We start from the raw sequence: 245274 nt of genomic DNA on the forward strand, positions 1-245274 counted from the left end.
TCTTGTGTGTCCGAAACAGGAGAGATCCAAAGATGTCAACATCTGCCAATTGCTGCAGCATGCCCCTCAAAATTCTGATTTTCTTTTTAAAAAATTACCCACTAGGATAAAAGTTTTTTCAATTTTCAACTTTATTTTTAAGCCAGACTCATTTTCAGTTAACAAAAATCCTTTGTAGGAACCTTTACAGTGCAATAAACAAAATTAAAAATCTGTATGGTAGCTTCTTCAGCTATGCCCTTCCCTTTGAGCCCCGTTGCTTGGGAGTGCTGCCAATTCTGAAAAAAGGCTCTTGACTTCCCTGAGATTGCCCACCCTATTAAACAGGAAGAGTATGTTCCCACCAAAGAACTTTGTTTTTGGCCTTTAAAACTCTGCGGTCATGATTTAGAGAAATGTGTATAGAAAGACAATGTTGAGCAACTTTTCCATGCCTGCCGAACCCATTAACTGTAACCTGCAAGAGGAAACCTTAAAATGCTGTCTTTTTCTCTCCTTCTCTTCCTTTTTCTCTCCACTTTTATCTTCCTGTCTGGAAAACATTATCAACTGTGCCACTGCTGTTACCTACCCTTGGCAAGGACTGGCCACTACTGTAGTTGCTTCAGGACCTATGGATAAGGGAATGGGTCCTTGACGTAGTTAAAATAGCTGAAGGATGACTGGAGGCTCAAAAGGTAAAATGCATATTTGACATCTACTGCCTCCACCCAGTATCCACAAATGTTCGTTTGAATGCCACTGCTGCTGTCTGCTGAAGATTCTCTGCTAGCACCACCTTCCACTATCGTTGTTGCTTAGTAGCTGCTCTTCGGGAATTTCTTTGCCTACACTGAGAGTTGGACCATAAAGAAAGCTGACCGCCGAAGAATTGATGCTATTGAATTGTGGTGCTAGAGGAGGCTCTTGAGAGTCCCCTGGACTGCAAGGAGAACAAACCCGTCCATTCTAAAGGAAATAAACCCTGAGTGCTCACTGGAAGGATGGATCCTGAAGCTGAGGCTCCAGTACTTTGGCCATCTCATGAGAAGAGAAGGCTCGCTGGAAAAGACCTTGATGTTAGGAAAGTGTGAAGGCAAGAAGAGAAGGGGAACGACAGAGGATGAGATGGCTGGACAGTGTCATCAAAGCTACCAACATGAATTTGACCAAATTCTGGGAGGCAGTGGAAGACAGGAGGGCCTGGCGTGCTCTGGTCCATGGGGTCACGAAGACGACTAAAAGACTAAACAGGAACAGAACTCATAAAGGCTTAACACCGCCCCCGCCCCCCAGTAACACACGCTGGCCTTTCAGGTGCCACAAGGTGCCTTGATCTCTACACCCCACTATACTTTAATAGTTTTTAACCGACCCCACATAAACACTCCGCTTGCCTCGCCTGCAGCGGGCGATGCTGACGTCACTGCCGCTACGCAGGCTTCCCAGGATGAGCGACCCCTGGAACCTGGGCGAAGAAGAAGGGGACGCTTCCCTTCGGCGGCGGAGGAGGCGGAGCAAAGGGAGGCGCGCGAGGGAAGGGCCGCCGCTGATGCCATCACGCTGCGCCTGATGGCAAGCGGGGGGGGGCGTGGCCCCGGAGGGAGGGCGGAGTCAGGAGGGGGGCCGGGGCCTGGCTGCCGAGTTCGGCTGTCGAGGCGGAAAGGCAGCCGCGGGTGTCTTTGTGGCGCCTTCTCCTGGTTCTCTTCGCGGTCGCTGGGCGGGCGAGAGGCGCGTTTGGGACCCGGCGGGTCCGCTTGCACCGGTTCCAGGTAAGGCTTAGGGTGGCAGGAAAGACCCAAAGAGGAACTGGCTGTGGGGAGGGGGACCTCAGGGGTGCCTACGGGGGTTCTGGCGAACGCATCCTGCCCGCCTTCAGAGGAAAACCTTTGACAGGAAAAGGGCCGAACCTTTCACACGAGATTGGAGGTCACGTCTGGAAACCCTTCCCCCACCTCCTAGGAGTAGGGGAGCCGTTTAAGCTAAGGCACTCTGCACATGGTCAGAGACCCTCTCGGTTCTTTCTCTGTTCCAGGAACCGAATCGCTGCATGGAAGCTTAGCTTTTCAAACCGTTGCTTACTCTTCCCGTCTCTTTTCAAATTTGTCCCACATCAAGCCTCTAAGTGTCCGCTTTCTACGGGGGGGGGGCAAATGGACAACAGAGCTGCTGCGCTGTTTTCCGCCCAGTATTTATTTTAATATGGTCCCCATAAAGAATACGATCCTGCCATGCCCCATTTCGGCCCCTGAACAATTCTACCGTTGCTACAAAGTTGCTGTCCCTTTTTTCCCCACCCCCTTAAGCTGTGGCAAACTTTTGTGGAAGCTTCTTGATATTTGTGCCAGAAATATAAGTACTGTATCTAATCTGGAACAAAAAGGTGCAGGCGATGATTGCTAAAGACATGTTTAATAATGAATGCACTGTTGGCGTCTCCTCCATGTATCAGTGTCACACTCTGCCTTCTCTGTGTAATGTCTCTGCCCGGTTACCTTCGTTTATTGTGTATTTTTTTAGGTGTGAGGTTAGTTCAAGTGAGGAACGTACTGCCCTGCCTGCAGTTTTTATTAAAACATTCTACAGTTGGGGTTATTTATCACTGAGTGTGGTAGTCGGCTTGACCTTGCGTCTCTTCCTATAATATAGTTTTCCTTGTTTGTTAAAAGAGAAATTAGATGACCTACATCCAGGCAAAGTATCTTAGGAGGGCTCACAACAGGCTCCCCTCTGTACTGTAGAAACCTTGTTTAAGCCTGTCATTCATTCTTAAGACATAAAAATGCTTTCAGATACAGCCTTCTGTTCACATTTACTTGGGAATATTTTTTGTAGGTGTGGTTAGGAATGAAGTCCTATTTATTTGTAACTTCCCTCCCAAAAGATTTTATATATTTCTCAAATATATTATCAGTCTTATGCTAATGAGAAGCTTTTAAACCTCTGGTTGAACATGGCATACTTGTTCTGGAAACAGTATTTCAGCAACATTAGAACTACATAATGTGGGTATTGGAAATTCTGCCTTGTCTGTGTTATCATAGTTGTATTGTTCTAGCTTACTGTATGTTCCCATAATGCTGTGTCCCCTAAAGTTATGTGCAATAAATAATCAGTAAAACAACTTCTGCATTATCAGTATTTTCCTTTTTGTTATATTTTGATCCATACTTCCTCTAGGGGATTTGGAGTGTCTTATGCAAATACCCTGTCTCATCTTCACAACAGTTCTGTGAGCTCAATTAGATGGAAGGATAGTCATTGGGCAAAGAACAGATGTGAAGGCATATTCATTGTGGGTTTGATTCTAGCATTTGGTTAAAGCAACAAATTAGCACTAGCAAAAGACATTACAGTAACTTAATGGTTTTCAATATTTATAAGCTGCTTATGTAGAAAATATTCAGGGATGCTTGAACAGTACTTGTAGTGACGGGGAAGTACAACTGAGTTTTTTGCCGGATGTTTCAGCAGTAACTGAAAATCGGCTGGAAGCATGGTGATACCTTAGTCCAGTGGTTCCCACATTTTTCAAGTCATGACCTACTTTTATAGTAGCCATGTAACCTGCAACCCCATGTTTGCATAAAGTTTGAATGGGGTAAAGAAAAAACATTTAAAAAGAAATATTTCTAGAATATAATTCTGACATAGTATTTAACATGTAGCTTGCATCTAGGTAGCCAGCTTCAAAATTAATGGCTGAGTGCTTATTAAAGCCAATCTCATATCATTCTCAGCATCTCAGTCTGGGCTGCTCCTGCCTCTGACTCCCACCACAACCACTTTAAAACCTGGGAGGGAACAGTCTGGATGAGATTAAATGTAAGGAGAAGAGAATTTTTATTTAGTTATTTATTTATTAAATTTATACCCCGCTCATTTAGACCATGTCTACTCTGGGCAGTTTACAATAAAAAATAGCATATGAACAATAAATAAAAACAACAATTTAAACATCAATAATATCATTCAAGATGGCAAGGTAGAGATCAATATATAAAAGTAAAAATAAAAAGTAATATAGAGAAGGCCCCAAACTTTAAAGTTGGACCAGGGGGCAGAACCTTCGCACAGAGAGGATCCTCCTCAGAAACTGGCACCACTTTGCACCAGCTGCAGAAAAGGCAAGTGATTTGTTTTTGTTTTTTGTGTTTGTGTCCCCCTCCTGAGGTTTGGTTTTTTTTCTTCTTTTTCCTTTTCCTCCCCTTCTTTGTTGTTGTTTAGTCATTAAGTCATGTCCAACTCTTCATGACCCCATGGACCAAAGCACGCCAGGCCCTCCTGTCTTCCACTACCTCCCAGAGTTTGGTCAAATTCATGTTGGTAGCTTTGATGACACTGTCCAACCATCTCATCCTCTGTCGTCCCCTTCGCCTCTTGCCTTCACACTTTCCCAACATCAGGATCTTTTCCAGGAAGTCTTCTCTTCTCATGAGATGGCCAAAGTATTGGAGCCTCAGCTTCAGGATCTGTCCATCCAGTGAGCACTCGAGGTTGATTTCCCTCAGAATGGATAAGTTTGTTCTCCTTACAGTCCAGAGGACTCTCAAGAGTCTCCTCCAACACCACAATTCAAAAGCATCAATCCTTCAGCAGTCAGCCTTCTTTATGGTCCAACTCTCACTTCCATACATTGCTACTGGAAAAACCATAGCTTTGACTATGCGGACCTTTGTCGGCAAGGTGATGTTTCTGCTTTTTAAGATGCTGCCTAGGTTTGTCATCGCTTTCCTCCCAAGAAGCAGGTGTCCTTTAATTTCGTGGTTGCTGTCATCATCTGCCAGTGACATGTCTTAGTTAAAACTATTTTCTGATAAAAATGGCAACAATCCTTCCTTCCTTCCTTCCTTCCTTCCTTCCTTCCTTCCTTCCTTCCTTCCTTCCTTCCTTCCTTCCTTCCTTCCATCCATCCATCCATCCATCCATCCATCCATCCATCCATCCATCCATCCATCCATCCATCCATCCATCCATCCAAATTGTTGTACAGTGAAATCCTTGTCAAGCGAATCGAAAAAGCCCATTGAAATGCATTGAAACTGGTTCAATGCGTTCCAATGGGCTAAATACCTCAGCGTCCAGCGAAGATCCTCCATAGGGGCAGCCATTTTCGGTGCTTGTAAAGCGAGGAATCCATCCTGAAAACAGAGCAGGGAGCTATTCTGCACAGCGGGTGGCCATTTTAGAGCCGCCGATCAGCTGTTTCTAAATAGTCATTTAGCGAAAAATCAGTTCCCGAAGCAAGGAACCGATCATCGTTAAGTGAAATTTTCCTATCTAAACATCGTTTTGCGATCGCAAAAGTGATTGCAAAAACTTCATCATCAAGCGGTTTCGTCGTTTAATGAGGTAATCGTTAAGCGAGGCACCACTGTAACAACATTCGAAGTAGAAGGAAGATAGGAAAAATCTTACATCTGCAAAATAGAGACTAATGGTTGTCACAGCATTTTACAGATGTATTAAAAGACCATTTTGAACAAGATGTGGTTCTCTGGCCAATAACTGTAAGAAACACATCTTCAGGTTGCTGCTATTGTAGAGCTTCTTCTAGAGTTCAATGATGAAATCTTCTGAAATAGTTTTTTAACTTCCTTTTCTATTTTATATTACCGCTGATAAGCTGCGGATAGAGGGCAATTAAGGCTGTGACTACACTGGCCCTTTCAGAACAGGTGACTAAATAGGGTCTCCTGAAGTTGAGGGGGAGGAGAAATATGTCATTTGGTGTAATCTTCACATCCAAATGGCATACTGACCTATTTAGTCCAGCTCTTGCTGTCAATTTCCAGTATCATGTTATGGTGCTATTAAAAATTGGCTAGCTATACTATCAGCATGGTTCACTAAATGTTAGGTATTCTCCTGATTTCTTCCTTCAAACTATGTTTCTGCCTGCTAAAGCTTAAATGTGTTGTGCAATACAATTTGCCCTTGAATCTGGTTTTCATGCTGCCTAAATTTAAAAAGATAGATCTTCCTAAGTTTCTCTGGGCAAACACATTTATAAATACAATAATTAAATATGAGAGCAAAGGTATAACATAGATTTTCCTATTAAGAAATTTAAAGGTTAATTAAAACTGGAAACTTGAACTTTGAGCTTAAAAATCTACAACTGTGATCATTCAGAATCAAAAATGATTCCAAGTTAGCTAAGATGTAAAATCTAAATTTAAATTTTAGATTGAAATAACATCAACTGTGGGTCTTGATGATGGCAATTTTAATTGTATTTTAATCATATTTTAATTGTATTTTAATCATTTTATAATTTATTGTATTGAATTTTAATTGTTGCAAGCCGCCCAGAGACCTTTGGGTAGAGTGGGCGGAATATAAATAAATAAATAAATAAATAAATAAATAAATAAATAAATAAATAAATAAATAAATAAATAAATAAATTTTAGCCTCTGTTGAGTGATGTCATTGGGTGTTGTCAAGTCATTGTGCTGATAAAATCTGTTACATTAGCAATTGTACATTTTCGGAGCTTGCACAGGTTAGTGTGTTAAATGTTGCATCTAAAATGTTACTTTAGATGTACAATCTGGTACCATCTGTTGTGCAACAGTGTAATCCAGCAAAACTGCCCTAGCAGAGATATTTATTTTCCAATTGTTGTTTGTTTCTTTCAAATACTTATAACCTACATTTCTCCTTAAAAAGGACCCAAGGCAGCTTACATAATTGAAAAATAATATTTAAAGCTGGAAACAATGAATATTAAAAAGCTGCTTACATGATGAAAAGATAGCTAAAACAGCATCTGGAGTACCACAGTTTTGTCAGGGTGACAAAAGCTAAGTCAACATCATTATTATCCTCCATATTGGTGGTGGAGAGAATGTGAAGCAAAAATGGAGAACCTCTTGGGCCTACAGATGTTTTGGGGTAAAGCTTTAACGATCCCTTACCACTGGCCACATTGCCTAGACTTTAGGGAACTGAACTCAGAAACATCTGGAGGACCCAAGCTTCCCATGCCTTTTATAAAGAATTGAGTAGTCATATACAAATGTGGCTTAGAGCATAAAATGTGGCTGCAGAAGACTCCCTGCCATGGCCGCCATAATAACTTCTGTGGTCATTTTTAAAATGAAGCAGTAGAATGTGGGGAAGAAGTTATGGACTGTTACTGATAGATTTCAGATAGGCATTTGGAAGGAAGGTCTAAAGGTTGATACATTCGGCTATAATGGTAATTACCAATAGGGTGACTTAATAAGCCTTCCTCTCTTAATGGTGCCACCACCAGATACCTACTGTTTAATGCTCACAGCCAGAAAGTGTCTTGTGGAGTGGGGGGGGGGGAAGAGAGAGAGACTGACAAAAATTAGAACTGACCTTGTGTCAGTCAGCCCAGAGTTTAGTTGGGTGACTGGTGTGGTATTGGCAAATACTGATTTAATGTAGGTTTTCTTGGACTTGTTTGGGTGTTTTTATTTTTAGGTATAGTTTTATGACTTGCCATTCTTCTGAGTGGGTGTGCTGGGAATGGTGTTGTCTCAAGGCTGTCACGAACTTTGTTCAGCCAGAGGAGCTAATAAGCTGTCCTCGATAAAAAGACAAATGAAATGTTGGCTTCTGCCACTCAAATATCATGCCTGGGGCTAAGTCTGATTATGGGTGCTGAAAACTAGTCTTTGAGATGTGACAGCTACATAGACTGCTGATGGAGACCAGCAGTGTTAGATGGAGTGGTGACTTTCAACTGTGTCAGCTTGAATATTTTTCACAAACAAATGGAATTTCCCACTTGGTGGGAATTAATATGATGAAATAGTAACTTGAGCTCTGCCAAAGAAATTACTTGGTACAAAATTTCATCTTCTTCCAGAAATCTATCTAATCCAGATTAATAACATAGGTATGGTGGGTAATTGTTTATCTGATGATGCTGAGAAAATGTTAACTTGAGTGACAAGCAGCGTAAAGAAGCTGTCCTGTTGAGTGCTGGTCATTCAGATACATTTCTATGAACTATTAAATGCGTCAAATGTGAGATGAGTAAATGGCAAACATTAGGGGAATTTTTTTGAAAAAACTTTGGAAACGGGTCCCTTACATTTGCTTTCAATTTGTGCTGCATCCCTCAGTGTTATACTGAGGGCTTCTTTTATCATGTCCAGAAACTAAGTATATAAATCTTCTGGATCTCTTGGCTGATTATCTGATTGCCTGATTGCTGATTATCTGAATATCTTGCTGATTCATCGATTCTCATGGCTTGCAAAAAAAATTCTGTTCATAAATTCTGATGATTGAACATGTCCCTAGGAGTCCTACAGAACTTTGTAGTCCTCCAGGGAAAAATCAGAAGCCCGTGTTTGTCACAGCTGGCATTATCCCAAAAAAGAGTTAGCTACAGAATAAGGCCAAACAATAATTGACATATAAAAATTCATCTGATTGTCACAGTATAAGTCTTTTCATTGTTGCAGTAATTCCAGGTAACATCTCTGAATCTAATTTTACAAACTTTATTTATCTATACTGCTTCTATGTTCCATAAACACAAAATACTTCAGAGCTGTTGTAAAAATACAGAAGTCTTACAGCTATCAAGAAAACTAAAATGTATGAAAACTAAGCTTAAGTGGTAGGCAAATGCTTAAATCAGTCCAAGATACAGTAAAATATCTTTTAAAAGTATACGGGGGGGGGGGGGAGAGAGAGAAAATATTTCAATTACAGTCTAAAAATGCAAAAGCTTAGAGCCTAATAAGGCACATTTAAACAGCATGGGAAAATGTCAAAGTTGTTTAAAATAGGAATATATAAATTAAAAAGTATTTCTTAGCCTTTAAGCATATTAAAAAGACATTGGATGCAGTGTTTGGCATAATGTACTGTATGTTGCACGTTCTGTTTGGTTTTGTACTGTACAATTTATTTGGTGCTTGTCTTTGATGTAATAAATTCAGTTGATTCATTCAAATGCATGTACACAAAATTACTCTAAGCTCTCACCCAGCCAGGCCAATTTGTATCTATGTTGATTGTCTGCTACCACAGGATTGTTGTTCCTTGATGTCTGGTGCCTAAAGTGGTGTGAAGTTGCAATGACATGATGAATTCTAAATGCCCATGTGTGTTTCTTATCTCTCTATATATTTTATTCATTTGTTTACCATTTTCTTCTAACTATAAACAACATATTTCTGCAGGTTTTGAGGACCCAGGGAAAAAGTTTCAAAGGGAAATTGAATTATTCTTGCACTTTCGGCAATTCCAGTGGTTTGTGTCTCAGTATCTAGCAAGCTGTCATTATGTTGTTGTTTTGGCTGAAATTTTGCAAGGCTTGGAGGAACAAAGGCCAGCAGTATAAAAGATCTAGACCTCCAAAAACCTAGAAAGCCAGTTGTATCTCTAAAATCTTGAAACCACAAAGAGTGCATATAAGTCCTGTATATGCCACTTTCATATTTATACATTGTAACATGAACAAATTCATAAACTTATTAAGCTGTCAAATTATTTTTGTTCAGTGACCTTGGTCAGCTGGAGTGCTGACTAATCATTTCGGAATGACTATAGTAAACTACTATTCAAGCTTCAGTTTTAAATGCACTTTCATTTCAGGGCTATTTTTCCTATTCTTCCCTTAATTATCTCAACATTTTATACACACACAGTTTCAAACCTTGACACTTTCTGCTGCTCCCTTTCTTATGTTTGTCTGATACCTGCTTAGGGCAGAATAGATATGGGCCCCAGTTGCTCAGCTCGTTGCTGAGATCTTCTGAATGAAGTTGAACATATATAGTTTTGACAATGTGCCACATGAGAGTTAATTATTGGAATGGTTGAACAGGATAGAGCAGATACCCTGAATGTGTACTTGCTTACTTGCCTGTTATGCCCCTTTTCCTCCTTGTGCCTTGGTGCCTGGCAGCCTAATCATATATTCTCTTGTGCAGCAATTGTGTTCCAAGCAAGTGAGGTTCCTGGATCATTTGACCACCACAAAGTTAGCAGTCATAGCCCTCCCCATTCTGATTCTCCCCTCTTTGCCTCGGCCTGCTGGACAAGTGTCTCTTCAAAATGCAAGAAGCCATGATGCACTGCCTGCCTCCAGGCTGAACGCTCAGATGTCAGGGTTTCCCATCTGTTGAGATCCATTCCTAAGGCAGCTGTGGTCTCCCTCTGGGGCGATTTCCCTGCACTAATTCTCCATACAGGAGATCCTTTGGAATACGAAAGCAACTAAGATTATGAAAAAATATGGATTTTTAAAAAACATGTAATATAAAAAGACAAAAATAGCACCACTCTTCTCTTTGAAAGCACTGCATGCACTTGTCTGTTAAAGCTAATTGGCTTGCAAATTCTAAATAAGATGAAGATGTACAAAAGTGTACCACACAGCATCTAGTGTAGCGAAGCCCTATGGTTGATTAGCTCCCCTGGGTGCAGCTATTGTATAGTTATCATCCTTCCTGATCTGTCACTGGTTATGAGTCTAAAAAGGAAGAGGGAATTTTCAAAAGCATTTGATGCCGTATTAAATTAAATTGGTAAATCAGAGTAATGTGCTAGGTATATTAAAGAAATAACATTAAATTAGTGGCTACAGCCTTAAGCGTGTACTTTAAAAGTAGTAGAACTGGGAATAATCTCTGCCTGATATTTTGTGAGACCCATTTAGAGCCAGAATTGACAACCTTGGCCAGAAAGATGCATAATCTGATACAGTGCAAGGCAGTGTTTTACAAGGCCTGCAATTAGATACAAGCTTCTGATAGTATAATGAGCATTTTCATTTTCGTTTTACTTCCACTTCAACCTCCACTGCCATTTATATATACATGCACAGGTAACTGCAAAATATTAAACAGTTCATAAGAGTTCAGGGCTGTAAGCAGAGGTCCACAGATTTTGATTGGTCATGATGGCCATGTGAAAATTTGTTTTACCAGTCCTCTTAATCACAATTTCTACAGTTTTGCTTATCATAGCTCACCTTAGAGAGTTCTGCTCCCTCCCTGACTTTGGAGTTGCCAGGGGTGTGGGCAGAGGATGTTTATGAGGAATCCTGGAGGTGTTTTTTTTTGTCTGAATGAGCCAAGTAAGACTCCCTACCTTCATAACCCCATCATTGTGGCTCTAGTCTTAAGATGAGTGAAACACATTTGTCTTGGCTCAACTTCATGATGCATGAGTGTTCCTGATGCCCAGCACATGCAGAGTCAAAACAAGCCTGGTGTTCCTGTCTAGGGAGCTGGATTAGACAACAGAAAATGGTTCAAAGATCAGGATCAAGTCTCCACCACTAGGGAGAGGGATACAGATGATACAATAGCTTCTTTTGAGGAACCTCATGGCACAGTGGTTAAACTGCTGTACTGCAACCAGATTCTGCTCACGACTTGAGGTACAATCCCAGATAACTGGTTCAAGTTTAACTCAGCCTTCCAGCCTTCCAAGGTTGGTAAAATGAATACCCAGCTCACTGGGTGGAGGCAATGTGTAGCCTGCATAATTAAATTGCAAATTGCTCAGAGAGTGTTTTAAGCATTATGGGGTGGTATATAAGGAGCATGCTTTGCTTTTGTTTGTTTGTGGCGTAATCCTTATAATGTTGGAATAGGACTTGGGATGTCTGGATTCAAATCCCTGCTTGGCCATGAAACTCAGTGGCTGTCCTTGGACCAGTTGTATTGTCTCAAAATGACTCACAGGACATTTCTGAAGCTATCATGCGGGGGGGCGGGGTGGGAGCCATATATGCTGTTTGAGCTCATTGGAGGAAAGGCAGGATAAAAAGGCAACCAATAAGTAAAACAGACAGAATCCAAAAACAAGTTATGTTTTGGAAGCTTTATACAGTCTCCATTTCTGACAGACGTGATATCTCACATTCCTGTTTTATGGGTTTTGCAAGTTTAGGATGCAATGTGTGGCCTTGAAGAGGCACTCTTGATGCCTACTCTCCTGGCTGCTGATACTCTGTAGCTGTAGTGAATATGGACCCTTGACTTACAGACGGCTTGACTTACAGATTTTTTGAGTTACAGACTTCTCTGGCTGCAAAATTTAGGTTTGACTTGCAGCCTGAGAATTGACTTACAGACCAGGAAAAAAAAAACAAAATGGAACAAAAATGGCCTGTTATGGGATTAATCGGTTTTCAATGCACTGTAGGTCAATGGAGACTTGACCTACAGACTTTTTGACTTGAGAACCGCCTTCCAATACGGATTAAGTTCTCAAGTCAAGACCCCACTTTATGCTGAAACTTAGTTCCACATTACCGTTAGACAGTGCAAGTATCTACTGATATTTTTAAAAAGAAATAATGGTGCTATTTAACGCTTCTTCTTTGCCAGTCTTCTTTCTGTTCCTATCCACCATCAAGCCTTTTTTAGAAGAAGTGTCTTTTTTAGACTACAGTTCCCAGAGACCCTGATCCACCACAGCCTGGTAGTTCCCTATAAAAGGAAATCTTCTGAGTTCTATGAAATGTACTATACAAATATTAGCCACTGCTGGAGATCTTTTTATAAGACAGCTGAGAGCCAATGTGGATTGTGGTGCTTTTACCAAAGGGTCATGGTTTCAAAGGTACACTCAGCCTTCAAGCTCACTGATGACGCTGTACTGCTCCACCTCTGCCTGATCTACTTAACAGTGTTCTTCTTCACAGGAGTTAGCCCACCACCAGTGCTTTGAAAAAAGAGCCCCTTTCCCTGTACAAATTAGCCATCATGTATGCTACCTTGACTTCCTTGGTGGAAAGAGGCCACACATTATTTCAACAGTATCTTAATTTTACAGCTTCTTTGTTTTAACAAGTAACCTCCTCTGTGTTTTTACTTGTCCATGTTTTGATCTATTTTTAGTTCTCTTTTTAAATGTCTCTTTTAAAATTTGTTGTGAGCCAATTTGCATCCAGTTCAAAGAAAAAAGAAACCAAGGAAACAAACAAGTAAAATACATGATGGTTTCCCTAGTATCCTGGGCACCTGGAGTGTGCCATCAGGGGCAGCTTGTGCTTTGGAACAGGACGAGTTGTAATGGAGAGAGACTGGGAAAAGAGGCCAAAGAACTCACTTTGAATAACCAAAACTAGCCTTCTTGCATCTGATACTGTATTAAAGGGAAGGGCTTGAAGATGACTAGGTATGATTTCAGCCCAGCAACTCTTTAAAAAAAAAAGTCCAAGGGGAAAGTTCTTTCCCTTCCTTTCTCTGTTTTCCTTATTGGATGCAGCTTCATTGGTAGGTATACATACAATTTTTAACTTTTGAGGATGTTGCTAGTGGAGGTATGAATGCTGCCTCTTTCTGTTCCCACATGGATTTCCTACTGTTAGGGAAAGCCATAGAAGAAGCTGCTTTGATCTACTCCATTGTAATATGCTTTTGATTATGATCTCTGGAGCTGCCAAACAAAGCTGCCTGCAGAAGCTGCAGTGCAGGGGGAGAAGTCTTGCTGTAAAATATTTTAGCAGCTGCAGAGCGGCTCCTTTCAGTTGTTTTCCTTTTCAGAAAACAACACACTGTTTTCTTCTAAATGATACTTGCCCTTAGAGGCTAATGCAACATCTCTGGTGTCTGCTTTGTTCACAGGAGTCTTGGCTTATCCCATGATGATTCCCCTGTACTCCTCATGTCCATTCTTCCCTGCCTTTCTCTTTGGGAAAATTGCTTGTGTATTTTCTCTGGGGTATAGGAGTAGTAAGTCTACTTCTGGTGAGTTTCATAATGTTACTTTCCAGGATGTGTAGTAGTTCTTATTTATTTTCATTGCTTTTTAATAACCTGTAATAAATTGTCTGGGGCGCCATAGCTCTAATGTTTCTGATTACTTAAGCATGGTTAAGCAACCAGGTAGAGGCTGCAGAAATTTCCAGTGTCCAGAGTGTTTCACAAGTTGCTGATGTATGGCACTGATTAACACTGCAGTTCGTTAACTGGAGTGGTGTTAACCCAGGGTAGGTAAAATGCGGGCTTCCACAGGCTCTTGGATGGCAGTGTCCCATCATTTCTGTCCATTGACTGTGCTGCAGAGTTGCAGTCCAAGAACTTCTGCAGGGGCTACGCTTTGCAGTTGACTTCAGATTCTCAGATAAGCCACAACCTTGCTTGGCTCTATTCATGGTTAGATCCTGCAGGGGGAAATTAGTCCTCTTGAAAGGAGGAAAAGGATCAAGGAGTCCCGCAGCTCATCTTGATTATTAACCAATGTTCATCTGAATGATGGCATAAAGTGTGAATTCTGGCATGTGTTTGATTTATTTTGTTTCTCATTTATAACCTGTCTTTTTCCTGCCATGGAAGGCAGTGCACTTGGGGTTCCCAGGTGGCCTTCTGTCCAGGTCCAAGACTGTCTAGCTCCAGCAGCATCACATGTCCATGGACTGTTCCTTGGTTTTCTATGGATGTTTTCTATGGATTTGTGACAGCTATCAACACTATTGATTCTATTATTCTGTCATGTAGACTTGTGTGCATTATGTATAAGTATCTGCATACAAACACAGTACAGTTACATTTTCAATTTTAGGAAACTGAGCCTGCAACTGTCAGATAAAAAGCACACACTGGAAACTTTCATCTGAATTGGTGACGGTCTTCTATTTTTCAACTTGTGTTGACACAGCTTGCCAGTGTTGACTTCAAAGGCAATATAGGCTTTGGTATTATTGGAAGCCTTAAGAAGTAATCTTATAAAGTGCAGCAATGCCTGCTAAGTAGCTGTGCTAAAGAGGCCAAAAGTGCCTAATGTATTGTCAGACCTATGATGAAGAATGAGTAAATTGGACAGAGACACTGAAAAAAAATGCTGCATGCAAGTAAATTCTCGTGCACAAAACTGCTTTTAAAAATAGCATGTTACTAAGCTCACTGGCTGCTGAAGGTTTTATATAAAAAATTCCTTTCCTTTGAAAGAGTGCTGGTGTACAGAAGAAAAGGCCAGCATTCGAGATGTTAATATGAAAAAGTTTGAAAGCTGTGAACAGCTGTCTTGTATAATCCTCACCTCCTCCTTTCTCTCATTTTGTGCCTTTTTTGCTCCTGCCTGGTGCTTGTCTTTTTCCTGAAGCTATCTTCTATAACTGTGCAGCTTTTTCCTCTACTCTACTCCTACAGATTGCAGCTTTTTCACACCTTTTTATGTTGGACTCCACTGTTTGTCTCAATTTTACATGTCATTTTACTTTGTATGTTTGATCAGGTCTCTTTTTTCTAGAGCCTCCTTGATGTTCTCTTTTGCATCTTTGTTCAGAGGGGAGAAAAACCTTAATGTGGTCTGTCTAATTTATGCCAAGGCTGTCAGATCTGTTTGCAACAACAGCTTTTATCAGAAACCTACATTGGTCATTTTCATGTCTATATCACAGACAAGAAAAACACTGGTGATGAGACTTTCTCTTTATTTTTGTAGATCTGAGCTCTGGCTGTGTTTGGGTAGACTTTCATGCAATGGATGCAACTTTGCCTGTTTTGGTTTTTAAAAAAGATATTTAAGGTAGATGCAGGTACAAAATCCTCCTTTTCTCTTGGGTAATAGATTAGAGATGCCCTGCAGACTACATGTTCCCTTCCCCTCATTGTGCAAATTATCCTTCTTAATTCAGCCTTTACTGTGATTAGCACCTATGGTTAACTTTTACCATGTTGCACCTGTGGTTAGCTTAACAACAGAATTTACACCACGGCTAGGAAGCTGGCCCACAGCCCCTAAACATGTTTAGTATTAAACTGTTTGTCGATGTCAATTCTAATTGTGGTTAATGATGAAAGGAAAAGAAATGGGAATTTGGGGAGGAGGAGGTAGATTGTGCAAGGCTATGAATTGCTTCTGATTTCCTAATTCTGGTCGACAGACCCGAAGACTTCGTGTTGCCACTGGGCCTTTGTGATGGTGGTGGGATTTTTACGTCGAGAAGAGTAAGATATATTGTTTGTTCCAGGAAAAGATGCTTTCTTCCAAAAGATCTTTACAATTTCTTCCAGGTTGCTGTGCAAAGGGTTTCCATAAACTGCATGCTGAGGTTCTGCTAGGCATAGGAGGTATACACCTATCTTCTTGCCTTCCAGCTGCTCCATCTTTTTAGCTTTTTCCCTTTTAAGCTGGCAAACTGTGGTGCCACAGCTGGGGAGTCATCTCTTTCCCCCAGTTGGCTGGCAACACATATAAGAAAGCAGACTAACCAATGCGTCAGATGACTCCGAGAGGTGGCACAGTCAGTGTTGTGTGTGGTTCTTGAGAGCACTGAAATAGTGAGGGATGAGAAGCTCAGTGTACCTGATTGGATGAAGCAGCTGCCACCCTTTCTTTTGAGAGAAATGATTTCAATTAAAAGGGTGCACAATTGTAGTACTTTGCTTCCCTATAGCATTCTCTGCTGCTTCTGCCCAAGCACTACTATTGCTATGTTCCTCAGGGGTTCTCTGGCTTGCTTCCAGGTTGCAGTGCCCCAAATATTTGTCTGGCTGTCTGTGACTAATGGTTCCTCCAGCTGTGTGCATTAGGCAGTAGTTTTGCTGTTTAAAAGCCTGGCACTTACCGGTACTCTACAGGATAGAAACACATCGTCTTAGAGTAAAGGTGCTTCCCTAGTGGAGTCATTATTATGTCAGTTCTTTCCATTTTTGTATTTCCCACAGGTACTGTACTTCTTAAATAGGTTGTTGTTTGCACATGGACACAATGTTTCCACTTTAAGGCCTTCACTTTTAAATACCACTTAGATCAGTAGTCAATTTTCCATTTTTCTTTCTGTAGTAATCTGGCCAGTGAACTGAATTTTGATGGTTGTAAAAGGTGAATCATGATATGTATTATTAGCCAAGCCAATGTTTGCAGTCTAGAGAGCTCATCTGAACTGAAGTGGCAGATTTTTCCTACTGAGGCTTTGTATTGTAGGCAAAACTAACAATGCACACTATATATTTACTAGTGCTTTCACACTAATAAGCACATAGTACACAGAAAGAGAAAGATTCTTTTTGAGAGTTGAAAGAGAACCTGGAAGAGACATTTTGGAAAAATGGGGAAAAACTGAAATCCCTGCAAATATTTAAGCCCTTTTGTGAACCTCATTGGTTCTATCAGGACTCTAGTCCTCAGGAGTGACATGGTGGTTCCATGTTAGTGTCTTTTGGATTGGTAGTCCCAAATGACAGATATATTGATGTAGCAAATCTTCTTGATTTTTCAGTTGCTTTACATACAGCAGTGTAGTAGGATTATGACATAAGTGCTGTACAGACATTATCTATGAGATAGGTTAAACTTTCTGACTTCATTGCTGATGCTCCAGCCAGTATCTATGCTAGATAGGTGAATGCTTTCTTCCCCAATCTTCTGGCTTTCAGGTGTGTTGAATTACACTACATGGCATCCCTGACTATTGCCTAGGTACCTGGGGCTCAGGACATGAGGGTGGGAAAGAGCTGGACTAAGGCATCTTAATGTTAGGATTCAAACCAGAAGTTTCCCGGGGTGTGCATTGGTATTCTCTTTTGCAGGTTTAGACTGAAGCAGCATTAATCTCCTTGCCTTGTTTTATGTATTCATGCATCCAGGTCCACACTACATCTTGCAAAAGAATGAGCCAGCATCTGGACTACAGTCTTGCTCCAGATGTTGATGCTTGTGTCCCAGGCTGTCATCCAGTCTTGTGCTGTGAAGTGACATGACTTGTTCTCACCTTCTAGCCCCATTCCTCAGATGGAATGTATATTACAGATTCCAGTTTCCAGTTGATTCTACCTTGGGATCAACCACTCTTGAGTCCCTTCCAGTTTATTGCCCAGGTGTATTCCTGGTACTGCTCTAACTTGCAATCTGAGGCATGTATGTCTGGTTGTCTATAACGTAACCATAACATGTGTGTTTAGCCTGGAAACCAACTGATTTAAGAGGATTAAGTGGTAGGGTGTAAAGTTTTCCCACCCACTTGTTTTTGCCCACCAGGCTGTGAATTGAAAAGGGTTGAAAGATGCAGTTCTTTGTCCTGTGAAAGGCACTTTGCTCCAACATGGGTTATGAGATATTAGCTGTCTTCATTTTGCTCTTCTCATTGTATGCTCTGCTTTTCCTTCCCAGGATGTTGTGTTTCCGCCTTCTCCCTGCCGTGGCAGGTTTCACTGCTGTTTCCAGGCGACTCTATGGAACAACCCATTCTGTCCATGGCCAGCGCAGGCTGATGATGGTGGCTTTTGTAGGAACAGCAGCTGTAACAGCAAGCACTGGATTACTTTGGAAAAGGCAGGTGTTTTAATTTGTTATTACCAGTTTCTCTGTTTTTTGCTCTTTTAATAATAAAAATAATAAAAAATAATAAAAATTAGTTTGTCGTGGTAAAGAAACTACTTTTGAAAAGATTTTGCTTCTTGACTGTACAATGCTGTTTTGCTTATGTAACTGCATTGGATGCATGTGTGTGAGAGAGGCATTTAACTGCCTTGGGTATGCTGCACTTTCCGAGTGGTTTTTACATACTTCTAGCCTAGTGGATATTTTTAGTGGAATTAACATATAATCAATTATAGCTCTAACAATTAAAATTTCTAGAATCAAGAAAATATAATAGAGGGTCAGGAACTATTCCCCCCCAACCGCTAAGTAGCTACTGTTTGTTCTTAACAGTGGCTAATTGTTTGTTAGAGAAAGCCTAGACACTGCAACACATTTATAGTCTTTCCCTTCCAAATGACTAAGGAAGGTACAGAAATACTGTCACGTGTATAGTCTGGCATTGATCGTTATAGGTGACAAATTGCCATCTAGTGCTAACCTTGGAGTCTCTTCCTGATGTCCAGTATTGTCTTGAAAATGGATTGGTTGAGCCTGAGAAGCTACTCAACTAAATTTATTTATTTAAAATATTTTGCCATGCCTTTCTCCTTGAAAGGGACCCAAGATGGCTTACATCAATAAAAGATAGTATTGAAAGCTAACAACAGTAAGTATACAAATACTAAAAGGGATCAAATAAACATGGCACACAAAAATCAAGCAAACAAAAGTAACACGAAAACACATTCAAAGCAGTAAGGTACAACAATTCTTTTAAAACTTCGTTCAGGCAGCTAGCCAGTCACTGAAGGAAAGTCTGCCTAAAGAGAAAGGTCTTTGCCTGCTTATGCAAGGGCCGCAAATATGGGGCCAGCCTAGCTGGCCCGGTGGGAGGGAATTCCAAAGTCTGGGAGCAGCAGCAGAGAAAGTCTTCTTCCATTTTCCAACCAAATGCACCTGTGAAGGTGGCAGCGCCGAGAGAAAGGCTCATGAAGGGAAACAAGGTCCTTGGATCGAAGCTGTTTACAGCTTTGTAGATTAAAAGCAGCACTTTGAATTGAAGCAGACTGTCATTGGAGCTGCTGTAACAGGGAGTTATGGGATCCTGTGATCAGCCCCAGTCAGCAATCTAGCTGTTGTGTTTTGGCCCTGCTGAACGTTTCTGACATTTTCCATAGGCAGCCCTATATAGAGTGAATTAGGCATGTGTCACAGTGGCCAGATCTAGCCTCTTTAGGAATAGACACAGCTGGTACACTTGTTTAATTTTTGCAAGTGCACTCCTGGCCATTGCCAAAAACCTGGGCATCCAGCTTCGGAGAGGAATCCAGGAGCACCCCCAAGCTCCACTCCTGTGCTTTCAGACGGAATGTAACCCCATCCTGCACAGGCTGAAACCTTACTCCTTGGTCTACTTTTCAACTGATCAGGAACACCTCTGTCTTGTCTGGATTAAGTTTTAATTTATTCGTCCTTATCCAGTCCATTACTGACATCAGACACTGATCTAGAATTTCCTCGGATTTAGATAGTAAGGAGAGAGAGAGTTGCATGCCATCTATGTACATGCTGGTGCCACTGACCCCAGAACTTCAGACAGTATTTCTCAGCAGTTTCACACAGATGTTGTAAATAACATAGGAGAGAAAACAAAACCCTGAGGGACCCCACAGGCCAGTAGCCAGGGTGTCATACAAGAGCCTCTCAGCACCACTTTCTGAGTTCTCTCCTCTAGGAAGGACCAATGTGCCACTAAGTCCTGTCCAGGAGAGACGGGCCAGAAGGATATCATGGCCGATGGCACTGAAAGCTGCTGAGAGGCCCAGGAGAACCAACTGGGCCACGCTCCCCTTGTCTATTTCCTGTCATAGGTCATGCACAAAGGCAACCAGATCAACCTCTGCCACATAACCAGGCCTGAGCTAGATTGAAATAGATCTAGATAATGTCTCATCCCAGAACCCCTGGAGCCGAGAAGCCACAATCTGCTCCTGCATCTTTCCCAAGAATGAAATATTAGAGAGAGCCAGTAATTATTCAGTATTGTGGGATGCAAGAAGAGCTTTTTGAACAGTGGTTTTAATAATGCCTCCATTAAGCATGCTGGAATCCTACTCTGTTGCAAGGAGGCATTCCCCAGTCCTTCGACCCACTCAACCAGTCCCTTTCTGGTAGCTTTTATGAGCCAGAAAGGGCAAAGGTTCAGCAGACATGTGGTAGCCTTCATCTTTCCAAGGGTCCTGTCCACATCATCAGGCAGCAGAAACTGAAACTCATCCATTAACAAGGCAAGCAAGGGATGTCGTTCTATTTATCAGACCGGAATCAACTACAGTAGTGGTCCCCAACTGGTTTGGAACCATGGACCAGTTGCGGGGGGCAGGCTCTGTGCGCAGGGGGGCGGGGACACAGAGACAGGTGGGCATGTCATGCTTGGGGGTGCAACCCCCCCCACGAGCACGACATGCCCCCCCGTGACTGCAACACCCTCTTTGTGCAAGTGTGACATGCCCTGTGTGCGGAGGTGTGTGAAGATCTGTCTCTATGGCCCAGTCCTGGGAAGCCCATGGACTGGCACCGGGCTGCAGACCAGGGCTTGGGGACCTCTGAACTACAGCATCCAAGTCAGAGTGAATCCGAGCAATTTTGCCTGCAAAGTGTTGTGCAAATTCTTCACAGCTCCATTGGATGACTCTGTACAGACACAATGGTGGCAGAGAAGAATGACATTTTCACTGCCTCCACTAACACTGGGATGGTTCTCATAGTTTCTGTCATCCTGTCATGTGATATTCTGAACTACTTCTATTTGGCATGTGAGGGTGTCTTGTCCATAATGACATCATGATGTTTGAGTACTTGGAATATTCAGTTTTTATATTTTAGAAGGTAAACTGTTGTAAATTGTAAATTGTTGGGGCAGTAAAATGCTGTTTGTAGGGATCAGCAGTTGGAGTTCCTTGGCAAGACATACCTCCTTCTCAAAGAGTGCTACTCTTCATTTACAACAATTTTCAAGAGATATGTGTTACATAACAGCACTGATGTTACCTGTCTGTCATGGGTTTGGAGGGAAAGTTCCATCCTATGGGGAGTGGAAGGCGGGACATCAGGAGGAGGGGCTGTACTGTGTATGGATGTGGGACCTGTGTGGAGAGTTTAAGACACACTGAGAGACACTGAGAGACGCTGGGATGTGACGAAGCAGCAGCTGGGAAGAAGAAGCTGGTGTGGGAGTCTGTGTGTCAGACAGGGTACTACTGTGTGTCAGAGTACCAACCTGATAGGTTCAGGTGTCTGTTGGTTAGCCAGAACTGATAGGTTCAGGGTCTGTGCTTCAAGTTAAGGGTTCTGTGTGAACCAAACTGTATGCATGTATGAATGAGACTAAGCCACGTTACTATATCTTATTCACCTGATCATTTTATTTTCCCTGTGTGTTGTTTTAAATAAACCTTATTCTTTTATTTGTTGAAAATCCATCCCTGGTCTGTGTGACTTCTTATAGGGAATGGTTGGTGGCAGCTTAGTTAAGTGTGGCAGATCCCAGTAGGTCTGGGTTTGTCACATTGATTGGTGTCCAGCGTGTGGGATACGACTGGTCCAGTTGTCCAGCGGTCCAGCAAAGCCTTGGCAAGTGTGCCCAGAGCAAGGGGGGTCTAGTCAGGGACAATCTGAGAGCACGTAGGTAATCTTCTAGGTGTACCTCAAGGGGAGGTGCGCTAGTAGAAGAACGTGTAACCTCAGATTGGGGACTAGATTAGAGTGCTCTGAGGCAGCCTGGTTTTGGCGGGAAAAAAGCTGAGGCAAAACTGTGTAGTAGCAGTGATTTAGCCTGCCAGCTGAGAGGCCCAGCAGAGGGGGGTAGTCTCTAACTCGCTACAGTTGCAAGTAGTGCTGAAGAACAGCAGCAATCTATAGAAAGCTGGTTCTGAGGCAAAAGAGGAAAAAAGTGGTCGTTTTATTTTGAGGCTTGACTTTTTAAAGCAGCCTGTTCTGAGGGGGGATTATGCCCTTGACTCGAAGCCAAATGGCAGAAATGGGTGAAGTGAAAGACCCCCAGGTTGACCAAGGTTCTGAGGATGAATTTGGCTCAGTGCAGGGTGACAGCACAGGAGAGCAGAACCCAGAACTCAGAAAAATACTCCTAGCCCAACAGCATGAACTGAGGGTGAGGGAAATGGGTGAAGTGAGAGAACCACAGGGAGACCTAAGAAACTTTAAGTTATCTCTAGAACATGAATTCAGAATGAAAGAACTAGAGAAGGAGGAACAAATTGAACAGCTTAAAATAAGAGGAAGAGAAAGAGCTGAAATCAGTCAGGCAGAGGCAGATGCCAAGGAAAGGGGAATGGCCATGAGGATGAAAGAGATGGAACTGGAACACAGAATTAGAATGGCACAATTAGAATTAACATTCCTCAATAAGAGAAATAACAATTTATCAGTGGAAGAAATGTCAAAGAAAGAAAAGTATGAGGCTCAGGCCAGACAAAGTGAGCAAGATCTTGAAAATTATAATCAGCAAAAAGACATTAAATTAAAAGAAATCAGAGATAAGACTGAAGAAAAAGTAAAAGAGATAAAAGCTAGGGCTGAGGAAGAAATTTTACAGATCAGGGCTGAGTTTGAGGCTAAGCAAAAGGAGCTGGATTTGAGAATAAAAGAGAAGAAATTGCAGCTAGAAAAGAAACCAAAAGAAGGCACACAGGTTAAGGCACAACCTCAAAACCTGAATTATTCTGAAGAAAACATGAGGGAAACATGGGACCCTAAGTACTCCAAAGGGTTAGTTCAGAGCCTGCCAAAAATGGGCGGCCATTCTGTTGATACAACTTCTGGGCAGAGCCAGTCCAGGAACCAGATTTTGGAGGGAAAACCAAACCCAGAGGAGAAAGACTCCAAGTACAGCAGAAAATGTTATTTCTGTGAGGGAAAGGGCCATCTAATCTCAGGGTGTGAGAAATGGAAGCAGATAAAAGGAAATGTGCCTCATGAGTTGAGTGGAACCAAGCCAAAAGCTGTGTTCTGTGTCCAGAAAGAGCAAGGCTCATTGTCACTGAGGGAGCCTGTTGCCATGGCTACTCAATCTGGAACAGCTACATCTGCTGATCAGGCTGAGGAAAATGGTCCTCTTGTAGAGGTCAGGCGCTGCCTACTGGTGAGAACAGATTCCCAGTTGTTTGAAACAGCAGGGGTGGACGTAGGAATACTTGGCCATCAGTATCGGGGGCTGCGGGACACTTGTTCCCAGGTGACCCTGTGCCATCCAGATATTATTCCTAGGGAGTATGTAATCCCAAATGAGAGCATGAAGGTGGCAGGGATTGAGGGGCAGGTGATCTCTCTGCCAGTAGCGGAGGTACCTGTGAACTTTCAAGGCTGGAGGGGAGTTTGGCGGCTAGCGATTTCATCGACTCTGCCAGCAGCCGTGCTCGTGGGAAATGACCTGACTGAACATGTGAAAAGGGTGCTAGTGATTACACGTTCACAAGCCACCACGGGGACAGTTCAGGGGGGTAATGATGAGCCAGAGACGGAAGCAGAGGGGAGTTCAGAAGCTGTGGTGGAAACCTTAGCCACAGACAGCAGATTTGGACAAGAGCAAAAGGCAGACGCCACTCTCCAGAAGTGTTTTGAGCAGGTGACTGACGCCCAGCTAACACCTGAAACCCCAGTGAGATTTCTAGAGAAAAAGGGGATTTTGTATAGAGAGACCCTGAGGAATATCTCAAAAGGGGGAGATGGGATCAGAAGTCAGCTGGTGGTACCTGAAAAGTATCGCCCCATGATCTTACAAAGGGGGCACTCTGACATGTTTGCTGCACACTTAGGGGTGAACAAAACACAGCAGAGAATCACACAGAATTTTTACTGGCCTGACATAGGGAAGCAGATCAGGGAGTTCTGTAAACAATGTGATGTGTGTCAAAGGCAAGGGAATAGCCGCGACAGGACCAAAGCAAAGTTGTGCCCTTTGCCTGTGATTGACACTCCGTTCAAATGCATAGGGGTGGATATTGTGGGACCTTTGCCCAAGGCCACAAAGAGGGGGAACAGGTTCATTCTCACAATTGTGGACCATGCCACAAGGTACCCTGAAGCCATACCCTTGACTAACATTGAAACTAACACAGTGGCAGATGCCTTGGTGGGGTATATGTCCAGGATGGGATTTGCCTCAGAAATAATCACAGATTTGGGCGCATCGTTCACATCAAAGCTCATGAAACGCTTATGGCAAATCTGTGGAATTAAGCACAAGGAAACCACTGCCTATCATCCGGAAAGTAATGGGTTAACTGAGAAGTTCAATGGGACTCTAATGCGAATGATTAGGGCTTACTTGGCAGAGAATCCAAACAATTGGGACCAGAAGCTGCAATCCCTTTTGTTTGCTTATCGATCAGTGCCACAAGCCAGTACCGGGTTCAGTCCATTTGAACTTTTATTTGGGAGAAGGGTGAAAGGGCCCCTTGATTTGATCAAACAAAATTGGGAGCAGATCACCCAGGATGACCCACAAGACGTTGTGACAGATAGAGACTCTTTGAGGAATGACCTAAAGAGAAACCTAGAGCTGGCAGCAGAGACCCTGCAAGCTCAAAAGGTCAGAAAGAAAGCTGGGGATGACCAGGAAGGCAGGGAGAGGCACTTTAACCCAGGGGAGGAAGTGCTGTGGCCTAGGCCCTGCAAAGAGAGCAAGTGTCAGCTGGGTATCCCAGAAATAAAATACTTGGGTCACATGGTAGGGGGAGGAGTGATAAAACCCCTCGAGGCCAAAATAGAAGCAGTTCGTGATTGGCCTAGACCCAACACCAAGAAAAAAGTCAAATCATTTCTTGGGTTGGTGGGCTACTACAGAAAGTTCATCCCGAGGTTTAGCGAGGTTGCGGCTCCGCTGACCGATCTGACGAGGAAGAAGGCTGATGACCGCATCCCGTGGACCAGCGACTGTGAGGCGGCGTTCCAGAGGTTGAAGGAGGCGTTAATCAACTATCCTGTCCTGCGTGCTCCAGACTTCGACCGGGAGTTCATCATCTACACCGATGCGTCTAACAGCGGCGTAGGAGCAGTTCTGTGCCAGGAGGATGAGAATGGTGACCAGCATCCAGTGTCCTACCTGAGTAGGAAACTTCAAAAAGGTGAGAGACATTTGGCAACCGTGGAGAAGGAGTGTTTGGCCATAGTCTACGCGATCCAGAAGGCCAAGCCTTACATCTGGGGAAGACATTTTATTCTGTGTACTGACCATTCACCATTGCAATGGTTAAAGACAATGAAAACCCACAATAGCAAACTTATGAGGTGGGCTTTAAACCTACAGGACTATGACTTTGAAGTGAAGGTGGTCAGAGGGTCAGTGAACTGTGTTGCTCACGCCTTATCAAGAAGACCTGAAGATTGAAGACGGCGAAAGAACATGGACTATATGTATATAATGATGACAAAAAGTAAAATGTACCTGTTTTTGAATTGGTTTGTATGAATAAAGGTAAATTGATGTAATGTATATGGTAAATGTTTAAATGCCTATTTGCTATGGTTTAACTTAGAATGTAAGTATGAGTAAGTATAATATGGTATGTATAACTGTTGTTGTGTATTTTATACAGGTTGTTTTTTGGTGAAAAGCACGTTAGCTTTCCCCCTACAAAACAACTTATAAAGAGGGGAGGTGTTACATAACAGCACTGATGTTACCTGTCTGTCATGGGTTTGGAGGGAAAGTTCCATCCTATGGGGAGTGGAAGGCGGGACATCAGGAGGAGGGGCTGTACTGTGTATGGATGTGGGACCTGTGTGGAGAGTTTAAGACACACTGAGAGACACTGAGAGACGCTGGGATGTGACGAAGCAGCAGCTGGGAAGAAGAAGCTGGTGTGGGAGTCTGTGTGTCAGACAGGGTACTACTGTGTGTCAGAGTACCAACCTGATAGGTTCAGGTGTCTGTTGGTTAGCCAGAACTGATAGGTTCAGGGTCTGTGCTTCAAGTTAAGGGTTCTGTGTGAACCAAACTGTATGCATGTATGAATGAGACTAAGCCACGTTACTATATCTTATTCACCTGATCATTTTATTTTCCCTGTGTGTTGTTTTAAATAAACCTTATTCTTTTATTTGTTGAAAATCCATCCCTGGTCTGTGTGACTTCTTATAGGGAATGGTTGGTGGCAGCTTAGTTAAGTGTGGCAGATCCCAGTAGGTCTGGGTTTGTCACAATATGTACTCAAAATGACATCGCTAGCAGCAGAACCCTGTGTGGAGACTTATTTGAAAATGAGGCAGGAGCTGAGATGTTCTTCCATTTTGCCTTAATTTCTTCTCAGTGGTCTTGAGAGAAAAATCAATTGCTACTCTTAAAGCCTGATAACAAAAACTTACATATACAAGACTTGTCACATGTTGAACTAAACTGTGATTTACATTCACAGTTTGAATGAAAATCTGTTTCTCCAGAATGCGTGTCTACTCAGATGTAAGTCTTTCTGTGTTTGGTGTAATCCCCCCTGTTATGTGTGCTTACGGTTGCAGCCTTTTCGGCTTTGAACTTCCATTTCAAAGGGAGGGAATCCCAAGGCTGGCCACCCAAAAAAAAGTACTTTGTGGTATTTTCTTTTGAGCCTAACTTTGCACACAGGTGTTAATATTAAGAGAACCAAGAACTAACTTCTAAATTACAGAAAAAGTATTTGTATTTCAGAGACAGCCTGCACCAGCCTGTAGACATATTACATTAGTCAAGTATAAAAAAAGCAAACCAAAAGTATTGCATTGATGGCGTACAACACACACTATCTATTACTAGGATGTTTATGTAATCAATGTTTTAGAAGTTCATTAACAGAGAGAGAGAGAGAGAGAGAGACCTGTGGCCTATTTTATACTATGTATCTGATATATAAATATACATATGGTGGAATTCATAAGGACTTGTTCACATGCTTGAAGATAAAGTTAGAAGCATCTCAAGGTTATGTAAGCTTTGGGGGGTTCCTTCTAATTGGAACAGTAGCTATTTCAAAGTGAGGCTTTGTGTAAATATTCTGTCATTGAAGTTCACCCACTGCGGAGATGATATAACACAGGGGTTGTTTCCTCTCAATTAGCTAAGCAAATATACTTTCATTTGTATATAAGTACTTGCTGTGCTACAAAGCTGCAGCCTCCTAAAGGAGGGTAGTTTTTTCTTTTTTTCCCCCAAAGCTTTTCTCATATGGCACACAGCTGGCTCCCTGTGATGATATGTCACACTAATGAGGAGTGTGTGGCTTCCAATATTCTGGTTAACCTTGAATGATCTATTTCTAGATTTTGTGGCACTTCATGAAGAGTTCAATGAGAAACCCATTATAGTAATCCTCCTCAGCTGCAGGGAACTCCTCCCTTTGCAACTCAAGAAGAATTAGATGAGTGGGGTTTTCTGCAGCGATGGTAACCATTTCTTACAGAAAATGCTTTTTCAAGTACAGTATATTGGAAGGTGTTATGTATGTTTGTTTGCTGGGTTTTCCAAAAACTTATTTCCCTGCACTTAGTATCACTATTTCAGAAGAATCAAGACTGGCACTCAGAGTAGGGATTGCCTCTGAGTAGGAGTGTAAAATTTCCCCTGTTATTGCAGATAGGTCAAGAACTTTTAAAGGTGCCCCTCCCACTAGGCAAGCTTATGAGAGCTTTTATGAATGTTCAAACTTTTTTGTGAAAATGTTTTTGTATAAACTTGTGCAAAATACAAGTTTACTTCCTTTTTTAAATTTTATTTTTCTATTGACTATTACAAAGACAACTATATAACAACAAGGGAGGGGGGAAATGGGATTGACAACAAAAACATATAAACGGGGATATTTCCTTTCATATCTAAAAAGCTCTTGACTTCATGACTGTGATGTACTAATCTCTAATGCATTCTCTTCTCATATCTGTTTCTGGGCCCAATTGTAAAACATTTTCAAACTTTCCTTAATATATATTCTTTATGTATAATTTATTGTGCAATATATTTTATCTGTCTCCAACATTTCTTTGCTTTATCTCAAGCCCACCATATATGAAAAAAAGTTCCTGGTTGCTGAGAACACTTCCAACATATGTTGCTTGACCCTGATACCATTTTTGCTAATTTTACAGGTGTATAATACCATCTACGAAACATCTTTAAAACATTTTCTCTCAAATTTACTGGTTTAAGCCATTTATAATTCTCGTTCCACATTCGAGTCCACTCATCTATATCTATATTGTAACCAAGTTTTGCACCCATTTAATCATCACAGTTTTTACCCTTTCGTCTTCTATGTTATGTTCCAACAAAAAAGTATACATTTTCTGTATAATTTTCTCACTAGTATAAATCCATAATTCATTCACCTGTACCTTCCCCTCATAAAAGCCCACTGCTTTATCTTTTTTTAAACCTTGATTCTAATTTTAGCCTTGTCCGCCAGTCTGTTTGTAATCCCAACTCCTTCAACTCTTGTGTATTTTTAATTGTTGTGTATTTTTAATTGTTGTTCTTTGGTTAATAATTCTTTGTGCATGTATCTCCATTGTTCTATCATTAAGGACAATTGAGTAAAGGCTTCCAGCGGGGTAACCCAGATCAGTATTTTTTAATACATTTGCTCTCAAAATCTTTGCCACACCTGGTATAATGCTTTCCTTACTATATGATCAAAAAAAATTGTTTGATCTCTACCCTTGCCGTACCATATATATGCATGCCATCCTAGTCTTAGATCATGTCCTTCTAATTTTAAAAGTCTTTCATCTTCCAGGATAATCCATTCCTTTATCCAGCTCAATGCTGAAGCTTTATAGTATAATAAACCATTTGGTAAACCCATTCCTCCTCTTTCTTTTAATTCCTGTGAGCTTTAAGTTTTATTCTTGGTTTTTAAGCTTGGCAGATAAACTTTGAAATCACCACATCAACTTCCTCAAAGTATTTATAATTCAGCAATATTGGTAAATTTTGAAATAAAAACAACAGCTTTGGCAGGATATTCATTTTTATAATAGCAATTTGGAATAAGAAAATGTTCAATTTTCATTGGACAAAGTCTGGTTGTGTAACTTTACCCCATTTTAACCCAAGAATCATTTAATTTAAATTAATTAAATGTTTCCTACACCACCACCACCCATTTCAAATGAACTTGCTCAGTTCATATTCTGTGTGTCCTTAGGGCTCCCTTTTGCCGTGGCAAATCCTTTGGGAGCCTTGGGATGGTGAGAAGAAGCCTTTAATAGTTATAAATAGATAAAAACAAAAATAAATCGCCAGATTGCTGGTGGTGGTCCATTAGTGATTTTTAAAATTATTAAATGCTCCCCCGCCCTAAAATCCTTAGGCTCCCAGAGGCTTCCCCAGGACAAAAAAAGCCCTAAAGAGCCTTGAAATCTGATGTGGGGGGATAGGACACTTTAAATTTAAATTAAATATTTCCAGGGCCTGATCCAGGTTACCCTGGTGTAAAATTCTGCAACTGGATTTTGTCCATTATGACCTTAATCTGGAATAGTATGGATATTTCCCATTTTAATATTTGGAATCTTTAATCTGAAGGGAAGACGTAACTTTAGACCATGAACGATGTCTTGGTTGCTTTGCGTTTGCTATTTAGGAGAAGAAGATGTTTCTTACATCCCCATGTTCTAATCTAAACCTTATCCTTTCCACTCATAAGATGGTCATGTAAGGAGTGTATCTTCTTGACTTGACAAAAATAGATTGATGATCAACTCTGAAACTGATGGTTTAATTATAGAAGGAGGAATGAAATAGTTCTCTGTAATCACTTCATTCAGTCAAGGGTTTGTTCTGGTTATACAAAGTAGAGAACACTGGGAATTTATTATCCAACCTTACCTCCTCAGACTAGCGCAGAAAGACATCCATCCATCCATCCCAAATGCAGTGGTTTTCAACATGAAAGAATTCAACTGAAAACCCAAAGATGGAAACTGGGTTTAAACCTAAAATTGGCTTGAGACAACTGATTTGTACATTCACTCCCCTGAAGTTGGGAACTGTGATGTGACCATTTCATGTCCCTGGATTATTTCACTAATCTAAGGCCCATACCACGTTCTTACTTATGCTGTCACTAGTTGATCTCTGTAAACATTATTTACTTGGAAAGACTGAGGTCCATACTGCATGTAACTTTTAACAAAACCAAGTTTATTGGATACAGTTCAAATCTTGAGTTTCACTTAAGTAGATTCCTAAAAGACGTTAAAGCTTTCAGTAGTTTTGTAATAACTTATTCCACATTTAACTCTAAGTTCCACACACTTAACTGCTTTTCAATTCCCCACTGACTGTCTGCCCTTCCTATCTGCTTCACCCCTCCCTTTATGTTCCACTGGCTCCGCCTCCCAACATTCTTATTGGTGCATGCCAGTACAGTCATACTTATGCATAGGCAGGGTGATCACTACAAGAACACAGCAAGAACAAGCTCCTTATTCTCTTTGTGGTATATTAAGCCAGGACTTCTAGGTTCATGTGGTGTTGAATCATGGCCTTTTACTTCTGTTGTCTCCCTCTCAGGATAGATGCGCATATTAGGCTGCAGTGGGGTCTCGACTTACAAACGACCCTACTTGCGAACAATTACGAACCTGCCCTATAGGGGAAATAAAAACTCAACATACGAACTTCCCTCGAGTTATGTACAGGAAAAAAGTGCCCCCTCCCTCCCCTTAAAGGCTTCTGGAGGGGAAAAAAGGGTCAGAAACTTAAAAATAAATAAAAGAAAGTCACTTACCAGGCCTTGGTAGCCCCCAAACAGCAGGAAAAAGAGCAGGAAACAGCTAAAAGCCGACACCCAGAAGGGAGCCTGACAGCCATTTTTTATTCCCCCCCCCGCTCCTGCACCCTCCTCTCCCCACCTATCAGCTGATGGGCTAGCTCTGAAGAGGCTTGGGGAGGCTTGCTCAGCACCTGAAAAGCCTGCCTGTGTGTCTTTGTGCTGAAAAAATCAGCACAACATGCTTTAAAACATGATTTAAAATTGGCTTCGTTGAAAAAAAAATTTCTAAAGTGCTTTGCAAACTGTTCCCTGCCTTCCTCCTCGTTTCCTGAACCTAAGGGGAAAAAAGAAAAATATCCCCCTCTAGTGGCAGAAGGCGGAATAGCAGCTTCCCATTAGTTTCTATGGACGGAAAAGAGCAGATACAGATTAAATGGTTTTCAATGCATTCCTATGGGAAATGCAGATTCGACCTAAGAACTTTTCGACCTAAGAACCACCTTCCAATACGGATTAAGTTTGTAAGTCGAGACCCCACTGTACAGTGAGGGAAATGCAAATTAATTCAAATTCATTTGCTGTGAAGTCACACTGGGGCATTCAGTTCTCTTCAATATGTCCAGGCAGAAGAGAAAAAAAGCCTTCTAATTGCAGTGCTTTTTGAAGTACCTGTAGGTGGCATGCTTCAAAGGCACTGCCTTAAGAAGGCTTTCCTTCCTCAATCTCTCATTTCCTCAGTTTATCTTGCCAGCCTATAGAGCTCATTAAGTTGTGAAAAAATTACTAATAAATAAACAAGAGCCCTGCCAGAGGATAAGCTGATAAAGAAAAAGAAGTATCTTGGGAGAAAGACTTTGCAGCAAGGGATGAGTGCTGGCACTCTCTCTGTGTGTGTGCGTGTGTGTGTGCACACGTGTGTGTGCACATGTATGCTTTCCTCATCCTCTCTATCTCTCTGTGTGTGCACACTTGTGCTTGGTTGGTCTTTCTACATTGGTTCAACGTGATCATATGCTTTGAACCAAAGAAAAAAGATTTGACTTTTAAAAGTAGAAGGTGGGGAGGAAAAACTACAGATTGTGGCTATGGAACTCAGGGGTGATTTACATTTCTTATTGCATTATGTGGCCAAAGGGAAAAAAAGCAGATCAGCCCACCTCAAGCCTGTAGTGTTTCTCATATATTTTTTTCCTGTGTGGTCAGGCTCTTACTTGGATATTCTGCTTACCTGCTGTATGTCATTTGTTTGCAGAGGTAATGTGGCCATATAAATTTTTATAACCCTGTAAACCTATGCACTAGTGTGATATAATTGACCATAAGCCCATATGTTGATTGTATAGTCACAATATGGTTATAATTGTGAAATACAGTATGATCCACTTAACCACATGATCAGTATCTATTGATTCACTTATCCATGGTCTGGAAATATTAAAAATGCCCTCTAGTAGCCAGTTCTCATAATGCATGTGAAAGTTTTTTTCTCCATTTTTTCCTCTTACCAAGCTATATAGAGAGCGTTCGCTATTATCCATGGTTTTCAGTATCAACAGGTGGGCTTGGAACCAATCCCCAGCCGATATAGAGTTCTACTGTAGTAATGGCATGATATGGACCAATTTTACTTAAGATTGTGATGGATGCCCACTATATGCTTGTGGCGCTCGACCTTGTTGCCCCTGTTTATTTGGCCCTCACAAAGGCTCACACCCTTTTCTCTTCTAGCTGCCACCAGGTATTATCCTCCTAGTACCGATTATATATGTTAGACATTTGTGCTGCCAAAGCTAAGGAATAACTTAGGAATCAGAGGTTTAATTAACTTTTTTTATTGACAAGTAAATCACAAAGGTAAATCACGTATGAACTGTATCAGGTATTAACAAGGGTTTGATTTGATTATGTATTGGGTTGCAAGTACAGTTATTCCGAACTACTATCTACTTTTAATCAATATCTATCTTATAGTACTTATAATTTCATTCCTGCTTGTTCAATATACTTTAACCTTCTCAAATCACTCTCCTAACTCTCTCAGTTCAATTCCCTGTCTTCTTCTCTCTCCTAAACCCTAACTGCCATTCCACATTTCCAACTGTCTCTCTCTAACTGTCTGTCTTCCCCTGTCCTTTAGGGTTCCGCCCCTCCTGTCCTCATTGGCTCCTCCTCTTGAGCTTCCACTGATGGGCAGGCATGACATGGGGGTTCCGCTACAATGCTTTCTATAATAACCTTCAAGATGAGATTTCAGAAATCACTAGATCACAAAAATGTATAACTTAAAAAGCTGCATGAACCAAGTGTTAGTTGTTTGGGATATGTAGATGACCTGAGGAAACAAAACAACAAATTGTATTCTCGAAGGCTTTCATGGCTGGGATCCGATTGTTGTTGTAGGTTTTTCGGGCTGTTTGGCTGTGTTCTGGAGGTTTTTCTTCCTAACATTTCACCAGTCTCTCTAGCCAGCATCTTCAGAGGACAGGAGCTAGAACTCTGAGTTCTAATGTAGCGTGTGGAATTGTTGAGTATTTGTAGCTGTGGGATCAGGTTTTGTTCTTTTCAGATTGGATGATTCCTATGATCAGGGTGTTTTTTGTTATGGGTGTATTGTTATGATAAGGGGGAGATGATCTGTCACTGTGATTGATGAGTGTCATTAGCTAATCTTCTGTGTGCAGTGATCACCGGTCCTTGTGGCTGGGTAGAATTCATTGACCTTTTCTCAGGCTGATATTTTTCAGTGCTGGGAACCAGGCTTTGTTGATTTTTAGACTTTCTTTTTTGTTGAAGCTCTGCTGGTGCTTGTGGATTTCAATGGCTTCCCTGTGCAGTCTGACATAGATTGCTGGTGTTGTCCAGTACAGTATTTCGGTATTTTGAAATAGAATTTCATGTCCAGCTTGTTTTAGGGCATGTTAGCTACTGCCGATTTTTCTGGTTGTTTTAGTCTGCAGTGTCTCTCATGTTCTTTGATTCTGGTGTGGATGCTTCATTTTTTGGTTCCAGTATATACCTGTCCACAACTGCAAGGTAACTGGTATCCTCCTGCAGTGGTGAGGGGGTCCCTTCTGTCCTTTGCTGACCGTAACATCTGTTGTATTTTTGTGGTGGGCCTGAATACTGTTTGTAGGTTGTGTTTTTTCAACAGTTTCCCCATGTGGTCCATGACCCCCTTGATGTATGACAGAAATACTTTATTTGTGGGTGGCTGTTTTTCTTCTTCAGTTCGGTGTTGTTTTCTCATTTTGATGACTCTTGTGATTTCATTCTTGGAATAGCCATTTGCCTGTAGGACCCACTTCAGATGGTTGAGTTCGGTGCTGAGAAATTGAGATTCACGTTTCCGATTTGCACAGTCTACCAGTGTTTTGATTATGCCTCTTTTTTTGCTGTGGGTGGTGGTTGGAGGTTTTGTGTAGTTACTGTTTTGTGTGGGTGGATTTTCTGTAGACCTTGTGTCCCAATAAGAGGTTAGGTTTGCGTATGATCATGACATCACAGTGACAGATCACCTGCCCCCTTATCACAACAGTGCAACCATAACAAAAACACCCTGATCACAGGAATCACTCCATCTCCTGAAAAGAACAACAGCCATCAAAACAACAAATTATTTTTCATCTTCTAAAAGCCTCTTGTGCCTCTTGTTTCTGTTGAGTAATTGGAAGCAGAAGTCTTCCCATGGAATGGGAAAATCAGCATAAAGCATTTGACTGTGCTAGGCAGAGGAATTCAGTTCCATTAGATGCATTTGAATATTTATGGCTCTGCAAGTTTTTGTGATTCATTCTGAAATCACTAGCGTAATTCATGTTTATTGTTTGAATGAGAGATGCTTTGAGATGTGGTAATTGCACCATGCCAATTACTTCATCTGAAGCATGGGAACTCCTGGAAGTGATTCCAAGACAAAAATGTTTGTGCTGTATTAGCAGCAAATGAATCATTGAATTCCTCAGCTCTGAAATTCCATGCATAATTCCATCTGTTGGTTTCTATAGAGCAGTGCGGGCACCCTCTGCTGGATAACTTAGCTCATAACTTCCAGGATTTTTTTAAAATTTTTATTTTTTGTAAGGAGATGAAAAATAATGCTTAATGAATTTCATACAGAAGTTTAGATGGATAATTTGCCCTTTCAGAAGACTTTATGTGGCTTAATTTTTTTGGGGGGGAGGAGGGACTCAGTCCTCAAAGTCTTGTCACAAGATGCATAATTCTTATTTTGCTTTTCACTCTTCTTACTTGTATGATTTGATTCATTTTACTTCTAATTGCAATCTACTGTGTTTTTCCCCCCAAATGTTCATACAAAGGACAGAGTCAGCATATGGCATTCTGACCTGTAGAATTATTGTTATGCTTAATTACAGTAGACATTCTTCATTGAATTGGCTGGTACTGTTTCCTTTTGCTTATTAAAAGTAAATAATGCATTCTCAGTATCCAAGGGAAGCTGAAAATACAGTGACTGATAAGCTCAGAAATAAAAACTTGGCACTGATCAGAGCATAATAGTAATATAATAGCTACAATCAAACATTTGAACATTCTTAAATTGTTTTGAATTAAACAGACGTTGAATTTGTATAGCCAGCATAGAGTTTATACTTTATTTTTTTATTGGATTTCTACCCCGCCCATCTAGACCAAAGGTCTACTCTGGGCGGCATTACAAATTTAACAACAGTTAAACCAATAAATATATACTATAAATCCAAGATGACAAAATGTGAATTTAAGATATGGCAGGAGGGAAAGCTTGCCCAAATAGCCAGGTCTTAACTTTTCTTCTGACTACACCCAGAGAGGGAGCCAGGTGGATCTCCATGGGCAGGTTCACTGCCGAGAAGGCCTGGTTTCTCATTCTTTCCTTCCGGACCTCTCTCGGTGTTAGGCCCCTCAGCCGCCCAGCCTGGCTGGAACGAGTGACTCTGGCAGAACTGGGTGGGAGGAGGCACAGTGCCAGATATTGAGTTCCTAAATCATTTGGGCTTTATATATCATCATTAAGTCTTTGAAATCAACACGGAAGCGAACGGGCAGCCAATGCAAGGCAGCCAGCATGGGAGAAATATGTTGGTACCTTTTTACCCCTGTAAGAAGTCTCTCAGCTATATTCTGCACCATCTGGAGTTTCCGCATCAGTCTCAAAGGCAGCCCCACATAGAAGGCATTACACTAGTCTCGAGACTACGAGCACATGGACCAAAGTGGTGAGTGCCCCCACATCAAGATAGGGATGTAGCTGGGCAATCCGCTGAAGATGGAAGTATGTGGAACGGACCACTAATGCCACCTGAGTTTCCATGGTGAGTGCTGGGTCGAGATGTACACCAAAACTGCTAACCTCATTCTTGGTGGTAAGTAACCCCCCCCCCAAAAAAGAGAGGGAGTTTCCCAAACCACTGATGCTTGGGGCACCCACCCTTAGGACTTCCATCTTGATCGGGTTCAGCCTCAGTCCATTCTCCTGCATCCATGGCTGAACGGCCTCCAGGCAGCACTCAAGGGATGAAACTGCATCCACTGTTGTTGGAAAAAAGGAGATGTAGAGCTGAGTATCATCAGCATACTGATGGCACGGAGCCCCACATCCCCTGATGACCCCTCCCAGCAGCCTCATTTAGATGTTACACAGCATTGGAGAGATGATTGAGCCCTTTGGAACCCCACAATTGAGGCTCCACGGAGCTGAGAAACTCTCTCCAATCTGCACTCTCTGGGGATGATCCTCCAAGAAAGAACGGAGCCAGGCAAGAGCCAGACCACCAATTCCCAACTCAGAGAGCCTCCCCAGGAGGATACTGTGGTCGACGGTATCAAAGGCGGCTGAGATATTGAGGAGGACCAACAGAGAGATTCTGCCCATCAGGCTCCCTCAATAGGTCATCAGACAGGGTGACCAATGCCGTTTCCATGCCATGGCACAGCCTGAAGCCCAACTGGAATGGATCCAGGGCATTGGTTTCATCCAGAAGAGCCTGCAACTGATTGGCCACCACCCTCTCAACTACCTTGCTAAGGAAAGAAACATTGGCGACAATATTGTCCGTCACTAAGCACGGTTTCTTCCTACTGGGCCTAATGAGTGTCTCCTTGAGGGACACATTAATTATTGCCATAGCCCATTCGGATGTTATAGGCCTGGCTACTTTGATTAGCCAGGCCAAGCAAGGTTCAAGGGAGGAGATGGTGCGATTGTGTCAACAGCCCTGGTGGCAGCAGCAAACCAGCTATCAACCAGAATCTCAACAGGAACACCAGTCATATTGGCCGGAATCCCTCTCATGGTATCCTGGAATCCTATAGGATCCAATAACCTTTGAGGGTGAACCATTAAAACAGGTCCTTGCTCTCCGCGGGTATGAAGAGCCACTGTAAGATTGCATTTAATCAGGCAGTGATCTGACCATCTGACGGTGGGAGAGGTCATTGCACCTCAATAGGTAGATACCGCCCGCCTTAAGCTGGGCAGCCCCCAGCCAGTAAGGTGCTACCTCGCCACGGTCTGTTAACTTCACGGGGTGCGTGGGGTTTAGGGTCAAACCCGACAAGTAGATCGATAACCGTGCACCATGCAACAATCGTAAGAAAACTTCTGCCCTTAAGCTGGGCACCTGGAATGTACGGACAATGACCCCTGGCTTTCCTGACTATGGCTTTCCTGACAACCTCCAAGAAATAGACGATGTGCGCAAGACAGCTGTCATTGACATGGAACTAAGTAGACTGCAGATGGACATTGTTGCCTTGCAAGAGACAAGATTGCCAGACTCGGGATCTGTCAAAGAAAAAAACTTCTCATTTTTCTGGCAGGGAAAACCATCGAATGAGACCAGGGAGTATGGTGTTGGCTTTGCAGTCAGAAATACTCTTCTGAGATGTATTGTTCCACCTACTGTGGGGAGTGAAAGAATCCTGTCTCTGCAGCTCCACTCACCAGCAGGACCAGTAACCCTCATTAGTGCATATGCACCAACACTGTCATCCACTCCAGAAGTGAAAGACAAATTCTATGACGATCTGGCAGCTACTATCAAAAAAGTCCCCGAAAGAGAGGCACTGTTCATTCTTGGAGACTTTAACGCTAGAGTTGGTGCTGATCATAATTCTTGGCCCACTTGTCTAGGCCGTTTTGGCGTTGGAAAGATGAATGAAAATGGCCAACGCTTGCTGGAGTTCTGCTGTTATTTTGGTCTCTGTGTCAGCAACACATTCTTTAATACGAAGCTGCAACACAGAGTTTCCTGGAGACATCCAAGATCCAAGCGTTGGCATCAGCTTGATCTGATCCTCACTAGATGTTCTAGCCTCCCTAGTATTACGATCACACGCAGTTACCAGAGTGCTGATTGTGATACTGATCACTCCCTGGTGTGTAGTAGAGTGAAACTGCAAACAAAGAGAGTATATCACACGAAAAAGGAAGGAAGATCACGTATTGACATCAGCAAGACTCGTGATCAAAGAAAAGTGAAGGAATTCGCCCAAGCACTCGAGGAAGCCCTCCCAGGTCCGGCTAATGTAAATGCACCTGAACGATGGGAACACTTCAAGAACGCTGTCTATAACACCGCCTTGTCCACCTTTGGCAAGAAGACCAAAAAGATGGCTGACTGGTTCGAAGCCCATTCAGAGGAGCTAATGCCAGCCATCGAGGCTAAGAGAAGAGCTCTAGCAGCATACAAAGCCTGTCCTAGCGAGTACAACTTGCAAGCTCTTCGAGCTGCTCGTAGCCAAGTCCAACAGGCTGCCAAGAGATGCTCCAATGATTATTGGCTCCAGCTCTGCTCCCAGATACAGATAGCAGCGGACACAGGTAACATCAAAGGAATGTATGACGGTATCAAGCAGGCCTTAGGTCCAATGCAGAAGAAATCTGCTCCCTTGAAGTCTGCTACAGGCATGATCATCCAGGACCGAGCACAGCAGATGGAACGCTGGGTACAGCACTACTCTGAGCTATATTCCAGAGAGAATGTAGTAACTGAAGAAGCATTAAATAACCTTGAGTGCCTGCCTGTCTTGGAAGAGCTGGACAGTGAACCAACCTTAGCAGAAATAAAAGTGGCCTTGGATTCCCTCGCCTCCGGCAAGGCACCTGGAAAGGATAACATCCCTGCTGAAGTGCTGAAGTGCTGTAAGGAGATCATCACCACCGAACTGTATGAAGTCTTTTGTCTGTGCTGGAGGGAAGGTGGAGTCCCACAGGACATGAAGGACGCAAACATCATCACATTGTACAAGAACAAAGGCGACAGGGGTGACTGCAATAACTACCGTGGCATCTCTCTTCTTAGCGTTGTAGGGAAGCTGCTTGCCCGTGTTGTGCTGAAGAGGCTCCAGGTTCTTGCAGACAGAGTCTATCCAGAATCACAGTGTGGATTCCGAGCTAATAGATCCACCACTGACATGGTATTCTCCCTCCGACAGCTGCAGGAGAAATGCAGGGAACAACAACAGCCACTCTTAGTGGCCTTCATAGACCTTACAAAAGCATTTGATCTGGTTAGCAGGGATGGCCTTTTTAAAATACTTCCCAAGATTGGATGTCCACCCCATCTCCTTAACATCATCAGATCCTTCCATGAGGGAATGAAAGGCACTGTAGTTTTTGACGGTTCAACATCAGACCCCTTTGACATCCGAAGCGGAGTGAAACAGGGCTGTGTCCTTGCACCAACACTTTTTGGGATCTTTTTTGCTGTCATGCTGAAGCATGCCTTTGGAACTGCAACCGAGGGTGTCTATCTCCAGACTAGATCAGACGGAAAGCTCTTTAATCTCTCTAGATTGAGAGCGAAGACCAAAGTCCAACTGAAATGCATGCGGGACTTCCTCTTCGCAGATGATGCAGCCATTGTTGCCCACTCTGCTGAAGACCTCCAACAACTCATAAATCGATTCAGCAAGGCCTGCCAAGACTTTGGACTAACAATCAGCCTGAAGAAAACACAAGTCATGGGCCAGGGTGTGGACTCACCTCCTTCTATTACCATCTCCACACAAGAATTGGAGGTTGTTCATGACTTTGTTTACCTGGGCTCAACCATCTCTGACACCCTGTCTCTGGATGTTGAGCTGGATAAACGCATTGGCAAAGCAGCTACCATGTTCTCTAGACTCACAAAGAGAGTATGGCTCAATAAGAAGCTGACGACACATACGAAGATCCAGGTCTATAGAGCCTGTGTCCTAAGCACACTCCTGTACTGTAATGAGTCCTGGACCATTTGTGCACGGCAGGAGAGAAAGCTGAACACCTTCCATATGCGTTGCCTCCGACGGATTTTTGGTATCACCTGGCAGGACAAAGTTCCAAACAGAGTAGTCCTAGAACGAGCTGGAATTTTCAGCATGAACACATTACTGAAACAGTGACGTCTACGTTGGCTTGGGCACGTCGTGAGAATGGCTGATGGTCGGATTCCAAAGGATCTCCTGTATGGAGAATTAGTGCAGGGAAATCGCCCCAGAGGGAGACCACAGCTGCGATACAAGGATATCTGCAAGCGAGATCTGAAGGCCTTAGGAATCGACCTCAACAGATGGGAAACCCTGACATCTGAGTGTTCAGCCTGGAGGCAGGCATTGCATCACGGCCTCTCCCAATCTGAAGAGACCCTTGCCCAGCAGGCTGAGGCAAAGAGGAAGTCACAAAAGCAGCAAAACCAGGGAGCTGGACAGGGGACAGATTGGATTTGTCTTCAGTGTGGAAGGGACTGTCACTCTCGAATTGGCCTCCTCAGCCACACTAGACACTGTTCCAAGTCCTCCATACAGAGCACGGTACCATAGTCTTTTGAGACTGAAGGATGCCTAACTAGAACTGACCATACGCTAGATTAGTCGCCATCGGAGCACACTCACTCTGCTTGGTGGAGAATACCAGGTCCAGTGTGTGGCCACTCATGTAGGTGGGGCCATTGACATGTTGGGACATGTCCATGGAGGCCATGGTCTCTAAGAACTCAAGAGCTGGACCGGAAACCTCTGCCTCCGCATATATATTGAAATCACCCAAGACCAGATGCCTCGGGGACCCCAACAGTGCCACAGAGATGAAGTCTACCAGCTCCGGTAAGGAAATGGCTGGGTTGCAGGGAGCGCAGTAACCCAGCAAGATCCCAATACCATTCATGGCCCCAATCGACACATGGAGGACCTCTAGACCTGCAGAGTGCCTAACAACCTCCAGGATGTTCTTGCACACAATGGCTACTTCCCGCCTCCAGTTTACCCTGGTGTTGGACTGCATAACCAGGAGGACAGGGCTGGCTGAGTTGACTACCTTGAGTCTGGCAGGAGGTTGCAGTGGCAAAACAGTGAATAGATTTCAATCATCTGTTCATTGTTCTTCTGGAATGAATGGCTACTGCACCTACGCCATACCTCCCTTTGCCAGAAATTGCCCTGATGTTGGAAAGACCCCCTCGGGAGGGGGGGGGGCAAGCCTTCCACTCCATGCCAAACAAAAAAGAAAAAAGAAACTAAATATTAACAATTAAAAAACCAATAAATAATAACAAGGATTAACAAATCAAGTCAAATAAACAATCAGACAAACAGACCATAACATAATAAATGCAATAAAATTAAATTAATAACATAAGGAACTAAAAATTAACACTTAGAAGAGGGGAGAGACAAAACAGAATACCCCCCACCCAGATCACATATGCCCCGGTCACGTCCAGAGACAGTTCCAGGCCTCACATCTGAGCTGACATCTGCAGTTGTTACTCTCGGGTCCTGGTCCCCTGCTGTTCCTACTGCCAGATAAATTGAAGCTCCCGTTGGCCAAGGCCAGCCTGGGTGGCAATTGGGGGACAGATGGAAGTTGGAGCTGAGGTAGAAAGTCTGAGGCGATTGGGGTCGAGGTGATGGCGCAATGTGAAAAATAGAGTTTTTTGGCTGGCAGGCACCCGAGGTAGAGAGCCTGATCGGTGCTCGTTCCTCTCACCTCCTCCCACTTCTGTTATTGTTGCCACCATCACTTAACCACTCTCCTCCAGGACTCAGCAATCCGTTGGCGGCACAGCGTTCCATTGGAAGCTTGACGTTCTGCCTGGCGCTCTGCTCCTTGGTAGCACTGAGGGCTCAGAGCCAACGATATCACTGTCCATGAGGTCGTGCCGCAAAAAGCATGGGCCGGCAATGGTGGAGCCAGCATCAGAGCTCAGGCTCAAGCTTCAAGCCGCGACCCAGTCTTCAACCCGGCCTTCGCAATGGACAACAAGGCATCCGAGCAGCAACAAGCTTGGCTCGTCGAACCTCAGTACTGCAGGCGAAAGCTCCCATGCCGGCAACAGCAAGCTGGCCACCGCGTCCCTGGTCCCAGTGTTGATAAAGAATTCTAAGCCAGCTAGAAGCAAAGCAGAGTAACCATGACGGGTCCAGCAGTGGCAACATACAAAATCTGCAGTAATGACGCCCAAAGTCCCAAGCCCCATCATGGTCTAGGTGTTAGCAAACTCAGCGCCGAGCGGGGGAGCGGAAACTAGCAGCAAGGCAGAAAAGGCTCCAGAAAACAGGGAATCTCTGGCAAGAGAAACACTGGGAGGCTCCAATGGGAGGCATCGGCCAGGCAGGTAAGCAAAGCCAGTTAGATAGAAAAGTTAAAAAGCTCACTAGATTCCAGCCTGCCTGCCTGTTTTCCTCAAGGGTTGTTGTTCTTTGTTTTTCTGTCTCTCCAGTATTGTTGTTCTTTCTCCCCGGTGATATCAGCTGCATCAAAGAGGGAGGCAAATAACAAAGAAAAACAAATAAAGCAAAAGAGAAGAGACCAAAAAGAAAAGGGAAAAGCTGACCCAGCAGGAGGAAAAACACACTCCTGCTATCAAGTCACCATCTTGATTCGATTTATATTCTACAGTCTGACCGTTCAGCGTATGACTGTTGTTCCTCTCATCTGCATTGCCTCTAATATCTACATGTAACTTCCCAGAAATTTTGCTAATTATTTAGGGGGCCAAGCTTTATTAGATTGGATATGATGGTCTGCTTGCGATTTTTTAAAAATTAAACCACTACTGTATCTCGGTCTTGAACATTTAAAATTCTCATGTTTGCTTAGAGTATGACCAGAACAGAAGTGAACATTAATCCAGCAATAAGCATTGACAATATCTCTGCTGAAACAGTTTCATAATTGGTGAAGTTAAATTGCTTCCTGCATCAACAGTATTATTTCATGGCTTGCATATCAGGTGTTAGGACATTAATTGTATTTGTCCATCATAATCCAGGAACAAGCTGCATGGCATCATCATTAGCTACACTCCTCTAGATGATTCCCTTTCTTGCATGACTCACAGGGGAAAATAACAGTTGTGCAGTAAAAATGTAGATTATCAAAAACAACTGTTTCACCTGTTTCAGGTGTAATATTGCTGACTTCCTAACTTCTCCCAGAATATCAATGTGCAGATAACATACTGCACTAAGATTCATATCATTTTTGGGAAATGGGAGAGGCAATATATACATGAGAGGTAAAGAGAAAGGAAATGGAGTATAAAGGTAGCATACCCATCCTTCTTCTTGTAGGTACTCTCAGGGTTGTGGTGCAGAGATGGGAAATGTTACACTTCTGGCAAGTCTTGCTTTCTTAATCTTTTTGATACTAGAGCATGATTTTTATTAATTATGCCAACCTGCTTGGAAAGTTATTCAGCTGAGTCTCAAGGAATCTGCTATTTGGCTACCTTTTCACTGATATCTCTTCCTCTGATATCTTGTTGACATTGTTTTCCTGAAGCTTTGAAGAGGCATTTTCTGATTTCTGTTATGACATCCGGCAAGCTTATAGCTGATTAGTGACAGGTGGGTTTCCTCTGTGTAATAATTCCTACACTGTTTTCTGTTTTCAGGAGATGCAGAAAGGTTCTAGTCATCACTGTCAGATTGTAAACACTGCATGATTTACATTCATCAGCTAACAGTATAAAAAGGGTAGACTTTTCAGTGTAGCATTTCTATGTTGGGAAATCCAGAAAGTGGGTATTGAGAACGTGTCTTTGTGCCTGCATGCAGTATACTGAATCCTGGAAAGGAAGGGCTATAGATGCAATTCCTAGGATTTCTTTTCCGCCATACTGTCACTGAAACAAAGCATTGATTGAGTGCAGTTCAGTACTGTGCTACTACACGGCCATTTCTTTCTTTTACATTTAAGCAATTCGTGGTAGATTATTCTTCCTCCTATTTTTTCAAACTTACGTGTTTTTCAAAAATATGTGCTAATAAGTTGAAATCATGATCAGTTTCATCAAGCCTTTTCAGGACAGCAAGTTTTATATATTTATTCAAAGGACTGGCAAAAATTTTAACCTTGGTTGGCATTCTATCTAATTTTGAAAAATGTATTCCATGTAATTTGTCGAGATCCTTGGTTCTTCTAACCTCAACCTATTACTGTCTGAATAAAATGCACATTGACTCCTACCATTACACCTGGGGATGATGGGAGTTGTAGCCTACACTATGTTGGGAAAGGCAGGTGTCATCCATGTATTGCAAATATTGTTTTCTGAAATGTGCTTTGAACATACTGTCCCTATTCTCTAAGTCATTGGTGCTCCAAGGTCTTTGCTATGGTGGAGAAGTAGAAAACCCTCCACAACACAGCCTTCTCTTCTAAAACCCAAGAAAAGCAAATAAAGGCAAAAACACAACCAAAGCCTCCCCTCAACCAAAATGACTGAAATAAGGAGATATTACTTTGCCATGTCATGTTCTCTCTTTTCAACTCCAGCAGTAGGAAGGCAGCAAAAACAATCCATGAAAGGAAGACCAAAGAGGAAAAAGACTCCCCAAAAATTTGGAGAAGGGGAGATAAAAAAAAATAATCCCAGAAAGGCAAACTGGCACTAAGAACAAAAATAATGCAAAGAAATAGAAGAGAAATTATCTACAAATCAAACAAAAAAGACTAAAAAAGGCGTTTTTACAGCTTCAAGATTCCTGCTCCCTCAGATATCCTGATTGGCTGCTGACAGCAACCCTTACAATGCTGGTGGATGAAATAATTCCCTGACAATTTGGCAGACAAGGGATGAAAGAATGGTTAAACGAAAGAGGGGAAAAACACAAAACTCTTTCCTGAATCCACATCATTTGTGTTTATGAGACTTTGTTAATTGACAAAAGAACATCAAAACAATAAAGAGAGCCTCTTGTATGTATTCATGTTTTGTGTGAGCATGAAAGTCCTCATAGTATGTGCATAATTTAGTACATGGTGTTAAAACAAGCACATATTCTAGTGGGAGAGGTTATGTGCTTCCATGTAATCATCTATTATGTGAGTCACTTTGCAATACAATGCACAAGTGCTAGAATAGATATAAATGGGTGAATGCATGCATGTGCGTGCACACACGTGAGCGCGCGCGCGCACACACACACACACACACACACACACACACACACACAGTCTCTAGTGCTAGAAATTGTAATAAATTCACGGCCTTACTTCAAGGAGTATGTTATTGTAGGCAAGGCACACCCTAACTTCCTTTTTTGTTTTTTATTACCTAGATTTTATGCAGCCTTGCAGTTAGATGCTTATCTGTGATGAATTATAAATTTTGCTTGAGTGGTTTATTTGCTAGAATGGCTGGTCAGGCTGCCTTGAGATTCATATTAGTGGCTAATTATGGTTTGGTGCTTCATGAGCAAGCTTTAGGTAGAGGTACAAAATATTTTCCTCTTCTGCTTTGTTTCTAGAATTTTTTGTTCAGCATAGGCCGTAGTTTGCCATTATATCTGAACTAGCCAATTTTGGTTTGTACTTATCCTCCAAATAAGATTTAGAAAGCATAGTTTGAATAGGATTTCCAGTTGGGAGGGAGTAGGAACAAACCACAGTTGCCAGTTCATATGGGGAAGTATATTGAGACAATACTTGGAGTGGAAAATCATTGAGATTTTTTTTGCTTCCTCCTGTGTCGCCTACAGTATTTGTACTTCTTTTTATAAAAGATAAGAAGCCACCAGTAAAATATTAATAGAGATTTTATATTAATAAAAGTAAAACATCACAAATGGAACCATAAATGGAACCAAGGTGGCCCTCATCTTGATTCCTCCTGTCCCTGACACTAGTATTAAGCTATCAATGTTAATCTGCTCATGCAAGCTTCCCTGTAAGAGTTTGCTCACCAGAATGATCTTTCTTTGTTCTCCCCTCTTCCTCCCACCTTCTTTGAAGGTTCATAGTTGCCAGTGAAACATGTCCTCAACTGCTTCTTTTTCTATGTAGAATTTGCTACATCCCTGATGTCAAAATGGATCCTGGACAAGTGTGCCCAGACCCACATTGTCATATTAAACTGAAGGATCCAACTTCTATTTCAACTACATTTGTTCCCTATTAAAAGTTGTTATTTTTTTAACATTGCTCCCTTCCTCTAGGGATGTCTATGATACCCTCTATATTAGATGTTTGAAGAGCAAACTAGGGGCCATACTCCTGATGTTATCAGAGTTATGTTTTAGCATTTAGGATTTGGATTGGCAATTGAGCTGATGATTCGGTCCAAGGGCTGAAATGTCGTTTGACAAATGAAATATCCATTTGACTAACTTGCTGAGCAATGACATGGGAAAATATACCCATGGTAGCACATGTGACTGTTGGGCTGAATAGCTCAGTGAGGTGGAGCACCAGGGGTTGGAAGTTTGGTTCCCCACTCCGCCTTGTAGGGATAGGCTGTCCCAGAGCACCCCCAGAGGAAATGAATGGTACTGGCTTCTTTGTACTAACCCTTGTAAACCCCTTTGTTTCTTATATACTAGTCTGTGCTTCTCTCTTTCCTTCTGTTTCCACTTGTGATCTTAATAAAGCTATTTCATTTTTAATTTGTGGTTGATGAAGTAGTTGAAGAAGACAGCACAAAACTCTCCCAAAGCCTGGCTGCTGGTTTAATACAGTGGTGCCTCGACTTACGGACGTCCCTACTTATGAAATTTTCGAGTTACAAAAAGCTCCGGCTGCAAAATATTGCTTCGACTTACGGCTGGAGCTTCAAGTTACGGATGAAAAAACCATGGGGGGTGGGGAAAGCATGCAATTTGAACTTTCTGTTAACCATTGGCCAGCAAAGAGGCTGCTTATCTGCTAACCTTGCTCGCCCCAGTGGTTAAAGAGTGTGGATATGGAGAGAGACTTCAGACTGCCTACTACCTGGTACTGTACTGTATGGACTGTATTTGTTTTTTGTTTGTTTTTTTACTTTAAAAAAAACAAATTGCCTGTTCTGGGTGAGTACACTGTATTTACAGTACTGTACTGAACAGGGTTTTTTGCAGCTTGGTGGGGGTTAGGGCTAGGTGGGGGTTATGTTTCTGTGCTCTGATGGGTTTTGCAGTGTGGATTAAAATGTGAAAAGTAGACTGTAACATTAAATTTAAATTAAATGTGAATATTAGACTGTAATTTTAAAATGTAAAATTTATTTATTTTTGCATTCTGTGGTTCCTAGGGTTTGTGTACTGCAACCTCTCTTTTGTTTTAAAATGTGTGTGTTTAAAATGTGGCTCCAAGGTCTGTCTCTTTTAAAAGCAGAAAATATTCTGTGAGGGGCCGTGGCGCTGGTTGATGCAGGCAGGTTTTAAAATGGAGTTTACTGTAGACGCAAGGCTCTTTCCCCATCCCCATTGTCTTCTCTTTCTCTCCATCTATGCTCTCTTTTTGTGATGAGGACTTCTGTGCTAGAATAATGCTTGCTGGATTCTGTGGCTTCTAGGGTTTGTGTACTGTGACCTCTCTTTTGTTTTCAAAGATGTTGGTGGGTGGGTTTAAAAGTTGCTAGTTTCATTTTAAAATGTGTTTTGTTTAAAAGTTGCTTGGTTTAAAATGTGTTGTAAATTGTGTTGGTTTAACGTGTGTTTTAGTCTCCAAACTCTCTCCCCTTGTCTTCTCTCATTCTCTAATCTCTTTTTGTGCTTAACAGCACAAACCTTTGTCTGAGGAGTCTGTGTGCCCCAGTGATGACCTTCTTTCTTTCTTTCTTTCTTTCTTTTCTTTTCTTTTCTTTTCTTTTCTTTTCTTTTCTTTTCTTTTCTTTTCTTTCTTTCTTTCTTTCTTTCTTTCTTTCTTTCTTTCTTTCTTTCTTTCTTTCTTTCTTTCTTTCTTTCTTTCTTTCTTTCTTTCTTTCCTCCCTCCCTCCCTCCCTCCCTCCCTCCCTCCCTCCCTCCTTTCCTGCCCTTTTTTAAAGCTAAAAGGTGCTTGGTTTTGTTTAAAAGGTGCCTGGGTTAAAAGGTGTTCTGTTTAGAAGGTGTTCCCTCCCCCCTCCTTTCTTGCCCTTTTTTTTTTAACCTAAGTTCATCTTAGGTCAAAAGAAGAAAAATTCTCCCCCTAGTGGTAGAGTACAGATTAATAGAGTACAGAACGGCGCCTCTATATAAGAACAAAAAACAGCCGGAACGGATTAATCGGTTTTCAGTGCATTCCTATGGGAAATTTTGCTTTGATTTTCGAAAGTTTTGAGTTGCGGTCACCGTTCCAATACGGATTAATTTCTTAAGTCAAGGCACCACTGTATCTATGCTCATAAAAAGAGTCAGGAGAAGTGACCAGATCTATTTGATCTTCTTTTCCTGGCCTGAACCATATGTGAAGCTCTGACAGTGCTTCTTGCCTAAGAGTTAAGTTAAACTAAGAAATAGTAAGACACCCACTCACTTGGATGGACAGTAGTGAGGAACATGTTGAGCTGCTCAGAGATGGACTCCTTCTCAGGCTATGTTCTGCAAGAATCCACAAAAACCTTGAACAGTTGGATGGATCTGAATAATGAACACGTAGGACAGAGGCTGTGCTGGCCGGAGGATTCTTGGAATTGCATCCCTATAACATGTCTCAATTTTGGGCAAACATCCCCCTAGAATCTTTCCCACCAAGCTGAGTTCTCCTTGTCATATGTATCTAAAAGGGAGTGGAGGTTTTGTTCTAGGGTACATTTTCCATTACTGTGGAGCAACAGTGAAGTTTTTAAAACACCTTGCTTGTGTCCCATATGAAATAATGAACAATGTGTTCATCAGAGTACTCACACACTCCAGAATATTCCACCTCTTTCTCTTGGAGAAATTAATGTCTACTGGCAGAATAATTCACTGATGTAATATATCTTATTTTAGATCTAATCAGAGCTAAGGAAACAGCTGGTAGTGGTGGTTGTACTTCTTTGTGTCAGGTTAAAATATTGTGCCACCCCATTCTGAGCTATTGGACTAGGACAGGAGCTTAATTGGAATTGTTTATTGCTAGTAGGGAAAAATGGCTTACAAGTAAATCCAGAAACGAAGTCATGAAGCACAATGTGTTTGTTTCTTAAACAATACCCCAGTAATGCTGAATGGTCTCCATGGAGCTATATAGCTAATTCTGATCTTCTGGGAACTGCACACCTCTGAAACCAGGAAACTCTTAACAATATGTATTGATAAGTTCCTGTCATGCTTTTTAGTAGTTTTGTCAAGTGGAAGATAAAACATATATTGAATAGGGCTTCTTCCTTTTCTGAGCCTTATTTTGCCCTGGAGTGTCTGTCTTTGGTCTCAGCCTATTTTTGAAACAGTTTTGTCTGTTGTGCTTCTCTTGGCTGCAGTCCAGTAATAAGTTGCAACTAGAGTAGGCCCACTGAATCAGTGGAGATTTGGTGAGTCAACAACTATGTTAAGTTCATTTGATTAAATGGGCCTGCTCTAGTTGCGACTTACTTTTAGCCTTTGAAACTGGCTTGACAAGCAAAACCACATGCAGCTCTGGATGAATGTTAAGAATGAGTATTATGTTCTTAAACACAGTTTTATGTTGTTATTCACTATAAAGTAATTTCTAAGGTATGGTGACCTTTTGATTAATGATTTGCAAAACGTTGTAGCGTGAACAGCCCTGCTCATATTGTGCAAACCCAAGCCTGTGGTTTCATTTATTGAATAAATACATCTTATATTCAGTCTTAAACTTTTTCTACTGCCTTCCAGTTTTCTTTTCATTATTCGTCTTTTCATTATCTTGTCTTCTCATGAAACATTCAAAGTGTGATTGTTTCAATTTAGTCACTTTAACTTCTAGTGAGAGTTCAGGCTTTTCTTATTATGCTGCATCAGGTGTTTTTGAATTACTGACTCCCAAAAGATGCTGTCATTATTGATTGATTGATTGATTGATTGATTGATTGATTGATTGATTGATTGATTGATTGACTGACTGACTGACTGACTGACTGACTGACTGACTGCACTTTTATGTCCCAAAGTCCCAGCATTAACAGTCCCGCTGAGATCATGCAAGGCTATAGCTTCCTTTATTGAGTCAGTTCATTTAATATTTGGTCTTCCTCTTTTCCTGCTGTCTTCAACTATTCCAAGCATTATTGTCTTTTCTAGTGAATTGTCTTTCATGATGTGCCCAAAGTATGGAAGTGTAAGTTTTGTCATTTTTTCCTTCTTGACATAATCTAGGCTAGATTTGATCCAGTGTCTACTTATTTGTCTTTCTGGGGGTTCACTGTTCCCATAAAGGTGTCCTCCAGTACTATGTTTCAAATGAATCAATTTTTTCATGTCACCTTTCTTCACTTTCCCGTTTTCATAACTATACATGGTAATTGTGGAAACCATACAAGAGTGATTTTGGTTTGGATTTCAGTGATTGTCTTTCTCATTTCTGTATAACTGGCTATTAGAATCTCAGTTTTCTTTTTTCTTAGCTGCAGCCATCATTTGGATTGACCATCAAGCTGAGACATACAGTCTTTAACAGTTTCAGTTTCTTCACTGTGAGCACCAAAGTTATGTAATTTTTCATTAGTCATAGTTTTTGCCTTCTTAGTGTCTAGCTGCAATCCTGCTTTTGTGCTTTGTCTTTTTACTTACCTTCATCAGTAATTGTTTTGAATCATCAACCCTTGTTAATAGCTTTAAGACTTTATGTGGTCATGCACTGAGGCTTTCCTCTTTTTTTTTTTTTGCTAAAGGAGTAGCTTTTTTGCATTCCCCCCCCCCCCATAATACCTCTGGTTTCAAGTCATAGCTCTTTTACTTCGCAGTCAGTGTAAGAGTATAAATCTCTTTACATGGTCTTTAAATTATTTGTAAATGTTGTTTAAATTATATTTTGACATGGTTGTTGTGGGTTTTTTTGGGCTTTTTGGCCGTGTTCTGAAGGTTGTTCTTCCTGACGTTCCTGGACAGAGTTCCTACTCCAGTCCCTTGAAGATGCCACCCACAGAGACTGGCGAAACGTCAGGAAGAACAACCTTCAGAACATGGCGAAAAGCCCGAAAAACCCACAACAACCATTAGATTCCAGTCGTGAAAGCCTTCGTGAACACATATATTTTGACAGTAGGATTGTTCTAGCGTTTTTCTTCTGTTATATTAACAGTTCTTGTGATATACAGTACCAGCATTCATTTCTTCCCTTGTTTTTGAAAAGAGAATAGAGCTTCTCTGTCTTTTGCTTCCAAATATGTATCCTGTCCAGCTAGTGATATCCATGTGTACCATCATCTCTTCAGTTGCCTGAAGCACGCATTTATAATGTATAGAATTCTGTGAATCCCTCTCCTGTTTTGTTTCTGACTCCTTGCTCAGATTCTCCAACCATGATTGACTCTGCTTTTGCATTCCAATCATGCATAGTTATCATCACATCCTATTTTGATATACTGTATTATAAATTTCCTCTTTGGCATTTATATAACACATTTTCATCTTCTTCAGCGCCTTTGGGTGGAACATAGACTAATGGTGGTGATGTTGCTAGGTTTTCCATATGGTGTGATTGCTATTATTTGGTCAAACTTTACAGTATATTAACTGCTTGTGGCCTCATTGCTAGAACCACATAATTTCTTCTGAGTTTGTCATTTCCAGAGTTAAATAAATACTGTAGACTGATTAAAAATGCCACAGTCCAGTCTACTTTAGTTTGCTCACATTAGGATTACAATGCTTAAACATTCCATTTCCTGTTTTACCATTACCTTGACTTATCCTTCTCACATTCCAGCTTCCAATTATATGCTTTGTGCAACTTATGGCTTTATTTATTTATTTGTTTGTTTGTTTGTTTGTTTGATTGATTGATTGATTGATTGATTGATTGATTGATTGATTTTTATCTCACCCATCTAGACCAAGGGTCTACTCTGGGTGGTTTACGAATTTAAAAACAGTAAAATCCCAAACCCAAAAAGTCCAAGATAGCGAAGTTTAAATAATTAACATATGGCAGTTATGATATGGCAGGAGGGAAAGCCTGCCCAAATAGCCAGGTTTTAAGTTTATTCCTGAAGACACGCAGAGAGTGAGCCAGGTGGATCTCCACTGGCAAGTTGTTCCAAAGGCGAGGGGCCACTGCCGAGAAGGCCCTACTCCTTGTTCTTTTCTTCTGGACTTCCCTCGGCATTAGCCCCTCAGCTGCCCAGCCTTACTGGAATGAGTGACTCTGGCAGAACTGGGTGGGAGAAGGAGCTCTGTCAGATATCGAGGTCCTAAACTGCTTTCTGTTGGTTTCTGTGGCCTTCAGAAGCTAGATGTCTCTTCAGCTTACTTCATTAGGAACACCACTATTAATACTTACACCTTTTTGTGTTCCTTCTCATTAGTAACTTTCCAACCTGGCAATCTCATCTTCTAGCATTATCTCAAGTTTCATTTTGCATTGTTTTGTTATAGGATGTTTGATGCATAAAATATTCAAAAGTAGTTTATGATTGTCTTCTGTTATACAGTACTAACAAAAGTTAGCTTGTGTGCAATAGCATTCTATATGAAAGGAACATTGCCAGTAACACCTTTCACTGTTACAGATGCCTAGCAGCTGCCTTTGAATAATTTCTTTGCCCCATCACTGTTGAAACTAACAATTCTGTTCCGTTGATGCAGTTATTAATCTTTGGAAAGGATGGTTGTATCTTAGTTTGGTGTCTCATCTCTGACCATTCCCACTTGTGTGACCCTGCTAAGAGTCTAGACTAGAGATGGGGGTATTTGTATACGAATAACCCCCCACAGGTACAGATAATGAGGGTCCGGCCCTCTGGGGACAGACCAACCACTCATGATTCCGCTGCTGCTGCGATCTCCGCGGTGCCTTCCTATCGCTCCGTTGCTCGCAATGGATTAACCACTCCTGGCAGAAGGCGGGCTGACGAGCCTCTCTGCCAGGTCGCAGTGGCTGATCCATCACGAGCAATGGAGAGATTGGAAGGCATAGCGGAGCTCGTGGCAGCGGCGGAATCGTGAGTGGTTGGTCTGGCCCCAGGGGGGCGGACCCTCGTTATCTGCACCCATGGGGAGTTATTCGTATACGAATACCCCCATCTCTTGTCTAAACTCATAACTGAATCTTGCCTCCTGATGATATTGCTCTCAGTTTTCCTAATGTCCTCAAGCCTCTTCATCAAATTATAGTGTGCAGTCAAGGAGGGTACTTAACTTACTAACAGGCTTCCATGAGCTTGCTACCAAAGCATTTTAAAGAGCTAATTTATATCCTCTTAAATGGGAAGCTGCAGCATTTCTATTTAACCTCTGATATACTGCAGATCCCAGCTACAGTTCAGAGTCATGTCATCTGTTCTGAATATATATCCCTAAAATGAAAACAATCTAAAGCCTCATGTAAAAAGCGTAGGCTGGCTGATAGTTCAGTGCTCACTGTTCTTCTTTTAAATGAGACTGCATAATAATGAACTTATCCAAATAGAATATCAGGAAGTAGTACTGAAGAGACATGGCTATGAATCAGATGACCTCCAGCTTGCCCTTTTCATTGTGGAGCTGAGGGTTGAAGCAAGCAAACAGTTAGTTGGGCTGGCAGGCTCAGGTTTTAGACCTGCTTTCCAGGACTTTGTTGCAAGAATAGGTAAGAGGGTGTATAAAAAGTCTACCAATTTAAAACCAGGAGCTGTCTTATGTCAACTCAAGCCTGGAGATGGGAAGCTGACACATTCTTTCACAATGCATCCTGAAACAAGTGTTTTTCAGCATTACAAACGCTGCTTCTTGTCCATTCAACCAAACTTTGCCGTGGGTGTCATAGGCCAAGATCAAGATAGGGAGAATACAGTGTTCCCCATTTTGTCGTAGTCTTGTATTTCCTTACAATGTAGCTGAGCTTTATTGAATTGATAAGTGAATCCTCTTGTGAGTTAATGAGTTCAGCTGGTTCAGTAGCTATCAGAATGATTTCAATAAGGGCATGCAGAAGACTAGTGAGGATGCACCACTTTCTCCTTTTATTACATTGCCATATAAAGCAGCAGAGTCAATTTGAATTGATAAGGCAAATCCTCATATCCCAGGGAGGCCCATTGAATACTGTGTCAAGCTACTTCTTTCGGACAGGTCATTACAGACCGCAAATTGTGTTGCCAGATTCTGTAATGCTGCTATGCTCACCCGCAGATGTATGATTGCCAGAGGTTTTAGTTCCGCAAACCAGACATAGTGCTCTATTTATAAATGGTTTTATTATGTAAACTGTGTATCTTTTTACTAATATATCTTTATAAGATTTTATTGTATTATATCTTTTAGTATTATGTAAGATTGAGTTAACAACCGTAAATAAATGCTTGCTTGCTTGCTTGCTTGCTTGCTTGCTTGCTTGCTTGCTTGCTTGCTTGCTTGCTTGCTTGCTTACTTACTTAATATGAAAGCTACCGTTGTAAACAATGATGCCTGTTGGTTGCTTGCATAAGTAGCTGGAAGTAGCTTTCTCTCTTTCAAAGATAAAAGCATGGACTTTTTCTGTTTGTAGGCAAGCCTAACATACCCAACCACCAGGAGACCAATTTCCAACCACTATCTTCCATGACAAAACATTAACCGACCGTCATTCACTTTATTTCTGATGGTCATGCTCAAAATGATGATACTTCAGGAACCCGTCCACAAACAATGAGAACTGTGCATAAATACACCCAAGGAAGAGGAGATGGAAAAACAAGGAAAGAATATGATTCACTTGCCCCTCATTTTGCTGCTCTAGGCAACCATCTCAGAAGGTGTGATTTGAAGGTGCAGGTCAGGCTGACTGATGAAGAACTCATTTGCACCTTCCAGGGATCCCTGGCATTTGTATACAGATGAGAGTGCCACCCAGAGTTGGCAGTTTTTTTGCTTGTTTGAAAAGCCGTGATTGGGTTGCCAGACAGTCAGCAAATCCCCAGGTGTACTCTCTGAAAGTCTTTTGATTTTGCCCCACTGGTTGTAAACTGGCAAAAAACAATCTATTTGACAAAGGAACAGTTGGCTAGAACCCTTAGGATGATAGATTATATCAAGTACAAAAGGGCTTTTGATGTCAAAACAATGTAATTTTGTGGTTGATGGTGTTGAAAGGAACTGGTTCTGTGTCCTGTGCAATAATGCTAATAGCTCCCTCAGTTTCAGTGAGGAGAATTGAAAATGATCCAGCTAGATATGAAAAAGTGAGTGCTTTACAATTTGAGAAGTGTAAAGAAAGCAGAGTGGATTTGATTTAAGTCAAATCAAATCAATTTAAATCAAATAAATCAGATTTTGTGACAATTTAAATCAAAAAATAGATTTTTTAAATTTAAATCCTGGTTTAAAACTTTAAAAAAAAAACATTGATTTTTATCCACCCTGAAAGAGATTCTATTTTCTATGCAGTAATATCTCATTCATAAATTTTATAACATGGCAGAAATACTTCACCTTCTGTTATTGAAGGCTGATGAGTGGAACTCATTAAAAAGTGTCCTGGAAAGGTAGTAGTGTAAGGTCTATACATGATTCTGTACGCCTGTTGTGATGAATGAGTCAAGCCCAAGCATACTCTGATCAAAATAATGCACATTTATGTGTCATTATTAACCAGCAGTATTAACCAGGAGCCCAGAACAAATGTTCTGTGCCTGCTTTGATCAAGCAGGAATATACATAAATCATTTTAAAGTAGGGAATATAATTTATTTTATATTGCAAATTAAAGTTGATTGTTCCTTGTGTAATTGTTGCAATCTTTTTAGCTGCAGCTTTTTAATATATTAGGATATAAAAATGCTGGAAATTAAAACAGGTCAATGTGTGAAATTCTGTGTAAATTTATTCAGATGAGTTAGTAGGTGTCTATGTTTTTTTTTGTTTGTTTTTGTAAAATATATTGGTAAAAAGATGGAAAACATGCTACCATTTAGTTGTTTTTGCCTGAACTCCTTTCATCCTTATCCAGCTTTGTCAACAGAAAAAGTAGTTCACCAAAGCTTGTGTCATAATGAATGGCTTGTTCCACACACCCCATACAAATATATGTATAAACAATAAATGTGCTCATTTTTACTGCTAATAGAAGAGTGGATAAATTTATACAATTGATTAACAGCAAAATACTCAAGAGTAATTCTCGGGGGAAGGGTTGTGCTTCAGGGTTTAGAACTCCATCCCCAGGTTGCTGTTCAAGGTGTACTTATTTGGGACTTATTTCCAAGAGTATGTGCATGAAATTGCCTTTTAATTTTTCCTATGTGGTGTTACCTGGTATCCTGTGAGTTAATCCTTGCTGCTCCTGTTCAGTGGAAGCTTCATCAATTTTTATGATTTTTTTATAGATGTTTTGGTGTTTTATCATTACAACCTAGGCATATGTTAATTTGCATTCATAATGGTGACTTTGTTCAAAGGACATTGGTAACATTTCTGTACGATTTAGTATTTCCATTGTGTTCTGCAGAGTACAGTACTTGAATTTATTAGTGCTTTCAAGTCTGTCACATATAGTAGCTGTTAGAAGCTGGTCAGAAGTTAACTAGAATTAGGTACCTGGATTCCTTTCTCCCTTCACTTTTCAAGTACATACTCCAGGTTTTTGCTTTGCTTTGTTTTTGTTTTTGGTTTATGGATGTGTTTAAAATTCATATCCATTTAGTGAGGGAGTGCCTGAGTCTACCCACTGTTCTTCAGAGACTAGCTTGTCCTTTATGATTTCAATACAACACACAAACCCATGCTAAAAACATATCCATCTGTCATGTTTTAATACAAATGAAGTATGTATATGAGCACATGAAGGTTTATTTGTCCTTGGTGACAATTTTTAACCTGTGAAATAGTGATTCATCGTCTAACGAGGTACCACTGTATTTTACATTTGCGGCAAATCGCACAATATTTGACTATGTAGTCATAGCCGTAGTTTGTCTTCTCTCTCTAAGTATTCAAGCTCATCGGGGCAGGGAACTTCTTTTCTTTTTTAATTTTGGTTACTTTCCAAAGAACCGTGAATAGTGATGCTGAAATATGTAAAGACCTTGTTTGACTGCTTTCCCCAAATGTACAACATACTTTTATAGCATAGAATTCCAAAGTTCTGGGTTCCCAATTAAAAAGGCTGTGCTCAAGCATATCTAATAATTCAGAAGTCTGCATTTCAATTGGCTTAAAATTAGCATGTTTAAACTGCAATGTAAAACTGACAACTATGCAGGTCCACAATTAAAAATGGTGCGTGATCCTGTGCATTCACAGAAGTATTATACTGTCTGAAACTCTCAGAAGCTTCATAAATACACTCCTGTGTATGAAGAGTTGCATTAGAGGCAAAATGTACTGTAGCAATCCTCGTCTGAATGGGGTCACCTGAAGTACAATGTCTTTCTCTCACGTTGTAGATATATGAGGAGATGAGAGAAGTGAAGAGTTTCTGTGGTTAAGGATTTTCCGGTAGGTGATTTTGGGAGAAGTGAGCACATGACAGCTGGCATTAAGAAGCACATAGCTTGGGGAAATAAGTTGATATGCCACCACCATGATTGATACCTGTTGATTGCTCTGTCATCCATGAGTTTGTTTAATCCGTTTTAAAGCCAACCACTCATAGCCATAACTTCAAGAAATAAATTCCGTAGCTTTAACTATATCCTGTGTGATGAAGTACCATCCTTTCTTTTAGTTGTCCTTGATTTCCCACTATTCAGCTTCACTGAATGAGCTTGGCTTGTAAGGTTATGAAGGAGGGAGAAGTCATTTCCCCATACATTATTGTAATGTCATACATAACTGAATAACCTTTACCATTTCTATTCTTATTTGCCTTTTTAGCAAGAATGGGCCTCAAAGGTTGTTACCTTTCCTCATAAGAGAGTTTGTTCCAGTGTCCTGATCATTCAGGTTCCCCTTTTCTTAAGACTTTCCAGCTGTACAATATATCATTTTAAAGTTGTGGTGGCCTATTATTTCCAAGCTGTACTCTAGTATTCTTCATCATGGTTTCTGTTCATTGTTGAGTTAGGGTTTGTGCCAAACAAAAGTGCGAAAAGTTTAAAACCTACAGTCATGGCCAAAAATACTGGCATGCTTCCAATTCTGTCAGAAAATGCCACCCAAGCTCTACTTTTGTCTCATCTGTCCACAGTACGTTCTCCCGGAAGGATAGTGGTTTTGTCACATAACTTTTGGCATCCTCCAGTCTTGCTTTTTTATGCCTTTGTGTCGGCAGTGGTATCCTTCTGGGTCTCCTACCATAGCGTCCCTTTTCATTCAGATGGCGACAGATAGTGCAAGCTGACACTGTTGTACCCTGTGTCTGCAGATCAGCTTGAATTTGTTGGGAAGTTAAACTAGATTCTGTATCCACCATTCGAACAACCCTTCGTTGTAATTTTTCAGTAATTTTGCTCTTCCATCCTCGTCCAGGGAGGTTAGCTACAGTGCCATGGGCTGTAGAACTCTTGATGATATTGCGAACAGTGAACACAGGAACATTAAGATCTCTGGAGATGGACTTGTAGCCTTGAAATTGTCATTGTTTTTTGTTTTTCCACAATTTTTTCTCTCAAATTCACAGACAATTCTTTACACTCCATTTTTTTTCTCCATGCTTAGTGTCACACATAACACAAAGGTTGAGTCAACTTTTCTCCATCTTAACTGGTTGCAAGTGTGATTACTATATTGCCCACACCTCTTACTTGTGACAGGTGTGTCTAAATACAAATTAAAGGAGCATCACATGCTTTAAAAGCAATTATTTCTTACAATTTAGACAGAGTGCCAATAATTTTGGCCAGTGCATTTTGGGGTTTCTCTGTGGGATTGTATCAGATTTGACTTTTCTTCTCTGTTTTTTTTTTTTTTTTTTTGTATTGTTCCAAAGCAAACCATTTGCAACTGCAACAACTTTCTGAGAGAAGGGTTGCATTTTTTGACAGAATTGCAAGGGTGCCAGTATTTTTGGCCATGCTTGTAGGAAATCCGTTTTGGTCCTGCTGTTGGTCCTGACAAATTATGACCACATGCCAACTCTGCAGCCATTTTCTACCTTGCAGCTAGCTGGTGCTCATCCTGTATGATGATCCTGTATGATGATGATAGCTGGATTGGTGGTTCAAGAGACACCCCAGCCTCTTCTCAATGTATTGAAAACAGTCCCTTTAGAAACCCTTCATTTTAAAAAATTACTTCTGATTTGGGTCCTTCTAGATTGCCAAAGTTTATGTTTCTTTTTGTTCTATTTACATGAACAAGACTTCTGAAAGATGCCTCCTTGCCTCTGATAGCTCCCTTGGCTCAGTTCATTAACTATGCTGGCATCCTCTTAAATTTGATCTTATCTTTCTTGGCCTGTGGTATACATTATAGCTGAGCTTCTGCTATTGTGGTTTTGAACAAACCCCAAGTTATTTATTCTACAGACATTTGACCCTTGATTTTTCCTTTTAACTTCTTTTTTGCCAGTTCCTTCATTTGTTAGAAGTTTCCTCTTTGACATCAAATGTGACTGAAACTGGACATTTCCTATCTACAAAAAGTGCTGTTGTCAGTGTTTTCAGTCAGTTCATCAACACTCACATCCTGTGTATATTCTAAATAACATTTAGGATTAAGACATTTGAGTAGCTCCATTACCATTTTAGAATAGTTGTATATTATATATGAACATTTTATATCTTTGTCATGTGGATGGCAAATGTCAGTTACCCTGTGTGAGGGTAATTGAAGTCACTCATTCCTGCAGCGCTTTCTCCTTTAGATACCTCCCTGGTTTCATTCTCCACCTAAAGATCACCTTGACATTTTCATCAGGGAGCTGTAACATGTCCCCAGCATCAAGTTCCAGCAAGGTTGTCGAGTTTGTTTTGCTTGCTTGCTTTGACATGCAAGGTAATACCACCTCCAGCATACCTCATTAAGTAACACCATCTTCCTGCCATTACTGTATGTAAAGAGGGGAACAGAGGTACAGAGGCCTCTGTTGACAGGCCATCCTATTATTCCCCAGGGAGAGCAGAGTTTCGAACAAGCAGCTCCATTGTAGGCTTGGGAGAAAACCTGACAGAATGTAGTTTCCCAAAACAGAAGAGAGTGGGGGTAGTGGTCTTGAACTAGAGGGAACATTAAAGGAAGAGCAAAAGGAGGAGGTGCTAGAAAAGAGACCAAGAAAAGAGCCTCAGGGGATGAAGGATAAAGAAAGGGAGTTGGAGAGAGAGAGACTAGAGGGGGGAAGTAGAAGAAGAAGGGGAAAGAGGGGAAATGAACTTATCTGAAAAAGTAGGATAAGGAGTGGAATAAGTTTGAAAAGATGCAGTAGATGACCAGAGGGAATAAGTATATAATTTAGAAATAGAGACTCCGGAAGAGCCAGAACCCTGAGGGGGTGGGTGGGAGAATATTTATAAGGAGGACTCGTGCATGAATGTACTCATACAATTGAGAGTCCGCAAGGAGGCGGAAGGACAGTGTAATATCCAGCCCCCTTGTATGCCATCATATCGAGAAGAAAGGGAGAGATGGGAAAGGTGCCACCAACCCCAAGAGAAACAAGCAAAGGAACAATCTATGTTTAGAGATGAATCATATTGGGAAGAACATCTGAGGGGAGGAGTAGTTGAGGGAGATTTGGAGCAGAATAAAAGAGAAGCACAAGGCTCATCCCTGTTGCAGAACTCCTTGCCAGAGATAGAAAAGGCAGATGTATCCCGGGTCCAGAGTGCATTACCATTAGGAACGAACAAAGGAAGCTTACTTTATGTTACTGACAGTTTCCAAAATGCTGACTAAAGGTTGAAGGGAAATGTTTCCAGTTTCATTAATGTTGGAGTTGTTAAATAATCTTCTTCTAGTTTAATAAAACTTGTTTCGATATCGTCTACTTCATTCTCAGTGGCTGATGATGCAGCCATTGTTGCTCACTCTGCTGAAGACCTCCAACAACTCATGAATTGTTTTAGCAAGGCCTGCAGAGACTTTGGACTAATAATCAGCCTGAAGAAAACACAAGTCATGGGCCAGGGCGTGGACTCACCTCCCTCTATTAGCATATCCACACAAGAATTGGAGGTTGTTCATGACTTTGTGTCTTGGCTCAACGATCTCTGACACCCTCTCCCTAGATGCCGAGCTCGATAAACGCATTGGCAAAGCAGCTGTCATGTTCTTAAGACTCAAAGAGAGTATGTCTCAATAAGAAGCTGATACACCAAGATCCAGGTCTATAGAGCCTGTGTCCTGAGCACACTCCTGTACTGCAGTGAGTCCTGGACCCTTTGTGCACGGCAGGAGAGGAAGCTGAACATGTTCCATATGCGTTGTCTCTGACAGATTTTTGGTATCACCTGGCAGTTCCAAATAGAGTAGTCCTAGAACGCATCTAGACAGCATCTTAAGAAGCAGAGACATGCAAACAAAGGTCTGCATAGTCAAAGCTATGTTTTTTCCGGTAGTGATGTATGGAAGCGAGAGCTGGACCATAAAGCTGACCGCTGAAGAATTGATTCTTTTGAATTGTGGTGCTGGAGGAGACTTGAGAGTCCCCTGGACTGCAAGGAGATCAAACCTATTCATTTTGATGGAAATCAAACCTGAGTGCTCACTGGAAGGACATCCTGAAGCTGAGGCTCCAATATTTTGGTCATCTCATGAGAAGAGAAAACTCCTTGGAAAAGACCATGATGTTGGGAAAGAGTTAAGGCAAGAGGAGAAGGGGACGACAGAGGACGAGATAGTTGGACAGTGTCATCGAAGCTACTAACATGATTTGACCAAACTCTGGGAGGCAGTGGAAGACAGGAGGGCCTGGTGTGCTCTGGTTCATGGGGTCACAAAGAGTCGGACACAACTTAACAACTAAACAACAACAAGAAGTAACATTTCAAAGAAAATTAGCTTGAAAGCACTGTATTACATCTTCCTATTTAGAAACTTGGATTTAGCTTTCAGGACTTCACACAATACAATCCTAACATGCAGATAATAAACTACTGACGTGTCACTTACACAATCTTCCAGCCTAAATGAACTGTTACAACCATTGTCAGTGTATAATGCAGGGAAGTTACCGTGACGTCTGTGCAGTGCACCCATCATAGCTTCATCTTTGCTTCTAATCATTAAATCTTCCACTACCATCTGTAGGTGTTTCCTCAGTGCAAAAGTAAATTGGGTTGTCCTCCAAGGAGTGGGTTTCTTTTAGGGTTGGGAGCAGTCAGTATCTGGGGACATTTTTCAACCCTTTCAAATGAAACCAGTAACAGGAAGGTTGCTTTGATTTTTTAAAAATCACTTCTTCCCAAAACAAAGTGGGGGATTGCTTGTACTAGTAGAGAGACATGCCTTCTGAAGATGTGATACTTCTCCCCCCCCCCGGATTTTGTGCACACATGGGGCTCCAGGGGGCTCCAGGAGGCACAAAAACAATTTTGGAGACTGCATGATTCTTACAACTGTTATAAGGAGTTGTTTTCCATTATTCTTGGCAGGACGTACTTGAGGTATGGTTCTTCTGAGATTCACATACAGTGGTGCCTCACTTGACGAGGATAATTCGTTCTGTTCAAGTCGCTGTTAAGCGAAATCCTTGTCAAGCGAAACGAAAAAGCCAACTGAAATGCATTGAAAACCGGTTCAATTCATTCCAATGGGCGAAATACCTCAGTGTCCAGTGAAGATCCTCCATAGGGAGGCCATTTTCCAGTGCCTGTAATGCGAGGAATCCATCCTAAAGCACAGCGGGGAGCCATTTTGCACAGTGGGTGGCCATTTTGAAACCCGGCAGTCAGCTGTTTTTATTGTCGTTAAGTGGAAAATGGGTTCCCGAAGCAGGGAACCGATTGTCGTAAAACGGAAAAACCTCATTGAATCATCGTTTAGCGATTGCAAAAAACTAATCATCAAGCAATTTCCTCATCTAACGAGGTAATCGTCAAGCGAGGCACCACTGTACCTGGTTTAACATGCCTGCATGGTACATTATTAGAATCTGCTAGAGCAGTGCTTCTCAACCTTGGGTCCCCAGATGTTCTTGGACTACAACTCCAAGAAAGCCTAGGTAGCACAGCTAGTGGTGAAGGCTTCTGGAAGCTTTAGTCCAAGAATATCTGGGGACCCAAGGTTGGGAACTATTAGAGCCTGAATGCCCAGCTTTTTCTCCTCCTCCCTAGTCTACTGTGCATGCCTCTCCTCTTCACCTCAGTCCATTTCTATCCACCATGCTAGCAAAATCTTGGAGACTAGAGTCTGCCTAAAACTTTTTATGCTTGCCCAATTTGTACTTTTTGAAAAGTTTTATTTACCATTCATCTCCTTTCTCTATTGCTTTTATTGCCTAAAAAAACAAAAATAAGGTTAGTTCTTCCTCATTTTAGAATCCTTCTCCCCTCCCCCTTTTTTCACTGCTTCGTTTTCCTCAGTGGGTTCCCACCAATATTTAATGGCCATTGCAGCCTTAATGAAAAAGTATGAAGCAAAAATTCCTCAGGCTGATGGCCATTTCAAATGCCTCTATTGCCTTGGTGAAGGACATTTAATGAAAAAATATTTGATTTGTAAGGGATTTACAAAGGTAATCTCCTGCAGTCATGAATCTCATTTAAAACTGTTTCTGTGGGAGAAGTAGTTGAAAGCAATTCATTCTATGTTGACTGAATCTCTGCACAGAGACTCTGTTATTGTTGATCCTGTTCCAGATCTTGATCTCGATCTTCAACACATTGACGCTGATGATCCTGCTCTCTGTCCCAGGAATGAGGCCATTGTAAACACCAATTTCATCCATCACCTTATTACTTTATAACCTCCATACTGTTATAGATTTATGGACTGACCTTTCTCTGCTGTTTAGATCTGGTTTGGGAAATTGTCAGTGTCTCATTCCCATTCTTGTTCATGACTTTAGACGTTGAGAGAACATTTAGGTTGGAATCGTTAGAGACACCACAAAGACCTACAGTCTCCACGTTTTAAGTCGTTGATATCAAAGAGATCTGGTTGCCGTTTCAACTTGTTCAGGTGGTAAATAGTCCATGTGTGTTGGGAGGACCGCTCAATATGATGACAGCTCTCCAGATTATCAGTGGCATACATCTGAGGTTGTTGCTGGGAAGCTCAACTGGTGGATGTAAATTTTCCCCCTCCTCCAGATCCAAGTCTATTGGAATCAACAATGATGCTGCAGCAGCTGGCCCTTCAGTTACCACAGGAAAAGGTACCATAACAGGAGGTTTCACCTGAGATTGATTCCAGTGATTTGGATAATGTTAATGAGGTTTCACTAGGACTACACTCTCTGTTTGTTTCATCACCTGACTTCAATGTAGGGGATGTACAGCCATTGTCCCCATCTGATGACATTCATACCTGTGCTAATGTCATGATGAGAATGGCTAAATCTTTTAAGCTTTCAATTATGGAAAACACAGCCTAAAGTCTCTGCCCCAGTTTCCAAAAGAATAACATCTACTGCTAACATTCCATTACAAATTTCAATGTTACCTACGTTGATGAAGCCTATCACACAGTCTTGACATACACCTTTTTTGATATCACCAGCCTCCAGGTGTATTGAATAACTGTACAGAGTGCAAGAAGATGATGCTAATTTTCTATTCAAACACCAATTTCCAAATTTTCCTGGGTGCTGGGTCCTCCATGTCTCCTCCTCTTGCCTCTCTCTCTCTATCTATCTATCTATCTATCTATCTATCCACACCCTCTCTGCTCTTATTTTCCTGTTCTACTCTGCTTTCACACTCCCTCCAGTATGAAGGGTGGACAGTAATTCTGGTACCCTTCTGCTTCTTCCTTTGAGATCACCATCTGTATGACTTATGGGTCCCTCCAAATCCACTCCTAACCCTCAGCTAGTATTGGCTTCTCTTTCCTTATCTCAGCTTCTCCTGCTTCTGTCTCTCTCCCCTCCCTACTTATGCTCACTCTATTTATATCTTTCCTCTTCACTTCCTTGCCTTCCTGATCTTGTTCCAGATTTCCTGCCTTTTTCTTTTTTCTTCCCTCATTCTTGTCAGAGGATTTTGCCCTTGCTTCCCCCTCCTTTTTCCTCTCACTTTCCCTCCTTTCTCCAACAAGTGGCCTCTCCTTTTCTTATTTTCTGTTTCCCACAGCTGTGGTCTCTGTGCTTCTTTCCTCTTTCTGAGGCAGGAGGGGATGGCGCTCAGGTGGAACAGATGACTCTTCTGCCTTTCTTCTCACAATAACCTGTTCTTCTATATCTTCTTAATATTGCTATTGTAGTACAGTAGTATCTTATTATTTTTAGTGTTTATAAAACCCAAATGGTAGTGATTCTTAAACATTTAATCTGAGAGGCAGAGTGTAGAAGTATGTGCTTTTCTTTCTGATACTGTATTTGTTTAAGGCCCAGTTATAAGCATGGTCATTGCAGGGCATTGCCGTTTGCAAGATGAATAAATATATATGGACCTTGATAAGAATGATCTGAGAGACATACTGTAATTGCTTCAGTTGCATTGGCATAACCTCCAGTGCCATGTTTCTGTGCCTTGTTTTGTAGCTTGTGGAAACCATCTACTTAACATTACCATCAGTTCTTTCCATGATAGGTTCTTTGAATTTGTAAGTGAAAACAATGCTGTCTGATTCATTGGTTATTTGGGGATCAAAAATAAATCAACAGAATGTAGGCCAGAGAGGTTGTTTGCTGTGAAAATTGCACTTCTGACAGAAAAGCCAATATATAGTTCCTCCTTTATTGCTTGAACTGCTTGTTTTATTGAGAGGGCTTGAAATTTTTTAAAAGAATTCTCATGCTCATATGAGAAGCTTATATTGTGATCAATATTGTTATACCTGGAAGAAAGTTCTAGTGCCTCACCTGTTCATTATTCAGTAGAATGAAATACGATGAGGTGTAAGTGTCTATAACAGCATGTACTTCTGTATTAATCCAGAAAGAACTGAGTGACTATATATTTAATCTGGTTGATTTACCTGGGTTAGGTGAATTCTAGAATGAGCCAAAGAAAATCTAACCCTAAAAAATTAATTTTCTCTTGACTTGTACAAGGTATATATAGAAATGCTGGGAAAGGAAGGTAAGAAATATTATTTCATCTGACAAATTAATCCAGTTTTTCTTGTGAAGGTTACAGGTTGGGAGACATTCACTGTGGAGGCAATTTGAATACTCATTTATTTAAAATAGTTATAGCCCACCCTTCTTCTCAAGAGGGCCCGATATTAAAAGAAATAGTATTAAAAGCTTGAAATATAGCAAAATTTTATAACCTTAAAAAAGATTAAACAGATATCAATTTTAAAGCTAATGAATAAAAATAGTCTCAAGCCATTCTAGAAACAGATTTTTAAAAACTAGCAAAAATATAGCAGCCCTATTTTTAAGAACCGCCACTTATTGAGAAAAAGCCTGACTGCTTGCGGAAGGACAGCAAAGAAGATGCCAGTCTGTTATAAAAATTATAAAAGATATATTCAAAGGGCTGGAAAGTCTGTGCTTATACTGGTTATGCACAATCTACTCTTTTTAAAGCTTTTAATGCTGTTTCTTTTAATATTGTAAACTGCATTGGGTCCTCTAGTCTAGAAGAGAAAGGTGGGGTATAAGTATTTTAAATAAATGAATACTTAAATTGTCTCTAGATAATGAATGTCTTTCCACCTGTACCATCCCATAAGAAAAATGGGATTAATTTGCCAGATGAAAACATCTGAGTGAGGAGATCTGTTCCCTTGGATACTGCTGCTGAAGGGCAAGTGTCAAGCTTTCATATTATTCAGTGCTGTAATATGAAGATTGTTCTGCAGCTTCCTAATCCATTGCTTATGAAGCTGTAGCAGTGTGCTCCTCTCTTGCCCCATGTTCTGGCTTTGAAATAGAAATGCTGGTGTACACTCAGTAAGAGTCTCCATTTATATCTCCACTAGAGAACTCCGGTTTAACTATGGTTAACAGATCAGGATTATAGGCAGGATGTGGTGCTGATAGCTCTTGATGGACTTATCTATCACAATGTGTTCCAACTGCTTTAAAAGTGAGCTAAGCTATGCTTGAAACTTAGTGCATGCTGTCAGGTGGCTTTTCCCTTTGAAAAAAAATTTCAAACATGGGTCCTAAAACAAATCATGGCCATTATTTTGAAAAAAACAAAACCCTGTACTTTATAATTCACACTTTGAATATGAGGCAAAATTCCTATCTTGTACTCTTTTGTTAAAACCTCCATACAAAATGTGCCTCATCAGTTACTCTGTCATGATCAAGATAAGTTAGTTAAGTTGAACTTCAAATGGGGAACTAAGAAATAAGTGAGAAATAAGGCAAAAGTTGAAATGAACACAAGAACTTGTTAATTTTGGAAGGTTGCCTTATTAATTCTGGCAAAGCTGCCTTTTAAAGGGTTAAAATTCTTTACCATCGAAATATCTAACAAACAGCTGTAGAGATTTGGCTGTAATAGATACATGACCAGATTTATGGTTACAGACAACTAGAATAAGACTTCCACTTCTTGTCCAAGTGATGATTTTGCCACTTTTCTCGTATTGGAGCTTTTTAAAATAGCAATTTCAAGTGATCAGAAAATCTCATTGTTTCATATGTTCTTCCACTCTTTTTTTCCAGAGCTCAGGCACAAGCACCTTCATCAGTGAAACGCGATGTAAGAGCAGAGCCTGAGGAGGAGGTGAAAAGTGGAGAAGAAGTAGTGAATGAAGAGGGTGATGATAGGAAAGCTGTGGAGTCAAGTGATGAAGATGCTCTTGCAGAAGGGGAGAAGAAGAAGAAGAAGCGTTCTGGATTTCGGGACCGTAAAGTATGGCTGATAATACAAAATTACTCCATGATAAACTCCATGATAAATGAAAACATAAAGGAAATAGAAACTTGAAGCAAGCTGACTACTGTAGGTTGTAAAGCAGTGAAAAATAATGGTTGAAGTACCCAGTATAGTGTAGTGGATAGTGATGGGTTAGGACTCAGGAAACCTGGGTTTGAATCTCTGCTGAGCCATGAAAACTCACTTATGGTGGGGTGTGTGTGGCACTAGTAAAAGCCCTATTAGGGTTGAAATAAATGGGAGGTGACTTAACAATATATAAGACACAGCAAACAACAGTTGGAAGAGGTACTTTAGAACCTTGTTCAGACTTTAGACTAATCCACAGATGGACCATTCTTGGACCTCTGATTTCCATAGGTGCTCATGCTCTCCTGTCTCATTTTTGTCTTACAGACATGGGGGAGGGATGTTGAAAAAGACCCAGGTGCCCTTTTCTGACCGTGGATGAGTGGGTGTATGTGTATATATTTACATTTCAATGAGGGGTGGGAGCTGAGATGCTGGAGGCCTCAGAACATAGCAGAATAGCTCACCTGCCCCCTAGAGGGCAAAAGGGGACTTTTGGAGCCATTTTTTGTTCCAAAAAATTTAAATGTTTTATCAGGGCAAGGGGTTTTGAGGGTCCTAGATGCGCAGGAGGCACATGAGAGACTCTATGGGCCACATGCATTATGTGCCAGTGCTAAACTTTAACAACATTCATGTGTAGGAACACTTTTGGGAAGTGTGACTCCAGTCAGAACAACATTTTTGGTGTTTTCTGCTGTCTGGATGGGAAGGATACTTGTAGTTAGGTGTTTAAAACTTCTGAAATCTCAAATCCAGCCAGCTCTCCAGGTGTTCTTCCCTTTTTGCACAGGGAAGGTTTTTGAAGTGGGGCATCCTGCCAGAGATGCTGCAGACTGCATAGATCTGTGGCAACTGAGGACCACAGACTGAAAACAGAAAATAAAATTTCTAACTTTTTCCTTGCAACTGCACTGGAGGAGAGAAAGGGAAAGTTGAGCACGTAAACCTCAGGCCCTTCCATGGGCCAAGAACTGGTAAAATGTTTGTCTTTTCGCCCTTTGAATAGAAGAACCGCATGCCACTGCCCCTAAGGTGTTTTCATTCTTTATGTTGTGGATGGATGGGGAGCTATTCAAGAGAGCCAAGTCTAAGGCCCATTGCCAGATCTTTTGTTCCTAGCCAAGATGTGTTTTTTTTTATTTATGTGTGGGAGGTTCTTGGATGTCCTGGCACTCTGCATAGGCAAATGAATGTATATATACAACAACCAGCTGCTAACTGTTTTATGCTTATGTCTATACATTTTAAAAAGGCAGGTGCAGGGAAATAGGTTTTGTTTAAGCTTTAGGATGTGGGAACTATTCCAATGTTGGTACCATTAAAAAGGCAATTAACAAAGGGCTGCCAGCCTGCGTTTACCTGTTGTACCTGTTGTACCTTGAATGCTTACAAGAGCAGGAGATTCCTGCAAGTATAACTGCACTGTGGGAGACTTTATTTCTCTGCTGGAATGGACTTGTCTTTTACTGTTGAGGAATCTCATAATTATGTAGTATTTTGAAATTTACTAGGACTTTTAATTTCAGTTTTGCTCATTGAGATAACTGGAAATAAACATTTTTTAAATCAAAATTCAGTAAAGTCAGAAATTTGATCTGTGTTCTCAGTGTTAATTGCTGTTAGGATACAAAGAAAGTTAGTATGGTGTTATGATCCTAATGTTGTGTTTAGAGTACAGTAGAGAGATCTGAATTTAAATCACTGTTTAGCCATAAATCTCCCTGTGTGCCTTTGAGCAAGTTGCTGCTTCTTAGCCTAAGCAAACCTCACAGGGTTGTCATGAGCAGAAAAGAAAGAAGAAAAGGCTCTAGTTCACAGTCCTGAAGAAAGGTGGAATATGAATGCAGTCATTGACAAGAGTGAGAACATTCTGAATTATTCCTATTGCATGTGTGTATTTTCCATATTATGGAATTATCTGGTTTTTAATAGCCAATTTACAACATGCATGGATTATAGAGAGCTTCAGAGATGGCATTTGGTCATTAAATTGCTGCATCAGCTTTTTCTTTCTTATTTTTCAAAATTTAACCAAGCATAGATCCTTGCTGAATTAAGATAAAGCAGTTGGGTGAATGTTTTAGTACTTGGTTCCTTCTTTTGGCTCATTTGTTGGACTTGAAACTGCAGCTTATTAAGCATGCGAAGGCTAGGAAACTGACATGAGCTAAGCTTTCAGATTGCTTTTGCTCCACCACTATGTGCTTAGAATTCCTTTGAAAATATGCTATTGATCAGAGAAAAACTTTCAAACTTTACCACCCTGCCCATAATCGGAGTTCTTAAAGCTTCTATTGCAAACCACAATAGAAATTATATTAAAATGTTCTTATGGAAATAGCTTGTTAAGACCTCATGTAGTTAAGAGTGTGAGTTATGTGGTGTCTGCTTGGAAGACACCAGGCAGACACCACATCTGTTCTCATCTGTTATAGGAAAACAGCTTACTGGCTTTGGAAAAATAATTTGGAATCAGGTTCAGCAAAAACACATACACCCTTCTCTTGCAGTATGGGGATGTACTAATAATGATCTACTTTACAGAAGGATTTTGAGCATCACATTATAATTTGATAGAAATGTTATATGACAATTGGTAGTTCTGAAAATAGTGTTGTACACTGACATAGCCAGGGAACACATTCTAAGGCCAGAAAGTTGGAGGTATGATTAATGAGTGACAATAGATAGGGTCCTTTCAATCGCTGCATCCTTGTCAACAATGTGCTGTACGCAATGCAGGTGGCCCCTTTTCTTCTGTCAAATGTTACTTTTTAAGCTGACAAGCTTTTGCCTTCCAGAGTACCTTCTGCTTTATTTAAAGCTGAATTTGTATTTGCAGTCTCTGGCCAAAATCTGGTCAACAGGCTTCTGCAGTGGTTCCCGGTCTTGGATTCCCAGATGTTTTTGGACTACAACTCCCAAAAATTCTGGCCAGCACAGCTAGTGGGTTAAGGTTTTGTGGAATTTTAGTCTAAGAACATCCTGAGGGGCCAAGGTTGGGAACCAAAGGTGGTCCCTGTTGTTTTCAGCAAGTCTTATGCTTGTGTAAGGGGATGTTGAGAAGCCCACTGCTCACACAACAGACGATTATGCAGGCAGAATGAGGCAATAGGATACTGGTCTTTGTTGCATCCTTACTGGATTCTAAAATATTATTTTGTTTTTATATGATACTGTAATTGTAAAGGGTTGTAAGCTGCTGTGAGTTATACATGGACCCTGGAGGGATAGGAGAGGTTCTCATATATTAACATTTGGGTACAGTTGTAGGATTCGAGCTACTCTTGCCTCAGACACTATAGGTGTTTTTTTTAAGCAGGTATGGACTTCATTTCAGGGGTATTCTTGATTGTACTGCTTTGCTTTTTCCCTTATTAAATCAATGGTTGTTGTTTGTTTGTTTGCTTATGTGGGCAAAAGCAGAGCACATAATGTAGAAATGTTGTTGTGATGAAGAAAAGACCAGCAGTCTGCTGAAGAACCTAGCATCCCTTTTACTAACATTGAGCCATGGATGATAAGTGTATCTATGTTGTTTCCAATCTGAGACATGCTTCATCCTTGGATCTTGCAGTGTATCATCCCTTGGTCACACACCCTGTCATCAAAATGATAGCCATGTTGTTCCTTGTAATTAAATACAGCATTTTACTGCATTGTGAGTAAGCTCTTTTGGATTTTATCCTGGTTTCTTTAAATAAATGTCCTCTAGGACAAATGTAGTGAAGAATACCAAGAAAATTTAAGTATGGGAGTCTCAATCTGAAGAAAAGATGGTGTAATAATAAATTTACCCACATCATTTTTTAAATAAAATAGATAATGTATTCTTAATAAATTGTTTCCTTGGTCAGCATTTTGCCAAGGTTCTATATACAAATGTAGATGTGTATCAATGACTTAAAACAGCTGTATATTTGAGTTAGGAAATATGAACGATCTGTATTTTTCTTTAGGTGATGGAATATGAAAACAGGATTCGAGCATACTCTACTCCAGATAAAATCTTCCGATATTTTGCCACCTTGAAAATAATAAATGAGCATGGAGACTCTGAAGTGTTTATGACCCCACAGGATTTTGTGCGATCTATAACACCAAATGAAAAACAACCAGAACGTAAGTGACCTTGTATATAATGATAGTGAGCATATGTGATGATTTAGAAGGGAACCCTTGGTTATCATTTTCTATTTAGGAAGTGAATTAATTTGCTAAAGTTCTTAAACTTTGCAACCTTTGAGAATCATTGATTAAGAATCATCTCTCATTTTCAGTCTCTGCCCTCTACCATCTTCAATTAACTGTTATTTTATGGTTTTAAAGAATTATTTAGTAGGTATAAACATAGAAAGCTAGGGGGAAATGGGTTAATACTCCAATGTTTCTTTCTCTGATTGTACTATCAAATAAATATCATGCTGACACTCAATAATATCTTGGCAAATATATTCAGTGGGTCATATATCAAAAAGTTGCAGTTTGTGGTGCTCTCATGTAGGAAAATCCACCATTTTATCTCCCCCTTCCTCTTCATAAATATCATCATGCCATACCTTCAGGATTCTTGAGTCCTTACTGGGGGTTGGGAGTGGACATAAGATTCAAAGAAGGGTTGCTTTAAGTTGTAATACAGTAACAGGTTTATAGTGGTATTTTAAATATTAGTTTAAAAATAATGTATCTATATTTTAATCCAATTTATTTGTTAAAACAATTGCCCAAGGTCCCTAATACTGACTTATTTTTCTAAATTCTTACTTACATGTTTCCTCTTTTTCCTTAGTATTTATATGCTGCCTTTCTCCTTATAGGGGACCCAGGGAGGTTCACAACAATTAAATCTATACAGTGACCATCAGTTTTAAAAAGACCATAGAAATTATGTGAAAAAAACATTAAACAATTATGAGTATTAAAATCAAGATGAAAACAATTTAAAAAACATTTTATGCATCACTACCAGCACTCTGATTTGTCTCCAGAAATGAACTGGCAGCCAGTGAAACTGTTGTAACAGACAAGTTATGGGCTTCCTGTAACCAGCTTTGAATAGAAGTCTAGCTGCCACATTTTAAACCGGCTAAAGTTTTCAAATCTTCTTGAAAGACCTTAGCCAAATATAGCCCTATATAGAGCTCCCGGACTTTGGAACTCCTTCCCACAGGAAGCTAGGCTGGCCCCATCATTGCTTTCCTTCTGCAAGCAGGCAAAGACCTTTCTCTTTAGGCAAGCTTCTTTTGAGTGGGGTTTTTAAATGGATTATTGTGCCTTACTGCTTTGAAATGTGTTTAGGTATTGCTTTTGTTTTTGTATGATATTTGTTTGATCTTCTTTAGTATTTGTAAACTCATGTTGTCTTTAATGATTTAAGCTGCCTTGGGTCCTTTTAAGGAGAAAGGTGGGGTAAAAATATTTTAAGCAAGTAAATAAATAAATAAATAATAAATATTGCAGTAATTCAAACGAGGCATAATTAACTATGTGCCCTAGTGTAGCAGGTGTACTAGCTGAATCACAGAAATGGGTTCCTGACCACAAATGAAGCCTGGGCATCCAGGCTCACAGCTGGATCCAGGAGCATGAGCAAACAGGGAATCTTCATTTTCAGGAGGAATCCATCCAGTAAAGGCTGAATCCCTATTCCTTGATCTGCCTCTTGTCTGAGCAGGAGCATCTTTGTTTTGTCTAAATTATTTGTTCACTCCCAGCCAGTCCATTACAGTGGAACCTCTACTTACAAACTTAATCCGTCCCAGAAGATGTTCGTTAGTTGAAACGTCCGTAAGTAGAAGCAAAATTTCCCATAGGAATGCATTGAAAACTGATTAATCCATTCTGGCTGTTTTTGGTTCTTATGTAGAGGCGCCGTTCTTAAGTTGAGGCATTAATTCCCATAGGAACTAATGCAAAGCCAGTTAATCCGTACTCTACCACTAGGAGGAGAGTTTTTCTTCTTTTGACCTAAGATGAATTTAGGTTAAAAAAAAAGGGCAGGAAAGGAGAGAGGGGGATTGGAACACCTTCTAAACAGAATACCTTTAAAAACAAGCACCTTTTAAACAAAACCAAGCATCTTTTAGCTTAAAAAGGGGCAGGAGAACACCTTTTAAACAGAACACCTTTTAAAAAGTCACAGAATCCAGCAAGCATTATTTTAGCACAGAACTCCTCATCACAAAAAGAGAGCATAGAGTGAGAGAGAGATAAAAGAACGGGTGGTGGTGGGGAGAGCCTTGAGTCTACAGTAGACTCCATTTTAAAACTCCATTTAAAACTCCATTTTAAAGCCTGCCTGCCTGCATCAACAACCAGCTACCATTATTAAAGCAAACTGATCCCCAAAGAAAAAAAGACTTTGAAGCCACATTTTAAACACACATTTTAAAACAAAAGAAAGGTCACAGTACACAAACCTTAGGAGCCACAGAATCCAGCAAGTATTATTCCAGCACAGAACTCATCACAAAAAGAGAGTCTAAACTGCATTTTACAGTCTGCCTGTATCAACAACCAGCAACCATTCTTACAGCAAATAAATACCCAAAGAAAAAAGACTTTGGAGTCACATTTAAAACCCACACATTTGAAAACAAGAGAGGTCACAGTACACGAACCTTAGAAGCCACAGAATGCAAAAATAAATAAATAATTTTTACATTTTAAAATTATAGTCTAATTTTCACATTTAATTTTAATCTATTATTACAGTCTCCTTTTCACATTTTAAATCTACACTGCAAGACTCCTCAGGGCACAGAAACATTACCCCCCTCCTAGCCCTACCCCCCAAGCTGCAAAAACCCTGTACAGTACAGTAAATACTGTACAGTGTATGTACTCACCCAGAACAGGCAGTCTCTCTGTTTTTTTTTAAAAAAGTCAAAAATCCAAAAATTAAAAATAAAGCCAAAAAATACAGTCTGTACAGTACCATGCAGTACCATGCAGTACTGTACCAGGTAGTTTGAAGACTCTCTCCTTCTATCCACTCTCTAACCGTTGGGATGAGCGAGGTAGCAGACAAAGAGCCTCTTCACTGGCCAACAGTCAACTGAAAGTTCAAATTTTGCACTTTCCCCGCCTCCCCCATGTTTTTTTTTGTTTGTATGTTGAAGTTCCATTCGCAAGTAGAAGCAAAATTTAGCAAACGGAGCTGTTCGTACGTTGAATTGTTCATAGGCAGGGACGTTCGTAAGTAGAGGTTCCACTGTACTAACATCAAAAACTGCTTCAGAATTGAAAGAGCTTCCCTAGAGTTAAATGACAAATGCAGACAGAATTGGCTGTCATCAGCATGCTGGTGGAATTAAACACTAGGAGTCTGAACAACGTCTCTCAGCAGTTGAATGTGCATCTCTCATCCTTTTATCCAGATAACAACGCCCATATGCCTCTTACACCTTGCCTTGTAATATTCTTACCTATCACATTTCCTTGCTCAGTCCCTCCCTTCAATTGTGCAAACATCTCCTTGCCCCACAAAATATGTTCCTCTTTTTTACTTTCCTCCTTTGGAACTGTGTCTGTGGGACCTCCCCACCCACCTGCTTCCCCCAAACTGTTGAATCACACTTCTTCTGTGAATCGTAGGATACAAACTCCTTGCTCAGAAATACTCTACTGTGTAACTAAGAGTAAGCACATGCAACCAAAATAACCAAATTTTGGTCCCTCTGGTTTTCCCCATCTCGGTTTCCCTCTCTTTATAGTGTTGTCAGCCATGTGTCTACTTCTGGAATTGCATCTTGAGAGTAAGGTAGAATGCTAGCTTCTGTACAAAATGCCTTGAACATAAATTGGAATAAGTTGATTGTAAGGGTAATTGGGGTAGCCCATAAAGTTAGCAAAATTCTGCCAAGCACTTTGCATTCTCAGTAGTTTCAGTGGAGAAAGTTAAGCAAGCGCCCAAATCTGTTCTATTGCCTTTAAAGAGCCTTAAAATGTATGTGTGTTCTGGCAAGGGAGAATGAAGGAAATGCCCTGGTTATAGCTGTTTAATATAAAACCCACGAATCTGCTACATTGTTTGATAAACATGTATTACTTTTTAACCTGCAAAACAGATGGCAGAAGAGTTTTTATTGCTTTGTTTTAGGAGAGATTCAGAAATGCATTCTGAACTGATTAATAACTCCATTTTCTGCACCATGACTATTATAGACTTCTAAATAAATGTGAAGCATTTCATCATTTTTACTCACAAAGTTGGTGATGATATATTTTCTGCCTTATTGATCACGGGTGGTTTCTCACCCCCACACTCCCACCACATTTCTCTTACATGGCCAGTCTGAGTAATAAGAAGATACAGCAAGTCTCTCTCTCTCTCTCTCTCTCTCTCTGTGTGTGTGTGTGTGTGTGTGTGTGTGTGTGTGTGTGTGTGTGTAAAATCCAGATAGCAAGAATGATCATAATTATGAGAAGATAGGAACTGAATCTTATCTTGTGTTTGTGACTATCGTTGTGCCACATATTTCATCATTTAATACTGTCAGCCATTGTTAAAAGATACTATTAATTTACATGTGAGTTTCCTGTGGAAATGAAAACATTAATTTCTCAGTTCCAGTGGTGCATCAGATCTTTTAGAACCATGGTTACCTAGATAATCTTTGCAATTGCTTCCTTCTTTCCTTCCTTACACATTGGTTGGTCCCCCAACAATAGTTCATAGAATTATGAATTAACTGTGGGCTTGTGTGTTGCCTCCTTTTCCAGTTCTGGCTTGGAGGGCAGCTGTTAATTATACTGTGTCTATGGGTTTTTGAACTGGAAATGGAGAGGGGAAAGTATGACATTGAAGGTCATAGCTGATTAACAGTACTCCAGACAGAAAATGAAGGATCTGTCAGAAAATCTGGTATGTTACTTCCAGGGCATCTGCTTGTATCTTTTTAAGTGGAGGCCATAGCCAGGAAAAATGGAAGCCTTTTAATAAAAAATAGTTTTTCAGCATCCTACCAGATTTGTTTTAAATATCTTGTTTAGGAGTTTGTTTTTATATGTCATAAATCTCTAATGCATGAGCTTTTACTCCGTTGTTTGTGAATTTGGGTGCAATGAAAACCATTTGACATTTCAAGAAAATGAATATATTTATGTTGTACTGTTTGAAGAACCATAAAATTCACCCATTAACCTCTAAAAAGGACCTTCCCTCCCTTCCCCATGCTTTATATTTTAGACATGATCTCTCTCCCCCCCACCCCATCTTGTCATTAGCAAGCATTGTTCTCAAAATCAGTCACTTCATGGTGATCAGTTCTTCTCTGTTATCAATGAGTAACGAAAAGCCTGATCTGTAGATACAGTGGGCCCTCGACTTACGAACTTAATCTGTTCTGGAAGTCCATTCGTAACCCGAAAACTTCATAACTTGAATCAGCATTTCCCATAGGAATGCATTGAAAACCATTTAATCCGTTACGGCTCGTTTTGGTTCTTAAGTCGCGGGGTGGTTCGCAAGTCGATTCCTTAGTTCCCATAGGAACTAATGCAAAGCTGCTTAATCTGTTCCTACCACTAGGGGCATATTTTTTCTTTTCCCCCTTCCCCCCTTTTTTCCTTTTTTTTTGTTTGTTTTTTTTTTTGTTCATAACTTGATTCCACGTTCGCAAGTAGGGTCTATAGTTTCCTATGAGATCGGGTTTGTAACCCGAAATGTTTGCAACTAGGGCCGTTCATAAGTCGAGGGCCCACTGTAATACTGAAAAGATGGATTAGTATGTATTTACTGAATTGTTTTGTAGTTTCTTTCACAGAACATATTAAGCTTTTTAATGATACAAAGATTCCTTAAAGCATTTTGCAACGCATACCAGTTGTGGAGACTTATAGCATAGAATTAAAATTTTTAATTTGTTTTTTTCTTCTTCTGTTGTGTGTCCTACTTCCTTTGAATGTCACAAAATGATCTTTGCTTGTTCATTCTGCTGGACACAATTTGACAGGGTTATTTTGCCAATTCTTTAATCAAAAGGATGCAGTGCACTAAACTGGAATGTGCTGTGTAGAAAAAACAAGACAATTTCAGTATGTTCTGTCATTCAAAGTTTTCTTTTATACCTTTTAAAACCTGTTTATTCTCAATGCAATATAAATAACTCATATTTTTATATGAGGCTTTCTCTGTTATTAGTGCACTTGGTTCACAGCCATGTATGTATGTATATTAATTATCTGCTCTTTCTTCTCATAGGGGACCCAAGGTGGCTCATATCATTTAAAAACTATACAATGCCCACAAGTTAAAAATACCATTAAAAACAATATTAAAAACAATTAATCATTAGTCAAAATTAAAACTATGATTAAAATCAAATTTAAAAACATTAAAAAAATCTCTAAATGTAATAAATGCAGAATTCCCTTTCACTGCTTATAAGCCTATCTGAAAAGGCATGCATGTAGTCAGGAACCAGGACAAGCTGGGACAAACCAGTTTATGCCCATTTCTGTTGGACATGATAATTCTTCTCCACATAGCGGAGCCAGATTTGCCCCCTGGGTTACTAGGAAGCTAGCAGAGAGGCAACGAGAGAGGTAGAGATTAGAGTGATGGTGGTGAGAAACTTGGAGCAGGTCTGACCAAAATGCCTTTTAGAAGACCTCCTCTGGCAGTGATGACAATGTCTTCCCATGTGAACGTTTTAAGACGTTGAGTGGGGAGCTTTTTCTCAGTCCACCCTTACCACTTTCTTTTTGGGTAGGCATATAGTAAGCAACAGGCTTTTAAAGATGATATTTTAATGGGAAAGCTATATATTTTTCTTTCTAAATGTGACTTCAGAAGGTTTCTGTTCAGTGGTTTAAACTTGTAATGTGTTTAAATGTTTCCTGATGTTCTAACTTATTGTAGCTGCCCTACTTCTCAGTTTCATCTTCTCCAGATCAATTAATTGAGCTGTTCCTTTCAACATCCTTTAGATTTATCTTCTTTTGTTTAGTTTGGAATCTGTAGAAGAGGAGTTGTTTTTAACTTGTATAAAATGAATGTCACCTAAAGACTGATTGATGGCAATGAAAGATTTTGAAATCTGTTAGTGGCATCTGTTGCTTGAGGGTAAAATGGATAATGAAGGCTAAATGTTGCTTTACAAGGTAACATGGGGGTCTGGAGGTGGAGTTTATGCATCAAGATGCTGGTGGAGCATGATAGATATGCTGGTGGAGCATGATAGATATCATAGGAATGATTACTTTCCAAAAATTGTTAGAGTCAGAGAAGGCTTTTATTACCCAAATCTATAAATATATAATGTGATGGAAAATAAAACTGTTGATAAGCAACCTGCCATTTCCTTATTTTCTCTATGATTTGTTGCTTAGAGCTTTAAACCATGTTTGTAAAAGTTGCTTTGAAAAACTTATAAGACATATATGTCATAATATTCAAGAAGGTTTTATGTTTGTTTCTTTTTCTTTCAGATCTAGGCCTTGATCAGTTTGTGGTGAAACGTTATGATGGGAAGGTGAGATTCCTGACATTCTTATTGCCATTTGATCCATCTGGGAGATATTTACTCTCCCTTATGTAAAGCTATGCAGTAGTAGTAGACAAAGCCATGTTTGTTTTAGAGCAAGTTATAGCAGTTTTTAAAAACTTAATGGCTCACTTTAATGACTGCAACCAAATCTAAGCGTTTAAACGGCTTTCCTCTGCATGATCTGTTTAACACTGAGGCGGTAGAAATAATTTTGTATTTAAAAATTAAAAAAACAGTGCTCAGTGCTCTTTACGCCATTCTTCAAATTTCTTCACATGCACCCTTTTTCCTGTTTTTTGAAAAGTGACATACAATTCTTAGAATAGGTGCACATGGGCTCTTCACTTTTTTTCTGAATCAGATATAGTCTGTATGTAAAATGTCTCGTATTTCCTTCTCAGAAGTTGAAATGGGAAGATGGACCTCACTTTTTGTTATTTCAATTGATCTTTCACTGACCAAATTCACTGTGACTATTCTTGTTCAGCCAACTCCCAGAAAATTCAGGCTCCCTGTGAGAAAGAGAGGCAGGCTTCCAATTTGGTTTTGTCTCCTTGATTTCTTTCTGTCCTGTAACTCACTAAGTGGTATCTTCAGGCAGATGAAAATTTGCTTACTATATTATGTTCTTCCCTGTTTTATTACTGGTTGACTTTTCATTTTAATGAAGTACAATAATGCTGATACTTCTTAAAGATCTGACACTCTTCTCTACTTGTGCCAGGACTAGTCTGTTTGCTCTGGAAGGGGACTGATATGTCCACAAGTTTACCTCAGAAGGGGGATAGGGATGGGTAGAGAGTGGGACTGAATTTTCTGCCCTGCCAAACTTTGCAGCAGGGTGGTGCAGAATGAGCCTCTTGTATTCTCTGCTGTTGTCATAGAGTGATGTTGCCGTCTATTTGCCCTATAGTTCACCTTCATAACAGAAAGATCTATTTTAATTTGATAGTGCTAGCAGTGTCTTGGACTGAAGCATGCCTACTTCAAACTGTTGCTAGCCATTGCTGAGATAGGAAGGATGCCAGTAGACAGCCTTGGGAATGGGATTTAAGTCATCTCTGCTTCCAGAATCTTGTTCTGTTGCTTGGCCATCCTATAGTATGATGAGGGCATTGGTTTTTAGTGGTCATCACTAGTGCCTGAAAAGTAAAATGGAATACAGTTTCAGATCAGCTTTGAGTACATATAGACTGAAATCATATTGTGTGGCTGTGCAAAAGCCATAGCTTTTAGTAGCAAATTACCCCAAATTAAGAAATCTCCATAAACACTAGCTGTTGCATGCTGAACTACAAATAATGTCTATGGACTTTTCTTAACTTGAGGCAATTTGCTTCCAAAATATATCCCTTTTGCTTAGCAGAGCAGACTAGTTTTCATAACTGTAATGGTAAAGGTAAAGGTTCCCTTTGACATTTTTAGTCCAGTCATGTCTGACTCTAGGGGGTGGCACTCATCCCGCTTTTCAAGCCATAGAGCCAGCGCCTATCCGAAGACAGTTTCCATTGTCAGGTGGCCAGCGTGACTAGGGAACGCCATTTTACCTTCCCACCGAGATGGTACCTATTTATCTACTCACATTTACATGCCTTCGAACTGCTAGGTTGGTGAGGAGCTCGGACAAAGCGACGGGCACTCACTCCGTTGCATGGATTCGATCTTATGACTGCTGGTCTTCTGACCCTGCAGCACAGGCTTCTGCGGTTTAGCCCACAGTGCCACTGATTGTCTGAAACTTTGAATCATGTTAAAGATCTATTTGATTTTACGTTTGTATATAACCCACTTTATTTTATTTTTGGAAGAGAAACATGTCTTATTTATTCCAGATATTACAAATTTGTGTGGCAAGTTTATTTCAAAACTTTTTGTTGTTCTACTGTTGATTTTCCAAAAATGTAAACTATTAATGGCTTCATCTGATTAACCTTAGAGATTTTGCAGGGAAAAAAATAGGAATGTATGTTTTTCATAAAGGAATTTACAGCGAGTTTTTGGTTAAATCAAGCTATTTTCTTTTGTTGTTTCTTTCAGCAAATTGATCTGATTTCTTACGGTAGTTTCTCATGCTATACGATTTTGTAAAAGCTGATATCCAAAACACATATGGACTCTGTTAGTTATGGACATATGTGTGTGTAAATCACAGCTTTCCTCCTTAAAATACATAGCAGCTTGAAAAGGGTTGGTAGATAGTTATCCTGCTCCACCGCATCTTAAACAGATAAATAACTGTTTATACGAAATTCCTATGTGCTGTGCATCCCAAATCAAGATCAGAGGTTAGTACACATTTCTAGTACATTGATCATATGGGAAGACACCTGACTGTAATGGATGTTTATTTTAACTGGATATTAACCATTAATTTTTAACTGGGTTAACTGATTAATTTGTCCATGGGTCAGTCATAACACAGGTGTCAATCATTAGTGAAGTTTATTCCTTTGAATATATTAGTGTCTGTTGTTAGATGTGCCATCCCAATATGCTGTAGTACAACTCTTATGAAACCCAACTAGTAGGCGATTAGTACTGTGGTCAACAGGAGGGAGGAAGCTAGGATAGCGAGATATTTTGAGGAGTATATATTTTGACCCCTACTTACAAAACCTGGTATACGTTTGTGAACGAGTTTTTATCTACCTCTGTACTCCATATTAGATTGGTTGGCATAACCCAGATGTATTTTACCAGTCTCACTTGTTTTTCTTTTCTATTCCCAGTAATTACTAATTTCATTTTTTTGACACTTTATCAGGTAACTGCCAAATCTGACCGGTCTTTCTCTGCCTCTCTCCTGAAACAATGATTGATTTCTGTTTTTGTGGTTCTGTGTTTCCTCTTGTTATGACATACTCTGGAATTCTTTTAATTTATTTTTAACGTGTTTTATAACTAAACCTTTGCTCACTTTCTTCCCTTTCTTCCTAACCTTTCCCCCTTTCATCAGGATTTTTGGCAGGTACTCACGTGTCAGCATGTGCTTCAACCAATTTGTGCTTCAAAACCCATGTGCACCTTCTTATAAAAGGGGCAGTATATGTTTATCTGCTTTCCCCATGATTCTAAAAATAATTTGGTTTTCCCTTTTGGAATACTGTGTGAAAAATTATGCTTTATGAAATATGCAAAAATGAGTTCAGTGGCCAGCCATTTCATATATAAATAAGTTCTGTGAAAAATGACCAGATTTCTCTTCTCTTTTTTTATTATCACCCTTTACTTACTGAGAGTAGTTCATTTCCACTTTCTGTCAAAGTAAAACTATAATCTTTTTATAACAGGACAACTAGCATTTCTTGCTTTTAAAAAGATTGAAACATTTTATGTCTTGCAATAGAAAAATAGATCTTGTGGGCCAATTTACATTCAAATTCCACATTTTGTGTGTGAATGAATTCTTTTCATGCTGGTGGAGTCTAGCCACATGTCTCTACATTTTAAAGATCATGATGTCTTCTCTTCTGTCTACAGTTTAATTATTTAAATAATAAATAGATGGTTGAATGATTATATGCAAGAGAACATAATAACGTAGGGCCCGTGAACAGTTTCATATTCATTGAAATTCCTACCTCTGCTTTATAATTTGAATATATTTTTGAAGATTTTTATTGATTTACAGTGCAATCCTGTGTTTACAGTCAGAAGTAAACATCATGGATTCAGCGGAACTTAAAATTCAAGGAAATATTCTTAAAAATCATTAGTGACGGATTTCTAAATCACCTTTTAGTATTCTCTTATATTGAGAGTTGGTTTTAGTAACTAATGAAAGACTGTTGTTTTCAGGGACCTAAGAGAAAAGGAGACTTTAATGCTAGGGTTGGTGCTGATCACAATTCTTATCCCACTTGTCTAGGCCATTTTGGCATTGGGAAGATGAACGAAAATGGCAAATGCTTGCTGGAGTTTTGCTGTTATTATGTTCTTTGTGTCAGCAATACATTCTTTAATACAAAGCTTCAACACAGAGTTTCTTGAGGACATCCAAGATCCAAGCATTGGCATCAGCTCGATTTGATCCTCACTAGACGTTCTAGCCTTCCTCGTATTATGATCACACACAGTTACCAGAGCACTGTTTGCGATACTGATCACTCTCTGGTGTATAGCAGGGTAAAACTGTGAATAAAGAGATTGTATCACACGAAAAAGGAAGTAAGACCACGTATTGACATCAACAAGACTCGCAATCAAAGAAAAGTGGAGGAATTTGCCCAAGTGCTTGAGGAAACTCTTCCAGGCCCAGCTGATGCAAACTCACCTGAATGATGGGAAAATTTTAAGAATGCTGTTTATAACACCGCCTTGTCCACATTTGGCAAGAAGACCAAAAAGTCGACAGACAGGTTTGAAGCCCATTCAGAGGTTGATGCCAGCCATTGAGGATAAGATGAGAGCTTTAGCAGCATACAAAGCCTGTCCTAGTGAATACAATGTGCAGGGTCTATGAGTTGCTCATAGACTGAGTGCCAGGAGATGTTCTAACGATTATTGGCTTCAGCTCTGCTCTCAGATACAGAGAGCAGTGGACATAGGTAACATCAAGGGGATGTATGATGGTATCAAGCAGGCTTTAGGTCCAATACAGAACAAATCTGCTCCTGTGAAGTCTGCTACAGGCATGATCATCCAGGACCAAGAACAGCAGATGGAACGCTGGGTGCAGCACTACTCTGAGCTATATTCCAAAGAGACTGTAGTAACCGAAGAGGCATTAAATAACATTGAATGCCTTCCTGTCTTGGAAAAGTTGGACAGCGAACCAAATTTAGCAGAAATAAAAGCGGCCTTGAATTCCCTCGCCTCCGGCAAGGCACCTGGGAAGGATAACATCCCTGTTGAAGTGCTGTAAATAGGTCATCACTACCGAACTGTATGAAGTCTTTCGTCTCTTCTGAAGGGAAGGTGGAGTACCACAGGACATGAAAGATGCAAACATCATCACATTGTACAAGAACAAGGGAGACAGGGGCGACTGCAATAAGTACTATGGCATCTCTCTTCTTTCTTTCTTTCTTTCTTTCTTTCTTTCTTTCTTTCTTTCTTTCTTTCTTTCTTTATTTATTTATTTATTTATTTATTTATTTATTTATTTATTTATTTATTTATTTATTTATTTATTTATTTACAGTGGTGCCTCGCATAGCGAGGCTAGTCCGTTCTGGATTAACCTTCGCTATAGCGAAACATCGCTAAACGGAATTTAAAAAGCCATAGAAATGCATTGAACTTCGTTCAATGTGTTCCTATGGCTTTAAAACTCACCGTTAAGCGATGTTCCTCCATAGCGCCGCCATTTTTGCGCCCTCGGTAAGCGAGGGCAGGGTGCGAAAATGCGGCGCGGACCTTCCGGCGGCCATTTTGGAACCGCCAATCAGCTGTTCTCCCCCCGCTTCGTTATGCAATATTCGCTAAGCGAATCGCTTAGTGAATATCGCAAAGCGAAAAAACGCCATAGGGGCCATCGCTGAGCGAATGCTCCAGCGATGGCCCAGAGCCCCTCGTTAAGCGATTTCATTGCTCAGCGGGGCGCTCGTTAAGCGAGGCACCACTGTATTTATTTATTTATTGTCATTGTAAGTATATACACATTACTGTATACCCATACAATGGAATTCACAGACATTCTCAGTATTGTATGGAAGCTGCTTGCCCGTGTTGTGTTGAAGAGGTTCCAGGTGCTTGCAGACAGAGTCTACCCAGAATCACAGTGTGGATTTCGAGCTAATAGATCCACCATCAACATGGTATTCTCCCTCAGATAGTTGCAGGAGAAATGCAGGGATCAACAACAACCACTCTTGGTAGATCTCACAAAGGCCTTTGATTTGGTTAGCAGGGATGGCCTTTTTAAAATACTTCCCAAGATTCGATGTCCACCTCAACTCCTTAACATCATCAGGTCCTTCCATGAGGGAATGAAAGGCACTGTAGTTTTAGATGGCTCAACATCAGATTCCTTTGACATCCAAAGCGAAGTGAAACAGGGCTGTGTCCTCGCACCGTCCCTGTTTGGGATCTTTTTTGCTGCCATACTGAGGCATGCCTTTGGAACTGCAACAGAAGGTGTCTATCTCCGGACTAGATCAGATGGAAAGCTCTTTAATCTCTCTAGATTGAGAGCGAAGAACAAAGTCCAACTAAAATGCATGCCGGACTTCCTCTTTGCCGATAATGCAGCCATTGTTGCCCACTCTGCTGAAGACCTCCAGCAACACATGAATTGTTTTAGCAAGGCCTGCCAAGATGTTGGACTAACAATCAGCCTGAAGAAAACACAAGTCATGGGCCAGGGCGTGGACTCACCTCCCTCTATTACCATTGCCATGCAAGAATTGGAGGTTGTTCATGACTTTGTGTACCTTGGCCAATGATCTCTAACATTCTGTCCCTAAATGTTGAGCTGGATAAACACATTGGGAAAGCAGCTACCATGTTCTCTAGACTCACAAAGAGAGTATGGCTTAAGAAGAAGCTGATGGCATATACAAGATTCAGGTCTATAGAGCCTGTCTCCTGAGCACACTCCTGTACTGCAGTGAGTCCTGGACCCTTTATGCATGGTAATAATAATAATAATAATAATAATATAATTTATTGTCATTGTAAGTATATACACAGTATATCATGGTAGGAGAGGAAGCTGAACATGTTCCATATGTGTTGTCTCTGACGCATTTTTTGTATCACCTGGCAGGACAAAATTCCAAATAGAGTAGTCCTAGAATGAGCTGGAATTTTTAGCATGTATACGTTACTGAAACAGCGACATCTACATTGCCTTGGACATGTTGTGAGAATGGCTGATGGTCGGATTCCAAAAGATCTCCTGTATGGAGAATTAGTGCAGGGAAATCGCCCCGGAGGGAGACCACAGCTGCGATACAAGGATATCTGCAAGCGGGTTCTGAAGGCCTTAGGAATGGACTTCAACAGATGGGAAACCTTGACATCTGAGCGTTCAGTCTGGAGGCAGGCACTGCATCATGGCCTCTTCTATTTTGAAGAAACCCTTGTCCAGCAGTCCAAGGTGAAGAGGCAGTCCTGAAAGCAGTAAAATCAGGGAGCTGGACAGGGGGCAGATTGTATTTGTCTCCAGTGTGGAAGGGATTGTCACTCTCGCATTGGCCTTCTCAGCCACATTGTTCCAAGTCCTCCATTCAGAGCACCTTACCATAGTCTCTCGAGACTGAAGGATGTCTATTCAAAATCAAATGAGAAAAGGTGAAGTGACTTTGGCCAAACTAGACACAAGATTGTCTTTGTATATAACACATAGGTTAAATAAATAGACAACAAATAATTTCTACAGGCACTAATAGGAAACATCTTTACTGCCCTTTTCTTGTACCACAGCATGGAAATGGATGGTTAAATTTCTCTTCTTGCCTGTTACGATTCCTTTAATTATCAGTGTCCCAAAACTTGCAAGTCAAAAAACCCCTGCATGTTAAACACAAAGTTGCATTTAACACAATACCCAGTTTCGAACTTGCTTTCCTTTTCTTTCTCCTAGCACCCTACATCCCCAGAGCACCCACTGCATCCACATTCCTGCACTAATGTTTGGAAGCCCGGAATTCCTTGGGTGAAGTGAGAGGGAAGGCTTTGGAGTCCAGCCTCATGGAGGTTGAGGGGGAAAAGACCCATGCAGTTTGTTCTGCCCCAGTGACTTTTGCTTTCCAAATATTCCTAGAATTAAAAAGAGAACTACAGAATCTTGATCAGATAAAAAAAGGTTTCTAAAATTACTGTATATCTGGTATGTGAAGGGCTGAAAGACAGCTATAGACACTGAGTAAATCTAGCTTCAGCTGTATAGTATAAAAGAGTGTAAGACAGGAAGATAGCAAAGTGGTAACTTTGGAGCATAAGAGTTTTCAAATTACGCAGATTTCTTCATCTGGCATTATGGGGGTTTACTGAACCCTGAAGAGAGGTGAAAATGTTTAATCTGAAGGCTTGCATAGTGCCCCAACAAAGTTACACTGGCTAACTTAACTGGTATATTTTATACAGCTATAAAAGTGTACAAGGGCAGTCTTCCTGAGGTTAGCCTGAGAGAGCTAAACCCCACCAATCTGCAGAGATAATGTTTTGTCTTATTAATATTCATACCTTGTGCCTCTTACATCAGAATATTAACCGAAAGGTGCAGAGGGAATTCGGGAAATGGCAGGATAATGACAGAAATATGTTTCTAATTAAATGTAGTGATCTCTTTATAATGCTCTTTGGCCCTTTACCATTTGCTGGTGTTTATATCTTGAGTGCACTTTTAAAGCCTCAAGGTATTTTCAAAAGAGAGAGGTCCTGCATGCTGACTAGTTCTTTTAAACAAGATTGCATCATTTCCACTGTAGTTACATCTACTGACAAATGTGTATACCTGTGGAATAAGCAGTGACAGAACACGCCCTTGACACTCCCTTTGTAATATGACAGATTGTGGCCTACACAAATAGGACACAATTTTACCATCATTTCAATACTTTAAGAGGCCTTTTTATGATGCACTCATAAGCTTTCTGACATTTGAACACCTGTACAGACAGGCATCAAACAGCAATTACACTTTTTAAGGTATTACCCTAAAGCTATTTTAACCCTTTTATTCATAAATCATTTGGGAGGCCTTTTAGAACACTGATAAACTTGCTCCTTTCTTTGAGCAAAGTTTTTTTAATGTGGAATCTTATCACTGAGTTCATCTAAACCCTTATCCATGATTTTTTAAAATAACCTTGAAAGTCTTCAGTGCCCATGTTGATGAAAACATCTTTACACTTTTTTTCTTAAAGGGCCCTACGCTCTCAGTCTTTTCCTGATTTTTTCGCTGGATTCACCATGAACTCACCATATAAAATCAGATTAAATCAGAAGATGGTTTCTTACATTTAAACTTGGGACAGAGATTAGACTGTCAGCATAAAGTATTCTCAAGTTTCAGTTTTTTCCATAACCATCTATAGGCTTCCTTTGAAGATGCCAAGTATATTTTCTTACCTTGACTTCCTTATGTAAAATTGACCAAAAGTTGGGAGTTCCAACTCTGCTTTTATACACCCAGTTATAGTGCAGTCCTGCACATATTTACTCAGAAGATTTTATCTGGTGGTTTCTGACAGACAGAAGAGTAGATGCTGCTGGAAGAACAAGTTTCGTCTTCCCTGTATAGTCCACAAAAAAGAATTGGAGCAGTGCCAGGAATAGAAGTGGACGTTGCAGGAGGAAGATGTGTACTGTTGAATTTAGTCCAGAAATAAGTCTCACTAACTGAAATCCTGCTGCACAACTTTAAAAACAGTGCAACTTTTTAAAGAAATTGCTGTAATTAAATCTGTCTACAGAGATTTCTTAATTTATGGCAGTGTGCTTCTGAACGTTACACCATTTGCATAACTGCTCAACAGAATTTCAGCCATTGAGTTCAGTGGCATTTACTTCCAGGTAAATACGCATAAATTGCAGCCTTAGTGTAAAAAAAAGTCTATGAAAATTTATATGGATGAGTGAAAGTGAGAATATTGTAGATGGTAGTAGTGTCCTTTGTAGGCTGCTGGTATCTCCAGACTGCATTAGTTGTGGCTTCCTCCTTGGGCAAAATCAATGTGTGCACCAAAATGGATAAAATTGACAGGGCAACCTTGATTTATGGGGCAGATCCTAGCATGCCAAATTCCTTTGTTCAAGCAGTATGATTCAACTAGCTGTCTGGCATAATAATATCTGGTAGCATCTTTACAGAAATGAAGTGTGCAGAGCACTCAAAACAGTTTGCTGATCTGTTAACAATAAATCCTTACACATTTACGTAAATGTCTCATTCTTTTTGCTGAGATTCTCAAAGCTCAATGGCAATTCTGTCATTGACCTTCTACTCTGATATTGGAAATCCTTATTCTGTGCATGTCCTTCCCTCCACGTTCTTAAAAAAAAGAACTAAAATGAGTTTATGGGGCCTTTGAGAAGATGAAAGTGAGTGTATAAGGAAAGAATAAACAGGAGATATGATGGCACAAATTGTTCTTTGAAGAAAAAAATTGTTTGAACAGATGTGCAGAACCATTTGTTGATGGGAGAAACCAGTAATGGGGAATGTAAAATATATGCTGTCCCTTTTGAAGAAGCATTTCCTTCTTGCTTTCTCTGCAAGGGTTTCCCCCCTTGCATGATCAGTTCTTGCTGCCTGTCAAGAGTTTTGAGACATCGGTATCATTTTCCTCTTGACTACAGAATGTTAGTCTTGTGTTTCAGGTGCAGCTTTTTAAAAATGGTGATGGATACTTACTCTGGTGCTGTAAAAGAGTACATGTACGTTTCTCTTTCTAACCGCTGAACGTCACCAATAAGTTGTGCTTTAATCCTTTTGTGAACTCCATTTTATATCAAAAGGATAGAATAGATAGAAAAGGAGAGTCTGCATAGTCATTCTGCTGTTCCAATGGAGATATACAAACCCCTCTGATGATCAAAGGTTCCACCCCTGACTCAGTTAAGTCTTTCTGTATGACACAAGCCAGTACAGTATCTTATTTGAAGTGTGAAAGCAATCACATATGGGTTTCCTGATCCAGCGACTTTAATTTTAATCGGTTTTGCATCCTGTGGAATACCAACTGTGCAAAGGGAAGATCTGCTGGAGTGGAGGCAACACCTGTGTAGTTGCCCTTACACAGTTACATAATGCAAGAGGGTGCTGGCCTTCCTCTTTTGCCTTTAACCATTCCTACCATTAAGCCTACCCTTTTGCATATTTCCTGAAAAACAGTTCTCAGTAAACTGAATGACTGAGGCCTTGCTTACTGCCAGCTTCTGCCTTAGGAATAAATACTATTTAGAATATGGGTTTTGACTGCTAATGCAAAGGAAATGACACTGAATTCTCTGTGTATTCTGCAGTTGGCAATATTGAAGAGTTCAGCAGGGACTGAAAGAGAAGGACATTACAGTGAACTTTAGATACACACAAATCTCTCCTGCCCCATCATGATTATGCAGACTCTCTTCTCTGAAATACTGCACAGTATACCAAAAAAACTCTTCTAGGCCTAAATTGTTATGGTTTGGGAGAAAGTACTTGTTTTTTTTATGAAGCTACCAGAATACAGTTTTGCTTCTCATGTTTGGCAGTGTGCATTATTTAGATTTGGAGAAGGAAACTGTGTATTGATTGCTTAAGATTATCACGTTAAAAAATTACCATTAAAGGCATGGGCAATGTCACTGAAGATTCACCTCCTTCCTTTGTGATGCTGTACAAATGCTGAATTTTACATACATTTCTAGTTTAAGATATACAAATTCTGCTCATCAAGTTGGTCATTTCATGTATCAAATAATGTTGTCATGGGTTTGGCTTAGCTCTTAAAACTCCTGCTGATGACTAAATGAGGGTTGCCACCTGGTCATTATTTTTAGGCATTCATATTATGGACAGAATTCCCCAAATAAGTTAAAAACCAATTAGACTGTATTCAGATATGTATTTGGCTTGGTTCTGCTGGTGCTAGTGCTAGTAGAAGCGGGCAGAGTGACACTTCTGTGCCATTCCTGTGCTGTTCTGGAGACTTGGAAGTCCCTTCCACAGCAACAAAAGGGCACTGAGACGCTATAGTTTGGAGAGAGAACTTGTAGGAGACTAGTACAGTGGTGCCTCACTTAACGAGGATAATCCGTTCCAGCGAAATCGCTGTAGAATGAAATCCTTGTTAAGCAAAATAAAAATCTCATTGAAACGCATTGAAAACCCGTTCAATGCGTTCCAATGGGCTGAAAAACTCACCGTCCAGCGAAGATCCTCCATGGGGCGGCCATTTTCGGTGCCTGTAAAGCAAGGAATCCGTCCAAAAACACAGCGGGGAGGCATTTTACACAGTGAGTGGCCATTTTGAAGACCCGACAATCAGCTGTTTTAAGCAGGGAACCGATCGTCGCAAAGCGGATTTTGCCTACTAAAACATTATTTTGCTGTCGTTAAGTGAGGCACCACTGTGTCTTATCCTTTCTTCTAGGGAAGCAATCACTAGATCCTGAACAGAAGGAGCTTTCCCATTTGTAGAAGGATGGCTTTGGATCCAATCTTTTACAGACAGAGTTAGATCTCTGTTTTCCCTGATTGCAGGATTTTTTGTGGAAGCTGCCATGAATCATGCATTGTGGCAACCAGCAATATTGTGCATGTGTTTTTAGAGAAAAATACAAATTTATAGGACATATTGGAGTGAAAAATATGAGCTAATAGGTCATATTGGATGAAATCCAGTTGGCTTCTTGGTGTAGTACGTAAGTACAGTAGTAGGTTCCATTGATTCAAATTGGCCTACTATAGTTGTGACTTACTTTAGCACAGTAAGTTGTGGTTAAAATAGGACTATTTGAATCGATAAATTGTACAGAGGAATTGAGTTGCAAAATCCCTACTGATTCATTGGGCCTACTCTAGTGCAACTTAATGTACCCTTAGAAGGGCAGGATTTTAGCCCTTGTTAAAAGGACACTTGGATAATATTATCTAAGTACAGTCACATAAATGGAGTAATATTGTATCTCTACAGATTTTTTTAAGTGTGTCAATACAGACATACTGTATTGCAAAACAATACTGTATTAAGCTTCTGCTTGTCAGTGTTGACTGTATTGAGACAAACAGCTCAATAGTTGGGATTCTGTAAAAGGCATTTTCCTATATTCCTGTGAGCAAAATTGATGCAGAAATTCCAGATATTTTGGGGTAAGTATTGATAAACATATGGTTCTTCTCAGTGTAGAACCTGGAGACTTGACTTGAATTGTCCAGCCAAGGAAATGGATTTTATGACTGTTCTATTTCCAGGGGTTAGGATAGTAACTTTTTTCCAAAATAACTTTGGAAAATACCTCTCTTCCATATAATTATTGCAATATCATAGGGATTCTGAAACTTGTTGTCTCAAAAAAGTAATATTTCCAAGCTCTGGATCTGCCCAGAGCTATGGATCATCCCTAGCTTGTTGGGTCTTTTCCCCCTCATTAGCTGAAAGATGGAGGGAGGTTTCCTAGCTCAAGATTCCAGCACTAGTAATACTTGAAAGAGGATGAAAATTCTGGTTTCCATGTCTCAACATGGCAGTTCTTTCCGATGTCGTAGCTTTGTTGAATAAACTAGAAGAATGCATGCAGAATTTTCTTCTTCTTCTAAGTGGCGGGACTATGGAACTACATCACCATAGCACTTTGGAAAATTAACACTTCGAAGCATTGCCTACCATGATTTTCTTTAACTCATTGGGCAAAATGGGCATTCACATGCTTGTATGCTGTCATTTTGACAGGACGGCTCTTGTTTTGTCTTAAAATAGCTATTCACTTTTCCTGCATGGTCTATGTACAGCAGCATCTGCCAGAAACATTGCTTTGATTGTTCACTCAGCTGGCAGAAACTGAATTGTTCACTTCTTTTGCTATATATACATATTCTTGCTTGTGTTGATATATTTAATGAAAGGATATTAAACTGACATGTGTGAATGTCTGTATGCTTGTCTTGTATGCTTGTTTCTAACAGGATTTCACCATTCCGGGATGCAGAAATGTTTATGCTAATAAATTGTTGACTTTTGCCTACTTGGCTATAAAGTGAACTTCAGGCAACACTCTGAACAGGCTCTGTTGATTGATGTGGAAGTACACAAAGCTGATAGAGAGAGTTATCTATTTTTGCAAGCCAGGAGCTTTAGAAAGGAAATTGTTTACTCCTTAATTTGGCTGACAAACTTACATTAGCATTAAAAATGCTGGAAATTCACTTCACATCCTGATAAAGGAACAGCCTTAAGTGTGAAGATTTGCGCTGAAGTCACTTTACTGATTATTAATCAGACAGATATTAAGGATACCTCTCATATATATGAGGTCAAAGCTAGCATAATTAACATCTTCTGCTTTGGTTTCTTTCACACTTTGCATGTTAGTTTGCTTTTTTAAATACATTGATTTAAAAAGTAAATGCACTGTGCAGTAAGGTCTGAAAAAGCAAGGATGATAAGATGAAGATGGTGTTGAGATTCATAAAAGTTCAGTTTTATTTTCAGCAGAAAATTGTTCAGTTTTATTTTCAGCAGAAAATTCTGTTTTACAGATCAATTGCTTTTATGCATATATAATTAATACACTTTACAGAATTGCAGCTGGGAGTAGCAATGTGAAGCTCTACTGGAATGTGATGTTCAGGATCCATAATACAAAAGTGCATCTTGTATTCTGACAAAATTTAAACAATAATTATATGTCAACTGCTGTTGCTCTCTGTGCAAGAAAAGAAATGGGATGAGTAAAAGCTGGGCAGAGTAAATTCCGAACAGTTATGGATAAAGGTTGTTCATTTCTTGTTCTAATATTTTTTTAAAGAAGGAATATACCATACTCCTGGGAGGAAACCGATCTAAAACAATTTTTTTAAAGTATGATTGGCTTATTGGTGGGTTCTTTGGGTTAGTTTTTTTTAAAAAAATTCCAATTGCTATTGCTAAACAAAGTGGAGCCTTCTTTGAGAAAAAAATCCCAGTCAAATTGTGACTTGAAAGTTAAATGTGGTTATGATCACAGCTGTAGAAACTCTGCATGAATTTTTGGTTCTTTAAGAGGTACTAGAGTGGAAGGAAAAAATGGAACTGAATGGTGCTGTGGGGAATATATGCAGACCCCAGCAAAAGGCTTCAGGAGACTCCAGTTGGCGGTCTCCCTGTGTCTTTTGGACTTATCTGTGATCATTTTTTCATGAGAACTGTGGCACAGGAAGGTGATCTCGTCAGTGGCAGACTTCACATCCTGGATCCTAGGAACAGTGTGGCCGGGTCCGAGTGCCAAGCAGTGCTTTGGATGAGTTTACTGAATAGTACACACAGCTGCAAAGCAAACCTTGTTGTAAATAGAGTGGATCTTTAGAAGCAAAAGCAATAATAACATTTCCTGTCCAAAGTTGTGAAGAGTCATCCATCCCATCTGATTGCATATGAATCCAAGCATATACCCCCCATTTTAAATGTGTTCTCATAATGTGTCATTGAAAAGTAGGCTGTAGGATTATAGAGACATAGTTTTAAGAAACTTGTCTTGGAAGCTAAACATAAGCATAATTAGCACCCTGTTGCTCTTCTGAAGCTCAGCTGTATAACTCTTTCCTGGTAATGATATTAAAAGAAAAAAACCAAAATGAGGTAGTTAAGGAGCAAACACTTGTTGACTGAAAAGCCACTTAATCCTCCTTGTCATTAGAATGCATTCGGAGTATCATTAAAAATGTATGTTCTGTTAAATATTTCTGACTTAAGTTACAAATTCTTGACATTTTGATGGTCTTACGTTGTGAAAATAAAAATAATGTGCAAATCTGCAAAAGACAGATAGAATGTGGGTTTAATTAGAATTACTGTATGTAATTATGATCTGCTGTGATTACTCTTTTTCCGTTGTCACTGTGGGGACCAGATAATGCCTGACTTTCATCTAAAAATTTTTTGGTAGGCTGTTTCCAGTTGAAGTACAACAACATCTCTAAGGCAGAAATGAGATAAGAGCCCTTAAAAGGCGTCTAGATTTCTGGGACAACCAATATTTGCTTAATATGTTGCCCTTATTTATTAATTGAGAACATAAAATAATTGAAATGATTAATTGCTCTATATTTTTCTCAGTGTTCAGAGGTAACAAATCAAAATATTCTCTGATGATTTCACTGTGGTTTCAGTGTCACTGCTTAACTAATTGTCTTTCCTTTATCTTGAAATAATGGGATCCTCACTAGACAGAGGTAACAGATAGGGAACAGTTGTATAAGTGGACCCTGGTGTGCTGTTGCTGGTGTCCTTTGTTCCCTACCAGTGCTCCTCAACTCAAGCTTGCAATTTCTTTGTTTCTGTACCTGCATGTTTTCAACCCCATTAACTACAACTCCATTTGATCCTTTAATATTTTTCTTTCCCTTGTATGTATGTCTCTGTGTGTGTGTCAGTGTGTATGCGTGTGACATGTCTTCTAATTCTTCTGAAATAGTTTGCCATACTAAAAACTTAGAACCCAATCTCTAACCCACTTTGTGCATCTTTTCTGGCCTTTAAAACTTCAGAAGACAAAATGTTTTTGTTTCCTTTAGTTTAGCAATTAATCTCACATATGTCCTGGGGGAAAATGGTATCCTTATCAGAAGGATACTGTCTGCATAAATGTTACCCTAAATTGATTAGTTCACCATGATCTGATATGGATGTTATACTGTCATTCTATTAACCGTGGTTGTGAGATCACACGTGAGCCACAGGCTTATGTTTTTTTATCCCAGTTCTTTCTCTCAAACAACCCACTTTTCTTCCATTCCTGCTGTTAACAACAGTTTTGTGTGATTTGTGTATTAACCTTGTAACCCTTGAAACTATTGTCTGCACACTTGCTTCCAGTCATAATTTCTGGTGTCAGGGAAGGGATGAGCAACTGTGGCCTTCCAGATGTTTTTCACATGCAGCTAGCATAAATATTAGCCATCTTAGTCATGGTGAAGGATTATTGGAGGTGCACTTGCTGAAAATCATCTAGAGAGTTGCAGTTGCTGAATGCCATTGTAGGGGAACTGTAGGTAGCATGAATCATGGCTTCCACCAATGTATAGGTTAACACAAATGTGTGATTAAAACTGTGGTTAACACCAGGTCCTGCAACCTACTCCCAATGGAATAACTATGGTTAAGAAATGGGCACCGTTGTATCTATGGTTCAACAGACATGACTGCTTCACTGAGTAGCATGAACGTGGTTGATATTTAGCTTGTTCAAGGCAGAGGTACCCAATTCCTTGTTCTAATACCTCACGAGGGTGGTTTAAACAAACTACCTTCATGATGTATTTGCCAAATGCCATTGAAATTCTTTCTGTTTCTCTGTAAAAAAAAAAAGCGATAGAGAACTTCTGGAAGACCTTCAAACTGTTGGGCTGGCAGAGAACGGTGATAAGGCATATCTTGAGAGTAGTCAATTTGGGACTCGAGATATTAACAATTTGATTTTATGTATGATTGATCACTCAGTACTAAGCCCCATGATGTTCCATGGGCCTTTCTCTCAGTGAATATGTATAGGATCATTGCTAAGAGAATAAGGCCTCATTGTTATCTTCTAGTTGTAAAGAAATATCTGATAGGTTTAAAGGCTGGAAAAGTGTCTGGGATGGGAAGCAGGAGGGTTGCATTTAGGAAAATGGATAGTTGGAGGCAACGTTAGAAGTGTAAGAGCTATAATCCTGTATTTACTGAGCTTCCTCCCCCACCCCTCTTCTTTTGGGATCGTGGCACTCTTGATCTGTTACAATAGAAAATCTCCCAGGAACGTGAGAAGTTTGCAGATGAAGACAGCATCTTTTATGCTCTTGGAGAATGTGGCCTCATATCCTTTTCTGACTATATCTTCCTCACAACAGTTCTCTCCAGTAAGTAAATTTTTTTGGAACTTTGCTACAGTTTGGCTTTTTTAAAATTAAAAAATGCTTAAATACTATTAATGTATGATTTCAACCCTTGTTTGTTTGCTTAGAAAAAAGTGCCATTTTCAGTATAAAGTTTTTATGGTCAAAATGCTTTTGTATTAATAGATCTGTAGAAATATAGTTCTGACTATGCTAGCAGTGATGTTAGTTTGTATAACAAACTAGGCTGCTCACAGGTAAGATGTAACTGAACTTCTCAGCAACTTGTTTATATAACTCAGTCATAGATCAGTCTTGGCAAGAGTTGATGGGCCTGGATGTCTTTAAATGTGTTCAGTCTACATTTATTGGTTTGTCAGCTGCTGCAGGAATGGCTATAGTTTATCTTAATGTTCCTTGCCTTCACCCAAGTGGACACAAAGGTGTGCTAAAGGGTGTGCATTATGGCTATTTTCAGAAACGGTCAGGAGTAAAGAGCAGGCCCTTCATTCTACCAGCACTCCGAGGTTTCTTTAGCAAAGACCCTGCCCGCACATAATCTGATTAGAAGAGGAACCTTTTTGCTTCATTTTCCCTGAACCAGAGTGGGTTTTTCAAGCTATTATTCTGTTTGTTTATGTTTATGTTTGTTTTGCTTTTCTTCCTGCATGTCCCCAGTGCTGCTTTGAGTAATATTTGAAGTAACAGAGTTAATGCTCCCATCAGTACTAACTATATGGTAATAGTACAACAACAACAACAATCCACAAAAAGGCATGAGGAGCAGTACTAGTGGGAGGCCATAATGCTCTGGACCCATTTCAGTCGGGCTTCAGGCCGCGCTATGGTACAGAGACGGCAGTGGTCGCACTGTTGGATGACTTGTTGAGGGAGGCCGATGGGGGCAATATGTCCTTGTTGGTCCTCCTCAACATCTCAGCCACCTTTGATACCGTCGACCACGGTATCCTCCTGGGGAGGCTCTCCGAGTTGGGAGTCAGTGGCCTGGCACTTGCCTGGCTCCGCTCCTTCCTGGAGGACCACCCCCAGAGAGTACAGCTTTGGGAGAATGTCTCGGCCCCGTGGAATCTCAATTGTGGGGTTCCACAGGGGTCGATCATCTCCCCAATGCTGTTTAACATCTGTATGAGGCCACTGGGCGGGGTCAACAGGGGGTGTGGGGAATTGTGTCATCAGTACGCTGATGACACACAGCTCTACATCTCCTTTACACCAACTTCAGTGGATGCCGTCCGGTCCCTCCAGCGCTGCCTGGAGACTGTACTGGAATGGATGCAGTCAAATGGATTGAGGCTGAACCCAGACAAGACGGAGGTCTTGAGGGTGGGTGGCCCTTCCATCAGCGGCATAGGTGACTCCCTCTCCTTTGGAGGGACAACCCTTGTCGCAAAGAGTGAGGTCTGCAGCTTGGGGATACATCTGGACCCGGCGCTTACCATGGAAACCCAGGTGGCGTCCGTGGTCCGCTCTGCCTATTTTCATCTATGGCAGATTGCCCAGCTGCGGCCGTATCTTGATGGGGGGAGCCTCACTACTCTAGTCCTTGTTCTCGTAATCTCGAGATTAGACCATTGTAATGCACTCTACGTGCGGCTGCCTTTGAGGTTCATGCGGAAACTTCAGATGGTCCAGAATGCAGCAGCCAGGCTTCTTAGTGGGGTAAGAAAATATCAGCACATCTCCCCCACTCTGGCTGCACTGCACTGGTTACCTATTCATTTCCGCATCACCTTCAAAGTGTTAATGATTACATATAACGCCCTAAACGGTTTGGGACCTCAATATTTGGCAGATCGCCTCCTCCCGCCCAGATCTACCCGAATCACCCGACATAGCCAGCAGGGACGGCTGAGGGGACTGACACCGAGGGAGGCCTGGAAGGAGAAAACTAGACACCGGGCCTTCTCGGCGGTCGCCCCTCGGCTGTGGAACACACTCCCTGCTGAAATTCGGCTGGCACCCTCGCTGGGTGTTTTCAAAAGCCAATTAAAAACTTGGTTATTTAAACAGGCCTTCCCCCCAGACAATTAAGTCATTTTCTCTTTCTTTTTCTTTTTCCTCTTTTGAGTATTGCCATCTTGGAAATCTGTTGCTTAGAATTAATTGTATAATTGCATTTTATATGCTATTTTAACGTGTTTTAACTTATGTAAGCCACCCCGAGTAGACGTTGTCTAGAGGGGCGGGGTAAAAATCAAACAAACAAACAAACAAACAAACCACTAGATGCTTGGGTTTCAAACAAAACAAAAAACAATATGTCTTCACCTATCACCTGCAGGCTAATCATGCTAGGCTTGTGGCAAATAGAAGTGGAGAATTTTTCTATAGATAGGCCCATCACTGAACAGTCCTCTCCATGATTGGGGTCCATCTCAAACATGTCTAGAGGCCAGCAGAGCAAAGCCTTGATTAAGGATCTTTATTGTGGAATAGAGTTATGTATTGTCTCCTGTCCATCATATTGCTGTACTTGATGCCTACATGAAATGGTTAACTCCCCTCCCTCAGGTCTGTTTTTGGAGTCTGATTCTGCTATGGGCTGTTCTTTTGGATTAGTGTGGAGTCAGTTGGTGTGGCAAGTGACTATGGGTGTAAGTTGTGAGTTCCAAAGTCCCCAGTTCAAATCTCCCATCTTAGCCATGAATTCATGCAGCCCTAGATAAGCCATAATACGTTCTCTGTCTGTAATACTGTATATTGAGATAATGTTTGTGAAGCATTTTGAACATTTAAATTGTATCATCAAATGTGTTACGAATACTGGGCTGACCTTTTTGTTGACCCCTCTTTTTAGTTCTGTACTCAGCAACAAAGGGTGTAAAAACCTTCCCAGTATGAATTTCCTAAGAACACGTGGAAAGATAGGTATGCAGATGGCATTTGGGTGAAGAAGAATCATAGTTCAGTGGCAGAACAGTGCAATGCATGCAAAAAGGTGTCAAGTTCAACCTGGCATCTCTGGGAAGGACTCAGTAAGAACTCTGCCTGAAATCCTGAAAAATGGAGTGAGCTTCTGGAATTTTATTTTATTATTTTATTATTTTATTTTATTTTATTTTATTTTATTTTATTTTATTTTATTTTATTTTATTTATTTATTTATTTATTTATTTATTTATTTATTTATTTATTTATTTATTTATTTATTTATTTATTTATTTATTTATACCCTGCCCATCTGGCCTATAAGACCACTCTAGGCGGCTTTTCCCTTGTGTGATGTTATTTGTGAATGGTAATGAGCAGAAGAGGATATTCTGTAGACCATCTTGACTGCTACCATTGGTGTTGTCAACATTTGGGCTGCCCTTTGCTATGTAAAGTTTGACATGCCTTTTCGTGTTGGCAATGTGGGCAGGAACTCCAGACCATTTCCTGGCTTTTTCATGGGTACAGAAGCACAATATCCCACATTCATAAGGGCTTAAAAAAATCTATAGATGGTGCAGAAAATGAGATCTGTCATGGCTATAGTTAGATTCAGATTTAATAAGCTACATTGTGTTGTTTTTGTCACCACTCAGCACAACTGTGCTCATCTTTGAAATCTAATTACAAGCAAGGAAAATTAAATGCCAAAATTAAGATATTTGATGTTATCTGCAGTGTTTTGTCTGCCAGCTTCACTCCCTTCTGCTTTAGAATAGCCTATCGTTTTTCATTGTGGCCCCCTTATACTGATGTTTCTGAAACCCATGCAGTCTACTCTAAGTAGATATCCTATGCTATTAAAAGAGTAGGGATTTGAAGCATTAGTCCAATTATCCTGAGAAACTCAGTTGTAGTTATTTTTCTTGCTATTACTGCAGTGCTCATCAGTTGGCCAGGTCTTAAATAAAACACATTAGCATTTTACAAGCAGTTTGCTCACTGCATTGAAAATGAAGTCTGTCACCATATTTTATTTATAAGTAATTTGCTGCTCTCATACAGTGTTGTTTTTGTAGTCTGCTGCGTGTTTCCATGATTTTTTTTCTTCAAAAGAGATAATAAAATATCTTTTAAAAATATGTCAGTATTTTCAGGCTCCTGTTAAAGAACATTAAAGTAAAATAGCTTGGAGGGCCCTGCACTGGCTTCATTGCTTTGGCTGCTCCCCAATTTGAATTTTTATCAGGAAGGTTTGAATTTCCAATGCAGTGAGGTACAAGGTTAAATAAAATGAGATGGAATTTCCTTTTTACCTACTCAGAAATGAGTTAAGAGAAATTGCATTCAGACTGGTGGTAGATTTATTTGTTGGACTCGCAGTCCAAGAAAATAATACAGGAAACATGATACTGACAGAATCATCAGAAGTTGAATGCTTAGTTTATTGCTTTTATTCCCCAGTCCTAACCCTATTAAATTACAAGTAAATCCCAGTGATCCCAGTCAGAGCAGCTTCCAATGCTCAAGACTATAGACAAGTAGTTATATTTCATATTGTCCGAGGAGGCCAAAGTGTGACCTATTCTCTTTGAAATGTCCTTAATTTTATTAACTGGAGAAAGGAAGAGAGACAGACAGAACACATTTTCTTTTGCCCACTACATTGTGTATACATCCAAAAGGGAACAGTCATCCTATAGATGTAAACCATGGTTTAAACTGGTCTAGTGATCTTGGTGTCTCTTACTCATAAACTCCTCAATACACACACTATTGGCAGTTGCAGAATTCACTAAAATGCTTTGGGGTTTTTTTATCTTTTTCTGTTACAATCTTCTAAGCCCCGGTGTTCTAAATGGGGAAGGGGTTGGAAGTGTTCCTTGTGATACCTAAAGGATAAATTAAGATGTGGTAGCTTACTGATGTAAATGGATTTGAACAGGATTAATGGATTTGAACAGGATTATCTGTCTGGATGGATGAAAACTGTGCCTGAAATGCAGTCTTAAGTCCCAGACAGCGTAGACTCATTGTATCCATGTGAATTACACAGATGTTGACTGGGTTTGTGCAATGGATTCAGTGGAACGTCTCTAGCAGGGACTTGGAGGTTGACTTCAGTAAACTTTATGCTGTGTTACGTTACGTTATGTTGTTTGTTTATAGTATTTTTACCCCGGCTTTCTCCTTAAAAGGACCCAAGGCAGCTTACATCATTAAAAGACAGTATAAAAGCTAACAACTAGTAAACAAGAACTAAAAAGAATCAAGCAGATATCATACTTTTTAGGTATTTGCTTGATACTTTATAAACCTGTACTTTATAGGTTAAAATCAACTGCTTGAATTCATTTGGAAACAGATCAGCAACAATTGAAGCTGCTGTAATGGGGGGGGGGGGGGGTATGTGATCCCTGTAATCTGCCCGAGTAGTCAGTAGCTTGGCTGCTGCATTTAGGACCTGCTGAAGTTTCCAGACTTCACTTTCCATAGTCAGCCCCACATAGAGAGCATTGCGGTAATCCAGTAATTAAGGCATGTGTCACTGTGGCCAGATCAGACATTTCCGGGAATGGGAAATGTACTAGTTTTAATTGTGCAAAAGCACTTCTGACCACTGCTGAGACTTGGACATCCAGGCTCAGAAATTTTAGTCTGCTTCTCATCAAAGCTAACTTCCCCATTACTGTTTGCCCTGTAGTGAAGGCTTACAAAAATATACATTGAGGCTGAAGCTTGTAAAATTATATTTAAGTGACTAGGAACAAAATAATAGTTACCATCATAGGTAGAATTTTCTACAGGTTATTATTTCCTTTTTCATTATTCAACTCTAACTAAAAATGGATGCCTCTAATTACTTTTTTTTTTTAAATCAAATGTTATAAGCCACTGGCCTGTAGTACAAAACACCAGAGTAATAATGCTGCTTTTATATTTATAAAAGTTAAGATAGCTATGGTAACACTGCAAAAATAATCAGTAGTTTATGCATGGTCTATTTTTGGTGTAAATCATAATCATATTGTCATAATAGATTATAAATGGAAGAAAGTGTAAGCATGTTCTTCTTTGTATGTCCTTTGATTAAGGGAAGCTTCTATTAAATTAAACTTTAATAAGATAGAAAGCGTAACATCTGTTAGCTGCCATTTATCAACAACATGTTATTTCCATCAGAAATGAAACACTCCTGAATTGGTGGGAATGATAGTATTTGTTACAAAGGGGATAAAAAGCAATTATGGGTTGGTAAACGTATTACTATATAACATTTAATTGCGGGTGTTATAATATGATGTTGATTGGGCCATACTAAGGGATTCTCACCTTCTATCAAGGCAGGTCTAGAATAGCAGTTTCTGCAGCGCTGAGTCAAGAAGACTTTAGTTTCGGCGTGAGTTTACTGTGGAAGTTGTCCTTATGTTTTGATTTCCCCCCCTCTCCACCCCCTGAAGGTCAAGCCAGTAATTCATGTATGTCCCTAAAAGATAAGGCTCCTATTCTCATCTAAACACTGTCCCTTATCTCTCTTTTGCAGTTTGAAGAGATAAGTTTAGCTATTTGCATCACTTTAGCTTTAATCCACCCACCTACATATTTATTGCTAGTTTAAACTAATACTGTATGCTGTTGTATGACCAAAATATTTCATAATGTCTTCTTTCTTTCTTTTTAAAGATAAAAATGCTGTATTTTAATATATATGGAAAAATCTGTATTTCATTTGTCAATATGTGTGCATCCAGATAAAAGTGATTAAAGTTGCTGCTAGTGGGATTTTTGGGCTTTGATCAAACCCAGCATGGCCAACAGGTTCTTCAAAATGCCAGATGCAGGGGAGTGGTATCAGGAGACAGGTATCTAGTTGTCTCGTATGCTCCCAGAGGCATCTGGTGGGGCCACTGTGAGATACAGGAAGTTGGACTACATGGGCCGTTGGCCTGATCCAGCAGGGCTTGTCTTATGTTCTTATGATGGGCCTTTAGGTGACCGGTAGGTGTAGAGAATTTTCATGAAGAACATGAGTGAAGTCTACTTCAGTTAATCATGGGATTTAGGATAATTTAAGGCAAAATTCTTCATTTCTAATGGTAAAGATTTCAGGAGACCCATAGAGTGGCTTTGGGAGATTTTGAGCATGTACTTAATTGGATTGGACAGTACATTGTTTATATGGGTTAATACAATTGAAAGAAGCTGTACAAGGCATGCAGGCTGAATATGTACTAAATGTGACATTATTTAATATTTTGAATTTGACTTAACATATTGGTCGTCAGTATCTTCAAGACTACGGTGAATCACTGAGGAGTGGCAATGTAGTGGAGGTGCTACCAATTAATAGATCTGTTCTTGTGACATTCCAGTTGAGTCATTCATTTAATTCACAATACATTGTTTTTCTCTTTTCCAGAAAATATATATTGCATACAAGCAATCTAAAATATTCAATTTATATTAGCTGGAATAATGCATTTGATTTACTGGATGTGAAGGGAAGAAATGTAATATATTCATACTTCCCTTCCATGGAATTTTATGTATCATTGAGTTCATGAGGATGGGTTTTGAAGAAACAATTTTATCTTTTTGCTCTTTCAGTGTTTAAACATATTATAACTTAAACAGTGTCTGTATAAATTATAATATGACATTATAAATAATTTTTATAATAGTGGAGTGCTAACATAGTTTTATTTACTAGCATCAACATTTTGTTGAAGTGCTGCGGCATCAGTGTAAACCATTATTTAAGCTGAACCCTAAACAAACTAATGGTTCAAATCCCTTTTTGCACAACTATGCTATGTACAGCTGATGATGTCATCAGTAGTTTGTTTTCAATTAAACACTTTGTATTTCCTTCCCAAATTTCCCATGTAATCCCTTTCATAGTCAGGAAGGAGGAAATCTTTAATTACTGAACATAACCACCACAAGTAAAGTAAACCATATGGCAATGATTTCCAGCTAATAAAGCTTCCTTTTTGGTACTACGGCTCCCATGGTTTCTCAGCAATGAAAGGGCTTAGACGAGAAATGTTGGAGCTTTGGGACAAAATGTTTAATTTCTGAAAAACCACCACTGCTGACGACATAAGTAGTCTTACGCAGTGTAGTTGCGTGCACAGGATTTCAGCCATTGACTTATTGCCTTTGAACAGATTATTTACATTAGGGCTGCATGGGAAAACCCACATAAACTCACCAATAATCTCTGCCATCTGATTTACATTCAGATTTACAGCAAGGTTGGGGAGCCTTTGGATGATGTGATGGATACAGTCTGTGGAAATTCATCACACAGCCTGTAATTGCATCTGTTTCTCTCTCTAATGAGTGACTGGAGATAAAAAGCTATATCAAGTCTGGGAAGTTGTTACTTGGGGCAGGCTGATTTGAGATTTTGGTTTGTGACTTCAGAAGAAGTTTATCTGGGGCTTAGTCCTGAGCAGATAATCTTGGGATCCAGCTTGGTGAAAAGGAGTCCAAATTATTAAGAATTACGCCTGACCCTGCGGGCTTTGCTTTCACCCTTCCCTTAGCCCTTAGAGGGTTCCTAATACATGACATCAATACAGAGTAGATGCTTTGACATATGTTTGTCTGATGTCAAAAGCATTACTTTTTTAAAACTACTTCTCCCAAAATCCCGTAATCAACATGGCTGTGATATTCTGGTACTTTTAATCTAAAATACTGTAGTACTGTTTCTAAGAGATTCACTTCATTTCTTTCCAGTACTCTGTTCCTTCCTTCTTTTGCTGCCATATTGCATCTCCTCTAGTCAGTTTTTCTTACATGTTTAGTCATTCATCATAAATTTGTGGAGCTGAGAATGTTCATATTATGTTGGTAGCATGGTCAGATCCTGTTGTTCGGATCATCTTGACTCCAGAAATTATTGAACTGTAGCTCCCACCGATGTTGCAAATCATAAGGAAGTACAATACAGTTAGGAGCAATATTAATGCCCTCTCCTTGATGTGGCCACTTTTCACACTATGTTTGGCCATTGTGACACAGGTGCACTGTTGATTGAGAATTTTCCCATTGAACCACACTGGGAATCACATCACATCCTGTTGCTTGAGTCATCCTGACCTGACTTGTAGAGAATGACCCCTTTAGCCCACATTGTGGTGACTGCTCCCTGTGCATTGCCTGCAAACCTCCTGCTTATCTCTGCAGACTCAGAAATACCATACTTCTGTTGTTGTAATTGTTGTGTTCCCTTGAGTTTTCCTTGTTGCACACAGCAACTTTCCTGCTGTTTTGATCACACCAAGTAGTTTCACAACTACGTACGGAATTGTGTGTAAGTAGCATGTCAACACTTTTTCTCTGTAGAGAGTTTCTTTATAGGAAATATAGCATTTAGGAGGTGGCCTTGAACCAGTCTTGTATACAAAATGCCGATACTTCTTGGAACATTATTATTTCACATATATACATGTATTTTCCTATTCTTTTTAAAATATAACTGTACACTTGCAGTATGTCCCAAGTTCACATTTAAACATACATTTAAATATCACAGTCCACTTCCATTTGAAGTCCTCATTGTAGAGGATGACTTTTTTCTCTCTTTTCACTCACAAAAAATTTAGATACGACCTTGTGAAGGTTCTTGGCATGAACAAGTCACACATTTCTTCATTTAATCTTAATGTTGTGCAAACATTTGAGAGTGGAATAAATCTTCAATACTATCAGTTTCTACTGAAAACTCAATAGGTACATTCTTTTCAGCATTAGCCTTGCTCTGCCATAAAAGCATGCAACTAATCCTGTTCAAGCAGGAAATTTAATGGCTTAAAGTTGAAGAGTGGTGATAGGAAAATCATTCCTATGCCTTCCTAATATGGTGGGGGCCAGGTTAGAAGTGCAGAGGAATAATATTCTGCTTTGAACTAAATTCTCTTCAGAGATTACTTGTACTGGATGTCCTATGCGCTTTAGAGACACGCGTTAGAGGTTTTGATTGTGATTTCCTCCATCTGTTAGCCTGTGAATCAGTATTATCCAAATGAAAGATTTTATCACTTTTTGTCAGTGGATATTAATATTATTTAGGAGCAAATTTTGTTTTCCCAGAATTCTAATTAAATAAATCACAGATAATCTATTTTCCTTGCTTGCTACTAGAATAATGTTTATTTCCTTTAAATAATTGCTAATAAAAGTTCACATTTCTTTGCAGTTTTATAGTCATTTAGAATTGCCAGTAGACCCAGCACCAATACTCAGCATTGCTGACAACCTGCTGATGGGCCATATAATTGCTCATTGCACCATTTTGCATTACCAAACTATGTCAATGTCACCCGTCCCTCTGCCTAATTTTCTGATGCCTTCAGAAACTCTCATATAGTGTAACTGCTGACATTCACTGTGTCATGTTTTTTACAATGGGATGTGGAAACTGCCGCGCACCCCCAGGGCCCTCAGCAGTCTTACAGTCCCATTTATTATTACATTGTTATGTAGTAATAATGCCTGGGGACATTTTTTTCCATAGTTTGAGCCTATCTCAGGGCCCTCCCACAGTCACAAGTTTTAAATTTAAAAAATAATAAATTACAGCCACTAGAGGTCCCAGGGTGGGCTATTAGTCGTTTAAAATCCTATTTTATAAGAATTGTTTGTTTGTTTCTGTGTAGGGCTTGTTGGAGCTAGTGCAACCCTCCAAAGTCTGAGGATGGGCCTCAGTGGCCCCTGAACCTTTGAAGGTGCCCGTCCCTATTCTAAAAGGACCAGATACATTTAGCTTTTCCCTGTGGTATGCCACTGCCATTCCCCTCAAATGCACTCTGCAGTATTGGCATCAGGCACAAGTGTTCATGAGGAGGATTCTTAGGTAGCTGGTGTCCATGACAGAATGTAGTCCCATTTTGTAAATGGTTCTTTCCAAGCACGGAGCTCCAGCAAGGAGGGATTGCTGAAAATAAAAGGCAGCAAAATTGGGTGGAATCCTGATGGTGAGACAAGCATTGTTGGCAACAGCAGACCACAGATAACAGGTTGATATCTTAAGCAGTACAATGCAGAGGATCCACCGAAATCTGCCAGTAACCTAGACAGCTGATGCCTAAAGGTGATGAAGAAAGGTTCATTTGGTTTTGTTTTAGAAACATATTCTCAGAAATTGATGTGTATACTTAAAGGTAAAGGTTCCCCTTGACATTTTTAGTCCAGTCGTGTCTGACTCTAGGGGGTGGTGCTCATCCCGTTTTCAAATGTTTGTCCAAAGACAGTTTCCGTTGCCACGTGGCCAGCATGACTAGGGAACACCGTTTTACCTTCCCACCGAGGTGGTACCTATTTATCTACTCGCATTTGCATGCTTTCGAACTGCTAGGTTGGCAAGGAGCTGGGACAAAGCTACGGGAGCTGACTCCATTGCGTGGATTCGATCTTATGACTGCTGGTCTTCTGACCCTGCAGCACAGGCTTCTGCGGTTTAACCCACAGCGCCACCACACCCCTATAGGTGTATACTTAGAGCAGTGCAATTTTCATAGATGGGTAAGAGGTGGTTTTTTGTGTGTGCTGTATTTACCCCCAGTGCATGTAAATGAATCCTGTGCTCTAGTTAAAATCTTTAAGTTTGACTGAAATCTGAAAACATTCCTTTTCCCTCTATGATGTTACATATATTCTGCTGTTTCTTAACAGAAGGACAGAAGGAAACATCAAAATGTGCAATAACCTCTATTTTATTTAATTATTCATTGGCTGGTTTTTCCACAATTATCTTGCATTTCCACTTGCAGACTTTTCTGTGCAACTTCTATGCAAATGACAAGAGAGAATGTCAATTAGTTTGTTAAAGTTTCACATAATAACAGTTATTCTGGATGAATATATAGAGCGTGATTATGATGACTTCAACGATGTCTTCCAGAGAACGCTGCAGTTGAGAGTGTAATGGATAATATTCAAAGAAATCTTCAATTTTTTCTATATGGTTTGGGATTCCTAATACTCCTGTGAATAGCACAAGATGGAGCAGTGGGAATTCTTTGAAACAGAAATATTTGGCATTTGCTTTGGCACTATGTTTCTGAACTGCAGATATTTGCTCAAATCCTGTGCAGCGTTTTCCCAGTTGATCCTGGTAAATATGATGAGATCTTTGGTAAATAGCCCAGAATGGCCCTGGCTGCCAGATGGGCAGTATACAACAACAACAACAACAACAACAACAACAACAACAACAACAACAGTTATTGTTATTGTTATTGTTTAAGAGCAGTGCTTTTTGGCTAGGCATGGGCAACCTGTGGCCGTCCAGATGTTGTTGGACTCCAATTCTCACAATTTCCTTAGCATTGGTTTTCTTGGCTAGGGCTAATGGAAGCTTTTGTCCACCAATATCTAAGGTCATCTTATCCTGAACAGGGAAATTGACAATTGCTCTTCTTGGTTGTTATCACTGATTTGGGCAGTGTATTGTATTTGCTCTTGTACACATTTCACTTAAAAGCAAAAATAAATATTAACATTTTATATGCAAAGAAACTGCCAAGCCCACAGAGAAGAAAAGTGGGAGATAGCAGATACCAGTTTCTATGTATATGATACCTTGACATAGAATGCTATTTTCTGCAGTTCTGTTGTTGCATTCTTTGCTTGAGAAAGGCCAATAAACCTACTCTTGAATTCTCACTTAGTCATTTGTGTTGTGCCTTTATCTTACGCTGCAAAGCAAGTTGTGCTGGAGGCAAACTGGGCTTTCCACTTTCCTGGAAGAGGCAGACAACCACTTCACATGAATGGACTCACATTGTAAGCTGCCTGATATAAACAAGCATTGGGACTGAGTTTAAACTCCCTCGTTGGCTTCGTTTGACATTATCCAGATGGTAACCCTCTGGCAAAGATTCTGCATTGGGGCTGGGATATATGATGATAGTTGGTGTGGGAATACAAATAACAGCTTTCATGCAAGTTTGGGCAGGAGACAGAATGTTGGTGGGCCCAGGGCTTTCTTACTTCAAGATATTTCCTGGCAAGGAGAATATCATATAGATGTCAGAGACATGCTTCCTTCATAGAATAGCAGTAGGTGTCTGCTAGCGTAGATGTCACTTCAAAGATTCAATCCACTTTTTCCTTTCCTGGAGTGGTGCTTAAAATATAAAGAACAGCAGAAAGGATCATTTCATTCATCCAAAATCTATATTAGAATACTACCTTCCTTGTCCCGGTCTAATGGTGTATTTTTCTTGTTCAGAAGTTTGGCCATATGTTGTGCCCTAGACTGGCTTATCAAAGGTGTTACATCAATATCGATTTTTTTAATATGGAATTTTTCTTACAACTAACATCAAAACTGTCTCCGGCTTTATTCTTGCATGTCTCAAAATTGTGTGTGTGCGGGGGGGGGGGGTTGTGTCCAGTCTTGGTTCTGGTTTGTTTTTGGTATGAGTCTTTTAATGACATTTGTGAAGGAGGTGATGAAGTCCATACTTAATCTAATCCAGTGGTTCTTAACCTTTTTGAAAGAAACGCCCCCTTGAGCCATTGAGGAAGTTATCATCGCCCCCCTCGCCATGGTGATGATATCTTATTTATTTATTTATTTATTTATTTATTTATTTATTTATTTATTTATTTATTTATTTATTTATTTATTTATTTATTTATTTATTTATTTATTTATTAATTACACTTAAATCTAATGACCCCTGGAAAAAATTGAATTCCAAGAAAATGAAATGCCCTCAAAAAGTAACATTTAATGATTTAGTTGCAAGCGAATTTTAAGAAGCAAAAAGAAATATAAAAAGGGCATAAAAACAAACCGCAATGCAGGAACTAAAAATTTCAAGACAAAAACTCTGAAACTAAATTAAGATTGGAGGAAAATATATATTCATGCACACTGTAAAAAGGCTTCACAGGTTTGGCTTGCTCCAGCGCCCCCCTACCGCCCCCCTTCTGCTCCAGCGCCCTCACACCGCCCCTTTTCGTTCTACTGCCCCCCTGAGAAATGAAATCGCTCCCTGGGGGGCATTATCGCCCACGTTAAGAACCACTGATCTAATCTACCACTTTTCTGTGTCTGAAATTACCGGGATTACTGTATAAATCTTGATGAAGAAAGTAAGGTTTACTTTCAAGTAGACTAGCAGTGCACAATCAGCTGCCCTTTGCTGGTCCCCTTTGATCTCCCAAAGCTAACAGAACCCCACCCACATTTCCCCGCAGCACAGCTGATCAAACATATGAAAAGCTGGATGGTCCGCTAATCCACTGGGCACATCATTAGCACATTTGCTCAGTGGGGGGGGGGGAGTCATGTTGCTCCCTGATTTCTGATTTTGCCTAGTAGTATCAGGTAAACAACTCTATGTGTGGAGATTACTGTAGATACGGTGTTGGTGAGCATGTGTCAGTTTGTGCATGCATTCATACCTCTGAGGGTATATATACAAACTGTATATGACCCTGAGGGGGGTGAAAAGCCTGTATGTCCCTGAAATGGAAAGGACTTAGAATTCGATATTTCCCTGCACCTCACTTGGTTGTCATGTTGGGTTTCTTCTTGCAGTCTAGATAGAAGTGTTGGACTCTTCATTTTTCCCATTTTGCCATCCCAAGAAAATGTTTTCTATGTTTTCAATCTCAGAATTCTATTTCTGTTTCATTATATGCATTTATATCAGGGACTCTCTTACTGTTTTCAGTCATACACCCATTCAGTTTCTTCTGTATTATGGGAAAGGACCGAACATTGCATATAAAGTTTTGCATATGGATGTCCATGTGTATTAGTTTAGGAAATTATATGTAGCGAGAGCCCATAATTCTGGGAGGGAACCATTAGAGACAAGCTAAAGACGAGTGTTGGGCAGAATTTAAAACAGTTACTCTTTTGAACTAAAATTCCTAGTGTCTCTTAGTCAATGTGACCATTGGCTATGCTAATTGAAAGATTTCATTAGTCTCATATATATATGGGTTGTATCAGCACTAAACGATTTTTTTCTTTTTTCTTTTTAGAAAACATCTGCAGCAGATGTTTTCTCACATATATATATGTGAGATATATATTAACAAACAAAATATACTAGGAGAGATTCAAGCTGCTGTTGAAAACTGCTGCAGATGTTTTCTAAAAAGAAAAAAGAAAAAAATCGTTTAGTGCTGATACAACCCTAACATCAATTTTCTGCTTCTGTCTTATTATTTCATCACATGTGTTCATCTCTATAATGTATTTCTTTCCCTCTAGCTCCTCAGAGGAACTTTGAAATTGCTTTCAAGATGTTTGATCTAAATGGGGATGGAGAAGTAGATATGGAAGAATTCGAACAGGCAAGTCTTTTTACCCCCTTCCCCAGAGGCTTATCATGTGAGAAGATAATTTTTCACAGTTACTCTGTTTTCCTGTTTTACTGGCATTTATGGGCAACATTCTGCCTTTAAGAGTATATACCGTAATTCATCTGTAAAGTCATGGCTGCATGACTTCCGAGTTTTAAAGGATTTTCAAGTGAAAATCAGACACATGCATCACATATTGGTGGTTTGTCTTATAGTTGAGTGCCAATCTTTTTTAAACATTTTTTTAGATTTTTGTCCCTTTTATGGTCATTTTGCTGTAATTTGCGGATTCTTTGGCTGAAAGAACCAAGGAAATAATCTGCAGACTGCTTGATCACATGGGTAGAAAGGAGGAATAATTTTTCACAGCCCCCCCACTGCATTGTCTTTTGTGTCCTAAAAAATTCTAAGATTGGTGGAATCACCAGGAATTGTATGAGATGGCACAAGGAGTGTACAGGGGAAGAAAGACTCAACAACTTGCTGTCTTCCTCGAGTAGGACTGTATTTTTGGTAGGAGTGTAATTACAGTACCTCTGTACCACTTCAACTGCTGTGACTCCATTTTAAGGAGTACTTGAATATATATTTTGATGATGTACTTAGAACTGTCTGCTGTAATTCAGGGGAATGCACTCACCTTCTCTAGTGCAGAATTTTTAGTATTACACCAAACTACAAATCCTAGGATTCTGTAGGGTGGAGCCATGGCAGTTAAAGTGCTGTGGTTCTAATACAACTTATATAGTGCAAATGCACTCTAGGGAGCCTTTGCAAGATTCGCTTCCTTCTAGGAGTGGAAGAAGTCTTTCTGATCACAGAGGGAACATTTTACATCCAACCTGTAGACTTTTCCCATGTCTCAGCTATTCCTATCCAGTGGCTGAAATCCTGTTGCTAGAGAATAGGCCAAATGTATCAGTGGAACTTGTGAAGAAGTTGACTCACCAAATCCCCAATGATTCAATGGACCTACTCTACTGTGACTTACTACTCTAGGCCAAAGGATTTCAGCCACTGGGTAGTTCTTTTTTGTGTACATTTCTTACACAGAATCATGAGCACTTAAAGTACATCTGTTCACCTGGGCATTCTTCTCACAAGAATACTTGCCATAGACATCTGGGTGGGGAAAGTTATCCATTGATACAAAAGGTGGTTATTTGAAGTAGCCCTGGAAGCCATTTATAAGGTATAAATGACTGTATCATAAATTATATCGTATCCTAGTTAAAAGTGTCCGGCACAATTTTTTTGTCAGATATTTTTCTCAGTTATATTTGTATTTTGAAATAAAATAATTTCCTATAATGCAGCTTCCAAAAGAGTTGTGTTCACCTCAGTTGATGCTTTTAGCTTAGGATTTCTATTTACTTTCTTTCTGAAAATCTTCAGTTTCTATGGGTCTTACGGTATGTTTACAAAACAGGCAGGCAGAGTGGATTAGAGGATATATATATCTCCAAGGGATCAATTCCCTCTCCTCAAACAAAGGACTTTTTAAAAAATATATCCTTTAATATATATATTAAACTCCTTTATATATAAAGGGGTCCTCACCATATGAGTTTTCTGTTAGAGAGAATGATTGTTCAAGTAGTGTCAAAATACCCTATTTTCCTGAAAATAATCCCTAACCTGAAAATAAGCCCTAGTATGATTTTTCAGGATGCTCGTAATATAAGCCTACCCCCAAAATATGCCCCAGTTAAGTGAAAGCCTGCCATCCACAATTGTGTAGCATTGTGCAGCAACCAGAAGAAGATGACATGACTGTAAAATAAAACATCCCCTGAAAATAAGCCCTAATGTGTTTTTGAAGTAAAAATTAATATAAGACCCTGTCTTATTTTTGGGGAAGCACAGTACCTAGCAGGCAGAAAAGCTTCACCACTTTCTAATGACATGGCAGGTTGCCAACAAAACTAGTCTTTGGTCCTTTTTTTACATGTTGTAGAATCTAATTTGCTTTGTTTTCAGTTTGAAAACTTGCAATTTCACTTAAACTGCTGTTTCCCATGGAAAAATGTATTAACCCCTCTGAACCTCATAAAATACTTTTAGAGTTTGATTTTTTTTTAAAAAAAATCTATGGAGTCTGAACTGCAAGGTAGGGAGAGGAAGTAAACACATATTTAGAGAAAGGAAAGCATTGAAGCTGGCTGTGTGACAAGACAAAAAAGTGTAATTGAAAGGAAGAGATTTGGAAAGGAAGAAATTAAGTGCTTAATGATTATCTGAATTGTAATTGAAATATACAGGCAAGAAACAATATTATATTTTAGTACTGTATTTATAATGTATGAAGATTTGCAATCCGGTGGATTCTAGTTATGAAAAATAGCTAGCAAATTTTTTGGAGTGAGCTCCAAAAATATTATTGCAAAATTAAATCGCAGCATGGTTGAGAAGGTTTTTTTTTTAACAGACATTAGAACTTGAAAATACCTGACTATCCTTCTCCAAATTTGGCACTGAGCAAGCCCATTCTATCCACTGTCACTCTGTCAAGTGTGGTGCTGGTTCAACGACTTGTAATGTCTTGTGGAGTTCTCCTGTCCACCTCTTAATATCCATGGTAGCTGATGCAACAATTAAGAGTCCCTTAACAGAATACGGTATTTAGTATCCTCATCTGGACTTGACTCTCACTACAATGGGGATAAATATATAGCACATGTGTTTGTACTCCTTGCATCTAAAGAAGTGGATTTTGATCTGCAAAAGATCACAATGAAATAAATCTGTTACTCTGAAGTGCTGCAGTATTTTACCATTTTGTCCTGCCCCATGCCCCACTTTATTTTTGCCAACATGTTTAATAGCTTAACTTTACAAATGTAAATTTATTGTTCTTGGACAACAGCTAGAGGAAACCTTTTTTTCCCCACCAAGGGAATTACAAAAGTGCCATTAAGCCAGTGTTTGTTTTTAAAAGGAAAAATGCAGATTGGGTAGTTTGTCTCTAATAGTAGGTAGGCAAATCTGTGCTTTTATTGATCTCTGATGCTCACAATATATTATCCTAATCCTCCCAACCAGTTGGTTTACATTTAGCTATTAAAAGATGTCCTTCAAGGTTGTCTCATTTTCCTCCCTCATAGGAAGATTACAGTTTAATGCATCTTCCTAATGAATATTAACTTCTTGGCACTTGCTAGCTCTCTGACCACTTTAGAAGGTTGTATTTTCCATTGTCTCCTTCATGGATTGCTGCCTTGTTGTGGCAAAGGGGCTTGAGTAACTCAGAGAAGCTATGGGCTATGCCATGTAGGGCCACCCAAGACGGACAGGTCATAGTGGAGAGTTCCGACTAAACGCAATCCACCTGGAGTAGGAACTGGCAATGCCACTCCAGTATCTTTGCCAAGAACGCCCCATGATCAGAAACAAAAGGCTAAAAGATATGACGCTAGAAGATGGGCCCCTCAGGTCGAAAGGCGTCCAACATGCTACTGAGGAAGAGCGGAGGATAAGTACAAGTAGCTCCAAAGCTAATGAAGTGGTTGGATCAAAGCCAAAAGGACGCTTAGCTGTGGACGTGCCTGGAAGTGAAAGGAAAGTCCAATGCTGCAAAGAAAAATACTGCATAGGAACCTGGAATGTAAGATCTATGAACCTTAGGAAGTTGGAGGTGGTCAAACAGGAGATGGCAAGAATAAACATCGACATCCTGGGCATCAGTGAACTAAAATGGACAGGAATGGGCGAATTCAACTCAGATGATTATCATATCTACTATTCCGGGCAAGAATTCCATAGAAGGAATGGAGTAGCCCTCATAGTCAACAAAAGAGTGAGAAAAGCTGTAATGGGATACAATCTCAAAAATGATAGAATGATGTCAATACGAATCCAAGGCAGACCTTTCAACATCACAATAATCCTAGTTTATGCACCAACCACCATTGCTGAGGAGACTGAAATTGAACACCTTCTAGAACTGACACCAAAGAAAGATGTTCTTCTCATTCTAGGGGATTGGAATGCTAAAGTAGGGAGTCAAGAGATAAAAGGAACAACAGGGAAGTTTGGCCTTGGAGTTCCCAACGAAGCAGGGCAAAGGCTAATAGAGTTTTGTCAAGGGAACAAGCTGGTTATCACAAACACTCTTTTCCAACAACACAAGAGGTGACTCTATACATGGAAATCACCAGATGGGCAATATCGAAATCAGATTGATTATATTCTCTGCAGCCAAAGATGGAGAAGCTCTATACAGTCAGCAAAAACAAGACCTGGAGCTGACTGCAGCTCTGATCATCAGCTTCTCATAGCAAAATTCAAGCTTAAACTGAAGAGAGTAGGAAAAACCACTGGGCTACTCAGGTATAATCTAAACCAAATCGCTTATGAATACACAGTGGAAGTAAAGAACAGATTTAAGGAACTCGATTTGGTGGACAGAGTGCCTGAAGAACTTTGGATAGAAGCTTGTAACATTGTACAGGAGGCAACATCAAAAAACATTCCAAAGAAAAGGAAATGCAAGAAAGCAAAGTGGCTGTCCAACGAGGCCTTAGAAATAGCAGAGAAGAGAAGGGAAACAAAATGCAAGGGAGATAGGGAAAGTTACAGAAAATTGAATGCAGACTTCCAAAGAATAGCAAGGAGAGACAAGAGGGCCTTCTTAAATGAACAATGCAAAGAAATAGAGGAAAATAACAGAAAAGGAAAAGGCAGAGATCTGTTGAGGAAAATTGGAGATATTAGAGGAACATTTTGTGCAAAAATGGACATGATAAAGGACAAAAATGGGAGGGACCTAACAAAAGCAGAAGACATCAAGAAGAGCTGGCAAGAATACACAGAGGAATTATATCAGAAAGATTTGGATATCCTGGACAACACAGATAGTGTAGTTGCTGACCTTGAGCCAGACATCCGGGAGAGTGAAGTCAAGTGGGCCTTAGAAAGCCTGGCTAACAACAAGGCCAGTGGAGGTGACGACATTCCAGTTGAACTATATAAAATCTTAAAAGATGATGCTGTTTAGGTTCTACATTCAATATGCCAGCAAGTTTGGAAAACTCAACAGTGGCCAGAGGACTGGAAAAGATCAGTCTACGTCCCAATCCTAAAGAAGGGCATAGCCAAAAAGTGCGCCAACTACAGTGGTGCATCGCTTAACGAGCGCCCTGTTTAACAACAAAATCGCATAGTGATAAGGTTTTTGCAATCGCAAAAGCGATCGCATAACAATGTTTTTGAATCGGAAAAATCGCTTTGCAATGATCAGTAAGCTGTTTCGCTTACCGATTTTTGCATAGCAATTTTTTTCTAACAGCTGATCGGCGGTTCCAAAATGGCCCGCCCAAAAAATGGCCGCCCGCTCTGTTTTGGGACAGATTCCTTGCTTACCGGGCAGCGAAAATGGCTGCCGTATGGAGGATTTTCGCTTAAAGGTCAGTTTTTACCCCATTGGAACGCATTGAAGGGGTTTCAATGCGTTTCAATTGGGTTTTTAAAATCACATAGCGATGTTTTCGGTTAGCGGTGATTTTTGCCGCACCGATTAGCATTGCTATGCAAGGCACCACTGTACCGTACAATTGCACTCATTTCACACGCTAGCAAGGTTATGCTCAAAGTCCTCCAAGGTAGGCTTCAGCAGTATGTGGACTAAAAACTCCCAGAAGTACAAGCTGGATTCCGAAGGGGCAGAAGAACTAGAAACCAAATTGCTAACATGCGCTGCATTATGGAGAAAGCCAGAGAGTTCCAGAAAAATATCTACTTCTGCTTCATTGATTATGCAAAAGCCTTTGACTGTGTGGACCACAGCAAACTATGGCAAGTCCTTAAAGAAATGGGAGTGCCTGACCACCTTATCTATCTACTGAGAAACCTATATGTGGGACAGGAAGCAACAGTAAGAACTGGATATGGAACAACTGATTGTTTCAAAATTGGGAAAGGAGTACAACAAGGTTGTATATTGTCTCCCTGCTTATTTAACTTATATGCAGAATACATCATGCAGAAGGCTGGACTGGAAGAATCCCAAGCCAGAATTAAGATTGCCGGAAGAAATATCAACAACCTCTGATATGCAGATGATACCACTCTGATGGCAGAAAGTGAGGAGGAATTAAAGGACCTTGTAATGAGGGTGAAAGAGGAGAGCGCAAAAAACGGTCTGCAACTCAACATCAAAAAAACTAAGATCATGGCCACTGGTCCCATCACCTCCTGGGAAATAGAAGGGGAAGATATGGAGGCAGTGACAGATTTTACTTTCTTGGGCTCTATGATCACTGCAGATGGAGACAGCAGCCACGAAATTAAAAGACAGCTGCTTCTTGGGAGGAAAGCAATGACAAACCTTGACAGCATCTTAAAAAGCAGAGACATCACCTTGCCAACAAAAGTCCAAATAGTCAAAGCTATGGTTTTTCCTGTCGTGATGTATGGAAGTGAGAGCTGGACCATAAAGAAAGGTGACCACCGAAGAATTGATGTATTTGAATTGTGGTGCTGGAGGAGGCTCTTGAGAGTCCCCTGGACTGCAAGGAGAACAAACCTATCCATTCTAAAGGAAATCAACCCTGAGTGTTCACTGGAAGGACAGATCCTGAAGCTGAGGCTCCAATACTTTGCCCATCTCATGAGAAGAGAAGACTCCTTGGGAAAGACCCTGATGTTGGGAAAGTGTGAAAGCAAGAGAAGAAGGGGAATGACAGAGGATGAGATGGTTGGACAGTGTCATCGAATCAACCAAGATGAATTTGACCCAACTCCGGGAGGCATTGGAAGATAGGAGGGCCTGGCGTGCTCTGGTCCATGGGGTCACGAAGAGTCGGACATGACTAAATGACTAGACAACGATTTTCCATTGTAGAGAGGCTGCAGTCGAAGGCAGTGCAGATTTTTCCATGTTTACTTACTCTTAGGGATGAGAATAATAATTTTCTAGTTTCTTGTTCTCACATGTGAGGACAAGATAATTCAGGGTTTCTTTTTCTAGACTTGCATGATATTGTTCATTTCTCTCCCCTTTTAATTTTCCTGGGATAGCACAGCCAAAGAGTTTGTGTAAAGTTTGACAACTTTAGCTCTGGGCAGACTTAAATTGTTTTCTTAAGGTTCCTTATAATGACATTTGAGAATTCCTATCATGGGATGGCCTGTCCATCTCCCAGATCCATCCACAGAGCATTTTCATCTGCCCATTTGCTGGCCCATTCCACATTTTAAGTGAAGCACAGTAAAGTATTTGTCCTCAGTTCTATTCATAAGCAAGGGAGTTTTTCATTTTAGGAAGTGGAGAGATGCCATAGATTTTTTAGGAATCTGTTTTGTATTTTGTATTTTAACATGCACTTAATTATTGCACGTTTGTGTGCAATCCTGTGCATATCTCTGAATCTCTTAGAAATAAAGTGATACAAACTGTATTGTAAAGTTTCTCCCCCTGCCCAGCTTCTTAAAAGTCAGGATGGTGTTGCTTACTTGATATATATATATAAAAAAACTTACATTCAGTAGCTGCCACCACCTGTCCCCTCCTTCACCTCTCTTGGATAAAAAGAGGGTTTTTTTCCAATTCACCAACAGGTGAGAGGGCTTTTATTGTGGGATCTGCCACCTTTCCCTGGATCTAGGAAGTATTATAAACAAAAGGAAAAGATCTAAAAGTCTCCAGGCACAGTGGTGTGCTCTTTCTTTCCTTAGCTGAGGAATTCTATGGTGCATGCAGCCAGCAGAAGATGTTACAGGCTAGATTATTTCTAGGAAGAACTAAAAATATTATGTCTACAAAGAAAAACATTCAGCAAGGTCATCCAAAATAGAAATGTTGCAGAGACTGGTCTCTGGGCACAACCTAATTGCAAAATGGTATAAGAAGTACGGTAAAGAGTTAACTGTAGGCATTCTGGGAGCTTAGCACAGCCAAACCAAAGCATTCTCCCTAATGCAGCTAACTAACTTAGACCCTGATTCCAGTCGGAAGTATGTTGTCTCTCACCTCCCATTGTCCTGGGACCAACTTTTCCTCATGGCCAGCTGGAGAGTATCCAAGAAAGAACAAAAGAAGCTCTTGCTGGGTATTTAAAAGGCCCCCAGTCAGCCTGATTGAATGAGACTTCTGAATCTCCAGTAGCATCATTACCGATTTCTCAGAAGCCTCTCCTTAGGTTAATTCTTTCCAGCTTTTCTATGTATGTGTGTTGTAAACCTGTACATATACATTAGGATTCATGTCATATGTTGCTGTTTAGAGACACAGGTGGATTGGCTTTCATGACATGTATTAGGTTTATCAGATGTAGAAAAATTACTTATGGAGCCAGGTTCTGACCCTCACCCCTTGGTACTATCATTCTGTTTGTGTAGAGATGAGGTTGACAACCTGGTGCTCTGCAGCTGTTTTAGACTAGAGAGTTTGTAGTACCAGCCAGAATGGCCTGTTCACTCACCAGTTTTGAAGTGGTGGTAGCAGAGTCAGGTGGCAGGCGCAGTAGGAGAGCAAGCAGCAGCAGCAGTGGTGCTGTCATGTTGAGGCATAATGACAGCAGCCTATTTATGTAAATGTGGTGGGGTCGTAGGTTACTTGGCTATTATAAAAGGAGTTCATTACTCAAAAAGGGTTGGGAACCATAATTTAGGATACATGTTGCAGCCTGCCTTGTTACATTAGTGTTTTCTGCTCTGGCACTCTATTAGGTTCAGAGCATAATTCGCTCCCAGACCAGCATGGGCATGCGTCATAGGGACCGTTCAACTACGGGCAATACCTTGAAGACTGGCTTCAACTCTGCATTGACCACGTACTTTTTTGGAGCTGATCTGAAGGGGAAACTGACCATCTCTCACTTTTTGGAGTTCCAGCGCAAGCTTCAGCATGACATTCTCAAGCTTGAGGTTAGTGTCTGCTCCAAAGAGATCTTTGATTCAATCAGATACTGTATGTTTAGAATTAACCAGTATTTTCCTTCAGAAAATGAAGCAAAACTTTGACCTTCAATGCAATTTTAGATAATGGCTTTATTAGGTGGTTACTTTGTTTTCCATATGCCACCACAGTTTGCCAAGGTCACTGACCCTAAGCCCCCCCCCCAAATTAAAATAATAGGCAGCCCTGGATGCTGTCCTATAGATTCCCAGAATTATACAGATAGCTGTGGAAGAGAAAAGAAAGATTTGGAAGTCATAGATTAGACATAAGGATGGAGTTATATCATAAAATATCGATTTCTACTTTGCAGTGAAGTTAATAAGGTTTTGCTGTGCCCCCCCCCCTTTACTTCTTTCTGACTTCAAATTTTAGAGGTCTCTACAAGCAATAATTCCCCATCCCTTGAGTTTAAAAGCTACACAGACCTTTTCTTCTGTAAGATTTTATACATAAAGGGAATGCATCAAGCAACTGAGCAGGTTTTTATAAAAATCTGTATTAATTCTGTGTAGCTTTTGGCTTATGTCTAAATCAATATTCACTTAAAGTAATTATAAGTCTCTCAGGCCAAAAAGATCATATGCTAATCAGATTTCAGGCAATATATGATAGTTATAATTTAGTGCTATTTTTGTTAATTAAAATGGCCTGTCATGTACAACAAAGCTTGTAGTTGTCTAAAATTGATCTGTTTCTTTCTGAGAAATGTAGTCATACTGGCTCAGCTCTACATGTTCTGTGAAGATGATTATGTTGCCATGAATTTTTTTTCTCAAGGAAATATCTCCATGTGTTAGTAGAAGCTATCAGAACAAACAGTCTGGACTATTGCTGTGCCCTCAGTAGGCACACATGAAATGTTCATTTTTACATCTTTGATAAAATATTATGGGTTGGAGTTATCTGATAGCCTTCTGTAGAGGCCAGTCCTGGATCTATGGATCAGATCTTCCCTAAAACCTGCAGATCAGCAGTTCCAAAACTTGGAGTTTCAGATATTCTTAGCCTCCAACTCCTAGAAGCCATGCCCATTTACTGTGCTTTCTGTAGCTTCTAAGAGTTATAGTCCAGGAAAATCTGGGGCCTTAAACTTGGGAACCAGTCCATTCAGAGTATCTTCCCAGGACAGGAAGAGCTTCACAATCACACTTTGAAGCCAACCAAGCCAATTAACAAGGTGTTTTTGTTGGGAAGTACAGCTTTCTAGAATTTCAAACAACATTGTATTGAAATGTTGACTTCTACAACCAAGATGGACCTCATCCAGTCATGGAAGATTCCTCTCCCCCACAATACTTCAACCCTCTGGAACAGATTTTCAGAGAACATAAGGGGGGGCAGGAAAAAAAGTGGAAAAAGAAGGTCAGCAAAAATGTCATCCCTCAAATTACGCCAGTGAGAACATCTCTTGATGGAATTGCCCCAAAGAGATGTTTCTTCTTCTGGTACCAGTACAATCTAGATCCAACCTGTGATAATGAAACAAGAGATTTTAAGAGGAAGAACTGACTGTGTAGATAAGTAAACCAATAGTAATAAAAACAAATACCTTAATAGCTGTCACGATCCCCACGTGGCCCCTGCTTGTTTCACCAAACTAGGAGCTCACGCTAGGTGCCCCTCAGCTGCCACCAGTTGATTACATCAATATTACCTATTATTAATAATCGAGGTCCAGGTCCTATGTCATTTTAAAAGAACCAAATAGGAATTGTTTATTGTTACAGATGTAGATACTTCAAGCATTGTTGTTAACTCTTAACAGACATTCTCCTTTATCCCTCTCAACCACCACTCTCCCGCCCAAACTCCAAAACTATCTCTCTCAATCTCAACTCCCTATCTGAAACTCCCCTTCCTCCTGCTGAGTCTCTTATATCTCGTGATTCCGCCCTTCCAGCACTCCAGTTGGTCTATGCAGATAGCATATGAATATTCATGACCTGGGCAGATGCCACAATAGCTTCCAACATCCAGGTAGTAAAATGTAGCCCAGGAGACTTAGGCTGTAATTCTTAACAAAGATATTAGGGAGCAAGCTGCAAATGAGCACCGTGGGATTTGCTTCTCAGATAGGCATACATGCAGCAGCATTGCTAAATCTAGCAGCGTTTACACTGTAAATCAACATGTCAGAATGCCTTTTGGTTATAAAGGGCATGTCAGTCTTCACTGCAAGCTGCCAAGCACGTTGCTGACACAGCTCTGAATCCATTCCAAAGAGTGAATGTATGTGTCAACTAATATGGATTCATCTAAATAATTAAGAATGTTTGTTAAACAGCAGTGCTTTATACACTGCATAATGTACAGAAAGAGGCTGAATCCAGTTGTGAGTCCCATCTAAAGTAAATTTATTGAATTAGATTATATAGGAAGAGGCAGTCCTTCATATATCCAGGTCCTAAACCATTTAGGCTTGATCATTGTCAACACCTTGAACTCAGACCAGAAGTCTATTGGCAGCCAGTGCAAAGCCTTCAGAATTGGTGTCATATATGTTCTGAAAGGTGTTCCTATTAGCAGTCTAGCTGCTGCATAATACACTTGCTGCAGCACATATGTCATCTTCAAAGATAGCCCAACACACAATACACTCCAATAGTCTAACCAGGAGATTTCTAGGTCATGGACTACTGTCACCAGGTGATCTCTGCCCAGGTATGGTTTAGTTGACACAGCACTTGAAGCCCCAGGCACCAAGCCACTGAGCTCATATGAGCATCCAGCATCAAAGATGAATCTAGGAGTACCAGCAAACTATGCACGTGCTCTTTCAGGGGGTGCAGCTCCATTCAGTACAAGTGTCCAGCCTGGCTCCCAGACCTGAGAATCACCAAACCACTGATTTAATGTTTGTAGATGAAATAAAAGATAGAACTGAAATAACTGCAGCGGTGAAATACTTGTGCTGTGCTAGTGGCGGACACAGTGTGGTCTCTGTGTTAAATGCAGCCCCACAAGGGTCCCAGTGCTATTTCCAGCACTGTTGTGCCCCCACATCCCTGTTCTTTAAAAGTTCCTATTGTGGGGTCTCCCTGGTCTCCAATTTCTATGTCACCATGACAGAGAGCAGTGTTGTTTTCCTTTTCATTTCTTTTCATCTAATCCTGCAAATTGATGTTGCAGAAATACTTAGTATTTGCCCTCGTGACTTTCTATCCTTGGAAATGGTTACTCTGCTTTTCCCTGGGACAACAGAAGAGGTTTGCAGATGAAAATGAAATCTATGGGATTTCTTCTTGCAGACTAAGTTACTTTCATGCATGACTTGGAAGCCAAAGGCGCAGCGCTTCTTTACATAACCTTTTAATTGCTCATTAAAGTTTTGGAAACTGCTCCAGGCAGCTATTAATTCTGTCTGTCCATTTCAGACTGCAGTGCATTTGCAAGGTCAATGATATGTCAGAAATCTCTCCCAGACTCTTGGTATCCATGAAGATTTTGCTGTCACCAGAAGACATAGTTGTTAACTTAGTTGCTGCCCATTGATTGGTCTTCAGGAGCAGGCAGGAGAGGTGGAAAGTATTGGTGCTGGCCCAAGGATTCTGGGCAAGATATTTCCCTCTTCCTTCGCAAAACCACTGTTTACATTTTCACTGGATCTCTATCCCTCTTGACCACTTGTCCTACCTGTTAGCTCTCATTTATTTTGTCTTCCCTACATCTCATCAAGTTCTTAGTCCACCCACCTCACTCCAGTGACAGGGATATGTTTTATTTCCATAGAATGAGAGGTTCCCTTCTGGGCAATATTCAGAGTAATTGTTTTTGCCTACCATTCCCAGTATGTGTTTCACTGCTTGTTACACTCCAAAATGTCTCTGCTAATATCTATTCCTCTGCACTTAGAATTTTATTTTTTGTTTCTTTTCTTTGCATAAAGTAAGTTTATGAGTACTAGGCACCTCCATAATTTCTATTGTAAACTGCTTTGGGATGTTTAAAACCACAAACAATATAAACATTTTTGCGTAATTTTTAAAAGAAAACTATTTCATATTGATCAAGATTGTAGATGAATTTACACACTTCTCAAAGAAGTAGCATGTAACCAAACCAAACCAAAAGTTGTGTCATTCTTAAGATTGTGAGTTTTCATGAAATAGCAGCATCATTCAGAAAAGCTCACACTAGAATTAATTTGTTAGTCATAAAGGTGCCACAAGACTCTATTGTTTTGTTTTGTTTGTACACTTTCTAGTTTATAGGACTATTATAAAAAGCATGCATGCAACTTTCTATATAATTTTTTAATCATTGGAACAAAACAGCATGTATCAGGTCTGTTTTATTTTAAAATTTTATCATAGAATTATAGAATAATGAAGTTGGAAGGGGCCTATAAGACCATTGAGTACAACTCCCTGCTCAGTGCAGGAATACAAATCTAAGGACATCTGCCAGGTGGTTGTCCATATTTCTCTTCAATGCCTCCCAGTGTTGGAGCACTCACCACTAAAATGTGCATCATTAAAATTGTAGAACTAAAAATGATTATGTTTAAAAAACCATGCATAGAAAGAGTTCAAAGCTCTTCCAAAAAGAAGCTATGCTTCTTTTTTCCTACTTTGAAATAAATGATTGTGAGATTTAGTGAGATTAATGTCTAAGCCTCCATCTAAAGGCACTTTTCCAAAAACCAACTACTCAGTGGAAAATCCTTTCAAATCCTTTCCAAAATTTGTAAAGAAGAAGAAGACTTTCCATGCTGAAACTTCTCTTCTTGATCTGTTTGTGTGTGCATGTAGAGTAATTAGAAGCTACTTGAAACTAATTGAAAATGTCTGACCAGGAGGTTGACAGAAGTAATTAACTTTTCTTTGGGAAATGCCATAGCAGTATGCTTCTTCCACCAGAACCAACAGGGATAAAAATTAAACCAGCCCTCAGGAGGGACAAAGAAAACCCTGGAAAGTCAAAAGTTTTATCACTGAACCAATACAAGGCATTCTTTGAGTAGATTATGGCAAACACTGATGAGGATATCACTGAATTAAGTGCAAAATGACAGACGAACGATCCATCCTGAAGAAACCATTAGTCAGTGGGGAGAATATCCTAAACATGACTATTTATGGAAATTGTATGCATTGAAAAGAGTGTGTAATAAAAAATATACAAATGTTATGCAAGACGGAGGGAAAAGTCTCATAAACCAATATAGAACTTGCAGGGCAGGACAAAAATGCTGGTGGGATTCTTGGAAACAACATAAAACTCACGGATCACAATCACATTGTTTCCCTCTTTTAAGCCTCTGCATTTCCATCATTATTTTTCTTTCCTGAGGTTTTTGAAGACCACACAGTCAGCTGCTGTCCTTCCAGTAGCTACATCAATTGAAATCTTACTTAGTAAAATATTTTTGTAGTTTTCTGAAAGCTTTTCTTGATGTGATTGGCCAGTTCATTGGGGCTGTGTGATATGCTTAAACTTCCATTCTTCCTGCAATTGTTTTACCTTTCTGAAAATCCATCTGGGAATATATTTTTAAGATCTGCTTCTTGCCCATTTCAATCTATCTTCTGGTCTGGGTTTGGAATTAAAATTATCTTGGTCATCCTGTAGAATAATTCTGTCAAAGTACGGCTGTTGCACCCCGTTAATTGTCTTTGGACTCTCAGTGGCTATTCATCTGTTATCCATCTTAATAGTCTTAATAGTGCTGAAAGTTGGATGCAGTGCTTCTGCTCCTATTTGACAATTGAGAAATGGTGTTTTGGAGTTCCATACGGTTCTATCTCTTCTACCTCTTCAAAATCTACATGTGATTGCTGACAAGGATAATCTGGATTGATATACAATATGTTGCCTATATATCGGTAACACTCAACAGAATCTCTTTTTTTATATTTTTATCAAATCAGAGTTCTGAATCAGTGCCTGGATGTGATAGTATGGTGGGTGAGGGCCAATAACCTGAAACTCATCCAGACAAAATGGAGATGCAGACAGTGAGCTGCTATCTAGTTAAGTGGTATTAAGTCTGTTCTAGAGGTTTTTAATTCCCTCCTCCCACCTCTGAGGATATAATTTAGAAATATATATTGATCCAAATTTGCCACTAAAGGCAGAGGTGACTTCTGTGGCCTGGAGTGCTTTTATTAGTTTTGCTGTGTGTAATCTGTAATGATTTTTCAAAGAAAAAAAAATGCAGAGGAATAGCTATATTAAAGAGTTCCAGTGACACCAGTGCAAAGAGATAAATCTTTAACATACTGTAGGCTGAAATGCACTTCATCAGATACATGAATTATTGTCCTCAATTAGCTGATACATGTTTATGAAAGTTCAGGAAGAAGGATAGCACAGGAGGAAGTTGTTTCCGTATATACTATATGTCATGCCATCTCTCCCTTTTCATCCCTGCTCCTCCTTCACAGTGTACTCATGTTTATTCTGCCAACCAAAAAAAACATTATTTTTTATTTTATTTTTTATCGTGTTTTAATATTGCTGTTTATACTGTTGTTAGCCACCTAGAGTGGCCTGGTTGCCAGATGATGTGGGGTACAAACAAACAAACAAACAAACAAACAAACAAATAAATAAATAAATAAACAAATAAATAAACAAACAAACAAATAAATAAATAAATAAATAAATAAATAAATAAATAAATAAATAAATAAATAAATAAATAAAAGGTTATACGCCCGACAAAATAGGTTTTTATCTGTGAGGGTTTATGCTGTAATACGTAAATCATAAGGGCAACTTTTTGATTTTAATGTCATTTTTAGAAAAATAATAATTGGTTAGTTTTATGGTATCTGTCATACTGATAGATTTTAGTGCATGAAAAAAGTTGGAATAGTCTTGACTATCAGAAGTTGCTCTTGCCCAGGTACAGTTAAAACTGGGAGTTGTGTAAAAGCTAGTGCTGTTAGTAATGGCAGTAGAAGAGAGCAGCTTTGTATATCAGAAAATCTGGTTCACTGGCTTTAGCTTATTGATGAAACATGGTGTGGGGTACCAGAGTCATCCTAGAATCATCACTTAAAAAAATTTGGCAGGGCAAGGTTTGGAAGAGTCTCTGTGAGGCTCTGGAGTACAGCTGCCCTTTGAAATAGGTACACTAGGCTAGAAATACTAATGGGCAACTTTTCCCAAGTGGGGATAACTGCAAGCACCATGTGTCTGAAACTCCTTCTTCTGATGACTAATATTATTCTTGTCTCATTGTTGTTCATTGAATCCTTTCCTAAAAAGGAAAATCAAAACTGGTAGTTTTGTCAGAAAAATAATCTTTTAAATCTTTGTTTTCTGCCATCATTGTCGAGCTGGAAATCATGAAAACATAATTTTCTCTGTGATCATTTTGAAGATGTCCTCTTTCTGCCACCATCACACTGTATGAGAAGCAACCGTGTGGAAAATCAGTTGCTTTGGAATACTCCAGCAGATGTCATGGAATGTCATGCGGCTTTGTGCCAAAATTCTCTGCTAGTTTTTAGATCTGCAAACCACAGAAGCCTCACTGCCAACTTGATGCCTCTTTTCTCCTTACGATGCCTTTTTCTCCCCACCCCACCCCTGATGCTTTTTTTGCAGGGAACACTGTAAAATATAAAGTAAATTAAAAGCCAATTCCAGTGTGCTATATTGGATTCCATCTTCTCACACATAGTGCCCAGTCTCCTGGAAATTCTGTTGTTCTCATTTGAAACGGGAGCTGTTGGGACAGGACTATTTTGTTTTATAAAGCAGTTCTGATTCAAGCTTCAAAGAGCTTTCCCTGATATTGCTGTTTTATAATCATTGGAACAGACAGAGTAGGTTTAAAAAATGCTGATGCTTGTGCATCCAAACAGAATCCATCATTCTTAGTGCTTTTGCTATACCATTTCCCATCCTCTCAAGGCCCACTTCTCCTGACATGGGCAGGGTTCCAGGGTTATTCCAAACACATTTTTACTCTAAAATAGTTTGTGGTCTTTTTTAACAAAATGAATGTGCATCTGGCACTATTTAAACAGACACCTTGTGTAGATGGGCAACAGGAAAAGGGATCAAACAATAAATCTTCTTCCCTCAGATATGCTGACAGATTTTGCAGTGTTTCTAGTGCTGGTGCATTACTTCTTTGGTTGTGTGTTTGGGTAATGTAAGACTTCTATTTATATAATAAAAGGCTCCCTTGGGCCCAAACTAGACAGCCACCCAGAAGGAGGCATTATGGGGCAGTTCTGCAGTCAGCACTCTGCTCACAACCCGAGTTCAGTCTCGAAACGTTCAGGGAACCAGCTCAAGGTTGATTCAGTTTTCCATCTTTCTGAAAAATGAGTATCCGACTCACTGGTGGGGGGGGGGGCGGTGTGTAGCCTGCATAATTCAGTTATAAACCACCCAGAGAGTGCTTTAAGCATTATTGAATGGTATATAAGCAGCATACTTTACTTTTGTATTTCTGCCCTAAAAGTCAGCAGAAGGTGAAAAGCTGACTGACTGACTGTTCAGCAGCGATTTCTGATTCCTAGTTACTCAACAAAAGGGACAGCAAAACACCCTATCTCAAAGACTATTCAAATCCTGGGAGGGAGTTCCAGAGTCTGGGAGCAATGATAATGAAGGCCCTCACCAAACATGTGAGATAAAGTACTTGAGAATGGACTCAGTGCTTTCTTTCTGCTTCTCTGTTCTTTGATTAAGTGGAAGGAACAGACCTATGTTTTTAAAGGGTTTGGTTTTAGCTGGTTGTTTTTATAATATAAAGAACTTCTAATGCAATGGTAGAAGCTTCTTGTAAAAGCATAGGCAGTGGACTCCATTCTGAGGCTCCGTAATTATTATGTTTACACACTGTGGAAGGAACTTCCTCATAGCTCAGAAGTTGAGTGTTTAGTTCTAATTTGAGAAAAGCTTGCTAAGGCATTAGATGTTCGAGAGAAACTGAGCTAGTGTATATAAAGAGGTGGCCTGGAGTTCTGGATTGTTTTCATGCCCCTTTTAAAATGTCCTTTCCAGTTGTGTGGTAAAGTACTTCAGAATAGACAAAAGCTGAATTGGTGAATATAATCTTCATATGATTTTTTTAAATACATGAAGTCTTAGTGTATCCTTTTTTCCTTCATGCTAAACTTAAAAACTTTTCATGTCTTTTATTCAGAAGGGACTAGGTGACTTTCAGTGAAAATGCATTATCCATGGTTACCTAAAATATTGTTCTTTAAAGTCTAAGAGTAGCCTTGATCTCAAGTGTGTGCATGTGTGTTTTATGTTCCTACAAAGGCAGAGCTAAAGAGGAAGAGAGTATTTCTTAGTTCAGCTATCTGTCTTGGAAAACAAATAGGATTTGATTATTCATGGAGGAGTGCTTTCCTTGGGGAAAATGTAACAAGAAGTTTTTATTACATATTTAAGTGTTTTTATGAAGTATTTGCATGGTGGATATTTAAGCATCATATTCCACTAGATTAATTTTGAACTTTAAATATTTCTTGTTTCTATGTGTTTTTAAAGAATGTTTGTGCATTTGAAACCAGTTATGGCCTGCTATTCCTTCTTAGATGTTTTTTTTCCTGAGCGCAACCTTTGGGTGCTCTTTTTGATGTGTAGTGTGGTATAAAGCATGTTTGCTCAGATGTAAATCCCTTTTTAAAAATCTCCTTTAAATTGACCAGAATCTTACTATTTATGCCTGCTGGTCTAAATATAATAGCACAAATCTTAGCAATGAATTGCAGTAGTTAAGGAGTCAGTTCTTGTGTTTCTTGTCATACAACAGTCATGTCACTTGGCATATGACAAGTAGGGGTGTGCATGGTAAAAAAAATATTTTGTTTCAGGTTTTGGGGGCACTTTTCAATCATTTTTGTATTTTTTTGTATAGTGGTCCTCAAATTTTACACAGAAATGCTTTTTCAGGTACTGTAATTTGTTTAATCCATTCATATATTCTGACAAAAGTCCTAAAGAACCCATAAAAACTACTCCAGATAAGCAGAGTCAAGGCAACAGAGAATCAGTGTACTCCAAAAACAAGCAACGGTACAAGTGGAATAAAAGTCGTCATAGTCATCATGATTGTCATAGTCGTCACTATCTTAGAACTGCACAGCTGGAAGGGATCTTATGGATCATTGAGTCCAGCCCCTATCAAGGAGGCGCAATGGAGAATTGAACTCTGAACTTCTCACTCTGCAGCCAGATACCCAAACAACTAAGCTTTCTAGTAGTTATCATCAAACCTATGAAGGCACTAATTTATATTATCACATTGAAAACAACAGTATGAGTTCAGTACCACCCACCCAGCACAACAGAGGCACTCTGGGCCTGGGGAGCACAATAGAAAAAAGTCAAGGAAACAGCCAGATAATCAGGTACTGGCTGCCAGGTATGCAGAGATGCCTACTCACCAGAGCAATCAACAAGAACACAATGCCAAAACAAGAGGGAAATGCCCAAAGCTTTACCCAGCCAACCATGACCCACACAGTCTAGTGGCACACTGGCACAGTCCACCTTCCTAACCCACACACACCCATATAAAACATAAAACAGTTTCCCCAAACACACAAAAATATACAGTGGTGCCTCGCAAGACAAACTTAATTCATTCCGTGGTTAATGTTGTCTTGCGAAAAATTCGTCTTGCGAAATGAATTTTCCCATAGGAATGCGTTGAATCTAATGAATGCGTTCCTATGGGCAAAAAAAGTCAGAACAAAGTCAAATTTGGTTTACAAAGGGTTTATTAAGTGCTCTTTAAAGCCATACATATTGTGTTGATGATTTCAAAAATTTCAATAAAAAAACTTTAACTTTTTAATCATCATAGAAAAAAAATTCAAAAATCAGCAAACATGAGGCAGGAACATCTGCCTTCATTGAAACTGAACGGAAACATTCACTAACAGTCCTTGGATTGTGCAAAACTCTTCAGAAAGTGCATTTTCAAGGCATGTAAACATACGGAAACCAACAGTACAGAAACTTTTTACATTTCACATTTTAAAGTGAACAAGTGAGGCTGAAGTCTTCTCACAGAAAACATTTGTCTTACAAAGCATGGCCATATGAACATTCGTCTTGAGAGTCATCAACCCCATCGCGAAAACCATTCGTCTTGCAAGTTTTTCGTCCCTCGAGACATTTGTCTTGCAAGGCACCACTGTATACCTTTAACAGAATACTGTTGCTTTTTGACAGTAGCCTTTATGATGCTACTGGATAAAAATAATTCTTAGCGAATATGACAAACAAAGGGTGATAGAAATGTTATATAAAAGAAGCAACATGAAAGAAGCAAAATACTTTTGAGCCTCATGGCACAGTAGTTAAACTGCAGTATTGTGGCCAAAACTCTGCTCATAGACCACATTTAATCCCAGGTAGCTGGCTAGAAATTAACTCAGACTCTTTCCTTCTGAGACTGGTAAACCAGGTTGCTGGGGAGACAGTGTATATCCTGCATAATTAAATTGTAAACTGCCTGAAGAATGCTTTAAGCACCATGGGGTGATATATAAGCAGCACACTTTTGCTTTGCTTTGTAAACACAAATCATTCATGTTTAATACGCTTTCTTCCTGCACTTAATTTTGCCAAAAGACCAAAAACTTGCCAAAAGAACACAAAAGAAAGAAAAGAAAACCTCTTTCATGTTTAGGAGCCTTTCGTTAAAGCATGAAAGGCCCATCCCTGGTGACAAGACATAAAAACTTCAACTTCTTAACTGGCAACAATTTGCTACTGAGATTTTCCACTGTTGGATTTGTTCAGTGGGTTTAAGGAATATAATTCTGGCAGTGTATTCATGGTACAAAGACCAGTATGATGTGATTAATGCAACTTCCCCCATGAAAAGGCCTCCTGTGCAGGAAGCCTCACATTCTGCGCTTCCACCTCCTCCAGCTGTTCGAGACTGAGCAAGATCACAGAGGAATTCACCTTCTGTCTGTGGCAGATAACAGACTGGCTTTGGTTTCTGGCAGAGGGAAGTGATACAGCTGTTGACAACAGAAGGGGAATGATGGGGAGAGTAGATATACGCATAAATGCTTATTTTTGTGCATTGTTTTTTAATCTTGCCTTTTGGCTTAGGTGTTCTAGTTATCTTTGTCCTGCTGTCCCAGTTCTGCTTATCGGAAAGACAGCAGTGTAGGCACTTTGATTACTGCATTACCCCATCCACTCCACCCCCTTTCCTTGCAAGCCATAAGTCATGCTCAGCTAAAACTGAGTATAAGCCAGTGTAGGTATTTTTCCACTTCTTCCATCAACATCACTGTTGTCAATGTCGTTGCTGCTGCTACATGAAAAGGGAGGAATTATAGATGCTCTCAAAACATGTTGACCATGTTGCTGAGGAGTAGATAATGCCATATGGTACTTAAAAAAAACCAACTTCTGGGTAATGTGTGAACAGGGTTTTTGTTCTGTCCTACTTTTCACTATTTTTTTCTAAGTATAGTAAACATACATAGAAGTTGTTTGGGAGATGCTTTGTTGTATTTTCTGCACAATGACTTAGACAGATGCCATCTTCAGATGACCCTGCATATAACTGCTACCACAGAAGTGACTGCAGTGATGGAGAGAAATCTAGGCATCTGCCGGCTTGTATGACTGCATACATGGCCAGTTGTGGAATCTGCCATTCCAGTAGGCAACTGTAGGTTTCTGCCTCACTGCTGATGCTTCTACATTTGCAGTTATGAGCACAGTAAACTGAACAGAATACCAGCGTTATTTTTCAGTAAAATGCTACTTTTTTATTACTCCTATAACTATTTTTGAAATGTTATATATTTTATGTTTAACATTGTCTAAGCTACGTAGTTGTGTTTTGTATTGCAGACCAGTACTCTGTAGTAGAGATGGGTACTTACCACAGTTCAGTGCAGCTCGACGGATCAGGTCCAAAAGTATTGTGTAGGCACCTCAGAATCCAAACTCTGCCTCCTCCCGCAGGCACCCCATCAGAAGCAGCATCATGGTCTTCCCTGCCCCACCGCCTCTGAGTGGGGTGTCTGTGGGAGGAGGTAGAGTGCAGAATCCAGGGTGCCCGCACAGTGGCTGTGGACCTGATCTATCAAACCGCACTGAACCACAGTATGTGCCCATCCCTACTTCGTAGCATTCAGGCTACATTCTTAGACTGAAGAAAATAATGCCATACTTTTTACAAATCTCCACTGCAGTGGGAACCAACTGCAGTATTCTTGGATAACATTGCTACTTGATATCCTTTACACAGGGACCTTCAATATGCAAAGTACAGGCTGTGCACCACAGTGGATTGTGACATCTTCCTGCTTCAGGTAGTATTGTGGTGTGGTCAATGGTATAGTTGCTCCCCTAAGAAAAACCATGCTGGATCAGAGCAACAGTCTCTCTTGTCTAGCAGTCCTGTTCCCTTAAGGCCAATTAGGTGAGAATTCCACAAGCAGGATCTATCACAGGTGTTGTCTCAATTGGAAGTCTTTCTCCCTGATTGGGTGGAACAGCAAGTGCAGGCAGGTATGGCACCTGAAGCAGTTCTGTTCTCACCACAGTGCTCAGTTAGGAGGATAGGGCAATCCTGTATGTCAGTGTTTATGCCTTTAGGAGGTAACTTAGTATCTGTCGTCTCTGTCCAGCAACAGAAAACAAACTCTAACAAGCTCTTAAAAGACAGAATACAGTGGTGCCCCACTTGACGATTACCGCGCTTCATGACGAATCCGCTTTACAATGAGTCTTTTGTGATTGCCATTGCAATCGCAAAACAATGTTTAAATGGCAAAAATCCGCTTAACAATGATCGGTTCCCTGCTTCGGGAATCGATTTTTCGCTTAACGACAATCAAAAACGGCTGATTGTCGGGTTTTCAAAATTACTCCCTGCCGTGCAAAATGGCTCCCCGCTGTGTTCAGGATGGATTCCTCACTTTACAGGCATCGGAAAATGGCCGCACCATGGAGGATCTTCGCTGCACAATGAGGCATTTCGCCCATTGGAACGCATTGACCGGTTTTGAATGCATTTCAGTGGGTTTTTTACTTTTGCTTGACAACGATTTCGCCTAACAGCGATTTGAACGGAATGGATTATCGTCGTCAAGCGAGGCACCACTGTACTCTTTTAGAACATTGCTATTAGCCTTACCCTGAACCAGAAAGCTATATGTACATTTTGAAGTGTTTTTTCCCTGCATCTGAAATATTTTATGAAATGACAGCCACTGAAATATTTATGTTTTTTTTCTTATTACATAGTTGGAATTATTTTTAAAAACCATTTAAATGGTTCTTACTTTTTTTATTTCTTCTGTTAAATACAGATAAGATTTTTTTGAAATGGACAGGTAGTGCAGGGAGCATTTAGTTTGCCGGTTAAAGCATGAAGGGAGCATGCCATTTTGCACTCCATTTTGATAAGTAGATCATGTGCTTTCTCAAGAGCTTCTGGTGGGCTCGAGTACTTTATGCCAGACACCTTGCTACCCCAACCAAGATGAGTCATCCTCTTGTAGTGAATCAGTTTAAAAGCACTGTCCATATCTGAAAAGGAATACCGCCTTCCAACTGCTGTGAACAATTTTTGCAAAATTATAGTATTTGGAGGGAAACCATAACCCAGAAGCATCTGTGCAGTGTGAATCTGGGTTTATTTGAATGGCTGCTCCTCTGAACCATTTTCTCATTGGACACGTCAGGCCAGCATTTTGTGGAAAGCCCCACTGAGATAGTTGTGACTTAGATGACTACAGAATTGCACATTTGAAGAATACAAACATGAAATGAAAGAGAAGACCTTAGCTTCTTGATGTTTCCCTTGATAAGCCATGTTGCTGCTTCATACATAAAGAGCAGAAACAAATAAATAAATGAAATAAACCTGAGATCTTGCTCATGCAAGCATCACTATCCAGGAATAATCAGTCTGTAAATTCAATACTTTGGAAAAAAGCTAAATATTTCCTAAAAAGGACTTTTAAATGTGAGATAATGCACTTTTTTATCGTTTAATTTCAAAATCTCTTTTAATTCAATTGTAATCTGGTAATTTAATTTGTTCCATTGTGTTTTAGTATTATAATTTTTGTGCACCTTGATGTTTATCTTTAATCTTGTTGTGAACTGCCTTGAGTCCCAGTTTTGAGACAAAGTATTTTTATTCTAAGATTCATTTATTTAGAACACCCTGAATTGTTCATATGTCTTGATGAAACATTTTGGGTGCCAGGAATATGTCATCTCATGGGTACTTTTTCCTTTCTTTCTTGGATGTTTATGGTATCTTGCAGCAGACAATTTTCTATGACATCCAAATCAGGCAAACCTATGTACTTAAGAAGTTGAGATAGGATATGGATTCTGATTTATTGTTAGTAGCTATCCATAGTTTGCTTGAATCATTGTAAACTGTGCTTTTTGTGGACCAAAAAAATAGAAGGAGGGAATTGGTGTGCACAAGGGAAAAATAAACTTCCGGAGGGCTCTCTGCAGATAATGACAGATAAACCCTGCTGTCAGGTCTGTTATCAAAAGTCCTGGATAGTTTCTGCTGTTAAGAAGGCATATTCTTCTCATTATCCCAGCAAACATTTCATTCAGGTTAGGCACTGAAGTATGTACTGTAGTGTCTTGTTTTAGTATGTTGTGAAGGTGAATTAGGAACTGATTAAAAATGGGTTTTTCGGCCATTGGAAGTCACGCAAAGCAGCTTTGGAGTGTGCTAATAAGATAATGCACAGTGTTCTGATGAATACATTAGAAGAAAATCAGCTGCATTTGTGCATCTCATCAAGATCTAATGGGGATTCTTCATTAGCAAGTCTGGATATAAATGGAAAGGAACATATTATGTGCTCATTGGGAATTGTGAAGGCATTGCTCATTTCCAGGATATTTGAGAAGTATGTTTCTTTTTAAATCGTAAATGAATATTAATTTTTTTAAATAAACACTGTTACAGTAAATGTAATTTTCCTTACTGTTAGAGAATATCAAAGTTTTAGCTAATAGAAGCTTGACTCAGCCTTCCATCCTTCCAAGGTTGGTAAAAATGAGTATCCAGCTCTCGGGGGGGGGGGGGGGGAGGGGGATGTGTTGTTTGCAGATTTCTGTTGTGAATTGCCCAGAAAGTGCTTTAGCACTCTGGGGCAGTATATAAGCTGAAAGAACAACAACAATTACAGAGCTCATTGCTAAGAATATTCCAATTGAATTTGAAATGTGCTCCACTTCTGTTAAATAGATAGGGGGGAAGCCATTTTGGCCACTGCATAACAATGGCTCTGGTACAATGTATTCAGTTTTTCTGCTTTATACAGTAGTAACACTCTCAAAGTCAGTAATTAAAAAATTAAAAAGGAGGATTCTAATGTTACTAACTTTGGCATTTTAGCTGAAATAATGTAAAATTTGTTACCGCTGAACTCTTAAAGAGTGTGTGAAAAGAGTTCAGCCTCATAGTAAGTACATAGCTAAGGGTCAGCTTGCCCACTATAAATTGACATTTTGAACTGTCATAAAACTGTCATTCTTTTTTTCACAAAAAGCAGATAGACACGAGGAGGCAGGGAGAGAGAAAGTATACCCTTTCCTTTCAGTGCTGTTTTCTGTCTGAAAATTAGTGTCCAGCACCCTTCATCCAAGAAGACAGGTTTCTTGTTTGCAACAAATAGTGTATGTGGGGTGTGTGTGTGGATTAGTGACATCTAGGAGCAAAGTGATGCAGGTAAGAAAGGTTTTGTTCCTGGTTGCCTGTAGTTCCCCTCCAGGTTTGAGGGCCCTGCAGCTTTTCTCTGTGACAGGTATTTATCATTGTAAGGGACGTGGTGGAGGGAAAAAAAGCACATGTGGGCAATGACACTCTATCCTCCCCCCCCCCAATTTGGCTTTGAAACAAGATGTGTGATAGCATGTGCCAGGTTTTCTAGTTAATTAGTGCTTTTGGGAGACTTTCAGCAGCAGGGAAAGGAAGCATGTCATGGGCCTGCCAGATAGGAAGGCGCATGTTACCTGGCAGCTCCTGTGCTGTCCAGAGTCCACATGTGAACTGCAGCCTGCACATTTCACTACTGCAAAATATACTTTGATTCTAACAGATATACTAACAAGGCAAGAATCTGAAGATGGGTACTGATCTCTTCCTTTCCCCATTCCCCCTTCCACTCATAACCCAGAACATATTTGAGTTCTGAAAGTTCAAAGTATTGGCACAGGATGGCCAGAAAAATGAAGGGGGAGGCTTCTATTCCTGTAATAGCTTTGTGGAAGAGGAAATTTCAGCAGGTGTAGCTGCGTGAGAACCTACATCTGTTGAAATCTTCTCTACATATTTATTAAAGCTACAAGATTTAGATATACCCTATGGTCATTAGCCTAGTTAAGATTTTAAAATCCTATCCTTGTGGCTCCTACTGTATTAGCAACTCTAATTTGTAAATCAAATTGTGTAATCCAAGAGGGTTGAATCCTGTCCTACTGTCTATGTGGGGATCACAATAATTTTCTTTTCCAAAGCTATAATAATTATCCCAGTAGGTGTTTTCAACAAAATGGTTCCCAACTCTCATTAAAACTTTGAATGTTTCAAGACTGTGCACTAAAGGGTGCCTTTAAAGAAGAAACAAAAACCAAGGACTTTGTAGTCGTTTGTAATTTCAAGTAATTTTGTAATTTCAAGTAAGAGTGATAAATCTGGATTATGGCTACATAATAACCAGTTCCAAAGAAGAATGGAACATATGAAGGGAAGATAAAATATGACAGCTCTTTTATGATTATTGCAAATTAAATCATAGCAATGATGATAATGGTGTTTATTATCATCAGAAGTTCTTCTAGCAAAAACTGATTTTACCTGGCTGTGCCTCTCCTGATTTTATGTATTGTTTTCATATGGATGAAGGGTTCTGCATAAATGGTGTCAGTGTCAGTCTCTGTGGAAGTGAATCCAGAGGACTTAGTTTTATTCCTATTCTCTTCCAGTTTGAAAGGCATGACCCTGTCAATGGCAGAATCACAGAACGTCAGTTTGGTAGTATGCTGCTAGCGTACAGCGGAGTACAATCCAAAAAGCTGACTCTCATGCTAAAGCAACTCAAGAAGCATTTTCAGGATGGAGAGGTGAGTAGTATTTTCATGAACAAAATGGAGAGAGGGGCTGTTTCTTGTGGAGATTAAATAATGTTTGGCTAGTTGTAGAGTGGCATCCATGAGATAATTAATTCTTTGGACTGCCATTATTTGCAAATGCTATGTCGGAAGAATCTTTGGCCTGCACCATTCAAACTGAGAGATAAAAACATGAGGCATTCAGAGCCCACCTTTATGACTCTCTCTCTCTCTCTCTCTCTCTCTCTCTGTGTGTGTGTGTGTGTGTGTGTGTGCTGCTCTTTTGCCTGAATTAACCAGGGAAAGATGTATAACCACTGATGTGACCTTGAATTAATTGTCCATTATGCCTGGGTAATTTGTCATTTATGTATTATGAATTTATGTGGGGGAAATAAATTACAGAAACTTGAGCTCATAATTTTAAGGGGAAAAGAGTTTGTAGCTGCTGTAGAAATTACTGTGTGCTAAGAGACCATGAATGAAAAAACCCACTTAAAGTGAAATTACTTCTTTTTATCAGGTATGATAGAGCATAAGCATGATGTCTGTTTTTTTCTTGAGACAGTAGTTCTCCTCCTCTAATTATCCAATATTGGCATACAACAACTGAGTCAAAATGTGAACTAGTTAAGAACTTCTGTTACAAGCAAGGTTCCCTCTATACTGCATGGCTGCGCAAGTGCATATGTCTCCACCCCCCCCCCCCTCCACACAGCTTTCCTCCTCCACTGTGCACCCACAGCGAGCATTTTCAGTCCCTTTGGTTCTGGTCACAGTGGAACCCCGCATTGGGGGCGGAATCGTGTGAGAGGGGCAGAGTCACACCTTTCCGATGATGATTAATAACCTCATTATCCAGACAGTTTTTTCCCAGTTCGGTGACATACTATGCTTATCATAACTTATACAGTGTGCCCTCCTAAACACATTAATAGTGTCACTAAATGAAGGCGAGGTTATGCTTGCTGCTTCTCACATGAGTACCTGAATAACAAGTACCTAATCCTGTTGGGCAGCTTTCAGTGGTGAAGACTTTTCTACCCATAAGGGCTGAAAATTAGAGAGAACCTTATTGATTTTTTTTATTGCTTTAATCCAGTTCTAGGTAGAGAAGATATTGAGTTAGGAGCTCCATTTCTATTCTTCCTTCTGTATTCCCAATCAAGGTTTCTCTCTCTCTCTCTCTCTCTCTCTCTCTCTCTCTCTCTCCCCCCCCCCCCTCTCTCTCCATACACTGGGAAAAAAGTGTGAGGTTCTGGTGAAAAAGTGAAGAAAGTCCAAACATAAATAGATTATTAAAAATACAGAATTGCTGTGGAGATTTTGGGAACAAATAAGGGCAGAGCATCATAGTGATGTAGTAATGTAGTTTTGCCAAATGAATAGCAGAGAAGGGATCAGTCGTGACTTTAAAACTGAGCAAAATCAACCAGTTTGTTTTATTTCTTTTTCTGGAGGCACTCAGCAACTCAAATGCATGACAGAAAGCAGTAGATAGCACTGGGGTTGGGATTGTTGGGGCAAATAGTACGGACGTTTGTGAAAAGAATAATGAGAGGGAGTATCTGGAAATAAAAACTGCAGAGTCTAGGACAGGGATGGCAACTTTTGTTCCTATTAGATGTTGTCAGTTTGTAATTCCCATCATCCTTCACTATTTGCCATGTTAGTTGTAGCTGAAATTATCAGGTATATTAGCAAGTCTTTGGGTTCAAGTCCAAGTCATTGGGTCCAAGTCCCAAGTCTCAAGTCCTTGCCTGGGAAATTCTGGGAGTTGTAGTCCCAGAAGACCCCAAGCCACTGGTAAGGTCCCCCCAGCACTGTCCCTCAGCTGGGCTCTTGACCTTCTGAAGAGCCCCTGGCTCGCTCCTCCCTGGCCTTTCCTGAGGTGGGCTCCTTCTCCCCTGCTAGGCTATGAGGAAGCTCAGCAACCAGTTGGCTGGTAGGAGCCACAAAAGGAGGTGGGCCTACAGTGCCAGCATGATGGCGGCTGCAGCGACCTTGGGCTCAGCAACAGACTTGGCCTCCAGCCAGGCACCAATGCTGCACTCATGCCTTCTGGGCCACTTGGGCGGCCTCCTGGTGACAGTGGCAACCAGACAGCCCACATGGAGGTGCTGCTTTTCCCATCACCGTTACCTCCTCTGCTTGCGGTATCTGAGGAGGGAAGCACTGCAGCTGCTGAGGCCATCAGCAGCTACACCTTGGAGGGCACTTCACCCTCCCTTCCTGTTTGCTGCCATTTGCCTGCCCCTCTCCCATAGGGGTCCATTAAAAGAACAGGGACTTGAAAATGCGACTTGGAAAAATAGGTCTGAATCATGAGTCGAGCTAGAGTCATTGAAAAAAACAAACAAACAAGTCGAGTCTGAGTCAAGACGCCAATGAAACTTAAGTCAGACTTGGCAATGCATTGTGAGTCAAAAGTTCCCATCTTTGGATGTTACAGTGTATCCTAGTCTAAAGCAGTCACAGACTGGCCACACAATCAAGGGAGTGGACAGAAGTTCCAAAGGTAATCACAAGGAGAGTTTCAACAAAAGCCATTGCACTGATGGACTGCAGGCCATGTAAGGATCAAGAGGTGGAGTGGAGAGAAAACAAAGGGCTACATCCAGAATTAGTTCTACCTATAGGTCTAGTGCAATCAATGTGATGAAAAATTTTGTTCATTTTAGTGATTCTTCTCTAGGCAGGATTAACACTGGATTTCTCCCAAATGCTGCTGTGCTGGAAGTGGCAAGGGGGAATTATTCAATGGAAAGATCCCAGACAGTATAGTTCTTGGGGGAAAACAAGAGAAAATTCAGGCTTGATTTGTTCTGGGACCCACTTTTGCATCTTCGTGGCAGTTCAAGGTATCCGCAAAGCATTCCTTCAGCACCATATTTGAAATGAATCAATTTCCCCCCTCAGTTTTCTTCACTGTCCAGCTTTCACACCTGTGCATAGTACAGGCATTTCAGTAGTAACATGTTTTTGGACTTTTAGTGCTTCTCTTTTAATGTGTTGTTGCTGGTGGTTTTGACAGCTTTATACTGTGATTGGTTTTATCAGGCTTGATTCCTGTTTTACTTTTTATTGTCCCTTCCCCCACCCCACCCCCGGAGAACATTGTTGCTGAGTGGTGTACAAATACTTTAAAGAAATAGAATTGTCACAGCAGTGGAGAACAAAGCAAATTCAAAGTTTGTGCTTGAACTGAAATTTGGAAACAAATGTGGGAGGTAGATCAATGAAGTTACAAACATAAATATTGACATCAGTAGCAACGCAGTGTTTTGCATATTCACTGAAATGTAAGCCCAGTTATAATCAATAAAGATTATAGATTATAACTGGACTTACATTTCAGTGAATATGCAGTAAAGATTATTTCCAAGAAAAAATGTACAGAGAATTAAACAAAAGGTTTGAAATTTGGCCAAAATGGTAGTTTTAACAGAGGCTTGTTTCAGGATAGCCTCTCTCATCTCCTGCAAGGTAAATTGAAGGTCAGCCAAGGAATCTTTGCATGCTGCATAATTCTACGATAAATATTTTACCCCACTTTAAAAGGACCAAAGGCGGCTAACATCATTAATAGACAGTATTAATGCTAACAGCAGTGTGTATGCAAATAGTAAAAAGGATCAAATACCATACTAAAAAACTTAAGCAACACCAGAACACATACAAAGCAATAAGGTACAACAATCCATTAAAAACCCCCACTCAGGCAACCAGTCACTCAGGAAAAGCCTGCCTGAAGAAAAAGATCTTCACCTGCTTGCAGAAGGATGGTGAAGGTGGGGCCATCCTAGCCCCCTGTGTGAGGGAGTTCCAAAGACATGGAGTAGCAACACAAAAGACCCACTCCCATGTGCCCACCAAATGCACCTGTGAAGGTGACATGAATGAATGAATGAATGAATGAATGAATGAATGAATGAATGAATGAATGAATAAACAAACAAACAAACAAACAAACAAACAAACAAATAAATAAATAAATAAATAAATAAATAAATAAATAAATAAATAAATAAGGGAGATACTGTACAGTCATTTAGATATCTTTATAGTGCCAACACTTTGAATTCAACCCAGAAACGACTCAGCAGCCATTGGAGCTGTTGTAACAGGTTATGTTATAGGATACTCGCTCAATTTATCTTTCATTAACCAGCATTGTCCACTGTGATTGCCCTGGATGGATTAATGGCTGCCTGTTCAGCAACGCCAGATTTGTTGGGCATGATCTTTTCCCTCATTCCTGAGCTTGTTCATTGCTTGTGAACTTTTTCTTAAAGAATCCCTAGCACAAAGATTCAAAAATCACCTAGGCAACCCAATCAAACACCGCTAAGCCACATATACATTGCACTTCCTCTAATTAAACCTGTGTCTTGCTTCATCATTACATGCCATGTGGAGTTAAAACATTCAAAATGTTTGTAAGAAAAAGTGTTGCACAAAGACGGGATATAAATCTCCTTTCTATTAATTAGTTCCTTATTAAAACAGGGACATGGTGGCGCTGCAGGTTAAACTGCAGAAGCCTCTGTGTTGCAAGGTCAGAAGACCAGCAGTCATAAGATAGAATCCATGTGACGGAGTGAGCTCCCGTCACTTGTCCCAGCTCCTGCCAACCTAGCAGTTCAAAAGCATGTAAATGTGAGTAGATAGTTACCACCATGGTGGGAAGGTAACAGCATTCCGTGTCTAGTCGTGCTGGGTTGTGACCACAGAAACTGTCTACGGACAAACGCTGGCTCTGCGGCTTGGAAACGGGGATGAGCACCACCCCCTAGAGTAGGACACAACTGGACTAAATGTCAGGGGGAACCTTTACCTTTACCTTAAAATATCTTGGGTCACAGCTACATTGCTTAAATGACTGCTAGCGTAAGCTGTATTTACAGAATAGATGCAGATGCTCACAGAGAGGTTTTCGGACTGCCCTCTGGAACTAGGAGAAGCTAATGATACCTGAAATATATTCTTCATTGCAGCTCTAAGCTTGAATGGTTTTTTATGGAAATCTTTATGGTAAAAATGTGCCTGTCTAAACAGGAGCTAACCAACCTTCCTGGAAGCGTCTTAGTTTCACTGAGGAATTTAGTTCTTGAGAAGGTTCACTTGGCTTTATGATGCCAATAAAACTTTTCTTCAGCAACCCTGGCACTTCACTGGAACATTGGTTCCTTATTAGCTTGTAAGAAGGTCTCCTCTTGTTTTCCTTTTGGGGCATTTCACTGGCCACTGTAGGAACAGCTTGTTGGACTAGCTTGGCCTTTTTGTCTGATCCAGCAGGGCTCTTCTTTTGTTTCTTGGGGCTGGGTGTTATGCTTGGGGCTCTGACTAGTTATTAATTTAATTTGGTTAGCAATCACACCTTGAGGTGGCTAAGGGGTGGATTTTGATTTTCATAAGGATTACATATTTGTGAGAACTTTTTATCCGTTGCTATTTGCGTCGGGTGCAGGGCTTTCACCGGGAGGGGCAAGGGGTCTGGTTTTCATCGTAGCACATGTAAAAGAAAGTAACGTTTGCTTTATGCCTGAATCCACGTAGGACCAAATGGGTAGTGACAGCATATGTAATGCAAAGATTTAGAAAAGAGTCTCACCAGTGCAAATGTTTTCAGTTGAACGCAGTTACTAGTGTGGAGTACTTTATGGTACATAAAGTACTCCACACTACTTTATGTATGTAGTGTGGAGATTTTCACACTACGCACCTAAAGCTCTGAGTGATTTGTGGGTGGGGTTGGGGACTCAGGTGGCTGGTTGTACATGCACTCTTTTGCCCCAGGACCCATTTAACCAGCTGTGCCAGATTCAGATATAAAACCTGAATCAGGCTCTTGGCTAGCCAAGCTTTCTCTGCCTCGGAGTTTGTACTGTGTGTCAGTGTTGCCCAAACAATGTTGTGCCATAAACAGGATATCCAGGGTAGAATTCATGGGTGAAAGAGAGGAATTGAGAGAACTGACTCTGTCATCTCTGATCCTTAACTTTAGTTAGAAGTTAAAGTTAATGAGAAGGTTCATAGTATCCCCGCATTGTCACCAGTTTGCAGGGATAATGCAGAGTTTGCTGTGCTCACTAAAAACTTCTTGCATGGTTTTCCAAGGTGGAAGAATCATTAACTGCTGAAGGTTCTGTAGTGGAGAAGGCCATTGCATTATTAGCAACCTTTGGAACAAATTGTCCTTGAGGATGGAGTTTAGCACAGCCAAAAGGGATGCAAGGGCGGTAATTTGTGTTTACCACCACACAGCAAACTTTTGACAGCTCTCCGCAGAGAGTTATTCTGTAACTAATTAAATTAGAAGAAACACCTATTACAGATAGTGCTTTCTCACTTCCAGTCCTTGTCATTCCTGCTTGTCATTAGGATTCATTTGTCCATGCAAAACATGTTTCTGTTTTCCTCTGCCTGACTGAGACATGTGTCTACAAAATGGTAGTTCAGCCCAACATATGTCATGTTTTGCTTCCCCCCATTGTTAAAACATAGTACAAATGAAAAAAACTCAAATTTGGCCCTGTACAATTTGACAAAAGCTCTTATATGGCCTAGTACCAGCAACATGAAGGCACATTTTGCAGTGAATCAGATAATTTGCTATACAACACAGTGTATTCAGTGTATCTGTCAAATATCTGTGGTTTTTATTAATACTTTGGACACTTGTGTTTCCCTCCTGCAAGGTGAGGTGATGATTCTTAAAAGGGATGTATAACTCCATTGAATAGGCAAAAAAATTTCCCCTCTGATTTTGGAAAGCAAGTATGGGTGGAACTAGACAGTTGATGACAAATTGAAGGTTCATAATTTCAGGTTTGCCTCCAGTAAGCAACATAATTCTCTGCCTGCCTAACACTTTGCCATTGTAACTTTTCTCCTTACCTGCTTTTTCTTGCTCTCCCAAGAATACACTTAGGTACAGTAGGATAGCTGGACCTATTGGTCTTAAAGTGGTCTTCAGGTCTAATGTCCTTTTCTTGACTTTCTGACTGAGATAATAGCAATCTTGCATACTTTCAAACACCGGGTATCAGTGAGAGGTGGGCTTTTAGGACTGAAAGGGATTTTCCTTTCTCACTAACCTATTGGTAAAGTTCTTTTTTCCACCTCTGGCTTGCCCCACCTGTCTTCCTGTTTGTTTGCATTGCTTCCTTTGTTTATTAATCTCTCTCCTCTTTCCTGATTTTTAAGTATGCAAGAAGCATAAAGGGGACTTTCACATGTGTAGAGACTCAATTTTTCTTATTTTTCTACTGCTGGTAATTATAGGCAGCAACTGTAAGTAAAGATGACTTTCTCCCCACTTAAAATGCTTCCAGAGTGACATTTAACATATAAAGTGCTAGTTTCTAAGAAAAGTAGTGGACTACTGAGAATTAAGATGTTCTCCCATGTTTTTTCTGTTGTTTGTACCTGATACTCAGCTAACTGTAAAAGGAATTAAATTAACCAATTTCTCCAATACACTTAAGTATAGCAAGCTAGCCCTACTCCATTTGGATTCCCTCCTACTCATTCTCCTATGTGGGGCTCAGAACTATTACCCCAAAGTCCTGCCCTCCCAACATCAATTCCTAAAAACAGGTGTGGGTGTCAAGCTGAATAGAGGTGTTGCAGAGGGAAAATAATAGGTGATGACAATAAAGCACTGGCTTCTTCCTACCCCTTTCTGCATGTTAGGTATGTATGCTACATGTTGTATTTCAATTACCATTTTATTCACCATTTCCCTCAAGTCTTTTTATGACAGTATAAAAGTGATCTGTAAATATAGTGAGCCACTAAAATTCGGATGAAACAATTCAACATAACAGAAACTGCAGTAAATAAAAATTTAAAAGCAGAGTAGCCATGAAGTTTTTCCGCATAAAAAGGTTTGATTTACATTGCATTTTTCAGTGCACAGTGCTGCTTACCATTCTAATGTAATTTCTATTAATTAATAAACATAGTATTTCAAATAAGTTCATCAACTGGCATTGTTCTTTCCGTCACCAATTTATAGCATTATAACCAATTTATAGCACTTGGGTTTTGCTACAGAGCATGCAGTAGGCAAGTCCCTAGCACAAGCATTTTTTTCCGTCATTGATTCCATAATCTCGCCTGGAGGCATCCTCTTCTTATGCTATGATTGAGCACATCTGAAAGAGGACAGGCAGTTGTCTTTCTAACATTTTCCTTCAAGGTCTGGTGTTATACTGGGCATGTCAATGCAGTAGCAGGGGCTGGCAGCAGCTCCTATCTACTTGTCTCCTGGGTCCCAGAAATCCACTCATCCATCTCACACCCTACATTGAAGTGAATTAATGTCACAGAATTTTTGCGATCAGCCAGAGGAAGTGACAGTATGAGTACTTTGGAAGAAATGTAGAGGTCAAACCTCTCTATTTCACAGCTCACTAGATTATTTTATGATAGTGCCTTCTTTCCTACAGGGCATTTATTTCTTCTGATTCAAGTTGCAGTGCCTAGAATCATGCAGTTAGATGGACCACTTGGCTGAAGGACCATCCTCACATCCTCCCTCTCATAGACGTTTTTTGCAATTGAGATCTCAGTTTGTTAAAGGGACTATGGACACATTCCATTAAGGTTCTTGCAGACTAATCATTCTGAGTTATTAAAAATATGCTCACCGCACAAAAAGGTGCAACAACCCTTTATTTTAAGAGGACGGCCTCAAGATTGTTATAAAGTTCTTCTTTTTTAGGGCGGGGTGTCTTGTTTCTCTCAGAGGCAGTTTTTAAGGAGTTTGCAGACAAGAAAGAAGATCTTTGTCTACACTTGTGGAATTCAGTGGCTACAAGCCCTCTATATGTGGAGGGTTGCCAGGGTTTGTGAAGAAAAAAATAAGACACTTGCCTACACCTGGAGTTTTGAGTTGTGTTCTGTCTCTGTCTCTGGCCCTGCCTATTTCAGCTACATAAGAGGAGGCCATAAATAATTGATATTTTGCCCTGTTTTATAATCTGGAGGTATTTTGATTTTTAACATTACTTCACTCTCTTATCTGTTCCTCCATCAATTTGTTGAAAGTCTTCTCATGCAAAAGCAAAACTGAAGTACAGTGGTGCCTCGCCTAGCGATTGCTCCGCTTTGCGACGAAATCGCTTAGCGACGCTGTTTTTGCGATTGCAAAAGCGATCACTTTGCGATGTTCCCTATGGGGTATTTTCGCTTTGTGATGATCGGTTCCCTGTGATCATCGCAAAGCGCCCATTTTCGCACAGCTGATCGGCGGTTTCAAAATGGCCACCGGGTAAACAAAATGACCGCCCACTGTTTTCTGGGACGGATTCCTCGCTTTAGAGGCAGCGAAAATGGCGGCGCTATGGAGGATCTTCTCTGAATGGTGAGTTTTAAGCCCATAGGAACGTATTGAAGGGGTTTCAATGCATTTCTATGGGCTTTTTATTTTTACATTGCGACGTTTTCGTTCAGCAGCAATTTCGCTGGAACAAATTAACGTTGCAATGCGAGTCACCACTGTAGATTGCACTCATTCAATAATCATGCCATGTGTCTTTACCTGTCTTGTTTTCTGGTATCATAGCTAGTGGAAGTCCTGTTGTTGGCTTCTGAACCAGCCAATGTAGTACCTGTGTAAGCATAGAAGAGAGACAGGGTGTTTGCACTGGCATGTTTGAAAAGTCAGATATGTTGGATATAAAAATCATATCATGCAGACAGGTGCATGAACTAATGTTCCACAAGTCTCCCCTGTGCACATAGACTGACCACATACAAGTGATCCTGTTTTACTTTTAGTGTTGCTCTGAGGGCCTTTGCATTGTATAGTATGACACTGCTATTGGTTGTATGGAACATTCCCTGATTCATAGAGAACAGACCAACTTTGGGGGCAAGGGAAAGCCTGTACTTCTCATTCAGTGCTTGAACTTTGAGACAAAGCTGATATCACTTGAACAAGATTTATTATTACTCTGATGTAGTTATTGTATTTTTCTACTGAACAATATTTTTTGCTTTTCTTTTCTTTTCTTTTTTAAAGTACCAGTGGACAAGAGATTGAATCTTTTTGTTTAATTGTGAATATTGCTAATCCCTTGTGGCTTTTAGTTTGCATATATCCAGTCATTTCTTTTGAACTTGTAAAGGAAATAGATCTGGTGATAATGCAATACATGGCTTGAATGTAATGAGAATGTCATTCTGAATGTTCCATCATGGATTGGAATTAATTTCTAGGTTTCTTTTTTAGTTGCTTGTGACATTGACTTTGAAGCAAGACATAATTAACAGGTTTTCAACTTTGAAAAATTAATCATTTTAAAATGGCCAAACCTAACCAGTTTGCAGTATAATTTTTTTTATTTCAGTAAGAATTATTAGCATAGTAAGGTTTGTATCGGGGTTTAAACATTTTTATTTCTTTGCATCTGACTTTAAAGACAGTTTATTGTATAGAAAACACTACTGGCTGTGTACTGGCCGATGTTAGTACTAATTAGAAAAGCAAAATTGAGTCCCTTTCTTTTGAAATGCTGTTTATCTCCATAAGAGAGAAGTTACTGTTTCTGTTTAGAACTATAGATCTAATATTTTGAGAGAGCTGATAGAATTGGAAGAAGAACTGTATTTGCATTGCATGTAGCATGTTTGAAATCAGTTTTTAAAAAGATGACTACATGATGTACATGGAAGCAATTTTTTTTTTGGCCTGGGAAGCGTGGTTTTTTTGTTGATAAGCGAGGCCTTCTACTTGGCTGCCAGAAGGTTGTTTATTTTAAATTGCTTTCGAAATTGATTTACAGTATTTTCATTCATGTTGGCATATGTGAACACCTCTTTTGGTGTCTGTGGGGTTTGCCACTCACTGGTGTGCTTTCTCTGATCCCTCTTAATTCTCCACCTCCTGTGTATGTGCATGCGTGTCTGCTTCCTTCACAAGCCTAGAAATGCTGATCTACTGTAGTTTAAATGTCTGGTCAATTTCAGCCACAGGTAGCCCTTCCCTATACTGTCTCCTTCTCCACCCCCAGTCTATGTACCTTCCTTCTTCCCAAGCCTCCTCAGTGTCTCTGGTTAGTTTCAGCCCCAGAGCTCTCTTGCTCCCTCTCTTTCTCCACCCCCCTCTCTCTATGGAGGGAGAGAAAGGGAGGGAGGGATAGAGAGAGAATGTGAGTGTCTGTGTCTGTGTGCATGTGTTGGGCTGCAGGGAAACCAGTTTTCTAATTTTTTTTCCTATCAGTCATCCTGTGCTAGCATTATGCCAGATTGCAAGAAACTTTAAAATGTACAAATTATTTAAAATACAGTAACACCACAGCAGCAATGGCTGGTGGGTGTGAGAGGAATTCAGCATGAGGGTCAACAGATTTAGTACAAAGCCTCAAATGCAGTGGTGGCGCTGCGGGTTAAACCCTGAAGTCTATAGATCTTCAGCTGTAAGATCGAATCCACGCGACGGAGTGAGTGCCCGTCACTTGTCCCAGCTCCCGCCAACCTAGTGGTTCGAAAGCATGCAAATGCGAGTAGATAAATAGGGACCACTTTGGTGGGAAGGTAACAGCGTCCCGTGTCTAAGTCGCACTGGCCATGTGACCACGGAAGATTGTCTTCGGACAAACACTGGCTCTATGGCTTGGAAACGGGGATGAGCACTGCCCCCTGGAGTCGAACACGACTGGACAAAAATTGTCAAGGGGAACCTTTACCTTACGTCAAATGCAGTGAGACTGCTGGATAGCTTAGTGGTTTAGGAATCTGTCTGCAGAGGCAGAGGTTGAGAGTTTGATTCTACACAGTGCCTCCTTGACCAAGGCTGGACTTGATGATCTATAGGGTCCCTTCCAGCTCTGCAGTTATATAAAACCCACGTAGCCCCATACAACACAATTTAAAAATGGATTAAAAGTTTTCCCAAGAGGATACATGTACTAACCCAAAAACCATGTGACTGCCACATGACTTTAAACCAAATTCAAAAATCCTGATCCATCACCCAATTTATTTCAATAGTGTGACTCTGCTCTTAGTGGAGTTTTATGCTTACTGAGTAGGTTGAGGATTGTAATGTTTGGAGAGAAGTATTCATTTCTTAATTGTCAATGGTACCATATTAAAAGTGCTTCAAATGAAAGATATCCATACAGCATGACGGAAATATTGCTTGATAACAAACTGATCCGTATTAAAATTTAGAAGCTAGGTTACAACAAGACTATACAGCTTGCATCTTGTAATTTTCAGTTTCAGAGTCTCTGATTTTAGAAGCAAATATTTTAGCCACCAGGGTGAATTTGAGATCAGGAGAATGTATGGGTGTGACTTAATTTCAATCACTTTTTGGTTTTCTTCCTTCCCTTAAAAGTGAATTTACACATGTGCATTCACAGGCAGTACTTGCACTAACTATATTGTGTGGTATGGTGTTATTAATTAAAGAAACAAATGGAAGGCCTGGGTTCGTATCTGTGTTCTGCCATGGAAATTCACTGAGGCTGAGTGTAGCTGTGGTAAACCACTCCTCAAACATCTCATGTACCTCAGAAACCATGTTAGAGTTCTCATAAATTGGAAGTAACCTGACAGCACTAAGAAAAACAAAAGAAAAAAAAACTCACAACACACTAGGAATCTCTTCTGAGTCTCAGATGTTGTCCACACAAACATACCACATATTAATGAGCAGTATAAGGCAGTCACCAGTCTGCTGCCTTCATCCTTTTGGAAGCAGCATCGTTAAGCACACCATCTCATGTGTTCCTTGTGGGATAGAAAAAAATTAGCAGATGTTGGGAAAAGGCTGAAGTTAATGATTATTGTTAATATCCACCACCAGAAAAACAACATCAAGAACCCATGAGAATAATGTCTGCCAATCTTTTAAGTTTTTGCTGCAGCAACAAGGTTAACAAGTACAGTCCATTTTTCTATGGCTTACCAATGTTAGGTGAAATTGCACTTAAAATTTGCTTGATTTAGTTTTCCCATTAATGTTCTTTGATCAAATTCTAAACTGATGGTGATATTTTCATTCTCATTGCAGGGACTAACATTTGAGGAGGTAGAAAACTTCTTCACTTTTCTGAAAAATATAAATGATGTGGACACTGCTTTAAGTTTCTATCACATGGCTGGAGCATCTCTCGATAAAGGTACTGAATATCTCACTTTAATTCTCTTTCATTTACAAGAAGATGACGCTTCTATGTTCATGTTCTTAGATCTGTAAATTAGATTTTTGATCGTGCTAGGAACAGGAGCAGGCACCTTTTGCCCTCAGGATATTTTATGGATTGCAGCTCCCACCATATCTCATCTTTGACTATGTAAGCTAGAGCCTAATAAAAGGTTAAAAAGAGGGCTGCAATTGCCCATTCAAGTTTTGGATATAAAGGGTATAAAGAAGACTTCATGAAATTGTTGTAACATTTAGGTTTAAGTTTAGATTTATTGTTACAAGTGAACAGAGCATCAGTCAAGCTCCAACAGTGGACTGCAGACACAAATTATCCTGTTTCCCCATTACACCCAACTAGTAAGGGTATAAACGAATATGCACTGGCCTGACCTGTGGACAACAGTCCATTGTAGAGAGTTTAAAGACAGTCTGTCCTGATTGTGCTTCTTTTCTATATGGAGGGAGATTTCATTCCATAAATTTATTCTCTGCAGTATTTAGAAAATGAATTGATTTTGAGTTGGAAAAATGGTTCTCCTTGTTTCAAACAAAAGGACCAGAATTCTGATGCAGGAAAGGACACACAACAGTAATTGCACAGGCATTTTCCCCCTTTGGTGGCCTTCAGGATTCTAGTTTGTCACGCCTTAAGGTAAAGGTAAAGGTTCCCCTTGACATTTAGTCCAGTCGTGTCCGACTCTAGGGAGCAGTGCTCATCCCCGTTTCTAGGCCGTAGAGCCAGCATTTATTTTATTTATTTATTTATTTATTTATTTATTTATTTATTTCATTTATACCCCGCCTATCTAGTCAATTGTGACCACTCTAGGCGGCTTACAACATGCAGTTAAAAAATAAACATATAACAAACCACATCACAAATAATAATTTACATAAATTAAAAGATAGAATAAAATTTTGTCTAAAGACAGTTTCTGTGGTCATGGGGCCAGCGCGACTTGACACGGAACACCGTTACCTTCCCACCAAGGTGGTGCCTATTTATCTACTTGCATTTACATGCTTTTGAACTGCTAAGTTGACGGGAGCTGGCACAAATGACGGGAGCTCACTCCATCACATAGATTCGATCTTAACAACTGCTGGTCTTCCGACTTTGCAGCACAGAGGCTTCTGCGGTTTAACCCACAGTACTACCACGTCCCCATTGTCATGCCTTAAAGCCAAAGCAATTTTTTAAAAATTAGCCTGATTCCTAGCATCTCCTGACAACTTGGGGAAGTCCACGTGATTGCAACCTTGTGGTCTCTGAGTTTGTTTGAGCATGCTGTGTTTGAGTACTTTCCCTCTATCCGAGAGGATGTGCCCTATTATTGCAATACCTGTCATGGAGTATGTGTAGTTTATCTGAATTTTCCATCCTCAGTAGCATGCAATGGCACATATGGGCACATCAAATGCATACAGTGTTCTTAGTAGTTCTCATGATTAAGGGATGTGATTAACAACCCATCAGCTTTCACCACAGTTGTCTTTTCCATACTGCAAGAGATGTAAATGTTCACCAAGCTGAGCTGCTGTGAAATGTTCAGACCATGAAGGGATACTAGTAGAATTATAAAGGATGTAAAAAATAATTTTGAAAAAACACTATTTGCATACTTCGTGATGATGTAAACATATTTTTTACGCTGTCCCAATTCTGTGTGAGTTTTCCATGTTGTCAACTCATGTGGGTGTGACAGGAAAGCTGAAGCTTTTGAAGATAAGAGATAGCTAGATTTTCAGTATTCTGAGAGGAGGGAAGTTGTTTGCACTTGCGGAAAGGCAATTGAATGTTTCCTAATTAGGTTTGGGAACAGTCACACCTTTCCAATGATGATTAATAACCTCATTATCCAGACAGTTTTTTCCCAGTTTGGTGACATACTATGCTTATCATAACTTATACAGTGTGCCCTCCTAAACACATTAATAGTATCATTAAATGAAGGCGAGGTTATGCTTGCTGCTTCTCACACGAGTACCTGAATAACAAGTACCTAATCCTGTTGGACAGCTTCCAGTGATGAAGACTTCTGTTTTTTATTCTGGGGTGCACACAACTTTGCCTGATTGTATACAAACCATTCACATCCTGAAATAAAAAAAGGAGTATTTAATTGGCAGCAGTTTATCACTGACAATAGCATCATTCTTGTTATGCAGGCAGAACTGCATAACAGGGTTTTGGCCATGGGGGGTTAATTTTCCCTCTGGTAATGTGTTGGATTAAAACTAGATTGACTTTTGCAGCAAGGACTTCTCTTTGATTATTGAATGCAAGATGTGCATGTGGTATAAGTAATTCTCAGGTCTGTGGCAATATACTCTCATTGCAAGAATTTAGAATTATTATAAATGTAGAGGGGTGAATAACAAATTAGTATAAAGTAACTCCGTGTATTGCCTGCTTCCAATTTTTTTTACTCAACCATACTAATTTCTACTTAGTCATTTTTCTAAAGAAATAAGAGGACACATAGGAACGGAATAACGCATGGAAATAGTTTTTTTTAAGTTTAACAGTAGCATACTATGCTTTTAAAACATATCCATCAGAACAAATAACCTTTTGAGAGCCTCTGAAGTGCTGATTGGAGTTTGCTGTGAGACTGTACAAGCTTTATGGAACCATCTGATCTTCCAAGACCCTCAGTCCACACCTATATCTCTGTGAAAGATTTGTTTTCATTACTGAACCACCAGACTATTCTTTAAACCCCACCATTCACCCCATCTCAGTCCAAGCACAGCTTATATAAAGAGGAAGTGCTGCCAGTGCAAATGATATTTTCTTCTGTTCATACCACCCACCCGCAGAGATTCTTTTTCTTTCTTTCTTTCTTTCTTTCTTTCTTTCTTTCTTTCTTTCTTTCTTTCTTTCTTTCTTTCTTTCTTTCTTTCTTTCCTTCCTTCCTTCCTTCCTTCCTTCCTTCCTTCCTTCCTTCCTTCCTTCCTTCCTTCCTTCCTTCCTTCCTTCCGTCCGTCCGTCCGTCCGTCCGTCCGTCCGTCCGTCCGTCCGTCCGTCCGTCCGTCCGTCCGTCCGTCTGTCTTCCATGCCCAATCTAAAATTGGGTCTCCTGCCATCCCACTTTAAGCTTTTCCGTTGTTGTCGATCAGAGGTTGTAGGGAAGTACCTTTCAAAAAGACAACTGTGTGAAATACCTCAGATGCATGCATGCACTGTGGATTGCAGGAGCTCTTTTACTGTGCAATGCTTTTGGCCTTCTTAACAACAGTCTAGTCTATTATAAAGGACGTGCACATTTTAAAAAAAGGATGTTCTATTGCACCTTGCAAACCAATTCATTTTTTTCTTGCACAAAGGTATCTGTTCCAGAAATGTCCTATTTTACTTCAAGATTTAACACCAAACAAGCTGAATAAATCATTATCATGAATAAATTTAAACATAAGTCTTGGTTGCTGGGATCTATGCCATAAGTTTTGGCTTAGCATTTAAAAATCCTTAGTTGTTAGAATGGTAATAGGCATACTCTTTAAGTTATATTCTCCCTTATTTAGAATAAATATGCTTCCAGTTATAATGGCAGCAATTCTGCAGCTAGCATGGCCATATTAGCTGCGAGATTCAGCAGATTTTTAGTCCAGAAACGTAACATTTCCAAGCACTCGGCAAACAGTTGTTTTTTGGATGACAAACTGAAGACCCTAAAGTCAGAAAAAGCAAGAAGGATATTTTCTTCTCTAAACAATTACATTATGACTAAAGCCATTCTGTGACAAAGATATTGATGTGTCTGCATAATTATATTAGTTGTTTATTTAAGCAGAGTCCAACAAAAATGCTACCTAGCAATTTCTGTTATTAAAATGAGTCAAGAAATCCATGTTCTTCATCATGGCTTCCATGACTCACACATGTGGGTCAGAGTGCCTGAGGCCCTGTTCAGAAGCTTCTAGGTTCAAAAGCTCTTCTCTCCGGCTCTGCCGGCTCCGCACACTTCATGATTACTTCCTCAGTTCTTTTCTTTCCACCATGAAAGTAGCAACTAGGAGCTTCTTGGACAAAAGCAGGATTGCCTACCTACCTCCTCTTTTCTCCTCTGTTCTTCCTCTATAAAAAAAAAAGACAGACAAAAAAAGGATACTGTTTATTCTTTATGCCCCCCACATCCTTTTATGGCTCCAACAAGCCTTCTTAAGAAATGTACCTGATGTCCACAATGTTTCTCTGCTGCTTGGAAGAGGGCCATAAGGCCACTCAGCACCCTGTTTGCCAAGAATTCACCAAAACAGGCCACCTCAATAGAATTTCTAAATTAAAACCCTTTCTCTGGGAGCATTGGTGCTCACTTGGCCTTCCAGCAACCAACAGCACCTTTGGGCCTGATTTGCAAGACCCCATCAAAAGACTTATTGAAGTTAGCTGCAACCTTTGCCAGTGTGATCCCCTCAACATGGAAGGGCTTGGACAGAGGGGTCCTGCCCAGATGCAAGACTATATCATTCTGGCTCAGCAAGTGGTATTGAAGGACTTGGCCAAATGCAGACAGGCCCAGTCCAAGAAGAAACCTAAGAACCTGGACAAACACACTCCTATCTCAGTGAGCCTCATGCATAGACTTGGCTCCGATACCTCAAACACAAGACCTCTCAATCCTCAGAACAACCATCTCCCCAAGCTGAAGCTCTATGCGCCAAGCTTCCCCATGTCAGGCTCCACATGCAACCCCTCCAGCACTGATTTCTCCAACGCTTCAATCGTCTCTCCCTGCCCAGGATTTTTTTTTCAATATATATTTTTTAAAAGGTCCTCTTCTGTTGATGGATGGCTACCACCAGCTGTCTACTGGTGCACCATTTTAACAACCCCAACCCACTTTCATGGTGGGGATTAGATATCTCTTCTACAGGCTGGGTTGCCCGCTGCCTCAACCTCACAATCCAGGCCCAATGGTTCCCTCAAGAGCATCATCACCACATCAATTTTCTTGAGCTTCTCATCATTGAGAAAGTCTTCAAAGCATTCAGATGTCTCCTAATCATCCAAGTAATGCAGGTAGCCAGAGACAATACATTTGCCATGTTCTACCTGAACAAACAGGGCAGCGCACATTTTGGGGTGGCATCCAGCAGTAAGTTGCAACTAGAGTAGGTGCATTCAGTCAGCAGAGATTCAGTAAGTCAACACATATGAACGTTCCACTGATTCAGTTGATCCATTGATTCACTGACGTCCAGGCCACGAGGCGAACCACCTTAGGTTCCATGTCTCATTGGTGGTGCTGCCACTGCTGCTGTTACTACTGGCACCCTGTTGGCCAAGCTTTTTATGGTTAATGAAATTAGGGTGGCAGCACATGGTACGCATGCATGTATCCTAGATGCAGGATGCTACTGTATCTATGCATGAAATGTAGCACATGATAGAGATCCATCATTGTCAAATCATTCTTGCCATTTACTCTGTTTTAGTTGTTTGCAGCGAAAACTCTCATAATTGGCACTGATTGATATTTCTTTCTTGAGGGAAAGTAGCAGCACTCTGTGGAAGAATATTTCTGCCACAGTTACATGGTACAGGTGGAATCTAGTGAGATCTCTTCAGTCCCCAGCTCTAGTGAATGTAGAATTACAGTAACAACACATCAAGAATTGACAGGACAATTTGACAAATCTGCTGGAAGCATTACTGCAGTGCTTGTCATAAGTCGTGCTCCTACAGCTCCTTCAGAGAGGAGAGCATTAGAAACGCTGGAGGTGCAGAAGGAAGATGGATGGCCAGTAATGCATTTAAAATGTTGATCAGTGACCCTGATGGATTTTCTTGTTAGTTTTTTTTTTCTTAGCAAACTAATACTATGCCTAGTACAAATTCTCTGCTTTCCTCAACCCCACATCTCAGGCTCCATCCTGGAGCTTATTACCAGTGCACATCATGGTTTAATACACTGTTGGGGGATTTCTTTTCTGGACCACCTCCCCTTGAAGTTAATCTGCCATTCCATTCTTAAAGTGAGAGTAGCTGACACCTGTGATGCAAAAGGCCAAAATGAAGTGTGTGTTTTTGTGTCCTTATCCTCTTTTTTTTCCGCTCTCCCTGCTCAGCCACTGGACAAGGGAGGGATAATACTTCAGGTTAGAGGTCCAAAGAGATTGCCCGTAGAAAGATAATGAAGTATGTCTAAGACTCATCCCCAGTCAAGAAGAGGAGGGCCACAGCTATATCTTTTTCAGGACTTTTCAGAATATTTGTTTCACATTTTTTTCTCTTAGTAGATATAACTGTGTGGTTGCTCAGTGTATGAGTGGTATAGCTCAGTGGTTTAGGCATCTGGTTGCAGAGCCAGAGGCTGGGAGTTCAGTTCCCTACTGTGCCTCCTTGACAGGAGCTGGACATGAAGATCCACAGGGTTCCTTCCAGCTCTGCACTTCTGTGATGAAGATGACATTGTAGGTAAGCCAAAACTAGAGCAACCATTTTGGCACAGTGTAAGCATACATCTGGCTGGACAGTTTTTTGATTTTAAAAAAAAATCACACTATCCCCGGCTCATGGAGTTGAAAACTGTAATTGTTGATTGATTGGCTCAACCAATGAAAGATAAGAGCATAGAGGAGAAAGCATGAACCCCTAGTCATAGAAGAGCATGCAGATAAGAGAAAGGTTTCCGTTTTTGCAGCTGTGTAACCTGTATAGCTTATGAATTATCAGCTGGCTCAAGGGAACACAACAGCTTGTATCAAATGGTTGGAATGGAAATGACGTAATATGATTAAGGTCGGGGAGAGGAGTAGGGAGAATGCTTGGATATATTCAGAGCTTGGAAAAGAAAGTTTTTTTTTTAAATTACAAACCCCAGAATCATGCTCAGTGTGAGATTCTGAGAGCTGTCAGCCAAAAGCGAACTTTTTGTAACTTCCTGCTGAGTTTGACATGCATAGACATCCATGCAAACAGTTGTTTCTTTGTACACTTTTTTAGCTCAGCACTGGACCAGTGCAAAAATTAAATATACTTTGAGGGCAAGGGGAAGAATACAGAATTGGCCAGTTGACACCTTTTCAAAATGAAGTTAATTCCTTCTATACTTTACACCCCAATGGCTTTCAATGGGAATGCTATCATAAGTCATATTTTTATCTGAAAATGTCAAAGATGGAATACAAATACAAGTAACTGGGCTACATGAGTGAATGGCATTGCCAAGTGCATCCCAAGGTATTTTAATTCCTCTCTGAGCTGGAGAGATAAAACCTTGGTGTGATTATCAGCATTCACATTGTAGTTTTATATTCATAAATCCCCATCATCTGGCTGGAGTCTTTTCAGGCTCTTTGGTATGTGGGGGACAAGTTATACCCTAAGTATGAAGCATTGGTTTCAAAACCACAAGAAGAATTTGAAGATGGGAAGTGGCACTGCATATTGATTTGTGGAGTGTACTGATATATAAGGTGTTACACATGTTGACAATTTTCAGTCAACAGTGGAGAGTAAGTTTTAGTAATACAATCTTCAGAGTGAAACATAAATAGATGTAAGATGTTTGCTGGCTTTGATGTGGAAAGATTGATGCTGTACTTTAAAAGCCTTGAATGAGAATTGGTTGCTTTGTGAGCGAGCTTTCTCTAGAGAAACATGCTTTTGTTTCTTAAATCCTGAAAGCTACTCTGTCTTTGGGCAGGCTTCAATGTATCTTTGCCATAAAGACTGTGGCATGATTTAGAGAGCATGCACAAAAGGACAAAATCAAATTGGTGTGTGATTCATGATTGCCGTTCAGGAAAAAAATAACAGAGCTGTCAAAAAAGCATAAATAGATGTAGAATGAAAATTGGTAAAAAGTATATCTTAGCACTGAATGAAAAGTGGAGGAAGTTTAAAGGATTTCTGTTCTAAGCTAAAGTGCAGCAGTGCAGCCATCCATAAATCAATATCAAAAGCAAGCAAAAATAATGTTCTGGAGTTAGATTAGAGAGGTTGTTGTAACTGACTAAGGTAAGTGCTAATTAAGATATAAAAGCCATGCCCCCAGAAAGCAAGTAATAAACTCACATTGGCAGAAAACAAGGAACATCAGGCAACATGCCATATTTGAGGAGGCAGGATGAAGTCACAGTAGAACAAAGGTGGGTAATAAATAGTGACATTGTATGCATTTAAGGGTTTTATTGCGCTCTCTCTCTCTCTCTCTCTCTCTCGCTGTCTCTCTCTCGCTCTCTCGCTCTCTCTCTCTCTCTGTGTGTGTGTGTGTGTGTGTGTGTGTGTGTGTGAGAGAGAGAGAGAGAGAGAGAGAGAGAGTGTGTAAAAGAAGCTTGGTTGTTTTCTTCTCATCATAATGGCTGCATGGCACAAACATGGATGTGTACTGGCATACAAAGTAGGCTTCTGTCCCTGATATGTAAGATAGAGCTATCCAGAGTGCTTAACATTATACTGCTCTCTCCATAAAGTATTTTGTCAAAGCACTAAGATAGCAGAGGCTTTCCATCTTGAACTTTCAGAAGCTTCTTGCCTTATATAATTGCACTGGATTTTCTGAATACTGCTAAAGCAATGCTAATGTACTGGCTTCCCTGCAAGCTTTGTCTGTTCCTGGCCTTCAGCTGACTTCTTTAGGCATGATTGGAATAGGAAACATGGAGCCACCAAAAGTCCTTGTTCTAGTCCATGCCCCTTATCCCCTTACACCACCCTCTGGGCCCTCTGGGTACTGGCTTGTTCTTGACTACAGCCATTGCAGACATTCCTGCCAGCACTGGAGTTGTTGCCTCCAGTGCCTTTTCTGTGTGGGTGTCAAGAGTCAGGGCAGGCAGAGGAAGACTTGCCTGTCAGAAGTCAAGGCACTTTGGCCAGGGTTGTCTGTTCTGCAGGGCTGTGTGTGGACTCCCCCTGCTCTCCCTGGACTGTGGTCCAGGGATCCTGCTTCAGGACATACTAGATGAGCTTCTCTGCAAGACAGGCAGACATGGGAGCCTCCTCCGCCTTGTCCCAGTGCTTTTCTTCTGCTGATCATTCTGTCCCAGCCCTCCTCTGATTCCAGGATTTGTTCCCTCTGGGTGGACTAATCATTCCCAGTGCCTCCTTGAGGTTCTTTGGGTCCTGCAGGCCTTTCAGGGGGCCCTGAGTGAGCTCATACAGTCCATTCAGGGTGCTGGCTATGGTGATCTCCAAACAGAGGGACACAGAGTCATACCAGATCTGCTTCTGTTTTTCAGTGAGTGCCTTGATTTGAAAACATACATAGGGTAATAAGTCTGGGTAGTAATTGACTGAAAGGCAGGGAGCACCATCTTTTTTGCCTCAAGGTGTTGGATGGCTGACAAGACAATGTGCAGAAATTGAGAGCTTTAAACATTTCCTGCTTGCTGAGTTATAGTGATCATGGGGGTGGGGGTGGGGTGGAGAAGGCAAGACTTTCTATTATTCCCCCATGGTTTCCAATGAGAAAAAGATGATATCTCAGTGCCAGAGAGCAGCATCCCTCTCCCATAGCCCAGCTAATCCTCTATCTCATAGGAGTGATTGATATCCCTCCAACTGTGGAGGCTGCACAGGGAGAGGCCAAAGGACACCGGCTATGCTTCCTGGTGAAAGGTGACCTGAGTTACCTACCAGGAACCACTTGAACTTTGGGTAAACCCTGTGGGACTCCTTGAGCTGAATACCTGTTGAACTTAAACAGCTAACAAGGAGCAACTCAGTTTCTGAATTCATCAGTTAATTCTCTTACATCATCATGCATAAGCACATCAGGTAGTTCAGGATGATTTTATAGTGCTTTTCTTACACTATCTGACGTGTGGACAGAGATATATGCAATCTCTGCTTTCAATCAGACTGGATGGCTTGGATTACTTTCTGCTGATTTGCTTGAGTTTCTGTTTGCCTTTGACAAGATTTAAACCACAGGTGAGTATCTGTGGCCCTCTAGATTTTTTGAGAGAGAAACTCCCATAATGCCTGCTTGTTGACTGAGCTGTTGAGAATTATAGCCCAAGAACATGTGGAGGGCCAAAACACCCATGTTTTAAACCAGTGGTGTCCAACCTTGGCCCTCCAGATGTTCTTGGACTTCAACTCCCAGAAATCCTGGCCAGCAGAGGTGGTGGTGAAGGCTTCTGGGAGCTGTAGTCTAAGAACATCTGGAGGGCCAAGGTTGGACACCACTGTTTTAAATGTACAGTGGTGCCTTGACTTACAAACTTAATCCATCCCAGAAGATGTTCTTAAGTTGAAAAGTTTGTAAGTCGAATCAGCATTTCCCATAGGAATGCATTGAAAACGGATTAATCCGTTCCGACTGTTTTTTGTTCTTATGTAGAGGTGCCATTTGTAAGTCAAAGCATTAGTTCCCATAGGAACTAATGCAAAATTGGTTAATCTGTCCTCTACCATTAGGGGGAGAATTTTTCTTTTTTTTCACCTAAGATGACTTAGGTTAAAACAAGGGCAGGAAAGGAGGGAAAAGAGGGAAAAGAGGGAAGAAAGAAGGTCATCACTGGGGCACACAGACCCCCTCAGATAAAGGTTTGTGCTTTTAAGCACAAAAAGAGAGAAGACAAAGAGAGAAGACAATGTGGGGAGAGAGAGTTTGGAGTCTAAAACACATTTTAAACCCACACATTTTACAACAACACATTTTAAACCACGCGACTTTTATTTTTTTAAAACCAAGCAACTTTTAAACAAAACACATTTCAAACCAAACCAAGCACCTTTTAAACCCACCCACCAACACCTTTTAAAACAAAAGAGATGTCACTTAACTTAAAAGCCCAACAGCCAGGCAGATCTTTGCAAACAGTTTTCTGATTTTAAAACCAAACAACTCTTTTGAGCATTGGCTTGTAGTTGCAAAGAAAATGAGGCCCTACCAGACATTGTTGGCACACAAACTGTTTATGTTTAGTTGAGTTCTTCATTCTGTTTCATTGCCTGAGAGACTTGTGACTGTAACCTTTGGTGGAATACTAGCACACAGGATATCTTGACCAGTCTGTTCTATTTGTCTGCATGGCACAGTTTCTAAAATGCTTGGAATAAAATGAACATCCCAGAAAAATATGAAATCACATTCAAACATCCAGAATTTTTATACAGGACTGCATGTAGTATAGTGTCTAATTCTGTGGGTTCTTGTCTAGAAGTACTGTTTTGACCTTTATGGTGGCAAGTTGTTCATTTTTCCCATTTTCAAATCAGACTCATGGTGTAAGTCAACTGGAAATAGTTCGATGCACCCAACTTTCTGCAACTCATTTCTCTTCATTTCCTGGGAAAGAAAGATGAGCCAGATTGGATGACCCTTGACATCATTGCTTTAAAAAGAATTTTTTGTAAGAGGCAGTAACATGGAAATACTCTATGGAGTGCTGCCTCCACTCTTCATTTGAGTACTTAATTTCCTTGCTGTTTTTGTTTATCCACTAAAGCTCTTAAAATTGGTTTGGTTTTTACCTGTAGATATCTGGGTTAACTAAAGCGTCCCTTGTATATATTGATTTCTCTCACTAGAAATGTTCAGGCTGCTTCTTTATATTGCTTCTCTTCCTCCCCAGTAGTGCATATCTTTTGAGATAGCATTTGCAGGAAGGAATCCTGCCTGGAGTGTGTAAACAGATAAGCCGACAGTCGGACTTGATCTAAGGAAGCTCACTGTGTCCTAAACATAGAACAGGCCATTCTCTTACTTTTAATGGAGGCAGCCATGGAGGATCCTGATCTGGTGCTGGACAGGGGCACAGCAAGAGAAGAAGCTTTTGCTACATGTCAATTTCTTCCTGGAAATCACAAACACAAAAATGTTTTTCATCATAAACAAGACTAATACAATGGGTTTCAGTAGATAAATGGCATGAGAGAAAGGGTTCAAACTCACTCTCTCTATGCTGTAGTTTGGACTGGGAGTCCTCATGGTTGCTTTTGCTAAACAGAGAGTGGTGAGCTGTTAGGAATGCTTTTTAAAATGCCCAACATTACATGTACTTAAACTCCTAGCCCCTTAGTTTTGTTTTGGCTCTAGACCCTTTATCTTCATACTAATTGGTAGTAACATTATTCTGATAAATGCTCCTTCTTCAACAATACAATTAATAATTCATAAAAGCTTTAAAAGACTGGAGCTTGTTAAGATAGAATAAGGTTAGTCTTCTGTCGTCCCTGCAACGCCACTGCTGTCTAGCATGTAAGGCAATTTTGCTAAACCTCTCCCCGCCCCCACTCCATGCTGTCACACCGTGTTCCTATCTGCCTGTGATTTTGGCTGTGGGGAGGGAAGACATTAAAAGACCACCACCATATGTTATGCTATCTTCCGTCCCCATACATTGCATTTTATTTTTTAAAAACCAGTGAAGCCAATGTGATGAGCACTGATGTATGAAAATGACATTTGGTTATGCTCTTAGGACCAAACTCGTCATGCAGATATTTATCAAAGTTAAATTTTGGTTTACAAAGCTCCAGTGGTGATGTTACCTTTCAATAGCAAAATAAGCGTAGAAAGAAAAGGGGAATAAGATTTGCCCCACTGTCCCTTGGCCACATTATTTTGCTTTAAACATACTTCACTAACCATTTTCCCTCTTGGTTTGGGGACAGGGAGCCTTGCTCTTATTGAGTGCCTGTACCCTGCCTGCCTGCATGCTTCAGACGCACCTAAAATGTAGATTCACAACCTGCTCAGCCACAAAGGGGAAAATAGACCATGCTTTAGTTACTGTACGTTTTGCAAAAAGAAATTACAAATGCTCTGCGAACTGGGTCACCGTTTTCTCTGAATACGCTTGTTAGGAGAGGATTAGAAAAGCTATTAAAACTTTTCTTCATATGGTAAGTTTTATAATTAATTAAAAGCTACCATGTTTTCAACTAACCTATACTAATGAGCTTCCTTCCAGGCATTCAAAGCAAAGCTAGCATTCCAGGTGAGCCAGTTTAGGGCATGTACTCAGAAGCAATAACAAGCAGGGAGCTTGCACTTGAGGCTAAATACTGTATTAGCCTTTGCAGCTTTCGTTTATTTATAGCAAAGCAAAAAATCAAAATCACTGCAACTGCAGAAGGTTTTAAGATTGCAAATCTGGATAATTCCTGAGTTTCTTTACATGACTGGATTTTCCTGGTATAGGTGACATTCAGAATCTTTCCATTGTGGTTATTTCTTGTAGCCTGCCTCTAGATTTCAAATTATTTAGTTTGCATGTCAATTTTGTTGTTGTTGTTTAGTCATTAAGTCATGTCTGACTCTTCGTGACCCCATGGACTAGAGCACACCAGGACCTCCTGTCTTCCACTGCCTCTTGGAGTTGGGTCAAATTCATGTTGGTAGCTTCAATGACACTGTCCAACCATCTCGTCCTCTGTCATCCCCTTCTCCTCTTGCCTTCACAGTTTCCCAGCATCAAGGTCTTTTCCATGAGATGGCCAAAGTATTGGAGCCTCCGCTTTAGGATCTGTCCTTCCAGTAACATTGCATGTCAATACTATACTTTAAATAGTGTTTTAGTGACCTGAAATTCCTGATCTGTATGGAATATGTGACTATATTCTACAGTGGAAACTTGTAAAAATTTAGTTTGAAAGTCATCCCAGGAGGTGTGGTTGCAATTCTGTGCCAGATTATTAGCCCTAAATATAGGATCATGGACAGCATTATGCGGAGGTGTGTTTACCCCATCTGTTTTGTGTCATCTTGGGCCCTAGAATCATTAGACTTCTGGACATCAACAGATTGTTCTTGCTCATCTACTCTAGAGGTACTTGGGAGGGAGGATCAGATCATAGCAAATGTCAACACTTTCCTCCGTTTTGTCTGTTTTTATTGGGCACCTTCTTGTCAGCATAATTAGCAAAGTGATCCTTGACTAATGCTCAGTATTATGTGGTGATAAATTCAAGCACTTTGGGATTAACTGGCTCTGACTCCCTTATAGAAATTAAACAGGGCTGGGGGAGAGACAGAAAGAAATGAGCTGCTCTGCTTTAATTATGATTCATGGTTGTTTGAAGTATGTGCCAATAGGATGTGTTACAAAAGGCTATTCTGAAGTCCTGTTTGTCGGACTGATTGCCTTCATCCAGTGCATCCATTAGGGTGAATTACAGTTCATTATCAAGTCAAATGCTTTGTATCTTCCTAAATGTAATTTGTAATTTATGCCTAGAGGACCCCTGAGGATGAAGTGCATGTTTGCAGATATATCGTGTGCATGTTTTATAATTTTAATAGCTTAGAACACTGGAAAACTGTAAGTGCATGTGGCATTTCCCCACAATGTATCTCATATTTGTTTTCTTCTTGAAAGCACAAGTGATGCAGCATAATTTACCATGTTTCTCTGTGTGAGCATTGGTTGCACATAATGAGGTTCCCCTACTGTTCACTTGACAAAAAAAGTGATTCAAAATTATTTAGCCCAATTGAGTCAGATTTTCTACAGAAATTGGTCAGGAATTAGCTTATTTAACCTTATTTCTTTCTCCACTGAGTAAATTCCCACACATTTATATGCAACAACCTATAGTGCAAAAGAGTATCAATAAAATGCAGGCAAGATTCCCCCCCCCAATGATCCTGTATGCACAGTTTTGCCAGACTTAAGAGGGAAATGTTTCAAGCTGTTAAATTTCCCTCAGGATTAAAAATAAATAGATAACACTTTACTTATCTTCAGCTATAAGTGCCTCTGTGATCTTCAGCTGATGTAGGGAATAGGCCAGCAGTCCCCAACCTTGGGCCTCCAGATGTTTTTGGACTACAACTCCCAGAAGCCTTCACCACCACCTCTGCTGGCCAGGATTTCTAGGAGTTGAAGTCTAAGAACATCTGGAGGCCCAAGGTTGAGGACGACTGGAATAGGCAACCTGACATTTTCCAGATATCTGGACTACAGCTACAACCAATGTAGCCAGTGAGCTTGAATTCTGGATGTTGCAGTCCAAAGCACCTGGAGGCTGCCAAGCTCATTGTGGCTGAGCTACAGCATGAAGAGAGCAGCTGCCTTATAGCTGGCCAACCACATATCTATCTAGTACCATCCCATCTCTGCTTATAGGAAACAGTTTTATCAGACCAACTGGACATCTGGTCTTGTACTGTATATACCTTGTACTGAGGTGGGCAAATTCCAGTGGTCGGGGGGGGGGCTTTTCTCAGCTTAGCAGAGGTTATTTTAACAAAAGGCGCTTTAGCTTTGGAGGGGGGGAGAGACATACTGTTCCTCCTAAAGTACCAGCTCAGGGCTCAGTTGCCCTCATGGCCTTTTTGACCTCTTTTAATTTATTTACTTACTTACTCCTAAATGGTTGTGAGGTGCTATGGGATCTTGCCCACTCCTGCTTTATACCACCACAGACTTTTACAGCTGAAGTTCATACTAGGTTTGACTCTTGTCTAATTTGACTGGCAGCTGCTCTCCAGAGTTTTAGGCAGTCGTCTTTTTCAAACTGGAACTCATAATGATTGAATCTCACTTCTTGTATTCATAGCATCTAAGCTACCACTGAGCTACCTTTCTGTGTAATTCTAAAGATGGCTTCAGAAATGCCTGCTCAGGAAATGGGCTGAGATTGCAATTGAACGGCTGAAATCCTGTTGTTTATATGGAATCAGTTAGAATATTCCATATGCCACGAAGTGCAATCTTTATTTATTTATTTGGCCCACTGTACCTTTTAGTGAATTTTTTTAAAAAAAATTGAATTGGATGCTTCCTCACAGAAGTGGGAATAAACAGAAGGAGGCAAGATGGGGACATTTTTTTCTTCTTTATACCTTAGGAAGTCAACTTGCTTTCTCAGGGACAGAAAAACTATAAAGAAAGAAGAAGAAAAACCCCACTCACCTTGCCTCCTCCTGTCTACTCCTGCTTCCAGAAGGAAGCCTTCTTTTAAAAAAAAAAACTTCTCTAAAAGGTACAGTGCATCAGCACTGCACTAGTTGACTTAAAAAAAAAGTAAAGGGGGGAAGTTTCTGACTGTTTAAACCACTAGTGATATGTCGAAATTGAAACCAGCCAGCTCAGTTTGACTGATTTCCAGCAATCACATATGCTGGAAATGAACCAAACCAGACTAATCCTACCCACACCAACAAATGCAGAAGCACCTGAAAGGAACTCAGAAAGATGTGGGCAAGTTGGTTCATTCTCAGGGCAAGTTGGTTCACTCCAGAAAAGATGTCTGTGCTTTAGGAGTGAATCAGCCAGTTCCTGCAGTGGACCATACACCAGGCTAAATGCCTATAAAGTCACCCCCAAGCCACAGCTAGAACAGACCCATTGGATCAGGGGCAATTTGGTGAGTCAACTCCTCTGTAATTTCCATCGATTCAGTTGGACTGCTCTAACCGCAACATACTAAGACAAGCAATGCGATTTCATTCACTGTGTTCAGTCTACAAGCATTATTACACATAGGTTGAGGCTCTCTCAGTACATCGGCATATTCACTCTGGATCTACACCTGTGTATATTCTATTTATCTAACCACAGAATGCAACTGATTTCATAGACTGAATCTGTACCACACTCAAATGATGCACCCTTTGATAGTGAATGGCTTACCTGGATTTAGCAGTGTTGGAAATATGATTGAATTGTCCAGCAGAAAGGATTAAATTCACAGTGCCCTCAGCGTTTTTCTAGTGTTATGCATTTAAATGTTGATGTTGGTTCCCTTGGCAGGTCAGGGCTTGCCTTCATATTGAACACCAAGTTGTTCTATCTCCTTTCCTACCTGGGGAACCATTCTCGACCATTAAAGCTGAAGGAAAACATTGGCCTACTTTGCACCACTGAACAAGAAGAAATTAATGCATGAGGTCATCACTGGTGTTGAAAGGCTTTGCCTTTCATTGTGAAGAAACCTATTAAGGGGGGGGGGAACCTACTGTTACTGCTGTCCTGGTGTCCTCCTTTAGGGCAGGTGTGGGCGGAAGAAATAATGAGGACAGTCATAGAAGAGCAAAAGGAAGGTGTAGGTGGAAAAAGTCCTGAATAGGCATTTCTGAAGAGATTTAAGGGATTTCTTAAAGATTATATAATGGTGAAGGGGATTACTGTTATAAGAAACTACTTATTATAGCTGCTTTGTTTATTCACCATGTAATGATCTGTGGTTAATAGACATGTCTAGAATTAATGAATGGTGTTGAATTTTCCCTGCTGTTCACTATAGGAATTGGTTAGTTGAATTTTATGAAAGAGATCTTGCTGTGTGAGAATTGATTTTTAGCCTTGCCCCAGAGATACATTGCCCCTGGAATTTTGGCAGGGAAGATGATGGCTAGATTCAGATGATCTCCAAATAATAACAGGAATAAGCAACAGTAGGATTTGGACTCCCTCACACCTTCCTACCCTTTACCACTCCATCTGTATCCAAAGAGCTTCTGCTCACGGCTGCCTGTGGTTTTCTGTTTAATCCTCAGGATAGGATCCCAGCTTATGCTTGGGTTCCACAAAGATATCCATGAGTCTTGCTTTATTGGCATATTCATAACTAGAGTTCAGAAATGTTTCTTGCCTTGGCCACCGCACCCAGAATCCCCACCAGCATGGGATTCTGGGAGTTGTAGTTCAGAAAGCAACATTTCCAAGCTCTGCTCATAAAAATAAACCTCCTCTTTAAATATAAACAGAGCTATGACATAAAAGCCTCAGGCATCCTTATTTCCTCTCATTCCATCCTTCCCATTTCCTCACAGCAAGAGGTGGAATCTTCCCCACATCAAAAGCAGGAGAGACTCTCCATTCAAATGTATGCTCATCCTTGCCTTAAAATATGTATCTGTCTCTTAATTCATTCACTCAGCTTTATGGTGAGGGGAGCAGTGGTGAGACAGGAAAGGAAGCTTCTGGATCTCCTGCTATCTATTTTGCTGGATGTAATCTCAGAGGAGTGGTGTCACCTGTATGGGCTTCCTGGGAGGCCCAGAGGAAATCCACACACAAACCATCTACAGTTTAAGAGTATTATTGATATTAACTCTGATTCAGCACTGCCTGCTGACATGGTTGGGGGAAAAATCTAGGAGATTTGTGGCACTTTAAAGACCAACAAGGCAGTCTTCAAGGGTAACACAAGACTTTTTGATGTTTTTGCCACAGCAGGCAACCCTAACTACCCCAATATCATTATTATCTTCACAGTATTAGCATCATGTGTTTGAAGGAACAGGTCTGCACTCACTGCTGCACCCTGCTATCCGTGTGTCACGGGAAATGTCTGAAGACAGGCCTCTGTTCCTCCTTGTTCCTGCCAGAAGCAATCCACTGGTGCTTCTGGAGTGAAAGGATCAGCCTGCAGGCTGCCGTCATTGCCCAGGGGACACCTGAATAAATTCACAGCCTGTTTCCCCTGCCCTTGTGATTTAAAATCAGGATGTTGAATGGGCTCCTATGCCACTTTTTTTTTTTTACTGTAGCACCTAGACCGCTAGCTTTTCCCAACTACAGTGCTGCCTCGCTTAGTGATCACTCTGCATAGCAAAGAAATCGCTTAGTGGTGGTCCCTATGGGAAAAATTTGCTTTGCAATGATCGTGGGGAAGTGATCATCACAAAGCCCCCATTTTCAGCCAGCTGATTGGCTGTTTCAAAATGGCCACCGGAAAAACAAAATGGCCACCCCGCTGTGTTGCCTCGCTTTAGAGGCACCGAAAATGGCCACCCCTATGGAGGATTTTTGTTTAAGGTTAGTTTTTAAGCCCATAGGAACGCATTAATGGTGTTTTAATGTGTTTCTATGGGCTTTTAAAATCCATTTAGCAATGAAATCGCTTAGCAACGTTTTTCCTGCACTGATTAATGTCGCTAAGCGAGGCACCACTGTATATTTCATTAATGCACTAAGCAGACACAGTCTTTCTTTATGTATACCTTATGGGGGAGGAGACCTCAGCAAACCTCAGCATTCATTCATTATCATACTGATTCCATTTATTACACTGCAATTATTCCAGGCAAATTTGTTTAGTTAATAAGCCATCTTTGGGCTTTTTATGTCTCCAGTTACTACTGCTCATCCTGGACATTGCAGACAAGATAATGAAGGCTATTTCTTCCTTTGGGGATGATTTCCATTGCTCCTTTGTGAAGGCCGCTACGAACTGAATTGACCTCAGTGTCTTCAGAGGGGGTTATATAGATGTGCTCAGTAAATAACATAGAATGGATTTCTCATTATCCTTGACATGTGTTCTCTTCTTATTTGGATTATATTGGCTGGTTTCCTATTGGTGTTCAAAGTTTGCATTACTTATTGTGGCTAATTAATGAGGAACTGGTATATATCTTGGTTGTGTGCCTGGCTAGGAGGCACCCAAAGCCTTGTGGCGCAGTGGTTAAACCACTGTACTGCAGCCAAAACTGTGCTCACAACCCGGGGTTCAATTCCACATAGCCGGCTCAAGGTTGACTCAGCCTTCTATCCTTCCGAGGTCGGTAAAATGAGTACCCAGTTTGCTGGGGGGGGCAATGTGTAGCCTGCATAATTAACTTGTAAACTGCCCAGAGAGTGCTTGAAGCACTATGGGGTGGTATATAAGCAGCACGCTTTTGCTTTTTACCAGTTAGCTGCATTCAGCCACAGTAGGTTCTGCAAATCTCATGATAACACGACTTCTTCTGTGGAAAATACATATTGGAATAATTGTTCTGGTTGTGCTCTGAAACTTACATGTGCTATCACAGAATACAGTCTACTATGATATGCAAGCCATCCCCATTCAAGCAGACTGGAGCTGTGCAGCAGACATGTGGCCTCCTTTTTTCAATGAAGCCACCTGATGTAGAACTAAGCCATTGATACCCTGCTGAGGATATAAGAAGCAATCTTTTGCCTGCATATTTCTGCGCTTTTAATTTTTTAAAATCCATCCCTGACACAAACAGGATGTGTGCCTGTATTTTACCAATATCTGACTTGTAGCATATTCTCATTGTTCTTTCAGATACTATGCAGCAGGTAGCCAAGACTGTGGCAAAGGTGGAGCTGTCAGACCACGTGTGTGATGTAGTGTTTGCTCTTTTTGACTGTGATGGTAAGTAAAGTTCCTTTAAAGTCTCGCTTTTCCTGTAGGGATGTAGAGCATACTTTAGTCTTAGATTAGGGCAAACCAGGTTCAAATATACTTGCAGCCACAAAGCTCCCCAGGTAGCCTTTGGGCAGTTGCTGTTTCTCTACCCTGTGTACCTTGTGTAAGGATAGCAATGAGCAGGGAAGAATCACATATGTTGTCTTGAGCTTCTGAGAGGGAAAGTGAGGCTATTTTCTTAATTAAGAATAATAGATGGCATCCAGTGGTGTCTTTCCACCAGGGATCGAATTCCCCTCTGAAAGATCCTGTGCTGGAAGGATTGGGGACACTTGGAACAGTGTTGAGGAACATGGTGGAAGGACTGGAGGAGAGATCTGGGACTGAGAAACAGTTGCACAAATAGACACATAATGTGGTATTTGGCCCAGAAGATAAAATAGAGCTCTGTGACGTCAAACAAGTGGGTTTGCAGAGATGCTGATATTGTGCAAGTCAGAAGAAAAATGAGAAAGTACTCCTTCCTCTGTGATTATTTGCAGATAGGCTGCTTCCTCTCTGCACAGGAAAATGAGTTGGCACTGCAACAAATGTTTGTGTCTTAGAGATGAATGTTCACTCAAGATACATCCCAGTACGTTGCCAAGCTGGGCTGAACACTGAACTGAGCATATTCAGACCTCCTTTTTCTAAATGCCTCCCTGCTGTGGCTTTACCATTGTACTTACCAAGATATATGATTCCACTATGATATGATATGATGTGATATGAAACAGTATATAGCTTAAATATACAGGGATCACTTTGAGACCAAGTTTGGTGCTAATGTTTAACTATAAGAAAAAAAGACTAAAGCCAACAAAGCAGAATCATCATGATCATAAGAGATTTGTACACAGAACATCTAAGAAAGAGAGACAAAGCAATACACCTTAAAATGCATAGTACAACAAAGCTAACTTCCTGCTCACCAGATCCCAAACACCAGACATGTCTGTTAGACTGTTCATTTTCTCTTTTGTTTTATGCAGTTTATATGGTTTTCCCTCTGTGGAAAAAGACACACTGCAAACAATTTTGCACCTAGTGCTCTTAATTGAGTGGCAGTATCAAGCACCCCTTTATTCTTTTATTAAATTTCAAGCTACAGGGGCCTGTGCCAATGCCATGCATAAAGCCAGGCTCCTGTTCGTAGTAACTGGTGCCCTGTGCACACTCCAAGGGATGCAGTGTTGAACCTCATGCGAGAATATCACTTCAGACAAAGCTGTCCTTTGGCTGATGTCCTGCATATAGGATTGTGTGTGCACGCTGTGCAGGAGCATCCTTTGACTGCACATGCACGAAGGTCAGAACACTCTACTAATTGCGCTAATATATATTTTATGGCTGTTATGTCAAAGGAATTCCTTGGAACTCATTATTCCTTATGCCGAGTTCAGCATTAACATCAAACACAAGCTTTTGCTTAGGATTTCTTGGGCGTGTTGTCCAATTAGTTCACGCAGCCGCCTGTCCAACACTGAAAGTGTTGATTCTGCATCCAATTCAAAAAAGGATAAAAGACTGAATTCTTTGTGCCCTTTCATTTCCTTCAGTTTGATTTTTTTTCTTTGTAAATGACTAAACATGTTTCTTCCTCTTGTCTTAGGAACAACTTCCATGAGTATGAGAAAGATTAGTTATAGTTTTCTCAGCCTTCCTCAACCACAGAAAGTAGGAAATATTTGTGAAGACACCACAATCCTTCGATAGAGTGCTAAAGTCTCTCTCTCTCTCTCTGTCTCTCTGTCTCTGTCTCTGTCTCTGTCTCTCTCTCTCTCTCTCTCTCTCTCTCTCTCTCTCACACACACACACACACACACACACACACACACACACGGCCAGATGTTATTGGAGGGCAGCTGCCACCAGCCATCACTAGGGGCCAGCTTAGCTGTACCTGGTGGGAGATGCAGTGCAAGAGCATTTGGAAACCCACACGTACCCCATCCCTGTTCTAGAAGACTCAGAGGCACAGCCAGGAAGCCCTAGTGATGGTCTTTGTGTCACGGAGGCGGCAAATGGCTTCCCCTTCTTCCAGATTCTGTCCATGTCCATGGGAGAGCAGAAGATAGATGAGGAAATCCCCTCATCTTGCCTCCTCCTTTGTGTAGTCATCTCACTCCTTGCCTTTGCACAGTCTGAATTTATCATGTCAACCCCAGCCTTGTGGCTTCCCCAAACACATAATCAAAACCCCTTAATGTTGAATTGCAAAAACCCCTTAATCCTTTTTTGTCTGTAGTACTGCAGTCATACACAAATGCTTCTGAGATAAACAGAGGCTGTGTCTGTGTTGCTTGTCAAGATTTTATTTTGCTTCTGATACATTTACATCTAGAAAGAAACTAAATGGAATAGTTTAGCTGCAACTAATGTGCATCTTCTTCCCCTAATGGAACACTGAATTTTTTTTCTTCCTGATGTATTTTCTGGTGTAATTTTTATTTTGACTTTTGTTGATCTCAGTGGCATGCAGCAATTTCCCGCTGTAAGCATAGGTTTCCTTGTATGTTTGAGGCACTGCTCAGAGATTCTGGCCTGCCTTTTGTGCCTGTCTATTAATGGTGATGTTTTCTATTCCTTTAATGCTTTGAGGTACGTAGCTCAGTTTAATTGTGATCTCTTTCCAGAGGGCTTTCCTGGTGCTCTTTTTAGGTTATGAGATTTCTGATTCAGCAATGCTCATTTTAAGTTTCTGAAAATGATTCCCTGAGTCAGAATTCTAAGCAAACAGCTTCTGCTAAGCGGCCATCATGCTGTTCTTTTAACTTCATACACCGAATTGGCACGCTTTATAAAAGAATGTAAAGAGGCATTGATCTTTTTCTAAAATCTCTTATCCAGGGTCTCTTAGAAGCTTCCTGCAACTTGTTCTCAAAAACAGAGAAAGGAATAACAACACAATTTCAATTTTTGAGATTGGCCTTAGACCACATTCGTTCATATGGTATACTTCTACAAGAAAATAAAAATTAAAAAACCATTTAGCAATGCATTGCATTCTTCAGGATCAGAAAAAAAATTGCCAGAAAAACATAGTAGACATGATCTTTACCGTCGTTTTTATGTGAACACTAAACACTTTGTTCAGCCGTAAAGTATTGTTAAGAGGGTGAAAATAACCATAAATCCCAAAACTTTGGGCTTCTTGCCGTATGTCAGGAAAGGGCCAGTTCTAATGCATGCCACTGGAATACAGTTTTAGCACCTGTCTTTATTCAAACCAAGTAGTAGCCGCCTTTTAAAAAAAAGTATCCTGACGTGATGTTCCAGTCCTTGTAAACTGTATAATTTATATCCCAGTGCATATAAATTAGTATGTCCCCTTGTTTGTTTGATCTGTAACTGGTTGCCCTAATTCACAATGGCTGAAATCCTGTTTGCACAGCTACACCGTGTAGGGCTGATGACACAGTGATATTTTGGGGAATAAAAAATGTCCCCTATCTAAGGGTCTGAAGGGTCACGTGGAATCCCTTTAATTGTGAGGAATACACTGGGAGCTGTGGGATGGGAGGAGTCTTTAATTTCTAAAAATCACTGCCAGTGGATGACTGTACCTGTGTGAACAGGCTTTCAGTCATCATCTGAATGGTTTATTTAGAACAGGGGTCAGGGAACTTTTTTACCTTTTACCCCCTAAAAAATTTATATATGCCAACATTACCCCCTTGATTTAAAGGGAGGATTTCGGTCATGCACAGCCAGTTAAGCGCCGCCGCTGAAGCCTCGCTAACCCGTGCCTGGGCTGCTTCCTTCGCCTGGCGGGGCCGCACTCAGTCCTTGGCCCCATGGGGGCAGTTCCCTTTCTCTGCCGTCAGGCGGCTCCAGGGTGGGAAGGGGATGATCGAGCAGCCAGGGACCTCCGGGTAGAAGAGAAGGAAGAGGAGCATGAGGAAAGGGGGTTAGGGTCATATCCTCATTACCCCCAGGATTTTCATTTTTACCCCATTTGGGGTAATTTACCTGTTCCCTGACCAATGATTTAGAAGCAGTCATATAGATATTGCCAGTGAGACTGTAAGCCAGGGTCATAAACCCATAGTCAGAATCCTTTTGCCAATTTACACCTGCGTAAAAGAAATTGCATAAGTCTTGGTGATGAATTACTGTTCATTAAGAAAGCAAGTGAGGAGGAATTAAAAAGTAAGGAGGAATTAATAAGTGAGGAGGAATTAAAGAACCTTGTAATGAGGGTGAAAGAGGAGAGTGCAAAAAACGGGCTGAAACTCAACATCAAAAAAACTAAGATCATGGCCACTGGTCCCATCACCTCCTGGGAAATTGAAGGGGAAGATATGGAGGCAGTGACAGATTTTACTTTCTTGGGCTCCATGTTCACTGCAGATGGAGACAGCAGCCACGAAATTAAAAGACGCCTGCTTCTTGGGAGGAAAGCGATGACAAACCTCGACAACATCTTAAAAAGCAGAGACATCACCTTGCCGACAAAAGTCCGAATAGTCAAAGCTATGGTTTTTCCTGTCGTGATGTATGGTAGCGAGAGCTGGACCATAAAGAAAGCAGACCGCCAAAGAATTGATGCCTTTGAATTATGGTGCTGGAGGAGGCTCTTGAGAATCCCCTGGACTGCAAGGAGAACAGACTTATCCATTCTAAAGGAAATCAACCCTGAGTGCTCACTGGAAGGACAGATCCTGAAGCTGAGGCTCCAGTACTTTAGCCATCTCATGAGAAGAGAAGACTCCTTGGAAAACACCTTGATGTTAGGAAAGTGTGACGGCAAGAGGAGAAGGGGACAACAGAGGATGAGATGGCTGGACAGTGTCTGCGAAGCAACCAACATGAAAATGACACAACTACAGGAAGCAGTGGAAGATAGGAGGGCCTGGCGTGCGCTGGTCCATGGGGTCACAAAGAGTCGGACACGACTAAACGAATGAACGAATGAACGAAAGAAAGTAATGGTTGTAATCTATGGAGCATGGACTTCCCCTTATGCAAGTGTAAACTGGCAAAAGGACTCTGGCCTGTGGGATTGTTGGGTTTTTTTGTTTTTATTATTATTATTTTATTAACTATTACAAAGACAACTATACAACAACACGAGGGAGAGGAAAAACGGGATTGACAGCTAAACACAACAAAAAACATATAAACGGGGATATTTGCTTTTATACAATATCTAAAAAGTTCTTGACTTCCTGACTGTGATGTACTAATCTCTAATGCATTCTCTGTTCATATCTGTTTCTGGGCCCAATCATAAAACATTTCCCAATTTTCCTTAATATATATTCTCGGGTTCTTACGTAGTGTCTCTGATAAACTATCCACTACCGTAATATCTAATATCTTTTTAAGTCCTCTTTCTTAAGAATTTCCTGTATTTTCCACCTCTGGGCCCAGATCAGTGGAAGGCAGACAGTTGACAGGAGTGGACAAATAGAAGCCCAAGTTTTTGAATGCAATAGACCATCCTAAAAGAAGACTGACCAAGGTGGAGGCAGGACAGTAAGGAAGGTGTTTGAATGTCATAGCTGTTGGCTTTCTTCCTTGCCGCAGATTTAAGGTGAGCTAGATACCCCAAGGAAATTGTAAGAAAGCCAAAGATCGGGGAGGTTCCTTTTTTGGGCCACAGCTGTCAGAATCCCCCAATCAGCACGGGCACCAGCTTTTTTTACTTTTTCTTGCCTAAAATCTGTTCATTCCACCTGGCCTGTTGTCTCCTCTGTTTCTTGTAACGGTCCTTTCTTCAAATCCTCCTTTTCCCTCAAGCTTTTATTTCTCACTTTTCTGCCTGCTTCATTCGTCCTTCAGGGTCCCTTCTGCTTCGGAATCTCTCTGCAACATCAGCACAGTGCAGTCAATGGCAGCAGAATAATCAAAACATGCTTCCTGGCACAATAATACTTTTCTTTAAAGAGTCATGTATATAGACTTCCTGCACATCTTTGCACTTCTAGCCAAACAAAGTTATGTACGTAGTTTCCACATCTAACAGGTCAAAATGTTTCTGCTGCATATGCATAAAATGGTGTTTTAACTTGCCAGCTGAAATGGTTGATGTTTCTATAAAGAAATGACTCTTAATTTAATGTCAGGCATTGATAACTTTATTCCACTTCTATCCATATTTGGATAGATGGGCCAAGAAAACTAAAACTGAGTCAATTACTTAAGACTTAATAGAGGTGTTTTATTTTTCCCCCACGGCTTTACATTCAAAAGCAGTGGGTGTTCATTCATAAACCAGGTTTTTGCAATCTGTCAGAAACTTCCCTGTATGTTTTTGGAGATTTTCTTTGGCCTTCTAAAAAGGTTAGATGGATCTTTGCGTAGATCTGTCAATTGTATTAGGCATAATGGCTGACAGTGCATCCGCATGTCAAGAAGCAGTATGCCATGAAACACGGATTGAACAAAACAATCTATATCCAGTCTGTGTGAGTTCCTTGTGTATTCAGTCTTACAACCATTCCATTCAGCTTCTGTGTCAATCTGCAGATGCATATATAAGCATTACAGTTCACATTTACCTTTTAATGAACTTTCCCTGACATATACATTTTGTATACAATTTTTCATATGATAAAAGACTTCAGAGAAGTATGTCATCTGACAGATAATTGTTTTGATCTGTATATTAGACCAGGAATTATGAAATAAGTTATTTTACTTTTTTTAAAAAAAATTCAGACCAAGTGAAATTCTCCCCCTCCTTAATCTATGGTTAAACAGATTTTGTGATCATCTTGTGGTTATAGCCATCCTGTTCTTTCTGTAAGCTTCCCAGAGTGACAGCCTGTTGATGGTATGGTACGTACACCCTTTGGTCAGAAAGGTGCAGATTTTAAGTGCCTCTTTGGCTTGTTTGTGAATGTAAAGCAGAGCTTGGAAAAGTTACTTTTGGGGGGACTACAGCTACAGCTCCCGGAACCTTTCAGTTAACTGTGCTGGCTGAGCAATTTCTCTAAGTTACAATAATACTTTTGAAAAAAAATATTTTCCAAGCTCTGATCTAGAAACATTTGATTCTGTCCTGTGGATAAAATAGTCCATGACATAAGAAAACATGTGAGGATTCTCATTTACAAGAAACATAACATTGGGTGACTTGTAGCATGAAGTGGCGATATACAGGCAACCACCACTTTTCCTGTGCACATAGGATAAATGAATTAGTTTAAAACTGCTTTAGGGGGGAGAGCAATGTGTGCAGAGAAGCTTTAATAAGATGCTGCAGGGGGCTCTCAAACTATTTGAAAGTCAAATTCTGAAGAACTCCTTGAGGGCTGAGCTTTGTCACATCATCCCTGAATTTCCTCATTTCCATCATGTCTCTGTTGACTTATAGACAGAGAATGAGCAAGGGGCCATTTGCTGCAAATAAATAATTTGGAAAAGACAGGGAGTCTCTTAAGTGAGGCTTCAAGCAATGAGCCCTGGGATTAGAATTGGCACAAATTGTCCATTTTCTGTCAAAGAGGTCTGGGGGAGGCAAAAATGCCTATGAAATGGATAGTAAATTGGAGTGGGGTTTGAAATACCTGATTCCAGAGCAGTCCAGTGGACAACAAAATCAATGCATAATGCGTCTATCATCCTCTTCCTCTTCCCCCTTTTCAGTATTTTCCCCTCTATTTTCCCCATTTAAATGATCAAGTAAAACTTTTAGTAAGACACAGTTCCTTTCCTTGGAGGTTGTTGAAGTTGGTATGGCTTCTGTTTTGCATTAAATTATTTTGGTGCCAGTAGTATCCCGTTCTGCAGAAGCTGTTGCTCATGCATGTTTCCATATTCCATTTTAATCAACTTTCACCATTGTTGTGTGGCCCTTTCTTCATCCAAAAGCTCGCCTACAGATTCAGGTTTTCAGCTTGCCAAGTCTTGCATATCCAGGAGCCATTGGTGGCGTAGGAAACATTTGTGCAGCTACAGTAAGGAAGAGAAGATCACCATTTCAGAAAAGAACTCAAGGTTAGAAGACTGAATAGCAGCAACACATTAGAAAACAATAGCAGCAACAAATTTAGCAATTGCTCGAGGAAAATGAGGGTTTTTATCTTCTAGTCATTTAGGAACAAAGTCTTCAGAGAGTGGTGTTTCTAGTAAATCAAACAAAGGTTTAATAAAACACACTCTCACAGTTGCATAAAAAGGATGAGAGCACAAAATAAGTGCAAGAGTATCCAGCCTAGTCTTGTTACATGAAGAAACTCTCTTGGAGTAAGGTTGTCCTGACAATCTTTCCTGCATCTGCCTTGAAAGGACAGTATTCAGTCTCACATGTTAGAAGGCTTGACAGTAATATGGACTAGTTAAATGGAAGAAATAGGAGGAGGCATACTTGAGAGCAGAGATACCCAAGAACGAGGGAGAACATACTCCTCACTCTCTCATTTGAGTACTAGCCAGAACTATTTGGTGCATCTGTTTCCTTATATATAATCTTGATTCTTCTTTTGACCCAAGTTTTGTTTAGACTCCTAATATTCCACTTTGAAAATTTAAGTTCATTGACATTCTCAGAAACCTGCTTGTATTGAACAAAAAAAATCCAGTGTTTAGAAAGTCCATCGGTATTGAGCTGTACAATACAGGCAAAGAAGTTTTGGAAAATAATAGCAAAATGAATATTGAATTTTTTCCCTTACTTTCCAAAATACCTTTATTTAGGCAGCATCCTTGTTAAGGACAGAAAATATAGGGGCATGTATATTCAATTTGGAGCTCAAGCATTTTCAAAGAGATACTCTGTTTTAGTATGTGAAACTGGGGTGGAGGGATTCTTGTGGCACCTTTAACTTTAGCAGATTTATTTTCAAGTGTGTTCCTGTGGATTAAAATCCACTCCTTCAGACCTAAGCAAATAAAAAATGTGCAGAATTTCTAGGAAGAAATCCTCCAGTGTTATTCAGTGCACATTTAACAGCAAATCAACCTTATCTGCACCTTGTGAATTAGAGGTCCAGACTGGAATGCGATTTTACAAGCATAAATGCATTCCAATGACTTTATGAAGATGTAAGAGATCGACATGGATCAAGAAGATTTTTTTTTCTGTTTTAAAGATGCACCAGAAACAAGATAGCAAGTTCTTTTTTAAATATGAATAGACAGGCTTACGGAAGACAGGTGAAGGTATGAATGAATGATCTAGATTTCAAGACTCACAGGCAGTTAGCACTTCTGCAGTCAACATGTATGGCTATTAGCAAAACAGAAGCAGTGGAGTGGTGACTGTGGTGGCAGAGCCGACACTGCCACCCATTCTCTGTTTCCTGAACCCACTGCTGCCGACACCCATCTACATATGCTTGTCGCTCCTCAGCTAAGAGTATGAATAATGCCTTAACTCTGAGGGTCTTTGGGGTCAGGGCATTACAGTGGTGCCCCACATGACAACGATAATCCGTTCCGTTAAAATCGCTGTATAACAAAATCGTCATGTGAAAAAAAAACCATTGGAATGCATTGAAAACCGGTTAATAATAATAATAATAATAATAATAATAATAATAATAATAATAATAATAATAATAATAATAATAATTTATTGCCATTGTAAGTATATACACAGTATACCCATACAACAAAATTCACAGACACCCAGAGACCAGACACATACACACACACAAAATTCCCCAAAAAATCCCCACCCACTAAAAGTCCCCCACTAAAAATACAAACATCTACACCGCAGGCCAAGTAACACAGTCCAACTAATTATTCACTACTGGTGGTCTTTAAGCTCATTATTAATTGCAGTTATAGCTCTGGGATAAAAACAGAAAACGTGTGGTCCGAGTCTTCATTGTTCTATATCTTCTGCCAGACGGTAACAGTTCAAAAAAGTTATAAGCAGGATGGGAAGAGTCTCTCAGGATGCTGTGTGACTTCCTCAGACAGCGGGATATGAAGATGTCATCCAGGGTTGGTAGCTGGAACCCGATGATATTCTGGGCAATTTTAATGGTTCTCTGTAGAGCTTTTTTGTCCGCTACAGAGCTACTCCCAAACCATGCCAGAATGCCATAGGTTAGGACACTCTCAATGGTGCTACGATAGCATGACAGAAGTAAATGCTGAGATAAATTTAACTTGCCGAGCATTCTCAGGAAATACAGCCTCTTCTATGCCTTCTTCATTAGCATGTTGGCATTTATAGTCCATGAGAGGTCCTCTGAGATGTAAGTACCCAGAAATTATGCATTCCAATGGGGAAAATACCTGATTGTCCTGCGATGATCCTCCATAGGGCGGCCATTTTGCGATCGCTGTCTTGTGAAAATCGGTCCGGAAAACAGCGGGGAGCCATTTTGCAAACTACCTATCAACTGTTTTAAATCGTCGTCTTGCGAACCATCGGTTTGCAAAGCACAGACCTAATCGTCGTTAAATGGAAATCCCCCATAGGACACATAATTATAATTCGGAAAAGTAACAAATGCTATCAAAGATATGTGCAACTGTTTTGCTCAGCATGCTCTCTTTAAAATACTGTATTATATATGTATGAAGGGGAAAATAATTTTTGAATGTGAGATTCTCAGGCTTAATTCCAGCTAAGAGCTATGCTGAGGTAACACCAACTGTGCCACAGCTGCTGTTGAAAGGTCATGAAATTTCTAGTTTAATAGACTTTTTGATACACAGTCTTAGATTGCAAAAGACACTTTCTTCCTATTCTGCCTTTCCTTTCAAGAAACAGGCTGGGTCTGGATTATAGAATTGCTAAACATAGATTATTCATTGTATTTACAATCTTCTAAGCATTACATGGTAATCTCTTATGATGTGGGCAACAAAAACAGGAATATAAGTGACTGAAGTTACCTGAAGCTTTAGCCTAGTCAGAAATTGCATCTGTTTTTAAGGTGTTAGAAGATGAAGAAGAGGAAAATAAATCAGGCATTGGTCTTGTGCACTCACAGTTAGCTTAGTTATTTGCAGTGGACGCAATGGGCTGTTAATATTCTAGATTTTGCCTTAGAGTAACTTTTGTGAGGGACGTGGTGGCACTGCAGGTTAAACCGCAGAAGCCTCTGTGCTGCAAGGTCAGAAGACCAGCAGTCGTAAGATCAAATCCACGTGACGGAGTGAGCTCCCATCGCTTGTCCCAGCTCCTGCCAACCTAGCAGTTCGAAAGCATGTAAAAATGCAACTAGATAAATAGGTGCTACCACAGTGGAAACGTAACGGCGTTCCGTGTTTAGTCACGTTGGCCACTTGACCACGGAAACTGTCTACGGACAAACACTGGCTCTATGGCTTGGAAACAGGGATGAGCACCATGCTCTAGAGTTGGACACAACTGGACTAAATGTTAAGGGGAATCTTTTCCTTTACCTAACTTTTGTGAAATAACATTATTTCCCTGTTTACAGGGCATATCTTCCTCTGAAGGACTTGCCTGCATTTAAGTATGTGAATGCACAGAATTAAGCAGTTTTTAAAAGGACAGTATCTCCTTGACGTTTCTTAGCACACCTATTTTCTCATGCATTTCTTTTTTTTTCCAGAGCCCACATATAGAAGGATTACTGGACTGGGGCTCTGAGCATGTCATTCTTAGCAAAGCTATTCCCTCCTTACTGGGAACAAGAATAGCATGACTGCATGACACAAATGAGAATTTTAAAAGCCAGAGTAGTTGAGTAAATGTCTTTTAGATCGGAAGGGTAGTTAGTGAATGAAAGCAAACTGGGAGGGAGTGGGAGTGGCATAAGGAGCCAGAGTGGTATAGCATCTGGAATGCTGGTGTGCAGTTTTAGGTGTTTGAGGTCTCCTCCTTCCTGAGCCATGAAATGCACTAGTTGACCATGGGCTAGTCAGTGGCTGAAATCCTGTTGTGTAGCCATTCCTGCATAACTCAAAATTGCACAATCAGTTGCGAAATTTGTACCAAGATGTTAGTTGTATCTAACAAGCAATTCCACAGGTTCATAGAGCAACTAGCAGCATAGTAAACTTGGCAGTCAGGCACTCAGTGTAGACTGCTGGGCATAACATCCTATGAACTTCCACAGGAGTAATTTTATGCTACACCTAAAGCAGTAGGGTTTTAGCCCATGTCTCTGAGCCTAATCAATTCCATAGCATTTTTGTGAGGGAAAAGAAGGGAGAATAATAGCTTTGTAAAATCCCATGAGGTCACTGGAGGAAGATGGGGTGGGGGGATGACTAATAATAAATACCAGGGTGTGTATAAAATGACAAACAGCTGCAGATTTCTGGTAGAGGTCATTGGTTACACTGAATAGTTGCCCTTCCCCTATCAGTGCAAGGAGATGTTAAGAGCTATAGCAGTCTTACTGTGGCTTGTGGAGACATCACAAGTACATAGTACCTAGAAAGCATATTAAAGTAAGATAAATGTCCTGGCGTGGTGTTAATATAGATAAGCCCTAAGCTAATTCTACTTTAAGCTCCTTTGGCAGCTGCTTTTTGAAATTTCTGGGAACATTTTATCCTTGCCGCCCCCCCCCCCCCCGGTCCGGCCCTGCCCCACCGCACCTTCCAAAATAACTTAATTGTTTTCTCCCTTTTTCCATCAGGCAATGGTGAACTGAGCAACAAGGAGTTTGTGGCCATTATGAAGCAGAGGCTTATGAGAGGCTTGGAAAAGCCCAAAGACATGGGGTTTACCCGGCTCATGAGGGCCATGTGGAAGTGCGCGCAAGAGACTGCTTGGGATTTTGCCATGCCCAAACAATAATCCTGACCCCAAACCACAGAAGCCTGACTGCAGTGCACAGATGAAGACCGTGACATCTGCTGTGCTGTCCCCACCGGATCATGCCCAGCGCTGCGGGAGTGAGGATCCCTTCAGTGGAAGGTTCGCGTTCCACTGCTGCACTGAAGAACCAGCCCTGGGAGGGAAAGACTGTTAGCAACTCCACGGTCCTTTTCAAATGCCGAAGCAGACCTGGGAGCCCATTCTGCATTCGGCTTTTGTCTTAGCAACTGTTTTCCTCATAAATGCATTCACTCCCACCCATACACATACAACTTTCCAATTTTCTCTTTAATTTTTAATTTTTTAACACTCAAGAAGAAAACCTAGCAAATCATCAAGATAATTAGCTTTGAATATTGCAGCTGCTTCTGTTCCCTCAAGGGGGGGAAATAGCTGAGCATGGATCCTACAAAGAACATGATTGCTTGTGTCCGTGGAAGCCTTTTGAGCATTATTTGGGGCAAGAAGGCTCATGAATTGACTCAGCCCTTGCACTCTTCTGCTCATGAAGTTTTTTTTTTTAAAAGGATCCAGTGAGAAACAGAACCTGACGCCTCAACACGTAAAATGTAAAAATGTCTGTTATGTTAGATTATTAAGCTGTCTGTGAGTTTCACAGCATAGGGTGGTGGTTAATGGGACAAGTTTTGCTAGACATCAGTTCAGTGTCTGCACAAATTGCTGCCTTTTCTTGGAGAAAAGTGTTAAACACTCAAAAGCGCAGCAACTTCTGTTTATAGTTGGGTGGGGTTTTTTAAGGTTTCAAGAGCTGGTTAAGCATTCTTGACTCTTTCCCACAACCTTTTCAGTGGAACCCCAGGCTTCCACATGCCATACAGCGTATATTCACTCAACTGTAATCCCCTCTCCCTTAATGAGGGTGCTCATGCATCATGATTTGTTTGATCATATTAAAGCTTCTCTTCATAGAGCTCTTGAATGTTTATGAAATATTACTTCAATTATAGTGATTCGCTAGGGGGAAAAAACACCATGCTCCTATGTCATCTTTCTTTTTCGGGGAAGCCTTATGCCTTGAACCAGGTTTGATTTTTCTTTTGGCAACAGGTCCATAAAATTCTGCTCTCCTGCTGCCAGATGGAAGCAGGGTGCACTTTGAGCCCACTGAGGGGGTTTCTTGGTGTGTCAGCTAACATTCCTGTTTCCTTTTTGCTTCAGAATGAGTGGAAGGACACTGTGAGATTATTTTTTAAATATAAGGCCTTTGAAATACTAACCCCTCTATTGCCTCCATTCTTTGTACCACCTGAATTCAAAAAATTCCAAAAGTGAAGACTGGGCCAGAACGGTGAGTAGAATTTGCTGTAAAGTGAGCATACAGCAAAACTACAACCCCTGGACAGCCAGTTCCAAAAACCTCCCATCAGGAGTCAGCTCATCTGAGAGGTTTGGAAGCTTTTGAGACAACAACTCCCAACATCCTACACCCAGCATGATTATTAGCTTTGCTGCCTGTAGGGTTCTAGGAACTTTAGTCTAAAAACACAAATGTTTCCCATCTGTGGAAAGAAGCAGAGCTTGGAAAAATTACTTCTCTAAACCACATGTCATAATTTTTGCCATCTAGCATAATTGTCCAGTGGCCATGCTGCCTGGGGGATTCTGGGACCTGTAGTTCGAAAAGGTAAGAGGGGAGAGAAACTAAGGTAGCTGCAGCAGAGAGCAGGGATGATATGGGCTCTGGCCAGCCCATCACTGGTATATGGACCGTCACAGGTTATTTTTAAGGGAATGCAGCCTTTCACAGAAAAATAATAACAATGCCCACTCCTCCACTTCTCATACATTTATATAAAGGTTTTCACAGAGGTAGAATATATCCTTCTTTACAGAACAGGGGTTTGTGCTGTCAGCTGAACATTGTATACAGACCATCCTGTAAAGACTTTCATCCATGCTTGCCATCTCAGTTTTCTCACCTACCCTGTTTCCCTGAAAATAAGACCTAACCTGAACATAGGCCCTCGTATGATTTTTCAGGATGCTCATAATATAAGCTCTTCCCCAAAAGTAAGCCCTAGTTAAGTGAAACCCCACCCTCCACCATTGTGCAGCAACCAGAAGATGACATGACTGTATTTGAATAAATGTAGATTGTTGTACATGAAAAATAATAATAAAACATCCCCTGAAAATAAGCTCTAATGCATTTTTTGAGCAAAACTAATTATAATACCCTGTCTTATTTTTGGGGAAACATGGTACTATAATAACCTATCTTTCTCTCCCATATTTGCTTTAAAGACTGGCAGTCTCAAAGGCTTCTTCTGTAGTTCCCTGTTTGTTTATTTATTTTATACCCCACCCATCTGGTCTTGCGACCACTCTAGGCGGCTTCCAGATGCATAAAAAACATAGAAATATACACAAAAATTATAACAGATTAGCATGTTTAGACCTTTGTGTGGAGCAGGGGGTGGAAATACATGTATTTATGCTTGCATAAACCCCCAACATTGCCATACCATTTTGCTAGAGAGCTGTGCTTGTACTGGATGCCTTGCAAAATCTGAGAAAATAATACTGGAGAAAACAATACACTTCTTTGAAAGGCAATGTGTTTTCCTTTAAATTCACACACCATATGTGACTGCAAAGTAAAGCTAGCCATGGAGTTGCTATAGGGCATAGCAAAACCCAGGTGCCAGTCATTGACATGTACATAATTCACCTCTAGTCCTGGAGGGGGAGCCTCCCTTGGGTGCAGTACAGCCATTCAGCAGTGCTCTTGGGTTTCATAGAATTCTAGCCATTAGGCTGAACAACCTTGCTAAGCTAGTAGGTGTTCTATAGCTTGAAGGTTACATGGTCTCTCAATATACTCCCATATGGAGACACAAAATTAAGACTGGAAAATGTTTACTTCCATTGCCCAGCTCTTGCAGCTGTTACCTGCCTCAAGGAATCGGGTGTTTCACATCCACATTAGACACAGAGACACAGGGAAAGCAAGGCCGAAACCGCACATAGAGTGGTAGGGAGAAGAGGAAAATACTTTCTTAAATAGCTTCATCAAAAGAAGCCCCCTCCATCCCCATCGGGTGGAAACTGGCTGGAGATGGTGGTGACCATATGCTTAGTGCTCTCTTGTTGGTTGCCCTGGGCAGTCTTCATGAAAATACTCAGTTTCCAGTGCTACTGATGGCATTAAGGGACAAGCTTTCCGTAGCACCAATTTTCTTCTGAGTGATGTTACCCTGCAGGCCTAACTTATTGACTCTCCCCCACCCCAGTTGCTACTTAAAGTAGAAAAATGAAGGACAAAATAGTTTCCAAGCCCCACTCATAAGTGTGTATGAACAAGAACTTGAAAAGGCAACATTTTGCCCTGAACTCTGGCTAGTCATCCAGCATCCAAGGGCAGCGGCCACTTCTTCCTGAAGCAGCTGCCTCATACTATAGTTTGTAGGCCTCATGGGAAGGCAACAAGCTATTCCACTATTTACATTTTCATAATTTTACTGCCAGGGATTGGCAGAAGTGGCACCTTTTTCCCCCCATGTGTCAAAGCTGAGTGGGGTCCAGTGGACAGAGTGATTGACTAGGACTCTGGAGATCAGGGTTCAAATCTCCACTTGGCCATGGAAACTCACGGGGGAGTGAAACTGGTAAAACCACTCCTTAAACATCTTGGTTGCCTTCAAAACCCTGTTAAGGTCACTTTAAGTCAGTTCCAACTTGACAAAACACTGAGAGGCAACATTTGCTACCTCCACTTGGGCAATAAAATATCAAGGACTGGGTCTACTCTGTCTCCTTTATTGGGAGCTGATAAGAGAGTGAGCAGCCCTGAACATTTAAGGGATGTGATGAACTTCTGGATATTGGCTCCTTATGAGGCATTAAAAGTCTTGGCCTCAGAGGAACAACCGAGGTGGTGCAACCTCAGTCTCCAGATGATGTACAGATTATTCTTCCTCAGGCTGGACCATAGACCAGCTCATCAGGGTCTATGATATCTCTGCAGCAGAGAAAGTCCTGCTGAGCCATCTTCGTGGGAGGCCTCTCCTGCACAGTAATTATTATGTAGTTCATCTGGAAGCATGAATGAAGCTACTTTGGGTATGTTCTGTGGAGTTTTATTATAGGTATAAAGGATATGACTTTCAAATTAATACATTTAGGGTACTGTCCTGTGCACACTTACTTAGAAGTAACCTTCAGTGGACACAGCGGGACCCAATTCTGAGGAAATATGCATAGACCACACTGTTAATTGTTAAGGTTTCGTTTACCTGCCCAGCCAATGATTTTCAGAGGGACTTGTTTAAAAACCAATTCCATATGGGCTGGACAGCTGGACTCCATTGCTGTAGCACAGCTATACCTTTAGTGGTTCTCTTCCTTCCCCTATTCTTTCTGTTGCTTAAAGAGTGAGATGCCTCAATCAGGTCAGGGACCTTAGGGAATCAAGCCAGTGAGACATCTAAACTCTCTCTCTCCTCTCTCTCACCCATGCTGTTTTATGAATTATTCCCCCTTCTGTGAAGATGAGAAATACATTCTTGTAAGGTGAGTGGGTTACCTAAAGCAAATTGGTGGCAGCTGTCCATCCAGCCGAGTTGCCCTTTTCAGGCTTCCTCTGGAAGGCAAGCTGGCCTTTGTGTGATGAAAGGTCTCTCTCCATCAGGAGGGTGCCAAAGTCAGTTTTTTTTAAAAAATACACTAGTTCTGTCTGTGTTTTGGTGACATTTTGTGCTGCAGTTGACAGAGTCGCTTTTGTGTCCCTTCTGTCTCTAGTGAGATCTTTGTCATGCTAATGGAGTCTGTTTCTTCAGAAAGCTGACCCTACCCCCAAAACACACAGACCTCCAAGATTACGCAGGCTGGTGTTAACTTTCAGAAAGAGAAAATACGGGAGTAGACACCACAGGGGGTTTGCGTCCAGCAGTTAGACATGTGTGATGTGTAGACTTGCTCAACAGGTAACAAGAACCAGAACAGTTTCATTAGAAGGTTGTGCAGGGAAAGCTAAGGAAGTATTATTAGACTTTTCCACACTGAAGAAGCAAGTGGCTTCTCCTTTAGCAAGAAGAGCAAATGTGGCAGTGAAGCAGCTGTGAAGAATGACAGCTTGCCTAGCCAGCCTGTCAGTCTTCTGCCCTGTGCTGATCCTATGCTCCGGGGACAGTTTCAGTGCACAAAGAATAGACAAAACGCTTCATCTAAACCGAGTATGCACACCATTTTCTGCAGCAACACAGCTTTCCTTGACAGCTTCACAAGATTGCCTTGGTAGGAAAAAAAATGACGCAGCCATAGTTTTCTTCTGCTAGAATGCAATAGGTTAGGTCTGACTATTTGAGGGATTTTAATATGACCACTCCTACCTCTGAACCGACAGTCAGATTTCTTTTTTAAAAATTGCTTCATTTCTGTTCCTTTCTTCATGAAAGCACTCAGAATACTATACAATCAGATGTGGGTAGAAAGTAGGTCAAGGTCTACTGGAAGATCTCAGAGTGATTTGCATAGGATTTTTTAAAAGGATCTACTGATGCCTGGTTTAACAACAGCAAGCAGGAAAAATATCCATCTTCCCCTCAACTGTCCTGTTGAATTGACGGAAATGTGGGAAAACGTGATATGGGCTCAGAATTCTTTAGTTCTAAATGTTTGGTTCAGGCAGCTCTTTGACACCGTCCTCTAACTGGTGGTTCCCTGGATTTTAAGTTTTTAAAAACCACCTAGCTTTAAAAAAACAACATCTTAGTAGATCCTGTGAGCTTGACATCTGCTCACAGCTGCCATACATGAGGGCCCTGTCCTATCCAGAGCAGGAAAGGTCAATACCAAGGTGGTGATTAACATGAAATCTTCTTTCACAGGCATTTTTAAATGCCTCCATTGGGGACACTTAGAATAATTACCTCTCCCCTTTGAGAAGTTACCGACAGAGAACTTTTTAAAAATCATATTCACTGAATTTATTTTAGCTGTTTCTACGCAGCCTTTTCTGAAACCCACAAAATGGATAACGGGGGGGGGGAAAGATCAAAAGAAAACATCACATACGTAATAAAAACAAAGAAAAAATTAGAAATGATAGAAACTGATTTCAAAGCTGAGTATTATGCCTTTTCCTGAGGACAGCGCAAAGGCAATTGCAACCACAAAGACCATTCATTCCAAGCTCGGAAGTATTACAGGAGAAGGCCCTTTCTCTTTTCTCGAACAAGCAGACCTCTGCAAATGGGGACCCCTTCAAAAGAGCCCATTCTACTGATCTTAATGACTGAGCAGGTTCATACTGAGAAAAGAAGTTCCTAAGATAGCCCAGTACCAAGCTGTTTAGAGATGTAATCGTTTTTTACGTCAACACTTTGAAGTGAGCTCCAAAAACAACTGGTGGCCACATAACAGCAATCCTTCCAATAAGGATAGCTGCATGTGGAGCTACACAACAGAATTCTAGTCACTGAATAAGGTGTCATTGCCTTATCATCTGATCCAAGGTATAGGTCAAGGTGATTCAATGTTACAACCCAGCTAAGATATTTGCAATCTTTCTGTGGTTTCCTGTATATGATGGGTCAAGAAAGGTATTCTGTAATAAAATATGGTTTTCATTCATTCTTTCACAACAAGAGAGCCATCAATCCCTTTGCCCATGTGATCAGTCCTATGGTGGCTCATTTAGCTGGTCAGGAGGAACAGTAAGGGTTAAGCAGAGCAAGGGAAACCTCCTTACCTGTCCAGGAACTTTGTCCACCTCCTAGAGAGTCACAAACAGGAAACAATCCAAGCCAGATGGACAAGGCATTGCCAAAGCTACAGCAACTCAACTTGACCCTACTGTTAAAGCAGGTTGTCTTCAAATCTTCCAGGCCACCATCTCCAGCATTCTGGCAAACAGGGTCATACAGCTACAATTAATCTGGGTACAGCAATTAAAGCAAAGACTGAAGGAGGGCTTCGATCACAGCCTAATCAGTGTTTAATTGCTACAGTGGCATCCCAGCTTACATCTCTTCTGAGATACTGCCTTCAGGGCTCTGCTAAGCAAGGAAATTGACTTAGCTTTCCTGTAGGAATGGACCATTTTGGTGGGTCCCAGGGCCAGTTTCATGCCTCCTGCATTTATTTGTTCATTTGTTTGTTCGATCATTCAAGCCACTGGCAATGGTGCAGCTAAAAAATATTGTAAATAAATAAATAAATAAATAAATTTAACTTCTATACTACCAAGACCACTCTGAGCAGTTCACAACATGGCAAAACAAGAAATAACACTTTAAAGAAAAAGACTGCACATAGTAATAATAAGAAAAAGCAAATTAAACATATCAATCTACATAAATCTAAGAAGAAAATAAAAATAATTAAGAAAAGCAAGGTGGTGGAACAGATAATATAAGCACTGGAAAAACTGCTACACTATGGTGGTATAATAGCTGGGAAACCCTGTATAAACAGCCATGTTTTCAACACTTGAAAATGACTAATGAAGGGGCCAAATTAATTTTGGGTGGGAAGTTCCAGAGGTGAGAGTTAACTGCTGAGAAGGCCCGGTTTTTGATCTTCTCTTTCCAGGCCTCTCTCAGGGTCAATGATCTCAACTACCTGGCCTGGAAGATCAAGTAGGTTGGGCAGATCTCACTGGAAGAAGGCGTTCTTCTAGGTATCAAAGTCCCAAACCATTTAGGGCCTTGTATGTCAACATCATCACCTTGATGCTGGCAGGGAAATGAACAGGTAACCAGTGCATGGCTAGGCCCTCCAGCATCTGTAAGGGCCAGACACCTGCTTGGAAGGTGGACCCTGCTGGACAGGAACTTTTGAGCCCTTCCTGACGGCACCCTCACCAGAATCCCTCTGAACTGGAGCAACCCAGTGAGCTCACACTGAGATCCTTCTGGCAAGCTCAGGGAGGGAGGATATTGGCAAGAAGTGGACAGGATGTCCCCTCAGCTGTAGCAACAAGCACTCAGGAATGGCAGGCTGCTGCACAGACCATCATGGATTCATCCACTTTTAGGTAATCACAGCTCAAGCAATTACGAAACCATTTTTGGGGCAGGGGGAGGCACAGAATCAGCAATGTTACAACAGAAATGTAACCTAGGCCCTGCACAACAAACAATGTTTTTATTTTTAAGAAACAAATCGTGACAAGTCTTTGCTGTCACTGTTGCAAAGACAGCTACTCACCCAGGAATAATTATATCTGCTGTTGTCTGTCCCCAGACTGGGACTGAAATCAAAGCACTGTCAACGACTCTGTTTTGAATTGTCACACAAAGCAACGCTCGTCCGGGCAAAGAAGCTATGTGGCCTGCTATTTTCCTCCCTTGATAGATGACTTCTCTCCCAGCACTTCGGCTAAAATAGATGTTGCTGCTGCTGATCCTGCTGTTGTTGAAGTTCTTCAAACCTGTAAGGTTGACTGGGGGATTGAAAATAGCAAAGTCTTTTTTTGCTTAAAATAAAATGGACGTTTTCTAATACACCAGCTAGCAGCCAAATAGGGACGTTTTGGCCTTTCAGTGGTTTGAGGTTGCAGTCCTGGGGAGTGCATGGGTCAGGCAGGAGGTGCGGGTCAAAAGAACGAGAGGGCCCGAGTTACCCCAGTCTTGATCCAGCAGCTCCTGAGAGACTACCACCTTTGGGGAGAGTCAGATTCTAAAGGATGCTGAAATCTGCAGTCTTGGTCTGATGGCCATTTCCTTAAACAGAAAGAAAGACAACATGGCTTCTTGAAGGTGGGATGGCAGGTGGAGTCATTATTTCATGTCACTAAAAGAACTCCCTTCCCCTTAGTGTATCCCTTGTAAGAGAAACTTAATTATAGATATTCTGGGTGGGAAGGGGATCTGTAAATAAAGTACGGAGCAAATGTCTGAAGGAACACAGCAGAACTAGATAATCAGAACATATACAAGGTGATGATCGTTAAGGACTATGTTTTGCTTTTTCTTTCTGAAGCAGGTTTTGTTATTACAAGCTGGCATCAAAGGGTTTATAACTACACAATGTAACACTTGACCCAACCGCCCAACATTAAATGTCTCAAAAGAAGCAAGAAGCAATAGATACACATCCAAAGTGGGGGTGACACCGAGAACACATATAGAAAAGTTTAAAGGAGGATGCTTTTGAATGCCTCTTGAAACAGTATAGTCTTTGGCATCTTCTTAAAGGATGTGAGGAAGGGAGCCTGTTCCATAAGGATAGGGCCCCAACTGTGAAGGCATGATTTCTGGTGATAGTCAGGTGATCCAGAGAAGTAGGGCCTGAGAAGAACGGGTGGTACAGGCTGATATTCTGAGGGAGAGATGATCCATCATATAACAGGACCCCAAACTATTATGGGCTTAGTATATTAGAATTAAAATCTTGAACCTGGCCCAGAAAACAACAGGAAGTTAATGCAAGCGAACCAGTTCTAGTGAGATGTGATCAAATTTATTCATATCCAACACCAGCCTGGCCACCGCATTTTGCACCTGCTGCAATGTCCAGGCCAGTCTTAAGGGTAACCCCAGGTAGACAGCATTGTAGTAATCAATCTTAGAGACCACCAGCACATGTACCAATGTTCTTAAGGGATACCACCACCACCCTGTCTAGACAGGGTTACAAGTGGGCAATCAATTGAGGTCTCCTTTCTTGTGATTTGAATCCATTATTTCTGGTTCTCTTCTTCTGAGCTGAAAAACACCAAACCTGCCCTTCACATGGCAGCCCTTCAAACGCTTAAAGATGGCTACCGTATTGCCTCTTAGCCTCCTATTCTCCAGGCTAAACATACTAAGTTTCCTCAACTTTTCCTGACAAGGCTTGGTTTACAAACCTCTTACCAATCTGATTGTCCTTTTCTGGACACATTTCAGCTTCTGTAGATTGTTAAAATGTGATGCCCATAACTGGACACAGTACTCTGAATAAAGTCTGACCAAAGCAAAATCTATTAATTCCCTTGATTCAGATGCTACACCTCTGTTGATACGTCCCAGTATAGCATTTACTTTTTTTTTCTTTTCTTTTGCTGCTGCATCACACCATTGGCTTTGCTTTGGCTTGGGGTCACATGTAACTACTTCCAAGCCAGATTTTACACATCTTATATTTGGGCACTTGGTTTTTCCTGCCTAAGTGCAGCACTTTACATTTTTCCTTGTTGAAACTCATTTTGTTTGTATTCTTCTCTAATCAGTTATGGTCATTTTGAATCCTGATCCTGTCTACTTCTGTACTGCCGACTCCTCCAAGTCTGGTGTCATCTACACACTTAATGAACATTTCCTCCACACCCGTATCCAAACCATTTATAAATATATAGATGCTAGTCTTAGGATAGAATCCTGTGGCATCCCGCTTGTCACTCACCTTCAGGTGAATTGGAGTTGGGGGCCACCATACAATGTGGTGGACCCCCCTCCATAAATATACCTCAACCATATGGAATAGCTCTGTGGTATTCTTCCACAACACCAAAGGACATCAGTTGGAGGGTACTTCCAAATGGGGCAAAAATTCCACCCATACTGGTTCTCCCGGTTCATCTCTTTTCATCATGAAGGAGTGCGGAGGGTTAACAAGATCCACATCCAAATGTCAGTTTCAAAGGCCACCTTTCAGAAAAATAGCCTCTCTCTTCAAAATCTTAAGAATTATTTCATAAATATACAAGAAATATGTTCCCCTGCTATAGACTCTCTTCTATAGATTTTTGTTGGTTTGTTTCTCTGTTAATTTGAAGCTAATTGAAAGCTTCTGACTAGGAATCCCTTGACTGTAGAAATGAACTTTCAGGGAAACTGTTATAGCAGTAAACTGCCCCTGGAACAAACTCTGAAACAAAATAAACCATGCCTCAGAAATGACCAAAAAAGGGTGGGAAGGCATAGATTTTCTCACTGTTGTTACCAAGAATCTGAAGTCTTGATGGCTGGGAAAACACTAAAAATATCATCACCAAACTCAGTATTTGTACAGGGGAAAAAAGTTCCATCTGGACAAGCCCTTAATTAGATAAATGACCTTCTTTCTGGGAGTGCTCTTGGACATGGGACATTCACAGCTATTATTTTATATAGTAGTCTCCAAGGAATTTTAATACTAGATAACAGAGAAAAGTTTTCTTGCATAAAGACAGCCAAATATTAGTTTTAATACATAGAGTTTAAGAATTAAAAAAAATAAATAAATGCAGAGGAAACCATTAAAAAATAACACATCAATTTTCAGGATTTAGTTCTCTTCTTTTGTAACCATGTGTGAACCTTGCCCGTTAATACATAATTCTGCTACAACTTGAATTCTGAGCCTCCAACTGAAAACATGCAAACATTATGCTGATGATATTGAACATATGTACAGCCTGGTGAAGAGTAGATTGCATTGCTTTCAGATTGCTTTAAACACTTTTTAAGTTGCTCCCAAAATTTCAGATCCTGATAATACTTGAAGACCATGTTTGTTACTCAAAATATGGAGGGCTCAGTTTTTAGTCTATGTAGCAGCTAAAATCCAGGTTTTCTAGCTGGCCTTTTCTAAAAAGAAAGGAACATTGGCCAAAGATAATGAGCATTAAATAGTATTGCTATCAATTATGCCAGATGTGGGTAGCCGGGTTTGTTCTGAAAAACATCCACATTTGTCTAATCATAATTAATACATAGTTATTTGGATCTGCATTAGTTTCTCAAAGCAGGTAATAACTCTTTTAAGACCATCTGCCCATGTGCAGGCAAAACAGTTTCTTCAGTTTGAACTAAAATTTACAGTCTTTTTTTTGCCAGCTGTAGCAATGAAAGGATTCTCTCTTCAGATGCAGAATTATTGATGGCAAAACTGAGTAGAAAAGAAGCTCTCCCTTCCTATTACTTGTAGCAAGAATATCAGTCAATATCCAAGAGAAGCAGATCTGACTTTCAGGTAGGCATTGGTATGTGTTGATCTGAATCAGCCTTCACCCAACCTTCTGTATATTTTGGACTATCACTCCCAGTCAGCCTAACTATGGAGAGCAAGGGATGATAGGCAATGTGATGCAACATATCGGCAGGGTGCCAGGTTGGGGTAAGCTGAACAAAAGGGAAGCAATCATTGAAATATTTCCAATTTTGCCCATAATTTGTCCCTGAGATCTGACCTTAAAGGCAGTCTCCTGACTTACAAACTTAAAACACACAAATGGATTATGTGGATTCTAGTTCTGAGAGAGAGAGAGATGTTGTAAGAGTAAAGCCCGCTCCTCTCTACTGTAGCAGGATGTGCCTATCCAGAAGAAAGTCCCACTGGCTAAGTATCTTTCCCCTATGTACTCCTGGATATTGGACTGGAGTGTTGATGGTGAAAATGGTGAAGAAACAGGAGGAACCAGCCCCAATGCACAGGGGAGTTGATGTGAGAGAATAGGAACAGGTGCTCCTCCAAATGGGAGTGGAGGCTGATTAATCCACTATCATTGTTTGTTGTTCTTGTTGTTTAGTCATTAAGTCATGTCCAAATCTTCATGACTCCATGGACCAGAGCATGCCAGGCCCTCCTGTCTTCCACTGCCTCCCGGAGTTGGGTCAAATTCATGTTGGTAGCTTCGATGACACTGTCCAACCATCTCGCCCTCTGTTGACCCCCTTCTCCTCTTGCCTTCACACTTCCCCAACATCAGGGTCTTTTCCAGGGAGTCTTCTATTCTCATGAGATGGAGCCTCAGCTTCAGGATCTGTCCTTCCAATGAGCACTCAGGGTTGATTTCCTTAAGAATGGATAGGCTTGTTCTCTTTGCTGTCCAGGGGACTCTCAAGAGTCTCCTCCAGTACCACAATTCAAAAGCATCAGTTCTTTGGATTCAGCCTTCTTTATGGTCCAGCTCTCACTTCCATACATGGCTACTGGAAAAATTATAGCTTTGACTATGTGGACCTTTGTCAGCAAGGTGATGTCTCTGCTTTTTAAGATGCTGCCCATCATGGAGATGGTAAATCCAGTTTGGGTTTTAATCTGAACGTTACAGTAGTGGTCCTAGGGGAGCCTATGTTGGTGGTAGGCTTCAGCCTCTTCAGTAGATCCTTGAAAGTTCAGACTAAAGCCTGAAGCAGATTTATTGCCCCCCACAACATCCTGCTCACCAGTGTCTCCTGTCCAAACTACAGCAGTGTCGCCTTCTGCTTTGAAAAGCAGTACCCTTTCACAGCAGTTTCTACAGCCACGCTTCCAAGAAAACTCCAAAACAGATTGTCATTTAGGTGTGTCCGACTCTTTGTGACCCCATGGACCAGAGCACGCCAGGCCCTCCTGTCTTCCACTGCCTTCCAGCGTTGTGTCAAATTCATGTTGGTAGCTTCGCAGACACTGTCCAGCCATCTCGTCCTCTGTCGTCCCCTTCTCCTCTTGCCGTCACACTTTCCCAACATCAAGGTCGTTTCCAAGGAGTCTTCTCTTCTCATGAGATGGCCAAAGTATTGGAGCCTCAGCTTCAGGATCTGTCCTTCCAGTGAGCACTCAGGGTTGATTTCCTTTAGAATGGATAGGTTTGTTCTCCTTGCAGTCCAGGGGACTCTAAAGAGCCTCCTCTAGCACCACAATTCAAATGCATCAATTCTTTGGCGGTCAGCTTTCTTTATGGTCCAGCTCTCACTTCCATACATCACGACAGGAAAAACCATAGTTTTGACTATGCAGACTTTTGTTGGCAAGGTGATGTCTCTGCTTTTTGAGATGCTATCTAGGTTTGTCATCACTTTCCTCCCAAGAAGCAGGCGTCTTTTAATTTCGTGGCTGCTGTCTCCATCTGCAGTGATCATGGAGCCCAAGAAAGTAAAATCTGTCACCGCCTCCATGATCTTCCCCTTCTATTTGCCAGGAGGTGATGGGACCAGTGGCCATGATCTTAGTTTTTTTGATGTTGAGCTTCAGACCGTTTTTTCAGTCTCCTCTTTCACCCTCATTACAGTGGACCCTCTACTTACGGAATTAATCCGTATTGGAACGGTGGCTGCAAGTCGAAAAGTCTGTAGGTCAAATCTCCATTGACCTACAATGCACTGAAAACCGATTAATCTCATAACTGGCAGTTTTTATTCTATTTTTGTTCCATTTTGTTTTTTTTTTTTCTGGTCTGTAAGTCAATTCTCTGGCTGCAAGTCAAATCTAAATTTTGCGGCCAGAGAAGTCTGTAACTCGAAAAGTCTGTAAGTCGAGCCGTCTGTAAGTCGAGGGTCCACTGTACAAGGTTCCATAATTCCTCCTCACTTTCTGCCATCAGAGTGGTATCATCTGCATATTGGAGGTTGTTGATATTTCTTCAGGCAATAACAGCTCTAGATGATTACATCTCCACCAGGGTTGGGTTTTTTTGTATAGGTAATAGGTCTTAGCCAGGTAGGTGGGGCTCATCAGCCTTGGAAGGCAGCCCATCTAGGAGAAGGAAAACTCCAGTTTCAAACCTCCACTGCCTTGTGGCTATATCCACTGATGGAGAAGGCTTCAGGAGTTCACCTCAAGGCAAAATCCGGAGCTGGAGTCCCAGAGGCAGTTTGTGTTGTTCTGGCACCTCCTGCGACGTTGCTGGAACCAATCGTATTGGCCCTTGCCTTTCCATTGGACTGTTTCAGCGATGTGGAGAGGGGGGATTTTCTGCTTGGGTAACAATCTATCCTCCATATTATTTTACCCAGATTTTGTGCTCTGGATTGGACACTCCAGCTTCGCACACAGCATCGAAGCAAAAACAGAGAGCTGGACAGGGGACAGATTGTATTTGTCTTCAGTGTGGAAGGGATGGTCACTCTCGAATTGGCCTTCTCAGCCACACTAGATGCTGTTCCTAGTCCTCCATACAGAGCAGGTTACCATAGTCTCTGGAGACTGAAGGATGCCTACATAATAGGTCTTAATTGCCAGTTGAAGACTAAGCCACTCGAGGACAATTTGCATAATAATGACTGCTCTTAACCATATATTGTTGCTGGTAAAATCCATGCACTCTTCCTCTCAAGCTATTTGACTCAGTGCTGGAACAGGAAACCTAAGAGAAGTAGCAGGCAGTGTCATCATCCCAGCTGATGAAGATGTCCCAGCACTTTGACTGTCCACTCCTGGCCTGCAGCCTAAAATGGTGCATTTCCAGAAGCTGTAAGCAACATGGTTTGTCCTATGAAACTGCTTTGCCATAATAAAGCATATGCTCAGAATAAGCAGAAGGAAGGAAGGAAGGAAGGAAGGAAGGAAGGAAGGAAGGAAGGAAGGAAGGAAGGAAGGAAGGAAGGAAGGAAAAGAGCATCCCATACTGGCCCAAGGGTGATTGAGCTGCCTGCCAGAGGCATCACTAGCAGCGAAAGGCAAGTTTTCCAAAGAAAGTCCTGAGTTTGAAGTAGACATTTCCTGGGGGAGAGGACAGGGCATGTTAAAATGCAAATCTGGCTCCTACCTCGCACGTTCATGCATCAAGGAGACTTCCGCCCACACATTTTGCACATTTTGTATTACGGAAGAGTGGTTTCATTTATTTATGTTAACATACTTCCTTCACTGGAAGCCCTACCTACTGCGACAAATGGCTCGCGCACTGCCCAGTCAGTGCCCATTACATAAGAAGCAAACGCCTGAGCAAAAAATAAATAAGATAGATATATCACAGAAGAGCTGCCTGCACTGCAGCTAAAGGCTTGCCCACCAGCACCGCCCCCGCCCCAAGGCTGTCAGGACAAGGCCGCTCCCGAAACCATCAGAAGTGGCCCTTGGCGCTAAAGGCACAACCCTGCCATCTGGTGGTAGGCTTGCGTCATAGCACCCATTTCGGAGGGGTTTTTGAGAGGATCAATTGGGGGTTCGGGGAGCTGAGCCGCGACGATCGACGGGGAGAAAGGAGCCGCCGGATGACTTCACAGGCGTTTGAGGCGTCGTGACTCCCCCACGGAGGGACAAGAGTTTAATAGCTGTGCCTGCACGGAAAGGGAGATCTTGAGGCCATTTTAGTTATGAGAGGATTGTTTTGTTTTTAGCAGAAGCGAAAAGTCATATAACCAAGAGAAATGTAGGATCTTTTCAGTGATCCAGATAAGATGCCGTCTCTGATCTGAGGTCTATGATCCAAGCAGGCAAGATAAGAGAAATACATCCCCTTCTGCCTTGAAGGCTCTGCCTGGCTAGGTTTTCTAGGCTGCCTAGAACATGCTGAACTGGGTTTTTTAAGGTCACCACTTACCTCTTAGAACAGTAATGCCATAAGGACAGAGCTTTTTTGGACTACAGCTCCCAGTATCCCCAAGTTAGGGGCAGGGGATGCTGAAGCTGCACAATGGAACACTTCCAAACACTTCCAAACTCTGCATAAGGACTTTGGAACAGACCTCTCTCTCTCTCTCTCTCTCTCTCTCTCTCTCTCTCTCTCTCTCTCTCTCTCTCTCTCACACACACACACACACACACACACACACACACACACACACACACACACACACACACACACACACACAGAGAGAGAGAGAGAGAGAGAGAGAGAGAGAGAGAGAGACTCACACGCAGGGCCCCCATACAAAGGGGGTTGGCTTATTATATTTCAAAGTAGCACATATCAGCATTTAAAGACATGCCTCTACCTTTAAAAAGGTCCCTGGAAGTAAGCCACAACTCTCTGAAGTGGGGAGGGTGAACTCCAGCAGGTTGGACATTTTAACCCAAATTTGTACCGCTAGTGAAAACTCTGCCTCACAGCGATCTTTGTTGTTTTGTCTCATGAGGCTAAAGTATGAGTCCTTGAAAGGAAGGAATCCAGTGCCTGGATAGCTCCAATGTGAACAGAATTGTGCAGCACTCATCATAAATCATCCTCACATTGCGTTCTGGGTCTTTTATTTCCTTCCCTAGCCTCTCTTTGCAGCAAGAGTGCCGTGGAGGTTTATAACAACACACAAACCTTTTCCTTCCATCCACATCCCTGCTTTAAACCGACCCTCCTCAATATGTCCTTTCTGGGCGAAGAAGAGGCAATTTAAGTGTTTCGATTAAAGAGAACCAGAAAGATTGAGGATATTGCGGAGAAACCAAAGTGGAATGGGAGCAGGTGCACAGAGACGAGGGATGTAAAAGGCGTCTGTCACCCTGATCTCACCCGCTTTTCCAGCAAACCCTCCCACACCTCAGTGGGATGCTTCTGTATTTTAAGTGCTGAGTGTAATGCACATGAATACCATAATTCTGGCAGTAGCAGCAATAAGGGCTAGCCTGGGGAAGGGACAGGTGTGTGTGTGTGTGTGTGTGTGTGTGTGTGTGTGTGTGTGTGTGTGTGTGTGTGTGTGTGTGTGTGTGTGTGTGTGTGTGTGTGTGTGTGTGTGTCCCATTTTCAAGTTTTGAGAAATTTTAGGAGTAACACTGTTTATTATTTCTAAGATTTCCTTGGAAGCAGGACAGTGGTGGCTTAAGGCAGGGGTGGGCAATTAATTTCTATAGGGGGATACATGAAAAATTTGTGTTCGGGGGCCGAACCAACTTTACTTAAAATAAACTGAAACAGTGGTGTTATGATTGTTTTTATTTTAAACTTGTTAATCTTTACAAATACTAAAGAGGTGGGCCGGACCGGCGGGCTGGACAGGAGCGGCTCGCGAGCCGTATGTGGCCCACGGGCCGCACTTTGCCCAGGTCAGGCTTAAGGTCATTACTATGGTATCCTTTTGTAATGTGCCTAGGCCAGAATTCTCTTGCGTAGTTATGCTGGCATAATGCTAACAATATAAATTTTGGAAGCAAATTGCCTCAAGTTAAGACAGGACAGCACACAGCAGATAACGGTTACATTGATTTCCTAACTTCGGGCAATTCACCTCCAAAAAGTATGCTGTTAGCATTATGCTGGTACACCTATGCAAGAGGGTGAGCATAATAATATAAGGGCTCACAGTGCTAACAATGCAGCAGATTCCCTCTCCATATGAGATGTAATACGGAGTCCATAGGTCTGTAGGATTCTGCCTATGGAATTTATTTACCTGCCTGTTTGCTTTCAGTCTCAGCTCCAACACAGACTGATTACTCAGGCCCCACTTTCTGTTCCCTTTGTGAAGGTAAGAAATTTGACTCATCTCTGTTCACACCTATATTAGAAATTGGGAATCCTTAATCAATAGTAAGAAAGTATTTGAAGTTTAAATATCTTGCATAAAACTGAGGAGAGCTTTGTAGGAAGGAAAGCTGGTCTATGGAACCAAACTATGCTTTGTCATGGAAGAAATTGTTGCATGGAACTGAGTACTTCACAAGATAATATGCTGATTCCATATCTAGAAACAGTCCTCCCTCAAGTGAAGAAAAATGTGTGATTATGAAAATTCATTAAAGGCAGAAATGTGACTATAATTGGAATTACCACTGAACAGCTTTCCTTGTGAACACAACTGCAGAGTATGACATAACCAAAGAGTTCATGTTACTAGGAAGAAACCACTGTAAGAGGAGGGAAGATATATTTATCTAAACATGTGCTTTGTAGGAAGGAATGCTGTTGTTTGGAACTAAACTTTACTTTGCCAGCAAAAAGGCTGATGCAATTTGCATTATATATTATAGTATTTAGTAATTTGCTTGATCTTAATCTTATTTGATCTGAAACTTCCACACTTCTACTGTCAGCTGCAACACATGCTAAAGTAGGACCACTAAAGGAAACAGAAATAGCGAGGAGCAATGGCTTGTAGATAGCAAACGTTATCCCTTGCACTTTCACGCCACTATCGAAATGGAGCCCTGTTGCAAGAATTTATTTAAATTGTGATAGAGGCAGTTTGAACATATTTATAATTCATGTCAGCACCAGTGTTTGAAAAAGTTAATCCTAGGAACTACAGATCCCAGAATGCTCTGGACAGGGACTAGGGGATGTTGGACATTGTAGTCCAAGCAATTAATTTTTCCAGGTTTGAGTCACCATTGCTATTTCCACTGGTGTTGTGTCGGCATCCTGAGACAAGCAACTGAACCCCACTTCCTTGCCACTCTAAAATAAATCCAGAAAGTGATTACAAAGCTGAGGTGCTGTAGAACGGAATCCGGGGACTCTTCCACCTTTTATTCCCCAGTTAACTGTATGTCACCTTGGTGCGTTTCCATGCATCACTCTCCTTGTCAGGAGCTTTCCTCTCCGTAAGAAAGCAATCCCTTCACAGGGATGATGGATGGCTGCATATTGTCTCTCATCAAGCTTTAGCTACACAGGGCCCATTATAGTGAATTCCAGAGACACTGGTGTTACAGAAGCAGAAAGGGTTTCCTTTTTCCGTATGTGGATAACCTTTTATACACCCGATAAGGATAACGAGGAAGCAGCAGCCCATTATTCCGCAATATGGCATTCAAGTAATAAACCCTCTCAGGGACCTTTGCCTCGGCTGCCATCAAATACATGGCATTTGTGGATAACTCTAGCCACTGCCTCTTAATGGTGTTCTCTAAACCTTTGGAGGTGGGGAGGGGCATTCTGCACCAGAATTATGTATATTACAGGGAGTATGTTACCTGGATAGGTCTTCCTCAGAAGGACGGGGAACTCTTCCTTCAGCCCAGATCTCGAAAGATTAAATTACAAAATCTTTCGGTCAGGAAAGATGGAAATTATGTTTAGTTGGTGCACTAGGTAAAAATAGGTCAAACTGTCTTACCTTGTGGTTGGAGAGGATGCCGCTGGAGACCATTTTTTTTTTACTTATCTGGCAAGCTAAAAGCAGACAACTCAAGCCCTTTCAGAGACAGGAATCAAGGTGCCTGGCTATGGATGTCAACAAAAGTTTAATCATTTCATAAGAAGAACCTCCAGTTTCAGTTATTGTCTCCCTCGTTGTGATGGCTCTGGGAAAGTAAGGGATCAGTCAACATAAGCAGGGAAGCAAGTGCGGATGGAGTAAATCAGAGAACAACTCCTAACATTCTATCAAATGCTTGTAGTTTTTCCCGTCATTGCTTCAACAATGACATGTTTACAGTAGAGGTGCGCACATTAGTTTTTCTGGACTACAGTTCCCAGAGATTCCAGAAGCACCATCCCATTAACCACGCAGCCTGGGGGATTTAGGAAGTTGTAGTCCAAAGGCACAAAGCTGCCAACTGCTGGTTTCCATTCAGTGGAGTTGCACACAGTTCGGTAATCCTGTACTATTTACAGTCAATAGTTATGTAGATGAAAAATGGAATTGGCTTGAAGGTGCCTGGATAGATACAAGGACAATTTAAAAGGGACGATTCAGTGCCTTGCAGTCTCTGGCATTTGCAAATTCCTGGTTCAGTGACAAATTTAACTTTATATTTGAATGGACAGAAGGCTTTGTGCTTGTTAAGGAATGATTGAACCTGAAAGCCATCCAGTATTTGTTGAGCATTTGTTTAGCTTTCTTTGCATCCATGATACTACTACCACTGCATCTTGCTATCTGCACAATGTTAGATGTGTGTCACTTGATGGCATTTCTTTATGGGTGTGTGGGCCAGTCTCCACCCCTCCACACCCCCAGGATAAGTAAAGCAAGGAGGAAAGGAAGGAAACCTTAAGCAGATAGGGAGGAGATCAAGAAAATACAGAAACAAAGTGGGCACATCTGTATTGGGAGTGAGAAATCAGAGAGCAATTCCAAATGCATGTGGACAGGCAATGCTAGAATGAGCCGGCACATCCCAGTAAATCCCGTGACCTTCCTCTGTGTGGATTTCAATACAGAGATGATCTATTTAGATGTGCAACAAAAATACCAGAACAACCCAGAGGAACCCCAGACCAAGTGGGGGCAATGCCACAGTATGGATGATCCTGGACAGTTAACATGGCAGAAAATATGCTTTTGTACACATCATCACCAGCATATTAGTACTGCAGAGCTGTAAGAAGCCCTATGGATCATCGAGTTCAGCCCCCTGTCAGAGAGGCACAATGAGGAATTGAATTCCCAACCTCTGGCTCCGCAGCCAGAGACTTAAACCGCCGGACTATCCAGCAGTTTGTGCAACAGCCATTTCCAAAAAAGGTGGCTTTTAAAGCTAAAGAAAACTTATTTACCTCTTAGGGTCTTTTTAAAAGGAAGAAACAGTTGTAGAGTTGGAAAAGAAACTGTATGAATAAGGAAAATAAGAACTGTACCTGGGACATATTGCAGGGCTGACCCAGGAGAGTTTGCTGCCTGAGCCAGATAGCAAGAGGGCATTCCTGCCACCACCCCCCAATTCCATATACAAAACCCATGCAAGTGGGGGATTGAATTTTACTTTGACACCGGCAACAAGTTCCAGAGTGCAGCCGGCTAGTCTAAGAGTTACTGGGCAAATGTCACGGCTGTTCCTCTGCCCTTCAGCACTTGTCCGCTGAGGCAGTCACCTTTCTCTGCCTCGTGACAGGGCCAGCACAGCTTCTTCTCATAAAAGCTGACATATGTGAAAACAGGTTTTTTTTGTCATTGTCCCCTCATCTTCTCCCTTTGTTTTTTCACCTCCTACTTCCATATAGCTCTAGTGCTAACAGAAACAGACCACTCTAGTGATTTCTTCTTAAGAATGCAGTTGAAAATATTTGTTAACTATAAGGTATCATTAAAAGTTTATCTTGTCAGAGCATGAAAACGCCTCACCATATCAGCATTCTGTCACTTGCCCTCATCGCCATTATTACTTATTCATTAGTATAGATGGTCCAGAAGGGAATTCTACAGGAAATGGTTTGGGTTGTTAATGGTACAAAACACTAAAATAGCCGTACTTCTGCATTTCCAAAGCAATCAGGGCATTCAGATGAAATTTAGGCAAGAAGAAATGTGGAATTTTATTGAGGAAGTCAATATTTATCTATTGTTGTTGTTTTTGTCATGTGCCATCAAGTCAAAACCCAATAGGGTTTTCAAGGTAAGTGAGATATTTGCAGAGTGATTTTACTATTTCCGTTTCCCCAGGGAGTTTCCATGGCTGAGTGGATGTTTGAACCCAGGCCTCCTGAGTCTTAGTCCTTACTCTGTCGCTACACTACGGTCATAATTTCTGAGAGGGCTGTCTCCCACATTATGCAGATATGGGCTATCACACGAGGTTCATCAGCCTGTTTCCTACTTGCCACTTTTTGAATTGGTAAATTGATCCATACACTTGAAAGGGATGGATTTGACCTTTAGTTGTGTGACTCTGGGCTAGTGTCTGACCTTGGGCTAGTCTTTAACTCTCAACCTAGCTTATCTACCTCACAGAACTGTTCTGCAGATAAAAATAAGAACAAAGATCATATATACCATCCTGAGCTCCTTAAAAGCAAGGTGGGATTTTAAAATGTAGGTATACCAAAAGGTATATCCTATGACAGAGACATGGTGGCGCTGCAGGTTAAACTGCAGAAGCCTCTGTGCTGCAACATCAGAAGACCAGCAGTCATAAGATCGAATCTATGCGACACAGTGAGCTCCTGTCGCTTGTCCCAGCTCCTGCCTAGCAGTTTGAAATCATGTAAAAATGCGAGTAGATAGATAGGTACCACCATAGTGGGAAGGTAACGGTGTTCTGTGTCTAGTCGCGCTGGCCACGTGACCACGGAAACTGTCTACGGACAGACGCTGGCTCTATGGCTTGGAAACAGGGATGAGCACTGCCCCCTAGAGTCGGACACGACTGGACTAAATGTCAAGGGAAACCTTTACCTTTACCTTATGACAGTGAACTGCTTAGTTTAGTCATGGCTTGAGCGAAGAACATGTCATTTAGTTAGTTTTAAATGTATTGCAAATCCCCTTCAGTTTCATCTTGTGAGTAAGACAGATGTCTCCCTCTTCACATGCTTTATACCTTTATAAATATCTTCCATGGCTTCCCTTAGTTGTCTATGTATGTAGGCTTTCGTATTTTAGATGTCCACACGGTCATCTTTGTATTTTCTTAGAGAACATTTTTGTATTTTCTTAGAGAACAAGGGCTGCAACTCATTTTCTGAAAATTTCCTGACCTTTTCTTCTTTCCTGATGCTTTTGTGGAGGAGGAGAGAACTGGTTGATTCCGAATTGTATACTGTATCTAAGAATGGTCTCCTCCATGTAGCTACATGTAAGGCTCCTTGAAGACCAACAATCAGGGTTTTTGAACAACCAGCCCAGTCACTGAGCCATGCCGTCTGGGGATTCTGGCAACTGCAATCCAAAAAGGTTACTCTCCCAAGCAATGAATAATACTAGCTTTCATTACAGGGTAGTTTCAAGTTTAAAGACTGTAACATTGAAAGTACATATGAAGCTTGGAAACACTATACTGAAGTTGAGAATGAATAACAAGTGTTGGGCTAATGATGGGTGGCATATATTTTCTTTTCCCCTTTGACCCGACATTAATACAGGGTACCAACTCTGTATGCTTTGAGGCTTTCACACTGGAGCCATGATTCCAGGCTGGCGCTTTTCTTGTATCAGCTGCCTGTCTTCTCAGAGACCTTTGGTAATTAGGGCCATGGTCTGCACTGGCAAAGGTGCTCGGAACACAGCAATTACTTCCCAATTAAATGTGACAAACATTATGGATCCGTCAGGTCCTGAGCTGAATAGTCACAGCAGCAGTTAACAACCTGCCTTCTCTTTTGCTGTGCTCTTCTTGGAAGTCACCCCTTCTGACTATGATTTATCTCCTGATGTCCTTATTTAGCTGATGCAGTTCCAAAGATCCTCCTCTGCCAGCCAGAGGGGGCTGGAAAGATGTTGTCCATCTTGGTGATGTTAGTTGTCCAGGAGGCCAGCCTAAAATAGGACTTGTGTCAGGATAAAGCCTATTTCTTTTCTTCTTTTCTTCTCAGTGCCAGCAGAGGCCATATGCAGCCCTCTTGGAAATCAAATGCAGGCCACACACACCCCTGCACCCTTGCTGTGCCGTCAAGTCACTTCCAACTCATAGCGAACCTATGAATGAGCGCTCTCCAAATGCCCTGTCCCCAATGGCCCTGGTCAGCTCTTGCAAGCCTGTGGTCTCTTTTAGGGAATCAGTCAATCTCATATTTGCTCTTCCTCTTTTCCTGCTGCTTCCATCTTTCCCAGCATTATTGGTTTTTCCAGGAAATTCTGTCTAGTTGCACCCTAACTTGTCTGACAGTCTCTGCCTTGTTCCTGAATCCCTTGATCTGGATTGCTTGGACCTTGTTTGACTGCTTCTTGGATTAAGACTGTGGATTGCCCTGCCTGGGTGTCTGCTACGGTAAATTCCCCAGATGTTGTTGGACTAAAACTCCCAGAAGTCTTCACCACTAACTGTGCTGGCCAGGATTTCTGGGAATTGTATTCCAAGAACATCTGAGGAACCAATGTTGGGACCCACTGGTCTAGGACATTACTAGCCAGCCGCTTTACTTGTCTCATCCAGTGAGGACAAGGACAATCCCTTTGTGCAGACTCTCTGCATTTCAAATTCTATGCTGTCATTCATCTTTGGGACTCTTTGATTTTAGTCTCTTTTCAAGAGCAGCTCTGCCAGGAGAAATTCCAGGTCCCTTCAGAAAACATCTCCCTGAGCACTGGCTCTAAGCCTCAGTGAGACTTAGCTCTCCATATTTTGGGCCCTGACTTCTTGAAGCTCCAGCCAGCCATAGCCGGAGGAGAAGTTTTTCTTCTTCTTTCCAAAGTGGCATATCATATCAACACTGCCTTAGGGCTTTAATAAAAAGGCATCAGGGGAATGGAACACAAAATATCTGGGAGGCCAAAGGTTCCCATATATATATATGCATGTGTGAAATCTCTGTAATGGCAACATGCTTATTCAGTTCTAGAGAAACCTGATGGACTAGAAAATGCCATTTTAAGCATTGTTTCCAAGACAACTTGCAGACTGAACTAGTTAAAGTTTCTGGCTTGCTTCCCATTGTACTGTGAACCAGCACTTCCAGGGGAATAAATTTACCTTCATTTATCTGCTACTCCATTTAACAGGAGGGGGGACCCAGCTTTTCCTCCTGACTCAAAGGATTACTTCTTTTACAACAAAAAACTTTGTGTGTGCATAGATCTTCCTGATTACAATAAACTGACAGAAATCCCAACAATCGCCTCATTGCTTAAAAGTGACCGAGTCCCAATTAATCTCTAGGACACAAAAGCCTTGTGCTCGCCTGTTCTCATTTGCCATTTGGCCTCTGCTTAATGCAGTCTAATAGATTCTGAGCTTTGTCAGCTTTGGAATTAATTAACCTCCATGATACAATAGTCACAGAATAATGGTGCGTAATTACCTTTGGCCTGCTGTAAACATGGGCTGCTGGGGGCAGTTGACTCAGCATGTCCCAAATGGATGACTTTGTAGGAGATGGAAATTAATGGATGAACAAAGACCAAAACCCTTGGCCTGTGACTCAAGTAAATCTGCATGGACAGGTGGAAGAGTCTTGTTTGGCCCCCTCCCTTTGGAGCATCTGTCCTGTAGTGAAGACAATTTGGTTGCAATAGCTTTTCTCTTAGTCTCATTTTAAGGCTAATCCTTCTGCTCTAATTATCTGAGCTTTCTCTCTCTTTCTCTCTCTTATTGTCACACACACCACATTTCTTCATTCTCTTTCACACACATTCATACCCATACACTCATTCTCCCTCATATACTCACTAGAGATGGGCATGAACCACCAAACCAATGGTTTGCGCTGGTTCATCTTTGGTGCTTGATGTTTGGTCCTTCCCAGCCCCGCCTCCTCTGGTAGACGTCCACTCAGAGGCAGCTCCGGGAGCGGACAGAGCATGGAAGCTGGGGCGCTGAACATTATAGGAATGGTCTAAAGGGCTGAACCTTCTCAGAGTTTGGATAGCTCAATTAGAGACAAAACCCTTAGAGTGGATTCATTGCCTCCAAAGGATTGAAGTCACCAGCCTGACCTGCAATGTGCTGCTAAGCAGCCTCATGTAAATTGGGGATGTCACTATTTACCTTCAAACAAATTATGAATTGCAGTCTTGGAACCCTCAGAATTGGAAATATAACATGATAGAGATGGGGAAAGTGCTGTGGCAGTGTCTGTGTTTTGTTTTTCCCCCCTTCCTAGGCAGGCATATCCATTCCAGGTACTGCTGTTGTAATAACGTTTTACCCAGGGTCTGTCTCCCCTCAACCTCCCCTCCACCTCCCACCCACCCCACCCAGCCCTGGGAGTGTATGTGTTTTTTCCTCCTCTGTTAAAGCAAATGACATGAAATAAACCTTTAACATGTTAGGGATTTTTTTTGTACAAATGAATTTGACTACCACAGAGTGCCTGTGTGTGTGCCTGTGTGCGTGTGTGCATGCGCGTGCACTCTTAAGCTTTACTGCTGTTTTTCCCCTCCCCATTTTAGTTAGGGGGCAGACCTGCAAACATGGAAGCTCCCCCTATAGCTTCCATTTGAGAAATATCAGAAAATACTCAAAGGGAAAAAAAAATCTTAAAAATTTTTTAAAATAAAAATAGAAGTCCACAAAAGTTCACCTTAAAATATAACAGTTAGTCTTTAAGGTGCCATCGGTTTTTGTCTTTTGTCTTTTTAAATATTTTCCCCCTTTGGGTTTTGACTGCACAGATTAGCACAGCTATAGTACCATTTCTAGATCTGTTTAAGGCAGAGTTTAGAGAACCTTTCCCTCCTGTGCTATCCATACATAATAATAAAAAAATGAAGTTTTTTTCTGTCTTATGTATTGCTAGTCTTCAGAGAAACTATTATTGTTCAGTAGTCAGAAGCTTGTTGTACTCTGTAACTATAAATATTTTAAAAAATCCTAATAGCAGTGCATAGAGATTCAAAATCAACAACAGCCACATCGGTGTATTAAAAATCCAGACCTGTGAACCCAATGGTGCCTGAGTGTCTATGCATGTACACTGATGTGCCTGTCAAACTGTACCTGTCCCACACTCAGAGACAGAATGTATAGTTTCTAAATACATACATAAATACATAAGCAAAAACAAACAAACAGAGCTAAGTTGAGGAGCCTGAAAACCTAAAGAATGTCATTGGCATCTACTGGTGCATGTAAATGCAAGCTGATAGCATTCAACAGTCCTGAAGATGACCATTCAGAGACAGGTAGTGGAAAATATGAGTTGTCCTTGGTAAATAGGCACACCTCTGGAGCGTATGCATTGCCATATGCATATATATTCAGACAGTCAAAGGGGTGAATGTAATATACCTCTCCTTGGTTTGCCTTTACACACTCCAGTACCATCCACATTCATAAGTTTGGACTGAAAGTAAAACTAGCTGTCAGGCTGGGGTGTCTTTTGTGATCCTACCCAAACAAAGAATGAGGGACAAGGTGCAAACGTGGACCCATGAGAGTCCAAGCATTCCTTTAATGCACAGGTAGGCACAGTGTGTGGGCTGTTGGCCAGATGTGATCCTGCATAGTCCCAAATGTACAGTCATGGCCAAAAATATTGGCCCTCCTGCAATTCTGTCAAATTTGGTACTCAAATGTTCATTTCTTTGGTTTGTGTTGGAACAGCACACACAAAAAAAAGAGAAGAAAAGTCAAATCTGATACAATCCCACAAAAAACTGCACTGGCCAAAATTATTGGCACCCTGTCTAAATTATAAGAAATAATTGCTTTTCAAGCATGTGATGCTCCTTTAATTTGTATTTAGACACACCTGTCACAAGTAAGAGGTGTGGGCAATATAGTAATCACACTTGCAACCAGTTAAGATGGAGAAAAGTTGACTCAACCTTTGTGTTGTGTGTGACACTAAGCACGGAGAAAAGAATGAAGTGTAAAGAGTTGTCTTCGGATTTGAGGGGAAAATGTGGAAAAACATCGACAATCTCAAAGCTACAAGTCCATCTTCAGGGATCTTAATGTTCCTGTGTCCACTGTGTGCAATATCATCAAGAGGTTTTTAGCCCATGGCACTGTAGCTAACCTCCCTGGACGAGGATGGAAGAGCCAAATTACTGAAAGATTACAATGAAGGATTGTTCGAATGGTGGATACAGAACTCAGATTAACTTCCCAACAAATTCAAGCTGATCTGCAGATACAGGGTACAACAGTGCACTGTCACCATCTGAATGAAAAGGGATGCTATGGTAGGAGATCCAGGAGGACACCACTGCTGACACAAAGGCATAAAAAAGCAAGACTGGAGTATGCCCAAACTTGTGTGACAAAACCACAATCCTTCTGGGAGAAGGTACTGTGGACAGATGAGACAAAAGTAGAGCTTTTTTGTCAAGGACATTATGGCACTGTTTACAGAAAAATAAATTTGACATTCAAAGAAAAGAACACAGTCCCTACAGTCAAACATGGTGGAGTTCAAAGATGTTCTGGGGTTGCTTTGCTGCTTCTGGCACTGGATGCCCTGACTGTGTGAACGTTCTCATGAAATCTGATGATTACCGAATAATTTTGGGGCACAACATAGTGGCCAGTGACTGAAAGCTGCAGCTCCACCAGAGGTCATGGGTCTTTCAGCAGGACAATGACCTGAAACACACTTCAGAAAGCACTCAGAAATGGTTACAAACAAAGTGCTGGAGAGTTCTGAAATGACCAGCAATCAGTCCAGATGTGAACCCCATAGAACACCTGTAGAGAGATCTCAAAAAAGCAGTTTGGGAGAAGGCATCCATTCAAATCTGAAGGCCCTGGAGCAGTTTGCAAAAGAAGAGTGGTCCAAAATTCCAGTAGAGGGGTGTACCTCCACCGCCTACACTATGTGTTTTTAAATGTCTATAACAATTTGCTCACCAAGTATCCTTATACCATCTTGGCTGTATGGAAGATTTTTTGACATGTTTTAGAAACCCCAGAACCCTGAGCTCCTGCACACATACCTTCTTGCCCAGTATTTAGTGAATCTAAAAGCTACACAGAGGAATTGATGAATAAAGGTTTAAGGGCTCCGTACATCTTTTGGTGATTATGGTAGGTGAATTCCTTTATGTACAATGGAACACACAGGCAATACATGCTTGTATAAGTGTTATGAGCCATGCAGCATTGTTCTTAAACAATTGGGAGCATGTTTAAGACTTCTTTTGCAGCCTCACCATCTTTTTTATGGCTCATGTGACTGTGTCTTGATCAGAAACAATGTTTTATACTGTACTGTATATTTTGTTATCATTGTACATGATTTTGAAGTCTTCATATATAAATGTCTTTATATATATGAATATATATGAATGACATTTATATATGAAGACTTCAAAATCGTGTACAATGAAACACCGAAATGGAAAAAGAAGTCCACTTATTACTTCTTCTTTTTCCATTTTGTCCAAGACCTGGATGACATCCTGGCACAGAAATCTTATTTTTAATTGACTAGTTTCTGCATTGTATACGCATAGCCCAAGGACAAGCATTCTGAACTGTCGTTCAGGGATATAAGGGATCATGGAAACAATAACAGCCCATCAGCCAAGTTCTGATGCTGATTGATGCTGATGCAATTCTTACTTCCAAATAACGGAGCTGTAGAACAGAAATAACTGGTGGAAAGTAGGTGTGTCTACTCAAAGTAAGTTGCACGCTGTTTGTTGTTTTAAGTCTGTATTCTTCCTAAAATAGATCTGAGCCGGAATCCTGTTAAGAAAAATTGGGCACACAAGCACAAAAATACAAGCAGTCAAGAAAATGCTGTTCTTGCAAAGGGTAGCCCCTCACTGGGCGGGGGAGGGGGGGCTGGTCCTGTGTAACTGCCATTTTCTTCTTGCCTTCCTCGACAGAATTCTGGCTATGATCCAGCCACACGAGGAGGAGGATACACCAATATAATTTTAATATTAGTTCTAGAATCTGTTATCAGAACTTGCCTCATAGATGTTTCTTCTCCTTTTTTTAAAGTGATGCATTTATCAATATTCCTTTCATGCAGTAATGACTTCAATATAGAATAATCTCTGTAAGTCAAAAACTGCAATCGTTTATCTTTGGTTGCCATGATTTACAAAATTGTGTGTAAATGCAGCTTCCTTTTTTTTTTTTTTTTTTTTTTGGATAAACAGTGGTTTGAATTCCAGTAATTTTACTGAGTCTTACTTTAAATCAGGGTAGACTTATGGGAATCAACAGAGTTAAGGTTGGTCACAACTAACTTACTATGATTCTGAAGCATGAGGAAATGTGGATCCTACTGAACTGGTTCACCCTATCCTATATTCCATAACTTTATTCTCAGATAATGGTTCCCTTGCCTTGAAAAAATATTGGTTACTGAAGCTATTTAATACATAATTATTTAGAGCTTATAAATATTAATATTCTACGTACTCCACCGCTTACAAAGAACATTTTAGTTTGTACCTGTTCCTTAGAGAAGTAAATCACACTAGGGTAGGTCCACTAAATTAATGAGGATTTGCCAGGAGTTGCCTACTGTACTCCACAACAACCAAACACAGTGGTCCAGTCAAAGAAACTAAGTAACGTTCAACATTTTGGCCTCTGTAGGGATCCAACAGTATACTTCCACAGGTTCCCATAGCATCCATAAGAATCTGTATTCCTCTCTCCCAATACCCTCTGGAGCAGAGAGAGAGAGAGAGAGAGAGAGAGAGAGAGAGAGAGAGAGAGAGAGAGAGAGAGAGTGTGTGTGTGTGTGTGTGTGTGTGTGTGTGTGTGTGTGTGTGTGTGTGTGTGTGTGTGTGTGTGTGTGTGTGTGTGTGTGTGTGTGTGTGTGTGTGTGTGTGTGTGTGTGTGTGTGTGTGTGTGTGTGTGTGTGTGTGTACACATCATGGACTGCTGTGGTGGGAAATAGAAAATCATGATTTTGCTAGAGCTGAATACCAAAGCACACTACTGTATTAGGTCTTGGCTTCTGTCAGAGGTAACAAGTTAGATGTAACATTGTTATCTGTTGCAAGGTGTCCCCTCTCCCCCCACCCCCCCACCCCATTGAGAAGGCTGCAACAAAATCACACTTCAAATGTAATGTAACAAATGAGAATGAATTTACTCAATAATTCCTTGTCACTTTTAAGAATTAATTGTTAAAAGTGTTTTTAGGGGCATTCTAACAAAAAAAAATAAATCAAATTTTTCACCATTTTAACACCTTTTCTTGCAGGTTATGAGGTAACAAGCAATGTGTGCAACAAGTTGCATTTTTACACTGAAACATGTAGCAATATGTACTTTTAAAAGTACAATAAAAACTTTTTAAAAATAAATTCATTCCATTAGGAATATATATATATATATTATATATATTAAAAACCTAAAGGAATGGATTTATTTTAAAAAGTCACTTTCCAAGATTTTATTTATTTTATTGAATTTCTACCCTGCCCATCTAGACCAAAGGTCTACTCTATTCCTCTGAACTCAAGGCACCTATTCTTGAACAAAAGAACTCCAGAAATTCACCATGAGTTTCAACTCTGTGTCCATCAATAAGAATAGAGGAGCAATATTGTATTACACATATTAATTAAGTGGATACTCTGGACTGCCAAAAGAACGACATGTGGGTGCAAGATCAAATCAAGCCTGAGCTATCTCTGGAAGCAAAAATGGTAAGACTGAGGTTGTCGTACTTTGGGCACATCAAGAGAAAGCAAGATTCACTCAAAAAGACAATAACGCTGGGAAAGGTGGAAGGCAGCAGGAAAAGAGGAAGACCAAATGTGAGATGGGTTGACTCCCTACAGAAACCACAGTCTTGAGTTTACAAGAGCTGAGCAGGGCTTTTGAGGACAAGGCATTTTGGAGGTCATTCATTCAGTGGGTTGCCATAGGTTGTAGCATAGAACAACAAGAAGCAGTGAAAGGATGTAAATATGGACTGGAACTACTGATATATTAACAGACACTGTTAAGGTACTGATCATGATGCATTTTCCATTTCAATTTTCTCTGAATCTACTGATCATAACTCTTCCACCGTCTCATTCACTTCCAAAGAAGTCTGCTGTTATCCCCAAGAGTGTGTGCCATAAGGCAATGTACTAGTCTTCAAAGGAACCCTAGTGACAACTTTAAAACAACTTCCAGCCTCATCTAAAGTGGAGGTGCCCGGCAAAATTCATCCTGCCAAGAACTTAACATCTAAGAATAACCGCCTGGCAATTCCCATCTTGCCATGAACTTTTGGTTCTTGCTTTGAAGAAGTGGGATTTACCCACGAATGTATGATTTTTTAAAAAAATTTTTAGTGGCCTATTAAATACATCGCCTGTTCTTGTAAAGTAACCCAAGGCTCTTATTTTGAGTCTGCAGCCACAGGTTAGTGTGGCTGCCCTTCTGGAAATTGTTAACACAGGTTAGTAATTGATGCTGGTGATGAAGATCTCTGTGTTTCCTGAGTCTGTTTCTATTGACAGAGCAACTGCTTTGTGATCCATAGGGTCCCTTCCAGCTTTGCAGTTCTAAGACCATATTGCCGCCCCGAGTAGACATTGTCTAGAGGGGCGGGGTAGAAATCTAATAAATAAATAAAATAAAAATACTTGGATTTAGAAACAACCACTGTCCTGGGATCTCCACGTTAGCTGCATCGGTTTTTTCCAGATGATCCTCGGGTGCCAGCTCTACCCAACGGATGTGTGCCCTGCTATTCCAATCAATACGACAGCCTAGACCGCCGCTAGTACACAACATTCGGTAGCGCCTACAGCCGGCATAATTAGCCAGATTTTAGCACGGAACGCTACGCAATCGCTGGGTGACGCAATCACTGTGCGCCGGCGCCTTCCATCGCCGCCGCCGCCGCCACCATGGAATCTAACCGGGATGAGGCGGAGCGTTGTATTGCTATTGCGGTGGCCTCCATCAAAGCCCACCAGACCGAAAAGGCGCGTCGCTTTTTGGAGAAGGCGCAACGCCTCTACCCGTCTCAGCGGGTCCGCGGTGAGCGGGACGGAGGGAGAGGGGGAAGGCACGGAGAGGCGGGGGGGCCCCCGGGGCCTATGGCTGCCGGGCTGACCTCTCACCTGCAGCGCGCGTGCCTATGGGCTGGGGAAAGCGCGGGGCTTCATGGGACATGAAGTCCATTGCCTGCTTAAGGGCAGGGGTAACGCGGGCTGCGGAGTGAGTCTTATCAGGAAGTCTTCGTTCTGGGCGCGGGGACTCGTGGGCAGTTCCGCTAGAGAAGACGAGGCTCTCGTCGTGGAGGAGAGGAATGAAGAGGTTTTCCTCCCTGACCTCAGTCGAGAAGACTACAACTCCCAGAGGCCATTGCGCAGTGTGTGAAGGGGCAAAAATCCTATTCCCAAGGATAGGAATTGCCTCCCGCCCCCCCAAACCCCCCCAACCCCAATTGCCGCCACTCTGACCCCCAGCAGAGACTCCCTCTCGCCGACCGATCCCCCTTCCTCGGGCTGCCGCCTTCGCGCGTCTGAAATATTTAGGCATTTCTCCCCGAAAACGAGTTTTCTCTTTTTCTATAGGCCTTTGTTGAGGGCTTCAGTATTGTTCCTCACCTCTTTCGTGAAAATTATGCGTTTATTTCTCTCCTCTGGGTGGATCATTAATGGCTGGTCTTTAGCGCTACAGTTTTTAACCTGCCCATCTCCAAATACAGTACTAAGTCTTTAAAATCAGCGCCCATCTATATTGCAGGTCAGGGTTTCTCAGCCTTTGGCCCTCCAGATATTTTTTAAATCAGTCCAAAGGTGTTACGTTTCCAGACTCCATTGGCCCTGCTGCCTTCGGATTTAGGGGATTAAAGTCGAAAACACCTGGATTACTAAAGACTGAGGGCTGCTGTTATAGATTGACACCTGCTACCATTGATGACTCTCACTCAATATAACCTCCATTTTCAGAGACGGGTGTTAAAACTGACATCTGGAAAGGGCTTCTGCTTTCAAGTCCTTCTTGAGGGCTTGTTTGAAATGTCCTGCTGGGCACTCAGTGGAAACAGGGTGCTGGTTTTTATTAATCCTTGATTCACACCAGAAAGAGAAATCTTTTGCTCACCCAAAAGAGCAACATAGTCTTTGCCTTGTTTGTTTTTCTTCCTATGAGCTTAGCTCCTCTTCCCCTTTTGTTCCTTGTTACCATCAGGATTTGCTCAGCATTTTGCCACTGACTTTTCAGAAGCCTGTGTTTTTGGCCTCCTCTCACAAGTGTTCCTGTGCTCCATTCAGAAATATAGTCCTTGCTGCAAATTCTTTATGTGCTGTCAATTTCTATATAATCAGCACACTGTTTTTCTTGCCATCTACCCACCTTCATTTCCCCACTCGTGATGTATTCTTGGGGAGAAGCCAAATATATCTTGTCAAGTCACATGTTGTTCAGCCTGTCACCTTGTCTTTTTACAGTTGTATAAACAGGTGGAACATTACCCTTTGCTCCATCTGTATGGGAAATTGTCATTTGTGAGACTCTGTTTGTCATATGCTTGTTAAAAAAACAGGCCTTCATGAGAAAAGGTCTGCAACCCTATGAAGGATTGCTGTTTGTCAGAACTGCTGTGAAATGATGTGTAGAAACTCAGAAGTACTGCAAGTGTGGCATCACATGTGCCCTGTTCTTGTTAATTTTCTGGTGTGGAAACAGAGTACATTCTTTTACTAATCTTTTACTCTAGTTTTCAAGCTTTTCTCTCGCAACGCTTTCCATTATGAAGAGATGGAAACATAAAGATACAGTCCTCAGCAGGATTTAGAGCTTTGGTTCCCAACCTTGGGTCCCCAGATGCTCTTGGACTAAAACTCCCAGAAGCCTTCACCACTAGCTGTGTTGGCCGGGATTTCTGGAAATTGTAGTCCAAGGACATCTGAAGACCCAAGGTTGGGAACCACTGCTTTAGAGAAAGGGAAGAACAGAATTTTTTTAACATCTCAGGAAAGAAGGGCATATAATGAATATATATGTTATAGTTGTGCTGAATGTGAACATCTTTGAAGCTGCCTTTATTTTGAGGAAGCAGACACTTCCTTGTTGCAGCCCTGCCTTCCCACAAATTACCACTCGAGGAGAAACTGTCTTTTGTTACTCATCAAAGGTGCCACTTCCACCTTTCAGCTTAGACCCATATGAATACTTGAATTGCCTGTGTGATACCTCTGTTCACAGACATTGCATCATGCAGCTTCCTGTACAGAAGCTTGGGAAATATGTCCATTTGCAGTTTACATGTGTGTAACAGACTACATGTTATGACAGATGTTATGGTCCACATATGATTCATCCTAATTCCTAAGAGGCAGCACTTTCTTTCCAAGACTTTTGTGATGTTAATGGTGTCCCTATTCCTTAAGAAACAAAATCACAGTGATTTTGCCCAAAGCAGTTTGGAAGTCATAAGCAGTTTGAATGTCATATTACTGTTTTCTTTTACAGTCTGTCCACCTTTTTATTTTGTTTTGTTTTTGCTATGGTATTACAGAATGTTTGGAGTATTTCTTTTGGAAATAGTGTTTTCAATCTTATTTTTCCCTAATTGAAAAATGACTCAATAAGACGGAATGGGAACCAAGCAAAGTATAGGTTTTAATGAATGAAACCAGTGTTGGAAACTTCTGTAGGGCAGAAGAAGTTTAGAGTAAAGTCTGTCTGTCCCACTGCTTGCACAATTCAGTGCTTAACACATTTTCTCTCAGTTGGGAATCATACCTTTAGGATATCATATCCGTCACCAGAACTGCTCATTTACAGATGGTGAATTTTGACAAAAGTAATGCCTCTAGGTGGCTGACAAATCTAGCATTTAATTTTGGGGAGGTGGTGGTTTCCACGGTGCCACTGACCCCAATGAGTGCCTTATATATGCAATTTAAACAAGTTATATCCACTCTCTTAATTTGGGACTTCCTGTTTTTCTTATTTTATATGGCATGTCACAACCTGTATTAGATTCCACCCAGGACCTACTTTTCCTAGGTGTTCAGAGAGATTACTTTGTCCTTGCAAAGGCCACCAACCTAGAAACATACTTTTCTTGGAGAAGAACTCCCTGAATTCCCCATCTGGCTATGCTGGTTGAAAGCTTGTGTGAATTATAGTCGAGAAGGTAACATTTCCAGTCTGGCCAAAGTTAAAGCTTACAGGGGTGCTAAGCCAACATGAAAAAGTTGTGTAATCACAATTACACAATTACCAATCACAATTACCAATTAAGATAATTCTCTGGATAACATTCTCATCTGCCCATGAATTTGACCATCCTACAGTGATTAATTTCCTCTAATGTTGCTCAAGAGATAGAACTGCTCTTGCAACATCAGGCTGCAAAGACAGGGGGCTTTCCTGCTTCTCTCTTTGTAAAGAGTTGATGTGGTTGGGACAGAAGGAAAAAGAAGGAATGAAAAGGACAGAAAAATTCAATTGCAGATTAACTTAGAGGCAGCTTGTTCTGTTCTTTCCTCACATACAACTGCTGCTTCATAACAGCTTAAGCAGTCATCGTGTTTGTTCTTTTTCAAGTGTTCATTTTGCAGGGCTGAATTCATGATAAGCTGGCTGAATAGCTCGGTGTATTGGGGACCTAGCTGCAGAGCCAAAGATTAGATGTTAGAATCCCCATTGTGCCTCCCAGGAAAAGAAGCAGCCTGTGTAGTCTTGGGCAAAATGCACAGTCTCAGAGTGTTCCCTGAAAAAATGATAAACCACTCCTATTATTTACCTAGAAAACCCTGGAAAGGGTCAGCATAAGCTAGAATCAGCTTGATGGCATGTGATTATTCTAGTACCAAGCATGGTGTGGAGGATAGAATGATGGATTAGAACTAGAGATGGGGATATTCGTATTTGTATACAAATACCCCCCCCCCCCCGCACAGCTGGATGTAACCATCCACTCATGCGTTCGCTGCCACCGCCAGCTCCGCTCTCCCTTCCAATCACCCCAAAGCTCACGGTTGGCTATCCACTTGTCAGCCTGGCAGGAAGACTCATCTTCCCTCCTACTGCCAGGAGTGGATAGTTGACCATGAGCTCTAGAGCGATTGGAAGGGAGAGTGGAGCCAGGGGCAGCAGCAGATGTGTGATGGACGGTCGAGCCCCAGGGGACTGGATCCTCGTTACGTTCAGCTGTGTGGGGGTATTTGTATACAAATACCCCCATCTCTAATTAGAACTCAAGAGACCTGGATTTGAACCCGTGTTTGGTGATTACATCTCACTGGAGAAGGCTTATAACTGATAAAAACACTCCTCATATGCTTCGTTTTTCTTGAAAGCCCAATTGCTGTAACACAGTTCTGACGTGATGGCACATAGCACACACGTATTCATGATGAGACAAAAGGATGTGTATAGCCTTGCTTGCCCACTGCTGGAAGGTCAGTTCCATAAGAACAGAAGAAGAGGCCTGCTGGATCAGGCCAAGGGCCCATCTATTCCAGCTTCCTGTATCTCACAGCGGCCCCACCAGATGCTCTGGGAAGACACAAGACAACTAGATACCTGTTTCCTGATACCCCTCCCCTGCATCTGGTATTTGGAGGTACCTTCCTTCTAAGCCTGGAGATTGTACATCCCCATCATGGCTTCTAACCTATGATGGACTTTTCCTCCAGAAATCTGTCCAATCCCCTTTTAAAGGCCAGATGCCATCGCCACATCCTGTGGCAAGGAGTTCCACAGACTAACAATGTGCTGGGTAAAGAAATATTTTCTTTTGTCTGTTTTCACTCTCCCAACACTCAATTTGAGTGGATGTCCCCTGGTTCTGGTTTGGCGTGAGAGGGAAAAGAGCTTCCCTCTATCCACATTATCCATCCCTTGCATAATTGTATACCTCTCAATCATGTCCCCCTTCAGGGACCTTTTCTGTAGACTAAAGAGCCCCAAAATGCTGTAGCCTTTCCTCATAAGGCAGGTGCCCCAGCCCAGTTATCATTTTGGACACTCTCCTTTTCTCTTTCCTGATCTGTCACAGATAGCTCTGAACCCATTAGCTGATAAAGTTTTTATTTTTGTCCCAATGTACATTACTTTACATTTTCTTATATTGAAACACATTTGCTATTTTGCCACCCATTCTCCCAGTTTGGAGAAGTCCTTCTGGAGCTCTTCACTATCCCTTCTGGTCTTCACCACCTGGAAAATTTTCGTGCCATTTGCAAACATGGCCACCTCGCTGCTTATTCCTGTCTCCAGGTCATTTATGAACAGGTTGAAAAGTATCAGTCCCAGGACAAATCCCTGGAGCACACCGCTTTTCACCTCTCTCCATCTTAAATTTATCAATTTGGTCTAAAACATCCTCTCTTTTAATCTGTACAGTATCTGACTTAATTCATTAGTCAAGAGCAGTGGAATCTGCCCCAGGTTGTCTGTTGTGGAGACAGATGCAAAGAACTCATTTAATTTCTCTGCAATCTCCAAGTCCCCTTTACCTCCCTCACCATCCAGAGGGACAGCTGCTTCTCTGGCAGGTTTCCTGCTTCTAACATATTTAAAGAAGCTTTTATTATTCCCCTTTATATTGCTGGTCGTACGTTCCTCAGAGTCTTTCTTTAGATCTTCACACATTGAATATGAAACCTAAAGAAGACTTCAGGTGTGACAGCTGCATGGTGCCCACTGGCTCTGGGGATGTTCTTCTTTTTCTCTCCTCGTTGCCCATATTGGTTTTGTTGAGATGTTTTGCTGATGGGTATTTGCTCTGATTTTTTAAAAATAGTTGCATCTTTTGTAATTGTATAGGTGTTTTACCAAAGTGCTTGGGAAATATTTTATTTTTAAAAATTCCTACTTAGAATATTTCCATTACTTGAACTAGCAAGAAGCTGAGCATTTGGGACCAGACAGTGGCCATACCAGCTAGAGCAGCAGTTCTTAACCTTTTCTTTATCATGGACTCCCTTTAAATATCTTTTGTTGATATTTGGTATTGCTGAGGACCACCAAGACTTAACTCAAGACATGTCTTGTTCCTTTTCTCAGCCACTGTGTCATTCACTTGCATGTTCTCACCTTGTGCAAAAATATCAAAGTTGCTATCAAACAGTTATTTTCATCACTGATTTTTCCTTTTATTTGTTTTTAATGTAGATGGTAAGTTAGAAAAGCCGAATGTTACATGAAAAAGCAGTGAAGATTAAGATTTTGTTCTACGTTTCCTTTTCTTTCTTGCTTTCTTTCATTCATTTGTTCTATTTTAACTGCAAAAGATCATAACATTTCTTCAAGCCTTCACAGGGCTCCATAACCTAGGGGCTAGAGCAGTGGTCCCCAACCTTTTCTAAACCATGGGCTGGTTGGGGGGGCGGAGTTCGTGTACCGGAGCAGGGCTCGCATGCATGCGCAGATGGGCAGGGTGCACTCGCAGGTGAGGGTGTGCGAATGCGCGGGGGTGGGGTGCACTTGTGCGGATAGGTGGGGTGTGTTGATGGGCAGGTGTGGCGCGTTGGTGTGCTGGCGGGTGGGGATGTGGGAAGGTGCATGCAGGGGGCGAGAGATCTGCCTCTGCATTCTGGTCCTGCTAAGATCATGGCCCAGTGCCAGGCTGCAGGCTGGGGCTTGGGGACTCCTGGGCTAGAGGATTCTCTGAACTGTAGCCCAAGTTGTGACTTTTCTGTATTCCAGCCATTTTTCTATGAAGGTTTTTTGTCCAGCTGTTGACACCTGCAGCTGCTTCCTCTGCTATCTCTTAAGTCATAAACACATAAATAATGTTACCTTGTTGGTGTATCTAGTAACAGTTGGGTTTTCTTTGGGGACAAGATCGTCAGAAGATGGGAAGCCTTGTTCATGCCTGACAGTGCAAAACCTTGAATGGCAGATTGTGTTAAAATGATTGTATAAATAGGGGTTTCTCTTGTTCTTCAGAACAACAAAATGCTCCTTAAAGAGAAGATTTCTCTCTTCTTCCCATTTACAAGGCATATTTCTGTATATTTTGATAATTTGAGCCAATTAATAAGTATGTGTAGTCCAGCGGTTCTTAACAGACATTCTTTAATTATGTTTTATTGCTGTGAACCACCAAGACATAATTCAAGACGTAATACCCTAAAGTGCAACAAATATTCATTTAAAGTTTCTCATAAAAGATCTTTAAATTTTGAGAGAAGGGAGAAGTAAATTACCATATTTTTCCATGTATAAGATGCTCCCATGTATAAGAGGCCCCCTCACTTTTCTAATCCAAAATTAAGAAATCTAAGTGGGGCTTAGCAAGTGTAGGGGGAAAGGGATCAAAGCATTGCAGGATCGCTTTGATCCCTGCTTTCCCCTCCGCTGGTTTTTGTTCTCTCCTCAGCTTACTTCCGTGTATAAGACAACCTTCAATTTTTAGTCTAAAGATTTTAGACAAAAGTATAGTCTTATACATGGAAAAATATGGTAAATCTGTTAATGCACACACTCCTATTATATTTTTATCGGAATGATTCCATCCAAATAATCTTTAATTCTTGCTGAAGAAACTGAAATTACAAGAACATAAAATCATTAATATGACATACCTATACAAAACATCACATGAAAAATGAAAGCTAGAAAATTACATGAATATGACAGTCAGAGATGACAGGCTTCTGACTGCAGTAGCAAGAAATGTCACGTGCTGTCTCTCAGTCACTCAGCGCTATTCACTTGCATGTTCTCACTGCAGAAATATCAAAGAGTTATTTGCTATCACTTATTTTCATAATTGGTTTTTATTTTTGTTTGTTTTTAATGGAGGTGGTAGATTAGAAAAGCCAATTTTTACACAAACAAGCAAGGGAAATTAAGGTTTTGTTCTACAATTCAATTTCCTTCCTTCCTTCCTTCCTTCCTTCCTTCCTTCCTTCCTACCTACCTACCTACCTACCTACCTACCTACCTACCTACCTACCTACCTACCTACCTACCTACCTACCTACCTACCTACCTACCTACCTACCTACCTACCTACCTACCTACCTACCTACCTACCTACCTACCTAACTGCAGAAGATCATAACATTTCTTCAAGCCTTCACTATCACCTGTTGAGTACATTGCAGTTGTTAAGAACCTAGGGTGTAGACAAAACAAGGATATTAGTTCCTGAAAGTGAATTAATTCACTGAGGTTTTTTTAAAAGTATGATTGAGGGCCATTGTTTAGTCTCAAATAGAGCAGCTCCTTTGAGTGTATGGGGTTTATTAAGTCAATACTGATGTAGAAGTCATTGGTTGAATTGACCTTTTCAGTTGGGACCAGCAATTGGTTTTCATCCAGAGTGCTTAGATCTATAGATGGAGATCACTCATTCATAAGGTCACTTTAAGACAAAGGTGACTTGACAGCCTGCCCAACCACAGATACTGATCCATTGGATATGAAGGTACTTAAGTTTATATGAAGAAATTGTTGGGAGGTGCAGAAGTGGCAGTGGTGCTTCTTTTGTTTTTCTTACTGTGGAGGCTAAAGTGTAATCAGATTTCACAGTTTTAAAAGTCAGGGATAGAGCTGCCAAAATTAAGCACTTCTGGGTCACACTGGGTAGGATCCAGATAGAATCAGACTTCGAGTATGCCTCCGTGAAATCAGTAGAAGTTAATTCTCAAGGTAATAACTGTGTTAGTCTATGTAGCAAAATCAAGGAAGAGTCTTCTGCACTTTTAGGACGAAGATGTTTTACCTGGCCCAAGCTTTCTTGAAGACTAGCCCATTTCTCTGTCACATTTCTCTGGCTCATTGCCTTTTTATGTAATGTCATTAATTGGGAGAATAAGTACACACTTATCCCCTTTATTGGTGAAATTACTTGGGCAAACTGACATTCCATTTAACCAGCAATGCTGGAGAGCTAACTATGGCAGAGTTTTTGGGTGCATCTGGTTACAACATTTAGTAGGACAGTTGCTACAGATTAGAATCTAGAATGGATGCTTGCAGCGAATGTGCAATATATATTTATTTTGCTTTCGTACAGATTCATGCATATTTATTTATTTATTTGATTGATTGATTGATACCCCGCCCATCTGGCCTATAAGACCACTCTTATATGGGTAAAGGCAATGGCAAAAGTCTCTTGTTGGAGAATCTAAACTATCCTTAAACACAATATTAAAGTAGATCTTGGAATAGTGTCCCGCTCTTTCAGGAGATGGGAACGCAGAGTTGGTGACCTCCACATGTTTCTTAATTGCAACTCCCATCATCCCTTCTCCAACTCTCCTTTGCTGAGTTAGTAGTCTAACCAAGTCTGGAGGACAGACCATTCCCCACTCTGGCCTGTGCTGTTTGCAGTCAATGAGGATACTGTGAGAGGTGCTGCAGAGGTCACACTAGGTAAGACTAATGGACTCACCTAGTTCTTACTTGCTGTAAGGGCAGACTTGACTGGGAAGAGCCAGCCAAGATGGTGCTTGATGTCTTGTAGGCATGAAGACCTGTCTATGCTATGGAGCAGTGGTCCTCAACCTTGGGCCTCCAGTTGTTCTTGGACTTCAACTCCCAGAAATCCTGACCAGCAGAGGTGGTGGTGAAGGCTTCTGGGAGATGTAGTCCAAGAACATCTGGAGGCCCAAGGTTGGAGACCACTGCTATAGAGCACTGATATGCCACTACATGAATAACCTAGGAGAAGGTCCAGCATTTCATGACAGCCTGTGATCCTTGCATCTACAGATAAGAGGATCAACTAGCCTCTCTGCCTGAGGCCCTGAAATACAGCAGACAATGGGGTGATCTCTGCCTGAAGTCCAGTCAGAGCTGGTCTAGAGGAGATACATCGGAATCTCTAAAGCAGGCTTGTCCAACCTGCGGCCCAGGTCAGCTCGTAATGCGGCCCAGTGCAATTTTTTATTTCTAAAGAAATTCCAAAGTTTCAAGTTACACTGCCGGTGCTTGCGGCTGGAATGTGGCCGGGGCATGTCACAACAGTAGAGGGGGAGAGAGGGAAGGAAGGAAGGAGTGGGAGGGGAGGGGACAGGGGGGATGTGTGACAGCATTGCACCGTCCCCGTCAATAGGTGGACCCCCTCCTGGCCCCATAAAGCCGCCGGAGTTGAAGCTGGCAGCCTCTGCTGTCTGAGATCGCAGCTGCCGGTAAGCACGCTTGGAGCGGGGCTGCGGAGGATGGCTAAGGCTGCCCCCCCCCATGTGGCCCAAACCAAATATATGTGTGGCCCAAACCAAATTTTCATCTTCTAATGTGGCCCAGGGAAAGTGAAAGGTTGGAGACCCCTGCTCTAAAATATGGAATTGGATTTGGCTTAAGTCTCACCTGTGATGGGCATCTAGCAACTAAAAGGCAAGGGCCAGGCTTTTTCAATTGTTGCCTTTGGATTTGGAAGACTGGCAAGATGGATAGATAGATGGATGGATAGATGGATGATAGGATGATGGATGGATGGATGGATGGATGGATGGATGGATGGATGGATGGATGGATGGATGGATGGATGGATGGATGGATGGATGGATGGATGACAGACAGACAGACAGACAGACAGACAGACAGACAGACAGACAGACAGACAGACAGACAGACAGACAGACAGATAGATAGATAGATAGATAGATAGATAGATAGATAGATAGATAGATAGATAGATAGATAGATAGATAGATAGATAGATAGATAGATAGATAGATAGATATCTTTTCTGTCTGCAGCCCCAACAACAGCAGTGCAGAGTTGTGGACTGACACTGCAGAGTGACATTTTATATCCTTTGGCTAGCCAGGATCTCTACCTTTTTAAGCAGATTTTCAAGCAAAGTAGAAGCAAATCAAGGAAACCCCCCTTTTTAAGGATAAGTGGCAAAAAATATTCTAATTGCTGGCATAAACTGGGATATTTGAGGATGTTGCCAGTAATATTAATTTAGGACTAAAATGGGAAACCTTTGGCCCTTCAGGTATTTTAAACTTTGGTCCCCATCAGCGTCACTCAACACGGCTAGTGTTTAAGGGCTGTATGAATGATAGTCCAAACTGTCTGGGAAGTTAAAGATTCTTCTGTTTAGATGGCTATTATTGTTCAATTTTTACTAAAACCCAGTTGTTTTTTGCGTAATGTGAAGTCATGCCTTTGTAAGCCTGTGGGGTATTATGCCCAAACAGTCTGGATTGTGCAATTAGATTGTGCAATTGACAGTGTGGTTCCTGTTTAGCCTGTTGCATGGCACATGTGTGCTAGTGCTTTATGAATAAGCACTTCTGTCCTGCTGCAATTTTCATTACTGTTGCCGCAGCTTCATGTTGCACACGTTGAACTGTGCAACAGGATTTCAGCCATTGAGTGCTTGCTGATTTTTATATGGAATGATTTTCTATTCCTGTTATATTGCTATAACTTCTACATGTTTTAATTATTGAACAGTACCCTCTTTGGAAGTAAAAGTAAAGAATGTAAATCAGGTGGGATAAGTGTGGCTCCTCTACATGTTTTTGTACAGCAGTTTCTATCCTCTCTCACTGTTGCCTGTGCAGTCCAGAAACACCTTGCCAACCATGGATGCAAGCAAAAGAATATCCTATGTGAATGTTAATAGACCTCAGGGGAATTCCAGAATGTTGTAAGCCTATCCTCTTGATTTGAGTCTCTGTATTGTTTGCAGTGAATCTTATAGTCTGTTACATTACATGCATTTTCACTTGCTTCCAAAGAAGAAATGTACATATTTGATGTTGGAAAAGAGCCCTGATTTGCATCAGGCTCATGTTCTAATTTCCATCTTTTCTCTCATCCCTTGATTGAAACTGAACCCGCAGAACTGAAGGGATGATTGATTTGTGGATGTGAAGTGATCAGTCAGCAAATCACTTGTATCAATAGAGCTCCTTCTGTCTAGATGTGGAAGTGAAAATATTTCACCCAGCTCTGTTTTCTGGGATGGGTATGCCACCTAAATGATGAGGCCTGGAACGGGGGGGTACAAGAACATTTGACAGTGACCATGAAAGTAATGGACATTCCGCAAGAGAGGGACCAGTTTTGACTCAACACTGTGTTTTCCTCTTGTAGTGCTGCTTGACTCTCTCAACAAAAACGAACAGTCATCAAATGGCCATTCCCAGCCCAAGGAACCCACGAACCCAAACCGTCGGAAAATGAGTGGTGACCTCCCTTCAGCCAATGGAGAGGCAGGTGGGGACATCAGTAAAGGTTATACTCAGGATCAGGTAGATGCAGTCAAGAGGTAAGTGCAGAATTCAGAGTCTGAGTTCCAGATATCTGAAGTTTATTATTATAGCGTAGTTTTTCAGTCACAGCTGGAGGTAAGCTTAGGATGCAGCTACTGCCTTGTGTTGAGTAATAGCAGGTACAGAGAACCTTTGGCTTTCCAGAGCTTGTTGGACTCCAACTCTCATCAATTCCAGGCAGCATAATAACTGGTCAGGGATGATGAGAGTTGTAATCCAAAACTTATCATCCAGTGTGAAGATTTTGCATGGCACTTTGTGGACAAAGTTGCTTAGATTCACTCTGACTTGATGGATGCAGGTCTCATGGAGAGTCTGTGCTCTCCCCACGAGAAGTCAAATCTGAGCTTTGTTCTCCTAGGTTTAGCTTGCAACCTGAGTGCATGGGTTTCAGCAGTGGATTTGCACAGTTGAAGTTGCTGTGCCAGCTATGCCTGTTGTTTGAGGTGTTTGATTTGCCTACAGTGACACCTGCTTTAGTTATATCCTAGCTGGATTGCTGCAACGTTTTGTAGGTAGGATTGCCTTTGAAGAGTGTTTAGAAACTTCAGTGTGTTCAAATGCTGCAGCCAGACTGGTTATAGGGAGCATACAACTCTGGCATTATGACAGTGTTACTGACTACTGGCCCAATTCAAAGTTCTGATCATGACTCATAAAGCCCTACACAACGGAGTCCAAGCTATCTAAAGAACAGTGTCTCCTGTATGAGTCTCCTTGGCTTTTTAAGTTCTTCTGAGGAGGCCTTTCTCTTGTCCCCACTGCCCTCACAGGCTCATGGGGTGAGGATGCAGGAGAAAGCCTTTTCAGTGGGTTCCTTCCACACCGGCCTTGCCCTCCCCTGCCATTCTGGGGGCCCATACCCGACCCAGAAATGTTTTTGCCTGAAATGGCTAGTCTCACACACGTCCCAGAAGCTTCTAGGGAGCACAACAGGCCATTTTGGGCATTTTCATAACCTGTTGCTCCTGGTCTTGAAAAAGAGCCCACTTGGCCTAAAACAGGCCTTGTTCCCTCCAGAATGTCCCCAAATAACCAGTCCCATCTCCTGGAGGCTTCTTGAGTTGCAATCTTTTGATTTAGGTTCAGTTGTCTGGAAGGGGCAAGGCCTACAAAAACTGCCTTAGGGTTGAAATTTGCCCATTTCACTAAAGTCACTAGGATTTACTTCTTTGTAGGTACACAGAGGATTGCAGTTTTAGTCTGGTTAAATTATATTTGCTTGCAGATGAAAACTTTTTCATGTATGTTTTTAAAATAATATTTTAATGCTATTCATTTTGGTTTCCAAAAAGAGGAGGACCTTTTTTTTCATATATTGTTGCTAGTGCCTTTTGAACAGGATCTTGGCAGTAACATTTCAGCCTGGGTTCAGAGCAAAGCATAGCCAAAACATTTCCCAAATCTATTTTTAAAGTGTAAAACAGGTTTGAGTCACTTGGGGGCAGCATTTTTATTATGTTGATTTTGATCTTCCCATTTTCTGGACTAGTGACTTCTCCAAGCTCTGCTGTATTGTGTATTCATGTTTAAATCATTGGCAGAAAAGAGGCCAGCAACTGGGAGGCTTCAGGCATGCCTGAATCCATGGGGAGCGGGGTTATAGCTCAATGGCAACGCACACAAGCTTCTGTATATAGAAAGCCCTGCATATAGAAAGGGTTTAATCCTTAGCTTTGCCTTTTAAAAATAAATATATATCAAGCAGGAGAGGATGTGAGAGACCTCAGCCCCAGGCCCTGGAGAGCCGTTGCCATCCAGAGGAGGCAATCTTGGTTTAGAAGGACCACTTGTTTTTATAATGGGCATAAGGCAGCTACTTCCTCCCAGCCTGTTTATCTGAAGAGTTTGCAGATAGCTTTTGAACACCATGTGTTGTAGGGACATAATCTATCATTGCTACTGCATGCTTGCTCTGACCTCAGGACTCTTGTATGTATAGGCATCTTCTGTCACTGTAGTGCTGTGAGCACAAAGATATTATTGGTCTGTTTATTCCATTGAGATGAATGGTGACATGCTTGGAAGTAGGGAAACCACAGATAGAAACAAGTGGATAGGAGTCATTACATTTTCAAAGGTACATATACCCTAACATAGAAATCAGGGAAGAGGCATCTCCTGGCTGTATCGCTGTGGGGGTATATTGCCCCATAGCTTTGGAGTTTGTGGTTTATTTCTAGAAGTGATGTGAATAGAGCTGTTGGATGGGCCACAAGGGCAACACCAGATGGAAGGAGTTAAAATCAATAGTAGTTCGGAGCCAGCTGAGTTCAGGCCCTGACAGGGGTTTCAAGGTAAGTGAGATGTTTAAGGAGAGCTTTTATGAATTCCACACAAACACACACACCCAGTGAGTTCCCACGGCCAAATGGGGATTTGAGCCTTGCTCTGCAGAGTTCTAGTCTATCACTCTATCCACCACACCAGTGGTCCCCAACCTTTTCCCAACCGCGGACCGGGGGGGAGGGGGGACGTGGCACGTGTTAGTTTAAATTTTATTTTAAGGGTATATGCAAGATAAAGTTACTTAATAAACTCAAAGTTTCATCTACTAATCTCCTCAACCTTTAGGGTGAAACAGTGTAAAGACTACTATGAAATTCTGGGTGTGAGTCGAGATGCCTCTGAGGAGGACCTCAAAAAGGCATACCGGAAATTAGCACTGAAATTTCATCCGGATAAAAATCATGCACCAGGTGCTACGGAGGCCTTTAAAGGTAAACAGTAGTTTGTTTGTTTGTTTGTTTTCATTTCAAGAGCCATTTCACACTTTGAAAATCTTGCATGGGGTGGGGAAAAAGCCAAACAAAAGGGGGCTGAGGTTCAAAGATTGCTCTTTATTGGGGAGAGGAGGGGAAGAATGATAGTGTGTTGTCTGATGGTATTGCAAATGGTCTAAACATTTTGTGTTGGGAGGCAATTATCTCATTTATTTCAAAATCATTCTGGTGCAGAGACTCTCTTACATTTTGTAGATACAGAGTGAAACTTTCATGGAAACTATGTCACATAGAAATAATTTGAAAACGGTGATCTTCAGGAAGGTTTCTTCACCTTCATACTTTATATTATTATATTTACTGTGGGCTTTCCTAAGAAGTGGATGTGTCAATGATGGGGCATGAAGCAAGAGAGGCCTTTATGCTCCTTAACGGGGCCATCTTCCATAAGGTTATCTTTACTTACACCCATTTCATTGCACCCTTTATCCTTCTCACGTTAGCTTGCACATGTCAAATGACGTTCATTCCTTTGGTTTTAGAAAGTGGAAAGAGACATGCACCATTCTCTTGAAATGGCTTAGTTAATATTTTTCTGCCACAGACGTCAGCTGCTGCTTTAGTGTTCCATTTCCCAGTGACAGCTGATAAGTGTGACACTTCAGTCTTCAGACCTTGCTTTGATAAATAGTGTTTCTTTGCTTTTTTGGAGTAAGTTTGTAAGAACATCAGGACTTTGCTGGATCAGAATGTAGAACCATTGCCATTTGTAGCCTCAATAAATGTAAATTAGAACAGAAGAATACAGCCAGTTTTTGATGCACATTGCCAAACTAGTAACTTTGCCACTTGAGTGTTCTTGAAATGTTTAGCACACTCCATTCTGAACATTTTGGCTAATATTTAAGGACCACTTTTCCAGTGAAAGTATAGCCCTGAGTGCTAAAAAGCAGACCAAATTTTTAAAAATTGTTGCAACTCCTTGAAAGAAATTCAAACCAGAGGTGAGATTAGCACAGTTCAAGCATGCATCTTAGAGACATAATTGTTTTTTGGCCTTAAAGATAGCAGGAGTTACAACCGCACAGCAAATTACATGAGTAATGAACTCAGTGAACTTACAGCATTGTGTAAAAAGACTTCCCAGTTTGTAGGTATATGATCCTTAGGGTTTTTTCCATTTGGATTGTTTACACTGTGCCTATAACATAATGCAGATTCAGCTCTGTACTCAGGTTTCATAAGACTGTGGGGTTGTCAGTGTTATGTCTACAGTTTAATCATGAAAGTGTCCATCAGTCCTAAACATCTGAAGACTATAGAGAGGAACATGGAGCCAAGGACAATTTTCTGTAAAGAGAGAACAAAATTGAGAAATACCGGACGTCAAAAGAAAGAAAGAATTACAGTTTGTACTAGTAGTGATTAAGCTGCACCCGAAGCAGAGTAAATAATGCAACAGAGAGATGGGCTGAGAACAGTGTCTTGGGTCTAATTTGATTATTATTTTTCCATAGTGACAACACCCCTTCAGATAGCCTCTATGCCTGAGGCCTTTGCAAAAGCTTTACTCACCATTTTTAAAATCTGAGTTGCCAATATATATTTATATTTGAATATTCTGTTTGTTTGCACTTCTTGATACTGCAGCATATCTATTAGCATGGCGTTTTTTTCAAGAAGTTTTTCTAAGGGAGAACAGTCAGCTGTTTATCAGGACTTGACCAGGCTACAAGCTCAGAAGAAAGTAATTCTGTGAGGATGGGTAAAATGTGACACTCCAGATAGTGTTGGATCCCTCACCATTGACTATACTAGACAAGACTGATGGGAGTTGAAGTCCAACATCACTTGGAGGGCCACAGATTGCCAGTCTTTGGTGTAGGAGGAAGGGGAAAGAAAAAGGACATTTAAAAAATAATGATCTGTAAAGACCACAATTCAGAGTTAAAATAAAATGTTGAAGTCAGGCTTAGCTAGTTGCTGTTGGGTCCCAGTGAAATCAATGCAAAAATGTTGCCATGATCACATCTTGTCCCATTGATTTCAGTGTGGCTTACAGGCTACATTCTTCACTTGGATCCAAATGAAGACTTGTGGACTTGAGAGGACCTACTAAATACCGTTTCTTGTAGACCCAAATCACTCCATCTAGCTGTATCTTAATTAAAACTGCCTTTGAGTTACTGCTATTTGTATGCTCATTAGATCCCATCTGCTGAAGTGGTGCGGCACAGTTACCCTGTGAGGGAAAGTACTCATCCACTGACTGATTAGAATATAAATGGCTTGTACCATAGATCATATTAGAACTGCAGTGGTGACACGACAACGAGAGTGCATGAATGCAGCCAAAGGCCTGCAAAGTGAAGGCATTTGTCTTGGAATGCCTTCTAAAAGAATTGCGAGGGGAAATGCACAGCTTCAGACAGATTTGAATTCAATATAGCAGAGCTTTCAAGCAGAGTGTAAGCAGATGCCAGATTTTGGAAGACTGTCCCTCCCCCCATCCCAATGAAGCCCCAGTGGCACCTCGGGCATACTCCGCTGTCTTGGTGGGACCCTAGAGCCCCCTCAGCAATGCACTCTCAGGCCAGGCAAAAATCTATGCTCTTTGGATCAGGCAAAAAAGCCACAAATCCCAGTCTCGCTGCAGGTAGAAACCCCCACATACCCACACCCACGCTCACCACATATCTCACCCTATGTGTAACCGACACTCCACCTACATACAGGTCCACCTTAAGCCTTTTGTTGTCACCTGACAACAACTGTGACTGATGATGGCTTCAAACACATGAACCCATTTACACTAATGAATTTTAGAAACCAAATGCCACCCTTCCCAAGTAACTGACCTCTCAAGTTTCAGGCATAAGGGTTTCATGATTTTGGAACTGTGGCTCTGGCAAATGCACATCCACCATCTTCTTTTATTATTATAGGTAAAATTATTGATTATTCTTGGCCCACAAAGAGTTTCCCAGGTGATTCTGGATAGCCCCTCATATGAGTATCATGATAAACTATGCTTTTTAAACAGGCTTAGCACATATAGGACGGAGAGTGCTGCAATTATTGGTTAGTATTCAACTAACTTTTCCAGAGTGCTCTAGGCAGCAAGGTGAGCAATCTCCCTTACAACCCTGTACTGTAGAGAGGAGGCAAAGGCTGAAAGTGACGGGGTTATCCAAGACCACCCCATGAGCTTGTGCCTGAGGGAAGAGATGAACTAGGCACTTCCCGGTTTCCATGCTTCTCCATGGCATCCACCATTGGCAGAAGAAAAGCTCTAACAATGTTCTTCTTTCTTACATTTTAGCAATTGGTAATGCTTATGCAGTGTTGAGTAACCCGGAGAAGAGGAAGCAGTACGACCAGTTTGGAGATGCAAAAGTCAGTCCCACGCGACATGGGCATGGCCCTACAGACTTCAACCGAGGGTTTGAGGCTGACATCTCTCCTGAGGACCTCTTTAATATGTTCTTTGGTGGAGGTTTTCCTTCTAGTAAGCCTATAATTTTTAATCTTTTTGTGAAGGTGAAAGTAAAGGGGTGTGACTAGTTGGTTTCCTCCTCATTTACATGCCAGATGTGTAGTGTGGCCCGGGTAAAGCCAGGTAACCCTGTTTGTCCTGCTTAGGGGGTCCATGTGGACTGAAACACCAATCCTTTGACAGATGCTGTGAGATGCCACATGTGAGGCTATCTTAGCAAGTAGGCCAGTGGATATGCAATTCTCTTACACCCATGGACAAGATATTTGATGGCAGCCCTTCGGCTACGTCAAGAAGAGATAACTCTTCTCTACCTTGGCAAGAAAATGAAAAATTGCCTGACCCAATAAACCTGTCAGGAGTTGTTTACAGGTGTGGCTGCCTTGAATTATCTCCAGCAGGTTTCCAGTGCTAATGCAGCCCTGTGCTATTGTGGTCAATAGTTGGGTTTCAGTTGAGAGAAAAATTCCCATTAGGCGAATTGAAATAGAGCATGGATAGAAGGGAAAGTGAGGTAAAATTCACTTTCTGCCTGCCCAGGGCCTCATCCGCCCAGTAAAGCAGAGATGCCACTGGCCTCCCTTCATGTCCTGCAGACATGAAGAATGAGTAGCTGTCCGAATTCTGTAGGACCACAGCTTTTACCAGCCATAGCCACAGTGGCCTACGATGGTGGGATGTTGGGAGTTGCAGGCAAGCAGCATCTGGAAAGCCACATGTTTCTCATCTCTGGCGTATACTGTAAGGAGGTGGTCTTCTCCAAGACCCATCATTTTTCTCCAGATGCTGGAAGGGTCATAAAATTTGAGAGCAGAAAGACCCTTTCCTTTGGCTAGAAATCTGTTGGGGTGTGTGTGTGTGCGTGTGTGTATGTCTGAGTAAAGGTTGCCTTCCCCACAGCACGTAGCTTGGGTGTCTTGCTTGAGTCATTTCGAACAAGTTGCTACCCAGGTCCCTTTTCTGCTGTGCACTTGCTCTCTTTCTTTGTGGCATGATATTGTCTGGCTTTGATGGGAGGTTAAACTGTTCTCTGCTGGTTACTTCTGCCTTCGTGGACAGGACTTGGTTGGAGGGAGGATGGTCAGCAAAATAAAATAAAACTGCTCTGCCTGCAGTCCTGATGCTGTCTATGTTGGTTTTTGTTTTTCATTTGCAAGAGGACCATCAGCTAGTAAGAAGTTGTCTAATCTGCTTCTTTTATCTTAACCTGGCAAGGAGAGTAGGTTACAGGAAATTGCTGTGGGCGTTGCCATGTCTAGGCTAGTTCTAGAGCAAAGGTTGGACTGGGTTAACACCACTGATGGGCAAAGTGCTCCTGTGGGCTGGAAGCTCCCCCTTAGACCTCCCCCTTAGACTCAAACCCAGCCCTCTCATACACACCTCCCAGCCCCCCCCAACAGATGCCAAAAAACCCCTTCACATTTTTGAAAAAGGTTTCTCAGAAAAGTCCCTTTGTGCTGTCTAAGAGGGTGTGCAGAACCATTTTGCCAGGGCCTGCCCCCCCAGCACTTCTGCTTCCCTGTCTGGTTAATATTTTTGCCAGTCTTTTTCATATAAAAAAAGTTGTTAAAATAAAATATCTTGGTGGTGGGATGGACCCATGAGAGTAGCTGAGGCACTCTTTGATCCCATGGCAGCTCTAGGACTTTGGGAAGATCTGCATCCGTGGTTTACATGAAGACTAGATGGGCTGGACAGCCTTTCCAGAGGCAGTGGGCTGTGACTGAGAAAGCTCAGTTTCTAATATTGGCCTTTTTGGCTTCCTTGGGAGTTACAGTGCTTAATATCAACAACCGTGAGGAGTGGGTGGGACGGGTAGCTATTTTGTGGGAGAGGCGCTCTGCCTAATATCAAGGTCCTAAGCCATTAAGGGCTTTACAGGTTATGCCAAGCACCTTGAGCTGAGCATATGAGCTAACAGGGAGCCAATGAAGGAATGCCAAGAGTGTTCATATCTGCCTGGTGCCTGTGATCTGTCTGGCCACCACATTTTGGCCCTGTTGAAGTTTCCGTACTAACTTCAAGGTCAGCCCTGTATAGAAAGTTTTACAGTAGTCCACTTGAGATTGCCAATGCATGAACCACTGTTGTTGGGCAATTCTTCTCCAGGTAGGAGCATACTTGGGCAACCAAAAGAGTTGATAAAAGGCACTCTTGGCCATAGTACATATTTATACCTTCATATCTGGGTCCAAGAATACCCCTAAAACGTGGAGCCAGTCCTTTTGGTGGGAGTGTAACCCCATTGAGGGCAGGTAGGTTTCCCTCTAACCACTCCAGCAATCCTCCCAACAGTAGGATCTCTGTTGTATTGGATTCAGTTTCAGTTCATTGTGCCTCACCCAGCCCATTATCAGCCTCTTGCAGTCTGCTCACTTCTTTAGTTCTGTAATGACTTGTGCCAGAAATTGTACTGAAACTCAGCTTATTGAACTCTGAATTGGCAGTTAATTCTTCCACAAAAGGAGTACTGTAATGCAATAACTCATGGGGCAGAAGATGCATGGGGCAGGAGACCACCCTAACTTCTCCATGGCCCATAACCATTGTGAGTCCTTAACTGGTCACTTGGCTGGTGTTTGTGATCAAACAAAAGGCTTCCTGCTGAAGTAGGGCTCCCATCACTTCCTAATTTCAAATGAAATGTTTTTGCATGCCAGGAATGTTTTTATTGAACTACCATCTCTGCTCTAGTTCAGGTATAACAACTGCACTTTGTGGATGCTTTATGCTGCCTGGACATTACAGTGACCATGCATGTTCATGTCATCCCAAGTGTTAAAGATTATTCTGTTGCCCTGTGTATTCGAGGTAGGAAAGTAGCCTTTGCTGTAGATACTTTTGGCATCCTGGAGATATTTACATCTCAATTTTCTCACCAGCATGAAGATTTTTTTGCTATAAAACTGGTGTTTCACTGGAAGAGCCTTTTGGCTAGAAGAATGATATGAATGGTAGGCTCACCCATTATATGGATTCACAAATAGTAATAAGACAACACTGAATATCCCAGTTTGTGGATGAACTCAGGATCAAGGAATTTGTCATCATTGTGTCTCGGAAAAGAGTGAATTGTGTCAATTGGTTGAGCAGGGATGATTCTCCACATATTTCAAAATCATCATACAGATGCACAGAAGTATGTTGAGCAGCAGCCTAGGGCCCCAAAAGGACAAGCCCACAATCTATTTCCAAAGCATCCATAAATAGCCATGCGTACTCTTTGGCTTCTGTCTCTCCCGTATCTCTTACAATTTTGGGCATCCTGAGGAGTTGGAGGTCCAGGAGCTTTGTTGGGATTCTGATTGTTGTTTTTTTGGCTTGAGGTTCAAAGCCACTTAGGAAACCCAAGAACTGAATAAGCGCATGTACTCCTCTTCAGCTTCCCAAAGCTTTTGACTGCCTAACCTTATTTGTTAAATTTATGTGGGCTTCTACTTGTTATCCCCAGTAGATTCTTCTGCTCCATCCTAAACATTTAGTTACCTAGCTCAGCATGTCTTAGAGTCCCAGCTTTTGAAGCACTAACTGTCCACCATACCACCCTGAACATCTTGATCTCATACGATTTTGGAAGCTAAGCACTACAGGCTGGTTAAAAATTGGTTGGGGAACCACCAGGGTGTACCACAAATCTCCAAGCAGGACTGAAAAATAATCCTGCCTGAAACTCACCCTGGAGAGCCATTGCAGCCACTCCAGATTGAGAGTCCTGGGCTAGATAGGTCACTGGACTGACTCAGTCTAAGATTGCTTCCTATATTTGTCAATTAAAGAAAATTGGAAGCTTCTGGAGCCATCTGAGTGTCCTGCTCTATATCAAGGCTGCCAGCTTCTGATGAAATCCAAAAGTGGACAGCGTAGCGAACAGAGCCCAAGTAGCAGGAAAAAGTGGAGGGGAGAGAAAGAGAGAGATGACACATCAGGAGCCATGAAAGGCAGAGTGAGTGAGCCAGTGGGGCTCCAGAGAACTGAGGAAGGGATTTGTGGGGGGAACGGCAGGGAGTTATACTTATCTGAGTCTCCCTGGCAGGCCCCACCCTTAATAAAGAGCCCAAAGGAAGAAGACACTGGGAGTGCAGCGTCCCTGCCCCTGCCCGCAGCAGGAAGCCTCCGAGAGTGGTGGAGTCTGCCTGGAGGGAACGCCGGGGAGAGCCGCGTGAGATGAACCCCCCCCTGGGTGCCAGACCCCTTTGGCTAAGGAGGGAGTGGGGTGGCCACTACCAGAGGATGTTTATCTTCAGAGGTGTAAAGAGTAGCAGGCGGGGAGGGGGGGAGGGCTCAGGGACCTCCCAAGATCCAGTTGTACCACTACCTTCTTCCAAGTTCACAATTGATACTGGATTCCCTCTCAGAAAGGGAAAGCGATTAGTCAGATGGTGCTGAGGTCTGCTGTTTACCATGTGCCTTCCTACATCCCCTGTCCTATAACAGGGAGCGTAAAGGGACTTGAAAATAAACAACATTGTGCAATTCATTTGATTTGAACAATGTCCTTATTAATAGCCTAGGCACTTTAGCAGTTGTCTCTTAAGCAGTGTGCCTGGTATCTTTACAGAAGCAGTAAGTGGCAACTTTCCTTCGTATTTACTTCCAATGACAGATCAACCAAATACTTGTTGGTGGCTTAAACCCCCAATGCTAAATGTACAACATAAGAGCGCACCTCGGTGATTTCAGTGGCACCTAACTTCCATACACTGTGCTCCAGATCTGCAAGGAGTCCTACTGAAAGGGCTTTCCTGTCGCAGGCTTCTGAGCCACCCACTCTATTAACTGTACCATAATAGATTCTGTCCTGTCATTAAGTGCCTCTCATTATCATCCTCCAGACTCTTAGCATACTTGACAGCCTCTGGTTAAGCTCCATTCCAGGAATGGAATATTTTGAGTTCTGTTGCAACTTCTCCATATCCTGTCACGGCTAGTTAACACAATGTTTTTGGCCACTCCTAACCATTATTTCTTACCTACAGGTAATGTCCACGTATATAGTAATGGCCGGATGCGATATACTTACCACCAGAGGCAAGACAGGCGAGAGCATCAAGGAGATGTAAGTTGTAACAAAAAGGAAGAGAGAGTAAGACTATATCAAAAGACGCACCGTGACCTGCCTGAATAAAAATGACATTCTTTTGAACTTCCTGTTACTTTCTCACTTTGCCAGCCAAAAAGTACAGCACAACACCGAGCTTTTGCTTTTGAACTGATGGTGGCCCTGGGGACAGCAGCCTCTGCCCTTAAGACTTGGCGGACAAGTAGAGATGATGTGTAGAGATGGGCATGAATGGCCAGTTTGGTGCTTTGTGCCGGTTTGTTTATCGGCCAAGCAGGCGTTTGGTGCTTCCCAGCCCATTGGGGCACTACCTCTGAGTGGGCACCCGCCAGAGGAGCTGGGACTGGGAAGCACCAGATGCCTGTTCAGCCACTAAATGAACCAGCACGAGCCAGTGGTTCATGCTCATCTCTAATGATCAGTGAGTACTTGCCCTTCCTAGTGCTGACGTACCACTATTTTCCAAATGTACTGAATGAAGTGCCTTTTAAATTATGCTTTCTCCAATCCACTGAGTGCCTGTGAGCTGCATGGCAGAAGCCCCTTCAGCGTCCATGCTAATCACTCCATTATTTAATTATCCCAAAAGGAATGTTTCTGGGTACAGCCTCTCCAGCCTCGATTCATCTTTAAGCTGTGTCACAAAATTGGCTGGGAGTGTTTGAGTGAACACTTTCAAGTCAATGATCAGCCTTCAGCCTCCTTGATCACTTTCCAGCATAGTTTGTGCTTTCAAGTATATTCTAGCTGGGGACTGGAAAAGCTAATTTTCTAGACTAGCACTCCCACTTTCCACAGTTGAGGTTCAGGGAGGGGGGAAGGAATGCTGAAAATTGTAATTAAAAAAAATTAACTTTTCCAAGCTCTGACTAGCAACCAAGTGTATTGAACAGAGAATCTAGAGAAATATGGTGCAAAATTTTAGGTCATCCTGACAATCCTCTAGCCACTTAGAACAATGACACCTCATTTCCGTTATGCTTTCTGCTCAGCAGACTGCCCTAGATGCTCTTGTCATCTAATCAGGGGAGATTTCTCTTGTTTGTTTAAATGATGTTGTAGCCTTCTTATCCCACCAGTCAACAGGAAGTGACAAAAATAAGTCATTTCTGGATCTCTTGTTTGCAGATCTTTAGCCTCTGTCCCAGCAGTACTTGATGAAATGCCAGGCAGCAGAACCCCATTTTCTCTCCTACTGGCTCAGAGGACTCCCCCTTTTCCACAAACCAAGTGCTCCCATTACTGGTTCCTTGGTCAGGGCTGCTATGCTACTGTGACGTGTGGAGGTCTCTTGGGGTAGCATCTGGGGAATGGTTCACACACCTACAGTTCATACACTGCCAGGCTTGCTCATGTATAGTGTTTCCTTTTCAGTACTATAGCATAAAAGCTAAGAGGCTGTGCTGGGACCTGGTATGTTCCTTGTTCCAATCTCAGATCTCTCACAACGTCTCTAAAGGCACCAGGCCAGGCATTATTCTTCCCCCTCCTTTTCTAAGAGGGAGATAATAATGACATCCACCTACCTGTCAGAGTTGTTGCAGTGAATAGTGAGATAATGTATGCAAAGTGCTGCAAAAGAGCTAAGCGTCATCACAGTTGTAGCAGTGAAATCTTTACATATATTAAGCCTGTTCTTCCCTCTGTGGATCCAGGGTTGAAAGACATCCTGTTCTGACCCAGAGTGGGGAAGGGCAAAGCGATCTTGTGAATGCAAATGCACTGACCGCCTTCCCTTCTTCCTCCCTAGGGTGGCCTTGGGCTGTTTGTCCAGCTGATGCCTATCCTCATCCTCATCATTGTGTCTGCTCTCAGCCAGATGATGGTCTCCAGTCCACCTTACAGTTTGAGCCACAGACCGTTAGTTCCTGTTACTCTTTTACCTCAGGCAGTTCGAGAGGGTGTGGGAAGGGAGGGCAGGCCGTGGTGTGGTTTGCCAATTGAGGGTCAATGTTTATGTGTTCTTCCCCTTGTGTTCTGCCTCTGCTTCTCATCTTGTAGGTGTCTCCTGGCTTTCTGTCAGGCCACCCAGGATAAGAACCAAGTAAAACATTCAGGTGTTCACCTGACAGAATTCTAAAGGCAACTCCTGTATCTTCTATAGCAACATTGGGAATCTGTAGCAACATTGGGAATCCAAAGCAAACCCTATATCCCTGTGCCCAAAAAACCCTGCCATCAAGTTTCAGCAACAATTGTGGGATAACCCTTTTAAAGCAAGTTTGCTTTGAATGTATGGTAATGATTTGCTGCCAGAATTCCAATGCAAGTATGAAAAATCCCATTTAAAGCTTGAAATATTTTTCACCCTCCGCTGTACTGATGGAGACAGGATGTGGGTGTCTTGCAGCAGGTACTGGGGTGACAAGATTGGTCCCTGGGCCCACCAAAATGGCCTGCCTTGTTCTATTAAAATCTTCACCATAGAAATATGTCTTAAATAAGGTTGTCCCTTCAGGCAAAAAAAGTGTGGTTGTTTAAACCCCATTATAAACGGAATGTGTTATTGACAAGTCCCTCATTTGTGTTCCATTTCAGGTATATAAGGGTTTTGGTTTCTCTTGTGTGTTTTGAGGTGATACTGATAGCATTCTGGGCTTCAACCATTTGCCTAAGTTCATATTAAAATGGTCTTCCCATTCCTGCAAGGCTGTGAGAGAACTCTGCTTCTTTCCTGCCTTCAGCCCCATCAGACTTTGCCCCGTGATTTTGATCAGAGGCTGTTGACTCCAGAACAGTCAAAGGACAACAAAACTTGGCATATCTGTGACAAAGTGCCTTTTCTGTCCCATGTGGACGTTTGCATGCGGTTGTAGTAGTGGCTGAGTGCACAGCCCTTGCTTCCAATGGTGCTTGTAGTGTCGTCCGCTCCAGGAAGATAGGCAGAGCCTCCCTGAGCAATGTCCAGTTGCACCAGTTGAACAAGGTGCGGACTGACAAAGGGGAGGGGAGGAGAGGAGCTGTTTTTTGTCAAAAGTGCTTGCGAACAAGGACAACAGTGCTGGATGCTGAACACCCTTTTGCACCCTTGCAGTCCTTCATGAAGAAGATCAAGGGCTGCCAGTGGATTGGATCTCACTGTATCATGGGTCCCAGCTTTTCCTCCCTCCCCCTTTTCCCTCCCCACCTTCAACCCGGCCCTCACAATTTGTGCCCATTGAGTCCAGTAGAAGGGAAAAGATACCAGACCCCTGAGCCTAAGAGCAAGGAGGAGCATCTTTCTTTCGCTGTCGTTTTTCAGGTTTTCTTTCCTTTCCACTTTTTCACACTGGAAAAGAGCAGTGAATAAGCAAATGAGAATCCTGACAATGAGGCCAGCTTGTAAAATAGGGGTGCAGTTTGGCCTTCTGGTCTCATCCACTAAGTAGCCAGCTGGGGGAAGCATTTGCCACCAGTTATATACACAGCGTAGATATTTTTGCACTTTGTGAAAGATGTGGCTGTGCTTATCCATGTGATCTGTATGCTGGGAAATGCTTAGAGTAGGTGAGATTCCTGTGATGTATGTTTCCCAGACATGCTATGTCAGGTTTCTCAGGTTTTGTATGGCTAGGTGAAATGTGTCGGCACCACCCTATCAAGCAGGGTGGAGAACCTGAGGATTCTAGCAAATGTCTTGGGCATTTCACCAGGAGCTGCGGGAGGCATGCCACTGTCTTAAAATATGGTCAGGCACTCAAAGGTCCAAAAGGGAGGGTGCCTTTGTGCCTGTTTTAAAAATGCAGGTGTGTATAAAAAATAATCAAGGTTGATTCCTACTTGAAGCAACTGGAAATAAAATCTGACATCATATGAGTAGTAGTACAAGAAG

General features: G+C 41.1%; 2 protein-coding genes across 4 annotated transcripts in view; both read left to right on the forward strand.

Annotated features, from left to right (window-relative positions):
• The first annotated feature begins 1536 nt into the window (after positions 1 to 1536).
• Positions 1537 to 186162, forward strand: MICU1 (mitochondrial calcium uptake 1). Of its 2 annotated transcripts, XM_020783150.3 has the most exons (12): positions 1537 to 1751; positions 18049 to 18210; positions 67894 to 68083; positions 72139 to 72301; positions 79613 to 79656; positions 97024 to 97138; positions 112257 to 112339; positions 121016 to 121213; positions 139179 to 139316; positions 152338 to 152446; positions 172400 to 172489; positions 185050 to 186162. In XM_020783150.3, exons 1-12 carry the CDS (start codon positions 1552 to 1554, stop codon positions 185208 to 185210), a joined length of 1653 nt encoding a protein of 550 aa, XP_020638809.3. In that variant the 5' UTR covers positions 1537 to 1551; the 3' UTR covers positions 185211 to 186162. The 2 variants fall into 2 exon arrangements, with proteins under 2 accessions (XP_020638809.3, XP_078247490.1); XM_078391364.1 differs by lacking the exons at positions 1537 to 1751; positions 18049 to 18210; positions 67894 to 68083; positions 72139 to 72301; positions 79613 to 79656 and adding an exon at positions 92151 to 95473.
• Positions 186163 to 217819: 31657 nt separating this feature from the next.
• DNAJB12 (DnaJ heat shock protein family (Hsp40) member B12) overlaps positions 217820 to 245274 on the forward strand; it is a 42174-nt gene continuing 14719 nt past the window's right edge. The window contains exons 1-6 of one of the 2 annotated variants that reach the window (XM_020783147.3): positions 217820 to 218009; positions 230007 to 230181; positions 232760 to 232905; positions 236231 to 236416; positions 241381 to 241460; positions 243214 to 243323. In XM_020783147.3, coding sequence (XP_020638806.1) covers positions 217877 to 218009; positions 230007 to 230181; positions 232760 to 232905; positions 236231 to 236416; positions 241381 to 241460; positions 243214 to 243323 — 830 coding nt within the window. In that variant the 5' untranslated portion in view covers positions 217820 to 217876. Of the gene's footprint in view, positions 218010 to 228640; positions 229558 to 230006; positions 230182 to 232759; positions 232906 to 236230; positions 236417 to 241380; positions 241461 to 243213; positions 243324 to 245274 lie in introns of those variants that run through there. The other variant, XM_078391365.1, reaches the window with a different exon arrangement.

The sequence above is a fragment of the Pogona vitticeps genome, chromosome 3, assembly GCF_051106095.1.
Source record: "Pogona vitticeps strain Pit_001003342236 chromosome 3, PviZW2.1, whole genome shotgun sequence".
Classification (NCBI taxonomy): Eukaryota; Metazoa; Chordata; class Lepidosauria; order Squamata; family Agamidae; genus Pogona; species Pogona vitticeps.

Excerpts from the sequence above, each read along its gene's own strand:
- MICU1 (XM_020783150.3), top strand. The coding sequence starts at position 1,552 with ATGGCAAGCGGGGGGGGGCGTGGCCCCGGAGGGAGGGCGGAGTCAGGA. Across the intron at positions 79,657-97,023 it reads TGAAACGTTATGATGGGAAG|AAAATCTCCCAGGAACGTGA; the intron begins GTGAGATTCCTG and ends CTGTTACAATAG. Across the intron at positions 97,139-112,256 it reads CCTCACAACAGTTCTCTCCA|CTCCTCAGAGGAACTTTGAA; the intron begins GTAAGTAAATTT and ends CTTTCCCTCTAG.